At 41.6% G+C, this 288,358-nt stretch overlaps 2 protein-coding genes across 3 annotated transcripts; one reads left to right on the top strand and one right to left on the bottom strand.

Moving 5' to 3' along the window:
- Positions 1-25,606: 25,606 nt before the first annotated feature.
- On the bottom strand, positions 25,607-82,123 carry LOC134353694 (nucleobindin-2-like). The gene is made up of 13 exons (XM_063061946.1): positions 81,987-82,123; positions 77,421-77,555; positions 61,091-61,198; positions 60,002-60,134; positions 54,795-54,898; positions 54,412-54,597; positions 50,564-50,654; positions 48,519-48,577; positions 35,227-35,319; positions 33,918-34,007; positions 28,903-29,073; positions 28,463-28,547; positions 25,607-27,140 (listed from the first exon to the last, which is right to left on the bottom strand). The coding sequence occupies exons 2-13, from the start codon at positions 77,553-77,555 to the stop codon at positions 27,052-27,054; spliced, it is 1,344 nt and encodes a 447-aa protein (XP_062918016.1). The 5' UTR covers positions 81,987-82,123; the 3' UTR covers positions 25,607-27,051.
- Positions 82,124-130,335: 48,212 nt separating this feature from the next.
- On the top strand, positions 130,336-288,126 carry pik3c2a (phosphatidylinositol-4-phosphate 3-kinase, catalytic subunit type 2 alpha). Of its 2 annotated transcripts, none has more exons than XM_063061943.1 (33): positions 130,336-131,111; positions 177,028-178,243; positions 196,222-196,322; positions 197,385-197,542; positions 209,613-209,733; positions 214,911-215,022; positions 216,787-216,866; positions 216,961-217,024; positions 217,987-218,133; positions 227,638-227,683; positions 229,424-229,646; positions 236,469-236,591; positions 238,834-239,001; positions 240,642-240,753; positions 241,332-241,471; positions 244,535-244,723; positions 248,871-248,964; positions 249,997-250,091; positions 257,118-257,298; positions 258,498-258,599; positions 261,513-261,605; positions 262,080-262,209; positions 262,583-262,719; positions 264,739-264,908; positions 266,357-266,513; positions 268,902-269,011; positions 269,289-269,496; positions 271,589-271,713; positions 271,797-271,914; positions 276,076-276,157; positions 282,183-282,292; positions 283,544-283,669; positions 285,091-288,126. In XM_063061943.1, the coding sequence occupies exons 2-33, from the start codon at positions 177,107-177,109 to the stop codon at positions 285,271-285,273; spliced, it is 5,142 nt and encodes a 1,713-aa protein (XP_062918013.1). In that variant the 5' UTR covers positions 130,336-131,111; positions 177,028-177,106; the 3' UTR covers positions 285,274-288,126. The 2 variants fall into 2 exon arrangements, with proteins under 2 accessions (XP_062918013.1, XP_062918014.1); XM_063061944.1 differs by lacking the exon at positions 130,336-131,111 and adding an exon at positions 158,721-159,692.
- Positions 288,127-288,358: the final 232 nt, after the last annotated feature.

Raw genomic sequence — 288,358 nt, 5'->3', positions numbered from 1 at the left:
GAAAGGAAGCTTCACTGCAAATACCATATTTATTTCAGGAAATCAGATTTTTTTAACAAGTGTCTGAAACTATAAATTATATTTTTTCCCAAATACACTCCAGGCCACTTACATTTATGCTTCAGACATGGAAACACAAAAAAGTTAGAGCAAGACCCTTTTTCCATTTAACAAATTCACACTTATCATCCATCTTAGTACCAATTTCCTGCTCTCATTCCATACTGCCTATTGGCTTTTGAGCAAACTGCCTTCAAAAATTCACTGACTTGCACCCACATCCCTCTCTGCTGGAGATTTCCACAGGTTGTCATCTTACTTGCTGTTTCTTGCCTTTTGCACACTGGTTGTCTGTTCTTTTGAGTGCGGTCTTTCATTGATTCCATTCTGGTTATTGGTTTTACTGAATATGCCTGGAAGGAAATGAATCTCAGGGTTGTATGTGGTGACATATGTATTTTGATAATAAATTTACTTTGAACTTTGTATTTTTGAACGCACTATTCTCAAATCATGATCTAAAATGAATGTTGAACCAGCCCCAACTGAAATTGATGGGATTATTTTGCAATTCTTTATATGAGGTTCTACTTGATTAGTCATAGTGTTCTAGTGCATAATTATTGTTCAGGGAAACCATCTGGTCATAGGGGAAAAAATTACTAGATCTAAAATTTGATTTCATTGCATAAATATTCCAAAATTAATCTGAGAAGTGTGATAAACAGTAAAATGACAATGTGATAATATAGTGGTTAACCACCAAAGGTAATTAAGCAGTTGGAGATAATTCCACTGTTTTGGTTTTGGTGGTTGATAGAGATTGTACTTCTCTGAAACATAATTCTGCCTTTCAGAAAAGAAATTATAATGTTAGTCTCACAAGACCATGGACCTGCGCCTGGAAAGTCTTGCTTTATAATGTATGCAATGTAAATTCTTAAAGGTAAAGCAAATCCTTCAACCTTGAGAGCTTCATACTACCCACCAATACAGAAATCCTCTCTGAAGCAAAATCAGACACAATTTGGAGAATATTCTAATTATGGAGCACTCACTCCACAAAATAAAAATGTAAGTTTGGTGGCATTTGTGAACCTTTTTCAGTTTCCATTATTTCTATACTTACAATAAATGACTAAATCAAAAGTAGCATGACCTAAAGCGTTCCCTGATATGTATTTATAACCTGGCTTGCATTTTATGGCCCAACAAGAGAAGCTATAAGTCTTTCTCTCAACCATTCTATACAATGAAGAGGTAGAAGGCTTAGGAGTTCTAGAGCATCCAGAAAGATAGGTTGAACTCATTACCCATGGTGAATCAAGAGCTTCAAGGTCAAGGACTAAGAAGTAATAATGTGCATTGGGATAAGTCTTCCTTTGACTTCAAGGTCACTCACTCCACAATGTCTGAACACTCAGCAAAGCACTCGTTTGCTTCCTTATATGTGGTAACACCTCATTAAATACATTTTTTGTGGAATCTTAGTCTTATTAATGACAATAGTTAACAGTGAAAACAATCACAATTAATTGATGTGCTAAGGAAAGGTAATTAATAAGTAACTTATATTGATTTTTTAGCAATAGGCAATTGTTTAAATTACAAGCACTGTAGTTTCTGCAGATGCTGGAAATCCAGAGCCCCACACACAAAATTCTGATTCATATTCAGAATTATTAAACACATGTACTGAAAACATACAGTGAAGTGCATTGTTTGAGTCAACAACCAACACATTTAAAGATGTGCTGGGGGCAGCTGCAAGTCTCACCATACATTCCTGCACTAACATTTTATGCCCACAATACTCGACAGAACAACAAAAAACACAGCAGGGAACAAAACAACAGCAGTAAAACAACCTCTTTGCTCCCACCTACCCACCTGGGCTGGCCAAGATGGCCATCCACGGCCTAGGCAGCAGAAGGTGGAGGGTGCTGCCCGGGCCAACTGCCTGCTCCGTTTCTGAGGAAATGTCCCTGCCCAGCTGTCCTTGGAGAGGGAGCACATGGTCACAGCGGGCGTACTGGGGAGATTTCCGTGAGTGGTGATTTCCCCCCCCCTCCCCCCGCAGCACAGAGACTGGTTTATAGACAGTATGACTACCGTCTTGTAAATACTGATTTTCTTGTGTCTATGTGTTGTAAATAAACTTTTATAGTTTTGATTAAAAAATGAAGTAAACAACAAAACCTAAATCCAAAGAAAACAGAATATGTCAGAAATGTCAGATAAGGCAAAATGTAGCAAGAGAACAAAGTCAGAATTTTGATTTGTCATCAGAACTGGAAAAGATGAAAATGCTGTTTAATCAGTTTAAATACTTGTGTTCAGGTTAAGTCCAGGTCTGGCCAATACATCATTGATCCCTACATTCCAAATACAGTTCTTTTCAACCTAGCCAACATTTTCAACAGGCAGGGGTGGACATCTGACAGGTGGATTTCCACAGTGAGTCAGGCAGTGTTCATCTTGATATAATCATTAGAGAAATTATATTTTTTATGCTTTGTAACTTCAAAACATTAAATTAATTCAAATGAAGACACACAAGCTCAGAAATACAGGTGCAACTTCATCTATACTTAAGCGAGGCGTGCACGTATCCTGTAGTAGTGTGTTGAATGTGCAATTAACACATTTTTAAATATAACCCTTAATTATTTAAACAAACATGAATGTTTCAAGCTATATATACAAGATCACTCAAATATTTTAGGAATATCAAATATACAATACCCCTCCCTGCTTAGCTATAAACTTCAACTCAATATGGAATATTATCTCAACTGTATACACTATATACTACATAATTATTACATACAGATGTCCACAGCATAGTAAATTTTATGTTATCCCATTCAGGCTTAAAGATTTAATTGCTGTGGATGCTTTCTTACTCTTGTGAGATAACTCTGCTGGGCAAGTGAGACTTGTGGATGTGAAACAATCTCAGGTTCTGAGGCCTCATCCATGATGGTTAAAGGAGTTGACTAGGAGACCACAGGAAGTGATTCTGACAGCTCTAGACACCTTTCTTCTCCTTTTCTCTCTCTGGATCTATTTCAATCCCTTTCTTTTGCTTTTCTTACATTCCTTCTCTCGTTAACACTATTCTCTTTCTTGTTCACATTCTATCTCTCCATTTCTTCCTTTTTCTTCTTCTAGTTTGTGCATCTTGATCTTGGGAAGCTCCATTTAATTCACTGGAATATTCTCCTCTTAATCTTTCTGTTGCCCCCTTTACGATCTGATCTCTCCTCTTGGTTTCCTCATCCACAACATCATCTGAAGAATCCTCTATTTTCGTATCTCCATTGACTTTTCTCTATTTAGTCTTCCATTAATCCAGCTGGACTTTGGTCCTTGCATCTACTTTTACAAGAAGCTCTTTGTTCCTCACTTGAAGTTCATGCAATAACCTTAATGCATGCAGAGTAGAATCTAGATCTCTATCTTCATAAAAGCCAAATGCTTGCAACTTTCTTGTGGCTCCTTGAACTCTCTTCCACTTAAAACCTAGCCACATTTTGCAATTAACTGCCTGATTAACGCATCAGAAGCTTTCTCAGATATGCTGCCTACAAAAACTGTTGTCGTTGAACAACTGCTTTCATCACTTTCATGACTCCTCTGAGCAGCATGGTCCTTCCTTGCTCAAATATTCTTTCCAACCAGGAGCACACAGATTGGCACCAACACCTGCTTGTCCTCTTTCGGGCAACAGTTCATGGTGTTTGGCATGGAGATTGTTTATAAATTCATCCAGTATCTTTCTGAATTTGATTTCAGATACCTTCAGGGATGTGGCTCGCAAGTCATGGAGAGATCTCTAATCAAGTTGTAGTTGTCTCAGCCAATCAAGTCCCCACAGTGCTGATCCTGCTGTTTTACCAAATAAAAGCTCAATGTGGCTAGTTGGTTGTTGCATTTCACCATTACAAATGTCATTCCCACAGGAGTCATCTTTTTTCCAGTATAGGTTGGATATCTACAGGCTTTGGTTTGGTATCATTGAAATACTGTTCAAACTCATTTTGTGGAATGACTGGGACAGCCGAAGCAGTGTCCAATTCCATTTTGATTAATTTGCCATTCACTTCTGGCATAGGCCATATTGCTTTTTTCTCTTATTAATTTTTGCACTGTAAACCTCAAGCCTACATAACCTTGTGTCATTCTCGTCATCGGCTTCTTCATCAACAGCCTGCAGATTAGTGTTTTTTTTTAAACTACAATTTGACTTTTTAGCTTTTTCTCTTCCGAGTAGTTCATTTACATTTGTCTGCTCAACATACTCCTTGTATGTGTCTTACTTTGTTGGATTTTTAGCAAGTTTTGCCTTTAAATCTGCATTTTTGGTGTATGTCACAATGGTAAAGCAATCTGTTTGGCCAGGCGGGTTTCTATTTAAACAATGCAATTCTCTTCACACTTACTTATAGTCCTGTCTGCAGTTTCCATTGAAAAAGCGATTTCCACTGCTCGTTTGAATGTAAGCTGTATTCAGTAAAGAGCAGTCTTTAAATGTCCTCTTGTAAGATTGAACAATCGATACAATTTCTTAGTGTATCATTAAACCCATAACCAAACACACAATCTCTTCCATTCAGCCACATACTCAGAAATGGACTCCCCTTCCTTTTGATTCTGCTTATGAAAACTAAGCTATTCTACATCAACAATTGCTTTGGTTCTAAGTGCCCCTGCATTACTTTGACAATATCAGGAAAGCTCATTTCTACTCATTTGTTTAGAGCGGCCTTCAAATGCAAAGCACTTAGCAAAATTCGCACTCCCTTTTCATTGGCTATTTAATTTGTGAGCCAATAGTCCACGATACTTTTCCAGTGGTTCTGTATACATGAGCCAACAACCCATTGTGTAATTAAACTTGCCAATCTTTCTAATGTAGCCAGCCCTTTCTGATTTTTATGATTATCACCCAGTACTCATTCTTTATGAACCTGGACTTCTGTTTTACCAACTTTTTTTTAAATTCACTCCTGTCTTCCCTTCCAAAGGACACGTGCTGCTCTGCTTCAATGTTGTTATCACTGTGTTTTATTTTATTTCAAACCTCTTGCCATACTTTCACATTAGCTATCTCAGGTTAGCTTTTTTTAAAATAGATTGTCACAAATGTTTTGTTTTGTAACTTCAAAATATTAAACTAATTCAAAGAAGACATGAGAGTCCAGGGACACGAGATTGGCCTCGAGTTTACTTTAAGAGAAGCGCTCGTGTGTATCATGTGGTAGTGTGATGACAGGTGCAATTACATATTTTTACTTATTACCTGTAGTGAAATATTTAATTGAACAAGAATGCCTAATCAAAGAATATATACCAGATTACTCAAATATTATTGAAGTATCGAATACACACTATTTTAGCAAATAGGTTTTTTTAAATTCAATTTATTCATTGACTTCACACATTTTCTCTTCATTGAGAAATGCATTAATTTTTTTCTGTATGGCAGTTTTAAATTTAGTCAACACACATCAAAGTTGCTGGTGAACGCAGCAGGCCAGGCAGCATCTATAGGAAGAGGCGCAGTCCACGTTTCAGGCCGAGACCCTTCGTCAGGACGCATTTAAATTTAAGTTGTTTGCGTTTAAATTTAGTCTCTCCTTTTCAGACAGAGAAAAGCTTTCTGGTATTTGAAGTGTCATGTCTTTTCAAATTTGTTTTTTTTTAAATTTCAATTTTAACTTGAGAATATGATCAGCAGCCAAAGCTTTCCTTAGGAAAGGAGAAAAATGACTTGCCTTTTTAAGACAGCAGAATCACAACAGTGACTATGTGAGGTGAATTTACAAAGCAGAAATACTTGCTAAAGGTGAGTAGTGTAATTCCTCAGGAGTTTGTTGTTCAGGAAACACAATGCATCACAATTCAGATCTCTTACCAACAATTGAAATCAGTGGAGAAAGTAACAACAATTGTTTTCGAACATAGAACAGTACAGCACAGTACAGGCCCTTTGGCCCACAATGTTGTGCCGACCCTCAAACCCTGCCTCCCATATAACCCCCCACCTTAAATTCCCCCATCTACCTGTCTAGTAGTCTCTTAAATTTCACTAGTGTATCTGCCTCCACCACTGACTCAGGCAGTGCATTCCACACACCAACCACTCTGAGTAAAAAACCTTCCTCTAATATCGCCCTTGAACTTCCCACCCCTTATCTTAAAGCCATGTCCTCCTGTATTGAGCAGTGGTGCCCTGGGGAAGAGGCACTGGCTATCCACTCTATCTATTCCTCTTATTATCTTGTACACCTCTATCATGTCTCCTCTCATCCTCCTTCTCTCCAACGAGTAAAGCCCAGCTCCCTTCATCTCTGATCATAATGCATACTCTCTAAACCAGGCAGCATCCTGGTAAATCTCCTCTGTACCCTTTCCAATGTTTCCACATCATTCCTATAGTGAGGCGACCAGAAATGGACACAGTACTCCAAGTGTGGCCTAACCAGAGTTTTATAGAGCTGCATCATTACATCGCGACTCTTAAACTCTGTCCCTCGACTTATGAAAGCTAACACCCCATAAGCTTTCTTAACTACCCTATCCAACTGTGAGGCAACTTTCAGGGATCTGTGGACATGTACCCCCAGATCCCTCTGCTCCTCCACACTACCAAGTATCCTGCCATTTACTTTGTACTCTGCCTTGGAGTTTGTCATTCCAAAGTGTACCACCTCACACTTCTCTGGGTTGAACTCCACCTGCCACTTCTCAGGCCACTTTTGCACCCTATCAATGTCTCTCTGCAATCTTCGACAATCCTCTACACTATCTACAACACCACCAACCTTTGTGTCATCTGCAAACTTGCCAACCCACCCTTCTACCCCCACATCCAGGTCGTTAATAAAAATCATGAAAAGTAGAGGTCCCAGAACAGATCCTTATGGGACACCACTAGTTACAATCCTCCAATCTGAATGTACTCCCTCCACCACCACCCGCTGCCTTCTGCAGGCATGCCAATTCTGAATCCACCTGGCCAAACTTCCCTGGATCCCATGCTTTCTGACTTTCTGAGTAAGCCTACCGTGTGGAACCTTGTCAAATGCCTTACTAAAATCCATATCGATCACATCCACTGCACTACCCTCATCTATATGCCTGGTCACCTCCTCAAAGAACTCTATCAGGCTTGTTAGACACGATCTGCCCTTCACAAAGCTATGCTGACTGTCCCTGATCAGACCATGATTCTCTAAATGCCCAGAGATCCTATCTCTAAGAATCTTTTCCAACAGCTTTCCCACCACAGACGTAAGGCTCACTGGTCTATAATTACCCGGACTATCCCTACTACCTTTTTTGAACAAGGGAACAACATTCACCTCCCTCCAATCCTCCGGTACCATTCCCATGGACAACGAGGACATAAAGATCCTAGTCAGAGGCTCAGCAATCTCTTCCCTCGCCTCGTGCAGCAGCCTGGGGAATATTCCGTCAGGCCCCGGGGACTTATCCGTCCTAATGTATCTTAACATCTCCAACACCTCCTCTCCCTTAATATCAACATGCTCCAGAACATCAACCTCACTCATATTGTCCTCACCATCATCAAGTTCCCTCTCATTGGTGAATACCGAAGAGAAGTATTCATTGAGGACCTCGCTCACTTCCACAGCCTCCAGGCACATCTTCCCACCTTTATCTCTAATGGGTCCTACCTTCACTCCTGTCATCCTTTTTTTCTTCACATAATTGAAGAATGCCTTGGGGTTTTCCTTTGCCCTACTCGCCAAGGCTTTCTCATGCCCCCTTCTTGCTCTTCTCAGCCCCTTCTTAAGCTCCTTTCTTGCTGCCCTATATTCCTCAATAGACCCATCTGATCCTTGCTTCCTAAACCTCACGTATGCTGCCTTCTTCCACCTGACTAGATTTTCCACCTCACTTGTCACCCATGGTTCCTTCACCCTACCATTCTTTATCTTCCTCACCAGGACAAATTTATCCCTAACTCTCATTTTGATTGTGAGAATGCATTTGCTCTGCATTGTATTCTTCAAAGCTCCTGGCCATAGTTTGAAACGAACATTTGCAACTACAAAATTATTGTTCTGATTGACAGAGTAATCTGGCAAAGTGAGCAAATGGTTCCGATGTGCTTCTTTGACACAGTTTCAGTCCTTCACAGCTTTGAGAATGCATTTCTCATGTCCACACCATGGCATTATATCTGGAAATCACAAAATGCCATCCATCATGAGAGCAAAAACCCTCCTTCTTCATATCCAAAAAACTTTGTTACGAAGTATTAAAAAAAAGTGGGGGTGAACAGAACAGTTTTACTAATACACTCAGGGCTGTTAGGGTGAGAATTTCTGTGAAATTGAGCCCTTTCAGAAAGCAAAGAAAATTTCTCTTAATGTGTCTAACGTGTTGCATACAAGCTGCATAAATTTAAAAGATTTGAAATATAAAAGTCATGTCTATATTTTAGTTTCACATTAGTGGCTGTAAATGATTACCTGTTCTACACTCAGTAATGCACGAATTTCTTACTCATTTGTTTTGAGTCATATAACTTATCATTGCTGCTTTTACAGAGTGTCTGAATAGGAGTCAGCCAGCAACCAACAATTAAGCAATATCTTATTTATTTAGAAATCCAGCACAGAACAAGCCGTTCCAGCCCAATGAGCCATGTTGCCCAGCAAATCACCTACTTGACCCAAGGTCAATCGTATGACAGCATACAATGAACAAATACCAGAGGAAACCAGAGCAACAGGAGGAATCCTACAAAGTCACGGGGAGAAATACAAACTCCTGACAGACAGTTTCTGGAATTGAACTCTGAACTCTGACACGCTGAGTTGTAATAGGATCGTGCTAACTGCTACGCTGTTGAGCGCATTCAATCTTGGCCACCTGACTTATGGCTAAGGTCTAGCCAGTGCAATTTCAGTGTCTTACAGACTTACATTGATGAGCAATTGGCTGGCACTGCCAAGATAAAAGAAAGACATTGCTTAAATACAGTATGTAAGTATCCGTCCTACAACAGAAATTGTACTTCCGCAAGCCAACTTTCAAATAGAAATGAATTGAGATAAAGATCTTTTAAAAAGTTAATTATGTTTTACTCAACCCACACAATTGAAACTGGATATCTAGTCATTTACCTTATTCTTTTGTGGGATCCTGTTGCTGACAAATCATTTATTTTCAACACCTGCTTGATTGTATGGTGGACTGGCGAGTGGCTAATGTTTACCCTCTATTTAAGAGGAGAACAAAGGAAAATCCTGGGAACTATAGATCGGTAAGTCCCACATCAGTTGTAGGGAAATTGCTGGAGAAAATTCTTAATGATGGGATATATGAGCATTTGGAAATCCCTGACCTATACCCACATAATTGAAATTGGATATCTAGTCATTTGCCTCAATCTTTTAAGTGAGATCCAATTGCTGACAAATTGTTTATTTTCAACACCTGCTTAACTATAAGCATTGATGTGCAATTGGCACGATGTTTTGAGTTACTTGTCCAAAGGAACAGACCGATACATAAATAGTAGACAACTGTGACAGTTTCAATATGTGCAGTTCATAAAAAAAACATATTTGTGTTAACATGTTGTCAAAAGTAGTGGAGTAAAATTGATATACAAGTCACTCAACTTCTATTCAAGACAACCTATTCAATTAGCATCAAGGAAGTTCAGCTAGGGAGGGAATTATTCTAGTATAAGCTGTGGACAATGAAGCCTGGCAGGGTTACCGTTGAGAAAACATGCAATATTGGTGACAATGATCATATTAAGTAGATTTAATTATGTATAATTGAGCAAAAGGATAATGAGAGACCAGGAACAAAACATTTGAACCAAGGTGAAATTTACTTGGCTGAATACTATCAGCTGAAGGATTTGTCAGAATTTCAGATCATTGGATGATTTTTCTTCTTGGAATTCATTAGTTCAGGATAATTGAACAGAAACAAGGCAATGCAATGAAAAATGTTGGAAAAGATGAGGAAACATTCGGCCAGAAAATGAAATAACATTCATAAAGGATGGGGTTATCCAAAGCAGAGGAAGAAAAGTGCCGCAAACTTCAGTGTGTCATATGGGACAAATTCTGAGCAATGATGCTAAGACACTTTTCAAAGTAATTCATTAGCTTGAGACAAAACAATTGAAATTCACAGAAAAGCCAGTGGAAGTCTTTCGGTTTAAGATGGCACTACTGAAGAAGTGCGACAGCTTACTTGGTGTTCGAATGCAAAGGAATTTGATTAAAAACATTATTAATAACACTTTAATTGTGGAAAGCTATCAATGAAAAGGTGAATGAGGGCAAAGAGAACAAATCTCAAGATTGTATAATTTGTACATTTGTTGATAATAAATGAACTTCGAATTTTTGAACATGGCTTCTCAACATAAAATAACTACATGTTGTAAATGCCATAGGTGAAGTATCATTGCTCCTGACCTACAGTATTCCCAATTACAAATCAACATCTACAATGGACAAAAACTTAAAGCTTTCAATAATGAATACCTTATATTTTGTCATGGGTGATAATGCAGATTTTAATATTTACTTACACACTAGGTGGCTATTTTATTAGTTACCCCATCTACTTACTAAAATGCCCACTGAGTGTGTTCTTGGCTTTCTGATGCTGTAGCCCATCCACTTCAAGGTTCAACATGTTGTGTGTTCAGAGATCCTCTTCCACACACCACCGTTGTATCACAGTTACTTGATCACTGTTGCTTTCTGGTCAGTTTGAACCCAGTCTGACCATTTTCCTCTGACCTGTCTCATTAACAAGAAGCCACACAACTGCCGTTCATAGGAATTTTTTATGTTGCTTCTAGCACCTTTCTCTGTAAACTCGAAAGACTGGTGTGTGTGAAAATAACAAGAGATCAGCAGCTTCTGAGATACTCAGCAACCCAACCCGCACGACCACCACCACCACCTGGCAACACTGATTCCAACGTCAAAGTCACTTAGATCACATTTCTTCCCCATTCTGATGTTTGGTCTGAAAAACAACTGAACCTCTTGACCATGTCTTTATGTCCTTATGCATTGAGTCGCTACCACATGATTGGCTGATTACATATTTGCATTAATGAGCAGCTCTACAGGTGGGCCTAATATATATTTTATTTATTTAGGGATACAGCGTGGAACAGGCTCTTCTGATCCAACATGCCGCAACACCCAGCAACCCACCTATTTAACACAAGCTTAATCAGAGGACAACTTACAAGGCCAATTAACCTACTAAACAGTACATCTTTGGACTGGGAGGAAACTGGAGCACCCAGGAAAAAAACCACATGGATCACAGTGAGAATGTACAAACTCCTTACAGATGACCTGATGGTACAGTCTTTGCCATTTGTTATTCTTGTTACCAGCTCTCACATGACATAGAAATCCACTGATATTACTCAATAGTGTACTATTTTTGCAATGAGGAAATGACCCTCCTATCTTTCCAAGACCTAACAATACCACAGCTGAGAAAGTCACCAAGATTTTAAAGTCAACCACCTTGGAGAACCAGAAGCTTGAGAAAGATTTCAAATAGGAGTGTAACTCTTTGGTGACTGTGCAGGAGCAAAGTGGTGGACTTAATGAATGGCAAGCATCCCCATCAATACAGTAACATTCTGACAGTCACTGGATTGGACAATCCAGCTCAAAATAATAGATCAAGAAAAAATGAAGCATTTTCAAAAAGTTGTTATCAGCACACAAAATTTTCCAAATATTTGGAAATTAATTTCCCTTTTCCTTATAAAAGCACATGTATTTGTAGTGTCTATTCACACAAGTTTGATTAAAAATGTTGAAATAGCTCATGCAGACAAGAGCAAATAGCAGTACTTAACCGTGTTGCTTTTTACATGTGGGACAGCAAAAGAAAAAAAAACTTTGCATTTATATAGTAACTCTCTCATCCCTAGGAAGATATCCCCCTTAAACTCACTTGCAGTGTCATAAACACAGCACACAAGGTTCCCACAAACAATTATGAAATAATATTTTTAGTGATGTTGTTTGAGGGATAAATTCTACCACTTTCTCTTTGAAATAGAGCCACTGAACCTCTTAGAGGGCGGAAAGGGCTCAAGTTGCTTGTCTCATCTGACAGATCCCTGACAGTGCAGCCCTTAACGCTACACTGAGTCACTGGAGTTTCATGGTCTGTCTGTGTGATGGGTTGTGAACACACCTTGTGTTTAACGAGTGTGTCCTGCAAAGTGAGCTATGGCAGACACCAGATAATATAATCTAAGCAACACTCACAACACACTGGAGGAACTCAGCGGGTCAGGCAGCATCCATGGAAACAATCAGTCAACGTTTCAGGCCAGAACCCTTCATCAGGACTGAAGAGGGAAGGGGCAGCGGCCCTATAAAGAAGGTGGGGGGAGGGTGGGAAGGAGAAGGCTGGTAGGTTCCAGGTGAAAAACCAGTAAGGGGAAAGATAAAGGGATGGGGGAGGGGAAGCAGGGAGGTGATAGGCAGGAAAGGTGAAGAAGGAATAGGGGAAAACACAATGGGTAGTAGAAGGAGGTGGAACCATGAGGGAGGTGATAGGCAGCTGGGGGAGGGGGCAGAGTGAAGTAGGGATAGAGGAAGGGAGGGGAAGGGAATTACCAGAAGTTGGAGAATTCTGTGTTCATACCAAGGGGCTGGAGACTACCTAGATAGTATATGAGGTGTTGCTCCTCCAACCTGAGTTTAGCCTTATCATGGCAGTAGAGGAGGCCATGTATGAACATATCTGAATGGGAGTGGGAAGCAGAGTTGAAGTGGGTGGCAACCGGGAGATCCTGTCTGTTGTGGCGGACGGAGCGGAGGTGCTCGATGAAGCGGTCCCCCAATCTGCGTCACGCTTCACCGATGTACAGGAGGCCACACTGGGAGCACCGGATGCAATCGATGACCCCAACAGACTCACAAGTGAAGTGTTGCCTCACCTGGAAGGACTGTTTGGGGCCCTGAATGGTGGCAAGAGAGGAGGTGTAGGGCCAGGTGTAGCACTTACACTTACAGGGATAAGTGCCAGGTGGGAGATCCATGTGGATCAGGGAGTCACGGAGGGACCAATACCTGCGGAAAGCGGAGAGGGGTGGAGGGGGAAAGATGGGCTTAGTGGTGGGGTTCTGTTGAAGGTGGCGGAAGTTGCGGAGGATAATGTGCTGGATCCGGAGGCTGGTGGGGTGGTAGGTGAGGACAAGGGGAACTCTGTCCCTGTTGTGCTGGCAGAAGGATGGAGTGAGGGCTGAAGTGTGGGAAATGGAAGAGATGCAGGTGAGGGCATCATTGATCCCTGTTGTGGTGGCAGGAGGCCCACAGTGACCACTATCTAAGGATAGTGATCACAGTGGCCAGGCAAATCTCAAGCTCCAAGATACGATGAAGTGGACAGATTTGTATGTAGCAATATGCATGCATGATAGGATTGATACTGAATAAGTTGTTCATTATACTTGACTCTGGTGCTAATATATTTTCTAGCAATATAGCCCGCTGCCACACTTAATGTTGCAATTGTTCATAAAGAATCCTAATTAAAACATAGCATTAAGGCTACAAGCTGACATTTCCACAATACTGGTGTTCGTCTTTTTTGGTAGCAAAAAAGCAGAGGGAATGGCAGGAATGGGAATAACAGTTTGAAGATTGAAATGAACCCTGTGAATCATAACAAAACAACTACATTGTACAAATAAGCGAAGATTCTGATTGTAGTGGTACAAACCAGAGCAAGTTTTATATCTGTGCAAGCAAGAGCAACAGTGGAGTAGTATGATTAAACAATTTTACTGAGTTGTGTTAGCCACTGTACGTGCTGGACAACTTACAATGCAGGAGCAATGAACTGAACCCACCAAGGAAGATGTGCACTCGAAAGCCCGTTCAGAAAGAGAGTGCCTCCTGACTTAGGCATTCTAATCGATTCAGTGTGCCACCAAATGCACACTTGTCACATTCTTATAAACAATCCAGTTGGGTTCATGAACAAAATGCGGCAGGAACTCAGCAGGTCAGGCAGCATAAGAACATAAGAAATAGGAGCAAGAGTAGGCCATCGAGCCCACTGAGCCTGCCCCACCATTCAATAAGATCGTGGCTGATCTGTCCATAAACTCAACTCCATCTACCTGCCTTTTCCCCATAATCCTTAATTCCCCTACTATGTAAAAATCTATCTAACTGCATCTTAAATATATTTAGTGTGAAGCCTCAACTGCTTCCCTGAGCAGAGAATTCCAAAGATTCACCACTCTCTGGGAAAAACAGTTTCTCATCTCCGTCTTAAATCTTCTCCTCTGAATCTTGAGGCAATGTCCCCTAGTTCTAGTCTCACCTACCAATGGAAACAACTTTTCTACTTCTATCTTGTCTATCCCTTTCAAAATTTTGTACGTTTCTATAAGATCCCCTCTCATTCTTCTGAATTCCAGAGAGTATATTCCCAGGCGACTCAATCTCTCCTCATAGGTTAACCCCTTCATCTCTGGAACCAACCTGGTGAACCTCCTCTGCACTGCCTCCAAAGCCAGTATATCCTTCCTGAAGTATGGAGACCAGAACTGCACACAGTACTCCAGGTGCGGCCTCACCAGTACCCTGTATAGTTGCAGCTTGACCTCCCTGCTCTTGAATTCAATCCCTCTAGCAATAAAAGCCAACATTCCATTTGCCTTAATAACCTGTTGTACCTGCAAGCCAACTTTTTGCAATTCATGAACAAACACTCCCAAGTCCCTCTGAACAACAGCATGCTACAATCTTTCACCATTTAAATAATAATCTGCTCTTCTATTATTCCTTCCAAAGTGGGTGATCACGCATTTACCAACATTGTATTCCATCTGCCAGACCTTGGCCCACTCACTTAACCTATCTGTATCCCTCTGCAGATTCTCCACATCCTCTGTACAATTTACTTTTCCACTCAGTTTAGTGTCATCAGCAAATTTTGCTATGCTACACTCAGTCCCCTCTTCCAAATCATCAATGTAAATGGTAAACAGCTGCGGGCCCAGCACCGATCCCTGTGACACCCCACTCACCACCGACACCCATTTATACCAACTCTCTGCCTTCTATTGGTAAACCAATCCACTATCCATGCGAATACACTTTCTCCAACTCCATGCATCCGTATCTTATTTATAAGTCTCTTGTGCGGCACCTTATCGAAAGCCTTCTGGAAATCCAAGTATACGACATCCACCTGTTCCCCTCTATCCACTGCACTCATTATGTCCTCAAAGAACTCCAGTAAGTTTGTCAAACAGGACCTGCCCTTTCTGAATCCATGCTGCATCTAATGGAACCCCTCCTTTCTAAATGTTTTGCTATTTATTCCTTAATGCCAGCTTCAAGCATCTTCCTGACTACAGATGTTAAACTAACTGGCCTATAGTTACCAGTCTTTTGCCTACATCCTTTTTAAAAAAGTGGTGTGACAATTGCTGTCTTTCAATCCACCGGAACCTACCCAGAGTCAAGAGAGTTTTAGTAAATGATTGCCAGCGCGTCTACTATAACTTCTGCCAATTCCCTCAGCACCCTGGGATGCATCCCATCAGGACCAAGGGACTTATCTACCTTCAGGCCCTCTAGTTTGCTCATCACTATCTCTTCAGTGACAGCGATTTTATCAAGGTCCTCACCTACCATTTTGTCCATAATATCATTCTTTGGCATATTAGATGTGTCCTCCACTGTGAAGACAGACACAAAATAGTCGTGTTCAATGCCTCCGCCATTTCCTTATCACCGAATATCAATTTCCCCTTCTCATCTTCCAAGGGACCTACATTGACTTTAGCCACCCTCTTCTGCTTTATATATTTATAAAAACTTTTGCTATCTGTTTTTATATTTTGTGCTAATTTACTTTCATACTCTATCTTCCCTTTCCTTATTTCTTGTTTAGTTGTTCTTTGTTGCTTTTTGAAGTTTTCTCAATCCTCCAGTCTCCCACTACTCTTTGTGACTTTGTACAAATGAGCTTTAAACTTGATAGTATCTTTTATTTCCTTCGTTATCCAAGGCTGGCTCTCCCCACACTTACTGTCCTTACTTTTGACTGGAATATACTTCTGTTGAGCACTGTGAAAAATCTTTGAAAGTATTCCACTGTTCCTAAACTGGCCTACCAAATAGCTTGTGCTCCCAATCCACATTAGCCAACTCCTCCCTCATCCCGTTGTAGTCTCCCTTGTTCAAGCATAATACACTAGTTTTAGATCTATTTCATCCTCCAGCTGTATATGAATTTCAATCATACTATGATCACTCTTTCCAAGAGGATCCCTGACTACACGATCGTTGATCTTACCTGTCTCATTGCACAGGACTAGATCTAAGATAGCATTTTCCCTTGTAGGTTCACTAACATGCTGCTCAAGAAAGCCATCATGGATGCATTCTATCAAGTCCTCCCCAAGACTTAATTGACCAACCTGATTCACCCAATCTATGTGGGAGTTAAAATCCCCCATGACAACTGCTGTTCCATTCTTACAAGCCTCAGTTATTTCTTGGTTAATCGCCTCTGCCAATGCATTATTTATATTAGGTGGTCTATAGACAACTCCCTCCAGTGATTTTTTTTCCCTTTACTATTCTTAATCTCTACCCAGATGGACTCAACATTCTGCTCCATAGATCTTATATCGTTTCTCACAATCGCCCTGATCTCATCCTTAATCAAGAGTGCCACCCCACCTCCTTTGCTTTCCTATCTTTCCGTATTACCTGATACCCTTGGTATTTACATAGAACATAGAATAGTACAGCACAGTACAGGCCCTTCGGCCCACAATGTTGTGCCGACCATCAAACCCTGCCTCCCATATAAGCCCCCACCTTAGATTCCTCCATATACCTGCCTAGTAGTCTCTTAAACTTCACTAGTGTATCTGCCTCCACCACTGACTCAGGCAGTGCATTCCACGCACCAACCACTCTCAGTGAAAAACCTTCCTCTAATATTCCCCTTGAACTTCCCACCCCTTACCTTAAAGCCATGTCCTCTTGTATTGAGCAGTGGTGCCCTGGGGAAGAGGCGCTGCTATCCACTCTATCTATTCCTCTTATTATCTTGTACACCTCTATCATGTCTCCTCTCATTCTCCTCTCCAAAGAGTAAAGCCCTAGCTCCCTTCATCTCTGATCATAATGCATACTTTCTAAACCAGGCAGCATTCTGGTAAATCTCCTCTGTACCCTTTCCAATGCTTCCACATCCTTCCTATAGTGAGGTGACCAGAAATGGACACAGTACTCCAAGTGTGGCCTAACCAGAGTTTTATGGATCTGCATCATTACATCGCGACTCTTAAACTCTGTCCCTCGACTTATGAAAGCTAACACCCCATAAGCTTTCTTAACTACCCTCTCCAACTGTGAGGCAACTTTCAGGGATCTGTGGACATGTACCCCGAGATCCCTCTGCTCCTCCACACTACCAAGTATCCTGCCATTTACTTTGTACTCTGCCTTGGAGTTTGTCCTTCCAAAGTGTACCATCTCACACTTCTCCGGGTTGAACTCCATCTGCCACTTCTCAGGCCACTTCTGCATCCTATCAATGTCTCTCTGCAATCTTTGACAATCCTCTACACTATCTACAACACCACCAACCTTTGTGTCATCTGCAAACTTGCCAACCCACCCTTCTACCCCCTCATCCAGGTCGTTAATAAAAATCACGAAAAGTAGAGGTCCCAGAACAGATCCTTGTGGGACACCACCAGTCACAATCCTCCAATCTGAATGTACTCCCTCCACCACCACCCTCTGCCTTCTGCAGACAAGCCAATTCTGAATCCACCTGGCCAAACTTCCCTGGATCCCATGCCTTCTAACTTTCTGAATAAGCTACAGTGTGGAACCTTGTCAAATGCCTTACTAAAATCCATATAGATCACATCCACTGCACTACCCTCATCTATATGCCTGGTCACCTCCTCAAAGAACTTTATCAGGCTTGTTAGACACGATCTGCCCTTCACAAAGCCATGCTGACTGTCCCTGATCAGACCATGATTCTCTAAATGCCTATAGATCCTATCTCTAAGAATCTTTTCCAACAGCTCTCCCACCACAGACGTAAGGCTCACTGGTCTATAGTTACCCGGACTATCCCTACTACCTTTTTTGAACAAGGGAACAACATTCACCTCCCTCCAATTATCCGGTACCATTCCCATGGACAACGAGGACATAAAGATCCTAGCCAGAGGCTCAGCAATCTCTTCTCTCGCCTCGTGGAGCAGCCTGGGGAATATTTCGTCAGGCCCTGGGGACTTATCTGTCCTAATGTATTTTAACAACTCCAAAACCTCCTCTCCCTTAATATCAACATGCTCCAGAACATCAACCTCACTCATATTGTCCTCACCATCATCAAGTTCCCTCTCATTGGTGAATACCGAAGAGAAGTATTCATTGAGGACCTCGCTCACTTCCACAGCCTCCAGGCACATCTTCCCACCTTTATCTCTAATTGGTCCTACCTTCACTCCTGTCATCCTTTTGTTCTTCACATAATTGAAGAATGCCTTGGGGTTTTCCTTTACCCTACTTGCCAAGGCCTTCTCATGCCCCCTTCTTGCTCTTCTCAGCCCCTTCTTAAGCTCCTTTCTTGCTTCCCTATATTCCTCAATAGACCCATCTGATCCTTGCTTCCTAAACCTCATGTATGCTGCCCTCTTCCACCTGACTAGATATTCCACCTCACTTGTCACCCATGGTTCCTTCACCCTACCATTCTTTATCTTCCTCACTGGGACAAATTTATCCCTTACATCCCGCAAGAGATCTCTAAACATCGACCACATGTCCATAGTACATTTCCCTGCAAAAACATCATCCCAATTCACACCAGCAAGTTCTAGCCTTATAGCCTCATAACAACCCTGTTATTTTTGCACCTTTCCAAAATCTGCCTCCCAATCTGCTCCTCTGTATCTCTGCTGCTACCAGGGGGCCTATAGAATACCCCCAGTAGAGTAACAGCTCCCTTCCTGTTCCTGACTTACACCCATATTGACTCAAAAGAGGATCCTGCTACATTACCCACCCTTTCTGTAGCTGTAATAGTATCCCTGACCAGTAATGCCACCCCTCCTCCCCTTTTTCCGCCCTCTCTATCCCTTTTAAAGCACTGAAATCCAGGAATATTGAGAATCCATTCCTGCCCTGGTGCCAGCCGAGTCTCTGTAATGGCCACTACATCATAATTCCATGTATGTATCCAAGCTCTCAGTTCATCACCTTTATTTCTGAGGCTTCTTGCATTGAGGTACACACATTTCAGCCCTTCTACCTTACTGTCTTTACACCATTTATTCTGCTTCTCTTTCCTCAAAGCCTCTCTGTATGTTAGATCTGGCTTTACGCCATGCACTTCTTTCACTGCTCTATCGCTCTGGGTCCCATCCCCCTCGCAAATTAGTTTAAACCCTCCTGAACCATGCTAGCAAACCTACCTGCAAGGATATTGCTCCCCCTCGAGTTCAGGTGCAACCCATCCAATCTGTACAGGTCCCACCTTCCCCAGAAGAAATCCCAATGATCTAAAAATCTAAAACCCTGCCCCCTGCACCAACTCCTCCCAGTCCAGTCATCTCCACCTTGCAACCAGGTTTCTGTGATGGCCACTAAATCATATGCCTTGGTACTGATCTGTGCCACAAGTTCACTAACCTTGTTTCTAATTCTACGGGCATTTAGATAAAGTGCCCTTATACTCATTGTTCCTTTAGAATCTAGTGACCTATGTGATCTTGGCTTTTTACCTTTATGCACTCTACCTTACGTTTTTCTTCACTAACTCTAGCTTTGGTCTCTGCATCACTTCCCTCTTCTTTTCTGTGTTGGTTCCCATCCCCCTGCCATATTAGTTTAAAACCTCCCCAACAGCACTAGCAAACAATCTCCCTAGGACATTGATTCCGGCCCTGCCTAGATGTAGACTGTCCAGACGGTACTGGTCCCACCTCTCCCAGATGCCGTTCGAAAGCCCCAAGAATCTGAAACCCTCTCTCCTGCACCACGGCTCAAGCCACATAGTCATTCTAGCTATCCTGCTATTCCAACTGTGACTAGCACGTGGCACCGGTAATAATACTGACATTATTACCTTTGAGGTTCTACTCTTTATCTCCTAGCTTTCTAAATTCCACTTGTAGGACCTCATCCTGCTTTCTTTCTATATTGTTAGTACCTACATGCACCACAACAGCTGGCTGCTCACCCTCCCCTTTCAGAATGCCCTGCAGCCTCTCCGAGACATCGCTGACCCTTGCACCTGGGAGACAACGCACCATACGGGAGTCCTGTTTGCAGCCACAAAAGCTCCTCTCTATTCCCCTTACCATGCAATCCCCTGCCACAACAGCTCCACCACTCTTTTTCTTGCCCTTATGCACAGCAGACCCACCCACGCTGCCATGATCCTGGCTACCGCTGCCTTTGCCTGATGAGCCATCTCCCCCAACAGACTCCAAATCTGTTTTGGAGGGAGATGACCACAGGAGACTCCTGTACTACCTTCCTGCTACTACTCTTCCTGTTGGTCACCCATTCCCTATATTTCCTTAGATCCTTAAACTGTGGTGTCACCTACTCACTAAATGTGCCATCCACAACATTCTCAGCATCTCGGATGCTCCAAAGTGAGTCCATGAGCAGCCCAGTGCTGCCATGCGGTCTATCAGAAGCTGCAGCTGGACACACTTCCTGCACATGTAGTCTTCAGGAACACTGTCAGCCTCCGAGTACCCACATGTCACAGGAGGAGCATGGCACGGGTCTGAGCTCACCTGCCACGTCAGAGCAATGGACGCTAGTGGAAGAGCGCCACCCCATCTCTGGAAATGAGTAAGTGAACAGTCAACATTTTGGCCAGGACCATTCTTCAGGACTGAAATGAAAGGGGGAAGATACCAGAATAAAAAGGTTGGGGGGGGGGGAGAGAGAGGAAGGAGGACTAGCTAGGTGATAGGTAAAGCCAGGTGAGAGGAAACTTATTTATTTAATTAAGATACAGCATGGAGTATTCCCTTCCAGCCATCCACCCAGCAATCTCCTAATTTAGTGGGCAATTTATAACGACCAATTAACCTAGCAACCGGTATGTCTTTGGACTGTGGGCGAAAATCGGAGCACCGGGAGAAAACCCAAGCAGTCACGGGGAGAACATACGAACTCCTTACAAGCGCCTGGTTACCTGTACTGTAAAGCGTTGTGCTAACCACTACACTACCGTGCCGCCCCAAAGGGCTGGAGATTCAGCAAGTACACTGTTCTTTCTGCATCCAAAAATTTGAGAGTACTCAAGACTTTGTAAATGTAACTAGACCACAAAAGCTCAGCAGGTGACTAATACGAGTCCCTAGCCTTTATAATGTTTTGTAGCTACAGTCATTGTACAAGCAATGGTAACCTCAACCTATTGTTAACAGAAACACATAAGATTGCATTGAATACTAGGAAACTACAAACAAACTTTCTCATGCCCATTCCCATTCCCTAGTGTTTGCATCCCAAAGATTCTTTTGCCATTTGTCATCCCAAGTACTTAAATTGTCCAAGTCCTGCAGAAGACCAGACTTTTTCGTGATCAGAGAATGTAGCTCTGGGGCAATTATACAGCACATGTCCCTTTGCGTTTTCTCCAGTTGGTAAAAGATCAGGCAGGCAAAGAGAGGCAAAAATCCCAAAATGAATGCTAGAGGCATATTAAAAGGGTGGCTAGGAAGAGAACAGGTGCCCTTAAAGATTAGCAAGGCCGTGTCTGTGGAACCAAGGGAAATGGGTGAGAGTTTTCATGAACATTTCTCTTCAGTTTTCACAGTGGAGAAAATAATGGAAGCTAAGGAGATGAATGGTTTTGCCTTGGACCACATACAAATTAGTAGCGAGGAGGCACAGCAGACTTAATATGTATTAAAGTGGATAAATAGTCCTGAAGGCCTGACATGGAGAGCCAAAGAAGAAATTTTGGTGGTTTTTAGTTCATCTCTAGCAGTGGGTGAGGCTCCAGCAGACTGAAAAGTGGCAAATATGGGAATACGAATTGTTTAAAAAGGGTTAGCAAAAACAAACCAGAAAATTAAGAGGCCAGTAAGTCTAACATTGCTGGTGAACAAGTTGCCAAAAGGGATTTTGATTGTCTGGATCTACCAATATCTGGAGAGAGGGTCTGAATCAGGGCATTCAGCGTAGATTGAGTGGGAAGTTGTGTCTGACAAATCTCTTTGAGTTCTTCAAGGACGTAGCCAAGTGCGTGTAGGATAGCTGATGTCTACAGAACCAAGCAAGGCCTTTGACAAGGTCCCTCATAGCAGGCTAGTTTGGAATATTGGATTGGATGGGATCCAGGGGAAGACAGAGGACTGGATTCGTAATTGGCTCAGTGGTAGGAAGCAGAGGGTGATGGTCAATGGCTGTTTCTCAGACTGGAGGCCTGCACCGAGTGGTGTGTCACATAGGGGTCAGTGCTGCAACAAACGATTTGGATGTGAATGTGCAAGGCGTGGTTAGTAAGTTTTCAGATGATACTAAAATCGGTGCTGTTGTCAATAGTGTAAAAGGCTATGAACAATAATGGGGAATATTGATCAGATAGGTTTCTCCATTAAGGATAGGCAAATGGCCTTCAATCCAGATAAATGTGAGGTATTGCCTTTTGGGAAATCCAACAAGTGTGCAACTTATACAGTGAATGGTAGGGCCCAGGGGAATGTTATGCAACAGACAGATCTAGAGCGCAAGTGCATAGTTCACTGAACGTGGCATCACAGGTAGATAGTGGTGAAAGAAGCATTGGCAAGCTAGCCTTCATCAGTGAGGGCAAACAGTATAAGAGCTGGGAAGTTATGTTACATTGGTGAGGCTTCATTTGGGGGAGTATTGTGTACCATTTCAAGAAAGATGTTATTAAACTAGAAAGAGTGCAGAAAAGGTTTACCAAGATATCTTCTGGACTTAGGAGTGTGAATAACAAGCCGAACATGTGTAGACTAGGATTTTACACACCAGAACACAGGACATCGAGAGGTGACTCAAGATCATGAGTGGCATAAACAGGATGAAAGCACATCATCTTTTTCACCATCGAGAGGGTGCCAAATACAACAGGGCATAGGATCAGAGGCCGGAGATTTAGAAGTGACATCAGCAGCAGCTTCATCACTTGAACAGTGCTGCAGATTTGGAATGAGCTGCCAGAAATAGTGGTAGAGGCAGATGCATTAACAGCATTTAAAAGTCACCTTGATAAGTATGTGGATAGGAGAGGTTTTGGACATAGAACATAGAAATTTACAGCACATTACAGGCCCTTTGGCCCAATGTTTTGCCGATCATGTAACCTACTCAAGAAACTACCAAGAATTTCCCTACTGCATAGCCCTCTGTTTTTCTAAGTTCCACATATCTATCTAAGAGTCTCTTAAAAGACCTTATTGTATCCGCCTCTACCACCTTCACTGGCACTGCATTCCACACACCCACCACTCTGTGTGGAAAATCTTACCTCTGACATCCCCCTTTGTACCTACTTCCAAGCACCTGAAAGCTATTCCCCCTCGTGTTAAGATATTTTAACCCTGGGAAAAAGCCGCTGGCTATCCACACGATCAATGCTTCTCATCAGCTTATACACTTTTATCAGGCCACCTCTCATCCTCCATCGCTCCAAGGAGGAAAGGCCAAGTTCACTCAACTTTAGAAGGGTATGGCCCAATCACGGACATATGGGACTAGCTGAAAACCGACATGGAGGATTTGGGCCAAAAGACCAATTTCCATGCTATGTGACTGACTTTTGGAAGTATTTCAATTCTGATGCTTGATCTTGTGTATTGGAGTCTACTATGATTGGAGATGATGATGTTTAGGTAACTGTTTCTTACCACAAGTTCTTAGTTAATCAACATCATCAACTGGATGTGGTTAGGCTCCAGAACTTGGCTCCATTGCTCTGGGCTTCACTTTGCCTTAAAATGCTAGTTTTTGCATTAGTGCGCAACATACAAGGTTAACTCTTAATTCATATCAACAAAATGGAAGCATAACAGAAGTTAAATTCTTCGCTTTATGTTTAAATGCATCTCTTTTATAAACCAACTTGCAGAAATTCAGAAAACCAAAATTTTTTCTCAAAGAAAATTCCACTGCAAGGAAACCAGTATAATATTCAACTAAAAATAAAACCGTGGCATATTTTAAAATATATTTACAGAACTATCCAGGGCAAAGACAATGAACTTAATTAAATTTCAATGGAATATTCATACCTATGGCCGTAGTAGAGTTTTCCTTGGCAGAACAGGGTAAAGAAGCAAACAATGAAACGATTCAACAGAAATGCAATACAATGAATTAATTTCTACCCCAGGTCACAGTTGCTTCCTTTTAATTTAAATGAATTTTTATTTCAATAAGGTTAATAGTGTCATACTGGGATGCTTATCTCAGGCCTAGTTTTAACATTCTACTTTTAAGCATTCCAGATTAGGTACAACATCAATACAATGAAAACCTTATGCAATATGCTGCAGATATATGTTTTCACAGTAAGACATTCAAGAGGACCTCTGGATCTATTTCTAAGGCATTGTGCATTTTTACCATCAGTGAGTGTGGCAAGAAACAGTGCCAACTAGTGTTTATGGTAAGGATAGCTTTGTGGTGTCAACACTACTAAAACAATTCAATAGACAGATGCGAAACTCTGAATTCAATTGCCTTTTTGTAAAATTTATATATCCCTCTATTATCCACAGGACTTGTAAATTCTTGCCCACAATGTTCCCAGCTTTAAGGTGTTTCAGTAATTACTTCTAACCATGCAAGATGGTTTGATAACAAATAGTAATTTTAAAATATAAAAAATATTTTGCCCTGGTTACTGTATAGCAATGCTGCTGAGGAAAATGAGCTTCCAAGGGTTCTGCTAATATCTAACAAATATGCCAAGAGTAGATTCATTCCCATTTCTCCTAGCAGTAGAGTACCTGGACTCCATCTGATATGACCTCTGATTAGCACAGCTACATCAGCATGTTGAAAGAGGAATTTGTGCAAATCCATGCTCTCCAGATTAAGGTAAAGTGCACTTGCAGTTCAATGCACCACATTACTATACAACTTCAAAAAGATTAATTCAACCATTATTTTACAATACAAATGGCGTCAGCTTCTTGAATTAGAGAAGGCTGAAAATGTTAAAATATTTTTTAAATCAATCTGTAATGCTTAATAGCTTCATCATTATCCATTCAAAAGTATACATACAATAAAATGCAAGGAACACGTGGTGCTTAATGTTTGTATACTTGCATATTCACACGACAAGTAATTCTAGGTTAAAATTATCGTCGTCTTTACAAACAGCATAGGCCTTGCTGCACACAGATTAACCAATGTTACCATACATACAGTGACCATTCTATGTGTTCTGAAGTACAACAAAGCAGAATCAGAGAATGATTGGATGATTCTTAATTCAAAATTCCTGAAATTTTTTTTGATATATATGTATGAGAGAGAGAGAGAGAGAGAGAGAGAGAGAGAGAGAGAGAGAGAGAGAGAGAGAGAGAGGAGGAAGAGAGAGAGTAGAGAGTGAGATAGAGAGATAGAGAGATAGATAGATAGAGAGAGAGATAGATAGATCGATAGTAATGTGGCTTTAAAAAGAACCATACATAGAATTTGGAGAAAACAGTTAAGTTATCTGGAGTGATAATTTAAAAATCAATAACGGTGTCCTTTAATATGTATGAACTGCTAGAATTTAAAATTGTTTCAAATTCACACTTACAGGCAACACAAATTTAAAGCATCTGTATTCAACACTGAGCAGTTAGTATAATTTCTTTGTGACTAATGACCTATCTTTTTAAGATACTAATATTTTATAAATTAATATGTGGTGGCAGACACAATCTGCAACTGCTATTCGGTAATTCATATAAATCTAACAGAACGTTTCGACTATCAAGTGATTTGGATATCATTCATATTCAGTCTGAGAAATCCCATGGAAAGAAAATGATCTCAGAATACGTTTTTACAGATCTCTTTACAATGGCAGAGTAGTGATGGCATCGATGGACCTTCACTAAGAGTGGACTTTAAAAAACAATGCTGAAGTATTCCATTTTTGAACATTATTTTGAGCATTATTTCTTATAATTCTCTGAAGCCTATCAACAGAACAAGTGACAAGATCTTTAAAACAGAGTAGAAAATATATGTATTTAAATATTCCTGCTATATTTTTGGTCTGTCATCCCCCAACAAAACATTAATGGTCCATGTGCAAGGATTCCGCAGTAATCATTGTCAACCTTGCTAGCAGCAAGTTTGTTAAGTAATGCATTAGCTTTGGCCTCTATAGCTACAATAATGAAGATTCTCAAGAGGGGAATCCTAGCTGGAAAAATGCAACTGCCGCTGCACAGTAGAGTGGATAGGATAGGGCTAGTAATGTGGCTGCTCTCCATAATCGCTAACCCAATTTCTAACATGCAAGATGAACATCTATACTACTGCAAATCTCAAAAAAAGGAGCTCCAAATTTCCCATTTATATACTATAATGAAATGCAATACACAAACTTTAATCCTATCCCACAGAACCATCCTATTCTCCCAACGAAAGAAACAACTAGACATATAACAAAATTTAAAATTCCCCACAGCTGCTCAAATAGATTTAATTTGCAAGTTCATGTCAGATCACTGGTTGGGGGCGGAGTGCAGTTTAACGTGAAATTCAGTTCAATACTGCTCAAACACCAGAGGGAAACCACCTTTCTCTGAGAAATATCTGCACAAGAGTTTTCAGTAGTCACCTTGAACAAAATGCTTACAAAACAGTGGTCTTCACATAGCATAAAACTAACACGATTAATCAGTGGCAGAAAATATCGGATTGGATTTGTGATCATTTGGACCCAAGAATGCCTGTAATAACACAAATACTGTACGCAAGGCTATTGATGAGGCTGATCCTGTCCAACTGCAGCTGGCTGGTTTAGGTCTTGTGATGGCTGATGACCTGGAGGGGCAGCTTGCTCCATACCTGTAAGAAATAAACATTCAGCACAACTAACATGAGACAAGAAACTAACACTTCAGGAAAATGCTATGCTTACATTATAGGTCCTAAAATCTATCTTGGCTACGAAATCAACAAACAAGCAAGCAAAAAAAAATGTATAATACCAGCTCTTAGCTTCATCACTCCCCCTTCTGTCTTCTCCTCTCATTTCAGATCACCCCCTCCCCCTCTCAAATCTCTTACTATCTCTTCTTTCAGTTAGTCCTGATGAAGGGTCTCGGCCCGAAACGTCCACTGTACTTCTTCATATAGATGCTGCCTGGCCCGCTGCGTTCCACCAGCATTTTGTGTGTGTTGCTTGAATTTCCAGCATCTGCAGACTTCCTCATGTTTACTAAATTGATATTCTTATTTTACATTCTGCCATATTAACTTCTTCACAAATAATTAAATCTTGGAAATTTTCCAGTGCTTCCTGTTTTTAAATTCACATTGGTCTAACTCAAGTGGTGACCCCATAATCTTGCTCACCCCAGCAGAAAAAGCAGTATCCCTGTATTCAAGCTATTGTCACTTCAAAAGCAAATTCAAATTGGTCACAGGAAAACATTCCAAACTCAAATGAATGTAAGCCAAGTTGATACAATTTGTCCACATAATTCCAAAAGCCTTGATATATTTCAAATAAATCTGCATTATTCCCTGGCAAAGCAATATTTCCTCACTAAGCTGCTGGTCCCAAGACAGGATGCAGTACTCCAGATGAACCCGGACCAGATTCATGTAAATGAGGCAAAAAAAATCACTTCCCTCTTGAATTCCAATCTCATAGAGTAATGGGATTGGAGTAATGATCAGTGTTCCCTTTGCCTTTTTAATTTTTTGTACTTTAGCACCAACTATTAATAATTTGTGCATCTGAATAGCAAATTACTTTTCTCTTCCACAATACTTAGTCTCATCATTGTGATGCTGTTTCTGAACACAACTGATCTACTAAAGTATACTTAATGTTGCTTTCCTTCTAAGTTTCAGTCTATGTATACAAGCTAATCTTATGCATTTATATTTATTGTGTTCTTTGCATTCTCTAGGCTTATTGTGTCTTTTATGCCGCATCTAATCCAGAGTAACAATCATTTCACTCCCCTTTACACCTGTGCACTAAAGAATTACAACAATCTTGAATCTAAAATAATTTGGTGTTAGTAATAAGATTAAAGGAAAATCATGCATAGCTTAATAAACTCAAATAGCTACAAGAATGATTATGAAAATGAATTGAGCTGTGTCATTATGCAAAGTATTAATCAATGAACGGTCTGAATCAGCAAACCACCAACCAGGATGAAACTGAAGTTCCCCATTTGGTCCTTCTGGAGGAGCAGCATGCTGTGCTTGTTTCTTTTGTTCCAGTTGCTGTACAGCCTTTTGAATTTAATAGTAAAAAGGGAAACAAAAATTAGAAGACTGAAAGCACGATTCCTTTGTACATTGAGTTAACAGGGTGTTGGATAACATTTTAACATACTCTCCCCCAGTAATTAATTTGAATCGACTGTTCTGGCTTTTCAAAATGAAATCTGTACAAACTTGGCCTGGAAATATTTACCACTTAATATTTAGACAATGTGCTTTAATATGAGTTTAGTAGTGTTGTCCCTGCTCTCTCTTTGGGTTTGAAGGAACATTTAATTCTATAATATACACTAGTTACCAGTTTCTTGTGCTGCAGTTAAGCGTAGAAAGAGAATCTCTAACTCAAAAAACGTGGGGTTTGTACCTGTTGTAATTCTAACTTCTCAGCCTGGAGCTGATCTTGTTGAAGCTGTAACTCCTCCCGCTGCTTTAGTAGATCATCTGATTTCATCTTCAGTTCATTCTCCTGCTTCGTCAGTCGCCTCTCAAACTCTTGCAGCTCATCTTCTGAATAAATCTCCTGTTCATCTAGAGTCTACAGGACAAGACACAATAAAAGCACCAGAAGGCACAATGGTGAAAGCACAAACACGAGGAAATCTACAGATGCTGGAATTTCAAGCAACACACAAAAATTGCTGGTGAACGCAATAGGCCAGGCAACATCTCTAGGAAAAGGTAGAGTCGACGTTTCGGGCCGAGACCCTTCGTCAGGACTAACTGAAAGAGATAGTAAGAGATTTGAAAGTGGGAGGGGGAGGGGGAGATCCAAAATGATAGGAGAAGACAGGAGGGGGAGGGATGGAGCCAAGAGCTGGACAGGTGATTGGCAGAAGGGATATGAGAGGATCATGGGACAGGAAGCCTAGCGAGAAAGAAAGGGGGAGGGGGGAAGCCCAGAGGATGGGCAAGGAGTATAGTGAGAGGGACAGAGGGAGAATAAGGAGAGAGGGGAAAAAAACATGGAGGGAAGGAGGGAAGGAGGGAAGGAGGGAAGGAGGGAAGGAGGGAAGGAGGGAAGGAGGGAAGGAGGGAAGGAGGGAAGGACAAAGGGGAGGTGAGGCATTAATGGAAGTTAGAGAAGTCAATGTTCATGCCATCAGGTTGGAGACTACCCAGACAGAATACAAGGTGTTGTTCCTTATGTTCACAATGGTGAAAGTTTGTTCTGGAGGCCTGTGACAAGTGGTGTATCTCAAGGGTCAGAAGTAGGCCCACTGTCATCCACTTCAACAATTTGGAAGGAAATGTACAAGGCATGATGAGCAAGTCTGTAGTTGACATTAAAATAGGTGGAGCCATAGGTAATGAAGGTGGTCATCAAGAATTACACCAGTATCTCAAGCAGCTGAGGCCAAGGAATAGCAAATGGACTTTACTTCAGGTGAATGCAAGGTGTTACATTTTTGGGAAGTCAAACCAGGGTAGGATTTTCACAATGAATGGTAGGGTCCTGAGGTGTGTTGTAGAACAGAAGGACCTGAAGATAAAAGTACATGATTTCCTAAGAAGTGACATCACGGGTAGGCAGAATGGAGAAGGCAGTATGCTGGCCTTCATCAGTCAAAGCATTGTTTAAGAAGTTGGGATGTTATTTTGCAGTTGTTCAAGATGTTGATGAAGTAGCACTTGGAATATTGCTTTCAGCTTTCATTACTCTATTTACAGGAAATGTGCCATTCAGCTTAAAAGAATAAAGAAAGGATTGATGAGGATGAGACCAGGAATTGAGGGACTAAGCTGCAGAGAGAAGTTGAGCATGCTCGGACTTCATTAATTAATGGGCAGGAGAATGAGAGTTAATCTCATAGATGTGTACATAGAATGAATGCACACACTTCACCTCCCCCCCCCAACCCAAGTTGAGAAATCAAGAACTCAAGGCATGTTTAAGGTGATGGGGAAAGATATAATGGAACTTGGGGGTCAACTTTTTCCACTTAGATGGTGGTCTATACATAGAAGCAGCTATCAGAGGAAGTGGTTGAAGCCGCTTCATTGACACATTTAAAAGGGCAGGTACTTTGATAGGAAAAGATTTAGGGGAATATGGGCCAATCACCAGCTTAGATGGTTACGCCAAAAGGCCTGTTTCTGTGCTGTTTGACAATGATTGAGTCAATTTAGCAAGCACCCTTAACCTGTCAGTATTTCATACTGATGGGCGAGAAAGAGCTAAGAATTACCAATTATGCCTCAAGTTCAAAACTGCAGTACTGTGCAAAAGTCAAGGGCACATGTAGAAAAAAAATTTTGCAAAGTGAAGATGCTTTCAAAAATAATGAAAAGTTTCTGAATGTCAAAAAAAATACTATAAAGAACAGTAAAAATACTAAACCAAATCAATCTTTGGTGTGACCACCTTTTGCCTTTAAAGCTACATCAATTCTCTTAAGTACACTGCTGTGCAGTTTTCCAAGGAAATCGACTGGAAGGTTGTTCCAAGTATCTTGGGGAACTTGCCACAGTTCTTCGGCAGACTTCAATTGTCTCACTTGCTTCAGTTAATCCTAAACCACCGAGATGATGTTGAGATCAGGGCTCTGTTGTGGAACTCCTTGTTCTTCTTTTCATTGAAGATAGTTCTTTAGTACCTTGGCTGTGTGTTTGGCTCATTGTTCTGCTGCAGAAGCTAGGACTGATCTGATGGTATTGCATGATGAATGAGAATCTGTTTGTACTTATCAGCATTGAGGATTCCATTACTTTTGACCAGATCACCAACTCCATTTGCAGAAATGCAGTCCCAAATCTGCACAGAACCTCCACTGTGCTTCACTATTGGATGAAGACACTCGTCCATGTAGTTCTCTCCAGCTATTCTACGGACAAATTGCCTCCTGTTTCAGATTTCAGATTTTGACTCGTCAGTCCAGAGCACTGCTGCCATTGTTCAGCACCACAACTCTTGTGTTTATGTGCATAAGTGAGTCCCCTGGCTTTGTTTCCACTTTGGAGGAATGGCTTTTAGGCAGCAACGCTTCCATGAAGACTTCTGACAAAATTTCTCCAGACTATAGAGGGGTGTACTTGGGTTCCAGTGGTTTCTGAGAGTTGAGAGCTGATAGCAGTGCAGGACTTCTTCCAATTTAGAAGGGATGTCAGTTTGATATACACCTCTCTTCTACTGCACTCAGCTTCTATGGCCGACCACTGCATTTCTGGTCCTCAACATTGCACATTTCTTCATGCTTCCTCAGAAGATCTTGAACAGCACATTTTAAAACTCCAGTCTGCCATGAAATTTCTGCTTGGGAAAGGCCTTGCTGATGCCAGATGAACACCTTGTGTCTTGTTGCTGTGCTCACTCTTGCCATGGTTGAAGAATAGATGATTTGTAGGTTAAACTGTCACATCTGCCACACCCTCACCTTTTAGTTTGGTTGTTCTTCGCCCAGTTTGATTCCTTCTGCACCCATTTCTGTTTCAGTTCATCAGTTTAGTTCATTCAACTTGTTATATCATTGATCATTAGCATCCCGTTAGTTTTCTTTGATTAAACATGGACTGGCACTATACCCAGAAAGTAATCAAGTTTTTATTTAAGAAGTGGTCTATTAATTAAGATATTACTTTCTTTAATGAAATACAAAAATTTCCCTAACATTTTGTTTGAATACAAGTGTTTGGAGATCTAAAATTTATTCTTTATACTGACACAGTAATGCAGAGACAAAAACTAAACATCCAAAACAAAATTTAAATTTAAAAAATCCAGAGTGCAAAGGAAAATGAGGAAAACACTATGGAGGCTAAACTCACATATACTTAATAACCCAAAAGTAATGGAGAGATTAAGGGGAGAAATCAAAGAATATCTAGACCTTAATGACACGGGAGAAACATCACCAGTGACTTTATGGGATACAGTGAAAGCTGTACAATCTGCAGCTTTCAATGGTCCTCGACTAATTCTTTGACTTGGAGAGAACATTGTTGGAAAAACATTATAAGATACTTCAAGACCCCATATCAGGAAAAATATAAAGATACAAATGTGATGTGTTGGAGAAGGTGCGGCTCCAAGGAGGCAAATCATTTTCATATTTTCTGGGATTGCCCTAAATTAAGTCTATTTTGGGAAGGTATTCATAGAACATTAGTTAAGGTACTTAGGTCCCAGATACCTCTGAACTTTGAGACGCTCTATTTGGGGCATGTATTGTTCCTTGAACAGAAGGAAGATATAAAGTTGCTGCAGGCCCTCTTAGCGGCAAGTAAGAAATCAATCACTAGAAAATGGCTAAAACCAATACCACCTACATTAGAAGATTGGTACGAAATTATCTTGGAAATATTTAAAATGGAAAAGTTGACTTACTCCCTGAGAACTCAAAAAGAAACATTTTATCAAATCTGGAATAAATGGATTGAATATATAACCCCAATGCGAGCAGACTTTAGATGACTCTCCTAATGATCTATATTGCTCTTCTCATCAACACAGTAATATTACTAACGTAAGCACCCCTAGTCTAAATGTTTGTTGTTTTTTTTTGGAAAATAGAGAATTAACACAAGTAAAGGGAAAGATTTGGGAAAGGGATAAAAAAAATGAAAAAATTAAGTAAATAAGTACATAGGGATTGGATAATTATGTCTGCGGGCAGGAACACGCACGAACAAATTGGGATATAAACACCTACAATGGTTGGTATATAGGCTCGTATGCAACATTTTGGACCAGTGGAAATGGTCCAGAAGGGTTGTATGGAAACTATTATTACCATTTTTCTTAACAACTAATTTCATTACTTAGCCTAATAGGTTAGATTTACCACAGTACATAATTATCTATTTAAATGTTTATTTTCCTTTTATATCATCTCAATGTGTACTTAAGAATGTATAAATAATTGTAGTTTTATACATATAAAAAAATGGAAAAGGTTATATGTGTGAAAAAAGTACATGATAATTGTGAATTCCTTATCCAAATAAAAATAAAATTTAAAAAAAAAATCCAGAGTGCTTAAGGGTTTTGCACAGTACTGTAATTGCTGGTATATTAGAAATAACAAGATAATATGGATTAATAGGTGACAATAAAAACAAGTCCCTATTCTGACTTGCTCCATCTCCAGAGTTTAAAAAGTCAGGTAATTAAACCATACACCTCCACAATGTCCTTCCAATAATACCTTCACCAGCAAAAAGCACAAAGCTTAAATATAATTTTACAGAAAAAGTGTCAACTACTGAAATACATAATTGATTCAGCAATGAAAAATATACTGTAATAATCTCATGCTGCGTACCTCGCCACAACTGGGATGTATTTCATGAATTGTAGTCACAAATACTGTATATCCCTAACAGCACTGAGTTGTAGACTTTGCACAGAAGATCCTTTGCCATTTATCTCACAGTGCCACTCACCTCCCAAGGGTCTGCTTCTGCAAATTCCTTCTTTTCAGAAGCCGTTAAAAATTCATCAGCTGAAATCAATCGGTCCTTGTTTGTATCAATCTGAAAAAGAAATAAAGCTGTCTTTTTAGCAACGCGATTAAAGATTTTTAAAAATCAACTTTTATATGCCACATGTTCAGTGAAATATGTTGTTTGTGTCATTGTGCAGCCCCCAGGTGTTGCTATGCCAACACTAGGCAATTGCATGGTATCCCAACACTTAAAAAAAAATATAGAAAGAATATGTTTAAAATAGATAGTCATTTTCCTATAGACAAGGACAAGCAAGCCAAACATAAAGCTGATGAATTTTAAAAAGTTGAAGACACATTAATAAAAATGAGGCAAAGTCTCCGAAAACAGGACTAATGAAGCTGACAACTCTATAACAAATGTTGGTGTAGAGACCCCAAAGATAAGAGTAAGAGAACAAAACCATGCATGGGAGGAGACAAAATGGAGTTGTCCAAATTATGACCTTGGAGTATTTGGAAGACCAGGAGCTTGTATCCTCTGCTGAGCGCAGAATAAATCAGCCCAGGTTGGAATGCGTTCAAACAATCTCAAACCACATAAATAAGTGATGAACAACTGGTGTTATTATGTATGATGGACACATGCAGCAAAACTGGTAAAAGTAATGGCAAATGCTAGACCTTACAAAAGCATGGATAAAGATCTACTGCAAGTGTCAGTAGGAGTCAGGTTGAGGTAGGGGCAGATACAGGAGCCTGAAGCAGAATCCTTGATGATAGATAGAACTGTACATTACAGTTTAGAACTCAAATTAGGGTCAAAGAGTTGTTGATAAAGCTAATCAGAAGAACCCAAGTTCACTCTTCCTTGTGCCTATTTGGAGGCATTTTAAGTACATCATTAGCACACAATTAGTCACAGTATCAAGGAAGTGGTAGATGGACAAATTAGAATTGCCATTCTGTCTGAGGAAAGTTTAAGCTGATATTCCTTATACAGAGAATAACGATCTAAACTCATGTGAGATATAGCATGGAGCTAAATAAATACCAATACAAAATAGTACTGGAAAATGTTTTAATAATAAAGCTTTCTTCAATGCAAGCTTACATTTAAAACAATCATATTTTAAATTAATCAAAAAACTCCAAAACCATTTGAACAAGATCAGACTCCATTTATTAATTTCATAATATTGAAAATAATAAATCACGTTTAGTTTCACCATTAGCATCAGATATGTCCCTTCTTTAAAGTAAGTTCAAAGAGACTATACAACACTACTTGTGTACTTATCCTGTACCTCTGTCATAACATGTTCTCTCATTCTTAGTCGTTCTTCTTCCATTTCCACCATATCATCTTCTGCATTGTTAGGATCATAAATCTTCTCCAGCTGCATTTTTTTTTAAAAAAAACAAAAAAGAAGCATTTTAATTGTGGCCTTTATTTCTCAGCAGAACCAACATTCCAGCACCTTCAAGAAAAATCATAGCTTTTTTTTTGTTGTAGAGTGCTCGGGCATTGAAGTTTTTTTTTAATCCTCCAGTGCCAAGTTTTTTGAATTTTATGCTTACAAATGTAATGGAGTACGTAAAATTAGGGAAACAAAGAAACACAGCAAAAGATAGGAAGGCAAGTTGGAAAAGTTCACAAATGATACCAGACAGCAAATTGCTCCAGATGACATTTGGACTTCAAAAAGGGAGAGCACTCAATGCACACACAACTATTGAACAAACTCAGAATTATGGATTTCCTATTTTCTGATGTTGCAATAAATCTCCTGCTATCTGCAAGTAATCTCTGGTTCTGAGTAATGGCAGCAGGATGGCCAAGTGGCCAACAGATGATTTCTTTTTAAAAGAAACTTTCATGGACTCCAAATCAGGAAGAAAAAAAATTAAATTAAAAATACCCTTTAAAATACAGAGAAATTCTGCATACGTCTACAGTAAAGAATCTGGACAAATATTGAGGGACAAAAATATGGCAATATACCAAAATTATACCTTGCACCAGCTTTTAATTCAGAATACTGAGAGTGAGCGGTTGGCCAGAGGGGTCTGGTCATGTGACCAGACTGGAAAGAAACAGCTGAGGTTTAACAATCATGGTTTTTTTAAATTCATTAATCACAAATCAATTTTAAAAAGCTACTCATATTTAATGCACTTTAGTGTGTAATTGTATTCATACATATAGCTGAGTCAGTTTTGATTCTACCTGGACACCGTGTCATCTGTCACACAGATAATACTGGTGATCTGCTGATTTTTTCCAATTGTATAACATAGGGTTAGTCAAAAAATGTGGTGAGGTGTGAGGATGGAGAAAAACAGATGGCATAAAGCACAGAGAAAGGGGGAAAAAAATAGATCATTCCTGCCATTGACTGTAGTTGAGCTCTGACCAGTGACCAATCCGAACAACAGAAGTTTGAGAGGAGGTGATTTCAATCAGGTCCACTGATCAGATCCTCAGCATTCTTACGTGGGAGGGTGAACAGCCAGAGGTCGTGGTCCAAGTAGGTACCAATGACATGGGTAGAATGGGTGAGGAGGTTCTGCATGGGGAGTTTGGTGCTAAGTTAAAGGGAAAGAACCTCCAGGGTTGTAATCTCAGGATTCCTACCTGTGCCACGTACTAGCGTGGCTAGAACTAGGAAGATTATACAGTTTAACACATGGCTAAGCAGTTGGTATAGGAGAGAGAGCATAGGATTTTTGGATCATTGGGCTCTCTTCTAGGGAAGAAGGGACAGTTGCCAGCTTAACTGGAGAGGGACTAATATCATAGCAGGAAGGGTTTGTTTATGCTGCCCAATAGGGTTTAAACTAGAGTTGCAGGGGGATGGGAACCAGTGTGCCAGAACAGTTAGTGGAGAGGTTGTGGAGGCAGATGTTAGTAAGGTCTCAGACAAAGTCAGTAATCAAAAGGTTAAACATGGTGCAACTACTGTCTTGAGCTGCTTATATTTCAATGCAAGAGGTACAGTAGGAAAGGCGGGTGAGCTCAGGGCATGGATCAGCATCTGGAATCATGACGATGTAGCCATTAGTGAGACTTGGCTATGGGAGGGGCAGGACTGGCAGCTCAATATTCCAAGGTTCCGTTGTTTTAGACGTGACAGAGCGGGAGGGATTAGGGGAGGAGGGGTGCCATTACTAGTCAGGGAAAATGTCACGGCAGCGCTCCATCAGGACAGACTGGAGAGCTCATCTAGTGAGGCATCATGGGTGGAAGTGAGAAACAAGAAATGTTTGACTACATTAGTGGGAGTACACTACAGTCCACCAACAGTCCTAGGGATTTAGAGGAACAAATTAGTAAAGAGATCACAACCTGTTGCAAGAAACACAAAGTTGTTATAGCACGCGATTTTGACTTTCCACATATTGACTGGGAATCCCATACAGTAAAAGGACTAAATGGGATGGTTTATCAAATGCGTTCGGGGAAATTTCCTTAATCAGTATACAGAAGTTCCAATGAGAGCATGTAATACTGCATTTGCTATTAGGAAATGAGACAGGGCAGATGACAGAAGTTTGTGTAGGGGAACACTTTGCATCTAGTGGTCACAATGCCACTAGCTTCAAAGTAAATATGCAAAACGATAGCTCTGGTCCGCAGGTTGATTACGTAAATTGGAGAAAGGCCAATTTTGATGGTATCAGAAATGATCTGGCAAGTGTGGATTGGGACACACTTCTCTGGCAAAGATGTACTTGGAAAGTGGGAAGTGTTCAAAAATGAAATGTTGCAAGTACAAAGCTTGTACGTGTCTGTCAGAATATAAAAGGTAAAGATAACATGTGTAGGGAACATTATTTTCAAGAGAAATTGAAGCCCAGGTTAAGAGAAAAAAAAGGAGGTGCATAGCAGGGAAAGGCAAGTAGGAACAAACGAGTTGCATATGGAGTACAAGAAATGCAAGAGAACACTTAAAAAGAAAATCAGGAGACCTAAAGGGCATGAGGTTGCCCTAACAGACAAGGAGAAGTTGAATAGCAAGGGATTCTACAGATATGTTAAGAGCAAAAGGATTACAAGGGACAAAATTGGTTCTCTGGAAGACCAGAACAGTAATCGATGTGTGGAGCCAAAAACAGTTGAGGGAAATCTGAAATGTATGCTTTACATCTGTATTTACTCGGAGACGGATACAGAGTCTACAGAAGTGAGGCAAAGCAGCAACAACTTCATTGACCTTGTACAGATTACAGAGAAGGTGGTAGTTGCTACCCTGGCAAATCAGGGTGGCTAAATCCCCAGGGCCTGATAAGGTGTTCCCTTGTACCCGACAGCAGGCAAGTGCAGAAATTGCTGGGGCCCTAGCAGAGATATTTAAAACATCCTTAGCAACAGCAGAGGTACCAGAGGATTGGAGGATAGCCAATGTTGTTCCGCTGTTTAAATACAGCTCTAAACAGAAACCAGGAAATTATTTGTGATAAAGTTATTGGAAGGTAATCTAAGGGGCCGGATATACAAGTATTTGGATAGACATGAACTGATTAAGGATAGTAGGCATCGCTTCCTGCATGGTAGGTCATGTCTAACCAATCTAGTAGAGTTTTTCGAAGATGTTACTAGGAAAGTGGATGATGGCAAGGCGATGGATGCTGTCTACATGGACTTTAGTAAGGCATTTGACAAGGTCCCACATGGGAGTCTGCTCAAGAAGGTTCAGTCGCTTGGTATTCAGGATGAGACAGTAGACTGGATTAGACATTATCTATTTGTGGGAGAAACCAGAGAATGGTAGTAGAGGATTGCCTCTCTATCTGGAGGCCTGTGACTAGTAGTGTGCCGCAGGGATCACTGCTGGGTCCTTTGTGGTTTATCATCTATATCAACAACCTGGATGATGATGTGGTTAACTAGATCAGCAAATTTGTGGATGACAGCAAGATTGGGTATGTAGTGGACAGTGAAAGCGGCTTTCATGGCTTGCAGAGTGATCTGTATTAGTGGGAAAAATGGGCTGAAAAATGGCATAGCAACATAGAAATCTACAGCACATTATAGGCCCTTCAGCCTACGAGCTGCCCACCTGGAGCCTACTCTAGAAGTTGCCTAGAATTTCCTTACCACATAGCCCTCTACTTTTCTAAATTGATGTACCTAAGAGTCTCTTTAAAGTCCCTACTGTATCTGCCTCTACTACCTTCGCAGGCAGTGCATTCCACGCACCCACCGCTCTCTGTGTGAGGAGGGGGCACCCGGATTTGACCAGACCTCTTGATAAGCTGACAAGTGCAAAGTTTTGCACTCTGTAGGATCAACCAGGGTAAGTCTTACACATGAACAATAGGGCACTGAGGACAGTGGTAGAACAAAGGGAACTGAGAATACAGGTCCATAATTCATTGAAAGTGGCATCACAGACCGGATTGGGTCATAAAGGAAAGGCAAGGCAAATTTATATGAACACAAGGCTGTTCAAAGTGCTGTACATAAAACAAGATAGAGAACTCAAACAAATTTCAAACAATATAAAGAGAATAAAAATCACATAAAAATGAAGTAGAAAAAGTTACAGTGTAGGAGATTCTAATAAAAAGCTACAGCAAAAAGAAAAGTTTTAAGCCCTGATTTAAAAGATCTTAAAGTTGGGGCAGAGTTCAGATCATCTGGAAGGTTGTTCTAGATATGTGGGGCATGGTAACTAAAAGCTGCTTCACCATGTTTAGTTTTGACCCGGAGGATGGTAACTAGACCCACTACAGAAGAAAAGATAGCTTTTGACACACTGGCCTTCATAATTCAATGTATTGAGTACAGAAGATCAGACGTTATGTTGAAGTTTGATAATACATTGATGAGACTAATGTATGCAGTTTTGGTCACTTACCTACAGGAAAAATGTAAAAAAGATTAAGAGTACAGAGGAAATTTACAAGGATGATGCCGGGTCCATAGGATCTGAGTTATAAGGACAGATTGACTAGATTAGGACTGTATTCTTAGAGTGTAGTAGATTGAGAGGAGATTTGATAGAAGTATACATAGGGTAAATGCAAACAGGCTTTTTCCACTGCAGCTGTGTGGGACTACAACCACAGGTCAAAAGTGAAAGGTGAAAAGTTTAAGGGTAACATGAGGGGAAACTTCACTCAGTGGGTCGTGAGAGTGTGGAATGAGCTGCCAGCACAAGTGGTACATACGAGTTTGATTTCAACGTTTAAGGGAAGTTTGGATAGCTACTCAGATAGTACAGATATGGAGGGCCACAGTCCCAGTGCAGGTCGATGGGAATAGACAGTTTAAATGGTTTTGGCATTGACTAGATGGGCCAAAGGGCCTGTTTCTTTGCTGTACTTCCCTATGACCCTGATGACTTGAGAACTTTTTATCATGTGGTTAAAATTAATGCAACCTGGGCTTTATTCACATCAGTAAAGAGATGAGAAATACAAGATACAAGAGTTCATACAAAAGATACAGTCAGTGGGTGAACCAATAATGAAAAGCAAGGTTTTCTCAGCAGAGAAAAATGTATTTCTTGCAGCACATGCAACTCAATTTTCTGGATTTTCACTCTGCTGTGGACCACCTGAACAGTAGCCTGACGCATCTTCAATCACAGCATTCAACACAATTATCCCAGTCAAACTCACCATCAAGCTTCAGGATCCGCGTACTTGACTTCCTTATCCACACACCTCAATCAGTGAGAACTGGTAACTTGAAGACATGGCAATAACTATACTTCATCAGGAGTCTGAGGAGATATGGCATGTCACCAAAAACTCGACAGATATACATTGGGGAGCGTTCAGGCTGTTGCATCACATCCTGCACACTGGAGCCTCCATCCCAGGCTGCATCACCAACTGGTATGGGGGGGGGGGAGAGAGAGGGGCTACTGCACAGAATCAAAGTAAGCTGCAGAGTTGTAGAATTAGTCAGCTCCACCACGTACCAGCCTCCATAGTATCCAAGGCATCTTAAAGGAGCAGTGCCTCAAAACATGGCATCCATCATTAAGGACCCCCACCACCCAGGAGATGAGCCCTTCTTATTGTTACCATCAGGAAGGAGGATCAGAACCCTGAAGGCACACACTCAGCCATTCAGGAACAGCTTCTTCCCCTCTGCCATCTGATTTCTAAATGGACATTGAACCCATGAACACAACCTCACTACTTTTAAGTTTCTATTTTTGCACAGTGATATTAAACTTGATTCTGATCAAGAGGCTGCAGATGGTTGTAGACTTAGCCACCTCCATCACAGGCATAACCCTCTACGCCAGAGGATTATCTTCTGAAGTTGCTACCTCAACAGCATCCCTCTTTAGGATCCATGTATCTATTTTCGGTCTGTCTGTATTGTACTTTGTGTTTATTCTGCGTTAGTCATTTGTAGAAGCATAATCACGTATTTATGCTTTGCCCTAATTAGTTTAGTTGAGAGGGAGTGAGCCGTGGTGATTATTTTTTTGCTGATCGCTAATTACACTTATTCCACCCATTTCATTATTTTGCTAATTTTTGTTCTGTGAATGTCTAATATTCTAAGATCATTGCTGCTGGTTTCGTAATGAAGGATCGACTTGGAACTCAAGTTACTTGGAATGCGTCCTTCAGTGTCAACTCCCTTGCTTAGTCTCTCAGTGGTTTTGGTTTGTTTTCAAGTAACCGCCAAATTTTGTCAACAAAAAAAGTAGTTGTACCAAACGAACACCAATTTACGGCAAAGGATTGCCTCGGACACGTTGGCAAAACAAGAGTAGCTTGCGGTAGGATTATAAACGACCTTTAGTTGATTCATGCTGGTGTATTTGTGGTTTGAACAGTTCTGAATGGTCAGTGCTGCCCACACATCGTGGTCCATTGCTCGATTGCATAGTGCTTCCCTGAGGATTCATTGCTTTGTTTTATTGAAGTGTTAAATATTGTCCCAGTTGCTGTCTTTTGAAGGGAACACTGTCGGTTTGGTCTAGTTCAAGTGCTGTGGATGTGCAGTTTGTTTGTTACCTAGGTTTATTTAACAGAATATTGCTGGTGCATTTTGCAAATGTGCTGTGGGTGAACAGAGTTAATTGTGAGTTGCTCAATCAGGAGAAAGGAACACGAGTGAATAGGTGTCTCCCCTTCCATCGCATGAGGTTCCTCAAATTCCAAGGCATATTTTGTCAGATGACCCACAAGATGATGTGAAATTGAATGACAGCATGTCAAATGTCAGTGCTTGAAACTCTGCTACAGGAAGAATATTTTTGGACTCTAATACCTCCTCTGCACACAGTAGAGCAGAGGTCGATTTAGCTGCATTAATCACACATCAATGATTATAGAAGGACAAACATACACTGCAAGAGCATGAGGAGCAGCTATGGAGAAAGGAAAGAATGACTATGCAGAAGGAAAGAGCATCTACAGAAAATGAAGGAGCAGCTTAAGTTGCAGGAAGAAAATGTGGCGTATATAGCTAAAGACTTTAAGGGTGGCAAGTGTTGAAAGTGCTCCAGCACGACATTCCTGTGGTGTGAGTTCCTATACTGAAAAGCACAGAGAAAAACAAAAAACAATCAATGTCCTTATTCATTCATTTGTTCCTCCATTGTTTAGGATACATGAACAAGACCCCCCCCCCCAAGGGGTAGTTCAGGGTGTTTACTCTCCACTTACGCTAATGAGGCACTCTGAACCAATGTCATATCCAACAGCTCAAAGGGTTCATGGGAACATTCACTCACAGCATGGAAACACTCATTTCAGACGACACACGTCAAAATGGTATCATTGATATTAAGCAGAAACAAAGTGAAATAACAAACTTATTGACACAATAACAACACATTTCATCCTTGCCTAAAAGCAAGATTCAAATCTTCTATGGTGATCCATTGCAGTATCACACACTCATGAAGGCCTTTGAAAATAGTGTTGAAGGAAAGACTCAAACACGAGGAATTCTGCAGATGCTGGAGATTCAAGCAACACACATCAAAGTTGCTGGTGAATGCAGCAGGCCAGGCAGCATCTCCAGGAGAGGTACAGTCGACGTTTCAGGCCGGGACCCTTCCTGACGAAAAGGTCGACTGTACCTTTTCCTAGAGATGCCGCCTGGCCTGCTGCGTTCACCAGCAACTTTGATGTGTGTTGCTTGAAGGAAAGACTGATAGCCATAGCGACTGCCAATTTCCTTGGATGTAACACTAGAGGTCGCCCAAGAGAACCTGTCAGCAGTTGCTACAGAATACTAAAAACGGCTTTACTACAGGAACATTTTGGTAATGAATAGAAAGTTGCATCTGCCTACATGTAAAAGGCTCTTTCTTGGGTATCTATCAAATCTGAAGAGATGAAAGCTCTTCAAGATTACAGTATTTTTTATTAGAGGTGGTTGCAATGCCATAAAAGAAGTGCTGCTTGCGTGTGAGCTGAACATGCTTGCCAATATGCCAAATGTTGTAAAAGTTACCCTATATGCTGAGGGATAAATGGAAATGGATAAACTGCAAGAAAGGTGCAACTGTAAGACTACTTTCACTGATGTGGTTTTTATTGAAAGACAAGTAAATATTGCCATAGACTCAGTATTTGAGAATATACAGGGTGCTCCATCACCAGCAATTAGCAAAGGTATGAACAAAATTAAGTTACAACTTCATTCTAAGGCTGACGGAAGCAGATTTGCCACTACCGTAGCCACTGTGAGAAGTTAAGCTAAAATTGAACACAGAACTAACAGAAGGAAAATGGTTTCGTCAAGTACATGTTCACCTGATTTGGACAAACACCAGTTTGCCTACCGGGCAAACCACTCCACAGAGGATGCAATCACAACAGCCCTCCATATTGCTCTGGCTCACTTAGATGAACTGAACACTTATGTGAGGATGGTATTTGTGGACTTCAGTTCTGCATTTAACACAGTCATCCCACATAAACTGGTAAGCAAACTGAACACTCTTAGCCTTGGTTTCTCCCTGTGCTCATGGGCCATGAACTTTCTCACAGACTGATTACAGCAAGTCAGAATTGGTAAGCACACCTCCAACACCCTCATCTTAAAACTAGGCACCCCGCAGGGATGTGTGCTGAGCCCTATGCTCTACACACTCTTCACACAACTGCACCTCCATCTACACCTCCAACACCATAATTAAATTTGCAGACAATACCACAGTGGTTGGCCTGATCTCGGACGAGGATGAAACGTCCTACAGGCTTGAGGTGGATCATCTGATGGGAGTGGTGCAAGGACAACGACCTGGTCCTTAACACTTCTGAAACAAAAGAGATGATCATTGACTTCAGGAGATCAAAGGACAGAGTGCACACCCCCCTCCATATACATGGAGAGGTAGTGGAAAGTGTGGAAAACCTGAAGTTCCTTGGAATTTTGTTGTCAAAACAACTGACATGACCACCAACACCTCGCTGCTTGTAAAAAAAGGCATAACAAAGATTCTTCTTCCTCAGAAAGCTGAAACAGGCCAAACTCCCACAAAAGCTGTTGCTTAAATTCTACAGAAGTGCAATTGAAACCATCCTGACCAACAGCGCCACCGTGTGGTATGCTAGCTGCACAGCCGCTGAGCGAGAAGACCTGCATCGCGTGGTAAAGGCGGCCCAGCGAATTGTCGGGATGGAGCTCCCCGGACTGGACACCATCTATTCCAGCAGACTCAGGAGGAAAGCAATCAGCATAACCAGAGACACCACACACCCTGGCCACTCCCCGTTTGACCCGCTGCCATCCAGCACAAGGTTCAGGACACTAAAAGCCAGAACAAATAGACTGAGGAACAGCTTCTATCCCAGAGCTGGGGCCTCCATCACACCACTCCCACAGAACAATGACTGAAACTGTGAGCACACACATGCACACCCAAAGACTCAAATACTTGCACTAACAGCACTTTGTGCATTACTGTGATATTCTGGTGCTGCTGCAACTTATTTTCTGCTACTTATCTATATAATACTGCTTTTCTATTACTGCCTTGTTTTTATCTACCGCTTTATTTAATTGCCTGAGAGGAATCCAAACAGAGTTTCATTGTACCTATGTATAATGACAATAGAGATCATTCAATTCTGCGAAGGTGAACACTGACTGGATTTGTGCCCTCGGCTGGAGAAAAACTCCCATAGTGAGAAACTTGCCTTCCTAAAGGAAAATGGTCTCTGCTGTGGCTGTTGTGTACAGGGCACATCAGCAAGGATTGCAGGAAGCATCTTTCATGCAAAGTATGCAGTGGCAAGCATCCCAGCACCCTTCATATTCACTCTAATGAAAAGGTGCAGAATCAAAACAAGCCGTGAAAGAATCAGACACAGCAGACAAACGTCCTGGCATCCAGTGGTCTAACAGGGGCTGGCCATCATAACTGTAAACGTCCCATAATTCCAGTACTAATCAAGTCTGAGAAAGGTAACAAGACAGTGGTTACTTAAGCTTTCCAAGATCAAGGAAGTACAGTAACGTTCTGCACAGTGGGCCTCATGAACAAGCTCAACCTCACGGGAAAAAACAGCACGCATTCTCATGCGCATGATGGGTCAAGAGAAAGGTTGTGAGTAGCTATATTGTTTCAGGATTGGAAGTGGCTGACTTAGATATTGAAAACTATTTTGAACTACCCAATATCTATACACAGGGAAGTATGCCTGTCTACAGAGGGAACACTCAGTGACAGTAGGGATCTCCAGGAATGGTCTCGCCCAAGACATGTCCATTTGCCACAGACTGATTTGGAAATTGAGCTGCTGATAGGGGCAAATGTGTCTAAAGCATTGGAGCTATTGCAAAAGATTTGCAGTGTCAATATGGACCTTATGGGGTGGACTGTAAATGGACTACTGGAAGGAGTACAACAATGAGGTACAGTGTCATATTTACCTGTCTAGTTACATGAGCTATTTACATCTTGGTGACATCTTCCTTAGACACAGATTCCTTTGTAATGCACTTCAACGTTTTACACAAGACATGGACAGGTCTGTACAGCGCTCTGAATATGCGACAAACTTTGTTGGAACTGAGCACAAGTTGAGAGAAGCTATTGAGAAGTGGAACTATTCACAGATCAGTGATGTCCTTCTTCAGAAAGGAGTTAAGTGGATTTTAACCCCTGGTTGGTTCACAATATGAAGGAATACGGGAGAGATTAATTAAGTCAGTAATAAAGGTTCTCAATTCCACCAAAGGTACAGAATCTTGATGAAGAAAGTTTCCACACAGTCTTTTGCGAAGTAGAGCCTATTATCTGTGGTTGTCCAATTACTAAAGCATCCACCAATCCCAATAATTTGGAAGCACTATCATCAAACTATCTGTTGCTTCTGAAGACCTCACTATCCTTACCACCAAGAGTTCCAAAAGAAAGCCTTTTTTGTTCATCTTAGATGGAAGCAGGTCTAATACACATCAAACCTGCTTTGGAAATGGTGGATCAGGAAGTACTTACTGCAGTTACAGGAACATCAGAAATGGTCACATATAAAACACAATTCCCTTCCAGGAGGCATTGTGCTTATAGTTGATAACACAGCACCTCAAAACTCAGATCGTGGGAATAGTCATCCAAGTCTTTGCAGACAGAAGAGGATTTCTGCAGCAGGTACTCATCAAAACCAAGACCAGCTGTCTGGACAGGCCTATAACCAAGATCTGTCTTCTACAGGAGGCAGAGGTTTCAGGTGCTACAGCTCTAGATTTTGACTTGACAGAGTGGTGGCAAAGATCACTCTGTACTGGGCTAAATGCTGGTAACCTCTGGCCTAGATGACTGTTACACAACTTGGCTGGAAGAAGAGAAAAGAGACATTACATAATTATCCCTGAAGATTTCTTGTCTCCTATTTGGTAGTATTTAATAATTAGGGGCTATGATGTAGGAGCTATGTATCTATTTTCTGTCTGTATTGTATTATGTGTTGCATGTTTACTATGGGTTACGGTAATTTGTCACGCAAATTGGGGTGTTGTAGAAGCAAATGAGTATAGTCACATAATCATGCTTTGTCCTGGTTCGGTTGTTTAGTTTAGTTGAGAGGGAGTGGGCCAGAATTTTTTTTGAATGCTAATTACTCTTATTCCACCTATTTTGTTATTTCACTAACTTTAGCTATGCTCGTTTCTAATTTTGCTATAATATTGTTAGTTTTTGCTGGTTTTGTAATAAAGGATTGAATGTAGTACTTTTTTTTTGACTTGGAACTCAGTTATTTGGAAGCACAGTACAGAGTCCCTCACTCAGTGTTTTCAAGTAACTGCTACACCATCATTACAGGTTCTCACCATCTGGCACATGCCCTGTTCTCATTACTACCATCATGGAGGAGCTACAGGAGCCTGAAGACCCATGCTCAAAGCTTTAGGAACAGCTGCTTCACCTCAGATTTCTGATTGAGCACTACCTTGCTATTCCTCTTTTACACTATTTATTCTAACTCAGTGATTCCTAGGTCTGTACTGCAACTGTACTGTTACAACAAAATGACAAATTTCACAATGTATGTCAGTGATAATGCTCCTAATTCTGATCACCTTGTTGACCACCAACACGTGCAGTTCCAGGCTGTGTGTTTAGCCCCTTGCTCTGCTCACTATACACACAAACAGAGCTCCAATGCCATCTTCAAATTTGCTGTTTCTACTATGCTTAAGACAAATCACAGGTGAGATAGACCACCTAGTTGAGTGGTATGGCAAAGACAACCTCTCACTCAACCTCAGCAAAGCTGAAGAGCTGATTGTTGACTTCAATCTACATTTGGGCATCAGTTGTGGAGAGTCAAAAGCTTTAAATTCCTGGGTGTTAACGTATCAGATGTTCAATGATAAACTGGGCCCAGCACATAAATATCATCATAAGGAAAAGCAAGCCAGTGTCTTTACTTCCATAGGAGCTGATGAGGATTCAGTTCATCATTGAACACTGACAAACTTCTGCAGATGTACTATTGAAAGTATCCTGTGTAGTTGCATCATGCTCTGGTACAGCAATTCAAGTGCGCAGGGATGCAAGAAGCTGCAGGAGGAAGTGAGCTCTGCCCAATATATCACAGACACATCCCTACCACCCTCTCCCCTACCCCCAATGGGTAACAACGGAAGAAGGCACTGCCTCAGGAAGGCAACGCTGATCATCACCACAATCCGGCCCATGCAGCTTTGCAGCTACCATTGGCGAGGAGGTACAAAAACCTGAAGACCCACACCGTCAGATTCCAGAACAGCTAGTTCTCTTCAACCACTGTATTCTTGAACCAACTGGCAAAAGCTGAATCACTCCAGCTTCGCAACCCTTTGACAACTTAGAACAAAAATGGACCTTGCCGTCTTTTTTTGTCCTTGTGCATTCTGTTAAAAATGATTCATAAAATCAGTTTAAGTTTTTATTTTAAATTAATGCTACTTTTGTTATGTTGCTGCAAGTTTTGCATTGCACCTGTACCTAGGTGTACTTGTGCATATAAACAGGAAAATTGATTTATCCTTCAAACACAAAAACCCCCATTCCAGCTGTGAATATTGTTCTGAATGTGCTCAACGTCAAAATTTAATGTTATATTTTAATGCAGACACTGGAGCAAATTTTCCAAAAAGCAGAATATTGGTTAATACCTCTTTAGTAAATAATGCTTCCATCTCCTGCTCATCCAAGAATCCATCACCATTAGTATCTGAGAGAGGAAAAACTTACTGCAGTTAATTCTTTAATGAGTACACTATACAAGCAGAAACATGTGAACTGTCCCTATTCCTCCCTTCAAGCTATTGTTTATAGCACATGAACCCTAACATTATTTAATATTGGAATTAACACTTATGTGGCAGAAGAACCCAGGTGGGTAATCACTGTACATGTTGTAGCTAGTACACACTGCAGCCACTATGTTTTGGTGGAGAGAGTGCATTTCTTTTTCCTTAAAAGAGTGATAATGGAATATCAATCAAGTAGACTGCCTCATCCTGGATAACATCAACTTCCTAACTGCTTTTGGAGCTGCATTCTTCCAAACAAATGGAGAAAATTCTGTCATGCAGTTGGTGGTATGGCTTTGTGGTAACAGGTGATGAGTCACTCGCCACAGGATACCTCAGTCTCTGTCCTGCCGGTCCAACTATAGTAATAATGTGGCTGATCACACTGACCATTTCCACGATCCATGAGTTTTGAGACTTACAAAAGTGAAAGGCCACAAAGGGTACAAAGGGCCCGGATGGGGGAGGTGCAATACTGGATCTGCCCTTGGGAACAAGGCAGGCCATGTTACTGAAGTGGCTTTTGGAGAGCACCCCAGGTCCAGTGGCCACAATTCTATTAGCTTTGAAATACAGTAGTTTGGGAAAAAGATAAAACTTAGAACTGAAGCAGAGCCAAGATGAGACACACTTAAAAGAGGCCTGAAAAGTAACTTGTTTACCCAGAGGGTAGTGTGTACCTGGAGTGAGCTGCTGGAAGTGGCCGAGGCAGATACAATTGCAACATTTAGGAGGTACTTGAATCATTAGATAGAGTGGAGAGACTTTGAGGGTTATGGACCGAACACGAAAAAATTGGACTACCTAGAAGAATGCTGTGGTCAGCATGGATTGGTTGGGCAAAAGGGACTGTTCCCGGGCTGAATTGCTCTAAGACATGAGTTTTTCCAAAGGCATTTGAGTTGACACTCAGCAAATGTTGCCTTGATGTTACTTGCAGTCAGTCTTGCCCCATCCATGGAAGCCAATTTTCCTTTCCATGTTTGAATCCATGCTATGATGAAGTATACAGTACACCAGAAACAGGAAAGTCTTGAAGTCTCTGCTGATAATATTGTAAACAATGTCCTCTATCACTTTGCTATGATTGAGAGTAGGCAAATTAGACACTAATTAGCCAAAATGGATTTGTTTTGCTTATGAACAGGACAACTCAGTAATTTTCCACATTGCTGGGTGGAGTCTACCTTCAAGAGGACCACAACCTTGTCATAAGCTTTGGAGGCTTGCATACCTCAATGACCCAAACAGCTATATTGGCTGAAGTCAGGGCATTATGCCTTGGTTCCTGGCAGGGTCACCCATACAAAAAAAAAAGTCAAAGGATAGAGGCCAGACTAACAGTGGTCTACCAGTCCTCCAGGTTTGGGAGTTCAGTTCAGGGCTAACAACCCTGACAAGTCAAAAAAAAAGTTAGAGAACAGGAATGAAGTATTTTAAGGTACCTGGCCAAGGACAGACAAAGATGGAGGACTTTCATTACTGCCGTAAACAACACTAGCATAGCAGGTAGTTAAGAAAAAAAGGATAGATACTAGTTGTAACTGTACTGGGGTACCTTAGCTAGAAAGGCAACCAGTTTTGGAGCACAGATCTTCTTCATTATAGCCAGGTTTTATCTGAGGAGCACAACTTTTGCTTTAACTTGTGTTTAACTATTGCACTGAACCAATTTGGCTGAAGATTGGTCTTGGAGGTTGTCGGAATCTCAGAAGGACCTATTTCGCACCCAGGCTTCACGTAAATAACCCTGCCTTGCACCAACAGAATTCCCAAGGATTAAAATAAAATGCTGATCTTGCACAAAAACTGCACCCAGATCAAACAAAACACATTTTAACTGCTTAGTGCTCTCATTAATATCAAGCTATGATACATTAAACTAAGTGATTGACCAATTTTACCATGCAGCTTGAAGAAAGTCTTTGGTTCAAAGTCATCAGGATCAAGGCCATCAGTTTCCTCCCAAACTTCTTTCAACTGATCTTTGCTTCCCTGCAAAGAAACATTATGGACAAAACATTTAAATTTCAGTGCTAACATTGCACACTGCATCAAATAAAAATCACAGCCAATAACCACCAAATTCTATTCACACCTGGGTCCATTTCCATTCTGCACATGCAAGGCTTTGAGAACAGTCAAATAGCTTAAAGCAGAGGACTGGCATGTTTGTAGGAGGGAACATGGAAAAGCACAAAAACATTATCACATTTGGCAGGAAGATATTATCTCACAATGCTGTTATGATCTCATACCTTTAAGAAACATAAAATGTACATAGTGCAGAGTACATGTAATTACAAGTTTGAAGGAAAAGTGAGGGAGTCCACGCAATTTGGCTAGCTGCAGTAAAGACCAGGTTTAATAGGTTCATAGATTGCTGTAAAGGGGAAGACCCAAGTATGTAAAGATGGAAAATGTGAGGATTAAAACATGCAAATTAAAATAAAAAATAATTGATTGGGAACTAGCACAATTTAAGAGAAGCAATGTAAAACAGCCAAGGAAAAATGAGTGACATTATCAACAAATTAGGGAAGCAACATTGTATAACCACCGATTTTGCAAGTATTGACAAGACACCAGCAGCAGACCTGATAGAGGTTTATTTTCACATTCAATTCACTATATACAACATAAAGATAACTATAAATCACAAACATTCCAAATCATGAATAGAAGTTTATGAAGACCCTGTGTAATTATTACAAAGCAAAATCTGAAAGAAACACAAAGTGCTGGAGGAACTCAGCAGATCAGGCAGCATTTATGCAGAGGAATAAACAGCCGACATTTCTGGCCCAGAACCTTCTATCAGGACTGAAGAGGAAGGAGGAAGAAGTCGGGGGGTGGGGGGGGTGAGGACTCTGCTAAGCTAATCTTCCCCGCATTCTGCTTTTTTCCACGGGATTGCTCTCTACACAATTCCCTTGTCCACATGACCCTCCCTGCTGATCTCCCTCCTGGCATTATCCCTGCAGGCATAACAAGTGCTACACCAGCCCCTACACCTCCACCTTCACCACTATATTGACCCCAAACCATCCTTCTAGGTGAGGTGACACTTCACTTGCAGGTCTGTTGGGGTCATCTACTGCATCCGGTGCTCCCAGTGCAGTCTCCTCTACAGCAGCGAGGGCTAACTTAGATTGGGCAAAAACAGCTTTGTTGAGCATCTTCATTCCATCAGCCACAAAAGGCAGGTTTTCTCAGTGGCCACCCATTTCCCATTCCGACATGACAGATACATGGCCTCCTCTACTGCCATGATGAGGCTATTGTCAGGCTGGAGGAACAATACCTCTTTGTTTTGGCAACCTTCAACTTCTGGTAATTCTCCCCTCTCTTTTTCCATTTCCCATTCTCGCTCCCCTCTTACACTCATCTGCCTAGCCTATCACCTCCCTCTGGTGCCCCTCCTGCCCTTTCTTCTCTGGTAAACTCTCCTCCATCAGATTTCTTCTTCTTCAGCCCTTTACTCTTTCTACCTATCATCTCCCAGCTACTTATTCCCCCCCCCCACCCACCCTCCTTCCCCCTCACTCACCCATCACCTGCCAGCTTGTACTTCTTCCTCTTTCCCCACCTTTTTATTCTGGCTTCTGCCCCCTTTCTTCCCAGTCCTGAAAAAAGCTCTCAGCCGAAACATCGGCTGCTTTTGCTCTCCGTAGATGGTGCTTGACCTGTCAAGCTCCTCCAGGACTTTGTGTACTGCTCAAGATTTTGAGCATCTGTGGAATCTCTTGTATTTATGATCTAAAAGAAACATCACAATGAGCAAGATAAAATCAGCCAGAAAAGGGCATTTCTAGGCCAATGGTGAAAATAAATAGAGCAAGGCAGCTATAATTTTTGTTAAAATAGAGTAGAGCAGGGAATTTTAAAACTGAGGTGGACTGCTATTAATATTGAGTTACCCTATTTCTGTAGTAATACAATGCCTTCATTCAAAAGAAATCCAAGGGCAGTATTAACTTGCGATAAATAAACTAAATAATCAGGATTACAAATTGTTCTGAAAGAAAATGAACAAATGTTTGCCAATTGCTCCATAATTGAAAAAAATATAATGTGGAAAGGAAAGCTGTGTAACCATAGTTCAAGTTAACAGAACGTGTTGGAAAAAGGTAACAAAGCCAACAAGGACTCACGTAGATTGTTAAGAGAAATAAAAACACATCCATCACACAAATAAGGATACTCTGTAAACCTGGCAACAGTGGCAAAGAGGTACAGAAAAAAAGTATGAACACAAATTAGTGAAGTGATTAACTAACATTAGATAACCACATGGAAAATGTCGACGACTTTTAAATTAATACACTCACTCTGCTCCAACACTGGATCCTTCAGCAGAGGTTTATAAAACTGCAGTAATTTCCCAACACTTACAAGCAGAGGCATCTATTCAATGCCAAACATGTTGCAAACCATTCCAAAACACAAACAATTGTGGGGCAGGGGGTGGGGGGGTGAAGAAGAGAAAGTGCCAATCTGATTATCCACTGCCTGCACATCTACAAAACAAACATCCTGGGCAATGGCCTTTACATTTAGTGGAAAGTACCACATAATAATACTGATATTAGAAGATTCACAAATCACTCGTCCTTTCTATGGAACTTTTAACTGCAACTCAATTTCACAACTTCAAAATAAAATCCAAGTTAAGATCATACAAAAGTTCAGCAAAGAAATAGGCCCTTTGGCCCATCTAGTCCATGCCAAACCATTTCAACTGCCTAATCCCATCGACCTCCATACCTCTACCATTCAGGCACCTATCCAAACTTCGCTTAAACATTGAAATCAAGCTTACATGCATCACTCTCATGACCCTCTGAGTGAAGAAGTTTCCCCTCATGATCCCCTTAAACTTTTCACCTTTCACCTTTAACCCATGACCTCTGTAGTCCCAACGAACTGCAGTGGAAAAAGCCTGCTTGCATTTACCTTATCTATACCTCTTATAATTTTGTGTAACTATCAAATCTCCTCTCAATCTCCTCCATTCTAATGAATAAAATCCTAACCTATTCAATCGTTGTTTATAATTCAGATCCTCCAGACCCAGCAACATCCTTGTAAATTTTCTCTATATACTCTGTCAATCTTATTTACATCTTTCTGACGATTAGTGACCAAAACGGCAGAGAATACTCCAAATTAGGCCTCACCAACTTCTCAAATAATTTCAACATAGCATCCCATCTCCTGTACTCAGTACATTGATTTATGAAGGCCAATGTGCTCAAAGCTTTCTTTATGATCCTATCTAACTGTGACACCATTTTCAATTAATCATGGACCTGAATTCCCATATTCCCCTGTTCTACCACACTCCACAGGTTATCTAATGTTAATCAATCACTTCACTTCATTTGTGTTCATACTTTTTTCTGTACCTCCTTGCCACTGTTGCCAGGTTTACAGAGTGTCCTTATTTGTGTGATGGATGTGTTTTTATTTCTTTTATCCATCTATGTGAGTCCTTGTTGGCTTTGTTACCTTTTTCTAACACGTTCTGTTAACTTGAACTATGGTTACACAGCTTTCCTTTTCACATTCTATCTTTTTCAATTATGGAGCATTTTGCAAACATTCATTCATTTTCTTTTAGAACAATTTGCAATCCTGGTTATTTGAGTTTTTTTTTTAAATCGCAAGTTAATATTGCCCTTAGATTTTTTTTTGACCACTGAAGTGATATATTTCAGCTTTCCTTTCACTTGAATTATGTTTCCCTTACCGGATGATTAATTTTTGGGTGATCCATGTGTTTCTTTCTCATTTCTTCATATCGTGCCTCTTCCTCCTTCCTCTTTTCTTCATCCAGTGTTTTCAAATACTCCCGTCTTTCATGTTCTTTCAACATCTCATATCGTTTAAATTCTTCGTGTCGCTCTTTGTCATAATTTTCCAGATCTTTGGTGGCCTGCATGCAGCAAAAACAAATCAAACTAACTTATTTTGCACTAAATCTTGTCAATTTCATCAGAAACCCCAAAATTCCTGATGAAATTGACAATGTATTTGAAAGCACATACAGGATCATTAACATAGAGGCATTGTCAAAATGTTTTTAATAATGAGATTTGCAGTTGATATTGCATTCTTTGTGTAGCTACTTACAGTTTTAATCAATAATTCCAGATCCTCCGGCTCAAAGCTATGAGGGTTTTGGTGATTGAGGTGCTCGAATTGCTTCAGTAGAGCATGATGATCTATTCCTGCATCTGAAAGATTATAAAAAATGTTAGCTTGATATGCAGAATATAATGATTTAAATCAAAAGGGATACATTGGGCAATTGATAGGAACATTTTCTCTGAAATACAAAATAATGCCCACTTATAGATTACAAAGCTGGATCCAGCTCAGCCCATCTGGCTCACACACAACAGCACTAGAAAGCATCATTGCCCTGCAATGTTCAAGTTAATTATCCTCTGACTGTACAAATATACAACCAAACGAAACAACATTCCCCCAGACCATGGTACTCCCACAACACACCACACACAGCTCATAAAATAACATTACCACAAATAAGTTAATAATATATAGTTCAAATTGCATAGGTGCAGCACAAGTAAACAGTAAACAGCTTGCTGTCCTAGTGATAAGATCTTGATAGTGGCAGGATATTCATTAGTTTCACAGCCTGAGGGAAGAAATTGTTGCCCAGTTTGGCAGTCCTAGTCCTGATGTTCCTGTACCTCTTTCCTGTTTGTAGTGGGTCAAAGAGATTGTGGGATGGGTAGTAGGAATCCTTAACAATGCTTTAAGCCTTTTGTATACGCCACTTCCAGTAAATATCACAAATAGGTTGGAGGGAGACCTTGGTGATCCTCTTGGTGATTTGGACTGTCCACCGTAGGAGCTCGTGGTCCAATGCCTTGCAGCTTCCATTCCACACAGTGATAGAGTCAGACAGGTGATTCTCAGTGGTGCTTCTGTAGAGTTTTTAGAATAGGGGCAGGAAGACCTGCCCACCTCAATCTCCTCAAAGTATAGATGGTGCTGTGCCTTCTTGACAAATGAGGTGGTGTTGTGGGGCCAGGTTGGATTGTCCATTATGTACACACCAAGGAACTTTGTGCTCTTTACTCTCTCTCTACAGCAGAGCCACTGGTGTGCAATGGAGAGTGGTCAACCTGTGCTTTTCTGAAGTCCACAATCATCTCTTTTGTCTTGTGCCTGTTGAGACTCAGGTTGTTGCTTTCACACCATTTGACAAGTTGCTCTACCTCCTTTCTGCATGCCAACTCATCATTGCTGTTGACAAGTCTAACCAGCTGGATCTGGCAACTTGAACAGCAATAGGTTGACCATAAAGCCACGGGGGCATCAGTGCCAAGTATAATGGAGCTTGAGATGATGCTGTGACTTGGACAGGCTAAGGTCTTTCCTTGAAGTTCAAGATCCAGCTACAGAGAAGGGTTTTGAGAAGCATTAGGCCATTTGGCCCATCAGATCTGTGCTGCCATTCCATCATGGCTGATCTATTATCCCATTCTCCTGTCTTTTCCCTGAAACCTTTGACACTCTGACTAATCAAGAACCTATCACTTGGCACATTAAATATGCTCAATGATTCAGCCTCCACAGCTTCTGCAGCAATGAATTCCAGAAATGCTCTACACCATGGAGAAAGAAATTTTTGTCTATCTTGCCTGTTAGTGCTTCAAAGATTTCCTCTCAAGGAAACCACGCTGACATTGGCCATTTTAGGAGGTACCTCCAATACCCTGAAACCTCATCTTTAATAATGGATTCCAACATCTTCCCAACCACAGAGGGAAGGCCTATAATTTCCTGTGTTTTGCCTCCTGCCCTTCCTAAAGAGTTGTGTAAAATTTGCAGTTCAATGATCCTTAAAAGATCATTACAAATATGAGAAAGTTGACAGAAGCTGGAAATCCAAAGCAACACACACTCAGAGTGCTGGAGGAATTCAGCAGGTCAGTCAGCATCCATGGAACTGAATAAACAGTCCATGTTTCAGGCCAAGACCCTTCTTCAGGACTGGAAAGGAAGGGAGAATATGCCAGAAGGTGATAGGTGAAGCCAGATGGGTAGGAAGGAAGTTGATAGTAGAAGAAAGTGTACCAGAGAAGAAAGGGAACAAGGGGTCCTAGGGAGGATGTGATAGGCAGGTAAGAGGCCAGAGTGGGGAATAGAAGAGGGGAGGGAAAGGATTTCTTTTTTAACCAGAAGGAGAAATTGATATGCATGCCATCAGGTTGGAAGCTACCCAGATGGAATATGAAGTGTTGCTCCTCCACCCTGAGAGTGGCCTCATCTTGGCACCAGAGGCGGCCTTGGACAGGCACATTGGAACAAGAATGGGAAGTAGAATTAAAATGTTTGGCCACCAGGAAGTTCCACTTTTGGCAGATGAAGCAGAGGTTCTCAACAAATCGGTCCCACAACTTACGGTGGATCTCAACAATGCAGAGAAGGCCACATCGGGAGCACCGGACACAATAGATGACCCCAGCAGATTCGCAAGGACTATTTAGGACCCTGAATGGAGGTGAGGGATGAGATGAATGGGCACGTGTAGCACTTTGGCTCACCAACTTTCCACAGAGATCGCTCCCTCCGTGATTCCCTTACCCATTCATTTCCCCTGCCCATTCATTTCCCCCACCCCCCACTAACTTCCCTCCTGGCACTTATCCCTGCAAGCGCCCAAAGAATTCTCTCCCCCTTCCCTCTTATTCTATTCCCCTCTGTGGCCTCTTACCTCCTCTCACCTGCCTATCATTTCCCCTGGGTCCTCTCCTCCTTCCCTTTCTCCTATGGGTCAGTCCACTCTCCTCTCCCATCAGATTTCTTCCTCTCCAACCCTTTATCTTTCCTACCTACCTGACTTCACCTATCACCTTCCAGCTATCTTTTTCCCCTCCTCCCACTTTTTTTTTACTCTGGCATCTTCCCCTTCTCTTCCAGTCCTGAAGAAGGGTCTTTTTCCTAAATGTTGACTGTTTATTCATTTCCATAGACGCTACCTGGCCTACCGAGTTCCTCCAGCATTTTGTGTGTGTCACTACTAATGCCTCCACAATCTATTCAGCTACCTCTTTCAGTACCCTGGGGTGTAGTTCATATGTTCCAGGTGACTAATCTACCTTTAGACCTTCCATGTACCTATGAGAAACTCAACTATTGTGCTGAACATCAGTATTTAACCGAGTTATCTGCAAAACTTTGGCTTTTTAGTGCAAGTGGTTTTTGAATGGTTCTGCTACACTGTAGGCAATAATACAGCAATCTGATGGGTCTGTGACAAGCAACACTGGTGCATGATCTGTTGAACGTTTCGTGCATCTTCTGTCTTTTATCAGACTTCCAGTCTCTGCATTTTTCTTAAAAATAGAGAAATCTGTTTGGTTTGTGTCTACTAAATGTAATACTCTAGTTAAAATTTCTACTGCTAGGCTGTGAGGCATTTTTAATTCAGCAGGTTTCTGCAAAAATCAGTATGCCCTGCTAGTAAGAGTATTTTGGCTTCAGGTAAAGACAAGGTGCCATGTTGCCCAACTTAGGAATGTTGTGTCAGCCAATCATGACTGTCCGAGAACATGTTGTAACTTTCTGCCCAGTGGAATGCGAGAGAAAATTCTAGAGAGCTGGGTGGGATATGATTTCTGGTCTCAGGGCAGTAGTCTGGTTTGGGTTCTTCTGGTGGGAGCTGCGGTGCGGGGCACAAGGGAACGCTGCCCGAAAGAGAGACTCCATTGCAAGAAGTGCTTTGTGCAGATGAATGGTTCTAAGCAGGAAGATGCAATGCTCCTGAGTTAGCCAGTTCATTCAAGATGGTCCTTGACTGGGGAAGCTCGAACTGTGACAGGTAAAATATAAATATATTTTATAATTTTATGTCAGTGTACGATCTGTCATTTCCTGGCGAATATTAACTGTGTATGGGGCAGTAATCACACAGCATTCACTACAATTGGTGTTCCTCAACTAGAACATCCTAACTTTCCTGTTTGGTGGAACTGCAAATCATACCAACCCTAGACGTATATTGCTTACGAAAGGTGGCCTTCTCATCACTGCGTCACCTGGCTGTTAGCAGAGCTAGCTAACAAGCCAAGTTTGTCTATGAGCCCGGTGAGAGAATTACACAAAAAACAGTCATTCTTTGGACAAGCAGTATCTAACTCAAAATAATAGCATACTGAAATGGCATAAACCATGAATGACATCATGAGGTATCCTATACAGAAACTATCAGATCTTATCATGATCAGACAGGCATGATCCAACCCAAATTCCACTTTAAATAGAATCTACTTGCAATCACAAAATGCTGGAACAGTACTATATACCTAATTTCTAGGCATATGTGCATTCTGAATTTAATATTCATTCCTCTTGTTTTAGATTTAAAAAGTAGAATAAAAAGAAAATTCTGACAATTTGGTCCATGGCCTTCTCTACTGCCACGAAGAGGCCACTCTCAGGTTGGAGAACCAATACTTCATATTCCATCTGTATAGCCTCCAACCTGACAGCATGAGCATTGATTTCTCTAACTTCAGATAACTTCTCCCCACTCCCTGTTTTGCTTCAGCCCTATAGCTTTTCCACCCATCACCTCTCAGCTTCTCACTTCACACTCCTCCGCCACCCACCTCCCCTCATACCTGGTCTTAAGCAGCACCTATGGAAAAGAGTACAGTTGACGTTTCAGGCCAAGACCAAATGCCAACTCTACTCTTTTCCATAGATGCTGCCTGGCCAGCTGAGCTCTTCCAGCATTTTGTGTGTGTTGCTTGAATTTCCAGCATCTGCAGATTTTCTCTTGTTTGTGATTGTCTCATTTAATACCATCTTATTCTGGCTTCTTCCCCCTTCTTGTACAGTCCTGATGACGGGCCTCAGCCTCTCTACAAATGCCGCCTGATCTGCTGAGTTCCTTCAACATTTTGGGTTTGGTGTTCTGGGTTTACAGCATCTGTAGAATCCATTGTGTTTATGATTTGAGTCTCTGTCACTTAATGCCATAAACAGTCAGAACCATTTAGTAAAATCTGTATTATAATTTAAATGACCTCATTTACAAAAGCAGCACTCAAAAACCACTGCACTAGCTTGGAGGCATAACATGTCAGAACTTGATGAAGCCCTAGATTTATGTAGTTACAATTTTTCTATGTAGAAATTGAACCAACTTACATGTGATCAATGAAACTTTGGGACATTGAATGAGAGAATACACCAGATTACATCTCCCATTCAGACTTTAATACTTTAGATTCCAATTCAAGTATCCTTTTCCATACAAATGTGACAAACAAATCAATAATGTTTCTATACAGTACCTTTACCTTGCTGAGCATCTATTTTGGCTTTAATCAGCATTCGTAGTCGTGACACCTCCTGTCTTTTCAATTCATCCAATTTAGTTCTCACAAGATGACTTACTAAGTTTAGCTCCTTTGCCATTCTACCACTCTTCATTAAAAGAGAGAAGAAAATTAATCAAGTTATCCAAATAATTGGTCAGCTATCATAAAGATCAAAGGCATTTATTGACAAGATATTAAAATATTTCTGCTTCATTATCGCAGAACCCTGCAACCTCTTTCTCCAACCCTCACCATGTCACTTTACAGCATCCAACCAGCTGCTGAATTACTTCAGTCTCTTCTTCCACTGAGAATCATTTTCAGCTAATCAGTAATATTTTATGATGGAGTTTTTCAAAATTAATTTGAGTAAATTAAATTTGAGCCCACTTTCTTTCCTATCTTAACTTACATCACAATTAATCCTGTCTGCAATAATTACCCCTGTCACATGTTATTTACTTTCTTAATTGTGCTCTGGATTAATTTTTACTGTGCATGGTTTCCTGTTGCACTGTTGCTATCCTATCGAGGTCAGTAAGTTATGTTCAGCTCCATGTTCTTCACCTTTAGCTAGGGTATAATTCAGGACTAAATCGAGTATGTTCCGGAACTCCTTACAAATAATATCCAAAAACTATTTTGTCCATTACTGTTGTTTTTTAAAAAAACATAATTTGGGTTCATCTGGCAAATTCTACCTGCACAGATCCATGTTGACTTTATCTGAATATAAATTTTATCAGAAAATTAAATTTTAAAATAACTATCCTTAACACTGACCTTGGGTTAATAACTCTGCAAGATCATGATATCCCTACCCTCTTCCACTACTGAAAATATTGACAATAAAACCTTTTCAAAACAAGAACCTGTAAAATCTATATCAATCTTGCAAACTGAAATCAGAAGATCTAAGTTTATTCCTCCAAGTTATTTACGGTAGAAAAATCTTCAAAGCACTCAAAACTTTACATTTGAATGGAAAAATAAACCCTTTAAAATCCTTTAAATTCTCTGACAAGATTTTAATGCATAAATGTGTTCCAACAAGTAACATACCTTAATGTCTTCTACATCTGCTGTCTGCAGCTTTTCACGGAAATGTTTGTCAGTTTCTAAAACATCAATCACTTCTCTAAGGTAACGATTATAATATAACCCAGTGTCCTGCAGGGATATGGAAGAAACAGGAATGTGTTGCAGAACAACAAAAATCCGTGGACAGAAACTTCTCACATTAACATTTAAAGTACACCCAGAATAGTACTGTTAGACCAATGCAGTGATAGATAATGAATTTAAAATGGGGGCCAGACTGACCAAATTACTTCCAAGGTTTGCTCAGGTGAAGCAGGTTCTACTTGAAAATACCCATGTCTGGTTATGCTATTAGTCATGATTTGAAGGCAAAAACAACAATCAACAACCCAATTTCTCTTCAGTTTGTGACCAAATACTTTATTAATTAAATTGTTGTTCATAATTGTTACTATAGGAAGTGAGGGGAGAGATTACTGTGCCTTTGGTGATGATCCTTAACCAGTTGGCATGTGGCCAAGTGTTAAGGCATTGGACTAGTGATCTGAAGGTCACGAGTTCAAGCCTCAGCCGAGGTAGCTTGTTGTGTCCTTGAGCAAAGCACTTAACCACACATTGCTCCTGCATGTTTATAGCCCAGCAGCGGTGGCTGGTGCAGTATGGACATGAGACAAGACAAGACAAGATCCTCACTGGCCATAAGAGTACTACCAGAAGATTGGAAAGTGGCAAATGTTATTCCTTTGTTCCAGAAAGGTTAGAAGTGATAACCTGGGAATTGTGGTGGTTGCCATCCGTCTGTCTCAAAGGACAATAGGTGATCATCATTTTCATAAGCCTGAGCAGAAGGTATGGAGATTCTGAGATCCCCAGTCATCAAGATCCTCCTCTCAGCCTCACCAGTGTAGTCCAAAGGAAAGCTTATGAAGCAAGACGTTTGTTACCAGCTTGGCTGCAGGAGCTGCCAGAAGTATGTTCAATAACGTCCAGCTGCCATAGGGGCTCCACTCTGTATTTACTGTCTGGGTTCACTCGGGTAGTCTTTGTCTCTCCTGAGGCTGCCCACAGAGCAGTGGGGCTTTTTACCCATAGCTGGAGATCTGGTTCACAAACACCAGGGTGTGTCCACACGTGTGCAGGGGCCAGACCTCTTCCCCATCCTGTAAGTTCATCCTGAGCGCAAAAGGAATTTAGTATCGGTGTGTCACCAGCAAGGAGGCACTACATGAGGCTTGCTGGTGGAGAAGCTATGTACAGGCAGGGGGAGACTTACACATTCAGTTCTCCCTTTAGCGTGACTGCTAGCCACCGTTGGAAGCTGAAGTGAGAGCAACAAGCACTACCCACTACACTACCACACTAGACACGTCACAACAACCATTTGACATCCTTGGGAATTATAGAACAGTGATATCAGTGGTGGGCAAACTACAAGAGAAGATTCCTAAAGACAGATTAACAAGTTTTTGGAGAAACTGTCTGATTACGGATAGTCAGCATGGCTTTGTAATAGACAGGTCATGCCTCATGAGCCTGATTAAATTCGCTGAGGAAGGAACACAACCAATTGATGATTGTAGAGAAGTGGAAGTGGTGTATATGGATTTTAGTAAGGCATTGGACAAGGTTGCTCATAGTAGACTTATTCAGGGAGTCAGGAGACATGGGATCCAGGGACACTTGACTGTGTAGATACAGAATTGGCTTGCCCACAGAAAGCAAAAAGTAGATGGAGGGTATTCTGCCAGGAGGGTGATGACAAGTGGTGTTTTTCAGGGATCTGTTCTGGCACTACTGCTCTTTGCGATTTATGAAAATGACTTGAATGAGGAAGTAGAAGGGCAGGGTGGTAAGTTTGCAGATGACACAAAGGTTGGTGGTATTCAGAACAGTGTAGAAGATTGCCACAAATTACAACAGGATATTGACAGGGTATAGAGCTAGGCAGAGAAGTGGTAGATGGAGGTCAATCCAGAAAAATGTCAAGCGATAAACTTCAGGTGGTCAAATTTGAGAGCAGAATACATGGTTAATGGCAGGATTCTTAACACTTTGGAGGAACAGAAGGATTTTGGGGTCCGTGTCCACAAATTGCTCAAAGTTGCCTGCAAGTTGACAGGGTGGTTAAGACGGCAGAAGGTAAGTTGGCCTTGATTAGTCAGGGGATTGAGTTCAAGAACTGTGAGATAACGTTACATCTCCATAAAACTCTGGTCTGATCACACTTGGAGTATGGTGTTCCGTTCTGGTCCCCTCATCCCTAAGATGGCGCCAGTGAACAACATGATCAAGGCCAATGTCCTACACAGTTCACAGAACAACTACTTTTCACAAAACAACTACTTCTTTCAAATATAATTCTACTACTAAGCTCCAATCAACAGGAACCTCATTTACATTTTGATGGTGTGTTTTTGGGCCAATTGAGCGATCTGATACTTTGCTGTCTCTGAGGGAGTTCACTGAGATTGGGAGTGAAGTGTGAAGCCTGGAGGCATTGAGTAAGGATGAATTTGACGAGGATGACAGCGATGGGAGGAAGGTTGGTGGCTTCCACCTACGTTTGACCAGTCTTCCTCTCCCTCTCACTAGCTCCTGCAGAGGAAAGTGATGGGGTCTTGGAAATTACATTGCAAGGATTGATCAGTGAGGGTCATGGCTGTGGACTCATTTTTGAGGAACTTTGTATGTGTTTCTGGATGCTGGTTACTCTTTTTTGCTGTTTGTTGATCGGGGCAATTGTTACAGACTGAGGCACTTTCGGCTAGTGGTGCTGAACTGAACTAAACTGAATACTCCTGGTTGAAGTTGATATTCTGTGTGTTGTTTGCTTGCTTTTTGGCATTTGCGCAATTTGTTCTCCCCCCTAACCAACACAGGGTGTTTGAGGGTTTCTCTGAAGGGGTTCCATAGTGTTTCTTTGTTGCATGGTTGCCTGCAGGAGGACAAATCTCGTAGCTGTATTCCATGCACATACCGTGATAATAAGTGTACTCTGAATCGTTGAACCTCATTATAGGCAGGATGTGGAAGCTTTAGAGACAGTGCTGGCAAGATTCATGAGGATTTATCAAGATTTGTCAGAGCTATCATGAGGATAGTTTGAGGGAGCCAAGGCTTTTCTCTTTGGAGTGAAGGATGAAAGGTGACTTGACAGAGGTGTACAAAATGATAAGTGGCATTGACAGAATGGACAGCCAGAGACTACCCACCCCTCCCCCAGGGTAGCAATGCTAATATAAGAGGACATTATTTTAAAGTGGTTGGAGTGTGGAAAATATGGGCGAGGGATGTCAGAGATTTTTTTTTAAAGTAGTAGGTGCAGGGAACTCACTGCTAGGGGTGGTGGTGTGATAGGGGCATTTAAGAAACTCTTAGATAGGCACATGGATGAAAGAAAAATGGAAGCCTGTGAGGGAGGGAACAGTTAGATCAGAGGTTCCCAACCTGTGGTCCATTGCATAAAAAAGGTGGAACCCCTGGATGAGATTGATCGTAGAGTAACTTAAAAGGTCAGCACAACACTGTGGGCCAAAGAGCCTAACTGTGCTTTACCGTTTGTAGTGTATGTGTCCGGTTTACACAACAAAGCTATAAATAAAATGCTGGAGACGGGAGCTAAATCAACAGGGTTCTTTACTAACTAAAACCAAACTGAACACACATGTACGGATCAATACGCACCTAATAGTGCAAGCTCAATACGATGTATTACTACAACATAAAGCAGTCCCACATTGTACAGTAGGATATATGGTACACTCCTCCCCTGTTATTTTAATAGTGCATCTACTTTTTTTTTAACTGGGGGCACTGTGCTAAACAAATATGCGTACCCTTAACATACAACGCTTATCAATTGTTTACTCAGTAACTTAATATCAAATTATAATAATGTAATAATAATAATAATAATAAAAGGAGAAAATGGTGGCGCAACAGCAGCCCGCGCAGCCTCTCCGGTGAATGAATGATATCTGTAATCTGTTAAGTAGGGGACCGTGCACAATTCTGATTTGAAGGATACAGACATGAGAGTACGGAGGAACATCTGAAAAACTTCTGAAATGCCCGCTTCGCTGCCACTGCTACTGTGTGGTAACCGGAATCTCCGGAGCAGAAGGCCCCGAAATCCTCGGCTTTGCCTGTTACAGCAGCCGGGACGAGATCGAAGGCGCTCGGTAGAGGATGACGCTCAGGAGGCTGTATCGGAGCGGCTGGTCGGAGGTCTCGAAGTTTTCGGACGGAGGGACTCAATGTCGGCTGTGGTCAGCTGCTTCCAAGGCATCGGCAAGTTAACGGTGCCTGGAGGTTTATGGCAGGGAGTTTCTCCCTTTTGCCGCCTGCTGTCGGGGACTCAGGAGTCAATCGACTCGGGGACTTTGAGAATATTTTTACCGTGCCCATGGTTTGTCCTTCATCAAATTACGGTATTGTTTTGCACTGCTGTAACTATGTGTTATAATTATGTGGTTCTGTCAGTGTTAGTCTTTGGTTTGTCCTTTTATTTGTGATATCACTCTGGAGAAACATTGTATCATTTCTTAATGCACGTATGCATTTCTAAATGACAATAAAAGAGGACTGAGTGTTCTCATAATCTAATCTATTATAACTCAAGTTTCGGCGGGGGGGGCGGGGTCTTCTCTGCCTCTCCAGGTAACGTCTGCCCTGAAACATTTGCTTTGGGGAAGTATTCTCCACAGGTACATCAGGTGGGTCCTCAGCACTGATGACAGGCTTATCTGTGGATGAGGCTGATGTAGTCACATCAGGAGTGTTTGTTTCTATGTCCAGGGAGTCAGGGCAAGGTGTTGTTGAGTTTTTCACCTGAGCATCCAGGATTTGATCCACATGACATCTCCATACGTTCTCTCCCACCTGTACTCTATACATCAGTGGTCCGTCTATGGCCGAAATTGTACCCGGCTGCCACATATTAGTCCAGTAATCACATGCAAGAACTGACTGTCCCACAGAAGCTCCGTCTTGACTTAGCATTCAAGTGTTTGAACTGTCTGTTCTCCACACCACACCGTACATCTGGTTTGAGAAGATCCATAAGGTTCCTCAGGTTCTTTTTCAGAACATCATCGCTGGAGACTAATTAGTGGTTGCATGTACTGCATTAAGATAAGAGGAAGTTGTCTATCTTGTGATGCAGTGGTTGATTTTCACTGTCCATTGCCTTGATGGCTTTCTTGAATGTCTACAAATCTTTCTGCCAAGCCATTTGTGGATGGATGATAAGGGGCAGATGTAAAGTGCCTGATTCCATTGTTCTTCATAAAATTTTGGAATTCTTCAGGGTAACTTGGGAGGAATCACAACTCATGAGCCACACATTAGTGTTCCTTGACACACTGACAACTGCTCCTTCCTCGCTGAGAAGGCTGGAAACAGTGTGTTACCCCGCGCTGGCCATCCCTTTACCGTGATGTCATACACTTTTGACAATATAGGGTCATTGAGTGTTTCCCTTTCAATTAGGCTGTTTGTTCCTGGTAATTGTTCAACTATTGTTGTGTGAAAGACCTCTGCTGAATCCATTTGTGTAGTTACCTCGGAAGTGGGCAGTGGTAAATGTGACAAACCAACTGCATTGCAGTGTTGCTTGGTCCCCTTGTGTTCAATGTCATACCTGTAACCTCCTCAGAAAAGGGACCATCGCTGTAACCTTTGTGCTGTCATCACTGGAACATCTTTCCTTGGGTTGAAGATTGACACGAGAGGCCGATAAAGTTTCGGCCATACAGGTAGCGACTGAATTTCTTGACTCCCCACACGAGGCTTAGGGCCTCTCTGTCAATCTGTGCATAATTGTGCATAATTGCGTTCAGCTGAAGTTAGCGTTCTTAAGGCAAAGGTCTTTCGGAGCCATCTGGAAACTTGTGCGATAACACAGCTCCTATCCCATGGGGCGAGGCATCACAAGACAGTCGGATTGGTAAGGAGGGGTCAAGGTGCGCGAGCACCCCTTCTGAAGTTATGAGTCTTTTAGTTTCTTGAAACGTTTTCTCACAGCTGTCAGTCCACTTCCATTGTGTCCCTGTCTGTAATAGTGCATTTAGTGGGTGTAGGACTGTGGATAGGTTAGGCAAGACCTTGTGGGAGTAGTTCAATAGACCAAGATATGCTCTTAGCTGAGACACATTTTCAGGTGGTGGTGCCTTAAGCACCGCTTCTATCTTGTTTTGAGACATGTGTAAGCCATCCTTGTTGATCACATGCCCACAGTACGAGATTTCCTTTTTGTAAATCTCACATTTCTGTCAATTAGCTCTGAGCCCATATTCTCGTAACCTGGTGAGCACTTGTTTTAGGTTAGAAAGATGTCCGTTGTCATCCTTGCCGGTGACAATGATGTCATCCAGGTAACACTGAGTCCCTGGAATCCCCTGCAGGACCTGGTCCATTGCCCTTTGCCAGATTGCAGGCGCTGATGCTATCCCAAACAACAACCTGTTGTACTGGTAAAGTCCTTTGTGTGTATTTATTGTCAGGTATTTCTTAGATGCTTCCTCTATTTCCATTTGGAGATAAGCCTGGGTCAAGTCGATTTTTGTGAAATGTTCCCCTCCTGACAAGGAAGCAAAAATGTCCTCAATACAGGGTAGGGGATACTGTGCTGTGCGGAGAAATGGGTTGGCAATCACTTTAAAGTTGCCACATATGCGCACCTTGCTTGGTTTTCCTGGTTTTGTGCTGGAGGTTTTCTTCATCACGGGAACAAAGGGCATGGCCCATTCACTCCAATCCACCTTTGACAGGACCCTAGTCTGCTCCAGATTTTTCAGCTCTGCCTCTACCATTGGACGGATTGCATATGGCACTGGTCTGGCTTTGTAAAATTTTGGACATACATTTTCCTCAATCCCAATCTTTGCCTTCATGCCCTGAAGTGTTCCTATTCCTTTCATGAACACTTCTTCAGAGTCAGCAAGTATTTGTGACAGTCTCTCAAATGTAGCCTTGCTGCCTGCCTTTGCACACATCTAGTGCCTTGATGGTGTGCCAATCCATCTGGATTTTCCTGAGCCATTCATGTCCCAGCAACGGTGGTCCTCCATTTTTCAGTACATGAAGGTTCAGCCGCTGTGTTTTGCCTCGTAGGTCACCGTCACATTAATTTTACCTTTGGGACGCACTTTGCGTCCTGTGCAAGTCTTTAGCAGTAGTTTAGTTCGTTTCAGAGGTATGTGAGAAAACAGTCGATTGTAGTCGTGTACAGAGATTACTGTTAAAGCTGAGCCTGTGTACAACTCCATTTTCAGTCTCACGCCTGCCATTTGTGGAGTGATCCATATTACTCTTCGATCATCTGTGTCTTTCATGCTGTGAAATTGCAGACAAGACAATCCATTTTTGTCTGAGTAGTTTTCATCAGCATTGTTTTCTTTCATTTTGTGTACATTGTTGTATTTTCCTTTCTGGGGTTTCTTGTTTCTCTGTATTTTGTCCTTTTTCTGCTGTTTACTAGCTTTGCATACTCTGCCAATGTAGCCCTGTTTGCCACAGTTTCTGCATTCTTTATCTTTAAACCAACCATCATCAGTGTCATGTGACCTGTTCCCACAACAGTAACATTTCTTTCCTTCATTTCTGTTCAGTGACATTTTATTTGTGGCATATTCCATAGATTTTTGTTGCATCTCAGAAGCACCTTGTGCAGCTATTGCTAAAGATAAGAGAAGTTTAGCACTTTCTCGAATGTAAGGTTCTTTTCACACAGGAGCTTCTTCTGTGTGGTTTCACAGTGCATGCCACACACTAACCTGTCCCTCAATGCGTCTGATAGACCAGCTTCAAATTGAGAATGTGCTGATAATTTGCATAATTCAGCACAATATTCAGAAACGCTTTCATTTTTGCTCTGATTCTGTTTATGGAATTTAAATCTTTCAGCAATGATCAGCGGTTTGGGGTTTAAATGTTGTTGTAGAGTGTCTACTATTTGCTTGAACGTTTTGTCAGCTGGCTTTTCAGGGTTTAACAAGCTCCATAGCAGGCTGTATGTTTTCGCGCCCATTACACTCAGGCTACGTCTACACTAGACCGGATAACTCTGTAACCGAAGCTTTTTCTCTTCGTTTTGACCCTCCGCCCACAATGAAATGGCGTTTTCCTCCCCCGAAAACAGAGCTTTTCAGAAACGCTCTCCAGAGTGAATAAATCTGAAAACACCTAATGGCTGGTGTAGTGTGTACAGGGTAAGCAGCTCTTTTTTAAAACCGCTGTCATGACTTGCCAGAACAAATGGTGGCGGCAGCACAGCATTTCATTGTTTTCTTGAACGCAACCTCCAACACCACAACAACAATGGCAGACAGCTTCATGTGTGCGTTGTTTAACTTTATAGTCTACGTTAATTTCAACCCCCCACACAACCTAACAATTTCAGGACAGATGGCAACGAGACTGAAGCCAGAAGAGTTAGAAATGTACTCCAAATACTTTGACCCATAGCTTACTGAATAAATAAGTATACTCACTTTGCCCTGTTTTCTGTCCTTGCTTGTATGGAGGTGGTTTACCTATTTATGCAAGTACTTCTTTGACAATGGACAGCCTAATGTAACATTGTATGGAAATACAAGATAACACTGATGCAGACATGTTTTATACATTTAACAAGGTGCTCATTAATGTATCGCTTGTGCAAACATTCAATAGATGCAATTGTCACTACTTCCAAAATGTCATTTTAAGTAGTAGTTTATGTTTGGCATAGATGTGAAAATGTTAAGGCCAAAAAAGGAAAATTGTAACTCAGGTAAAAATAAAATCACTTTTGCCCAGTAACTTCTTATTATTGCACATGTTAAATATAGCAAAATAATACAGAAAGACATGGCAAAAGTAAAGGCAAACAAATGAGGTAACAGCAAATTTCACTTTTGCCCAGTAACAAGCCTTATTGCATTTAGTTGTAGCTGTCATCTCTTTCATCGGTGAAGAGACTATAACTGTAGGAAATGTTTCCAGGGTGACCCCTCAGTGGGAGTGGGGAAGATGTTGGTGGGGCCACCCGGGGGTCTGTGTGTCTGTATGTGTAGCTATTGTAGTGACTGTGAGGCTGGTATTGTGGCGGTGAAAAGTACTGGGGGGGGGGAGGCGGGGAACCATCATATTCCTCATCATTGCAAACCCCTCTGCAACAGAGTTAGTCAGTTTTTCAATGTTCGTTGTCAGCCGGGTCATACTCTGTGTGAACTCCCTGTCGGTTGCCTCTACACGCTCCAGTATTTGTTTTTTCAGTATTAAGTCCTCCTGCGCGAGAGCCAACAGCTGTCCGTCATTTGGCAATTTCCTTATAAGTTTTTCTAGTCTGTAACTGGACAAACATGCACCAAGTGCTATCATGTTTGCTGTTGTGTGCTGGGGCAGCAGGCTGAGGGTAGCAGACACCAACAGAATCAACAAACTCATTCATAAGGCCAGTGATGTTGTGGGGATGGAACTGGACTCTCTGATGGTGGTGTCTGAAAAGGGGATGCTGTCCAAGTTGCATGCCATCTTGGACAATGTCTCCCATCCACTACATAATGTACTGGGTGGACACAGGAGTACATTCAGCCAGAGACTCATTCCACCGAGATGCAGCACAGAGCGTCATAGGAAGTCATTCCTGCCTGTGGCCATCAAACTTTACAACTTCTCCCTTGGAGGGTCAGACACCCTGAGCCAATAGGCTGGTCCTGGACTTATTTCATAATTTACTGGCATAATTTACATAATATTATTTAACTATTTATGGTTCTATTACTATTTATTATTTATGGTGCAACTGTAACTAAAACCAATTTCCCCCGGGATCAATAAAGTATGACTATGACTATGACCAAGTCTTTCACAGCGAGATTCCACACCAAACAGGTCGCAGCCATCACCTGTTGCTTGGTCTAAACTGTCGGAGTCGGGCGTACTCATCGAAGCGGGTGAATTCTGTAGATGTGTCCCGCGCATGCCCAGTAGGAGGAGATTCACCCAAATACCCGTTTTCATGTGGACGGAGGTATTTTCAAAAACGCCTGGTGTGGACACCTATCGTTTTTACGTGAAACTGGTATTTTCAAAATTATCCCGTCTAGTGTGGACATAGCCTAAGTCAGGCTACGTCCACACTACGCCGGATAATTTTGAAAACGAAGCTTTTTCTCTTCATCTTGACCTACCGTCTACACTGAAACGGCGTTTTCAGCCCACGAAAACGGAGATTTTCAGAAACGGTCTCCAGAGTGAATAAATCTGAAAACGCCTGATATCCCTTGCAGTGTGTACAGAGTAACCGGAGCTTTTTAAAACTGCTGTCATGACGTGCTGGAACAGATGGCAGCAGCGCGGCATTTCATTGTTTTCTTCTTATTATTCTTCTTATTATTACTACTTTATTGTTTAGAGCGTACAATCATCACAGCGATATTTGATTCTGCGCTTGGCAGAACCTAACAATTTCAGAACAGACAGCAACGAGGCTGAAGCCAGAAGAGTTAGAAATGTACTCACCAAATACTTCGACCCATAGCTTACTGAATAAATAAGTATACTCACTTTGCCCTGTTTTCTGTCCTTGCTTGTATGAAGGTGGTTTACCTATTTATGCAAGTACTTCTCTGACAATAGATGTGTAACAGCCTAATGTAACATTGTATGGAAATACAAGATAATACTGATGCAGACATGTTTTATACATTTAACAAAGTGCTTTATTAATGCAACAGAATTGATCAGTTTTTCAATGTTATTCGTCAGCCGAGTCATACTGTCCGTGAACTTCCAGTCGGTTGCCTCCATACGCTCCAGTATATTTTTTTTTAATTTCAAGTCCTCTTGCACGAGAGCCAAGAGCAATTCCTTTTAAGTTTTTCTACTCTGTAACTGGACAAACGTGCACCAACTATATTGTTTCCTCTTCACTTGTTTTCTGTGTGTCCTGCGCGTGCCCAGTAGGAGGAGATTTGCCCAAATATCCGTCCAATGTGGACGGAGATATTTTGAAAAACGTTTAGTGTGGATGCCTATGGTTTTTACTCGAACCTGGCGTTTTCAAAATTATCTGGCGTAATGTAGATGTAGCCTACGACGCTGGCTTTCTTTTCTTCATTAACACTGTTGGCATCACAATATAACTCTATTCTTTCAATGTAAGCTGCCCAGTCTTCAATGCCACTGTCAAATGCTGTAATGGTTCCAATTAACGCCATCCTTGTTATGTTAATTTAGCCTCGGTCCCTTGTGAATTTAGCCCCAGTCCCTTGTTTTCTTTTTTGACTCACGACCTTTGTTTTTGCTAGCGTCACAAGCGTACTCTGACGATGCATGTGTCAATCCTTTTTTTTTTAAATTCTCCCTTCTGGGGCAGGTAGACCCTCAGCCTGAGGTCAGCGCCAGCTGTGGCCTCGGCTAGACGTGTTGTGGCTCCGACCGTGTCTCCCGCTTTCTTTCGGACTCGTACCTTGCTCTCTTCTTCCAAGTGTTGTTATCACTTATAACGCGGCGTTCCGATACGATGTAGGTTTGCAAACCTTGTCGCCAATTTGTTGTGTATGTGGCCGGTTTACACAACAAAGCTATAAATAAAACGCTGGAGATGGGAGCTAAATCAACAGGGTTCTTTACTAACTAAAACTGAACTGAACGCACACGTACAGATCAATACGCGCCTAATAGCGCATGCTCAATTCAATGTGTTACTACAACATAAATTAGTCCTATATTATACAGTTGGCTGTATGGCACACTGTACTATGTTCTGTTACTCATCCTTGCATGACACAGACTCCCAATGTGCAATCAAACTGAAATTTCTCCATTCTTTTCTACTTCTGTTGTTTTCAACCGTTTGACTACTATACCTTCCACCACCTTGCTGATGATTGAGACTACGATGATTTGTGCAGCAAATGCACCATTCATGACTTTTTCGGAGAGGATTGTCGATATAGATTAACTATCTTAAGAGTGATAGCAGTCTTGTCACTACAGCTTTCAGCATAGCAATCAGTATTTTGAACATCCACTCTATTTACGCCTTTCAATAGGTTTCAAAGAGATCTGCTCTTATTCTTCTAAACTCCAGTGAGGGCAGACCCAGATCCATCAATGGCTCCTCATGTGTTAATCATTTCAATCCTGCAATCATCCTCATGAAATTCCCCTGGACCCTCTCCAATGCCAGCACATATTTTGCTAGAAAAGGGACCCAAAACTGCTCACAATACTCCAAGTGCAGTCTGACTGCTTATAAAGCTTCAGCATTATATCCTCATTCTTCTACTCTCGTTGTCGTGAAATGAATGCTGATATCTCGTTAGCCTTTCTTACCACTGATTCAACCTGCAAGTTAACCTTTCGGGAATCCCACACATGGTCTCCCAAGTCCCTTTGCAACACTGATTTTTGAATTTTCTCCCTGTTTAGAAAATAGTCTATGCCTTTATTCCTTCTGCCAAAGTGCATGAACATACATTTCCCCACACTATTCCATCTGAAACTACTTTGTTCATTCTCCCAATCTTGCTCAACACTATCTGCCCCTTCACCTGTCTTCGTATCATCTGCAAACTTGGCCTCAAAGACAGCAATTTCAGCATCCAAATCATTGACATGTAACATGAAAAGAAGAGGACCCAATATCGAACCCAGCAGAACGCCACTAGTCACGGGCAGGCAATCAGATAATATCCCTTTATTCCCACTCTTTGCCTCCTGCCCGTCATCCAATCTTCTATACACGCTGGTATATTTCTGGTAATGCCATAGAATCTTATTTTCTTAAGCAGTTTCATCTATCCTGCCTGTTATTTGCTCAAAGAATTCCAACAAATTTGTCGGACACAATTTCTCCTTAAGGAAACCATGCTGACTTCGGCCTATTTTATCATGTGCCTCCAAGTACTCTGAAACCTCATCCTTAATAATAGATTCCAACATCTTTCCAACCACTGATGTCAGGGTAACTAACCTACTATTTCTTTTGGCTCCTTCCCTTCTTAAAGAGTGGAGTGACATTTGCTAATTTCCATTCCTCCAGAACCATTCCAGAATCCAGTGATTCTTTCAAGATTAGTAATAATGCCTCTTCAGCTATCTCTTTCTGAACTCTTGGGTATAATCCATCTTGTCCAGGCGACATCTACTATCAGACCTTTCAGCTTCCCAAGCACCTTCTCCTTACTAATAGTAACTACACTTCCTTCTGCCCCCTGACACTGTCAAATTGCTGGCATTCTGCTAGTGTCTTTCACAAGGAAGGCTGATGCAAAATACTTATTCAGTTCATCCACCATTTCTTTGTCCCCCATTACTACTCTCCAAGTCATCTTCCAGTGGCCTGATATTCTCTTCTGCCTGCTTTTACTCTTCATATCTCTGTATCCTCTTTTATATTACAGGTGTCCCCTGCTTTTCGAACGTTCACTGTACGAAACCTCACTGTTCCGAAAGACCTACATTAGTACCCTGTTTTCGCTTTCAGAAGGTGTTTTCAGTGTTACGAAAAAAAAGCAGCGCACGGGGAAAATCAGCGCACGATAAAAGGCAGTGCGCCACGCGCCCCGAGCAGCCACTCTCCCCGGATTCGGAACTGCATTCTCGCCGGCATTGCTTAAACACGTGCCTGTGAGCAGCCGTTTGCAAGATGAGTTCAAAGGTATTGGAAAAGCCTAAAAGAGCTTGTAACGGTGTTACACTTAGCGTAAAACTAGACATAATTAAGCGTTTTGATCGTGGTGAACGAAGTAAAGACAAAGTGAGTTTGGCTTGTGGAAGTTGATGAACATGATGTTGAAGAGGTTTTGACATCCCATAACCAAAAACTGATAGATGAAGAGCTGATGCAATTGGAAGAGGAAAGGATAACACTCGAAACCCAATGCAGTAGCGAACGGACCGAAAGCGACTGCGTGATATTTTTGCTGCAAAGATAAAGTACGACTTTAATTTTGAAAGGGTATGTAGGTTTAGGGGATATTTGCAGGATGGTTTGAGTCCTTATAAAGAACTGTATGATAGGAAAATGCGCGAGGCTCAGCAGTCAAGCAAGCCTTCCGCATCAGCCACAGCAGACGACAAACCTCAACCTTCAACATCGAGGCAGGCAGTCATAGGAGAAGATGAGCTGCCTGCTCTAATGGAAATAGATGACGAGATGACACCCCAGTGTCCCACCACCCCAACACCCAGGCCGCGGACAGATACTGTACCGATTTGTGGAGAATACAGCAGTAGCCGGGAGGCACACAGCACATCTTTAAGAAAAAAGCCGAAATAAACATGCCAATTAATTAGGTGCCGCCCAACACATAATTAATTAGCATGTTTATTTTGTTTTTTTTTCTTAAAGATGTGCTGGATACCTCCTGGCTACTGCTGCACCCCTGCATGCTTCACGGTTCGGTATCTGTCGGCGGCCTGGAGGGTGGGGGCCACTGCACCACCCAAACTGCGACGACTCAGTCTAACACACCATCATCAGTGTGCTCGGCAAGCTGTCTTCCCGATTCCCGTAAGTGATACTACACTGTATATACATTATTTCTACTTTATATAGGCTGTGTATTTTTAGGTGTTATTTGGTATGATTTGGCAGCTTCATAGCTTAAAGGTTACTGGAGAGCGCTTGCGCCGTGTTTTTGCCAACAGCGTTTGCGTGAGGTTTTCTGCCGACGGCGCTTGCGCAAGATTTTCGCTACGGAAAACAGTTCAGTAATGATTGTGGAAAAGTATTTCTACTTTATATAGGCTGTGTATTTATCATACCATTCCTGCTTTTACTATATGTTACTGTTATTTTAGGTTTTATGAGTTATTTGGCATGATTTGGTGGGTTATTTTTGGGTCTGCGAACGCTCACAAATTTTTCCCATATAAATGAATGGTAATTGCTTCTTCGCTTTACGACATTTCGGCTTACGAATCATTCATAGGAACGCTCTACCTTCGGATGGCGGAGGAAAACCGTATTACCTTGATATTTCTTCTATACTTTCCTTATGGCTTCTTCAGTTGTTTTGTTTTGATTTTTTAAAAGATTCCCAATCCTCTACTTTCCCCACTCATGTTTGCTGTCTTATATGCCCTCCCTATTCCTTTTATGTTGCCTTTGACTTTTTTTGTCAGACATTGTTGTCTCATCCTTTCTTTAGAATATGCATTCAAATATATCACCTTCAGTCCTATATTCATCATCTTTTATGATTTTCCCCCCATGTTACACTTCAACTCATCCCACTGACTGCAATTTTGCCCCATCATCTGCCAGTCCTTCTTCACAGTCTCACTACACACTGTGTCTACTTGTATACCAATTGCTCCATCTTCAGCACTATTACTCCGGTTCCCATCTCCCTGCCAATTTAGTTTAAACCCTCTCCAAAATCTCTGACAAACCTACCTACAATATTGATCTCCCTTGGCTTGTGTAAAAAAAGGTGTAACTCATCCTTTTTGGACAGATCAGAACTTCCCTACAAGAGATCCCAATGATCCAGAAATCTGGAACATTGCCCCTTGCACCAGTTTCTCTGCCACTACTTCATTTGTACCATCTTCCTTTTCCTGCCCTAACCAGCACATGGCACTCCAGAGTAATCGAGAGATCACTACCTTAGAGGTCCTGCTCTTCATCCTCTTCCCTAACTCCCTATACTCATTGCACAGGATCTCTTCCCCCTTTCTACCCTCTCTGTATTCTCAGTAGATGGAAAGATGTTCTACCCTCCCTCTAGAGAATATTCTGCAGCCAATCTGTAAAATCCTTGTCCTTAGCACACAGAAAGCAACACGCACCAAACTAGCAACTCTTCCACAGCCACAGGAATCTCCTGTCCATCCCCCTAACTAGTGAGTCTACCATCACTACCGCTGTTATGTGACTTTACCCTTCCTTGCTGAGCATCAGAATCAACCACGCTGCCACTGGTGTGACTGCTGCTGCCATGCCCTGATAGGTATTCTGACAGGCAGTTATATTTAAGCATTTTATACACTCAAATTCATTATCCATTCCGATTATTTCAGATCGGCTCTGCTAATGTTCCTAATAGCAAGTGAACTAGCACATAGCAAAGTGCAAACTCAAGATTATTTTAAGACTACATTTACTGTATCAGCTCCTCAGTGCTTCTGGCAATTTCTATGAAACATCACATAATTCACATATACATACTGTTATTAGAGAATGGAGTAAAGCATTACATTGAATTGTTAAAGATTGATTACAAGGTAATTCTAAATCTCTCACATCTGATGCTCTTATATTAAACTCAACCAAATTCAGCATTTGCTATGATGTCACCAATGCAAATAAACGTTATCTACATATGCCATGTAGGATGATTTAAATACTCACTTGAGGTTCCTGTGTTGCCTGCTCTTCTGGCTTTTCAATTTTGGTCACCTTGATTTTATCGATTGGTACACTTTCAGCAACAACAAGACAGAACAGTAACCAAGAGTTCGACGTTAATGCATACTTCCAATACATCTACGGTAGACAAAAGAAAAACAATCTCAAGTTCCTCTGATTTTTTTGGCAGCATAAACTTTTCATTTTAAAAACATCTGGTGTAGATTTTAACCCAAATAAATTTCTTCAAGCAACACACACAAAATACTGGAGGAACTCAGCAGGCCAGGCAGCATCTAGGGGGAAAAAAAAAGAGTACAGTTGATGTTTCAGGCGAAACCCCTTCGGAAGGGTTTTTGTGTGTGTGTTGCTCGGATTTCCAGCACCTGCAGATTTTCTCTTGTTTGTGATTAAACTTATTCAAGGTTTGATGGTAGCAAAAATTATTATATTATTCTGTACTTTATTATTAGTTAAGTCTGTTGCTGTAATGAAAGGATTTCCTACTCGGGATCAATAAAGTACCAATTATTATTGTTATTATTAAAAATATTATCAAGACACAACAGTGTGAATGCTGTTGATAATGCAAAACTATTTTATTCCAACAAAATACTCAACAACTTTAATTTCATTTTTGGCTGTGTTTCTCCTGTCAAATTCAATGAAATTATCTTAAGCATTAAAATGTTAATGCAACAAAACTGATGCCGTGCATAAAAAGTGCCCTCAACCAACTGAAGAAAATACTTTGACAATAAAGCAGAAAACAAAGAGAAAAAAAAAATCGATCTGTATTTCGTAGACACAAATTGTATTGCAGTTACCATGAGCAAGTTTATTTACTGATTTCCAAATTAATACTACAATTAATAATGCTCACACAGATGCCCACTGCCTCACTGGATTTGTCTGTCTCTATCTTTATAATTTCAAACCCTACAACCTTGTTGATATTTGCCCAAAGGAAAGAAATCAACCGCCTTAGTGACATCAGCTTCGATAACACATACAATAAAACTCCACTTCTACAGTATCTTCACCTTGCTATCAAAAATTGCAGCAACTGACTTTACTGTCAGAACAGTTCGTCCTCTACAAATTGTCTCTCTCATCACGTCCTTGAGTTACATGCTTCACAGCTTGGTTTGGTAGGTGGATGAGATAATTGCATTAATCATTTACACCACGCAATTAAACCACCCAATGAAAATGTGCCAGGTATGACTTATACTCCTCTTCAGCCACATGCCTGCTTGTGAAAGAACCTTTTCACTGCATCTTCTATTTCAATCAAAATGCTCACTACTGGACCTTACGGTTCTTTCCCTAGCTCTTATCTTCTAACAGAGAAGGAGGCACATGTTGGCCTTCAGAATATTTACACCAGTCCCATTATCCATTTACTTACCTGCAATCTATTCTCTCTCTCTCTCTCACATGCTATCAATTCCCCCCCATCACCCACCTACATGAGGACAATTTGGCTAATCAATCTCTCAGCAACACTGGGAGGAAATCCATGTAAACATGCGTGAACATGACTGCTAACACACAGGCTGTTTCCCATAAATCCTCCTGATGAAGGGTTTCGGCCCAAATCATCCACTGTTAATTTCCCTCCATAGATGCCCCCTGACCGACTGAGTTCCTCCAGCATTCTTGTGTGTTGCTCCAGGTTTTCAGCATCTGCAATCGCTCATATGTCATTGTTTCCCCAAACAATTCTGTTCTGAAAAACTTGTCCTCATAACCCAGGATGAAGAATATGCAACTAATACTGTGTATCATTCTGGTACTTTTTACCTACTTCACGAGTTAGAACTAAAATAGTGTAATGATCAACACAAAACATAGAAAAGGCAGACATAATGCAATATTATTATTGTATCAATTTGTACATAACCATAATTAATCAGGTCCTGAAGAAGAATGTATGTTATCTCACCAAACTTAATTACCAAGCCAGAAAAGGCAAATTATTAATAATCCATCTTCATGTTATCTGAAAACAATTGTTTCTCTAAAGTAGCACATTGCCATTTCTAAATACAGACATACAAAGAGTAAATAGGCAAAGGCAAAAACTATGTAAGACTTCAGTCTACATTAATATTACACCCAATTTAGTGACAAATCACAATAACTATTCACCAAAAATAACATTAATAAAGACTGATATGTTCCTTCCAACTACACCACATATTTCCGACCTGCATTAAAATGCCTCATTGACTTACCCAACAGAACCTAGAACATGAGGATGCCAAAGGAGGAACTGGCAAACACAACTACCCTTTATCCATTTTAATTAACAAGGCAGATTATTCAACTTTAACATAACAGATGTGCTGAATCAAGGAAGGCATGCCAGCAAGTTTACTTCCTTACATGATTATGACAGTTCAGCATGTCACCAAACACCAATAAATTTTGCCAAGTGTACTGTTGAAAATATCTTCAATGGTTGCATCATGGTCTGGCAATTCAAATGCACACAAATTCAAGATGCCTCAGAGAGTAGTGGACTCAGTCCAATACATCATGGGCACATCCCTTCCCACCACCGTACTATTTATATAAGGTATGCCTTCAGGAAGGCTAGGCCAAACCAAACAAAGATCCCCACCATATGGGCCATACCATTTTCTTGCAGCTACCACTGGGCAGGAGGTACAAAAACTGATGTCCCACACCACCAGGTACAAGAACAGCTACTTCCCTCCGACCATTCAATTCTTGAAACATAGAAGCTTATAAACATAGAAAATAGGTGCAGGAGTAGGCCATTTGGCCCTTCGAGCCAGCACCACCATTCAGTATGATCATGGCTGATCATCCAACTCAGAACCCTGTACCTACCTTCTCTCCATACCCCCTGATCCCTTTAGCCACAAGGGCCATATCTAACTCCCTCTTAAATATAGCCAATGAATTGACCTCAATTGTTTCCTGTGGCAGAGAATTCCACAGATTCACCACTGTGTGAAGAAGTTTTTCCTCATCTTGCTCCTAAAAGGCTTCTCCTTTATCCTCAAACTGTGACCCCTCATTCTGGACTTCCCCAACATCAGGAACAATCTTCCTACATCTAGCCTGTCCAACAACCAACATATTCCTAATCTCCCAATTTGTGCATATCACTTTTAGCCCAAGATATCATAGAATGCAACAAAATCATAAATAAAGTACTACCACTTTATGAAGGGTACCAGCAATCTTCATTACATGTTATACAAAAACCTGTTCAACTAAATATTACTGGTAACATAAGGTGAATTTGTGGCATGTGACATTTTAAATGTCATCGAACAACTAAGGGCGATGCACTGTTGGATTGGACCTTCACTAAGATGGCAGTGTGCTGGGACGCAGCAGCCTCTCTGGGTCCAATCAAAGGTGTATTTGTCTTGCACTGGGTTGGGAGCTGTCCCCTCCAGTCAGTGCTGCCCTCCAGTGTTTGCTCAGTACTGCCTCCAGTGTTCACTCAGTGGAAGGGCGAGTTGGACCAGGACAATCTATGTCATGCCTGTCAGGGACTTGGGCTTTCTTTCCCCCTTTGTGACTGTAAATTTTTTTCTGAAATCACAACCACGTGTGCTATTTACGCCATGTGCAGTAATATATTTTGGACCTTGGCCCCAGAAGAACGCTGTTTCACTTGGCTACTTTCATGTGCGGTTGAAATGATAATTAATCTTGAACTTCAATAACGTCTTTCAATTCACGTTTCCAGTTACATATTGCGCGGAATAACACAATATGAAGAATGTAGAGAAAAAAAAACTAAAGGATACAGTTAAAAATCGTGCTTCATCTGGTGCAAACTACATTATTTCTGATGTTTCACACAAAGGAAAATAAATGCAATGGCAAACTATCACTTCATAACTGCATATGAGGTTTCTCGCGACGTTCTGAACACTATCCGAAACATCAAATTTCACTGTCAGTTGTTTAATCACTGGCAGGCAACATCCAAAATAAAAAGGCGACATTCTTGTACACGTAAATTCTCTCTCACTATAGGTACAGGTCGATATCATCTTTATATTAAGACTTGCTTAAAAAGAACTTACAAACTCTAAACCTTCATGGAATATTCTTCAGAGTGCAGCAGTGTTCAGCAAAATGGATAAGATTCACGTATTTCAAATCAAACCTCTTCCGCGAACTATCGTACAGCAAAATGATTTACTCATATTTGTATTATGAAATAGTTAAAATGTGAAGCATTTTGTGTGCAATAATCTTGTTGCCATATTGACAAGTTCTTTAATATAATTACACGTTCAAGAATTCGCCAGTTGGTTCATTCTTTATAAGATTATGGGAAATATCATTAAGCAATTTGTACATAGCCTGTAAAAAAAAATTAGCACATGTATAACATGATTCTGTTTCGTGACCTGTGTGAGAGACTTGGCGACAATAATTTATACATTGTAAAAACAAAGTCTGCCACTTGATACCTATGAAAGGTTTATTAGCCAAGTTTAAAACATGGCAGCTAATCACGCGAATATTTCATATAATGAAACACTGTAACGGTATCGCTTTAGTCCTCACCCTGATATTTGGGTACCTCCTGCTTTCAAGCACGATTTCTGATAACAAATTCCCTTCTCGATTGGTAAAATCAGATAGCAATCGTCCAGTAACACACAATACTTCTGCACTGATTAACCCCGCGACCCTCCCCGGGAACAAACCCCCACTAACCCCGTACAGCCCCGTCTGTCAGAGATCACAACCTAGCCCAACATCGTCGCCCACGTGTCCTGCCTCTTCTGATGGTCATTGGCTCGCTGCTGCGCTAACCTCGCAATCTCCGCATGTACCGAATCCCCATTGGTTAATCCTGGAAGTCGATAGGCGGAGCTGGCGTGACTTCGCAGCAGGGTTAGTTGAGAGGCGAAATAAATACACGTACGTGGCGTTCTGAGGATGACTCCACCTGGAGGGGATGTGACGTCAGTTGGGTGAGGAGTTGTTTTGCATTTTTTGCCATCTGAAAGCATTTTAGAATGAAGTAGGAAAGATTTCATTTGTGAATGCAGTCTTCGAGTGATTTTCTAATAAATGTAATGAGTCATGTAGTTTGCTAACAGATGGTAATGCTTTTATACAAAATAGAAAAGCTTTGGGTATAGGTTCTGTATTAAAATATTATAGTCAATACTGATTTTCAAACCTGTAAATGGATTTGAACTTTGGATTTCAAATTAAATTATTGGCAATTTATAGTAAAAAGTTAACCCTCGCAGATACTTGGTGCTTTGAAAAACGTGAAGGGTTGGGGAGAGTGAGGATAGTCATAGTCATACTTTATTGATCCCGGGGGAAATTGGTTTTTGTTACAGTTGCACCATAAATAATAAATAGTAATAGAACCATAAATAGTTAAATAGTAATATGTAAATTATGCCAGTAAATTATGAAATAAATCCAGGACCAGCCTATTGGCTCAGGGTATCTGACCCTCCAAGGGAGGAGTTGTAAAGTTTGATGGCCACAGGCAGGAATGACTTCCTATGGCGCTCTGTGCTGCATCTCGGTGGAATGAGTCTCTGGCTGAATGTACTCCTATGCCCACCCAGTGCATTATGTAGTGGATGGGAGACATTGACCAAGATGGCATGCAACTTAGACAGCATCCTCTTTTCAGACACCACCGTGAGAGAGTCCAGTTCCATCCCCACAACATCACTGGCCTTACGAATGAGGTTGTTGATTCTGTTGGTGTCTGCTACCCTCAGCCTGCTGCCCCAGCACACAACAGCAAACATGATAGCACTGGCCACCACAGACTTGTAGAACATCCTCAGCATTGTCCGACAGATGTTAAAGGACCTCAGTCTCCTCAGGAAATAGAGACGGCTCTAACCCTTCTTGTAGACAGCCTCGGTGTTCTTTGACCAGTCCAGTTTATTGTCAATTCGTATCCCCAGGTATTTGTAATCCTCCACCATGTCCACACTGACCCCCTGGATAGAAACAGGGGTCATCAGTACCTCTGCTCACACCACGTGACAAAGTTTCCTACTGTAGCCCTGTACTCAACCTCATCTCCCCTGCTGATGCATCCAACTATGGCAGAGTCATCCGAAAACTTCTGAAGATGACAAGACTCTGTGCAGTCGTTGAAGTCCGAGGTGTAAATGGTGAAGTGAAAGGGAGACAAGACAGTCCCCTGTGGAGCCCCAGTGCTGCTGATCAAATTGTTTCCTTGAGATTCTAGATTTCAGGTACAGTAATTGGTACAAGAATCAGATGAAACTTGAATATTAGTTTCTTTTTGAGATGAGTAATTAGGATTTGAAATGTACTGCCTGATTATAGGGAATGCAGCCTGAATATGATATTGATTAAATACTTGATGAAAAAAGATGTTATGGGGATATCAAAGTTTGAAGTAAATTTTTTTTATCAAAGTACATATATGTCACCATTTCAACCCTGATTAATTTTTCTTGTGGGCATGCTTAATAAATCAATAACCACAATAGAATCATTGAAGGACCAAACCAGACAACCAGTGTGCAAAAGGCAACAAATTGTGTGAATACAGAAAGAAAGAATAAAAGATGGTAATCAGAATCAGGTTCATTATCACCAGCATATGACATGAAATTTGTTAACTTCACAGCAGCAGTTCAATGCAACACATAATATAAAAGAAAAAAGTAATAATAAATAAATCTTATTAAGTATACTTTATATGGTATATGCATATTGAATAGATTAAAAATCATGCAAAAAAACAGAAATACTATATATTTTTTAAAAAGTGAGGTAGTGTCCAAGGGTTCAATGTCCAGTTAGGAATCAGAAGGCAGAGGGGAAGAAGCTGTTCCTGAATCGCTGAGTGTGTGCCTTCAGGCTTCTATACCTCCTCCCTGATGGTAACAGTGAGAAAAGGGCATGCCCTGGGTGCTGAAGGTCCTTAATAATGGACGCTGCCTTTCTGAGACACCACTCCTTGAAGATGTCCTAGGTACATCTTAATTAATTAATAATTATCGAGAACATGAGTTGAAGAGTTATGAAAGTGAATCCACATGTGTGGGAACAGTTCAGTGATGGGGCAACTTAAGTGAAATTACCACCTCTGGTTCAAGAGCCTGAACCTCCTTTAAAATGGCAGCAATGAGAAGAAAGCATGAACCAGCTGGTGAAGGTCCCTGGTGATGGATGCTGCCTTCCTGCGACAAATAGCAAACAAACAACCAATGTGCAAAATACAACAAGCTGTGCAAATACAGAAATAAAAGAATCATAATAATAAACAAACAATAAATATTGAGAACACGAGTTATAGTGTCCTTAGAAGTGAACATGTAGTCTGTGGAACCAGTTCAGTGTTGGGGTGATTGAAGTTATCCTGACTGGTTCAAGAGCCTAATGCTTGAGGGGTAATAACTGTTCCTGAACCTGATGGTGTCAGTACTGAGGCTCCTGTAACCTCGTTTCTAATGGCAACAGTGAGAAGAGAGCATGACCTGGATGATGGGGGTCCCTGATGATGGATGTTGCTTTCCTGAGACAGCACTCTTTGTAAATATGCTCAATGGTGGGGAGGGCTTTACCTGTGATGGACTGGGTCATATCCACTACTTATTGTATTTTTTTTCTCCGTTCAAGGGCATTGGTATTTCCATACATGGCAGAGGTGAGAAATACTAACTGGTTTGCTTTTCCACTCAATATAAGTGCTCAATATACTCCTCGGTACCCTGAGATATACTAATGTATGCTTCCATTATTCTGTAGCTATAAGAGGAGGTTAGAGTCTGGGTCATCCTTGAAGTAGTATGTGACCTGTACACAAGGACAGAATATGTACTGTAGTTTTGATCACTCAAGATTGGAAGAAAAAGGGTGATCTCAATAAAACATGCAAGATTCTGATCTGTTATATAGTATATGCTAAAAGTTTATTTCCTTTGGTTGGAAAGTCTATAACTGAACAAGGCTCAGGATAATGGATTGTCTATCTTAAACTGAGATAAGTAATTAGTTATTTGTTGTAAAGCTTTGGCGTTATCAATCATAGATGGTGGTATATTTTCAGTTAGTGAGAGTGAAGATTCTTAGGTACTAGGAGATTTCAGAGTTGTGGGGATTGGACTATAAGGTATATGGAACAGAAGGTCAATATTGATTTCAGTGGATGACAAAGTAGCCATGATACACACTATAAAATATACTTGCTTCCTCTTAAGTTCTTATGCTTCAGTGAGTAACTCATCTCATCACTTTCCAAAGCCTTCCCACCATCTTCAACAAAAGTCAAAATGACGGAATATTGCTGGCTTCCCTATTGCAAAGTACTTAAGAAATTCAACAATGTAGACAGCAAAATATGTGGTTGATTGGGTATCCACTATGATAAACATTCACTCCCTCAACTAACAATGCACCATGGCTGCAGCACGCTGGTTCAACAACACATCCCAAAACCACAGCTCCTGTCGTTGGAAGAATGTTGACAGACAGGCAGAAATGCAGATTTCCTTGCAAATCACATCAGACTTGGAAATACATCTTGGTTCCCTCATTGTGGTTGGGTTGTTTTCTAGAGCTTCATACCAAACAGGCCTTTGCTGCAATGACTACAGTATTTTTTTGTGCATTAAATGCTGGCCTGGAATATTCTGCAAACAAGTTGGTTTCATAAAGTGATTTAGGTGAGTAGGTTATGAGAATCAACTGTTCAAATAGATTAAAAAGTGAGGCGAGCTAAGGTTCACAATCCAGACTAATACACCATTGACTCTTGAGAAATGTGTGCTCTAATAGCAGCAAAAGCCAAATTTAGTTATGGCCACTAATGATATTTGTTACTGGATGGATGCTATTCATTTCTTATAGGCCAAAAGTATTAGAGCGATGGGAATGCTTTGAACTTCGGCCAGAAAGAAAAATTTTGGCAGGAGAATGATTGCTGGAGTCGTAGAAGGTGACAAGTGAGTTTAAGACAAGTTAACATACAAGCTCTAATGATATCAATGATAATTTGAAGCATAATTAACAATAGCTCCATACATATGGTTGTATTAACTTGGAAGAAAAGCCTTTACGAATTTAGAAACATAGGAATTTGAGAGAAAGGAAGTAGAGCTAGAGGTAAAGCATTAGGAAATGGAAAATCAAATATCAGCATTCACGATTTCAGTGGGAAAACCAAGTTTTTATTTCCTCTTCACATAAAGGTAATTCCAGTGAGGGGTGGCAGGGTGGAGATATGTCTCTACCAAAGGAGATGTAAGGCACTCCTTCCATCTGCTAACCTGCAGGTTACCCTTGGGCAAGGTGTAGCACTTGCTTAGCTCCCTGATCAGGGTCACATGAACCCATGGGAGCAGGTGGTGGATGGTCATATGAGCAGCTGGTGCATATCACAAGTCCTAATTATGTGACCACTGACACCAGGCAGAAAATCTCTGAAGAGGATTGATAATGGCTGGGGTCACCCATCTTGTAAAGACACTGCCCAGAAAAAGGCAATGGCAAACCCCCTCTGTTAGAGGGAGTAACATAGTGCATATGACCTATGACATAGTGCATAACAAATGAACGAATTCCGTTGAATTCAGGCTCAGAGCCATCAAATGGTCTTCAAACATCAAGCCTTTCATTCCCGTGAATCTCCTCTGGGCCCTGTCCAACATCAGCACATCTTTCCTTAGATACAGAGTTCAGAATTGTTCACAGTATTCCAAATATGGTCTGACTAAAGTTTTATGAAGCCTCAGCAGTACATTCTTGCTTTTATATCTAGTCCCCTTGAAATGAATGCCAGTATCACATTTGCCTTACTTACTACAAACCCCGACTGCAAGTTAACTTTAGGGAATCCTGCACTAGAACTCCCAAGTCTTTTTGCACCTCTGATTTCTGAATTTGGTCCCCATTTAGAAAATAGTCAATGCCTTTATTCTTTCTTACAAAATGCATGACCATATACTTTTCTAAAGTGTATTTCGTCTGCCACTTCTTTGTCCATTCTCTTAATCTATGCAAGTCCCTCTGCAGACTCCCTGCTTTCTCAACACTGTCTGCCCCTCATTCATAATACCAGTTTACAGTATTTCCAGTTCATGAGCGATTGGGAATGATTTACTCATTGTAGACTCTTGCCAGCTCTTCCTGCAACAACCGTCTACTCACACACAATTACCGAAATGAACAACAGCCACTGACTTTCCTTTGTCCAACCTTCTTGTTACCTCCTAAAAGAATTCTAACAGATTTGTCAGGCAAGATCTCCACTCAACGATTCTGTGCTGACTTCACCCTATTTTTCATCACAATCAGCATTGGGTTTATTATCATGGACATGGGCGTTCTGAAATTTGTTGTTTTGCGGTAGCAAAGTCATATATTCTCAAGTACACTGAAATGTTACCCTCAGCGAGCCTATGCAAACTGTCCTTATAAGCCCTTTGTCCCAGTAACTTCGTATTTACTTAAACTGGGTGACCAGAAGTGTATACAGTACTCCATATGTAGTCTCACCAACAATTTTACAGCTGTAACTGTTGTATTGAAGGCAGATGTGCCAAATGCCCTGTTTGTCACCGTGTCTTCCTGTACTGCCAATTCAGGGAACACTATACTAGGAGTCTTAGGAGTCTCTGTTCTACAAATACACTTCAAGACCCTGCAATGTACCATATATATATCCTGCCTTGGTTTAACTGGCTAAAAATATAACATTCACCCTTGTCCAAGTGAGAAGCAGAATCACATTTATTATCACCAGCGTGTGACGTGAAATTTGTTTACTTAGCAGCAGCAGTTTAATGCAATACATAATCTAGCAGAGAGAAAGAATAATAAATAAAATAAAACATAATAAATAAACAAGTAAATTAAGTACGTATATAGAATAGATTAAAAAATCATGCAGAAACAGAAATACTGTATATTTTTTTTTAAAGTGAGGTAGCGTCCAAAGCTTCAATGTCCATTTAGGAGGGGTAAGTTAACATCAGTATCTTCTCCTCATCAGCAGCATTAGGCTGGCAATGTCATTTGTCATTGTGTGTCCAATGCCAGACTCCTAAAGAAGTAGATACTCCATTCAGGGCACCCTCTTGGGATTAATGGACAAACATGAGAAAAGATTAAAAGATTTCCTGAATTCCCTTTTGAGAAAATACAACATCTCTGTCACAGGCAGGGAATAGAGAGATAGAGACTATATTCAGGCAGATAGGATTAATTGGATTGGCATCACGAGCACTGGAGACATCATGGGGGTGGAAGTACCCATTTTTATGCTATATTCTGCTATATATTGACTCCTGGGATTCAATGGTTCATGGCTGCTCAAGATGGAAAAGAAGCATTAGTACTGAAAACCTTGGGTCTCTGTGTCAATGCATATACAAGTACAATGTAAATCAAAGTTCAAATTAAATTTATTATCTAAGTACATATACTGTATGTCACCATATACAACCCTGAGATTCATTTTCTTGCATCCCACATTTGCGTAACCAGTCACCACAAAATCTGCAGAACTGGAATGGAAACAAGTCATTCTCAAGGTATCAGTTCAGGAAAGAGAACAGGTAATGGTAGTTTTGCTACTACTGATATAAAGCTAGCTGGATTGTCTGTTCCTTGTTTCCTCTCTCCTTCCTTTCTTAACTAAAGAGCTTAGTTTAGCTATGTGTTGCCACAAAGCACCTCTCCTCACCCATCAGGAGTATGATTATAATGATTAGTTTTACCAGTGCACACAAGAAACTTCATAACTTCCTGTCCTCCCTCTCATTTTTAATAATTAGTTCACAATAAATATTATATGGTTCCTATTTGTTGATCCTCCTAAGAGCTTTTACCTATTTCTATTTGAGGTAGTGGATAGGAAACTTACCCCGTTGATTCTGTTCTCTTCTTATCATTCTTAGAGAACAATGACTTATCACTTATTTGTCACTTACTGGGGAGTTTAATTTGTATATTCACTATCAGATCAAATTTGGACAAATCTTTGTGGTGAAGTTACCACACTCTTCATCCTCTATAGAATAGCCAATTTTGGTATAAGACATATGTAATTTGATGATCATAACCAGTGTTGTTTAGGAAGTATTCATCATTGGTCGTCTTTGTTTTCCTCCTTTTTGAGTCAGCGTTGTGAACCTTTCCTTCTAATTTTCTCCATTAATTATTTTCTGAAGCTTCTCTTGGAGTAAAGGCCCTGCACTTAAACGTCTGGTGCTGTACAAAGCATAACCGAATTTTCTGAAATTTGCACTTTTTTGTCTGTAAACCAGAGGAAATAGCCATTTAAGCAAAACTCAAAATCCCAGATTGACTGTCAGTGTGGATCTGAAATAACATCTCCTCCTCACTGACAGTCAACAATGGTGCACCTCAAGGATCTGTGCTTAGCCCACTGCTCTACTCTCTCTCTACACCCATGACTGTGTGGCGAGGCACTGCTCAAAAGCAATCTATAAATTTGCCGATGACATAACGATTGTTGGCAGAATTTTAAATGATGATGAGGAGACATGCAGGGGAGAGATAGATCTGCTGGTTGAGTGGTGTTGCAACAACAACCTTGTACTCAATGTAAGGCCAAGGAAATTATTGTGGCCTTCAAGAAGGAGAAGTGGAGGGAACACACACCAGTCCTCATTGATGGATCAGCAGTGGGAAGGGTGAGCAGTTTCAAGTTCCTGGGTGATAGATCTGAAAATCTAACCTGGGCCCAGCATTTGATGCAATTATGAGATGCCCAGTTGGCTGAGGAAACAGCACACTAAGAGCAGTGATTTAAAGTGCTGCAGCACCAGTTCAATCTGCTTCAGTTAGAGGTGCAGGCCCGCACCCCTCCAATATTTGATCAACCTTCTGGTAAGACAGATACTTTGGGGGAAGATGTTGTGGGTCCTCCTCCTGCCCAGGTAAAATGTGGGGTCTCCCATGAGGATGGCTGTACAGCAGTACATTTGAGATCTACTCAGGAGCCAAAGCTTCAGCAGCTGACTGATACTGATAATATTGAACATTTTTTGTCAATTTTGAGAGAATAGCAACAACATGCAGATGGCCAATTGAAAATTGAGCCTTTAGGCTCATTCCATTATTGACAGGCAAAGCAAGGAGTGCTTATGTTCATATGGACATTGATGATGCTCTAGACTACGAGGAAGTTAGAAGTGCTATTCTAAAAAAAAATGATATAAATCCAGAAACCTACAGACAGAGATTTCACAGCCTTGAGGTTGAACCAGATGAAGGCCCAAAAGAACTATTTGTCAGGTTAAAGGAGCTTTATGGGAAGTGGGTTCACCCGAAGGGGAAAACGGTGAATGAAATTGGAGAAATTATTGTCCTGGAACAATATCTGAGAATGCTTTCCCCTGAGCTACAGGTCTGGATTAAGGAGCGCAACCCTGCAATGGCCGTAGAAGCAGCTGGCCTAGCTGATGTGTTTGTTGCTGCCAGACGGAAGAAGCAGCCATGGAGCTTCACCCCCTGGAAGTTAACTGAGGATCACAAAGGGCCAGGTGTCTCCCAGGCAATTCAAAGGGTGGATTCAGCCGGGGGGAAGGCTCCTGTAAAGGAGAAATCTACAGAGGTTAACTCATTTTCTAGATCTTCCAAGAGACTTATTTGTTACATGTGTGGTGAAGAGGGGCACACTAAATTTGTCTGCCCCAAGAATTCTGTGAAACTAACCCAGATGAGCTGTGTGCCCAGAGGTGGCCTGATGTCAAAGAGGGAGCCACAACAATCGCAGAGAGCGATCATGGTGGAGGTGAATGGCTGTGAGTCAAAGGCACTTATTGACAGGGGCAGTAACCAGACCCTTGTTCGTAGACAGTTCATTCCTCCTCATAATACGTGTATGACTGAGATTGTGCCCATCTGTTGTGTAGGTGGAGATGAAAAACCTTATCCCACAGCAGATGTTTATATCAAAGTGCAAGGCCAGAATTGTCTCCTGAACGTAGGGGTTGCTGATCATCTCCCCTTTCTGGTGGTGCTGGGTCAGGGTTTGCCTGTTCTTCTTGATCTTTTGCATCCAAGTAAGGTCTGTAATGTTGCACTTACACGGGCAAAAGCAAAGGACATCAAACAATCTACCCAACCTCTCAGTGAACGTCCTTTTTATAATGATAAAATTGAAATTAAGCCTGGAAGGGATCGTAAAACTTGTAGCCAGAAAAGACGGGAAAAGTTTCAAAATACTGAAGTGAATTCATCCATTGAACCACACTCACCCCAGCTTTTGGGGTTTCACATACCAACTAATATCCAGGCAGTGCAACAAAATGATGTTAGTCTAACTCCTTATTTTAAGCAGGTTAGACACTTTAAGGAAGGGGAAAAAGTTGAACTGATGAATGGAAATGTATATTTTATAGAAAATGGGATATTGTACCACCAGCAGGGGTCAGCAAAGCAGCTAAATGTACCTAAATCTGCTAGAGAAGTACTTGAGTTGGGTCACTCTATTCCCTGGGCATGTCACCTGGGGAAACACAAAAGTTTTGACCGTATTAAGAAATATTTTCACTGGCTGGGTCTACATGCTGATGTGGCCCAGTATTGCAGAAGCTGTCCTCAATGTCAACAAACCTCAGGCAGATTTCCTTCTAAAGTTCCCCTTCAGTCTTTGCCAGTCATTGCCACTCCATTTGAACGGTTGGGTATGGATGTTGTGGGCCCAGTAGAAAGAAGCACGTCAGGAAATCGCTTTATGTTGGTAATTACTGACTATGCTACTGGATATCCAGAAGTTTTTCCACTTTAAACTGTCAAGGCTAAGTCAATTGCTTTTTGTTTAGTGCAATTCTTTGCAAGGGTGGGGTTTCCTAAGGAAACTCTTACTGATCAAGGGACTAACTTCATGTCCAAGTTATTGAGGGTTGTATACAAACTGCTGGGGATTAAGAGCATCATCCCAGACTGATGCGTTGACAGAGAGGTTCAATCAAACCCTTAAACAAATGCTCAGAAAGTTTGTAAATGATACAGGATCTGATTGGGACCAATGGTTACCCTATTTGCTTTTTGCTTATAGGGAAGTATCTCAGGCATCAACCAGTTTTTCACCTTTTGTATTATTGTATGGACATGAGGTAAGAGGCCCACTTACTTTATTTAAAACCCACAGGGAAAAAAGTCACAAAATAGCTGAGCCACAGAGTGTCGTAGCCTATGTTGTCCACATGAGGGAGAAATTGGAGAAAATGGCTGCATTGGCTCAGCAGAATGTGATGGAGGCCCAACAGAACCAAAAAACCTGGTACGACCAAACTGCCTGGGAGCAGACTTTTTCCCCTGGACAGAAAGTTTTGGTAATGCTCCCTACACAAGAGAGCAAGCTTTTAGCTAAGTGGCAAGGGCCTTATGACATAACACGGAAAGTGGGTCCAACTACGTATGAGATAGCAACTCCTGGCGAGGCACACCCACAAAGAATTTTGCATGTTAACTTACTGAAAGAATGGTTTCCCAGGTCTGACCAGAAAGAGGTGTTGTTATCATAGTCATAGTCATACTTTATTGATCCCGGGGGAAATTGGTTTTTGTTACAGTTGCACCATAAATAATTAAATGGTAATAAAACAATAAATAGTTAAATAGTAATATGCAAATTATGCCAGGAAATAAGTCCAGGACCAGCCTATTGGCTCAGGGTGTCTGACCCTCCAAGGGAGGAGTTGTAAAGTTTGATGGCCACAGGCAGGAATGATTTCCTATGACGCTCTGTGTTGCATCTCGGTGGAATGATTGATTAGACGTGTGGAAGAAGAGGACGACGATGAGGAGTAGTACCTTCCAGGACCTGCCCCTGCCTTGCGCGATCTCACCCACCTCACGGCTGATCAGCAGACCCAGGTCAGTGCCCTCTGTTTTCCAGAAGTTTTTAAAGAAATTCCTGGTCATACAAAAGTAATTGAACATAACATTGTACTTAAAAAGAACGCTGCTGCGAGAAGAAGGAGCTACAGAATCCCAGAGTGCCTCCTGGTGCCCCTAAAAAAGGAGATAGAACTGATGCTGTCCCTGGGCATCAAGAAGTGAGTGGTGTAACTCCACTGTCTTGGTTCGAAAGAAAGATGGTACTATAAGATTCTGTATAGACTTTCGTTATCTGAATGCAATCTCTGCATTTGATTCCTATCCAGTTCCTCGCATTGATGAACTTATTGACTGGTTGGGCAAATCAAAATTTCTAACCACTATTGGTCTCTGCAAAGGTTACTGGCAGGTGCCTTTGACTCTACAGTCCCATGAGCTGACAGCCTCCCGTACGCCATAGGATCTGTATCAGTTCACTGTAATGCCTTTTGGACTGCATGGTGCCCCGGCTACATTCCAAAGATTAATGGATCAGGTATTGTTGGGATTTTCTGATTTCGCTGCAGCCTATTTGGATGATATTGTTGTTCACAGTACTACCTGGGAGGAGCATAAAGATCACCTGAAGGCGGTCATCAGACGTTTCCAGGAAGCCGGACTGACTGTCAACCCCTCAAAGTGTCAGTTTGCAAAGACTGAGACTGAATATCTTGGCTATATTATTGGCAATGGGGCTATCAAACCTCAGACCCACAAACTTCAAGCCATTCAGTCCGGTCCGCGTCCACAGACAAAGACCCAGCTGAAGTCATTCCTTGGAGTGTCAGGTTGGTGCAGACAATCTGTGCCTAACTATTCCTCTCGTGCTGCTGTTCTCAAAGATATGACTCGGAGGATGAGCCCTACTCTGCTGCAGTGGAGTGAGGGGGCTGAATGTGCTTTCAAGAACCTCAAGGATGCGCTGAGTGAGAACCCTGTGTTGTGTCGTCCTGACTTTACCAAAGATTTTGTGTTACAGACAGACGCCTCAGAGCGCGACAGTGGCTATATTTCATGAGGAGTTTGAGAAGGCTTGCTATGCCATCAAACGCTCACGCAAATTTTTACAGACGTACCATGGAGCGCATTCTAACTGGTTGCATCAACATCTTGTCCACAGATGATCAGAAAAAGCTGCAAGAAGTTGTATACTCAGTCAGCTCCGACAAGAGCACCATCCGACCCAGCACTGAGGCCACGTCCAAAAGACGATACCTCAAAAAGGCTTTATCCATCTTTAAGAACGGCCGTCATCCAGGACATGCCCTCTTCTCATTGCCACTATCAAGAAGGAGGTAGAAGAGCCCGAAGACACCACACTCAATGTTTCAGGAACTGCTTCTTCCCCTCTGCCATCAGATTTCTGAATGGACAATGAACCCATGAACATTTCCTCTGTATTTTTTCCTCTATTTCTGCACTACTTGTTTAATTTATTTTTATACATACTGTACTTGTAATTTATAGAGTTTAATATTATGTATTGCAATTTACTGCTGCTGAGAAACAACAAATTTTATGACAAATGGGGGAGGGGACATCAAGGGGAGGGGAGGGGGACATATGCCAGTGATATAAAACCTGATTCTGATGTCATGGGACATCAGAACTTACTCTGCTATAATAGAGACTTTCAACGAACTCAGAATGTCCCAATACAATCTCTACCATATTGCGGGAAATTTGTTAGAAGAAAAATAATTAAAATGTAGGCAAAGATAATGGTGGAAATCTGACAGCAGCTTACAAAATCTCCCATGTTATACATATGCCTTTCTATCCTATTATTCCCCGCTCTAGTACTGAGAACACAGCTTTACAGCCTTCGCCAGCTTTATCAAGACAAATTGGGAAACTAATATGAACTTAACTACACTTTTTTTTAAAAATGCAGAAACTGTTTTGTATCAGTAGAGCCAAGTGAGTTTGTGTTCAAAACTGAGCCATACTGTGCAGTGATCTCACTGAACTAAAAATGCCTAAAGTATAAATTCTCATTGCCAAATACAAATACTTAGTAAAATCTAAACCTGTCTAAAACAAAATTTGCATATTTTTGATTTTTAATGACACTTCCGTCTTCATTGTGTACATTCTAACCTTTTTATTTCTTATGGACAGTGACACTGTGCACTGTGGCAGACAGGAAGGCTCTTCAATGGGTAGTCAAACCTGCCCAGTGCATCACTGACACCAGCCTACCCACCATCAAGGACATATACAGAAAGGAGTCTGAAAAGCGCCAGTAACATCATGAAGGATTCCACCCACCTCGCTCGTGAACTGTTTGTTCCACTCCCATCAGGGAGGAAGCTGTGTCGCATCCACACCAGAAATACCAGATCCAGAAACAGTTACTTTCACCGAGCAGTAAGGCTGATCAACACATCCACCCGCGAACCCACCTCTCCACACCCCTCATCACCACCATTTTATCATTTCCTGTCAGCCACCTTATGTACAGACACTCCTGTACCTCGCGTCACTTTATGGACATACAATCAATCTATGTATATAAGTTATCTTATGTATTTATATTTATTGTGGTTTTATTATTGTGTTCTTCATCTTATTGTGTTTTTTGTGCTACATCAGAAAAGAGCAACAATTGTTCTCCTTTACACTTGTGTACTGGAAATGACATTGAACAATCTTGAATCTTGAACAGTATTTCAAGTCATGTTTTTGGCATCCTGGTTTACTGCAAAAAATCTACAGAGTGATTGGTTGCTTTACTTGCTTGATGGGTTCTTTGTTACTGGATGTCAGAACTTGAGTTGAAATGTGAGAGGAACTTGTATTCAGAAAGATGAAACTCATTCCACTGGAATCACTACATCTTTGCAGACGTATTTCCTCCAATTCGACAGAAAACAATGCATACAAAATTGGGTATAGTTTTTTTATTTAACCTATGGAAAAGGAATTAAAAAATCTGTATTTTTCATCTTACTGTTATAATTCTCCAGTGTGGTTTATATTATGCTTGTTTCCCAGAGTGTCACAAAAGTTCTGCTCTTAATCCAGCAGAAGGGTTATAAAGCCGGAATGATGTCGTTCGATACCTCAAAGTTCAACATGAAATTTATTATCAGAGTACACGTATGTCACCACATACAACCCTGAGATTCTTTTTCTGCAGGCATACTTACCACATCTATAGAACAGTAAATGTAAACATAATCTGTAAACATTAGGAATTGTAAACTGCAAACAAACTGTGCAAATGTAGATAACAAATAAATAACGATAAATAACGAGCGTGAAATTATAAGATCAAAAAATTTCTTAAATGAGTGTAGCTATCCCCTTTTGTTCAAGAGCCTGATGGTTGAGGGGTAGTAACTGTTCTTGAACCTGGTGGTGTGAGTCCTGAGGCTCTTGTAGCTTCTACTTGATGGCAGCAGCAAGAAAAACCTGGGTGGGAGGATCTTTGATGATTGGCGCTGCTTTTCTACGGTAATGTTGCATGTAGATGTGCTCAATGGTTGGAAGGGTTTTACCCATGATGTACTGGGTTGAATCCACAACCCTTTGAGGGATTTTCTGCTCAAAGGCATTGGTGTTCCCATACCAAGCGGTAATGCAGCCAGTCAGCACACTTTCCAACACACATCTATAGAAGTTTGCCAAGGTTTTTGATGACATGTCGAACCTCCACAGACTCCGAAGGAAGTAGAGGCACTGTTGTGCTTTCTTTGCAATTATATTTATATGGTGGATCCAGGACAGGTCCTTTGAGACAGTAACAACCAGGAATTTAAATTTACTGACCCTCTCCACCTCTGATCCTCCAATGATTACTGGCTCTTGGACCTCTGGTTTCCCTCTCCTGAAGTCGACAATCAGCTCCTTGGTCTTATTGACATTGAGTGAGGGGTTGTTATTATTACACCACTCAGTCAAACATTCAATCTCCCTCCTATATGCCAATTCATCACTACCTTTGATACGGCCCACAGCAGTGGAGTCATCAATAAACTTGTATGTGGTGTTGGAGCTGTACTTAGCCACACTGTCATGGGTGTAAAGAGAGTAGAGCAGGGGGCTAAACATCCCTGCAGTTCTCCTAAGCTAGAGATTGTGGAGGAGATGTTTCTGCAAATCCAAACTGGGTCTACAGGTGAGGAAATCCAGGATCCAATTGTAGAAGGGCCTATTGAGGCCCAGGTTTTGGAGTTTACTGATTAGTTTTGAGGGAATGATAGGGTTGAATGCTGAGTTGTGTTCAATAAGGAGCATCCTGGTGCATGCATCTTTGCCGTCCAGATGTTCCACGGTTGTGTGAAAAGCCAATGAGATAGCATCTGCTAAAGACCTGGAGAGGATCCAAGTTGCCAATCAGATAGGAACTGATATGCTTCAACACCCACCTTTCCAAACCCTTCATCACTGTGGATGTATTTAAAAGGGAACAATGTACTTATTTATTTATTGAGATACAGAGCGGAATGGCCTTTACAGCCCTTCAACCTGTACCACTTACCAAACACTGACTTAATCATGGCATAATTTACAATGACCAATTAACCTAGCAACTAGTACATCTTTGGACTGTGGGAGGAAACCAGAGCACTCAGCAGAAACCCACCCAGTCACGGGGAGAACGTACAAACTCCTTTCAGGCAGTGGCAGGAATTGAACCCCGGTCACCTGAACTGTAAAGTCTTGTGCTAACCACTAAGCTACCATCCCACCCCTTGTTAACAAATCTGTGTACAAACTTGGCTTTCACTATAAAGTCATTGGGCATACAGTGCGGATACAGGTTCTTTAGCCTAATTAGTCCACTCAGCCAGTCCCAATTTCCTGTGTTTGGCCCATATCCAGGACAGGACCACGTGATGTCGCATCAAACTTTTAATCTACTCTAAAACAAATATAACTCTTCTCTCCTCTATAGCCCTTCATTTTTCAATCATCCACGTGCCTATCGAAGAGTCTCTTAAGTATTTCGAATGTATGTCAAGTCAAGTCAAGTTTATTGTCATTTCGACCATAAGCTGCTGGTACAGTACACAGTAAAAACGAAACAACGTTTCTCCAGGACCCTGGTGCTACATGAAACTACACAAAACTACACTAGACTATGTGAGACAGCACAAGGCTACACGAGACTACGTAAAACAACATAAAAACTGCACTAGACTATGTGAGACAGCACAAGGCTACACGAGACTACATAAAACAAAATAAAAACTGCACTAGACTACAACCACCCCTGACATGCCGTTCAATGAACCCACTATTCTGTGTGGTTTTTTTTTAAAACTTACCTCTGCCATCGCCCCCCCCCCATACTTTCCTTCAAACACTTTAAATAATGCCCCTTCGTCATTAGCCATTTCTGCCCAGGGAAAAAGTCTCTGGTTATCCACCTGATCTACACCTCCTATCATTTTGTATACATCTATCAAGCCACCTGTCATCCTCCTTTGCTCCAAAGTGAAAAGCACCAGCTCATTCAACCTTTCCTCATAATACATGCTCTCTAATCCAGAGACCATCCTGGTAAATCTCCCCAGCACGCACACTAAATCTTCCTGTATTAAGGTGACCAGGACTGAATACAGTCTTCCAGGTGTGATCTCACCATGGTCAAAACCTTGCAGCTTTTGAACTCACTCCTCCAATTAATAAAGGCCAACACACCATGCGGCTTAACAACCCTATCAACTTGCATAGCAATGTTAAGGGATCCATGCACATGGACCCTAAGATCCTTCTGTTTTTCCACACTGCTAAGAATCTTGCCATTAAACTTGTATTGTGCCTTCAAATTGGACCTTCCAAAGTGTATTACTTCACACTTTTCTGGGTCAAACTCCATCTGCCACTTCTCAGCCCAGTTCCGCATTCAGTCATTGTCCCATTGTAACCAATGGCAACTTGCTACCAATTATCTACAACTCTACCAACCTTTGTGTCACCTGAAAATTTACCAACCCACCCTTCCACTTCCTCATCCAAGTCATCTATAAACATCACAAAGAGCAGGGGTCCGAAAACAAATAACTGCAGAGCACCACTGGTCATTGACCTCAGCAGAATTCACTTCATGTCCAACTGCCCTCTGCCATCTATGGGCAATCCAATTCTGTATCCACACAGCCAAGTTTCCCAAGTTCCTGAGTTTCTGAATGTGTCTACTATGGAGAAGTTTAACAAGTGCCTTACTAAAATCCATACACACCAAATCCACCACTCTACCTTCATCAATATGCTTTGTCACATCTTCAAATCAGACTTGTAATACATGACCTGCCCTTCAGAAAACCATGATGGCTACCTCTTAATCAATTACATTTCTCCAAATGCTCATAAGTTTTTGTCTCAAAGAATCCTCTCCAATAATTTGCCCACCGCTGAAGTAAGGCTCACTGGTCTGTAATTCCCAGGGTTATCCTTACTCCTTTTTTTAAACATCTGTAACCCTCCATTCATCTTGTACTACTCCTCTGGCTGGTGAGGACACAAAGGTCATTGCCAAAGACACAGCAATCTCTTCCCCTTAAGCTCTGCCCCTCCCTCTATCTATCCAAGTACTGTACTTGTTAATGGGACAATATTTGCCTCAATTACTTCTTCAGGCATCCTGTTCCATATGCCCACCAGACTTTGTATGGAAATTGTTGCCCTTCAGGTTGATTTTTAAACCTTTCTCCTGTCGCCCCAAATCTATGCCCTCTAGTTTTGGTCTCCTGTTTCCTGAGAAAAGACTGTTACCATCGATTTTATTCATGTCTCTCATACATTAAATATTTCTATAAAGTCACTGTTTATTTTCCTGTGTCATAAGGGATGGTGACCAAGGTAGACCAACTTCTCTCTAAAGTTTGGCAACATCCTCAAAAACCTTTTCTGCACTCTTTCCAGTTTAACCACATTTTTCTTATTACATGGAGTACTGTGTACAATTTTGATCAACAAGTGCTGCATCACCTACAGCATATACTACTGCAAAATAATGTCCCAGCTCTCTGTACTCAATGCCCTGACCAATGTCGGTATGAAAAAGAAACAATTCTAAATCTAACATTGTAGATATATTGCCTGTAAATCAATAAAGAGCATTTTTGAAATTATACTAATATATGTAAATTAAACTTTGTCATGCATCTATTGTGTGTAGACTCCAGTAATCCAAAGAAGTTAGTCGAACTTTGCCCAACCTTTCCTTATAGCTATTACTGTCTATTCCAGGCAACATCCTGATGAATCACTTCTGCATTCTCTACAAAGCATCCAAATCCCTCATGTAATGAAGTGGCCTTACATGAAATGCATACAATACTCCAAACGTGGCCTAACTAAAGATTTTTACAGCCTCAACATGACTTACAACTTTTATACCCCAGCACTTTTTCCTTTCTTTTAAATTTTTGAGTAAATGCATCATTATCCATGTTCAGAAGAAGCCATATTTTAGGAAATGCATCTAAACTCAGAGAGCTGTTGGCTTATACAGCCAGTTAGTTTATTATTGTTATGTACCAAGAAACAACGAAAAACTTGTCTTGCAGATCAATATCACTACACAGTGCATTGAGATAGAACAATGTAACAATTTATACAATGAGTGTGTTTAAACTGAAGACATTTAAAAGAGATCACTTGATGCATCAACTGTGCTCAGTTCATTACACATTTACCTCTGAGCAATAAACTTGAATTTGGCACTATATTTCAGAGATGCCACCATTAGAAAGAGGCATTAGTAGAAGGAACAACTGAGTTACCCACTGAACCTTTACCAATGTTTATTCCTAAATCAGTATCTCTAAAACAGATTACCTGGTCGTTATCACATTACTGTACTGGGAATCTGTAACATACAAATTGATTACAATACTTCTAACAGTATAACCATTAAACTTTTCTTGCAAACTTCTTTTGGGTATCTTGAGGAGATTGAAGTGCTGTTTTACAGAGGTGCCACAATAGTATAATGGTTAGCACCATGCTATTCCGATGCCCCCAGCTATAACTCAAAAGTTCAATTCCAGTGGCGTCTGTAAGGAGTTTGTATGTTCTCCTCTCGTGGTTTTACAAATGACAAGGAGGTGCCGAAAATTCTTCAAGAAATGTTTAAACTTTAATTTGCAAACCAAAGCTGAGACAGTCAGTGGGCTAGCCTCTGAAGGCCTGCCTGCCTGTTTCACACAGCATTCTTTATAGCCCCCCTTCTCACTTAACTGCGTTAAGCATATCGCTGTAAGTTTTACCCTAGCTAATAAATCAATCATTCTATCTCTTTACTTGGCTACATTCGTTTTTCTCGAGGGGTCAAAAGTACACATGTTTCATTCTAGCTAATAAATCAATGGTTACATAGTGAAATACCATAGGAATCCCCTACACACTCAATAACAGACACTTAGTGCATAGTTAAGGCATAGTAAACACCTGAATAAACACTTGATGCACAATAAAAGCACACTTAAATAAACACTTAGAAAACAGAGTGTTACAATGTTTTCCAATGTAATCCTCCCTTTGAGATCTCTAGGGTCTCACACAGAGAGAGGAAACTACGAGTCCACGCACAAAAGCTCAAATAAACTCCAGAATTTACTCCCAAATCTGGGTCAAACTATAATTTCTTGTGCTTAGAACTCGAAGTGTTCTCTCCCTACCTTCCTAGGCCACTGAGCCAAAAACCCGCCCCTTCTTGTCTGAGACAGGAAAAAAGACTTAGGAGCCTTTACAGTCTACTCCCACATTATCATTTCCCTCCCGTACACCTAGCATGTCGTGTAAGCTGTAACAATACATCATCGGTATTTCTCTTTCCACTGGGCTTAATGCAGCAATTTCCAGGAGCATCAGCAAGTGTTTTGTTGCAGCCCGCACTATAAGAGACTAGAGACACGGAAGAAAACAGCACAAAACAATCGCACAGTTTACCAATACAATACCTACAGTTATCGCTATCTTGGTTAGCCGTGCTCCCCATCCCCCTAGTTTACTATCTAACCAGTCAAATAACTGATGTCTGAACCCCGCATTCTGTCTAACTTCTCTTCTCAGACTTTTCAATTTGTTCATTGCTCTGCTAAATGATCCCTCCGAACTAGTGTTATTTGGTATAAAAGTACAGCAATGTTCTCCAAACATTACACAAACTCCTCCTTTTTCTGCCAACAGCCAGTCTGGCACCTGTCTATTCTGCTACACCACTCTACCAGTTGCATCCAGCTGTTGTCCTAGTGCCTCCAGTGCATCATCGGTGTAATTAATGAATCTCTGTTGATTATAATATATATAATTTATCCACTCAATGTTTTTGCTAACCTTTATTACAGGTATAGTCGCTTCCCAGCCAGCAGCAATCTCGTTTCTTCCCTTAAAATTGTTAGGTATACCTCTCGGCTGTCCTATACTGTCGATTGGGATGGTTGGGTCAGGTTCATATTTTCACCTCTTCCGCCGCAGTGTCTGCTGCTTCGGAGCATCAAATTGTACTTCAGGGGATACTACAACTTCTTGAATCAGCATAACCCGTGTACATGTACCTGCCCAACTAAGGGGAAGCGTGGATCTTAGGCCTTCCTCCATTCCACGCAACCACCAAAGGTCTGCTAATGGAATGTTCTGGACATCCAACGCACCTTCGAGTGGAGGGGTACCTACTATGTATCTTCGGCCTGGGGTTACATCCCAAGTCTGCACACAGTTACCCCTAAAATGGCCAACTGAAAAAGCACCTGTCCGTGTAAAGCATTCATAATTCAAATGATCCTGCATTATCAGTTTTCCCACTGTGGGGGTCTGACTTCTTTTACTAGTGGCCCAAGGTCTGCTATAATTACATTTACGGGCGAGCACGTTTTGATTGAATTGCGAGGAGGCTTGGGATAGCATACACCAATAAGGGCAATATGGGGTGTTGTCAATACATTTCTGATAACAAGGATCCGTCCCGCTACAAATTCCCATGCTGCAAGTCTTGACTACACTCGGACACTGCCGCGCACACTGCCCCTTCCGCTCATTTCGCCATTGCGTGCAGGTGGAGGAGTTATAAGGCATGGGGGCTACGTGTTGCACGGGCTTCGCCCTGGAGCACAGATAACAATTCTGTTTCTCCATCATTCCTGCTGTGTATTGTGCCCATTGGTACCACTGGCTAGTACGTGTCTGTTCCCACTGCAAAGAGGTAACTGTTGCGCTCCGCTTACTCCTCTCTTTAAAGGTTTACGGAGTCCTAACATTTCTATGCCATATCGGCCAAATTAATGGTTTCCAAGTCCGTACAAGGGTTTGTGGGTGTATCATTCCAAGGGGCAAGACTGGTCGCTCCCAAGTCATCCTCGCTGTCTGAAGGAGTACTACTATCCACAACCCCATCCTTAGGGTCGTCAGACCTGTTATCAAAACCAAAAATTTCCCTTATCATCTGATCAAACTCCTGTGGTGCAGTGACAGCTTCTTGTTCCTCTTGTCTGTCCCCTGCTATCCGTTCCTCTTCACCACTTACCTCGGGCTCCACACCTGGCTGTACCTGCGGGACTGCTCTGGTGCAGTGATTGAGATGGTACCAGGTGGAGCGTCCCTCTACTTGAACTGCGGTGGGTGACGCCTTGGTTACCGTAAAAGGCCCTTCCCTTCTTGGTTCGTTCCACTTTCTTCGAAAAGCTCGCAGATAGACCTGATCTCCTGGCTTGATTGGTCCTTCCCTTTGCACGATCTCCGGCTCTTTCCATTTTTCCTGTGCATAGATAGACTAATGTATCATGGTTAGTTGCTGCATGTATTGTTTTAGTTCTACTTCCAATTGTTCCAAGCTAGGCCCTTTGTATGGTCCTCTCCACTGGGGCACTGGCATAGGCCTTCCGATTAGCATTTCATGCGGTGTTAGACACGTCACTCGATTAGTTTGCATGTGGTAACTCATTAACGCTAACGGCAGCATGTCAATCCAATTGAGTTTAGTACCCGCACAAATTTTATTCAGTTTGGTTTCAGAGTCCCGTTAATTCTTTCCACCATGCCTTGCGACTAAGGGTGATACACGCATCCACACCTCTGCTTTATTCTTAGTTCTTGCAGTACTAATTTGAACACCTTTTGGATAAACGCTGAACCATTGTCTGAGCTGACTTCTGTAGGTATTCCGAATCTTGGGATCACCTCGTTTGTCAGGAATTTTACCATTGTTCCTGCCCCTTGATCTTTCGAGAGTACCGCTTCTACCCATCTACCGAATCTGTCAATTACTACTAACATGCATCTTCTCCCTCTTACTGTCCTTATCATGTCTACGTAGTCAATCACTAAATGTTTGAATGGCCCTTTGGAACCTATTGGGGTTGTAATTCCTTTCCGAACATTATTCTGTGCACATACCTCGCACTGCGACAGCACATGGTCTACTGAAGCCTGTAAATAAGGCGACCAAAAACCGTCCTTTTTTATTTTCCTTATTACTTCCCCCCTTGCACAATGATCCATCCCATGCGCTTCTAAAATCAGGATAGTCAACAACGGGGTGGGTGCTACCAATAAACCGTCCTCCGTGCTCCACAGGCCGTCTGGGCTCTGCTTGCCCCCCCCCCGCCCTCATCTCCACATTGTCTGCTCTGCCAAAGTTGCCTTACCTTGTATTTCAATCAGGTCCTCTACCATACGTTCCGGCTCCAAGCTTACCTGGGGCGCAGTGATGGCCGACGTACACCCAGATGCTTTCCGGGCTGCTTCGTCTGCAGCTTGATTTCCCTTAGTTATTACATCGTTTCCTTTTTTATGTGCCTGACACTTCACTATAGCCAGCGCTTTGGGTTTCATCATCACTGTTATTAAATCTAAAATTTGCTGACAGTGCTGTATGGGATGTCCATTACTCTTCTTAAAGCTTCTCTGTTTCCACACTGCCCCAAACAAATGACACATTCCATACGCATATGCCGAATCAATATAAATGTCTACTTTCTCACCTTCCATCATTTTGCACGCTGCTGTCAGGGCTTTGATTTCCGCTAATTGGGCGGAACACGGTTGGGGGCAAGCTTCCATTCTAATAGTCTTAAAGCTTGTCTGATCCTGCTGCACTACTGAAAAACCTGCATGATTTCCATCATAATCCCTATAACAGGAGCCATCTACAAACAAAACCTTTTTATCTTCCTCTTCTAGTGGTTTGGATCGTAAATCTGCTCTTAATTTGGCAAATGCCATTGTCTCCCTTACACAGTCATGGGGTTCTCCTTCATGACCCAAGGGGATATAATCAGCCATGTTACTGGTAGTACATCTCTGTATAGTTATATCTGGAAATGTCAATAACATCTGATATGCTGTTATTCTGGCTGGTGTCAACACAAATTTACCTCTTTCCGGTAATTCTGTTACCTTGTGGTGTGTGTACAGAATCACAGGGTAGCCCATGGTCACGGATGATGCCTTTTCATAGGCATAGCATAATGCTGCTAGTCCCTGATAACAGGGTGGGTACCCCTGCGCCACTTCATCCAATTTCGCACTATAGTATGCTTTGTTGTTTTGCTTTTCCTGTGCCCGTCTCTTGTGTTAGAACCGCTGCGACATAGCCTTCCTGCCGGTTGGATACATACAAATGAAAGTCCTTCTCATAGTCAGGCAAAGCTAACGCTGGGGCTGACTGCAATTCCTGTTTAATAGTATTAAACGCTATTTCCGCCTCCCTTGTTATCACTGGGTAATGTCCCTTCCCACCTGGGTTCTCTAGCATCTTGCATAGGAGTTCACGGGTCCGCCTGAGCCTGTGGGGGCTGGTCCTTGGCTAACCTGCGGTTCCCTTCTCATCGGCCCCTGCTGGTACGTGACGGGCCATGACCTGAGTGGACAGTCTCTTCTCGTGTCCTGGCTGGTTACAGCCCCAGCACAGTCTCTCTACCTCTCTCTCCCCTTGTCTCCTCACTGGCCCTCTTTGTCCATAACCTCTCTGTCCCACTCCTTGGGATTTCCAGTCCTGTCTGGGCTGCTGTTTAAATTTACTCTGTTCCTAATAGGGCATTCGTGGGAATGCTCCTCCAAAGACGTTTATTATTGGCATGGGGATTTCTGGCCCCCGTCTGACAGCGCGACCGGTTCCTCCATACAGTGGTGTTTCATTCATTTCAATGGTTGCACTCAAATCGGGTGCTACTGGCAGCATCTCTTTTCCCTTCTCTTTTTCCTTCTTTTTAAGTTTTTCAAGCTGCATTTGTGTTAGCTTTCTTTGCACCTCTTCCTGCTGCTCAATCAGCTTCCGTTTGTCTTCCCGATATTTCTCAACCGCATGAATTACGTGGTCTCTAAATTCTTGTGAGTGCATTGACATCAGTCCGACCACTTCCTCCAGTTTAGATTTAACTTGCGGAGGCATTGCTTCCAAAACGGCGGTTCGGAACAGTATGGTCATAAACGAGTTGTCTTCCACTTCTTGCTCAGTCTCCAGCCTCCATCTTTTCAACTGATTTTCTACATAGGCTGCTGGATTCTCAGTGTCCCCCAGCGGATCCCCTTTCAAAGCTTTGGGGTCCACTTTGGGTGGGTAAAACTTCCTGAGGGCCTGCCATACCCTCTGCCTCACTTGGTCAAAGGTGGTCCCGTCAGTCATTGGGCTGAACGCATTTAGTAGTCCAGCTGTTTCCATCAACTCTTTTAATTTGGAGGTTCCCATCAACCTTATCAGCAGTGCCTTCAAATCTCCCATAGCCAATAACCGTCCTGTAGTTTCTTCTTCAAAAGCTCTAATCCACTTCCCTGCTCCTTCAAGTAAGCTAGGCAGGGTGTTTTTCAGCCCTTCCAGGTCCTGGGAGCCCCAAGGAATATACTGTACTTGTCCTGACCCTTTTACTAACAACGGCATCACTTTTTTTCCTTCTCTCCCCATATTCTGATTTTCCTCCTCATCGGACTCTTCATCCCCTTCTGACCTCATTCTCACTGGCTGCCACACAAATCTCTCCAGGGTTTGCTCTCTCCCTTGTTTTCCTATTTTCTCGACTTCTCCTTAGAGTCCTCGCTTTCTGATTCAGGCTAGCATTTGCTCGGGTCCTTGCAAATTCCTCAAACTGTTGTTGGAAACCCAGTGGGAAACCCAATTTCCACTGTAATCTCCTACACGCTTTCTCTGCTTCTCTTATCTCCCTTCCCACTCTCTCTTTTTCCCCTTCAAGGAACTCCTCTTCTATCCCCTGTCTACATTCTCTTATACCCTCATACTCATTACTTGACTCTTGCTCTTCTGATAAATCATCTTCTTTTTCAGCCTGTTCAGTGTCGTGTTCCTGTAACAGGAACTCCTCCTGATTTTTCCTCAGCCTCAATTCCTGCAACTCTTTGATACGTTCTCTTATCTTACTTTCTCGTTCTACTTTTTTCTTGTCTTCCTGCATCTCCTTCCACAGTGCCTATCTCTCCTCCTCATATTTTCTTCTTTCCTCCTCGGTATCCCAGACTTTAAACTTACCCTCCAGTTCTAGTTCTCCTGATAATACAGGGCACTGTTTAAGAATCTCCTTCTCGTAATAAGGGGGAGGGGTTTCTACATTTCTCAGGTCTGGGTATAGAGTCGGCTCCTTATTGTTTCTCCTGTGGTTTACCAGACTGCTTTTCTTGTTTCTCAGTGTCTTCTTTACTTGCCACTGATATTCTTCCTTTCTTTCTCAATCTTTCTCCCTCCATCCTAAAGAGTTTTAACACTTCTATCTCCTGTTTTTATTTTTTTCTCTCTTTTCTTGGATTTATCTCTTGGTTTGTGATTTTTAATCAGCGCCTCCATTTCCTCACATAAACTTACATCAAATGTTCCTTCTTTCGTCCACTTCGTGACCAGATTTTTGGTTCTTTTTTCCCATTTTTCTGAAATTTCCGAGATCTTACCTTCAAACACCGGGAATATTTTGCTCAGTATTTCTACTGCTGTTGCTTTCCCTGTCATGTTATTCTTCCCCTTTTTAAGGTATTCTTGATGTCGCACACCTTGGTAATGCTATTTTCTGTAACCTATTTCTCTATCTAGCCTTATAGTTTCTTCTCACCCACGTCTAAATTATCTACTTAAGCTATTCTTATCTTCTATTCTGTTCTGCCCGTGCAGACCCCTTTCTCGGGCGATATCCGCAGAACTTTCTTTTTGCACCTGGTCTTTTCAGACCCTTACTTTTCTTAAGGCGGTATTCACGAGGATTTTCCCTTCTTTTCTTTCTTTCCCTGCCCGTTCAGACCTTCGTCTCGTATGAAGCGGTATCCACAGGGACTTACCAACACCACGTGAAATTTTTCTTACTTAACTTCTCGTTACCTTATTCATACTCACCCCCCCCCACTGCAGTATTCTTGATTAATCCTCCAAGCCTCCTTTTATCCCTCAATTCTGCCAGATTCTTTGAATCGGAGAGACCCTTCGGCAGTTATTTCACACTTCTGGGTCCCCAAGATCTCCCCAAAAACCAACAGAATTCTTAGTCCAAATCATCGCTAAAAAGCGCTTACCTTTGTTTGGGTGCACCCTGAATTCTGTTAGCTCTGTGGAGGTCCCCCAGGGACCAGGAAGCGCCTTCAATCTACCGTTTCCTTCTTCCACGGGTCTCTTCCCGATCCTGCCCAACTACGCCAGTTCTGTCGTGGTTTTACAAATGACAAGGAGGTGCTGAAAATTCTTCAAGAAATGTTTAAACTTTAATTTGCAAACCAAAGCTGAGACAGTCAGTGGGCTAGCCTCTGAAGGCCTGCCTGCCTGTTTCACACAGCATTCTTTATAGCCCCCCTTCTCGCTTAACTGCGTTAGCATATCGCTGTAAGTTTTACCCTAGCTAATAAATCAATCACTCTATCTCTTTACTTGGCTACATTCATTTTTCTCGAGGGGTCAAAAGTACACAGGTTTCATTCTAGCTAATAAATCAATGGTTACATAGTGAAATACCATAGGAATCCCCTACACACTCAATAACAGACACTTAGTGCATAGTTAAGGCATAGTAGACACCTGAATAAACACTTGATGCACAATAAAAGCACACATTTAGACATAAACATTTAGAAAACAGAGTGTTACAATGTTTTCCAATACTCCCTGTGACTGCATGGGTTTCTTCCGGATACCTCTGTTTCCTCCCGCATTTGAAAGACAAGGTTAGTAGATGAATTGGTCATTATAAATTGTTCTGTGATTAGGCTAGGGTTAAACAGGTGGGTCGCTGGGTGGCACGGCTTGTTGGACTGGAAGGGGCAGCTCTGCGCTCAATCTCTAAATAAATAAATAAAGTGATATTCCTTGCTGTAACAATTACCAATCATTGCACTGTCTTCTATCACCTGGGATCTTAGCGCAAAAGACCCCTTTCTTCTGGTAAAATTACAGACATTAAGTTGTAATAAGACACCATTTTATGTTGGCTGATGGTCGTCATCAGCCACTATTGTGATTACTGTATTATCAAAATGGTTCCTTAACGTAGTTATAGCCGGGAGTGGTAATGGGGATAAGCTCCTGCTACTTATTAAATACTCCCACCTATGAGTGACTCAAATGGCCTCTGACAACTAGGTCCAGCTCCTGGCCTTCACGTGTGACTTAGCTACTAAGCCAGGCAGGACTGTCTCTATTAACAAGAGAAAGGCCAAAGATGGGTTACTGATATCTTAAAACCAGTCACTTCGGACAGATGGGGCTTGTCAGCCATGTTTGGCAGCTCATCTAAAAGAAGGAAAACTCTAATCTCAAACCTCTGCTGCCTTGTGGCTATATCCACTCTTGGGGAAGGCTTCGGGAGTAAACCACAAGGGAAAACTACAGATTTGGAGTCCCTAAGGCGGTCTTACATAAAGTTCAATGTCTGCGACGCTGCTGCTGGTGCCAAACTGTATCAGTCTCTGCAGTTCCTTCGGGTACATCACAAGTGTGGAGAGGGGAGCTTGCTACGTGGACAGCAGCTTGCTCTCCGTATTGTACTGCCCGGGCTTGCATATCTAGACAGCTAGCATGTAACATCCATGGTCGACCCTGACCTACAGAGGCCTCTTTAGTATCAAATTCCAAATCATAATTATTGGATAAAAACACAAAATTTTGGAAATCTACGGCAGGTTAGGCAGTATCTGTAGTGAGAGAGCGTTAACATTCATCTTAATTTGGAACGGTTTTAAAAAACGTTTTAGATTATAGCAGAGAGGAAAGCATGGAGAGAACAGAAAGAATGTTTTCCATTGGATAAAAATCAAGAGAAAATGGGTGCCACAAATTAGTGGTTGACGAGAGAGAAATAGTGAAGGCTTGTAAAAGGCAGCTAATCAGTCTAGAAGACGTGTGAACAGAGGAAAGGAATGCTGCCAAAAGATACGTTTACATAGAGAGGCTGCTTTGTTCATGCCCATTGTTTTTCAGTATTATGAGCAATGTCCTTCCCCCCCCCCACCACCCTATCATTGAATCATGCAATCATTATTTGCCATCACTACTCAGTAGGTGAAAAAGTAAGCAATATTACACAAAATGCTGAAGAAACCCAGCATCTATGGAAAAGAATTCAACAATTCAGACGGAGACCCTTCATCAGGACTGGAAAGAAAGAGAAGTCAGAATAAGAATGTGAGGGAGGGGGAGGAAGTATAAGGTGGTAGGTAATAGATGAAACTGGGAGAGGGGGAAAGTGGTGAAGTAAAGAACTGGGAACTGATTGGTGAAAGAGATAAATGACTGAAGAAGGGGGAGTCTGATAGGAGAGGGTAGATGACCATGGAAGAAACAAGAGGAGCAGGAGCACCAGAGGGAGATGAGAGGCAGGTATGGCGATAAGGTGAGAGATGGAAAAAGGAATGGGGAATTGTGAAGTGGGGGGCAATTACCAGAAGTTTGAGAAATTAAACTTCATGCCATCAGGTTGGAGGCCACCTGGACGAAATATAAGGTATTGCTTCTCCAACCTGAGTGTGGGCTCATCGTGGCAGTAGAGGGGGTCATGGACTGACATGTCGGAATGGGAATGGAAAGTAGAATTTAAATGGTGGCCACCGGCAGATCCCACTTTTTCTGGCAGGTGCTCGGCAAAGTGGTCTCCCAATCTATGTCAGGTCTCACCAACATACAGGAGGCCATGCCATAAGTAACTTCCCAGCTCTTTACTTCTCCCCCTCCCCCTTTCCCAGTTTTACCTATCATCTACCACCTTGTACTTCTTCTCCTGCCCTCTCTCCACCTTCTCACTCTGATTTCTCCTCTTTCTTTCCAGTCCTGATGAAGGGTCTCGGTCTGAAACGCCGACTATTTACTCTTTTCCATAGATGCTGTCTGGGCTGCTGAGTTCCTCCAGTTTTTTTTGTGTGCCGTATGTTGCTTTGGATTTCCAGCATCTGCAAGTTTTATCATCTAAGATGAAAACTACTTGTAATACCACAGAGACACAAGAGTCTGCGGATGGAAAACAAAAGCAAATTGCCGGAGGAATCTGGTTCTATCTGCCCATCAGCCGCACAGCTATTCACCTCTTTGGGGATATCTTTCATATCCCCTCCCCTGACCAAACTCCATCTGCCAATCAACACCCACCTCACCTGGTTCTGCCTATCACCTATCCAAAGCAACACACACAAAATGCTTGAGGAACTCAGCAGATTAGGCAACATCTACAGAGTAAAGTCAACATTTCAGGTTGAGGCCCTTCTTCAGGACTCAAGAAAGGTCCTGAATAAGGTACTCGGCCCAAAATGTCGACTATTTATTCTTTTCCATAGATGCTGCCTGGCCTGCTGAGTTCCTCCAGCATTTTGTGTGTGTTGCTTTGGATTTCCAGCATCTGTGGACTTTCTCATGTTTGTGATTTATCACCTATCAATCCTTGATAGGTGATAAATCTCTCTCAGCACTTTTCCCTCAACACTCTCATTTATGATGCAGGGTCTCAGACTGAAATGTCAATCATCCTTTTGCCTCCACAGATGCTACTTATATCATTGTTAGTACTACTTCCTGATCAGGGTAATTAGAAATGGACTCGTAACACCGTTACCACAAGAGAACTGATTTTTGTATAACAAATTTCACATTTCTATTTTAGTTCTTGTTGGAACAACACTTTTGTCACAACGGTTCTAAACTGGTGCTCCACAAGTTGTGTCCTCATGTCTGTATACTTATGACTGCATGGTGAGATTCTACTTTAAGTCCATCTACAAGTTTGCAGTTGATATCACTGTAGTGGACAACACCTCAAATAACAATGAGTTGGAGTATAGGAAGGGGATAGAGATCTTAGTTTCATGACAACCTTTTCCTCAATGTCAACAAAACAAAAAAAAACTGTTTGCTCACTTCAGAAAGGGGTTTGGTGCCCATGCTCCTTTCTACATCAACAGTGTTGGAGTTCAAAGCTTCAGGTTCCTAGGTATGAACATTGCCAGTAGCCTGCTCTGGTCCAACTAAATTGATGTCATGGCCAAGAAAGCTCTCCAATGCCTCTACTTCTTTTGGAGACTAAAGAGGATTCAAAAGCCTGAAATGTGTACTACCAGGCTCGAGGACAGCTTCCAGCCCATTGTTATCAGTTTCTTGAATGGACCTCTTATACAATAAAGTGGGCTGTTGGCCTCACAATCTATTTTGTTATGATCTTGCACCTTATCATTTACTGGAACACTGCATTTTTGGTATTTCTTACACATTATTTTGCCTGAACACATACTTTGGCTTAAGAGTAGTGCAGAAAAGCAGGAATACGTGACCTAAAACTTTGATGTAAGTGATTAATCAGGACAATATTTGAAGTCATGTTAAGTGTATCATGCTTGGAAAATGTCTGTTATAGCACCACAGCAAGTAAACAGAAAACCAGGTGCAGAGTTAAAACCTTAAGCTTCCTTGAATAATAGATTTCTTATCTTTTAGTTTATGTCCTCTTCTAAATCATTTGCCCATCAATGTGTAGAGATGTTTACCTTCGCTGGCCACCCGTTCAAAGATGCAGAGATATTAGTTTGCCTCCTTGCCTCTTTCCCCCTCCCCGCTGCCTTTGTCCATGCCACTACCAGATCAGTCTAATTGTCTGTCTCCTTACCTTTAATTTTGATTTACAGGCATTTTGTTTTCGCTTTCCAAATGCAGATTTAACTTGTTTCATATTGGGTGTAAATGATCAACTTCTGTTTTGATCCTATGATCCTGACGTTAGCTATTCTTTTCTGAATGCCAAAATGCATATAAATCTCCCATCACCTCCTGTTTTCAATAGGAATACACATCCAAGCTTGAATCACAAAATCGTGATTGGGATCAGATTTCTGAATAGACAATGAAACCCATGTACACTACTTCAGTTTTTTAATTTAATTTTTATATACAGTATATATTTTACTGTAAGTTATAGTTTTTAATTATGTACTATACTGCTGCCGCAAATCAACAAATCTGACGACATGTGGCAATGATATTAAACTTTTTATTTTTTATTTTTGCAGTACTTGTGCAAAGTGAATGAAAATAGCTGTGTGACGAATGGCTTAGCATGAGAAAGATTAGTTTTATTTGTCACATACGCTTCGAAACATACAGTGAAATGTATTGTTTGGGTCAATGACCCACACAGTCTGAGGATGTGCTGGGTGCAGTTCGCAAATGTCGCCATACTTCTGGCACCAACATAGCTTGTCCACAACTTGCCAACCTATACTTCTCTGGAATGTGGGAAGAAACCAGAGAACCCGGAGTAAACTCATGTGGTCATGGGGAGGATGTACAATCAGCGCAGAAATTGAACTCCAGTCACTGGCACTGTAAATAAAGCATGACGCTATCCAGTAGGCTGCTATGCTGACCCCCACACTGTCATGCTGCCAATGTCAATCCAGCATGTCAAGAAATTCCTTAGTAAATGTTAGAATTAAAATAATTTCAGGAAAGGTGAGATGTCTGGATTTTTTTCTTGTAGCTTTCTCTTGGCATCAGAGGTGAGCATTGTCACTTTGTCCTTGATTTATAAGGCACTTATCCTGACAACAAACTACATTTAATGTTAACAGTAAATGACAATTGAAAGCTGTGGAGCAGAAATTAATCATTGTTGACATACTGTAGCTGCTTGTCTATCTGCCATTTCGCCTAGCACTTTCTGCCCACACACTTAAGCACATGTCAAAAACTAATTGACACGTGTGCTTAAGAGTGTAGGCAGAAAGTGCTAGGTGAAATGGCAGAGAGAGTGAGAGGAGAAACCAGTAGATGAGGAGTGGAGCTTGTGGCTTAGAAAAGGAAAATGGGGACAGCATGGGCTTCATGGGAAGAGGTAGCGAGAGCCTGAGGAGAGATGGGAGAGAACCAGTGGGAGGCAGGAAAAGATGGCTGATGAGAGCAGCTGAAAAGAGGGAGTCATTCGCACTTAACTGCACTGCATATCTGTTATATGACATCTTCTTCCCTGATCTTATTTTTAGGATTCAATTAATAATAATGTATTTATTATTCAAGTTCTTAATAGCACCTAAAACTTAAAATGCATTAACTAAAATTCTCGAACTCAGAATGCAACCAGAATATTTGCATTGAAATTAATAAGAAACACTTTTTATAATTTATGACTTTTCATTTAAACATAATGATTTCCCAGGATGAAATCACCTTCGTAAAGCAATGGATACTTATATTTGTTTAATGTATGCTAGTATTTCATGTGGTACAACTTGCCTGAGTTTTGTTTCATTCTTGTGGTCCTTTGACCTTATTGCCACCTATTCATTAGGGACGTGGCCCATATTTAAGCTTGCACTGTTATGCTTCTGAAGACACTATTTTTGCCGGTTGCTCACTGACACCCACTGTATTCTGAACTGGGAATACAAGAATGAATGTCAGCAAAGGGCTCAACCACTGACGAGCAACCTTCAAGCTCACTAACAACTGTAGCTACAATTCAGAAAGGACTTCATTGGTTGCTCGAATAAAGATTGGGATATACTGAAGTTGTAAAAGTTTATTTTTAAATAAATCTTTCCGATATTCTCTGCCTTGATTTACATGTACATTCACTTTTCGTCACATTAATGCACCGTGAGAGGAATGGAACTGGTGATTTTGTTTTCACTATGAACTTTCAATCATGACATTAGAAACCATTGGAGCATCACTATCACTGACCAAATTCATATCAGCCAATCATAGCAAAATTAACAACTTGATGTGAGATTTTATTCACAGATTCAATATCTCACAAATATTTCACCCATTGGACACACATCAAAATTAATAAGATGTGATAATATAGCCTGCAATACTCCTTCAAGACCTTACTGGTCCTCAGAGAAGATGCCAATTTAAAATTCCGAGGACCAGTAATGACTTCTGAAATCAGTTTCCCACCACCACTACCCTCCTCCAGTTGGTGGAACTGGTACTCACACTTAATAACTTCTCTTTTGGCTCTTCCCACTTTCTTCAGACCAAGGGTGTAGCTATGGGCACTCATATGGGCCCCAGCTATGCCTGCCTCTTCGCTGGTTATGCGAACAGACTATGCTCCAAACCTATACTGGTACTGCTCCCCAACTTTTCCTTCGCTACATTGACGATTACATTGGTGCTGCTTCCTGCACCCATGCTGAGCTCGTCAATTTCATTGACTTTACTTCCAACTTCCACCCAGCCCTCAAATTCACTTGTTCCATCTCGGACACTTCTCTCCCCTTTCTCGATCTCTCAGTCTCCATCTCTGGAGACCAACTGTGCACTGACATCTTTTACAAGCCCACTGACTCTCATAACTACCTCAACTATACCTCTTCCCACCCCGCAACATGCAAAAATGCCATTCCCTATTCCCAGTTCCTCCGTCTCCGCCAAATCTGCTCCCAGGATGAGGCTTTCCGTTCCAGGACATCTCAAATGTCCTCTTTCTTTAAGGATCGTGGTTTCCCTTCTGCCATCATCAATGATGCCCTCAGCCGCATCTCCTCCATTTCCCGCACTTCGGCCCTCACCCCATCCTCCCGTCACCACAACAGGGACAGAGTTCCCCTTGTCCTCACCTACCACCCCACCAGCCTCCAGATCCAGCACATTATCCTCCGCAACTTCTGACATCTTCAACAGGACCCCACCACTAAGCACATCTTTCCCTCTCCACCCCTCTCCGCTTTCTGCGGGGATTGTTCCCTCCGCGACTCCCTGGTCCACATGTCCCTCCCCACAGATCTCCCACCCAGCACTTATCCCTGTAAGCGTAAGTGCTACACCTGTCCCTACACCTCCTCTCTTGCCACCATTCAAGGCCCCAAACAGTCCTTCCAGGTGAGACAATACTTCACTTGTGAGTCTCTTGGGGTCATCTATTGCATCCGGTGCTCCCGGTGCGGCCTCCTCTACATTGGTGAAACCTGATGCAGATTGGGGGACTGCTTCGTCGAGCACCTCTGCTCCATCCGCCACAACAGACAGGATCTCCCGGTTGCCACCTACTTCAACTCTGCTTCACATTCCCCTTCGGATATGTCCATACATGGCCTCCTCTACTGCCATGATGAGGCCAAACTCAGGTTGGAGGAGCAACACCTCATATACCATCTGGGTAGTCTCCCGCCCCTTGGTACGAACATTGAATTCTCCAACTTCCGGTAATTCCCTCCCCCTCCCTTCCCCCCAACCCTGTTTCACTCTGCCCCCTCCCCTAGCTGCCTTATGGTTCTGCCTCCTTCCACTACCTATTGTGCTTTCCCCTATTCCTTCTTCACCTTTCCTGCCTATCCCCTCCCTGCTTCCCCCATCCCACCCCTTTATCTTTCCCCTTACTGGTTTTTCACCTGATACCTACCAGCCTTCTCCTTCCCACCCTCCTCCTACCTTCTTTATAGGGCCTCTGCGCCTTCCCTCTTCAGTCCTGACGAAGGATGCCGGCCCGAAATGTCTGATCGTTTCCACGGATGCTGCCCGACCTGCTGAGTTCCTCCAGCGTGTTGTGAATGTGGCTTGGACCCCAGCATCTGCAAACTATTTTGTGCTAATGACTTCTGAAATTATTCATTGGCTTTTCTGAATATTCAAGTCTGGCATATACAGGCTCATGATGTATAAATTATGACTATAAATATGTATACCAATTGTTCCAGCTTAAAGACTGATTGTTTTGATTCTCTGATTATTAAATGCAAAATACTGCAGATGCCATAGAACTTTTAATATTCATGTGTGACACGAGATTCAGCCAATGCTGGAAATCTTCAAAAATGCACAGAAAATGCTGGAGCAAGTCAGGCATCATCCTTGGTGGGTAAATAAACAGTCGGTGTTTCAGGCTGAGAGACTTCATTGGGACTGGAAAGGAAGGGTGCAAAAGCCAGAATGTGGGGAGAGGAAGGAGTACAAACTGGCAGGTGATGGGTGAGACCAGATGAGGGATCACATAGGTGGGTGTGGGAAGGGAGATGAATTAAGAAACCAGAGGGGATAGGTGGAAGAGGTTAAGGTTTGAAGAAGAAGGAATCTAATGAGGACAGTCGGTCATAGAAAAATAAGGAGATGAGGAGGGGAACTGGAGGGAGATGACGGGCAGTTGAGAAGAGGTGAGAAGATAACCAGAATGGTAAATTGAAAAACAAAGAGAAAGAAGGAGGGGGAGAAAATATTGTATGTGAGAGAACGTAATGTTCATGCCATCAGGTTGGAGGCTACTGAGATGGTATATGACGTCTTGCTCCTCCAAACTGAATTTGGCCTCATCATGCTATCAGACATTTCAGAATGAAAATGGACAGACATTTCAGAATGAAAATTGGAAGTCACATTAAGATGAGAAGCCACCAGGAGATACTGTCCTTTGTGAAGAATGAAGGTATTTTACAAAGTAGTCCTCCAATCTGTATCCATCTCATCTGCAGAATTCCATTGATGCCAATGACCATTATGTACTTTCAGCATTTTCTGTTATTTGAAATTATTCTTCTTTAGAAAGATAAGTGGTCTGATTAAAATTATAATAGAGGCAGAGGTAGTTTTTCAAAAATTCTGTCCTCTTAATGATGGCATATCTTGTAGTTTTACAGAGTATGAGGAAATGGGTTCTTAAATCCACAAACTCAAAAATAAAGATTAGGAAGAGAATGTTTATCATATTTTTGAGTGTAAATCTTGTGATGGAAGATATGTGCAACTTCTCTGCTGGTTTTAAAGAATGAAATTTATAACGAAAAGTTGTGAATAAGTCAACAGAAATCTGTTGTAGTCATTAAGGTAGCTGCATGTGTTGGATGAATGGGTAGATTTCTCCTGACAGCAGGAGACAGCACAAACAAAACTCAGTAGGTCAGGCAGCACCGATGGAGCGAAATGAAACGTTTGGACCAAACCATTGATAGGTGCTGCATCCTGCCCAGTCTGCTGAGTTTTCCAGCATTTTCTATGTGTTGCACCAAATTTCCAGAATCTGCCGTTTCTCTTGTGCCTCCTGACACTAGGACAGGCAAAGCAGAAATCTAGTGTCAGGTAAGCATTGTTTCTCACTATGAGTTTACAACTTACCGATAAAGACATGCAAAGATGATCTAACTTTGAACTCCAGATTTTCTTTAAAATAAGCACAGAGAGAAAAAGTGTCAATGTCCACAAAGCAATTGACCCAATTCTTGAGCTGCTTATCTTATTGGATCACTCTTTCAAACATTCAAAATATTTATTCTTCACCCTTCCCACCCCCACCTCCCACCCCACAACTTCCAGTGAAGGGGCCTGGGAATATTTATATCTGCAAGGTGTGAACTAAGTAACCAGAACTCATTTTTAAAGAATCACTGAGTTAAGACAGTGCAGGAACTGATTCAGGATCAACATAGTTATAATAATCCAAATAAACAGTTTCACCAAACATCTGCTTTCAGTTGTGCAGTGGTAGAAATTCAAGATCAATTATTGCCTCAAATCTCCTCAAAATATCTTATTTGCTTTGAACTGTTAATGTTATTTATTCAATGGCTTGTTAATCTGTCAAACTGTATGTCCTTGAGATGTAAAGGAAAGCTGAGCACTTAGGGAAATAAACATAGTCAAAGGAAAAGTATATTAAGTCCACTAGTGGTCATGTTGAAATCCTGGTAGCTGGAGCTGAAAAGCAGCAATGCTACTAGCTATGGCTTCCTCACACAAATAACTAGCGGTTGGGTACAGCTATACAAAAACTAAGTATCATGAACACAAGTGATTCTGCAGATTCTGAAAATCCAGAGCAACATACACAAAATGATGGAGGAATTAACTCAGCAGGGCAGGCAGAATCTTTGGGAATGAATAAACAGTCGACATTTCGGACAGAGCCCCTTCTTCAGGACTGGGAAGAAAGGGGCATGATGACCCTGGATTTCTACAGACTGTGGATCCCACTGTGGCCAACTCCAGTTCCAGGATGGAACGGCTTGTCATACGAAGAGCATCTGATAGCTCTGGGCGTGTATTCACTAGAATGAGGGGTGACCTCATTGAAACCTACCAAATGGTGAAAGGCCTTGATAGAGTGGATGTGGAGAGGATGTTTCCTATGGTGGGAGAGTCTAAGACCAAAAGACACAGCCTCACAATGGGGGGGGGGGGGCGCCTTTTAGAACAGAGATAAGGGAAATTTTCTTTAGCCAGAGAGTGGTGAATCTGTGGAATTTTTTGCCACAGGCAGTTGTGGAGGCTGTGTCTTTATGTATATTTAAGGTAGAGGTTGATAGATGAAGGGATACGAGAAGGCAGGAGAATGGGGCTGAGAGGAAAATAGGATCAACTACGATGAAATGGCAGAGCAGTCTTGATGGGCCAAATGGCCTGATTCTGCTCCTATATCTTATGGCCTTATGGTCAATGACGCTTTCAGACTGCAAATTGCACAGCCTCTATCTCCGGCTCCAACTAGGACCTCAGCCACCCACACCCCTAGGCCAAGACCTTCCTCACTGCCGCTGGGCCCCGGGTTCCTCTTCCTTCGCTATCATTCTCAATCTCCCCTAACACCTCTGAGTCCACTTCTTTTGCAAGAGTTCCCCACCCCACACAAATGACCCTTTCTCCCATTTCCGAGCTTCCTGCTCTTCTTGGACACCCCATTCTGGTTCTCTTCTGACCTTGGATCTTTTCATCTCTAGTTGCTGACAAGACATCAATCGGCTCGACTTCAGCATCCCTTTCTCCTCCTCAAACCTTATCCCGTCTGAATGCACTACCTTCCACTCTCTCTGTACCAATCCCAACCTTACCATCAAACCCATGGACAAAGAGGGTGCTATTGTAGTGTGGTGCACTGACTTCTACTTTGCTGAGGCCTATCGGCAACTCTCGTATTCCTTCTCCTCATACCTACCCCTTGAAGAGGACTCTAGTCTGGACCATCAGGCCACTGTCTCCCACACCATCACTAACCTCCTCAATTCTGGAGAGCTCCAATCCACTCCCACCAAACTCATAGTTCTTTTTCCCTGCACTGCTTGTGTCCACCTCTTTCCTCTTACCCAAGATGCACAAACCTCACCGTCTGAGTAGGACCATTGTTCCTGCCCTACTGGACTTCTGCCTACATATTCTATGTACATCCATGACAGTTCACATGCTCTTACTCTCCTCAACAACTTTAAATTTCCATGTTAGTCCTCGCCCTTGACTGCTTCATTTTTACCATGGATGTCTAGTCCCTATACACTTCTAGAAGGCCTTAAAAGCTCTCTGCTTCTCCCTCAAAATAAAAGACCCAGTCAGTCTCCTCTACCACCACCCTCCTCCATCTGGTAAAGCTGATCCTCACCCTGAGCAATTTCTCCTTTGGCTCTTCCCACTTCCTCCAAACTCAAAGGGTAGTCATGGCACCCGCATGGGCCCAGCTATGCCTGTCTTAGTTGGCTACGTGGAACAGTCCATGTTCCATGCCTTCCTTGGTAATGCTTCTCAATTCTTTCTGCACTACATTGATAACTGCATTGGTGCTGTTTCATGGACCTATGCTGAACTCATCAATTTCATCAACTTTACCTCCACCTTCCACTGTGCCCTTCAATTCATTTGGTATATTTCTGACACCTCTCTCTCCTTCCTCAATCTCTCTGTTTCCATCTCTGGATACCAACTGTCTAACAACATCTTTTATAACTCCACTGATTCCCATGGCTATCTTGACTATACCTCTTCCCACTCTATCTCCTGTAAAAATGTCATTCCCTTTTTTCAGTTCCTTTGTCTCCGCTGCATCTGTTCCCAGGATGGGGCTTTCCTTTCAGGACGTTAGATATGTCTTCAAAGAATGCTATTTCCCTTCTTTCACCATTGATGCTGTCTTCACCCACATCTTCTCCATTTCCCGGACATCTGCGCTCAACCCATCTTCCCGCTGCCTTAACAGGGATAGAGTTCCTCTTGTCCTCACCTACCACCCCACGAGCCTCCACATCCTACATATTATTCTCTATAACTTCTGCCATCTTCAGTGGGATCCTACACCAAACACATCCTCACCTCCCCACCCCCATTCTGCTTTCTTCAGGGATCACTCCCGTCATGATTCCCCTGTCCATTTGTCCCTCTTCATTAATCTCCCTCCTGGCACATATCCCTGCAAGCAGCCTAAGTGCTATACTTTCTCATTCACCTCCTCCTTCATCTCTATTCAGGGCCTGAAAACAGTCCTTCCAGGTGAGGCAATGCTTCCCTTGCAAATCTGTAGGGATCATCCATCATTTCTGGTCCTCCCGATGTAGCCTCCTCTATGCTGGTGAGACCCAATCTAAACTGGGCACCTCTGCTCCATCCATGAAAAGTGGAATTTCCAGGTGGCCAATCATTTTAATTCCTAATCCCATTCCCATTGTGATATTTTAGTCCACGGCCTCCTCTTCTGCTACGAGGAGGCAACACCTCATAATCTGTCTAGGTAGCCTCCAACATGATGCCATGAACATTGATTTCTCCTTCCAGTATTTGTTTTTCTCTTGCCCCTCACCCCTCTTCTTCTTACCTCTGGTCCGCACCTACCTATCAACATCTTTGGCGCCCCTCCTTCTTCCCTTTCTCCAGTTGAATTATTTCAGGTCAATAAATCTTTAAAAGAACAGAAATATAAGAAAACAAGTGTATTTTAAGTTGCGGAGAATGAGGTACTTGTTAGGGTGGAGACCAAGGTTGATACTTCATCATTAGCTGATCTGGTTCGAGCAGCATAAATCAAGGAAGGTGATAAGAACAGCTAAGAAAGGCACACTGTGCAGAAACAGTGAGGTACAAAACCTAGCAACCGACATAACGAAGAAAAGATGGTCAACAGAAATTATTGTATTTGATACTGAGTTCCAAGGGCTATAATGGGACAAGAAATTGTAAGGTTGAATTCTGCCTTCTTGGGACAGTATGGAATACCAAAGGATGAGATGCCAGAGTTGAGGGCAAAGGGATTTATAGTGACAGGTGACTGGAAATTCTGGTCACCTTTGTGAAATGTTCCACAAAGTCGTTACTCAATCTGCACTTATTTTTTTCCCAATAACCAGGAGACCATGTTGTGAGTACCGAAAGCAATAGGGCATTTCCAGAGTTAGGGTGAGAGTAACTACCTTGACGTTAAGTCAGCATTTGACTGTGGTACCAATGCTCCTTGCTAAAAATAACTTAAGAGCATGAGACAGAGGAGCAGATGAGCCATTTGGCCCATCAAGTCTGCTCTGCCGTTCGATCATGGCTGATTTATTATTCCTCTCAATTCCATTCTCCTGCCTTTTCCAGGTAACCTTTGATGCCTTACTAATCAAGAGCCTATTGACTCTGCTTTCAATACACTCAATGACTAGGTTATTAACCTGAAAGTCAGTTGGACCAGCAATAAATATCCAGCTCTAAAATCAGGTCAGAGGGTGGGTATCCTGCAACACATAACTCATTTCCTCACTGCCCTGTCTTTTGACTATCTACAAGCTTCAAGCTGGAAATGAGATGGAATACATGCAGTAGCAAGAAACTAAACAGCATCGGGGACAAAACGACCCATTTGTTTGATAGCCCAGCATCTATCCTAAATATGCATTCCACTTACTAAAAAGGTACTATGGCTGAAGTGTGTATTGTTAGAGATTATAGAGGAGTTATGAAGTTATGTAAATTTATCGGATATTAATTCAAACAAGAACCAGTCTACAGTTCTTAATGTGAATTGTAAGCAGTAATCGGTTTGAAGTTAATAAATAATACTGTCCGTGGGGCACAGGTTGGCTAGTAAAAGAGATGGGTTTCAAAGCCAAGTGACTATGAGACATTCTCATGCATCAGTTACATTAATTGGTCTGCATCAAAGCAGGCAACAATTGTAAACAAGTTCAAGGGTGCTTGCAAATCATGTACTGTATTGTCTAGTACATTAAATAGCTGAGATTTATGTACTCAGAGAGTCAGCCCTCACAACGCCTTTGGCGCTTTGTCCTCAGAAGTATTTAGAAGAATTAGTTTATCCCAGCAAAGGCATTTGAACCTTCAATTACAATGTGCTTCCACTATAAATATGCATGTACCTCAAAGGAACCATTTGTCAGACAAAAGAGTGGAAGTAAATGATGTCATTGTAACAATGGAAATTGTATTAAATCACTTGTTGTACCTTTGATCTTAAGACTATAAGAAGGAGAAGTACTTTGAGTTTGAGGGACTTCCAAGAGGGACCAGACGAAGGTCATCGAGCTGCACCTTCAGTTCCCTAACGCGGTCCCTAGGGAGCTGCACTCAACACACCTGGTGCAGATGAGGCACTGATCGTGTGGATAGTCAGAAGCTTTTTCCCAGGGCTGAAATGGCTATCACAAGAGGGCACAGTTTTAAGGTGCTTGGAAGTAGGTACAGAGGAGATGTCGGGGGTAAGTTTTTTTACGCAGAGAGTGGTGAGTGTGTGGAATGGGCTGCCAGTGACGGTGGTGGAGGCAGATATGATAGGGTCTTTTAAGAGACTCCTGGATAGGTACATGGAGCTTAAAAAAATAGGCTATGGGTAACCCTAGATAATTTCTGAAGTAAACACATGTTCGACACAGCATTGCGGGCCGAAGGGCCTGTATTATGCTGTAGTTTTTCTATGTTTCTAAAATGACACTGGAGATATTGTAGTTAGAGATGCAGAGATGGCAGAGGAACTGAATGCGTATTTTGCATCAGTCTTCACAGTGGAAGACACCAGCAGTATACCGGACATTCAAGAGTATCAGGGAGGTGAAGTACGTGCAGTGAAAATTACAACTGAGAAGGTGCTCAGGAAGCTTAATGGTCGGAGGATGGATAAATCTCCTGGACCTGATGGAATGCACCCTTGGGTTGTGAAGGAAGTAGCTGGAGAGAATGCGAAGGCATTAATAACGATCTTTCAGGAATTGATAGACTCTGGCGTTGTACCAGATGACTGGAAAATTGCAAATGTTACTCCGCTATTTAAGAGGGGTAGGAGGTAGCAGAAGGGAAACTATAGACCTGTTAGCCTTACATCAGTGGTTGTGAAGTTGTTGGAATCAATTGTTAAGGATGAGTTTACCCTGGAGGCACTTGACAAGATAGGCCAAAGCCAGCATGGTTTCCTGAAGGGAAAATCCTGCCTAACTAACCTACAGCAATTTTTTGAGGAAATTACAACCAGGATAGACAAATGAGATGCAGTGGATGTGGTGCACTTGGATTTTCAGAAGGCCTTTGACAAGGTGCCGCACACGAGGATGCTTAGCAAGATAAGAGCCCTTGGAATTACAGGGGACTTACTAGCATGGGTGGAGCATTGGCTGATTGGCAGGAAACAGAGAGTGGGAATAAAAGGATCCTATTCTGGCTGGCTGCCGGTTACCAATGGACTTCCACAGGGGTCGGTGTTGGGACCACTGCTTTTTACGATGTATGTCAATGATTTGGACTTTGGGATTAATGGATTTGTGGCTAAATTTGCTGATGATACAAAGATAGATGGAGGAGTGGGTAGTGTTGATGGAACAGAGAGCCTGCAGAGAGACTTAGATAGTTTAGGGGAATGGGCAAAGAAGTGGCAAGTGAAATACAATGTTGGAAGGTGTATGGTCATGCACTTTGGTGGAAGAAATAAATGAGCAGGCTATTATTTAGATGGGGAGAGAATTCAAAATGCAGAGATGCAAAGGGTCTTCGGAGTCCTTGTGTAAGATACCCTAAAGGTTAACCTCCAGGTTGAGTCGGCACTGAAGAAGGCAAATGCAATGTTGGCATTCATTTTCTAGAGGTATAGAATATGTGATGTGACATTGAGGCTCTATAAGGCACTCGTGAGACCATTCTAGGAGTATTGCGTGCAGTTTTGGGCTCCTTAATTTGGAAAGAATACAGTATACTGATATTGGAGAGGGTTCTGAGAAGATTCACGAGAATGATTCCAGGAATGAAAGGGTTACTGTATGAGGAACATCTGGCAACTCTTGGGCTGAATTCCCTGGTGTTCAGGAGAATGAGTGATGGTCTCAGAAACATTCCGAATGTTAAAGGGCCTGAGAGATTAGATATGGCAAAGTTATTTCCCATGGTAGGGGAGTCCAGAACAAAAGGGCGCGACTTCAGGATTGAAGGACGTACATTTAGAACAGAGGTGCGGAGAAATTACTTCAGTCGGAAGGTGGTAAGTCTGTGGAATTTGTTGCCATGAGCAGCTGTGGAGGCCAAGTCATTGGGTTCATTTAAGGCAGAGGTAATTTGGTTCTTGATTAGCCAGGGCATCAAAGGATATGGGGAGAAGGCAGGGAGTGAGGATGACTGGAAGACTCAATGGGCTGAATGGACTACTTCTGCTCCTATATCTTATGGTCTTATGGTCTTCAGAAGAATGCCTGCATGTCATGATGAATAAAGACTTCCTTATCCCCCCAATGACCTAGATCACAGACGCAACCTGTACCATCTACAAAATGCACTGCTGTTATTAAGCAAGCTATTCCAACAGCATTTCCCAAACCCATGATCACTGTCACCAAGAAAGCTAAGAACAACATGTGTATTGAAACACCATCATCTGCAGGTTCCTTGCCAGGTCATATACCATCCTGACCTGGAAGTGAGTTGTCACTGGGTCTATATCCTGGAAGTCCTTTCACAAACACATTGAAGGAGCACCTACAGAAAGAGACTGCTTTGCTTCAATGCAGTGGCTAATCACCACCTACAACGGCAATTGGGGATAGAAATTAAATGCCAGTGGTACCCAATCCTGAAAAGGAATGAAAATATATGGTAAATTGGGAGAAATACAAATGAATGGGTTCTTCACCTGAAGGACCGTTTCCAAATAATAGGAAGAGAAGAAGTCCAGTCTCATGGGAAATTATTGTGATAAGGGGAGTCGTGGTGGAAATTAAAAAATAACCCAGAGATTTGTAGAGGGAAACATTCCTTTCGAATGATGTAAGAGGGTGATATGATTGAACTTATAGAGCATAACTGTGGGGATTGGTCAGTGGAAGGTGAGGAGCGGGATACTTTATCCTTGCTGTAGCAAAGGGGGGAGTGAGAATAGAAATGCAGGAAATGCACGCAGTTGAAATATGTGATGGCTACAGTGGAACAGAAGTGACAGTTAAGGAAAACATAAGATATCTCAGGAGCAATCTTATGGGAAGCCTCATAATCAGAAGCAACCAGATGCAACAGAGTCTGAGAAACAGAGGGAATGGAATGGTGTTCTGACAGAAATCTGGGTGGGAGGAGAAAAGTAATGGCAGCTGTGAGCTTGTAAGGGATATTGATTGATAAATACTCACTGAGATGGAAGAGAAGAGTCAAACGAGGGAAGACTCAGTGGATGAGAGCAAAATAGAAATTAGCAGCAAGGACAATCAAAAGTGAATTCTATAAGAACACCAGGGAAGGAGTATAAATAGGATTAGAAGCAATGGTCTTTAATGTATCCTACAAAAAGACAGGTATAGCATGTGGTCATGCAACTTCCCTTAATTTTATATTTGATTTGGAAGATAAGAAACCAAGCAAAAGAATCCAAGTAGAACAAAACTCCTGGAAATGAAACAGAGGGCTCATAGTCTGAGGTGAAGGGTCCTAGTCAAAGAAGTGAGCATGGAGGTGAAAGAAGTAGAATTCCTCTCTTAATTAAGGTGGAAGTAGGGAGATAAAGCTGAGGTCCAAGATGAGGACCAATCATTCAGACGAATGAGGAATGACAACAAGATCACACTGGGTCTGAGTGAGGAGCAGCTCCATAAGAAAGTGGGGTGTTGAGGGAAGATCCAGCAGTAATGGAAGTCAAGACCTCCCAACTTGACAAGCAGCTCCATTAGGTCCTAAAGGTCTCACATTAGTGACCTCAGAACTAGTGTGGAAGCCATCCTCAAGCCCCGGGGACCACCTAAGAAGTAGGAACAATTGCCAAAATTGAAACAATATTAAAGTCACAAACGGGAGCATATCTGCAGATGCTGGAAATCTAAAACAACACACAGAAATGCTGGAGGAACTCAGCACGATAGGCAGCATCAATGGAGATGAGTAAACAGTCGACGTCTTGGGCCAACTGAAAGGGAAGGGGGAGATGCCTGAATTAAAGTGGGATGAGGAGAAAGAGGCTGGCTGTGGAGGGTGATAGATGAAGCTCGGTGGGAGGGAAAGATCAAGCGCTGGAGAAGAAAGAATCTGATAGGAGAGGAGAGGGGACAATAGGAGAAAGGGGAGGAAGGGACCCAGGGGGAGTAATAGGCAGGCGAGAAGTAAAATGTCAGAGTTGGGAATGGGGGGGGGGGTGGATTTTCTTCACTGGAAAGAGAAATCAATGTTTATACCATCAGGTTGAAGGGTCGCCAGACAAAATATAAGGTGTTGCTCCTCCACCCTAAGGGTGGCCTCATCTTGGCATAAGAGGAGGCCATGGATTGACATGTTGGAATTGGAATCGGAATTAAAATGTTTGACCACCAGGAAGTTCCACTTGTGGCAGATGGTGCAGAGGTGCGCGACGAAGCGGGGTCACCAATTTATGACAGGTCTCACCAATTGCAGAGGAGGCTGCATCAGGAGCATCAGACATGATGGACAACCCTGTCAGATTTGCAGGTGAAGTGTTGCCTCACCTGGAAGGACTGATTGGGGCCCTGAATGGAGTTGAGGGAAGAGGTGTATGGGCAAGTGTAGCACTTAGGCCACTTGCAGAGCTAAGTGCCTGGAGGGAGATTAGTGGGGAGGAACAAAAGTACAAGGGAGTCGCGGAAGGAGTGATCCCTGTGGAAAGCGGAGGTAAAGGTATATTTAGTGGTAAGGTCCCTTTGGAGAAGGTGGAGGTTGCAGAGGATAATGTGTTGAATGTGGAGACTGATGGGGCGGTAGTTAAGGGCAAGAGGGACTCTATCACTATTATGACATCGAAACATAGACATTTACAGCACATGACTGGCCCTTTGGCCCACAATGTACACTACTCTAGGATCTGCCTAGAATTTCCCTACTGCACAGCCCTCTATTTTTCTAAGCTCCATGTACCTATCTAAGAGTCTCTTAAAAGACCATCCACTCTGTGTGGAAAAACTTACCTCTGACATCCCCCTTGTACCTACTTCCAAGCACCTTAAAACTATGGCCCCTCATGTTAGCCATTTCAGCCCTGGGAAAAAAAGCCTCTGACTATCCACACGATCTATGCCTCTCATCATCTCATACATCTCTATCAGGTCACTTCTCATCCTCTGTCGTTCTAAGGCAAAAAGGCCAAGTTCACTCAACCTATTCTCATAAGGCATGCTCTCCAATCCAGGCAACATCCTTCAAAATCTCCTCTGCACTCTCTCTATAGTATCCACATTCTTTCTGTAATGAGGTGACCAGAACTGAACACAGTACTCCAAGTGGGATCTAACTGAGGTCTTATATATAGTTGTAACATTATCTCACGGCTCATGAACTCAATCCCATGGTTGATGAAGGCCAACACACCATATGTCTTCTTAACAACACTGTCAGCCTGCACAGCAGCTTTGAGTGTCCTATGGGCACGGACCCCAAGATCTTGCTTATCCCCCACACTGCGGAAGGATGGGATGAGCTCAAATGTACAGGGAATGGAGGAGATGTGGGTGAGGGCAGCATCAATCGTAGAGGGATGGAAACCCCATTCTATAAAGAAGGACATCTCTGATGTCCTGGAATGGAAAGCTGTGTCCTGGAAACAGATGCGGCAGAGGCGAAGAAACTGAAAAAAAGGGAGTAGTATTTTTACAGGAGATAGAGTGGGAAGAGATATAGTCCAAATAACTGTGAGAATCAGTAGGTTTATAAAGATGTAGGTTGACAGTTTGTCTCCAGAAATGGGGAGAGGGAGATCAAGAAGGGGAGGGAAGTGTCAGAGATGGTCCAAGTGAATTTAAGGGCAGGGTGGAAGTTAAAAGTAAAATTGATGAAATTGACAAGCTCAGCTTGTGTGCATGAAGCAGCGCCAATGTAGTCTTCAATGTAAGGGAGGAAGAGTCGGGGAGCATAACGGGGAAGATGTCAAACATAAACTTTTCCACTTGGCCGACTAAGAGGCAGCCATATCTTGGGCCCATGGCTACCCCTCGAGTTCGGAGAAACTGGGAGGAGCCGAAAGAAAAATTGTTCAGGGTGAGGACCAGTTCTGGCAGACGAAGGAGGTGGTGATGGAGGGGGATTGGTTGGTTCTTCTGTCAAGAAAGCGCGGAGGGCTTTGAGGCCTTCCTGATGGGGGATAGAAATGTATAGAGACTGAACGTCCGTGGTGAAGATGAGGCGGTCAGGGCTAGGGAATTTTAAGTTACTGAGAAGATCGAGGGCGTAACAAGTGTTGCGGATGTAGGTGCGAAGGGACTGAACCAAGGGGGTTAGAATGGAATCGAGATGTTGAGGACACGAGTTCAGCAGGCAGAGATAATCGGCCTACCCGGACAGTCCGGCTCTTGGGGGTAAATATTAAAGTCAGATCCCGTGTGGATCGAACATTGGAATCACTCTGAGAACGTAGGTAGGGTGGACTGGTTTATGTTCGACGTTTGAAGTAACTTTGGTTCCGATTTGCCGTTATATTCCCGTCTCCCTCCGTGGTCCACACGGAGGCGGTGTAATTTAAAATAACATGAATTATGTCACACATTTTCTGGATTATGCCAAATATTTAACCGGCTCATCCCAGCTGTCTACTAATACAGATATATCCGAATATGATGAACCTATTTCATACAAACAGTCTAATAAATTCTGAAATGCAGAATTGTCCTTAAAATATTAGGAAAGCTGCAAATGATTCCGTGACTTCGTTTTCTGATCTCCTTGAATCAACCCCGAACGACAAGTTTAAGTAACATATATGATTTCGGACACTCCATGTACAGTATTTTGTTTTGAAAATCAAAGAACTTTAGACGCTAGAAATGTCATAAAACATGATAGAAGCCCGAACCGTGATGAATCACAACAGCAAACTGGGCTGATTGCTGCGTTTCGAGGAGGTGCGATCGGAATTCCTGCCATTGTTTAGGCAGGACGCTGCATTTCTGCGGACGTCAAAGAAGGGCAGGTTTCCTGCGTGACCACGGGATTCCCGAGTGTTCCGATAAACGTTGCCAGACTGTCTCGGGGTGCGATCGGAACGCAGTCCCATTGTTCTCACCGAACGCTGTTGCCGCTCAGGATTCCGTCTTTCCCTCTTCCGCTGCTTTACTGGCGACTGACCACGCACGGCCACATCGCAAGCCTCCCCACGCCCGCGCCCCCGGGTCCGGCAGGCTCATTTAAAGGGCCCCCCATCCCGCAACCCGCATCCCGCACCCCGCACCCCAGCCTCGACTTGAATCCCGGAAGTGACGGTCCTTCTGTGGATACTGGAGATTGCTGGAAGATGGCGGCTGGATACGACGCTGCGCTGTGAGGTGAGTGTGTGTGGAGGGAGCGCTGCAGAGCTTCCAATTTTAATTCTTCCAGTCACTGCCAAAGGTCCGCCTTTCAGATTTAATAGAATAACAAAGATAGCCTTTGGGAGGTGCATGGACTTTTAGCTTTCCGTTTCTTTGCAAATGTATGAAATAATATGCAGTTCTGGAGCTGTTGCGGTGGCTGTAGAACTGAGAGTTAGCAGCGCTGAAGAAAATCATCACAGAAAGTAGTTTTGTCCCTAACAATATGTAAAATTCTGGAGCACCGCTTGCATTTATCTTTCTAACGGTTTGTTTTTCATGGGCTTTGGAACAGCAAGGAAGATTCTGTTCTAAAGTCACTTACTGATTCTGGAGACGGTTTTTTAAAAGTAGCCTTGTTGAGTTTATCCTAATTGGTGGTTTGTGCTGAAGGACGTTATTTAACCCCTTCAAATAATTTTTATAGCATACCCAAAATAGCGTTTATTTTCTTGCTGTCAGTGAGAGACTATGTATAAAGTGTTTTCCGAAATGTCACGCAAGACTAATACATTAGTATTTTAGCCGTGATGTTTCAGTTGAACTCCCGATGTTTTGATGTACGCCCACTCAAATGCTCCACAAAATTTCTGGATGTTTTGAAAAGTGAGTACAGTATGTTTCACTCAGCCTTTAAAGATTTTGTAAACTATAGGTTGGTTCCTATGCCACTCCTTAATCATGGGTTGATGTTCTGGAAAACACAGCTTTCTTATCATATAACTTCTTAAATCTTGTCTCGTAAAGACTTCCTGTAATAAGTTGTTTAACTTGTTAAAGAGAAGCCTCCTGGTACCAAAAGGGTTTAATGAGTTTAGGGCAAGGGTTTCCTGAATATTTAAAATTTCCATTCTTTTGATTTGCTGAGGCCAGTGGTAGGCATAAGGACTGAAAAAAAATCTTGATTTTAGTGTTTTTGTTCGGGCATCTTAGAAATTGTTTGAATTTATACAGTTAGTTTGTAGAGTTGGTGTGGCTCTTTCAAATTATTAATTCTGAGACATTGTATATTCAGCCTAATGAAATCCTTCAATTCTCTGCACTTCCCTTCGCAGAAGTTTCCCTTCCCTCAGTTGAAAATTCTGTTGCAGCAACAATTTTTTTTTAAACTATGTTTTGGGTTTTATGCACTCGAGCAAATTTGAAATGCATTCACAATTTTGGAAAGTCAGTGATCCTTTTTGGCCGTGATAGATTGATTTTCATTTGGAAACCTGATGTTTGAAACTTCAGAATGTGGTATGCACATCCTAGGTAAGGTATAAATGTGCTGATTTTCTGAAGATAATTATTAAAATGTTAAAAGTGTCAAATAGAAATGGAAAAATTAACATAACATCTGACTTATCAGCACTTGATGAGGGTGTGTGAAGTAGCTGGGGCAGAGGGGAGGGGTGATGAGACAGCAATAGTGTTTTAGAAAGAAACTAGTTCTGTTTATTGTTTCTTTTGGGTATAGCTCCTAAAATATTGCAGCAGCACAAAAATAGGCCATTCAGTATTATCAGAGTCTTTGCTTTGCTTTGTCTAAACTGGTTTATTCTTGTACTCCTATTGTATACCCAGTAATATTTCCTTCAACTTTTATTCAACAGCTCTTTTAAATTCTGATTTGCTTTGATTGTTTTTTTTTATATAGCTTATGGTAAAGTATATCACAATCACCCACACCATATTGAATTCTGAAAGTTGGAAGTTTTTTTGGTGATTTCACATTAGAGCTCTGCTGAACTGGTTACATATTTTAATTTTATTCAAAGAAATTTAAAACGTACAATTGCTATCTGCTGAAGTGCTCTTACTGAAATTGCACTAACTTCTGTGCTGAGCCAAAAATCTGTGGCAATGATGCAGATTCTTAGGCAGCCGGTGGTGTAGTGGCATCCACTCCAAACTTCGAGACAATTGGTCCTGGGTTCGAATCTACCCAGTTCCATGCTGGTTTGGGCATCGAGCTAGCAACTCAGCCTTATTGGGGGGTGGGGGGCGAAATCAGGCGAAAATGCTCAAGAAGGAGCATTGATGCACTGCAAGGCCCAGAGAGAAACAACAACAATGCAGATTTCTTAAGAGCAAACTATGAATCCAATGTGAACTGATTAGAAAGGCATGGTTAAATATGGTTTTGTTATGCCATGAGTTTTGATGCGTTCCGGCAAGTTATGTAATTGAGCTTCTCTCTGATTTTTACCTCTTCCCCAGTGTTGTAAAGGATAGGTCTTGCCTCATTTCTGCACAGTTTCCCATTGTGTTGGACTTTGCCATGTTGCCTGTACTTTGCAGAAAAGGTCTTTCGAACACCTGTGATCACATCACCAAACAGTAGTCAGCACGGTACACGCTACAGACCCTGTGGGAGAAGAACACATTAGATCCTCCATCCCGTAGGTTCGTTTGCCAAGCAGACTGTTAAAACTATTTAGAAGAATGTCTCATCAACTTGCACCAAGATTGGTTGCTAGTGAGAGACTTCCCCCCCCCCCCACCGCCCATCCTCCATCAGATCTTTCCTGATTGGTTGGAGTTTTGTACCCAATGCATGCTGTATTTGAGATGGCTGCAATGAGTCAAGTACACCTGTTTGAGCAATGCATTTGCGAGGAAAGTCTAGAAAAAATGCATTAAGGAGAACTCTGTGATCTATGGGCTGTTCCCAAGGGCTTACCCTGAAATTAACATCAACTCAGTGAAAGATGCACTTTGGTATGCCCGATACTTGATCTTTTAGAGAATCCAAATCAGGTTTATTATCACTAAGGTATGATGTGGAATTTGTTGTTTTGCTGCAGCAGTAATCAAAATTACTCTTAAGTTACAAAAATACAGTAGTGTGGAAGTAGAATAACAAAGTAGTAATCATGGAACATACAGAAATCTGATAGGAGAGGGGAAGAAAGCTGTTCCTAAACCTAAAAACAAAATGTGGGTCTTCAGGCTCCTGTCCCTCCTCTCTAATATTAATGCTAAGAGGACATGTCCCAGATGGTGAGGGTCTTTCTGCCTGACACGTTACAGCCCTGGTGTCCTTGTAGAGCTCACATTTGATTGTCTTTGCTGCTAATTTCTATTTCACTCTCAATCACTGACTCTTCGCTCACTTGGCCCCTCCTTTCCCCCATCTCAGTACAGTCATGCTGAGCAGTTGACTATTATTTGCTGCAGCCAGTGCAGGGGCTATACGAGTGGCAGACTGTGACGTGACGCCCTGCTGCCCCTGAGGGCTTGCACCTGTGTAATAACCGAGCAAACACTTCAAGGGTGTACTGCTTAAAGAAACCTGTGAGTGGCATTGGGACTTTGTACGTCAAACATATTGACATAGCGCTATAAATATGTAGACTGGATGGTGCTGACTATAAAGAATTTAAATGATTGAGAGCTCCAAGGGTCCCTGAAGTGTCCTTGACAAGTATCATTAGGGAGAATCCCAAGCCATTTTGTGTGTCTGATGGAAGCAAAAATATAGCTCGGGAAGTGTTATGTTCACCCTAGGATAACAGAGGTAATTTAAGTGGACCCAAAGAAAGTGTGTGCACTCATAAAATGGTACTTTATATTGGTATTCACTGAGAAGGAGGATGTGCTTGATGCTGAGTATAGGAAGATGCAAGGCAATATTCTAGGACATGATGATATTAAGGAAGGAAGAAACAGCTTGGGGTAGGTGCTTCCTGCTGTACCCTCGCCCCACTACACTCCACCCCAGGGCTCATAGAATCTATTCCAGGATACTGAGGGAGGTGACTACTGGGGTCTTGACAGATCTTTTGTATCCTGCTTAGCTACAGATTAAGTCATCGAAGACTGAAAATAGCTCGTGTACTTCCTTCCGGAAGGGCAATAAAGATAATTCAGGAAATCGTTACTGTTAAGTCTTGTATCAGTGGTAGAGAAATTCATTGGAGAGGTTTCAAATGGATGGGATTTATTAGTATTTCAAAAAGCTTTGACTTGTTGAGGAGAGTCAGCATGGCTTTATGCAAATTTGAATGCATGTAGTTTTTGTTTTACATGAACTTTAGGAAACCATTTAACAAATATCTCGCGGTTTTCTGATCCAGAATACAGTATTATTTCATGGGATCTGTTAAGTTAGATTTTAAAAAATTGGCCTGTTCATGGAAGATGGAGGGTTGTGATGGAGCGGTATTTTTCTGAGAAGAGGTCTGTGACAATGATGCTCTGCAAGGATCAGGAATGAAATCTCTGGATTGTAATACATTAATTTTGGATAAAAATGCGGTGGGTCTGATTAGGAAGATTGTGGATGACAGACATGAAAATTGGAGTTGTGAATTATGGGAAATATTGTCAGAGGGTGCAGCAGGAAAAAGATGAGTGAAATTTGGGCAGAGAGATGGCAGATGGAATTTAATCCAGGCAAGTGTGAGGTGATGTATTTTGAGAGGCCAAGTGAAAGAAGAAATCACAGAACTTTTAGCATTGGTCCATTGCTCCTGGTGCAACATTCTCTGCATCAGTGAGACCCAATGTATGTAGGTTAGGGGGACCGCTTTATCGAGCACCTTTGCTCCGTCCCCTCAAAAGGTGGGATTTCCCCGTAGCCAGCCATTTCTATTTGACTTCCCCTTCCCATTCTGACATACCAGGTCCAGGACCTTCTCTGCTGTCGCAATGAGGCCACACTTGGGTTGGTGGAACAACACCCCATATTCAGTCTGGGTAGGCACCAACCTGCTGGCATGAACATTTATTTATCCAACCATGGGTAAGTTCCTCTCCTCCCCCCCTCCCCCCCACTTCTACTCTTTTTCTGTTTCCTATTCTGGCACCCCTCTCTGGTGCCTCTCCTCCTTCCCTTTCTCCTATGGTCCACTGTCTTTCAGATTTGTTCCTCTTCAGCCCTATACATCATCTACCTATCACCTCCCAGCTTCTTCACTGCTCCCTCCCCTTCCCCATCCATCCATCTTCCTACTCGCCTCATCTCAGCTGTAAACTGCCAGTCTGTACTCCTTCCCCTGACCCTACCACCTTCATTTTCTGGCTTCATCTCATTTCCTTTCCAGTTCTGATAAACGGTCTTGGTCTGAAAAGATGCCTATTTATTCATCCTCCATAGATGTTGCTTAACTTGCTAAGTTCCTGCAGTATATTTTGTGTGTTCCTCAAGATTTCCAGTGTCTGCAGAATATCTTGTGTTGGTGAGGGATATGAAAAATGTGCATGCAAGTAGAATAAGATGGTGGGATCGTGCTTGTTGCGGGCATGGTGGGCCAAAGGCTAGTTCCTGTGCTGTAATCTCGGTTTTCCAGCTCTGCATTGTTTTGGTTTTATTGCATAGAAACATAGAAACATAGAAAATAGGTACAGGAGTAGGCCATTCGGCCCTTTGAGCCTGCACCGCCATTTATTATGATCATGGCTGATCATCCAACTCAGAACCCCGCCCCAGCCTTCCCTCCATACCCCCTGACCCCCGTGGCCACAAGGGCCATATCTAACTCCCTCTTAAATATAGCCAATGAACTGGCCTCAACAGTTTCCTGTGGCAGAGAATTCCACAGATTCACCACTCTCTGTGTGAAGAAGTTTTTCCTAATCTCGGTCCTAAAAGGCTTCCCCTCTATCCTCAAACTGTGACCCCTCGTTCTGGACTTCCCCAACATCGGGAACAATCTTCCTGCATCTAGCCTGTCCAATTCCTTTAGGATCTTATACATTTCAATCAGATCCCCCCTCAATCTTCTAAATTCCAACGAGTACAAGCCCAGTTCATCCAGTCTTTCTTCATATGAAAGTCCTGCCATCCCAGGAATCAATCTGGTGAACCTTCTTTGTACTCCCTCTATGGCAAAGATGTCTTTCCTCAGATTAGGGGACCAAAACTGCACACAATACTCCAGGTGTGGTCTCACCAAGACCTTGTACAACTGCAGTAGTACCTCCCTGCTCCTGTACTTGAATCCTCTCGCTATAAATGCCAGCTTACCATAGGCCTTTTTCACCGCCTGCTGTACCTGCATGCCCACTTTCAATGACTGGTGTATAATGACACCCAGGTCTCGTTGCACCTCCCCTTTTCCTAATCGGCCACCATTCAGATAATAATCTGTTTTCCTATTTTTGCCACCAAAGTGGATAACTTCACATTTATCTACATTAAATTGCATCTGCCATGAATTTGCCCACTCACCCAACCTATCCAAGTCACCCTGCATCCTCTTAGCATCCTCCTCACTGCTAACACTGCCACCCAGCTTCGTGTCATCCGCAAACTTGGAGATGCTGCATTTAATTTCCTCATCCAAGTCATTAATATATATTGTAAACAACTGGGGTCCCAGCACTGAGCCTTGCGGTACCCCACTAGTCACCACCTGCCATTCTGAAAAGGTCCCGTTTATTCCCACTCTTTGCTTCCTGTCTGCTAACCAATTCTCCACCCACACCAATACCTTACCCCCAATACCGTGTGCTTTAAGTTTGCACACTAATCTCCTGTGTGGGACCTTGTCAAAAGCCTTTTGAAAATCCAAATATACCACATCCACTGGTTCTCCCCTATCCACTCTACTAGTTACATCCTCAAAAAATTCTATGAGATTCATCAGACATGATTTTCCTTTCACAAATCCATGCTGACTTTGTCCGATCATTTCACCGCTTTCCAAATGTGCTGTTATCACATCCTTGATAACTGACTCCAGCAGTTTCCCCACCACCGACGTTAGGCTAACCGGTCTATAATTCCCCGGTTTCTCTCTCCCTTTTTTAAAAAGTGGGGTTACATTAGCCACCCTCCAATCCTCAGGAACTAGTCCAGAATCTAACGAGTTTTGAAAAATTATCACTAATGCATCCACTATTTCTTGGGCTACTTCCTTAAGCACTCTAGGATGCAGACCATCTGGCCCTGGGGATTTATCTGCATGTTTTTTTAAAGTTTATTTTTGAAATAAAAACAAGTTATGTTTAACTGCATGAGGTCACAATCACTGGTCTTCGTATGCAAAGAGTTCTAGTATTTGAGTACTGGCAGATGCATTGAATCCCAGAAGATGACCTGTTCCATACCTAGAATCTTTCAATTTATGGATTCTAATTATGAATTATTTAATAAAACTATGGGCTCATTGACAATGAATCAACATGAGTTTTATTCCATATTTACTGTTGACTGTTGCATCAGCTAATTCAGCATTGTAAAGCTTCTGGCAATATGCAATGAATTCAAAAACACAAGATAATCTGCAGATACTGTTGTCGAAGGAACACTCACAATGCGCTGGAGGAACTGAGCAGGTCAGTCAGCATCAGTTGAAAAGATTAGTCGATGTTTCGGGCCGAAACCCTTCGTCAGGACTGAATTCTCCAACTTCCGGTAATTCCCTCCCCCTCCCTTCCTCTATCCCTATTTCACATCACCTCCCTCATAGTTCTGCCTCCTTCTGCTACTGCGCATTGTTCTCCTGCCAATCACCTCCCTGCTTCCCCTCCCCCACCCCTTTGTCTTTCAAATTACTGTTTTTTTTCAACTACCAGCATTCTTCAAACCCTCCCCAAAGTTCTTCCTTCAGTCCTGACGAAGGGTTTTGGCCCGAAACGTCGACTAATCTTTTCAACTGGCGCTGACTGATCTGCTCACTGTGAGTGTTGCAATGAATTCAATGCATCTGGATGCCACTCTTTGAAAATCAAGTCTCAATTTAAAAGTATGCTAAAGTCAGTACAGTGGATTCTGCTTAATTGGAGCACATCCAAAGCAGTACATGTTGGCCCAATTAATCGGCTGCCCCAATTAGCCGACGTTTCTTGGCAATAACTTAAAAGTTTATAAAAGAAGACAAACTACTGTTTAATTGAGTAACAAGTTATGTATTTAAATGAAATTGTCATCCGTCGGTCCAAATGGATAACATAAAACAAACACGCAAATGATGCTATTTAAAAACTGTTCACTTTAAGCGCAGTGTAGTGATAACGGCCACATGAGGGCACGTGACTGTTTGGTAATAGTCTCCTGTCCCAGTTAAGCGACAGTGTTCCAAATAAGTCGATGCGATCTCAGCTGTTTTCTTGATTATAAGCCCAAGAACTTCTGCTGGAAATCCAGAGCAACACACACACACACACAATGCTGGAAGAAATCATGGGGTCAGGTAGCATCTATGGAAGTGAATAAACAATTAACATTTCAGACCCAGACCCTTCATCAGGACTGGAAAGGAAGGGTGGGGAAGACACCAGAATAAGAAGGGGTGAGGGGAAGGATTGTGCCCTGATTGGGGAATGGAAGTGTTTCTCCTCCACCCTGAGAGTAACCTCACTGTGACAAAAGAAGAGGCCATGGACCAACATGTCAGAATGGGAATGGGGATAGAAATTAAAATGGTTCGCCACAAAGCGGTCCTCCAGTTTGCATCGGGTCTCGCCAAAGTCAAAGAGGCTACAGCAGGAGCACCAGATGCAATAGACAATCCCAACAGATTTCCAGGTGAGATAGCACTTCACCTGCAAGGACTGATTGGGGCTGTGAATGGAGGTGAGGGAGGAGGTGGATGGGTAGGAGTAGCATTTCTCTAACTTGAAGGGATATGATCTAGGAGGGACAAATGGACAAGGGAACCATGGAGTGAGTGATCCCAGAGGAGGGGGTGAGGAGGTAAGGAAGTGTTTGGTGGTAGGATCCCATTGAAGACGGCGGAAGTTGTTAAGAATGAGGTGTTGGATGTGGTGGCTTATGGGTGGTTTTGATTATTGTTCTTTAACAGTTGTCCCAATTAAGCTGCTGTCCTGATTAACTGATGGCCCAATTAACTGGAATCCACTGTATTTGAATTTTGGTGGTCTGTGAAGCTATACATCAGATACCTTATTGTGTAATCTTTAAGCATGTATGGAAAGACTTGCTCTTGCCCTTGCCATTTCATTCATTGGTTTATTTCTCCCATACACTTTCCTCTTCCTCCAGGATAGTGGCATCTGATTTGTTCATTCTGTGAATACTGACTAATAGTTCTGCATTCCTGATCATCAGGTGCAACTTTTGTTTCCTCTTTAATACTTGCTGTGGTTATTCAACTTCTCCCAGTAATGAACAATGGTTCCTTTATCTGCTCCTGGTGCACACCATTCCTAATGCCTTATCACTTGTATCCTGTTCTAACTGACTCAACACTAAATGTTAAATGTCGATTTATTTTTTTCTATATCCTCACCAATAGAAGACTGTTAATTGGTCATTCATTGTTAAACAGATATCTTTATACTTAATCATTATTGACAGGCCATTTATGTTAAGCAGTGTTTTTACAGGTTTTGCCTCCTTTATTCCCTGTTCAATTGTTGCAACTGTTTTCTTTATCCTTTTTAAATACTGTTCGATGGTATTGGTATTGTGCAGTAACGAAGTAACATGCAGAATATATATGAAGTGGGAACTATGTGGAAATTGTACAGCTTATTTGAGATTCTTAGAATCAGGTTTAATATCACTGGCATATGTCGTGAAATTTATTAACTCTGCAGCAACAGTACGTTGCAATACATGATATGGGAAAAAATGAATTACACTAAATATAATCTCAAATAGTGAAATTGAAATAAGTAGTGCAAAAACATAAATTTTTTAAAAAGTCGTGATGTACTGTTCATGGTTTCAATGCCCATTCAGAAATCGGATGGCAGAGGGAAAGAAACTGTAACTAAATTGCTGAGTGTATGTCTTCAGGACCTTCTTCCTAATGGTAACAGTGAGAAGAGGGCACGTGATAGGAGTCCTTAACGATGTACACCACTGTTTGGAGACACTGCTTCTTGAAGATGTTTTGGATACTTCTATCTCTATCTATCTGTCTATCCATCCATCTGACTAGTGATAGTACTGACTAATTTTACTAATTTCTAATGGAGTCATGGCACATTTCATTACAGATGTGACATTGGGAACATTCACAATTTAGTTAATTGATTTTACAAGGCATTGAGAAGTTTATCCTCTGGATTTTTTTTTATTACTGGTATTTTAAGCACACAATTCTCGTGATTAAATTTGGTTACTTACCGAAAAGACAACACAGTTTGAAATCTCCTTTACTCTTTTATCAGCTTTGTTCATGGTTTTCTCCCCTCGGGATTAGTATTGATTTAAGATGGTTTGAAGCTCTTGATTATCACTTACAGATGAATGCTGTCTCCTCTGCTGCAGTAATTGTATAAAATCTTTAAATGCTTTTTGCATGTTATGTGATAGCACTCCCCTTTTGTTGATGATGGTTGTAAACACTTAAAATGGAGAGAAAGGGCCGAGCCATCAATAGTGGCCAGAATTGCATTGACGTCAAATTACATTGGTTGTGCATGATCTGTCTTGTTTTTCTCCTGTTTATTTTCATTTGTCAGTGCAGTAGCAATGTTGGGCATGCTTTGTAAAGTAATCATGATGAAGGATTCAAGAGGAGATTAGCAAGGAATTGCACAGAATTTAGTTAGAATGGAATCCATATTTTGAGATTTCTCTCTTGCCATTTATTTCTCTGGCAAATACCCAGTTATTGTACTAAAAATATAGAACCAAATGACTGAAGTAAAAATGAAACAAAATTTTACATTAGTTGGAGTAGATTGTGCTTGTTCAAGAATAGAATGTACATGGAAGGAGTAACAATGAGAAGTCACACTTGGTAAATTTTCAGAAAAACTTTAAATAGTTTATTATTGCACTATGGTAGATTATGTTCGATTTCCAAATGCCCTCAAATGTCTTTTTAAACTGTGCTTATTGTGGTAATAGTTCTCTATTTATACCAGTTACCTTCTGACTCGGTAGAAAGCAAGTGTCCAAACCACCATGTACCTTTTTCTCAAGCATTTTGTAGGAATACTTGTGCATTTAAAACTGTTCTTAACTTAGAATTTGTGGTAATTGCAGCTTCTTAATCAGGGCAGTCAGCTGCAGAGGTACATTCAGATGTGCATTTTCTGTAGCTGTTTGTTGCTGAGCATTGCTGCCGCACCCCCCCCCCACCCCCAATGTTGGCTGAAAATAATTGCAGAGCAAGACGCCATTGGTGTCTCTTGAGTTATGGTCAGCATTTATTATGCACTTGATACTCAGAAGATTAGATTTTTGTCATGTAATAACCTTCTTTGTTTAATTAGGACTTGAATTTAATGGTAAATAATGGAGTGGAGCTTATGCACCTGCAGAGCTGTGTGACTTGGAGGTGACTGGTGTACCCATATAAAAAAATAGTAATTTGGTCTGGCAGTTTGAAGTTTTCATTTCATATGATCAAGGAAACTGAAATCTGTTACAAACAGCATTTCTTAAGTAGGATCCCATTAGGCTTAATAATGTATTGCCTACTTCCTCTTTTTTTAAAAAAGATGAACAATTCCATACAAACCAACGTACACAATCACACCATAGGCTTATCCACACTAAATCAGAACCAGCCAGTTGTTAACTTATAGATTTATTTACATCCAGAAAGTCAACATAAAGATTTGGTGATATTTTAAGAGCTTGTACACAATGACGTATTTTGAATGGCAGGTCCCTTGTTTTTGAGGTATTGTCTTTTCCTCATACTTTGTTTCGCTCTGAATCATCCGGTGAAGTGTGTTCATCAATTCATCAATTAAGTCAATCGTGTTCCTCAAAGAGAAACACTGAATACTGCGTCGATTAACATCTTAGCAGGCAATCGTCTGTTATGTCTCTTCAGCCACTGACAGTGAACCCTGTATACCCATTAGATTTGTATTTTCTTATTCTGTTAGCCTTTACATGCTGCAAATATGCTTATTTGTGTGCTTATTTCTAATGTTCATCCTCTCCAACTTCCCTTTTTTTTTAGAAGTTCTGAATTGTAGATGTTAGCCCTGCTTCCCTTCCGGAGACTTTGCCGGATTCATGGTTTTTATTTATTTGGAAATGCAGCACGGTGACAGGACCTTCTGGCCAACGAGCTTGCACTGCCCAGTTACAGCCATTGACCAATTATCCTTCTAACCCATACGTCTTTGGAATGCGGGAGGAAACCCACATTGTCACGGGGAAATCGTACAAACTCCTTGCAGACAGCGGCGGACATTGAACTTGGCCTGCTGCTGCTGTAAAACATTAAGCTAACCGCTATGCCACCATGCCACCCTCCAAAATGACTGAGGACTGATCTTTACTTTGTGTCACCTCATCAGCAGCGCTGTGCCAAATATCCCATTGATCTGATTATGAATCGACTTGATGGGCGTTGGTAATGTTTGTGCATTTTTCCTTCAGATTGAGCATGCTCTGTCTTCAGTTCTCTGAGCAACATGTACATGATTTGAATGACCATTGTCACATCCCTTCCTGCTTTGTTGCTTGTTTTTTGCTTTCATGATAACTTGTCACTGTCTTCATGCTCTGGTTGCAGTATCTGGTAACATTTCCAACAATGTCTTCATTGCTGGAGTCATTTCTACTGGAGTCACTTTTCTCCCATGACATGGTTTCCTTTAGATTCTCTGGTCTTTTCTTTCAACTGGTGCTGTTCATCTTCTTGCCTGGTGACTATTGTATTCTGTGTGTCTCCATCTACAAATCCATGTGGGAAATGCATGCTACTGTTTTGCTCCCATACAAGAATAGTATATCTCTTGCTATCTTTGTTTTTATAATCTTGTTCCCAGCCTGGTATTGCAGTAGGTGTTTTAATTAGCAATCCATTATAACCATACTGAAGTTGTGTCATTGTTGGAACTTGCTACCTCATCTGCAATAACTACCTTCAAATTTTGCTGTACTTCCCTTTCTTTCACCTTGAATATAGTTCTGCTCTTTTCAAAACCATTACCTAACTTGGGTTGTTTCAATGTGTACAATAGCCTGTGATCCCACGTCAATTTGTGGAAAGTCAGTTTCAGAATTTCAGCCAAGACCTCATCTTGTGTAGAGGGAACACACATAAAAGTTGCTGGTGAATGCAGCAGGCCAGGCGGCATCTCTAGGAAGAGGTACAGTTGACGTTTCGGGCCGAGACCCTTCGTCAGGACTTACTGAAAGAAGAGGTAGTAAGAGATTTGAAAGTGGGAGGGGGAGATCCGAAATGATAGGAGGAGGGGGAGGGATGCAGCCAAGAGCTGGACGGTTGATTGGCAAAAGGGATATGAGAGGATCATGGGACAGGAGGCCTTGGGAAAAAGAAAAGGGGGGGGAAGCCCAGAGGATGGGCAAGGGGTATAGTGAGAGGGACAGAGGGAGAAAAAGGAGAGAGAGAGAAAAAGAATGTGTGTTGTTACGTACCCCGTAACTGGGTTGCCAAACCAGCAGAAATGGACCACTTAGTTGGAGTCTGGATTACTGGAACTAAGAAAGTTTTATTGAAGAAATAAGTAACACAGTACTCTAATCGTAAGGATATAAATGCAACAGGTTAGCAATGATAAAACACACATGTACACAGGACTAGGGTAATAGGAATCAATCAAGCTCTATCGCAGTCTAGGGGTAAAATGATCAGTCTCAAGTGACACAGGGTTCAGTTCAGCTGAGTACAGTTCGCAGTAATCGCTGTTGTGCCATTGGAGAGAGAGATAATATGCAAATTCTTCGCAGTTAGCTTTCAGGCGAACCCTTTTAATGTCTTCTGTGGTCACCGACTGTGACCCCTCCGTTCCGGATACGACCGTTCTTCCACGGTGAACCCAGCACCCAGGCAAGGGCGGACACACACACCAGGTTCCCGCCGATCGTACCTTTTCACCCTGTGCGTCAATGGTGGGTCCCACGACCAGACCTCCAAACTCTCACCAACTTGTGGGGGCACACCGCACTTCCAGGGTCTCGTGATCTCGTGGTGTCTGTCGTGCCTTAGCAAACCTGTTCCTTTTATCCCCCTGCTGGGGTATCGCCTGTCCATCAAACTTCAAACAGTTCAGGTTCAAAGCAATCGGTCTGTCAATGCTCAGAATTGTGTCTCTTTTCATTAATCTCTCTCCTCTCTCATTAACATTCTGAACGCTTCTCCCTTTGTCTCTCTTATCTCTCTCATCAGCATCAATCTTCTGATAACTTGGTTTTTCGTCACAGTGTATATAAATAAATAACGGATGGGGTACGAGGAGGAGGTGGGGCATTAGCGGAAGTTTGAGAAGTCAATGTTCATGCCATCAGGTTGGAGGCTACCCAGACAGAATATAAAGTGTTGAAAGTTCTTCTTCTGTAGTCTCTTTCTGTTGTCTGTCTCCATCAGCTAGTCAGTCACACAAATTGAATCGTCTGGGTCACTGCATTTCCTGTTTGAGACATTTTAAGTTCCTTCTCCAAATGTTTTTTTAAAAATTGGTATTTGTTCTGTCATTGCCTGTCTGCTATAATGTTATGTTATCTGTGCTGTTGCATGTCTTTTGCATGCAACCATTCAATATAAAACTCATTTCCAGTCCCACTGTGATTACTGACTCATGGCTGAACTTCTGATCTACCCAGATGCTTTGTCTTCACTTTGTCCATTGGCTTGATTTGGTGTCTTCTCTTCAGTCCACCTTGGCCTCGTGCCAAATCAAAGGCTAAACAAATGATTCTGGAGGGAAAGGGCAATGAGTTTACTCTAATCTGAGGTGAAAAGTCTGTTGCCTCTATGTTCTAGTGGATACCTTGTCTACCTCTCTGTTAACTGGTCTAGACTGCTAGTTATTGGCAGTTCATCCCTCCAATTCACTTTATGCACCTTACTTTTACCAGTGTTCACACAATTCTCCAGTGAATGTGTGTTACAGGTCACAAATTTCCATAGGGCTGAATTGTTGTCCCTTGAGTGTCTCATCCCATTACTGAGCAATCGGAAGCAGTATTCAGCACTTATGAGCTGATCCTTTTATTTTCATCATATTTATGAATTCTATCGTGTTTTTACATGTTAACATTAATCTCTATCATTAACCAGTGGTATATGGAGCACCTTGGTAAATCTAGGGGACAGATTTTGCCTCTGATCAAATTTGGACAGTAAGTCTCTGTCAGCTTCTGCAGACTAGCTGTCCAATTTTATCATAATTAAAACAGTAGGTTACTATAATTGGTTTTCCTAATACTGCTTAGAGGATCTGCCCTGTGCAATCATGAGATGGGTGATTGTTTTGCCCTTCTAGTTCCAGTGATTAGATGCTTTCCTACTCATGTAAAATCCTTTGTGGCCACAAGTATTAATCAAGAAGGCATGTTGGCAATGCATGAAGGTCGCTGGAGCTTTATCCTGTAATCAAGCTTCGTCACATTTCTCAATACCATTTCCATTGAAATCTCAATTCCTGTTTCTTAAAAGAACTTTGGTTATTCAATCACTTAAGCTGTACAATAATTTGTCTTTGAACATTTAATGCATTTGTGATATCCTGCTATGTATCTCATACTGATAATGTAATCCCCAAAATATTTGGTTTTGAGTACCAACTCTAAGTCCATTTATGTTAGCTTGAAATATGCTTTATGCTTCTCCAATAACTTCATGAAATTTGGTGTCCATTGCATGGTGCGAACAGATTTGCTAGTGTCTCACTATCATCAAATTCATATCTACAAAGACCTCTTTCTACACAGAGGTACCCACATTAATATTGTCACTTACAGCTTTTAGAATGTGCAAATTTTCCAGGAAAATACCATATTTCCTTTGTATGTGGTTGCATTTGCCATGTTTTTCTCTATAAGCCTCTTGTAACATTTCGACTAACTTCTCTACTATCCTAGCATAACCCTTGTTTGCCTGTGCTGATTTTGTTTTACTTTAAAGGAATGTTTTGTGCCACACTTTTACATACTTAATTTTTCCTTTCTGTAGACAGGGATTGACATGTATCCAATTATCATTGTAATGTATCATGATTTTTCTGAATTAGCCCTTCACAATGTATCAATCAGTTAAATATCAGGCTTCTAATAGACTTCCATTTTTAATACTAGTCAGCTTTTATCTGAACTTGCATGTCCGCAGTCTTGTTATGAGATTTAGCCAAGTGACTTTGTCTAATCAGATGGTAGGTGCTAATTTCCTTAGCAGTTAAAAGGTAGGGATTCAATATGTTTTCTTCTCTGAGTTGTGCAGTGTCAGGAAAGGTGAACTGAACAAAACCCTTATGATCTGGAATGGACCTTTGCCACATTTTGAAGTCTACAGGAATCATCTGTATTTCCCTCATTCAGGTTGCTGAATTACTGTACCTTGATAACTAACCAATTTGGATAAAGTGTTTCTCAGTTACGCTCCTATGTAAAACATTAAATGATTTGCATACATTTGATTTTAATCTGAGAAAGGCTGAAGTATTCTGAACTATAATGCTGGGTTTGCTTTAAAACATTGTGGAAGCTATAATTATGTGCATTATTTCTGAACCATATAATTTGATCAATGACAGTGTATAGATTTGGGATTCAAATGCAAGTCAGTCATTGAGTGAAACAACACAGTAGAGGCTCATTGCCTAACTGGTCTATTCTGACCACAGCACTCTCCTTGGAAAAGAGTAAAAAGTCGACATTTGAGGCCGAGACCTTTCATCAGGAGTCCTGATGAAGGGTTTTGGCCTGAAACATCAACTATTTACTCTTTTCCTTAGATGTTGCCTGGCCTGCTGAGTTCCTTCAGCATTTTGCGTGGATCGCTTTGGACCTCGAGCATCTGCAGATTGTGTTCATGACTGTCCTCCCTGCTAGTCCTAGTTGCTTACATTCAGCCCAAAACCCAACAAGCTGCACTTGTCGTGTACCTATCCAAATGCCTCTTAGATATTGCAGCTGTACTCACTTTGACCACTTCTTCTGGCAGCTCATTCCAGGTGCTCCCTGCCCTCTGTGTAAAAAAGCTACCTATAAGAGTGCTTTTAAATCTCTTTCCCTCCACCCCCATATCTGTGCTGTCTAATTCTGGATTCTCCAGCCCTGGGGAAAAGACCATGAACATCCACCTCATGATTTTTATAAACTTCTATGAGGTCGCCTTAATTCCCCTATGCTCCAAGGAATAAAGGTTCAGCTTGGCCAGCCCTTCCCTATAACTTGAGCCCTCCAGTTTAGGCAGCATCCTTGTAAATTTCTTTTGCATTCTCGCCAGTTTGACAATCTTTCCTATCACAGTGACCAAAGCTGTACACAATACTCCAAGTGCAGTCTTACCAGCAACTTGTATAACTGAAACTTAATGTCTTTACACCTAAACTCAGATGAAGGCCAGTGTGTTAAACACCTTCTCCTCCACCATGTCCGTTTGTGTGGCAACTTGTACCCCCCCAGGTCCCTCTATTTTGTCAATATCGGTCCATTCACTGTATAGGACCTACAATGTCAAAAATGCATTGCCTCGCACTTATCCAAGTTGAAATCCATTTGCCATTCCTCTGCGAATCTCCGTAAGTGATTAAGATTTCTTTGTAATTCATTGCAACCTGCTTCACTATCAATAAGATGGCCAAGAATTAGGTTTATTATTACTGTTCAAAGTTGAGATTTATTATCAGAGTACATGCATATCATTACATACAACCCTGATATTCTTTTTCTGTGACCATTCTAAGCAAATGTGTAGAACAGTAACTATAAACAGGATCTCTAAACATCAGGAACTGTAATCTGCAAATAAAGCAAACGCAGATATAAATAAATAGCAATAAATTATAAAGAATCCTTAAATGAGTGCAGTTATCCTCTTTTGTTCAGGAGGCTGATGGGTGAGAGGTAGTAATTCTTGAACCTGGTGGTGCGGGTCCTGTGGCACTTCTACCTGATGGCAGCAGTGAAAAGAGCATGGCCTGGGTAGTGTGGATCTTTGGATGCTGCTTTTCTATGGCAACGTTTCATGGAGATACTGACATACGTTATGAAATTTGTTTTGCAGCAGGGAGCAAAAGGCATAAAAATCACTACAAGTTACAATAAGTAGTGTTTTTTTTTAAAAAAAAAAGGAACAACGTGCTCATGTACCATTCAATAATCTGATGGCGGAGGGGAAGAAGCTGTTCATAAATGGTTAAGCGTGTGTCTTCAAATGAATTGACCTATGACCATCACCCTCGGCCTCCTATCATTGAGCCGATTCTGAATCCATCTTGCAAGCTCCCCTGCATCCCCTGTGACCTAATCTTACAGATCATCCTGCCATGAAGAACCACGTCAAAGACATTGAAGTCCCTATAAACAACATCCACTGCCCTCCCTTCAAATATCCCCTTAGTTGCCTCTTTGGGGGAAAAAACTTTTTTTCCTTAATCTTGCTTTCCTATTCTTATTTGGATCTGCATTTAAATTAGAAGCGTTTGGGAATTAATTTGATTCTAAGCTCCTAAAACACATTTCAGTAATTTAGTCTGAGTGAATAAGAATGTACACAGTCTCATTTGGGGCAAAGTTATAGTTGTTGATGAGAAAGGGCTTTAAAAATGCTTAAGTTTTTACTGCATGTGCTATTGAATTCCGCTCTGGGCTCAATAGCTCCCATCATACAAACCCACAGTTTCTGTTTTGTTTCTTTCAGAAAACTTCACATTGTTGAATTTATTTATTTGAAGCTTGTTATCCTGCAAACTATAAAGAACCACTGTTGAAGGATAAAGCAAGCATCAAAGCTTGACGTGCTCAAGGACGTGGACTGATGCTACCATGGTGATTCTGTAGTTTACAGATGTCCCCTGTTGGTATTCTTGTTGCTTGGAAGCACCCAAGTATCAAAACCTCCTTTAGATTATAGAATTATATTTGGAGCCTACTGTTATAAAGTTCCCACAGTGAATGCTTTCTTAGACTTCAACATATGAGAATAAATGTCTTTTCAGCCTTTTGGCAGCGACATTATAGTTTCCTTTTAGCCCTGCATCTTATGAAGCAGCTCAGTGCCAGAACAGTACCAGTTCCTGGTGCTGAATTAGCAGCCTTGAGGGATGGTGCATGTCAGTACCTGCAGAATTATGATCTGTGCCTTGCTAGCTCAGAACTTGCAGTGCTAACATTGAATCACATGCCCTATCAGATTTGAAATAGCTGAGTTGTAATTTCAAAGCAGGCTAACAACTGAAATGAAACTGAAAATAATCAAGTAACCGGCCGTGACCAATGTTGCATCCAACAGGTATTATTTGGTTTATAGGTTTTTTTAAAATCTAAATTGAAAGCTTTTTGCCTTTTTTTTCCACTTTTGGTTTTGAAGATAATGGTGTAAAGTAGAAAAAGCAAATAAAGCTCAAGTTTGTCATTTGTGATGTGTCAGTCTGACAGTGGGTGCTCAGCTGCTGACTTTCTTTCCCATGTATTTTTGTTCCACATTAATTTTATCCCACATTTTGGATTACAGAAGGAAACATGAACACAGCATTGTAACTGATGCTTTTCATAAATGCAACTGCATCCAAAACCCCATCAAATGTATCAAAAACCATGCAAAAGCTGAAGGGCTCAAATAAAAATATTATATTTTTGAGAAGCTTTGCAAAGAACTCCAATTATTTTACTTGGTATTGTTAATGCATCATAGCTTCTAATTCTGAAATGCCAAGCAAAACAATAGTTAAGCTGAATAAATAATTTTGCTATTTTTAGTGTAGTGAAAGAAGCATTGAACTTAGTGCAAATCTTACTCCAAGTTCTGCTGCTTGGAAGAATTTGCGGCCAGCACAGAGACAGTGTGAAGTAGGATGATGGTCATGCTTAATAAATTGGCTGTCGGATTTATTTTCATGTACTTTTTGAATCTTGCAGATCTGGGTTTATTTTTAGGTTGGAACTATGCGGATAGAGTAGGAAAGGAAATATGCATAGCTATCTTGGAACAATGCTATAACTATCTTTATCCTTAACTGAAATTCAGTTGTACAAAAATTACAGAAAATGTACAAAGCAACTGGAGTTTCTAAAATTATACTGACAACACCCATTTGTAGTTCCTTTCCGGACCACTCCACTCTGCTTCTCTGTAGCCTCTCTGATCTGCAGTTCTACCCCAACAGAAGTATTTCAAACACCAGATATAACTTCTGAGTGCACCAGAAATTCTGTACCCTTGTTCTTTCTCATTGCAGCTAGACTTTACCTGGCATTCTCCTAGTTCTTTAGGTTTAAAGATCAAAAATTAGATTTAGCATTAAAGGTTAGTTTTATTTGTCACATGCTCATCGAAACACAGTGAAAGTACGTTAGAAACAAGAGAAAATCTGCAGATGCTGTAAATCTGAGCAATACACACAATATGCTGGAGGAACTCAGTAGGCCAGGCAGCATCTATGGAAAAAAGCAGAGTTAATATTTCGGGCTGAAACTGTTTGGCAGGACTGGAGGGAAACAAACTGAGGAACAGATTTAAAAGGTGAGGGGAGCAGAAGAGAGAAACACCAGGCAGTAGGTGAAACTTGGAGGGGAAAGGATGAAGCAAAGAGCTAGGAAGTTGATCGGTGAAACAGACAGAGGCAATGGAAGAAAGAAAGGTGGGGGGGGGGAGCACCAGAGGGAGGTGATGAGCAGGCAAGAAGATAACATGAGAAGGAGAAAGGGGGATGTAATATGGTGAAGGGGGCGAGGTGGCATTACTGGAAGTTTGAGAAATCGATGTTCATGACATCGGGTTGGAGGCTACCCAAACTGAATTTCAGGTGGTGTTCCTCCAACCTAAATGTGGCCTCATCATGACATGAGTCAACTTACTCAAATTACACTCTACATGTCCCTAAAAAGGAAATTTAGATAAAGCAGAATGGAGACAAAATTGGCTCTAATTCATTGTGTAGGAGAATACTCCTGTCTCTAACGTGTGCTTGCCTTAGTATCCTGAAGGCCATGGATGGACATATTGGAATGGGAAGTGGGATTAAAATGGGTGGCCACTGGGAGATCCTGCTTGTTCTGGTGGACGGAGTGCAGTTACTTGGTGAAGCAGTCTCCCAATCTATGTAGGGTCTCAGAGGTATACAGGAGGCCACACTGGGAACACAAAAACACAGTATACAACCCCAACAGACTCACAGGTGAAGTGTTGCCTCACTTGGAAGGACTGTTTGGTGCCCTGAATGGTAGTGAGGGAGGTGGTGTAGGGGCAGGTGTAACACTTGTTCTGCTTGTAAGGATAAGTGCCAGGAAGGAGATCAGTAGGGAGGGACAAATGGACAAGGGAGTCGCATAGGGAGCGATCCCTGCGGAAAGCAGCAAGTGGGGGGTGGGGAGGGAAAGATGTGCTTGGTGGTGGGATCCTGTTGGAGGTGGCAGAAAGTTTGGAGAATTATGTGCTGGATGCGGAGGCTGGTGGGGTGGTAGGTGAGGACAAGAGGAATCCTATCCCTGGTAGGGTGGTGACAGGGTCAGGGAAGAGCAGACGCGTGAAATGGAAGAGATGCGGTTGAGCGTAGTGTTGATGGTGGAGGAATACGTTGTTTGCATTGTTTTTTATGATGTGTTGGGGCCAGCCTGCAAGTGTCAACATGCTTCCGACACAAACATAGCATCCCCACAACTCAGTAACCCTGAACATGGGTCTTTTGGAATGTGGGAGGAAACCAGAGCACTCAGAAGAAACCCACACAGATTTCCCTACCATCACCAAATGAGTTTTTAATCCCATGTCTTTATCATTATTCAGTAAAACAATCTACCTAAAATGTTAATTTTGCACCCCCTCTGAGGTTGCTACCTGAATCACCATGCATTCCCAGTATTTGTTTTTTTGTTTGAGTTTTGTGTAGATAGTTTATTTCCATCATTTCTTGCTTTATTCATGTAAATACCAAAACCTCTGTGGACCCCCTGCCCCACCTGACTTTACATTGGTAAATGTGCTGCAGAAAATATCATGAGAGGAGAAGAATTGGGCTATTCAGCCCATTGAGTCTGTTCCAACTTTCAGTCATGGCTGGCAGGATTATGGAGGGCTGTGGTCTGGGTGCAGGTTGGTCAGAGTAGGCAGTTTAAATGTTTTGGCATGTTCTAGATGGGCCGAAGGGCATGTTTCGGTGCTGCGCTTTTCTATTGGGACCAGTCTCCCAATTTATGGCGGGTCTCACCAATGTAGAGGAGGCTGCTTCGGGAGCATCGGACAGGATAGGCAACCTCAGCAGGTTCACAGGCGAAGTGTGGCCTCACCATTGGGGATTGTTTGGGGCCCTGAATGGAGGTGAATGGGCAGGTGTAGTACTTTGTCCTCTTGCAGGGATAAGTGTCGGGTGGGAGATTAGTGGGGAGGGATGAATGACAAGGGACTCACAGGGAACAGATGCCTGTGGAAAGCTGGGGGGGTGGGGAGAGGTGATGGGAGGTAAGGATGTTCGGTTATAGGATCCCTTTGGGATGGCACAAGTCGCAGAGAATGATGTGTTTGATGCGGAGGCTCATGGGGTGGTTAATAAGGACAAGAGGAACTCAATCACTGTTAAGGCAGTGGAAAGGTGGGGTCAGCACGGATGTTCAGGAAATACAGAAGATGCAGGTGAGGGCAGCATCAATGGTGAAGGAAGGGACATCTCATTCTTTGAAGGAGGGGGGGGCATCTCTGATGTCCTGGAAAGGAAAGCCTGGGAAAAGATGTGGTGGAGAAAGTGCTGAGAAAAGGGAATAGTTTTTTTTACAGGAGATGGCATGGGAAGAGGTATAGTAAGATAACCATGGGAATCAGTAGGTTTATAAAAGCTGTCGTTAACCTAACCCTAGATAGTTGACTGCTCACTATTTAGAACAAAATGTAAAATAGTCCACTATCTGATGCCACATCCTCCTTCTATTTAGAAGTGAGGGGATAATTTCTGGTTAATTGCTCAATTTCTTTTTTGCAACTCGAGTGAAAAGTGAAATTGGATTGCACAGACAAGAGAAAATCTGCAGATGCTGGAAATCCAAGTAACACAAAATGCTGATTGAACTCAGATGAAGGGTCTCGGCCCGAAACGTCAACTGTACTAGCCTCCTTAGATGCTGCCTAGCCTGCTGAGTTCCTCCAGCAGAGTGAGTGTGTGAGTGTGTGTGTAGCTCAGTTTACACAGATGTGTAATTTGTTCCTGGTTGGAATGATTGTAATGGTGTTCTAAAAGCTGAGAGTATGCTTCTTGCATAATGCACAAAAGTGAGCTTCATTTCTCAATGTCTTTTAATTGTTAGCTGCAGAGCAGAAACTTCTGGTGTTGTTTTGTCTGGCTCAGAGTTATGAGATAATTTTTAAGTTGCCCCTGAGAATGCTGATATAATTACAACGTAAAACTGAATTATCTCAAACCTTGTGAAAGCTCACGTTCTTGCTTACCACAAATATTAGATTCAGACTTTTGATGTGAATGTTGGGAGCTTGTATAATGAAGGTGAAAAGATAAAACCGCTGTTATTTGCTTTTGAGAGATGATGCTGTAGAGTAAGTATTGCTATTTTGAGTATTTTTCACAAAAAACAAAGCTTTTATTCTGCTTTTTTACCTGTCTCTCCCCCCCTCCCCCCCCCGGGTTGATTACTGATTTTAACACTGTCTTGGAAAAAAATAATTTTATGATGGCATTTCATTCGTTTCCTTTGTTCTCCAGCATTTCCAGTCAATTGTAAACACAAAATAATCTGCAGATGCTGGGGTCAAAGCAACACTCAAAACACGCTGAAGGAACTCAGCAGGTCGGGCAGCAACGAAGGGTTCCGGCCCGAAACGTTGACTGATTGTTTCCACAGATGCTGCCCGACCTGCTGAGTTCCTCCAGCGTGTTGTGAATGTTTCCAGTCAACTGAATGTGTGGAAGTGAGATATTGTGAAACATTGTGGCAGAAGAATTAAGGAAGTAACAAAAAGATAGCCGAGGGTAGGGAAGTGGATAATGGATATTTAGACTTTTAGCAAATCCCTTGATAAGGTCCCACATGGTAGGTTAGTCTGGAAAGATAAGTCCTATGGAATCCAGAGTACTAGTTGGCTGGGTTTAGATTTCAATGGTTCCATTTTATATCAGAGAATGTATATAACCTGAAATTCTTACTTTTCACAGTTAACCACAAAACAGAAGAAAAACCACAAAGAATAAATGACAGGAAAAACATTAAACCCCTAAGCTCCCTCCTCCCACCCACGTACAATCAGCAGCAAAGCATCAACTCTTTCCTCCACAATGAAAGGGGAGACCAAACAGCTCGCTGTTTCGATGTTAGTCTGCAGCAAAGCTCATTTGACTCTTCCCTGCCCCATAGAGAGAGAATGCAGAGGCCTCCGACAACTGCATCCGCTGCCTCAAGGTTCCGATCTCCATTGACGCATCAGTTGCTGATACCGGTGAGGAATCTGGTCCACGGGCTAGCCAAGGCTACACCCCAAAGGTGCACATATTGCAAGCCAGTCACGGAGATATCGAAAGCAACCGGTCAGTGAGTTCTAGAAGAAGGAACCCACCGCCATGAAGAACCGCAGTTTAAGTGCAAGTGTAGTTTACAGACTCCAACAGAACCTCTGCCACCTTGGAAAGGGGGAAAGAAAAGGAAGTCATTAAAGAGGAATTTAAGCTGTTTCACTGATGGCCTTGAAGAAGTTGCCCTCTTGGAGGTTGAAAGCAGAGGGTGGTGGTTAAAGACTGTCTCCCAGAATGGAGGCCAGTGACTCGTGGTGTTGAGACCCTTGCTATTAACTATTTGTATAAATTATTTGATCATCTTAACTTTGTGAATAACAGAAAATTAGGGTGTGTTGTTAATAACGAAGGTTATTGTAGATTATAGGGGGACCCTTGATAAGTTGGTGAAGTGGACCAAGGAGTGGCAAATGGATTTCTATACAGATAAATGTCAGACGATGCATTTTGGAAAGTTAGACCTGTGCAGGTCTTGTACAATGAATGCTGGTTCACTAGAGAGTGTAATGGAACAGTGGGACTTAGGGGTACAAGTGCACAGTGCATTGAAAGCATCACAGGTAAAGGGTGGTGAAAATGGAGTTTAGTACACTGACCTTCATTAGTCAGAACATTGCATATAGAGAGCTGGGACGTAATGGTGCAGTTGTACAAGTCGTTGGTGAGGCTGCACTTGGAGTAGTGTGTACAGTTTTGGTCACCTTGTCTATAGGGAAGATGTGGTTAAAATGGAAAGAGTGCAATAAGAGATTTGAGGGTGTTGCCAGGACTAGAGGGCCTGCATTATAGAAAGAGTGTGGATTGGCTATGTCTTTATTCCTTGGAGTGTAGGAGAATATGGGGTAGCCTTGTAGAAATGTTTAAAGTTGAGGGCATGTATAATGTGGACAGTAATAGTCTTTTCCTCTAATTAGGGGAGTCTAACATGGGAGGGCATAGATTAAGGGTGAGGGGGTAACAGTTGAAAGGGACCTGAGGGTGGTCAGTATATACAGCTTCCTCCAGAGGAAGTGGTTGAGGCAGGTGCAGTAGTATCTTTCAAGAAACATTTGAAAAGCTACATGGAGGGAGGGGTTGAAAGATGTGGGCTGAAAGCAGGAAATTGGGAATAACTGTGCATGTACCATGTTCGGCTTGACTGAAGAGACTGTAGCCTTGCTGTATTGCTCTCTGACCCTAAACCACATTGGATGATGCATTTGCCACAGCTCTACACCGTCCGTGCACATCTGGAGAAGGATGCTAACAACAGGAATTCTGCAGATGCTGGAAATTCAAGCAACACACATAAAGGTTGCTGGTGAACGCAGCAGGCCAGGCAGCATCTCTAGGAAGAGGTGCAGTCGACGTTTCAGGCTGAGACCCTTCGTCAGGACTAACTGAAAGAAGAGTGAGTAAGGGATTTGAAAGTTGGAGGGGGAGGGGGAGATCCAAAATGATAGGAGAAGACAGGAGGGGGAGGGATGGAGCCAAGAGCTGGACAGATGATAGGCAAAAGGGATACGAGAGGATCATGGGACAGGAGGTCCGGGAAGAAAGACCGGGGGGGGGGGAACCAGAGGATGGGCAAGGGGTATATTCAGAGGGACAGAGGGAGAAAAAGGAGAGTGAGAGAAAGAACGTGTGTATAAAAATAAGTAACAGGTGGGGTACGAGAGGGAGGTGGGGCATTAGCGGAAGTTAGAGAAGTTGATGTTCATGCCATCAGGTTGGAGGCTACCCAGACGGAATATAAGGTGTTGTTCCTCCAACCTGAGTGTGGCTTCATCTTTACAGTAGAGGAGGCCGTGGATAGACATGTCAGAATGGGAATGGGATGTGGAATTAAAATGTGTGGCCACTGGGAGATCCTGCTTTCTCTGGCGAACAGAGCGTAGGTGTTCAGCAAAGTGGTCTCCCAGTCTGCGTCGGGTCTCGCCAATATATAAAAGGCCACATCGGGAGCACCGGACGCAGTATATCACCCCAGCCGACTCACAGGTGAAGTGTTACCTCACCTGGAAGGACTGTTTGGGGCCCTGAATGATGGTAAGGGAGGAAGTGTAAGGGCATGTGTAGCAATTGTTCCGCTTACACGGATAAGTGCCAGGAGGGAGATCAGTGGGGAGGGATGGGGGGGACGAATGGACAAGGGAGTTGCGTAAGGAGCGATCCCTGCGGAATGCAGGGGGGGGGTGGGAAAGATGTGCTTAGTGGTGGGATCCCGTTGGAGGTGGCGGAAGTTACGGAGAATAATATGTTGGACCCGGAGGCTGGTGGGATGGTAGGTGAGGAGCAGGGGAACCCTATTCCTAGTGGGGTGGCGGGAGGATGGAGTGAGAGCAGATGTACGTGAAATGGGGGAGATGCGTTTAAGAGCAGAGCTAATACGGTTCCCCTGGTCCTCACCTACCACCCCACCAGCCTCCGGGTCCAACATATTATTCTCCGTAACTTCCGCCACCTCCAACGGGATCCCACCACTAAGCACATCTTTTCCAGCCCCCCCCCCCGCATTCCGCAGGGATCGCTCCCTACGCGACTTCCTTGTCCATTCGTCCCCCCCATCCCTCCCCACTGATCTCCCTCCTGGCACTTATCCGTGTAAGCGGAACAATTGCTACACATGCCCTTACACTTCCTCCCTTACCACCATTCAGGGCCCCAAACAGTCCTTCCAGGTGAGGCAACACTTCACCTGTGAGTCGGCTGGGGTGATATACTGCGTCCGGTGCTCCTGATGTGGCCTTTTATATATTGGCGAGACCCGACGCAGACTGGGAGACCGCTTTGCTGAACACCTACGCTCTGTCCGCCAGAAAAAGCAGGATTTCCCAGTGGCCACACATTTTAATTCCACATCCCATTCCCATTCTGACATGTCTATCCACAGCCTCCTCTACTGTAAAGATGAAGCCACACTCAGGTTGGAGGAACAACACCTTATATTCTGTCTGGGTAGCCTCCAACCTGATGGCATGAACATCGACTTCTCTAACTTCTGCTAATGCCCCACCTCCCTCTCGTACCCCATCTGTTACTTATTTTTATACACACGTTCTTTCTCTCACTCTCCTTTTTGTCCCTCTGAATATACCCCTTGCCCATTCTCTGGATTCTGCCCCCCCCTTGTCTTTCTTCCGGGACCTCCTGTCCCATGATCCTCTCGTATCCCTTTTGCCTATCACCTGTCCAGCTCTTGGCTCTATCCCTCCCCCTCCTGTCTTCTCCTATCATTTTGGATCTCCCCCTCCCCCTCCAACTTTCAAATCCCTTACTCACTCTTCCTTCAGTTAGTCCTGACGAAGGGTCTCGGCCTGAAACGTCGACTGCACCTCTTCCTAGAGATGCTGCCTGGCCTGCTGCGTTCACCAGCAACTTTGATGTGTGTTGGAGAAGGATGCTTGTGTGAGAATGCTGCTCTTGGACTACAGTTTAGCACTCAACACCATAATTCCCTCCAGGCTCAACAAGAAGCTCAGAGACCTTGGCTTTCACCCTGCCTTTTGTTGCTGGATCCTGGACATCCTGTCAAATCGCTGGCAGGTGGTAAGAATGGGTTCCCTCACCTGTGCACCTCTGACCCTCAACGTAGGTGCCCCTCAGGGCTGTGTACTAAGCCCCTTACTTTACTCTCTGTATACCCTTGACTGTGTCACCACCCACAGCTCCAATCTGGTAATTAAATTTGCTGATGACACCATTGATTGGCCTAGTCTCAAATAATAATGAGGCAGCCTACAGAGAAGAAGTCATCACCCTGACACAGTGGTGTCAAGAAAACAACCTCCCCCTCAATGTTGCAAAAACAAAGGAGTTGGTTGTGGACTACAGGAGAATCTGGAGTTGAGAGGGTGAGCAGCTTTAAGTTCCTTACTATACAATCACCAAGGATCTCACATGGTGAGTACATACTGGCTGTGTGATGAAACAACAGTGCCTCTTTCACCTCAGATGGTTGAAGAAGTTTGGTATAGACCCCCAAATCCTTTCTACAGGGCCACAATTGAGAGCATCCTGACTGGCCATATCACTACCTGGTATGGGAACTGTACCTCCCTTAATTGCAGGACTCTGCAGAGAGTGGTGTGGATAGCCCAGCACGTCAGTAGTTGTGAACTTCCCATGATTCAGGACATTTACAAAGACAGGTGTGTAAAAGGGGCCCAAAGGATCATTGGGGACCTGAGTCACCCCAACCACAAACTGCTCCAGCTGCTACCATCTGGGAAACTATACCGCAGCATAAAAGCCAAGACCAACAGGCTCCAGGACAGCTTCTTCCACAAGGTCACTGGACTGATTAATTCATGTGATACAATTGTATTTTTGTTATATTGTCCTGTTGTGCATACTCTTTATTATACATTGCATATTTAGACAGATGTAACAAAGAATTTTACTCATGTATGTGAATGATGCAAGTAATAAAGTCAATTCAATTCAATATTTGTATCCACAGTTGGCAGGACGGGATATGGTATTGTTTAAATCAGCAGGTTAATTCACTAAAGTTCTGCTAGTTCTGTCTGTATGAGGTTGGCATTACTAAGCGTTGGCTAATGGTAGGTCATTGACCAGAATTGTTAACTTTCCCTGACATCTGGAATATTGAATTTTTTAAAATTGGATTTTTCAGCATCTCTTTTTCTGTTTTTGTTTTGATGAAATGCATGTTTAGTCCTTGCTTTATCTGGACCACATTTTAAGCATCTGTTTCATGAAACCTGATTTGATCAATAGTAAACTCTTTACTTGGTATGCTTTAGAATTTACTGTAGGTTTCTCTTGATTTAATTCTACATGAAATCAGATTTAGAATATTTATGTAGTTGAACCTAAAGCTTTTAAATATTTGGCCATAAGATATAGGCGCAGAATCAGGCTATTCAGCCCTTCTAAGTCTGCTTTGCCATTCCATCGTGTAATATACCCCGAGGACCTTAACTTTTGCTTCATCTGCTTTTTTTAATCTTGCCCACTCTTTCCCCCCCCACCACCACATCTCTTGAAGTAAACGATGAAAGGTATTCAATCATTGTACCTTATTTTAAATGAGGATTATATTTTCTTGACATTTGCACACTTCTGAAACAAAATGAAGCTCAAATAAATAAGCAGCTGTAATGTTTTTTAGTTTTTGCTGTGCTTTGGGATTAACAGGAACTGTTTTAAGTAGGGCACATCCTCAGGAACTAGGGATTTGCAAATTTGAGATAAAAACAAAACAATTGCCTGTTTAATCCTTGACCATGCCAAATAAATACAGATCTCTGATGGTTTTCACTAACAAATGTTCTGCAAGAACTTCAGTTTTCCTAGCTGTCAGCAAATAGTTCTCAGTGTTTAAGTTTTCATATAAATGGTTTTAAAGCTGAAACAGACTTGTTTGTGACATTTCAAAGTTTATTTTTAAACCATTGGGTATCGGCTTTGAACAAAGTATACATTATTAACCTGGCAATCTAAATTTTGAGCACTTCTAAAGAACAAATTACTGTAACTTGCATCCCCTGGGCAGAAATCTGAGAATATGAATTAATTATGGAAGCAATTGATGGTGCATGTTTATAAGAATTGTAGCACAGGAGAATAAACACTAAGAGTTAACTACGGAATCAGATTTATTATCAGATGATGTGAAATTTGCAGCAGCATCCCAGTGCATAGACAAAATTACAAAAAAACATGTAAGGTGGACTATTCAGAAATCTGATGGCGGAGGGGAAGAAGCTGTTGCTAAATTGTTGAATGTGGGTGTTCAGGTTTGTGTACCACTTCCCTGAAGTTAGTAATGAGGCATGTCCTGTATGATTTGGGTGCCAAGTGATGGATGCCCCCATCTTGAGGCACTGCTTCATGAAGATGTCCTTGGTGGGAAGGGTTGTGCCTGTGATAAGAGTGTTGGAGCCTTCACACCAGACTCTGCAACCAGTCAGAATGCTTTCCATTTTGCATCTATATCTTTGATGTACCAAATCTCCTCAAACTCCTAATGGATTTCAGCAATGTGTATGCCACCTTTGTGTTGCATCGACATTGGGCCCAGAATAGGTCCTCCTGAGAGGCTGATGCCCAGGGCTTTCTACCATTGACCCCTCAACAGGGGCTGTTGTGTGCTCTCCCAACTTCTCCTTCCTGAAGTCCACAATCAATTCCGTAGGCTTTGTGTCAAGCCGCGGATGACTCCTTGGAATTAAAAAGATGGCTTCTGTTTGTGCTACTCCATTATATTGCATCATGAAATGCCATTGATAGGGTTCACATCAACTTGCAATGGCAATGCAATTGATTGTGCATGTACAATCTTAATGAAGGTGGAAATATTGCAACAGAGCTAAACCCAACAAATCTGCAATGTTAGATAACTTTGGAATATTTATTAGCAAATTGTACTTTCTAATTGCCATTTAGTAACATTTAAAATGTTGGATTTAGGAGGTATGTATAGAGTGCTAGCTTCATATAACTTCCCAATTTATCTAGTCCAAAATTGTACTTCATCTGTTATCTGCATATGCAGCTTCTCATTTCCCAGATGTAATTATTTTTATTCAGCTGTTTTTTTTTAAGGGTGGCCATGGAATAGTCCAGTGTACATGTTTATGTTTGGCTTTCTATCCATTTATTCCAAGAATTCCTGCATTACATCCATAATTACATACCAATAAATGCAGTCAGAGAAGAGCTTTTAATCTGCAAACTGAGCTGAGTTTTAATCCATTTTGTGTGACAAATATCAAATGTATGAAGCAATGACATTTTCACTTAACATAAATTGGAGAATAGCTTCGAGCACCTTTTTGAGGTGGGATGTCCCAGTAGCCACCCATTTTAATTCTACCTCTCATTCCCATTTCAATGTGCTGGGTCCATGATCTCCTCTACAGTCCACATGAGGCCAATCTCAGGTTGGAGCATCTGCACCTCATAATTTGTTTAGGTAGCCTTCAACCTGAGGGCATGAACACCGATTTCTCAAACTTCTGGTAACTTCTCCCCCTTACCTCTCCCCCTTCCGTTCCCCCGCCTGGCTCCCCTTTCATCCCTTCTCCTCTCACCTCTCCATCACCTCCCTTTAGTGCCCTCCCCTCTTCACTGTCCTCTCCTATCAGATTCCTCCTTCAGCCCTTCACCTCTTCTACCAATCACCTCCCAGCTTCTCACCTCACCACCCACCCACCTATCTTCCCCCTAACCTGGTTTCACCTCTCTCCTAGCAGTTTGTATTCCTTCACCCACCCACCCACCACATTATTCTGCCTCCCCACCCCACCCTTCCTTTCCCAGCTTGATGAAGGGTCACGCCCTGAGGTATTGATTATTCTTTCACCTCCATCGATGCTGTCTGACCTGAGTTCCTCACTTAACTCATTTTTTGACATGCAGTGGGTTACTTTGTTCCTAATAAAATCTCTATTACTTGGAAGCAAAATAATGTGTCAGTAAAGATTTATTTGATTTCCTTGAAGCTAATGTAGCTATGTTTTTCTGTTGGTGCAGGATGGGAACTTTGTGTTTAAATGTTGTAACTGGAGGAAATGCTGTTTTCTTGATGTTACACAGGAAGCACACTGTAACATTTTAAGTTAATTTGTTCTTTGGGCACCTGCCCATTTATTTTTCACAAGTTTCAATGTTCTTTAAACCCTTTCTAAAGTATTTTCTTTTCTTTGTAACCACAGCCTCTGTAGTACTAAAAAATCCCTGATGCTGTTTAAACCTGTACAAACGTTTGTACTTTAAAAACACACACACACATCAACTGTTAAATTCTCTTTGGAAATTATTTTGCAAGGAGAATGGAAGCAATGGTGGGAATAAAAAGCATTTGGTTGCTAGAATCTATTAAATGCAAATCTAGTTTATGCAGAGCAAATATAAAAATAAGCCAGAGCTGCTTAAATACATTTTAGGGAGAAGATTGGTTGGGCAGATTCTAGTAACTATCAGTTAACTGAATATTTGTTTTTTGCCTGAACCTACGTGATATCCTGGGCGAAATGTGAAAAAGGCATTAGCTTTCTGATCTGGTTTCAATTTGGGAAAAAAAAATGCATATTTTTAAAAACTGTAATCACTTTACCAAGCAGCCAAGGCAAATGCTTGTTTTTCACATCTTCTTTGGGCCGGGGAGAGGGTGTTGCAGATCCAGTATTTGTAAGCAGTCTGACAGCTTCATTATGGTGGAGCATTTGCGTGTAATTCTTTTAACTACACTTGTGTGAACGACTGGAACCGGCCAGCTGGATGAGCATTGGAGGTGGCTTTGAAAGTCAACCATTTCAAAATGGCACCAATGAACAACACAACCAATGCGAACATCCTGCAGACAGTTTATGAAAGTGCTTATTTCAAATATGATTGTACTTCTAAGCTGCATGTGACTGGAACCTCATTTGCATTTTGGTGTGTTCTTGGGCCAAGTGAGTAAGGGAGTTTTGCCCCCTCCTAGAGGGTTTGGAGAGGAGTCTGTGGCCTGTGGGCCTGGAGACGGGATCAACTTCATTGCTTCTTTCCAATTGAGGTGCCGAGCAAGGTTGAAGTTGATGGGTACAAGAGCAGCTGTTTTGCGCCATTTACCTGCGTGTGACTGGTCTTCCTCCCCCTTGCTAGCTGCTGTGGAAGAAAAGTACAGGAGTCTTGAGATCCACATTGCAAGGATTGATTGGAGAGGCTGTGGTTTTGTTTTGGGGGACTTCTGGGTTCATGTTGCATGTGATCCTGGATTATGATTACTCCTTTTACTCTTCTGAGCAGTTGGATTGGGGTGAATGATTTGGTCTGGTGCACTTCAGCGAAGAATGCTTTGCCTTGAGGCTTGCTGGTGGTGCAATGCTGAACTGAACTGAGCTGAATACTACTGGACTTTGATATTCTATGTGTTGTCTACTTTTTGCCATTTGCACAATTTGTTCATTCTTTCACATGTTCAATGTTTGATGTTTTCTTGACTAGGTTCCAAGGTGTTTCATTGTTTTGTGGCCACCCGTGGAAGACGAATCTCGAAGTTGTATTATGTGTACATACTGTGATAATAAATGAAATTTGGTTCTTTGAAGTGCTAGTCAGAGAAAAGGCAGATTTTTGGTGGTGGTAAGAGTGGAAACAGCTGTAGGAACAATGGGTGTGGAGCAAAAGGATGAATGGTTTGAGAGGTGGTGTTTGACGACTGCACTAACAGTTAACAATGAGGGGTAACTGAGTAGAGAGAAATATTAATTGCACCCACTTCATAATGGGCAGGAGTGATGGTAGGATGGGAATTTGGATGATAACTTGCAGCAGAACGGGGTCAAGAGTAGGAAGTTGGTGTTGTGGACTAGGCCTATCTTGGAAAGCATAAATCAGCAAGAAAATAATATAAATGTGCAAATTTGGTGCTTGACTTTAACAGAACCTTAAAATTTGGCCGTGTGCACAAGAAGACCAGGAAGAGTTGCAAACATGTGATCAGCCACTTTTAGCATTTTTCTCAAAAAATATTGAATTGATTGGAGTGTGAGACAGGGTGTGTTCAAGGTTTGCAGATGGAGAAAAAGTTGGGTGTAACTTGTTCAAACTGTTTTTCTACCCTCTTCTTTCTTCTCCCTTCCCACCCCCCCCCCACTAGAATTACCCCATTGGGCAGCGGAAAATGGTGAAAGTCATATCAGTTGCTTTACTAATATAGTTAAATTTGCTTCAGTAAGTTGAGAATAACATAGGCTTGAAAAGAATATTAATATTGATCATGTTAATGTAGTGTTGAGAGACTTGTATTCATTTTCAGATGGACAATCCAAATGACACAGGACAGAGGAGTACTCAAGTTTTTAACTAAAGCAAGGAAACTTGGTTGAGAACAGGATGGGCTGTCAGTCAAGTGTGTATGTGAACAGACCATGTGTGTAACCAAACTTAATGTCCTTGATTTACCACTTTTGGTGTTATTGTATCTTTCTTTTAAAAAAAAACAGAAGTTGTAATATTTTCTGTAAGAAACTGCATTTTGATATCTTTCTATGAGAACACACAGAATGGACGTGGGAGTAATCTAAGGACCTGAACGTGTGCTCATATTTATGACTGATGTACCTTTATTTTTCTGCCCTCTTTGTCCAAAATGGGTAATTACTCATCTTGAATGTCTGTTGTGGTTTGAGCATCTGGTGTAATGAGTTGAAGTTTTACACCCTGCTGAGAGAATTAAATCCTAACTGATTGACTAACCAACCCTTGTCATGAGTATTTTATGCTCACAACTTGTAGAGCAAAGAAAACGGACTGAAGTATTTATCCTGGCAAGTTCTCTTGATGTTTGTTTCCCCTCCCATTCATATAAATTATTTTATTATACCTCTGCTTGTGGGAAACCTCTCTTATTCAAGGAAATGTTGTTAGTGATTCTTTGTCCACAAGACCATATGATATAGGAGCAGAATTAGGCCATTTGGCTCATTGAGTCTGCTCTGCCATTTCATCATGGCTGATCCAATTTTTCTCTCAGCCCCAATCTCCTGCCTTCTCCCCCTATCTCTGCATCCTCCGACCAATCAAAAAATCTATCAGCCTCCTGCCATAAATGTACATAGAGACTTGTCCTCCACAGCTGCCTGTGGCAAAGAATTCCACAGGTTCACCACTCTGGCTAAAGAAATTCCTCCTCATTTCCTTTCTGAGAAATGGCTTTCTAAGATGCACAGCTTGTCTTGTGACGCCGATCTTAAAACACAACTGCAAGTACAATGTTGACAGAATCTTTGGTCTATGCAGAGTTGTGCACTCAGTTATAACCAGGAGCAAATAGGCTTGGCTACAAACACGTAGGGTGGAGAACAGGTTTGTAAACCACAGTGGACCATTCACTCAGAGCTTCTGGGTGAAAATTATTGCAAGCTCTTCACTCTTGTCCTTCTGCTTGCTATCGAGTCTGTTGTCATTAGAATTTTGTGGGCCTACAACATCCTCCAAGCTAATAGTAAACCATAGTTTTGGGGAGCAAGCCATAGAGGAGCATGAATCTGATCCATTAGTTGTGGGATTACTTAGCCGTGCTCGAAGCATGCTGTTTATGCCCCTGTTAGCTTCACCAGGCTGATGACTCAGTTTTGGGTTGTCTGTGCTGTTTTCAGTCAGCACCCTCACTGAGCCAGGTTCAGTCCTCTAGCTTAATGTAGATGGTAGTGATAGATTTTCCATTGCAAAGCTCACAAGTAGTGAGGGGCTTTAACTTCATGTCCCACAACAACTGACCTGCGTCTATTTATGAGCTGCATGTTTTGCTCTGAATCTATAGCAATGAGCATGGTGGTAGTGCTGATACAGCACAATGGAGGATGTCCGGCTGTAAAGAGAACTTGACCTTCATGGGAGGGAGAGAGGTCCCTCTTAGGTGTGTGCATGCACACATCTTTTGCTACTAGCACACAAAGGAATTTAAACTGCTAACAAAAGGTTGCCACCCTTTGCCATGTTGGCATGTTGAGTGTATTTCACAATGGTACACAATCACATTTGCTTTTCCGGTTTCTGATGCGGATGGTGTTGAATTCTGATGATTTGTCTGCAGATCATAGAACTGGCTTATTTGTACTTTTTCATTGAACAAATTATTCAGTGCGCTTGTGTTGTCACTGGGCAAAAAATTGCACAGCACAAGATTTTTGCGTATACTGGTCTTTACAAATTAGAAGGAACACTGAAAGTTGTATGTGTGAAATAAGCATACATTAATTGTTAATTTGCAATAAAGGAGTTAGCACATGTTCTGAAGAGCTTCATATCTCATAGAATTATAGCAGTTCTCATGAGATCAACTGGTATGACAGCTCAACTTCACGATATTCCATAGTTAGTTATGAGCGGAACTGTAAACAAATGTTGCAGAGCTCGCCCTCAATATTCCCAACTTGACAGCCAGCAGAACTTCCTAATGCATGCAAAGAATGCAGATAGAATGTTGCAGTGATTCAGTAAACGTGTTCCGGGCAATTCTCTCAATGTACATATTTGGAAAATGAAGATTTCTGGGAAGGGCAGAGGTACAACATACTGCTTTAAGGAAATACAAGGCTATTTTACTAACTGAGGTGGATCCTAGTCCTTGACCTCAGCCTCAACCAAGTTTGTTATCACTAACATTATGAAATTTATTGCTTTGTGGCATCTGTACAGTGCCACGATTACTATAAATTACAGTAAAAAGTGCAGACAGAGAGCAAAATAATATCATGCACCATTCAGAAACCTTATGGGAGAGTGGCAGAAGCTGTTCCTAAAATGTTGAGTGTGTCTTCAGCCTCCTGTGCCACCTCATTGTTTGTGGTATTGAGAAGAGGGCATGTCCTGGATGGTGGGAGTCCTTCATGATAGATGTTGTTTTCTTGAGGCATCACCTCAATTCATGCCAATCTTGTAGCCCTGTGGAAGGCCAGCAATCTTGCCTTTTCAGAGAAGTGATAAAAGTGGAGGATCTCAATCTACAGCCATTTGAAATAGCAGACAGTTATAAATTTGGCACAAGAAATCGTCAACCAAAAGAAACAGTTGGCAACTGTTTCCTCACATCATAGAAGTCCTATGATGTTTAAGTCAAACAATATTGCAGCCTTGGTGAAATCTTCACCAAAGGTTTCGTGTGCCCCAATGGAATCAAATTGGTCCAAGTTGTTAATTTGGAAGAGATTTGAATTTAACTTGAGACAAAGGGTGTGTTGCAGTAAGTAAAAATGAAGTTTAGTGTTGTAGTAAATTGCTCCAATATGGAGGCAACTACATCAAGTCCAGAGTAAGTCACAAGAACCAGCAACTTTTGAAGATCTTTGGGCAAATACATTCCATGGTGTTTTAAAGCTACTGGTACTGGACAGCAGTTATTAGACAAGTGTTGTCAAAGGAAGCGAATGATCCATTGGATTGAGGTTTTTGCTGTCCATGTGCACACTGAAATCACATTTGTTGATGTTGAAGTGTGGCTGTATCTTCAAAACTTGGTACACTGGCATTGCAACATACAAGACACCATAGGAATCTGTGACACGCCTTTGTACTGTAATTTAGTGCTATATTTATGAATTGAATTGCCTTTATTCCTTGCATCCTTCACATGAGGAGTAAAAATCTTTGTTACGTCTCCATCTGATTGTACCATTTATAGTAATTATAATAGTAATAGTAGTACTTTATTGATCCCGGGGGAAATTGGTTTTTGTTACAGTTGCACCATAAATAATAAATAGTCATAGAACCATAAATAGTTAAATAGTAATATGTAAATTATGCCAGTAAATTATGAAATAAGTCCAGGACCAGCCTATCGGCTCGGTGTCTGACCCTTCCAGGGAGGAGTTGTAAAGTTTGATGGCCGCAGGCAGGAATGACTTCCTATGACGCTCTGTGCTGCATCTCGGTGGAATGAGTCTCTGGCTGAATGTACTCCTGTGCCCACCCAGTACATTATGTAGTGGATGGGAGACATTGACCAAGATGACATGCAACTTAGACAGCATCCTCTTTTCAGACACCACTGTGAGAGAGTCCAGTTCCATCCCCACAACATCACTGGCCTTACGAATGAGTTTGTTGATTCTGTTGGTGTCTGCTACCCTCAGCCTGCTGCCCCAGCACACAACAGAAAGCATGATAGCACTGGCCACCACAGACTCGTAGAACATCCTCAGCATCGTCTGGCAGATGTTAAAGGACCTCAGTCTCCTCAGGAAATGGAGACGGCTCTGACCCTTGTTGTAGACAGCCTCACTGTTCTTTGACCAGTCCAGTTTATTGTCAATTTGTATCCCCAGGTATTTGTAATCCTCCACCATGTCCACGCTGACGCCCCGGATGGAAACAGGGGTCACCGGTACCTTAGATCTACCACCAGCTCCTTAGTCTTTTTCACATTAAGCTGCGGATAATTCTGCTCACACCATGTGACAAAGTTTCCTACCGTAGCCCTGTACTCAACCTCATCTCCCTTGCTGATGCATCCAACTATGGCAGAGTCATCCGAAAACTTCTGAAGATGACAAGACTCTGCAGTAATAAATAGTATGTACAACAAGACAGTCAATATAGCGTACAATTGTATCAGTGTGAATTAATCTGTCTGATGGCCTGGTGGAAGAAGCTGTCCCAGAGCCTGCTGGTCCTGGCTTTAATGCTATGGTACCATTTCCCAGATGGTAGCAGCTGGAACAGTTTGTGGTTGGGGTGACTCGGGTCCCCAATGATCCTTTGGGCCCTTTTTGTCTCTGTAAATGTCCTGAATAGTGGTAAGTTCACATCTACAGATGCACAGGGCTGTCTGCACCACTATGCAGATTCCTGCGATTGAGGGAATTACAGTTCCCATACCAGGCAGTGATGCAGCCAGTCAGGATGCTCTTAATTGTGCCCCTGTGGAAAGCCCTTAGGATCTGGGGACTCGTGCCAAACTTCTTCAACCGTCTTAGGTGAAAGAGGCGTTGTTGTGTTTTTCTCACCACACAGCCAGTGTGTAGAGACCCATGTGAGATCCTCAGTGATGTTTATGCCGAGGAATTTAAAGCTGTTCACCCTCTCAAACCCAGATCCATTGATGTCAATAGGGGTTAGCCTGTCTTCTTTCCTCATGTAGTCCACAACTAGCTCCTTTGTTTTTGTGACGTTGAGGGAGAGGTTGTTTTCTTGACACCACTGTGGACAGGGTGATGACTTCTCTGTAGGCAGCCTCATTATTATTTGAGATTGGGCCAATCAGTGTAGTATCATCAGCAAATTTAATTAGCAGGTTGGAGCTGTGGGTGGCAACACAGTCATGGGTATACAGAGAGTAAAGCGGGGGGGGGTGGGCTAAGCAGACAGCACTGAGTCACTCCTGTGTTAAGGGGCAGAAGTGAGAGAGTCCACTCTTGCCCCTGCCAGCAATCTGACAGGAAGTATAAGTGGAAATAGTATTGGACAAGCAACACTAATATTAGACAAGTTGGAGAGGAATGGAGTAAGGAAAAAGAAAAAAAACAAATTGGTAGCATTCAGGCCATTGAGACAACAGTTTGGCAACTCTGAAGTGGTCCATAACTTGGCACTTGATGGGCATTAGTTCTCAATAGCTGGACAATTTTGTACAAAATCGGATGCAACCGGGTTCTTTAAATGGATCATGTTGAACAAATTCAGTGATGATTCTACCACTTGCACCAGCTGCTCAGAAGAATGTAGATAAACATCGTATGATCTCAATGCATACTTGTAAGAGTGGTTTTTAAGAAAGTAACCGTCCAATATTGCCATTTTCCGATGCATTGGGATGTTGTGGTAGCATAGCGGGTTTATAGGCCTATGACCCATTCAATTCCCACCATTGTCTATAACGAGTTCATACATTCTCCCCATGACTTCAAGCATTTCCTCCCACATTCCAAAGATGTTTGAGTTCCAGGTTAATTGGTCACATGGATGTAATTGGGCAGTGCAAGCATGTTGGTCTGGAAGAGCCTGTTCCTGTGTTGTATTTCATAGAACATAAAACAGTACAGCACAGTACAGGACCTTCGGCCCACATTGTTGTGCTGACCCTCAAACCCTGCCTCCCATATAACCCCCCACCTTAAATTCCTCCATATACCTGTCTTGTAGTCTCTTAAATTTCACTAGTGTATCTGCCTCCACCACCGACTCAGGCAGTGTATTCCATGCACCAACCACTCTCGGAGTTTAAAAAAAACCTTCCTCTAATATCCCCCTTGAACTTCCCACTCAACTTAAAGCCGTGTCCCCTTGTATTGAGTGGTGGTGCTCTGGGGAAGAGGCACTGGCTATTCGCTCTATCTATTAATATCTTGTATACCTCTATCATGTCTCCTCTCATACTCCCTTCTCTCCAAAGAGTAAAGCCCTAGCTCCCTTGATCCATACTCTCTAAACCAGGCAGCATCCTGGTAAATCTCCTCTGTACCCTTTCCAATGCATCCACATCCTTCCTATAGTGAGGCGACCCAGAACTGGTCACTGTACTCCAAGTGTGATCAAACCAGAGTTTTATAGATCTGCATCATTACCTCGCGACTCTTAAACTCTATCCCTTGACTTATGAAAGCTAACACCCCATAAGCTTTCCTAAATACCCTATCTACCTGTGAGGGAACTTTCAGGAATCTGTGGACATGTACCCCCAAATCCCTCTGCTCCTCCACACTACCAAGTATCCTCCATTTACTTTGTACTCTACCTTGGCGTTTGTCCTTCCAAAGTGTACCACCTCACACTTCTCCGGGTTGAACTCCATCTGCCACTTCTCAGCCCACTTCTGCATCCTATCAATGTCTCTCTGCAATCTTCGACAATCCTCTACACTGTCTACAATACCACCAACCTTTGTGTCGTCTGCAAACTTGCCAACCCACCCTTCTACCCCCCACATCCAGGTCGTTATTAAAAATTAGGAACAGTAGAGGTCCCAGAACCGATCCTTGTGGGACACCACTAGTCACAACCCTCCAATCCGAATGTACTCCCTCTACCACGACCCTCTGCTTTCTGCAGGCAAGCCAATTCTGAATCCACCTGGCCAAACTTCCCTGGATCCCATGCCTTCTGACTTTCTGAAAAAGCCTACCATGTGGAACCTTGTCAAATGCCTTAATAAAATCCATGTAGATCACATCCACTACACTACCCTCATCTATATGTCTGGTCACCTCAAAGAACTCTATCAGGCTTGTTAGACACAATCTGCCCTTCACAAAGCCATGCTGACTGTCCCTGATCAGACCATGATTCTCTAAATGCCCATAGATCCTATCTTTAAGAATCTTTTCTAACAGCTTTCCCACCACAGATGTAAGGCTCACTGGTCTATAATTACCCGGACTATCTCTACTACCTTTTTGGAACAAGGGGACAACATTCGCCTCCCTCCAATCCTCCGGTACCATTCCCGTAGACAGCAAGGAAATAAAGATCCTAGCCAGAGGCTCAGCAATCTCTTCCCTTGCCTCGTGGAGCGGCCTGGGGAATATTCCATCAGGCCCTGAGGACTTATCTGTCCTACTGTATTTTAATAACTCCAACACCTCCTCTCCCTTAATATCAACATGCTCCAGAACATCAACCTCACTCATATTGTCCTCACGGTCATCATGTTCCCTCTCATTGGTGAATACCGAAAGAAGTATTCATTGAGGACCTCACTCACTTCCACAGCCTCCAGGCACATCTTCCCACCTTTATCTCTAATCGGTCCTACCTTCACTCCTGAAATCCTTTTGTTCTTCACATAATTGAAGAATGCCTTGGGGTTTTCCTTTACCCTAACTCGCCAAGGCCTTCTCATGCCCCCTTCTTGCTCTCCTCAGCTCCTTCTTAAGCTCCTTTCTTGTGACCCTATATTCTTCAATGGACCCATCTGATCCTTGCTTCCTGAACCTCATGTATGCTGCCGCCTTCCACCTGACTAGATTTTCCACCTCACTTGTCACCCGTGCTTCCTTCGCCCTACCATTCTTTATCTTCCTCACTGGGACAAATTTATCCCTAACATCCTGCAAGAGATCTCTAAACATCAACCACATGTCCATAGTACATTTCCCTGCAAAAATATCATCCCAATTCACACCCGCAAGTTCTAGCCTTATAGCCTCAATTTACCCTTCCCCAATCAAACATTTTCCTGTCTTCTCTGATTCTGTCCTTTTCCATGATAATGCTAAAGGCCAGGGAGCGGTGGTCACTGCCCCCCAGATGCTCACCCACTGAGAGATTTGTGACCTGACCTGGTTCATTACCTAATACAGGTTTCCCCTACCATCCGAAGGTAGAGCGTTCCTATGAAATGGTTCGTAAGCCGAAATGTCGTAAAGCGAAGAAGCAATTACCATTTATATAGGAAAATTTTGTGAATGTTCGCAGACCCAAAAATAACCGACCAAATCATGCCAAACAACACATAAAACCTAAAATAACAGTAACACATAGTAAAAGCAGGAATGATATGATAAATACACAGCCTGTATAATACTTTTCCACAATCATTACTGCACTGCTCTCCGTAGCGAAAATCGCACGCAAGTGCCGTCAGCAGAAAATCTCACGCAAGAGCTCTCGGCAGAAACACATGCAAGCGCTCTCCATTAACCTTTAAGCTATGAAGCTGCCAAATCATACCAAATAACACATAAAAATACACAGCCAATATAAAGTAGAAATAATGTATGTACAGTGTAGTATCACTTACGGGAATCGGGAAGACAGCTTGCCGAGCAGACGATGATGCATTAGACTGAGTCATCGGAGGTTGGGCCGGTGCAGTGGCCTTCACCATCCGGGCCGCTGACCGATACATTGCCACGAAGGACGCAGGGGTCCAACGGTAGCCGGGAGGTACACAGCACATCTTTAAGAAAAAAGCCAAAACAAACATGCTAATTAATTAGATGCCGCTGGTAATTGTCGGCCCAGATCAGAGCCAATTTCCGATTGCGTCGTCTCTGATCTGGGCTGACAATTACGTGTCGGCGGCACCTAATTAATTAGCATTTTTATTTCGGCTTTTTTCTTAAAGATGTGCTGTGTGCCTCCCGGCTACCGTTGCATTCTTCGCAAATCGGTATCTGTCCGTGGCCTGGGGGTTGGGGTGGTGGGACACTGGGGTGTCATCTCGTCGTCTGTTTCCATTAGAGCAGGCAGCTTATCTTCTCCTATGACTGCCTGCCTCGATGTCGAAGGTCGAGGTTCGTCATCTGCTGTGGCTGATGTGGAAGGCTTGCTTGACTGCTGAGCCTCGCGCATTTTTCTATCATACAGTTCTTTAATAAGGACTCAAACCATCCTGCAAATATCCCCTAAACCGACATACCCTTTCTCTGCCCCGTCTAAACCCTTGGAACTAATCGGGTGCCAATCAATATTAGGGAAGTTAAAGTCACCCATGATAACAACCCTGTCATTTTTGCACCTTTCCAAAATCTACCTCCCAATCTGCTCCTCGATATCTCTGCTGCTCCCAGGGGGGGGCCTATAGAACACTCCCAATAGAGTAATTGCTCCGTTCCTGTTCCTGACTTCCACCTATGCTGACTCAAAAGAGGATCCTGCTACATTACCCACCCTTTCTGTAGCTGTAATAGTATCCCTGACCAGTAATGCCACCCTCCTCCCTTTTTTCCACCCTCTCTATCCCTTTTAGAGCACTGAAATCCAGGAATATTGAGAATCCATTCCTACCCTGGTGCCAGCCAAGTCTCTGTAATGGCCATTACATCATAATTCCATGTATGTATCTGAGCTCTCAGTTCATCACCTTTGTTCCTGATGCTTCTTGCATTGAGGTACACACATTTCAGCCCTTCTACCTTCCTACCTGTACACCGTTTATTCTGCTTCTCTTTCCTCAAAGTCTCTCTATATGATAGATCTGGCTATACTCCATGCACCTCTTTCACTGCTCTATCGCTCCGGATCCCATCCCCCTTGCAAATTAGTTTAAACCCTCCCGAACCATGCTCGCAAACCTACCTGCAAGGATATTCCTCCCCCTCAAGTTCAGGTGCAATCCATCCAATCTGTACAGATCCCACCTTCCCCAGAAGAGATCCCAATGATCCAAAAATCTAAAACCCTGCCCCCTGTGCCAACTCCTCAGCCATGCATTCAACTGCCATCTCCTCCATTTCTTACCATCACTATCATGTAGCACTGGCAGCAATCCTGAGAATATTTCTGTGAATGCCTGATGAAGTTCAGTGATTTCAAGTGGAGATTGTTTCCCATTGTTCATTCCAGAAGCAATGAAATTTTTCAAGCTTCAATATGAAGTTGAATCATTTATTTAGCTTGCATTCTATTGAAGTATCAGACACGACCTTGTTCCACTTAAGGATTCATGCCAGCCGTGTTGGAAATCTAATCATTAGCAATATACTTGAGTTTAATATAGTCTGGTATGGAGGAAAGTGGAGAATCAACAGAGCAAGCTGATAACCTTCTGGAAGGATGACAAAAATGCTCAAAACAACAGATCTCTGAGTACAGAGACCAGCTCACTAGTGATGCAAATGGGATATTGCTGGGAGTTGCATCTGTGGTCTAAGAATTTATTTGTTACAACATGGAAGTGGTTGTATCAACCATACAATTGCAGCAAATGATATAACAATGGGTAATGGAGTAAGATGTGAAGACAACAAAGAGTCAAATTAGGATGTCACACAAGATTAAATTGAGAGCGAACAACTAAAGTCAGAGACCCAACCACTTCAAAAAGGTTTCAAAGAAACCTGCTGGGGGGGGGGTAGTGAATGTATGCGTTTCAAAGGAGTATAATTACATTTTTATGTAAATGAATCACATTCATATGATTACGTATTATATACTAGTTAGTCGGAAGAAAGTTGGCCGAGTTTTCAATGGAAGTGTTGGCACATTCTGCAGAGTGTGGTATCTCGCTCAAATAGTGTACAGCAGCTATTATTGCTTAATCCAATCCGCGATCTATGGTCTGCCCATGCTAATGTCATGGCACAACTTTCTTGCTGTCACACCCAATGACCAAGCCTTGTGGAAGGCCTCTATTCTCCACTCCTTTTGAGGAGCAGTGATCCCCTGCCCCCAGTATTACACTGCAGTTGGGGAGCGCGCTCTCGTCAATGATCTCACTCACTAACTTCAATCTCTGATTAAATTATGTAAAATTGAAAGCTTAGTCAATTTTCCTTTATTTCACTGTACAGTTTGACTAAAACACTGACACACAGCTTTGTATATAAGGCATTGTGACAGAGCAAGAGATAAGATAAGACAGAAGCCATGCTTCCACAATGCATGGGCAAACCAGTTAGCAGCATATGCAGGCTCACAACAAAACACAACACAGTCTCTAGTTTTACTACTGCAGTATCAGCATCACCAAACCTACAACACAGTTGCAGATAATTTGCTCATTCAATGTTTTCCCTCTCTCTGACTGACTATCAGTCATGAACGAATGGTTCTGCCTTTATTCTAGCACACTCCATTTGTTCAAAGTGGCAAATTACCAAATCGGTTGGCAATGGAAAATGATGATACCCTTTTATGAAACAATGTTTCTTTTGGTTTCAATTACTTGCTGTGTCTTCTTGCTGACTTTCAGTGTTTGTCCTCAAAATGTGAGGAAAATGTAATGATGAGTTATGGACAGTTTCCCATTTCACATGCTTGCACACAAACGTGTTGTTGGGAAATATGTTTTTAAAATTACTTTGGTCTATCTTCACATTTTTTATCATTAGATGTGTATATTAATCACATGATTGTTTTAAAAATGATAATTGGATATTTGTTTAAAGTGAGGCTAATATTTGGTAGAGGGCAGTGGGAGTTTGCCCTTTTTTTGCTTTTAACAAGGCTATTAAATGAGGCCGTCTGCCAATGTTGTTCTCAACTTTGATATTCTGCTGCTGCTGGCCGAACAGGCATATCAGAAAACGGATTTCTCATCCTGTTTATACTGATGAAATAAAATGAGGCCAGGGAATTAAAAAATGCACAAATTCTCTGAATGAAGTCAAAAATATTTGCATGCAAGCTATTATTAAAATAATAACCTTGATATTTCAACCATGATAATGGATAAAAGTGCATGGGTGGATCACATTCCTAATTATTTGCTTTGATTTCCTCTTAGGACTTTGACCTCTGATTCTCTGAGGATTTCCCAGCTGAACTGTGGGTTCTTCGAATGGAAATCTATAGTAGTTGACACCATGGCCCAGATATCCAGCAGAAATGGGTTCAAGCAGTCTGCCTCTTCGTCAGTGGGCCATTCTGGGAAGCGAGCTGTTGGCAAAGAAGAAGCCCTACAAATGGAAGCCGAGGCCTTGGCGAAGTTGCAGAAGGATAGACTTCAGAGCCTAAAGGAAGAACATGCAGTGAAGTCTGCCAGCAGTGCTTGCTCTAAGTCACCAAATGCCAAGCAGGAGTATGATCTCATTCACTTTCCAGAGGCAGAAAACTCAAACAAACAAGCTGCTAGCCTGTCTGATCAGGACATCAAGAAACTAACTTCAGCTGAACTAGAAAAATTGCTGTTGGACAAAAACTTTGGCCCTAAAAATATAACCCGCCCACACACTTTACCAAATACTCCCCTTGTGAGTCCGTCATTCTCTAGCCAATTTTACAATCGGGCACCTTTCTCTGGGAGTCAATGGACAGGTGGGTTACAGAGGCCTGTAATCCAAACGACTGGTTACCATGCAACATCTGTGACATTCCCTAAGCCACCTGATCTATTTCAGAATGGCTTTTGTCCTGGACAGTCTTCATACCGTCCTTCAGAACCTTTGTATCTTGGCCTTCATACAAAGCCGTACATGCCCTTCCCACTCCAGCCTGCTACACCTGTCCACCCTGCAGGTGGTGTACCTGTTTATTCACCCGTCACACCTGAGCTTGCAAAATTATATGATAAAATAGCCAGCACATCAGAGTACCTGAGAAACAGCAAGTCGAACAGTGATTTGGAATCTGCCAGCACGATGATGCCTAAGCTGCCAGATGGGGAAAACGCGAACAATGCCAGCAAATTTGATTGGTTGGATCTCGACCCGCTCAGCAAAGCAAAGATTGACAACATTGAGCTCTTAGAAAATGCAGAAGAGGCTGAGGAGAAGGTCGATATGGGGGCTGCAGCTGGGGATCCTTGGGAGCAAGTGTTGCAAAAGCAGACTCCGTCAGAAAGCTTCCAGCCCATTGTCAACATCGAAGAGGCATCGGTTAGGCAGTCAACTGGAAAATCAAGATCTGGACCTTCAGTTACGCGTAGTTTGTCCCTTAACCTGCGGTCCACAAGTTCAAAATTTTCCCACAGAGTACAAGAACTAAACACCAACACGTTACAGGTATAATTTTATTTCTAAGAAATACCCAATTCTTTTACCTTTTTTATTCTGTGAACTGATAATCCAGAGAATAGTTTGACTTGCTTACCAGTGCCTCTAATAACCTCTTTCTCTACCCCCACCACTTCTCCCATGTTTGGAAGTATTTTTCAGTGCTGCAAGATGTAGTTCAACACGGACTGGAAGGTTTGCAAAGAATTTTCTTTCAAAATCTTTCTCATCAATTTCCCACTTTCCTTGTAACGTGAAGCAATTCAGCCCATCGAATCTGTGGCAACACCGAATGCAATCCATTAATTCCATTTCCGTACTAGTTTCCCTGTAACCTGTTTTCTCTTGTATTCACCACCACCCACTTACACTCAGAATAATTCACTGTAATCAACCATCAGTCAGCATATCTTTAGGATGTTGATGAAAAGCCAAGCACTCAGGTGTCACAGGGAAAATGTACAGATTCCCCACAGAATGCACGTGGCGTCAGGATCGAGCTTTGATTTTTCTACGCAATCCATTCTTGTGCATTACAGTTTTGTGAGTCTCTTCAGCTCTGGCAGAATCTCCTCTTATTTTAGGATGTGTGGACTGTGTTCTCTATAATCATGTTCAGTGCAGACTGCTGTCTCCTTATTTAGTGCATATTATCAGTGGGGTTGTATCCTGCTGGTAGGGGAAGATACTTTCATTTATAATATATCCTTCATGACTACAGAGTCTCTGGAAAGTATAATTAATGAAGTATGACCATTGTTCTAAAGTAGGGAAGGGTTCTATACTATATTCAGCATCTAATAGAAATTGTATTCCTTCTGTTTTGAGACTTGAATTATTTACATCTATTCTACGTACACCTGGTTAAGCAGGCCAGTGGTGTCGTGGCATCTGCACCAGACTTTGAGGCAAGTGGTCCCAGGTTCTAATCCGGCCGGCTCCTTGTACACTTTCCATCCGTGCTGGGTTGAGCGTCAAGCTAGCAACTCGGCCTCATTTCAAAAAAAAACGAGAAATGCTAAAGAAACAGCAAGGTTCCTACCCGATGTGCCACAAGGCACGGAAGGGAACAACACCACCTAAGCCTGTCAGGGTGTGGTTATTTCAAATCTGCTGTAGTTGCAGCATTTAATGTACATTTTACTCTTTTATATCAATGTTTTTCCCACAGTAGAAGTATTAGATAAACCCATTAGAAGGTTAAAATATTGGCATGAAATGAGAGGAAAACTGTTTTGTTTCTGCTTTCAAATGTTTTTTCTTCAACCTGCATGGAAGTAAGCCTTGCCCAGAAACGACCACAACATTCGAGCATTTCTAAATAGAGCAATTGAATAGGATCCAAAGACCTTACCAAAGTGACTTGGGATTGTTTTACATTCTGTACAAGATGTTTGACTTTCAGTTATTTGCTCTGAGTTTTCAGCAAGAATATGTATAGGCAACTTCCATGCTATGATCAGTTGTGATCTGAGAAAATGGTCCCATTTGCTGAAGGAAAACAGACAGTTTCATGATTTTCATATCATGAAGCAAGTCATCTGCACTGGTGTCAAGGAGTAAGAGGTGAAAACAAACAAATTTTTATTTATTAACTTTTTCTTCCACACAAATTCCCAAAGAGAAAATTATATTCTATATTTCAAAACTTTGGGAAGTGATTTGTGAATTCTGTTAGGGTGAATCTCTGTTGTTCAAACAACTGTATGAGTTGACAGGGGGTTGCAGTGAGGAGGGGGTCTCCCACCTCTCATCTCTCATCCCTCATCACCTCCCTCCATCTTCCATCCTTGGAAAGAGCAGACCTTTCTATAATCATCTGTCCTACTTTTGGTTGTGAACACCAAACTTATCTCAGTAGCATTTGGCAACAGGTTTTCCGGCACCTCTATACTTTTATTTTTATCTGTGCTACAGCTTATGACAGTTGCTTCTCCATTCTGTGGTATAACTGAGAGCTAATGTACCATGGGTAGTACGGTGGCATAGCAGTTAGTGCAATGATTTGCAACACGTCTTCTCTAAGATCACAATTCAGTTCCTGCTGGAATTTGTAAGAATTTGTATGTTCTCCCTGTAACCAAATGGGTTTCCTCTCGTATCCCAAAGACTTGCAGGTTAGGGTTAGTAGGTTTTGGGCATGCTATATTGACACCGGAAGTGTGAGCTGCATATCTCCGCTACAAGTGACACATTTCACTGTATGTTTCAATGTATGTGACAAATAAAGCTTATCTTTATCTTTCACTGTAGGCCATGTCAGTTTGTTAGGTGATCTGGCCTAGTCTTTACAGGCAGAGATGCATTAAAGAACGGATTACTAGCCTGCAAGAGCTTACCTTGACTTGTGGCGGCTCACAGGGCACTTTCTGTAAAGTTGTTTCCAGCTTTCCAGGAGAAAAATTTGACGAGGAAATTTTTGATATTTATTTATGCACGAATGAGATTTGTATTACACGATAGAAGTATGGTTTGCGTGGGATGAAAGGTTGTATTTTACATTCTTCAAGTGCAATCTCTTGGCATTTTCTGTTGTGACCCACAGTGAGAATTGAGAAAAGTTTCCAACGTTCCCTGACTAACAATGCAAACATTACAGCCGGAGAACATTCCTTTCAACAAATGGAAGATCTTATTCAGCAAGCACATTTCCTGTTTTTGTAAAACAGCTTGGATTGACTTCACTTTGCTCAAGAAAACATGAGGGCAAATGTAATAGATCCAAACATCTGAATTGTCTTTGCATTAGTCTTCACAGTTGATTGAAAGTTTCTAATATCTTCATTAGCATTTTTAGCATTCCAGAACAGCAACCAGATGTTTTATAATTCCCTCCTTTGGGTAATACATGAGTGGATACAAGAAAAACAGTTCAACAGATGTTATTTCTTGGTGGTTTGGAATGTGAAGTATACTGCAAAATTCCTATAAATTTTTTTTAAATATAGGGGCCCAGTTTTAAATTGTTTTCCTCCATGTATTTTTTTAAGCTATTTGTTTTCAGTTAACTGTTCATGTTAGAAAAGGAACTTTATCTGCTGCTCAACTTATTAGGCATTGCAAGTAAAACTGCACTTCTGGGATTTGCCCTGTTGTACTTCCAGCTCTTGGAAATAATGTCTGTCTCCATCGGAATGCATTTATCTGAAAGGTGGGATTCACAGCCCTTTCCTATACATTTAGTATGCAACAACATCCCTTCAAAATATCTTCAATTTGGAAGCCAAAAGAGGACTCTCTAGAACTTCAAACCACTATCATGGAAATGTGAAGGGGAGTGTAAATTTGATAATTGCAAACATGATGTAGAGATTGTGTGTGCAGATCCATTTCTCATCTCTTTATATCTGTGGCTTTGCATATTCTGACTGGTTCAAACGATTCTGATTTGAGAAAATAAAATTCTGATCAATTGATATGATATTGCACAAAGTCCCAGTTTGTTACCTTTTTAATGGCTAACATGGTAAAATTGTACCGAACTTTTATTACTTTGTTTATGCAAAGATGGAATTGTTTGACAGCGAAGACCTTTGTCAAATAAAATGTCCTTCCATTTATTATATTAAAAATCATTTCCTTATTAGTCTCCAATGTATTTTGTAACTAGAATAGAAAGGAACCTTGCTTGACATGAGCAGCAGAAGAAAAAATAAGCATCTGGCAATGGTTTAAAAACAGTAAATATGGTCATTAGTGTATTCAAAGCAATCAGTAGATGTGTGTTTAATTTAATCTATTTTTGGTATTTGGTAGTTTATAGGATGTGGATATATCTGATGAAAGTGTTACTTATTGCCTGATACTAAATATCCCCTGTGCGAGTGACTTCATAGACTATTACTGAGGTCAGAAAGGAGTCACTCAGGTCAAGTAGAAGTGAATTTGTTCACTATTATCACATTTAGAGGTATAGTGAAAACTTTTGTTTTGCATGTCATCCATACAAATCATTTCATCACATTAGTGCATTCAACTTGTACAAAGGAAAAATTAACAATTTAGAATGAAGTGTTAGTTACTGAGAAAGTGCAGCAGACAATGATATGAAAAGTCATAACGAGGTCAATTGTGAGGTGGCTGCAATAGGGAACCATTCAATGGTCTGGAAGCTGTACTTGAGATAAGATGGCAGATTTTCCATAAAGGATATCAGGTTTTTTTGACTTTCGTTGTATGGTCTGATGAAACCAAAATTAAGCTCTTTGGCCATCAGACTTAACCACACATAATCAAAAACAAACCATCCCTATCGTGAAGCATGGTGGTGGCAGAATCATGCTGCGGGGATGCTTCACTGTAGCAGGCCTCGGAAGATTTATGAAGATAGAGGGTAAAATGAATGCAGCAAAATCCAAGGAAATCCTGGAGGAAAACCTGATGCAGTCTGTAGAGAGAGTTGAAACTTGGGAGAAGATTTGTTTTCCAGCAAGACAAATGACCCCAAGTATAAAGCCAAAGCTACACAGGAATGTCTTAAAAACAATGAAGTTAATGTCTTGGATGGCCAAGTCAGAGTCCAGACCTCAATCCAATTAAGAATTTGTGACTGGACTTGAAAAGGGCTGTTCACTCATGATCCCCATGCAATCTGACAGTTTTGTGAAGAAGAATGAGGAAAGTTTCGTGTCCAGATGTGCAAAGCTGATAGAGACCTATCCACACAGACTCACTAAATACTGGAGGAACTCACCAGGCCAGGCACTAGCTATGGGGGGAAAAAAAAGTATAGTTGATGTTTCAGGCTAAAATCCTTTGGCAGGACTGGAGAAAAAGAGCTGAGGAAAAGATTTGAAAGGTGAGGGAGTGGTACCGTGTCCTCTCCTACCACCCCACCAGCTTCCGCATCCAGCACATAATTCTCCAAAGCTTCCACCACCTCCAACTAGATCCCACCACGAAGCACATCTTTCCCTCCCCCCGCCACTTTCTGCTTTCTGCGGGGATTGCTCCCTCCGCAACTCCCTTGTCCATTCGTCCCTCCTTACTGATCTCCTCCCTGGCACTTAGCACTTGTTCTGCTTACAAGGATATACCTGCCCCTACACCACCTCCCTCACTACCATTCAGGGCCCCAAACAGTCCTTCCAAGTGAGGCGACACTTCACCTGTGAGTCTGTTGGGGTTGTATACTGTGTCTGGTGTTCCCGGTGTGGCCTCCTGTATATCGGTGAGACCCGGCGTAGAGTGGGAGACTGCTTCACTGAGTATCTGCACTCCGTCCACTAGAACAAGCAGGATCTCCCAGTGGCCACCCGTTTTAATCCTACTTCCCATTCCGATATGTCCATCCATGGCCTCCAGGATACTAAGCCAAGCACATGTTAAAGACAGGAGTACTCTCCTACACAATGAATTAGAGACAATTTTGTCTTCATTCTGCTTTACCTAAGTTTCCTTTTTAGGGACATGTAGAGTGTAATTTGAGTAAGTTGACATAATTGATTTTTACTTATTGTTTGCATACTTTCAATTCATTGGTTTGAAATTGGATATAAAACACTCCTGCTGAATCTTTGTAGATTGACTGTTGCCTTCCTCAGCCTCTACCATCTCAAAACTGGGATGAAATTCAGTAGAACATTCCTCAGAGAAAACCTTTTTAGTATGAATAACTGAGGACTAGAATATAAAAGCAAGGATGCAATGCTGAGGCATTATAGAGTATTGGTCAGACCATACTTGGAGCATTGTGAGCAGTTTGGGGTCCCTTATCTGAGAAAGAATGTGCTGGCATTGGAGAGGTTCCCAAGAAGGTTCACAAAAATGACCCTGGGAATGAAAGGATTGACATCTGAGGAGTGTTTGATGGCTCTGGGCCTGTACTTGCTGGAGTTTAGAAGAATGGGGGTGAATCTCAATGAAACCTATCAAATATTGAAAGGCCTAGATAAAGTGGACATGCTTTCAATAGTGGGGAAGTCTTGGACCAGAGGGCACAGCTTCAGAATCGAACTATATCCCTTTGGAACGGATGAGAAGGAATCCCTTTAGTTAGAGGGTGGTGGATCTGTGGAATTCTTTGTCACAGATAGCTGTAGAGACCAAGTGGAGACTAGTAGATTCTTAGTAAGCAGGTCAAAGGTTATGGGGACAAGGCAGGAGAATAAGGTTGAGAGGGGAAATAATTTAGCCAGGATTGAATGGCAGAGGAGATGATGGGCTGAATGGCCTCATTCTGTTCTCGTTTCCTCGGCTGCGCAAGTCTAGGGAAGACAGTCTCTGGCCCTGCCGAACGTGTGAGATTGGGGTGTGAGCCCACCCCAAAATCTCCTGTTTGTGTGAATGCTGAGTCATTTGCTACCCTGTTACAAATTAATGCCACAAAATAACAGACAGCACACTGCATATAATGAAACAAATTATATTTAACTGAAGGATTAGTAAAGAACAACAAAGAGAAAAGGGCCCATTCTAATTAAACAGTCAAATGTGCACAAGTTGGAGCTCACCTTGAACTTCTCTGTCACTCACGCGCTGGGCCCTCGGTCAATGTGAAAGCCCACACCACCTTCCGAACGTTGCTCGTAATCCATCTCAAACAAACGGGTCTCCCACGGGATTGTATGCTACGACTGGTTCTCCCCAGGGCCTCCTGTCTTCATCTCCTCTCGAACAAAAGCCCAAGACCAACCTTATTGTCCTTCACCCAGAGAAACCTCCCACTAATTGGATGGGTCACATTCCATATCATCCCTCATCTTCAACAATAACCCAAACAGGCTGAAAGTGGAGCCAACAGCTACAGAACTGCTAAATGAAATACCTGCAGTAAAGCTGTAAACCAGGGCATTACATATGTTTTATGGTCTTGTGGTCTGATCTGGCCTACAGTGTCACCAGATTATAGTTATTTTTGTCTTTCATTGTACCACTGCTCTAAAATAACAAATTTCATCATGCAGTTAATAGTTCTGATGCTGATCATGCTTCGTTGAAGAGTGCAGAGAGAATGTGCCAGCAGCAGCACCTGGTGTACCTCAGCCAAGGTAACAACCTGGTGACGTTGTAAAACGAGACACCTGTATGCCAGGCAACCGAGACAGCATGCGATAGGCACGGCCAAGTGATCCCGCACCGATGGATCACATCTACGCTCTGTAGTTCTGCCGCACATGGTGGTTGACAATTCACGGGAGTAGCAGGCTCCACAATTATCCCCATTTTCAGTGCAAAAGGCAAAGCTGAAGCATTTGCAAGAAACTTCAGTCAGAAGTGCCAAGTGATGATCCATCTCTGCCTCCTCAGTTAGTTCTCTGCATGACATGCCACCTTTCAGCCAACTTGATCCACTGCACATGATACCAAGAAACCGCTGAAGATATTGGATACTGTGGAGGTTATGTGCCCTGACAACATTCCAGCAATAGTACTGAAGACTTGCTTCGGTGCACCACGGTGGTGTAGCAGCTCAGGGTATTAGAATTCAGAGTTCAGTTCTGATGTCATCTGTAAGGAGTTTGTACATTCTCCCTATGAATGCCTGGGTTTCATCTGGGTACTCCGATTTCCCCCCAGAATCCAAAGATGTAGCGGTTAGTAAGTTATAAATGGTCCTGTGATTGGTTTAGGATTAAATTGTCGGGGGTTGCTGGCGACATGGCTCAAAGGGCTCGAAGGACTTATTCTGTGCTGTGCTTTTAAGTAAAAAAGTATTGACCTCTAATCAATGATGCAGATAATTGCCCAGGTATATCCAGCTCACAAGAAGCAAGACCAATCTAATCTGGCCAGTTACTGCCCCATTAATCTACATCAATCATCAGTATAATTACGCAGCCCTTGCTTCGCAGCAATCTCCTCATAAAGCTCAGTTTGGATCCTGCCAAGGTCACTTAGCTCCTGACTTCATTGGACTTGCACCAACCATGAGCAAAAAGCTGAGCTCAGAGGTGAAGTGAGAGCAACAGACCTGAACAAATAGACATCATTTGATCAAGTATGCCATTAAGGCTGGGGTCAATGGGAATGGGAGGGAGAACCAACAGATTGGAATCATACCGAGATAAAGGAAGATGCTTATACTGGTTAGAGATCAGCCACCTCAGCCACAAGAGATCCTTGGGGTAATATCCTGAGCACGACCATTTTCAGCTGCCTCGGTGACCTTTCTTCCATCTTAGGGTCAGAAGTAGGGATGTTCACTGGAGATTGCACAATGCTCAACCCACTCACAATAGTTTTGATAAACTTTCCATTACCAGACACAGCAAGACTGGACAGTTTCCAGTTTGGGTTGATGGGTGGCAAATAACATTTTTGCCATACAAATGCCGGGTAATGATCGGATTGAGTAAAAGAAAATCTAGGTGCACCCCCTGACATTCACTGGCATTACCATTACTTAATCTCCCACTATCAATATCTGAGAGGTTACCCTTGACCAGAAGCTGCATTGAAGTAGCCATTCACACCGTTTGATTGCAAGAATAGGTCAATGGCGAGGAATTCTGCGGCAAATGACTCCCCAAGGTTACTGTCTACAAGGTTCAAATTGGGAGTGTGATGGAGTATTGTCACTTCACCATTTAAAACTATACAGGGCATAGTAGCTCACTTAATAGGCACCTCGTCCACAGTCATTCATTTACTCCATCACTGACACACAGTAGCTATTTGTATCAGCTACAGAATACACTGCAGCAACTCATCAAGACTCCTTGGACAGCACCTAATAAATCCACAACCTCTACCAGCTAGAAGGACAAGGACATGGAGATATCCTCCAAGCCACAGCACCTCTGACTTTGAAATACTTAATATGGCCATTGCTGGATCAAAATCCTGTAAACCTCTCCCTGAGCCCATTGTGGGCATATCCACACCCCAAGAACTACAGAGATTCAAGAAGGCAAGTCACCACCACCTTCTGAAGCTCAGCTCGGGATGGGTCATTAAATCCTGGCTCGGTCTACGTTCATTGAATGTATGTGAAGAACAAAAAAAGGTGGCTTGCCACCCACCACTTTATAAAAATAATAAGAATGGATAACGAAACAGTCAATTCCACCCATAACCAGAAAATAAAAGTTGTTTTTCTTCTTTTGCCTCTGCTTGTGTTAATTGTCTAGAGTTGTGGAGGGTAGGGACCTTGTTTGAAGGTGATGTAGCATTTTAAAGTATTTAATTTTATTTGCATGTTAGGTTGGTGATGTGACTTTTACAAATGGTTGGAGTTTTTTTTGTTAAGAAATGCTTTAAAACTGCTGAAGTAATGACAATCATATCCTAATACTCTGGATGGGCTAATGAATGCAGAATGCATAAATTATTGGGTGTACTGACTGGAGTCTGAACCGTATGATTGTTGGATTTGATTGTTTGAAACTAGTATCTAGTTTCAAGCAGGGGAATGCCACAGAGACCAGGTTACTAGCAGTGAGCATGGGTCGGTGGTGCAGAAGGGAAAGAGGGAGAAGAGGGGAGCAGTAGTGATAGGGGACTCAACATTCAGGGGAACAGACAGGAGATTCTGTGGTCATGAATGGGAAACACCCAAGTGCCAGGGTCAGGTCGTTTTGGATGGCATCCACCACATTTTTGGAGCGGTAGTGAGAGCAACCTCATATCTTGGTACATATTGATACTAATGACATAGGAAGGAAAAGCAAAGAGGTCCTGAAAAGAGAATTTAGAGAGCTAGGTAAAAGCTGAGTAGCAGGATCCCTCGGGTAGTAATTTCTGGATTGCTGCCCATGCCACGCACCAGTGAGGGTAGAAACAGGATGATTTGCCAAATTAATGTGTGTCTGAGAAGCTGGTGCAGGGGGCAGGGCTTCAGGTTCTTAGATCATTGGAATCACTTTTTGGCAAGGTTTGACCTGTTCAAAAGTGACAGGTTGCACTTGAACCCGAGGGGAACCAATATTCTCCTGAGCATGTTTTTTAGAGCTGTTGGGGGTGGGGGGTGGTTTAAAATAATTTGGCAAGGAGGTGGGAACTGGAGTGGAGGGACTCAGGATAGGATGGATGGTTTAAAAAAAGGCAAAGATAGCGTGTAGACTGTCAGGAAGGGCAGGCAGATGAAAGGACATAATTACAGCCAGCAGGGTGAGTATCAGTGCATTAGGGATGCAGAATCAAAAAGGGCAGCAAATACAGTACTCAGGGTGTTATATCTCAATGTATAAGAGTATAAGAAATAAGGTGGATGATCTTGTTGTGATTTTCCAAATTGCTGGGTATGATGTTCTGACCATCACTGAACCGTGGCTGAAGGATGGTTGTAGTTGGGAGCTGAATGTCCAAGGTTACACGTTGTATCAGAGGGATAGGAAGATAGGCAGAGGGGGTGGCATGGCTCTGCTGGTAAATAAATGGAATCAAAGCAGTAGGAAAATGTGATGTAGGATCGGAAGATGTTGAATCCTTGTGGGTTGAGTTACGAAACTGCAAGGCTCAAAGGACACTGATGGCAGTTACATACAGGGCTCCCAACAGTAGCTGGGATGTGGACCACAGATTACAATGGGAAATAGAAAAGGCGTATGAAAAAGGCAATATTATGATAGTCATGGGAGATTACAACATGCAGACCAAGTGGGAAAATTAGGTTGGTAATGGATCTCAGAGTGAGTTTGTTGAATGCCCATGAGATGGCTTTTTAAAGCAGTTTGTCATTGAGCCTACTAGGGGTCAGCTATAGTAGATTGGATGTTATGTGGTGAACCGGAGGCTTAGTGAGCTTAAGGTTAAAGAGCCCTTAGGAGGCAGTGATCTCAATATGATTAAGTTCAACTTGAAATTTGATGGGGAGAAAGTAAAGTCTGACCTAGTAGTATTTCAGTGGCGTAAAGGAAATTACAGTGGTATGAGAGAGGAGTTGGCCAAAGTACAGTAAACTGGAAGGAGATGCTGGCAGGGATGTCAACAGAGCAGCAATAGCATGAGTTTTTGTGGAAAAATTAGGAAGGTGCAGGATAGATAAATTCGAAAAATGAAGAAATACTCAAATGGCAAAATAGTACAACCGTGGCTGACAAGGGAAGTCAAAGCTAATGTAAAAGCAAAAGAGTACAACAAAGCAAAAATTAGTGGGAAGGCAGGATTGGGAAGCTTTTAAAAATCTACAGAAAGCAACTAAAAGAATCATTAGGAGGGAAAAGATGAAATATGAAAGCAAGCTAGGAAACAATATCAAAGTAGTTAGTAAAAGCTTTTTCAAGTATAAAAATAATAAACGAGAGAACAGAGTGGATATAGGACTGCTAGAAAATGAGGTCAGAGAAATAATAACGGGGGACAAGGAGATGGCATTTGAACTAAGTAAGTATTTTGCATCAATCTCCATTGTGGAAAACACTAGCAGTGTACCAGATGTTGAAGGGTGTGAGGGAATTGAAGGGAGTGTAGTTACTATTACAAGGGAGAAGACGCTCACAAAGCTGAAAGACCTAAAGGTGCATGTGTCACCCAGGCCAGATGAACTGCACCCTAGTGTTCTGAAAGAGTTAGTGGTAGAGATTGTAGAGGCATCAGTAATGATCTTTCAAAAATGGACTCTGAAATGGTGCCAGAGGACTGGAAAATTGCAAATGTCACTCCACTCTTGAAGAAAGGGAGAAGACAGCAGAAAGGAAATTGTAGACCTTTTAGCCTGTCCTCAGTGTTGGAGTCAATTATTAAGGATGAGGTTATGGAGTACTTGGTGACACAGGACAAGGCATGACAGAGTCAGTATGGTTTCCTTAAGGGAAAATCTTGCCTGACGATCCTCTTGTAATTCTTTGAGGAGATTACAGGTCAGATAGATAGAGGGGATGCAGTGGATGTTATATATTTAGGCTTTCAGAAGGCCTTTGACAAGGTGCCACACATGAGATTGCTTACCAAGTTAAGAGGCCATGGCATTACAGGAAAGGCAGGAGGAGAGGATGGCGGCACGACGCAGCACGCGTGGCCTTGCCGGTGAAATGATACTGTATTTGTTAAATAGGGGGCCATGCACAATTCTGATTTGATGGAGACAGACGTGAGAATCACAGAGGAACATCTGGAGAAACTTCTGAAATGCCCGGTTCGCTGCCGCTGCTACTGTGTGATCGAGAATCTCCGGAGGGTAGGCCCCAAATCCTCGACTTTGCTTGCTGCTGGCGGCCGGGGCTGGGGTCGAAGCGCTCGGCAGAGATGGTGCTTGGTGTCAGAGGGCTGGTCGGAGGCTTGAAGTTTTCGGACGACTCAGAGTTGGACTGTGGTCGGGTGCTTCCAGGATGCTGCATCGGCAAGTTTGCGGCGCTGGAAGAATGGCAGTGAGAGTTTTTCTTCCTTCTCCCGTCTGCATGAGATGATGGGACTTTCAAGAGACTTTGAACTTTTTTATACCATGCCCATGGCCTGTTCTTCATCAAGTTATGGTATTGCTTGCACTGTTGTAACTATATGTTATAATTATGTGGTTTTTGTCAGTTTTTCAGTCTTGGTCTGTCTTGTGTTTCTGTGATATCACACCGGAGGAACATGGTATCATTTCTTAATGTATGCATTACTAAATGACAATAAAAGAGGACTGCGTGTCCTCATAATCTAAAGAAAAGTTACTGGCATGGTTAGAGCATTGGCTGACTGGTAGGAGACAGTGAGTGGAATAAAAGGATCCTCTTTTGGTTGGCTGCCAGTGAGTAGTGGTGCTTCGCAGGGGTCGGTGTTGGGACCGCTTCTTTTTATGCTGTATATCAGTGATTTAGATGATGGAATAGATGGCTTTGTTGCTAAGTTTGCAGGTGATACAAAGATTGGTGGAGGGGCAGGCAGTGTTGAGGAAACAGGAAGGCTGCAGAAGGACTTAGATTAGGAGAATGGGCAAGAAGGTGGGAAATGAAATACAATGTTGGAAAATGCATGGTCATGAACTTTGGTAGTAGAAATAAATGTGTAGACTATTTTCTAAATGGGGAGAATATCCAAAAATCTGAGCTGCAAAGGGACTTGTGAGTCCTTGTGCAGAATACCCTAAAGGTTAACTTGCAGGTTGAATTGGTGGGCTCCTTATTTTATAAAATTATGTGCGAGCATTGGAGAGGGTTCAGAGAAGGTTGACAAAGATGATTCTGGGAATGAAAGGGTTATCATCCGAGGGATGTTTGATGGCTCTGGGCCTGTATTTTCTGGAATTTAGAAGGATGGGGGTAGGGGGATAGAGATGCAGAGAAGTTTCTTTCCCCAGAGCGTGGAGAATTTGTGGAATTTATTATCTTAGGCAGCTGTGGAGGCCAGGTTATTGGGCGTATTTAAGGCAGAGATTGGTAGATTCTTGATTGACCACAGCATCAAAGTTTACAGGGAAAAGGCCAGGGAGTGGGGCTGAGGCATGAGAAAAAAGGATCAGCCATGATTGAATGGCGGAGCAGGCTCAATGGGAAAATAGCCTGATTCTGCTCCTACGTCTTACGGTCTAATGGCCTAAATCTCATGGCTTAGAAACATGAGCAGTAAATCCAGTGAGCAGGAGGGATAGTGGAGAGAAGTTGGTTGCCTTTTACTTTGTGTAGCTGCTCTCATTCTCAACATTGAGAATGTTTTTATGTTTGATATGTGGTAATGCTTTGCTGTTCTTCCTACCTATTACTAATGTGTTAGTTGATTTGATTTTCCTACAGTAATATTCTGCACATTATTCATTCTGATTTTGCGACTAATCTGAGCTTCCAGACACTATGTTAAATCATAGTTCTGCTGCTGGTTGTGGTTTCTATTGAATGAGAAGTAAAAAGGTTGGCCTGAAGGGTGGTTGAAAAATAGTTTGGGGATTTTAATCTTGAAGCTGTTCTTGAAGTGGATTTAACATGGTAGGACATATAAAATATCATTGTAATATAGTAAACCACATAGGGTACATGGGTAGCAGTTCATGTTCTACATTTACATGATTTTAAATGGAGTTTTGTATGTCTGGTAAGTAAAGGTAAGGTTACACTTGGATGAAGCTCATTTGCAAAGTACAGTCCCTATATAAAGTATTCAGCACCCCCCCCCCCAACCCCCAGGAAGTTTTCATGTTGTACTGTTTTACAACATTGAATCTCAATGGATTTAATTTGGCTTTTTTTGACGCTGATCAACAGGAAAAAAAACTTCTGTGTCAAAGTGAAAACAGATCTCTAAAAAGTGATCTAAATTAGTTCCAGATTTAAAACACAAAATAATCGATTGCACAAGTATTCACCCTCCTTTTAATATGATGTACCAAATCACCACTGCTGCAATTGATTTGAAAGTCACATAATTAGTTAAATGGAGATCACTGTGTGCAGTCAAGGTGTTTCAATTGATCAGACTTAACCACACATCATCAAAAGCACACCATCCCTACTGTGAAGCATGGTGGTGGCTGCATCCTGCTGTGGGGATGCTTCACTGCAGCAGGCCCTGGAAGGTTTATGAAGGTTGAGGGTAAAATGAATGCAGCAAAATACAGGGAAATCCTAGAGGATTACCTGATGCAGTGTGTAGTAAAAATACACCTCTATCTGGAAGGTCCAGCTGCTGGTGAGTCAGTATCCTAGCAAAAACTGCACCAGAAAGACAAAAGAATACTCTAAGCAACTCCATGAAAAGGTTATTGAAAAGCACAAGTCAGTAGATGGATACAAGAAAATTTCCAAGTCACTGAAGATCCCTTGGAATATAGTTAAGTCAATCATCAAGAAATGTAAAGGATATGGCACAACTGTAAGTCTGCCTAAAGCAGGCTGTCCTCAAAAACTGAGTGACTGTGCAAGAAGGGGACTAGTGAAGGAGGCCACCAAGAGATCGATGGCAACTCTGGAGGTATTACAGTCTTCAGTGGCTGAGATGGAAGAGATTGCACATGCAATAACTGTTGCCCAGGTGCTTCACCAGTCACAGCTTTATGGGAGAGTGGCAAAGAGAAAGCCATTGTTGAAAGAAACTCACATGAAAGCTCAGCTGGAGTTGGCCAGGAGGCTTGTGGGAGACTCTGAAGTCAGCTGGAAGAAGGTTGTTTGGTCTGATGAAACCAAAATTGAGCTCTTTGGCCATCAGACTTAACCACACATCATCAAAAACACACCATCCCTACCATGAAGCATGGTGGTGGCTGCATCATGCTGTGGGGATGCTTCACTGCAGCAGGCCCTGGAAGGCTTGTGAAGATACAGGGTAAAATGAATGCAGCAAAATACAGGGAAATTCTGGAGGAAAACCTGATGCAGTCTGCAGAGAGAGCTGAAACTTGGGAGAAGATTTGTTTTCCAGCAAGACAATGAACCCAAGCATAAAGCCAAAGCTACACAGGAGTGTCTTAAAAACAATGAAGTTAATGTCTGGAGTGGCCATGTCAGAGACCAGACCTCAATCCAATTAAGAATTTGTGGCTGGTCTTGAAAAGGGCTGTTCATTCATGATCCCCATGCAATCTGACTTGTAAAGAAGAATGAGGAAAATTTCATGTCCAGATGCGCAAAGCTGATAGAGACCTATCCACATAGACTCACTAAATGCTGGAGGAACTCAGCAGGCCAGGCAGCATCTATGGAAAAAAAGTACAGTTAACGTTTCAGGGTAAAACCCTTTGGCAGGACTGAAGAAAAAGAGCTGAGGAGTAGATCTGACAGGTGGGGGAGAGGGGTACCCTCTCCCTGGTACCCTGTCCTCTCCAACCACCCCACCAGCTTCTGCATCCAGCACATAATTCTCCAAAACTTCCACCACCTCCAACTGGATCCCAGCACCAGACACCTTTCCCTCCCCCCACTTTCTGCTTTCCGCAGGGATCGCTCCCTGCGCTACTCCCTTGTCCATTCGTCCTTCTCCACTGATCTCTTTCCTGACACTTATCCTTGTGAGCAGAATAAGTGCTACACCTGCCCCTACACCTCCTCCCTCGCTACCATTCAGGGCCCCAAAGAGTCCTTCCAAGTGAGGCAACATTTCACCTGTGAGTCTGTTGGGGTTGTATACTGTGTCTGGTGTTCCTGGTGTGGCCTCCTGAATATCGGTGAGACCCGGCATAGATTGGGTGACTGTTTCGCCGAGCATCTATGCTCCATCTGCCAGAACAAGTGGGATCTCCCAGTGGCCACTCACTTTAATTCCACTTCCCATTTCCATATATCCATCCATGGCCTCCTCCACTGTCGTGATGAGGCCACACTTGGGTTGGAGAACAACTCCTTGCATTCCGTTTGGGTAGCTCCAACCTGATGGCATGAACATCGATTTCTCAAACTTCCAGTAATGCCTCTCCTCCCCTCTTCACCATTTCCCATCCCCTCGGTTCTCTCTGACGTTATCTCCTTGCCCGCCCATCATCTCCCTCTGGTGCTCCAACCACCCCCTCCCTTTTTTTCTTTCTGCCATGACTTTCTGTCTCTTTCACCAATCAACCTCCTAGCTCTTTGCTTTGTCCCTCCCCCTCCAAGTTTCACCCATCGGCTGGTGTTTCTCTCTCCCCTCCCCCCACCCGTCAAATCTACTCTTCAGCTTTTTTCTCCCAAGTCCTACAGAACGGTTTCAGCCTGAAACGTCGACTGTACTTTTTTCCATAGATGCTGCCTGGCCTGCTGAGTTCCTCCAGCATTTTGTGAGTGTTACTCGGATTTCCAGCATCTGTAGATTTTCTTGTTTGTCACACAGACTCATTGCTGTAATTGCTGCCAAAGGCGCATCTACGAATTACTGACATGAAAGGGGTGAGTAATTATGCAATCAGTTATTTTATTTTTAATAATTGTAATAAATTTAGACCAATTTGAGAACATTTGTTTTCACTTTAACACGAGTATTTTCTGTTGACCAGTGTCAAAAAAGCCAAATTAAATCTACTGTGATTCAATGTTGTAAAAGAATAAAACATGAAAACTTCCGTGGGGTGGTGGGGTTCGAATACTTCTTATAGGCACTGTAAGAAGCATTAGGATATGTACATGAATCTGCATCCAGCACATCTGCTAGCAGCATGTTCTGCACTCTCATCAGCCTCTGAGTAAAGAAATATCCCCTTTGTTCCCCTTTAAACATTTTACTATTCACCCTTAACCCATGACCTCTGGTTGTAGTCTTACCCAATCCCAGTGGAAGAAGCCTGCTTATATTCACCCTATCTATACCCATCAAAATTTGTATACCTCTATCAAGTCTCCCCTCATTCTAGGGAATAATGTCAAAAACTATTCAAATTTTCCCTATAACTCAGGTCTTCAAGTCTTGGCAACATCCTTGTAAATTTTATAGGCACTCTATTTAAGGGCTTGAAGTAATTTTCAATGGTGCTAATAATGGATTGGAGAGTAAGAGAAGGAAGTTTTTGTTTTTGTCATTTTACACTTGCAAATTGCCCAACTAATAAGACAGAGCGAAATCGTAAAAGGTATCAAGGTGGCAGGGATTGAACAGAAAGTGGCGTTATTCGCAGATGATGTTTTGGTCTATCTGAGTGAACCAGAAAAAACATTTATAGGATTGTTTACACTGTTGGATGACTTTGGGAAAATATCAGGTTATAAAATAAATGTAAAGAAAACGCAAAAAAAAAAAAAGCAAATAGCCATGCATGTTCTGGAGAATATTTTGCAAATGTTGATGAAGTCAAATTGAGTCTGGTGGTTTATCTTTGTCACTTAAAGCTGTAGCGCCTCAGTATACTGTGTTGCTGTCAGAATTACATTTGCACTGCTTCTCCATTTTTGCCTATGATGCAGTGATGACAATTTTAAGAAATATTTTATGATAAAGTGTTTGTACATATAAGTAATGTATAAAACTGTTGTACCTGAGAAGCTTAACATGTAATTATGACGATATTTGATTGTAGAAGCTGGTACTTTATAATTCTTAACTTTAAAAATTGAAAGTATGATGCTAGGAATAGCAAGTTGTTAAATTGCTTTTGTCCAAAGTTGATTACAAAATAGATTGTTTAATGTGTACCTATTGACCACATTCGTGCATTTTATCTGAGTTAGTCACATCCTGCTAGCCACTATGCTAAATGCGCCAGTTCAAAGTTTCAAGATCTGTTTTTATTACAGGATGAAAAAGGGACCAGTAATGATCTTTCAGGAGGAAGATTTCTTGAACAAATCAGTTCACAAAATGGGGAAGTGGCAGCTTTTTGGCAGGAGATTATTAGGTAAGATTAACCAAACATTTTATTTGTTACACTTCAAATGTGTATGTCTGTGTTTGCTTTGAGTATTTACCCTGAGTATATTTTCCAGTTTAATTACTTCTTTCTCATAACAAGGTAACCAAAACTGTACAAATATTCTAGCCGCAGTTCACCAGCATCCTGTATAACTGCAACATAATGTCAGTACATTGGCTGATGAAAGGCAGCAAACCAAGTGCTTTCTTTACCACCATGTATATCTGTGATCCACTTTTGGGGAACAATGTATTGGTTGCCTAGGTCCCTCTGTTCTGCAAGACTCCAAAGAGCACTACTGTCCGTTATGAAAGTTCTACACTAGTTTGACTTCCCTAAATGCAGCATCTTTGACTTGACAGCCATTTGTCATTCCTTGGCCCGTTTATCAATCTGCAATTTTTGATTGCTTTTATTATCTACCTTTTTTTAAATTAATGTAATCAGCATTATTGTTTATCAGATGCAAGGACAAATAACAATCGGCCCCGCATCACTGGTCACAAGCCACTAGTCTGTTAAACAATCTTTCACCGTCACCCTCTGCTTCCTACCATCAAGCCAGTAACGTGTCCACTTTGGTAGCTCTTTCTGTATCCTCTGCAATCTAACCTAATGTACTAATGTTCAATGTGGAGCCTTGTCAAAGGCCTTGTTAAAGTCTATATAGGTAGCATTCACTGCCCTGCCCTGATCTCCCCTCATAAATCCTCTTGGTTACCTCTTGAGACAGTTGAAATCACTTGCAGTACTACAAGACTTTGCAAATGTAACTGTGAATTCAGAAATGGATATTTAATAAACTTATAAAAATGGTTTTAGAACATTTGAAGGATCAGCTATTTGAATAAATCTAGTGGTTGAAGTTAAAGATTATGGCTAAGTGAGATGTTGATACTATACTCATTGTTCAGTTAAAAACCTAATTTACTATTGGAAGCTGTTTTGGAAGTTGTAAAAACAAAAGAAAAAAGTGCAATTATATTACTATCACATGCATTTGAAGCTAAATATTTGTTTAAATTTCAAATAACTTTTGCATTTTAGACTACGGTCCACATTTCCATTTACTGACCACTCCACGAATCCAGGTTATGTTTTGAGTCCGGTAATGCTTCACCGCGACATGAACGGAGAAAATGCAAGTGTGAAAGTCTCCATAGAAATTGAAGAATTTCAACAGCCAGTTACATTCACCTGTGATGGTAAGCTGCATCATTTACACCAACGCGCAGATTGTCCAAAGTGTTGCAGTTCAAAGTGTGTCTTGATTTTTGTGCGGTTTCAGAAGGAATGGTGGTATAAACACTGCATTACTCACTAGTGCTTGCTTCAAATTAGAAAGTGCCAATCAAAGACTCTGAATGTGTTTTTGCCAATTTACGTTTTGAGGTGAAGGATGTGAGTAAATTGTGGCCCTCCGTTAGTCGGGGGTTGACCACGGATGTTGTGTCCCAGCTGTCTACATGATAAACAAGCTAACACAGTGTGATGTGGAGAGCAGGCTGTTGCCCGTGTACCAAGCTCCCCCCACTCCACGCAGTTGCTGAATCTAAAGGAACAGCAGGCAGTGATACAGTTTGGCACCAGCGGCATCCCAGGAGTTGCCAGTCAGCGTTGAACTCAACGTAGGACTGTTTTAGGGACTCCAGCTCCTTGAGTATTCAGACCACTTTAAGTTGGATGGATGAAGAGTGATGATTAAGTTAAATTCTGGGCATCTACTTGTGTGAAATGAAACTTGGATATAAAAAAAACATTAAAACTAGCAAGTAAAAACACATGATTGTATTTGTCTGATAATGCAGCAGTAAACTATTTGAATATTGTACTCCTTTTGCCAGGTAACTTAAATCGAAATCAAATAACTTAAATGTAATTGAAAAGCACTGTTTGAATCATTATGTTACTTATGCATGTTGTGAAATGTATTTATAGCCATGAGTTAAAAAGGCCTAACTAAATTGTGTAGTTTGGTCAATATATACAAGTAAACCGCACAAGATGTCTCCACTGTTATGTTTTCCTGTCAAGAATACACTACAAATCTGGATGAAAGGCACCCTTCTGCTTACAACTATTTCACTATTCTGACATTACTACCCTACAGTTAAAAGTAGTAAAATATCCTAGAATATTTTTGACTATCTCAAGTCACCTAAATATCCTTCATAGTCAGAGAAATATTTTTGAAGTGTACTCACTGATGTAAGGTCATTTGATTTTGTTCTTCTGAATTAGGACTACAAAAGATAAGTAAATCCATTAATATGGAGAAATGATAGTTTGATTATCTGCTGCATATTTACTTTTGGCTTCCCTTCTTTCCATTCTTAATCATTTTATCTGAAACTTTGTAAGCTACTTACAAATCTGTAGAAGCAGAAGTAAGATTTCTTAAATTTGTATACCACTCTAAGTGATGGTACTTTGTTAGTATAAGTATTGCTAGGAAGCTACCTTGTAGAGTTATCCAATTAAGAAAATAATTTAAAGAATAATTTTACTGGTCATGATTTTCCATTGAAATTCTAGTCGACTTCCTACTTGAACTGCTCCGGTATGTGTAGTGATATTCCTAGAGTATGGAAAATGAGATCCATGAATTTGTAGTTGGTGCAGGAATCTTAGGTCCACATTGCCAGGTTTGGGAGTCGCCGTCTGTTGAGCTTCTGCACCAGCTGCACTTGCCTCAGCGCTGAACTGGCTCCATGGCTCCTGGGGACTCTGGAGTTCGTGTATTGTTGTTTGATTTTTTTTTATTGTTGCACAACTTGTTCTTTTTCTTGCACATTGGATGCTTATCGATCTTTGTTGCGCGTGGTTTTTAGTGGATTCTTTTGTGTTTCTTTGTTTTGTGGCTGCCTGCAAGAAGGTGATATATTTTGATAATAAATGTACTTTGAACTTTCTTGTACATTTGCTTGTAAGGGCCAATGTACATTCTGACCTGCAAATTGCTTGACTGTATAACTGCGTTATACATAATTGTAGGCTGCAGAGGCTTGTTCAGACTCTCCCCTGACCCCCCCCCATCTTTTATCATTTTTTGCCTTTGATCTCCAGTCCATTTTAGAAAGCATCAGGTTCTCTCTGATCAGCATAGTCTACTTCAATATCACACACTGGAGCATGTTCCTAAATGTCATAGTTAGTGGTGCATGCAATTCAGTTGTTGCTAATCTGACGCTGATCTTTTGGTTTCAAATTGTATGCTCAAGGTTAACCATTACTTTTCTTATGTGAACCACACGAATGTACTTTTCTACTGTGTACTTCCCCAAGATATAAAGTACAATACAAATTCTGCTGACAGCCTAAAGTTTTGAATTATATCTGAGTTAACAAGCAATATGAGGTAGCAAAGAAGCGAAAATCAAATATTGCTTCAGCCAATAATAGGTTAAGTTAGGTTTTACAGCATAGAAAACGTGTTGTCCTGACAGAAAAATATTTGTGAGCTGCGTTTGTAAACCTTTCTGAGGTGAATCATGGATGAAATGAACTTCCAATCTACAACGCTTTGATCTGCAGCTGGAAGGGGAAGATTATGGCTTTGTTTTTATGCCATGACTTTGAAGTTCATCGGCAAACTAAACTGTGCACTTCTCAAAGTAATTTAGATAGCTTTATTGCCGTTTGTGAGTGACTGTGGTGGTAGGAAGTAGAATTCCATTCAAATACTTGTGGTAAGAAAACTATTCGTATAGGATGGAAAAGGGGGAGTAGCTATAATATTTCGATGTGGGTATTTTCCCACCACGCCAGTTAAATTCTAGTACTTCTGTAATTAAGAGCTAAACTTCCCAAGTGACTTGTATTGAAATTGCCTACTGTTGCTACACAACTCAGAGGTGGCAAGGAATCAGTTTACCGGAGTGAGAAATGTCACTAGCTGATGCTCGCTCAACATCAGCAAAACTAAAGAGCTCATTGACTTCAGCAAGCGGATGGAGGGTGAACGTACATGGGGGAGGGGGAGCAGGAATTGTTGCTGGAGAGGATCAGCAACTTTGAAATACTGGGCATGAACATAAATGTAATCGTAAGGAAAGTGCAGCAGCACCTTAGGAGGCTAAAGAGCTTCGACTAGTCATCAAGTCCTCTACCAAACTTCCGCAAATGCCCTGATGAATATATCCTTGCTGCTGATGGCCTGGTATAGCTGTCTGAATGTATAGGAGCATAAGAAGCTGCAGAGAGAAGTGCACTCTGCTCCATACATCACGGGTTTATCCCTTCCCACCATGCGTGGAGGAGGCACTGCCTCAAGAGAGCAGCATCTGTCATCAAAGGTCACCACACCACTTGGTTCATGAAAAACCACTTCCTTTCAACCATTCTGTTTTTGAACCTACTCCTAATCGCTATAGTTAATTGTCTTTTTTTGTAAAACCAAGTCTATATTTCCATTTAATTTGTCTTTCTTGTGAATGCTGCTTAAATGATGTTATCTGTCTGTGATGCTCCTGCAAATGTTTTTCGTTGCATCTGTGCATACATGTACTTGTGCAAATGACAGAAAATTCATTTTGGTGCAGCATCTCTTTTGGGAAACATGTTAATCAACTTCATTTCCATTGTACATAATTAGAGGCACAGCAGCAACAAATTTAGACATGAAGAAAAACACTGTCTTCAGTTTTACTTCTCTTTAGAAGGGCTTGCCACTTCTATTCGCAACATGCACCTTCTACTTTATTTGCATATTTTGAATGGTTCATTTACATACTAATTTTATAATTAAGTGCAGAGTACAACAGAAGTGCTACAAATCTAATCTAGTTGATGTTGAATATCTCTAATGACATTTGCTAAAAATACTCAGCAAGTTAGCTCTGAAAGTATTTAAAATTTTCACAGCCTGCAACTTAATCTTGAAAATTCTAGCCAGGTTATATTTTTAATTTCTCATCTTGCATGATGGACTTCAAATTTCATACACCAGTAAATCTATAGATTTTGCTTTTGCAAATAGCTTCAAACTATAGCATTTGGTGGTTGGAAAAAATGCAGCTTTTCACATGCATACAGTATTGCTGCTAGACTGTAAAGATTTTCTGTTGACTGCTTCAAAAAATGTCTGTTTAACTCAATTGTGCAGAATAATTGTCTCTGTTATTTGAAAACCTGATCATGGTAGTGTAGCAGTTAGCGTGACACTGTTATAGCTTGGGGTGTTTTGGAGTTCATTTCTGGCCCCGTTCCATAACGAGCCTGTGGAATGCATGTGTCTTCTCCACTTTCTTCTCACAGTCCAAAAAGTACCTGGTGGGTTAATTGGTCATTGCAAATTATTCTGTGATTTGGTTAGGATTAATCAGGTTTATCAAGGATTACTGAGGTGGCATGGCTCGAAGGACCAGAGGTATCACAAAATAAATAAACCAACCAGAATTATGAATACTTCTCAATCTTGATTGTCAGCAATCGTTTTAAGATGCTTACTTTTATTTTAAAGAATCAATACTAGACTAAATTTATTGTTGTATCGGACATGAAGTACTGAGGCAGCTTGATCTTTCTATTTCAAAACTCTTGTGCATCTGAACCAGATTTGTAGTTAAGCAAAAATATGGTATCCAAGCAAAAATATTTGCTTGAGTTCATACAATAGCATGTTGGCAGACTGTCATATCATTCATGAGTATATTTGGAGTTAAGTATATACCGTCTGCCAATTTGGCTAATGTCATACTTCATTCGTTATGTCACTAGATAAAAATAGAAGAGTGAGACAAAAGCATTGTTGGTAATTTATAGAGCATTTAAAGTTGGCTAGACTTACTGTGGTTTTTAAGAGTTGCCCAAAGATTTTAGCAGAAGCAGTCGTGGTCTTAGTTATCAGACAAGAACTTGCAATTACATAGTGCTCTTTAGGACAAGGATGTGACCAGGCCAAATCTTTTTTTTATGAAATGTAATCACTGGTGAAGTATGTTCTTTGACTGTACTGTTGCAACATTAGACATAATTGGCAAAACAAAATGTACATTGGCCCTTGTTACTCAATGTAGATGCTTGCCAGGAAACTGCGATAAATAATGGTTTACTTAAGAATCAATATAATAAAGGAGGAAGAAAGATCTTATTGTTGAAATCATGAGCACTGGTATTGTCCAAAATATGGGTAATCTGAAAAATCTAATTTTCTTTTACAGAAGCTATATCATCTTGTGTACAAGGTGGAATTGTAAAGCCATTCATTATGGAGGTGGGCCCTTTAGCCCACCAAGTCCGTGCCAGCTGTAAACCACCCATTTGTACGAATCATGCACTCTTAGAAATGTTCCCTTTTTTATAATATGGTTGTGCTGATCAACCATTGCTCTGAGCAGGGAACTTTTACATAGCCTGAAAAGTTTGTGGCTCTTAAAATTGTTTTTTTTATTTGGAATATGCAAACTATGAATATTTAGAATGAAAACTGGAAAATCGCATTTTTTTGATTTTATTAATTGAAGGGCAAAATGAAATACAGTACAACAAAGAAAATATTTCACGATTCGTGAACTATTCTACTTGCGTGCAATTCCAGCTGTGCGGCAGCAAGCGCTGCATGCGCGAGAGTATTTCAGTTACTGCGCTGCTAGCCTGCCGAATAATCATGGACACACTGTGCCCCACACCCACTAACATCAGTTACAGACTTGCAGGCATTGCTCCCCCAAACATCCGACGTCACCCTACAACAAAAATTGAAAAAGGTAAACAGAACTTGGATCCACGGCACCCACTACAGGTTTCCCCCGCCATCCGAAGGTAGAGCATTCCTATGAAACGGTTCGTAAGCTGGAATGTCGTAAAGCAAAGAAGCAGTTACCATTTATTTATATGGGAAAATTTTGTGAGCGTTCGCAGACCCAAAAATTACCTACCAAATCATGCCAAATAACACACAAAATCTAAAATAACAGTAACATATAGTAAAAGCAGGAATGATATGATAAATACACAGCCTATATAAAGTAGAAATACTTTTCCACAATCATTGCTGGCACTGTTCTCTGTAGCGAAAATCTCACGCAAACGCTGTTGGCAAAACACTCTCTCCAGTAACCTTTAAGCTATGAAGCTGCCAAATCATACGAAATAACACGTAAACATACACAGCCTATATAAAGTACAAATAATGTATGTACAGTGTAGTATCACTTACGGGAATCTGGAAGACAGCGCCGAGCACACTGATGATGGTGTGTTAGACTGAGTCGTCGGAGTTTGGGTGGTGCAGTGGCCCCCACCCTCCGGGCAGCGAACCAATACCGAATCGCGAAGCATGCAGGGATACAGCGGTAGCTGGGAGGCACACAGCACATCTTTAAGAAAAAAGCCGAAACAAACATGCTAATTAATTAGGTGCCGCACGGCACGTAAATGTCGGCCCAGATCAGAGGCGATGCAGTCAGCAATCGCCTCTGATCTGGGCCAACATTTACGTGCCAGGTGGCACCTAATTAATTAACTTGTTTATTTCGGCTTTTTTCTTAAAGATGGGCTGTGTGCCTCCCGGCTACAGCTGCATTCTCCGTGAATCGGTATCTGTCCGCGGCCCGGGGGCTGGGGTGGTGGGACACTGGGGTGTCATCTCGTCGTTGATCAGGGCAGGCAGGTCATCTTCTCCTATCTCTGCCTGCCTCGATGTTGAAGGTCGAGGTTCGTCATCTGCTGTGGCTGATGTGGAAGGCTTGCTTGACTGCTGAGCCTCACACATTTTTAGATCATACAGTTCTTTGTAAGGACTTAAACCATCTTGCAAATACGCTCTAAACCGACGTACCCTTGCAAAATTAAAGTTGTACTTTGTCATTACTCATTCGGTTTCGATTGTTATCCTTTCCTCTTCCAATTGCATCAGCTCTTCATCTATCAGTTCTTGGTAATGGGATGCCAAAACCTCTTCAACATCATCTTCGTAAACTTCCACAAGCCATCTCACTTTGTCCTTACTTCGTTCACCACAATCAAAACGCTTAATTATGTCTAGTTTTACGCTAAGTATAACACCCTACACCCTTACGAGCTCTTTTAGGCCTTTCCGATACCTTAGAACTCATCTTGCAAACGGCTGCTCACAGGCATGTGTTAAAGCAATGCCAGCGAGAATGCAGTTCCGAATCCGGGGGGAGGGCGGCTGCTTGGGGCGCGTGGTGCGCTGCTTTTCTTCGTGACAGTGAAAACACCTTCTGTTAGCGAAAACAGGTAACTAATGTAGGTCTTTCGTAACAGTGAGGTTTCGTAAAGCGAACGTTCGAAAAGCGGGGGACACCTGTACATCATCATGTGCCAGTTTCCAACTGTCTAAAATTGAGGAAAAGCTTTGCTACAGTGGAGGAACTACCGCACAGAACACCCCCTCTCCCAAACATACAGGATTGTCCACTGGCAACAAACAGAAGCCAGAACCCCACGGGAGACAATATGGTGAAGTGGGGTTTAAAGACCAGCGAATCCTGTGAGTGTGGTGAAAGGGTGCAGAACGTTGAACACGTTCTGCGCAACTGTCCATTCTCACCTGATTTAGCTGACACTGACCTGCTCAACATCAACCAAACAACACTTGAGTAGTCTGGTGTGACAAGCTATGATGATAATGATGACTGTGCTGCTGCGCACCCACACAGTTTAGAGGGAAGAGTGACTCGTACTACTTTATTGTACCCATGTTCTCATCAACTCCATTGAAATGTTGCCATTCACCTACATGCTAGTGTAGCCCCCCTGGTAAGCCTCAGGGTCGCTCAACTCGCTGTCGACTAGGGGAAACAGCCCTCGGCCCCACCAAACTGGGTAATTAAGTTTGTGTGGATGCTGTGTGATGTACCCCACCCCGCCAAATAACACCATATATGATTAAATGAATTACAATTTATAGATATTACTGGAACTATGTAATTAATAGAGATAAAATATAAAAGGAAAATAAAAGGCTCCAAACTTATCAAAGCTCAACCTCTTCGTGCACAACAGTTGGAGCTCCAGTAACAGTCCTTTGTTCACTATTCGATCCCCTCTGACCACCTCGTCCCGCCGCCTGGGACCACCTATGGTGGTCAGCCAGACGCTCCACATGAGTCTGTCTTCATCTCCTCTCCTCGCCAAAGACCCCAGACCTCGGACTCGGGCTTGGGGTCCGCCCCGTCAGCCAGCTCACAGCACCGCGTCCACCCTCTCTCTCCTCGTCGCGCCTTCTGCCCAAAAACCCATGCATCACAATAGATTACAGACACACAAAAAAGAATAACATCTATCCCAATTGGTTAACAAATGGATATGATCCTCCTTGTCAGTAATATAACCCAAACAAGCTGCTAGAAAGAGCCTCAGCAGTTAACATCACAGAGAAGCCATTTTAATTAGCCTACACAGTAACATAAAAGTAGAAACCCCTTACACTAGCGATGTTTTAGGTTGCCAGTTAATGGATCTACTTTTGAGAAATGTAAGAAAATGGAGCACCCACTAGACACACACTTAGTACAGGGAGAACAAACAGACAGCTCCATGGGGCAAGATTAAAACTGGGTTACAGGATGTAGTAGTTGTGTCATTCTGTAAACCGCTCCTGGAAGCGCTGTTGATTTTTCCACACATAGAGGTCTGATTTCTAGGAAACCAAATGTAAAAGAAAAAAAGTGGGGGGGGGTGGGGAGCACACAAATCATGCAAACAACTGAAGCAAGCAACAAGATTCTGAACCAGATTGAGTCCTCAGATCCAAACCTTGGAGTGGGCCCAAAGACTTGCTTATCAGTTCGTTATGTTCGCGGGCACGGAGCACAGCAGCCAGGACAGTGTTCATAGCCTCAGCGCCATGGAGAGAGCAGTGACCATTGCATTGTATCTGGGAACCAATGCAGCGATAGGCTCCGGCACCCTGGAGAGAGGAGTGAACTTCACGGAGAGCAAGCAAAATTGACTCTCGCCCTGATCTGGGTTGGTGTTTAAATTGTCTAAACAGTGGATCATGCCGCACACTAGGACCTGGCCACTTTGAAGGGTTTGAGGCCTAGACCATGCCACCCAGTGACTCCCCTTCAGGCCCAGATTTTGTTGCCCAGCCCAAAACTGCTGTTAGGCTCTTCAAATCAGTTTGGTGCCTCGGGCGTTCCAACCTTGCACCCAGGCCATTTGTATGGGCGTTCAATCTCTTCTGACTCAACTTCTCCTCTCTGAATGGCTCACTCCATCTGCATTGATTCTGTAACACAACAGCTCGGCTTGTCCCCCAAACTCACCTCACTTTTTGCCACGATAATTTAACGCAATTTACCTCAGAAAAAGTGATTTTAGTGATGATTAGCGATGTTAGTGATTTTTAGGAGGGAGGAGAAGATGGCGACGTGACACAGCTTGCAGCGGCCACTCCGGTGAATGATATCTGTTATCTGTTAAGTAGGGTGCCGTGCACAATCCTGATTTGATGGAGACAGACGTGAGAGTACGGAGGAACATCTGTGAAACTTCTGAAATGCCTGCTTCGCTGCCACTGCTACTGTGTGATCCAGAATCTCCGGAGGGGAACACCCCAAGTCCTCGGCTTTGCTTGCGGCTCGGCGGCCGGAGCAGAGTCAAAGCGCTCGGCAGAGATGGTGCTCAGTGTTGGAGGCTCGAAGTTTTCGGACGGACTCAGAGTCCTCAGATCCAAACCCTGGAGTAGGCCCAAAGGCGTGCTTATCAGTTCGTTATGTTTGCGGGCACGGAGCACAGCAGCCGGGACAGTGCTACAGTTGGGTGCTTCCAATGCATCGGCAAGTTTGCGGTGCTTGGAGTTCATGGCAGGGAGAGATTTTCTCTTCTACCGTCTGCGTGAGATGATGGGGCTATCGGGACTTGAGACATTTTTTTACCGTGTCCATGGTCTGCTTTTTATCAAATTATTGTATTGCTTGCACTGTTGTAACTATATGTTATAATCATATGGTTTTGTCAGTTTTAGTCTTGGTTTGTCCTGTGTTTCTGTGATATCTTTCTGGAGGAACATTGTATCATCTTTTAATGCATGCACTTCTAAATGACAATAAACAAGGATTGAATGCCCTCATAATCTAGTCTAATCTAATCTAGTCGAATTTATTGCCATTTGAACTACCAGTGAATTGCTACACACACACAAACATTCGGTAGCACCATCTTAATTGCCCTTAAGTTCTCACTGACTAAATCAGGAAAGCTTTCAGTCCCCCGTCACCATTTGTATTGCCATTTAATTTTTTTTAAAAACTGAAGTGGTTTTCAAAGCCTTAAAGGCAGAAGCACTTTGCTCATTGATGGAAATGTGTGCACAGTGGTCACTTTAATAGGTATGTCCTGAACCTAATAACATGGCCACCGAGTGTATGAATGTAAGTTTTTCCTGTTGTAGTTCATCAGCTTCAAGGTTTGATGTTTTGTACATGTTTCTGCACGTCACTGTTACAACACGATTATTTGAATTACTGTCGGCTTTCTGTCAGCTTGAGCCAGTCTGGCAATTCTCGTCTGACCTCTCTCATTGACAAGGAGTTTTTGTTCACAGAACTACCACTCACAATATACTTGTTTCTTTGCACTATTCTCTGTAAACAGTTGACTGAAAATTCTAGGAGATCAGCATTTTCTGAGATACTCAAACCACACCGTCTGGCACCAACAATCATTCCACAGTCACTCCAATCACATTTCTTCCCCATTCTAATGTTTGATCTGAACTAAAACTGAACCTCTTGACCATGCTTGTATGCTTTCATATATTGAGTTGCTGCCGCATGATTGGCTGATTAGATACTTGCATTACCGAGCAGGTGTAGCTAAAAAGTGGCCATGGAGTGTGCATTCTTGATGGCATCTCTTTTGATGCTTGTTGACTGTTGATGACACTATTCTCTGTTTTGCTGCAAGATGTCCAGATGACATTTGCTGTTGGAATTCAGATTCTCCCTACTGTACCATGCCTGCAGTTGTTGCAACCAAGTAAGGCTTGCAGAAATTCTGCCTCAGAGCCCACGCTGGAACTTTCTTTTATTCTTTGAAGTTTTTATGGAGATTCTGCAGGATAAGGGGAAGGCGAAGTGCTATTTTATTCTGATGCAAATTAAGCCTTGTAGCCAGGATCATTCTGTTATATGAGTGCGTCACTACACTGGTGTGATATCCTGAGTCGAATGCTGTATTGTAAGCTTTGCTTTCTTGCTGATTTCATCAGTTTTGCAAGATGGAACATGTAGTCAGCAGCAACAAGCCAGAATTACAATTGATGCCAACACCGCAGTCACTTAATAATCTCTAGTTTCACATTGAATCGTACTTTTGCACTGTTGCATACTTTGAACTTCAGTCTTTGCACTGGTGATGTATTTTTGAGTCACACTTAGAGGATTACATTGATTCTAAACAGTAAACATTAACAACCTCAAACTTTATTAATAAGAGCTACAAATGCTGCCAAAAAGAACTCCAGTCCTCATCTCTGCCTTTCACAGAATTTAAAAAAATGGCTAACAGATTAGTGAATGTTGGAATTGTTCGCTGATGTTGGGTTGGACCTAAATGCAAAACACAGACAAATAATTTCCATTCTTGTGTTGGAGAATGTGAAGTCCATGTCTGGATCCTGTATCTTCAGTGTACTTGGTCTTATGACTTGCGTTTGTTCTTAATATTCCCTGTCATGCATCTCGCACCGTTTCATAAGTCTCCTTGAATATAAATTTCCCTTATTATATCTTCAGTTACTTTTTCTGTTAGTTCTGACTTCTAAATTGTTTACCGTCTTATTTTTAACACTAAACACATTGAAACTTTTAACATTTTCACATAATTAAGTGACATCTGTATTTATAGTCTTTAAACTGAATAGTTAACTAAGAATTTAATACAAATATTTGGAGTTTAGTAACACTTCAGTAACACACACATGCAAATTTTTAAACCCTGTGTAACATTAATACTCAGTTGAATTAATAGTATTTTCAATCAGATTCTTAACCACACTCTTATGCTGCTGTAACTTTAGACTTTCAGGTTGAAATTCACATATGGAAGGAGGCTATACCAGTTAAATAGGTTTTGATCTTTATTTGCACCACCATAACACCAGAGAGGAGAACTTTCTCCCAAAATGTTGAGATTATTTGAAATAACCAAGAAATTGCACTACAAGCCTGAGCAGTTACCTTGAACCAATCTTGTGTTATTACCAATAACATTCTTTGCACAAGTTATGATATAAGTGATTCTTGTACATTTTTTTACTGCTTCATATTAAATTTTAATCTATTGCTTTTGTTTTTACAGTAAGCTCTCATGTGGAGCTTATTATAATGCAGGCTCTGTGCTGGGCGCATGATGACCTAAATAAGGTTGACATTGGTAGCTACATATTGAAAGTCTGTGGACAGGAGGAAGTCCTACAAAAGTAAGGTTCCAAAAATCCTAATTAATGGATCTTTTCATTAGTATCAGTGTGTTTCTTTGTAACAGCAAATAATGGTTTACTTTAGAGGAAAATAGTCTGACCTATATGAATATTTGAGCACTTATTTAAATATGTTGTATTTGTTGCTATTTGTCAGAGTTGTTGGTGTGTACAATATGTAGTTTTAAACTCCATACATTTAACGTAATTATTTTTGTGGCCTTGGTTTTAAAAACTCCTGTGTTATTTTTCTGTTCTGTTTTGAATAGCTATAACTTAAAAATGAATTGGATCTCCCTCCTCACTTACCATTATTGCTGGTTACCTATTTTGGAGCAAGACAAAGTTTTGGATGTGCTTGATGCTTGTCAGGACATCTGAAAATAAGATACAGCCAAACTGTACTTTTTTATTTAAAATGTTATAATGTAGGAGCTATGGCACCCAGTCATACACAGGAAGTGATGTGACAAAGATTACATCACCTACTTTAGTACCTGTAATACTGAGTGAATGATGAATACCACTGATACTTCAGGGAGAACACACCTGTTCCTTTAAATTTTCCATGTCATATCTTAGATTAACTGAAGAAAGCAGTTGAGGAACTTGCTTTAATATCTCTGAAGTTCTTGTTCCAGTGAATTTGTTTAGAAAATACAGAAATTTCCTTATGAATATAATAATCAAGCACATTTCTCGGGTGACTATTCACTTGAGCCCTCTTATTCTAGTAATTAATTCAGATGTGTAATTTCAACAATTGACCTTAGCTTTTTGGCTTTATAACAGTGCTGTGCAAATGCCTTAGGCACCTGATACATTTTGGATTTTTTTTTGTCTTCTGCATTAGTGTATCAGTAGAAAAGAGCAAATTTTAGATTTCCAAACATTAATTTTCCAAAACATTAAATGTTATAGAGAATTTTTTGCTTGTAAAGTAACCCACTAAGTAATAGACCTCTTTTCAAATAAAAACGTGATTACTTTGTAGGTACGTAGCCCAGTGCATGATTAAACAAAGTCAACAAACAGGTGCTAATAATCACTATGATTTGAATGAATGAAACTCATTAACTGAAACAGAAGTGGATATGGAGGAATAAAACTGGATGAAGGACAACCAAATTAAAATGTGAGGGTGTGGCGAATGTGATAGTTTAACCTCCAAATCATCAATTCTTCCACCATGGCAAGTGTGAGCACAGCAACAAGACACATGGTAGTCATTCTGAGTCAGCAAGGATGAGAGATGATAGTAGCGACTAGTTGGAATGTTGAAAAATGTTACACATGGCTGGGAAATGGTGTAACCTTAATTAGGGATCAGGTTCCACATTAGAGATAAAAGTAATTAACTTGAATTGCATTTCTGTCATCAAACAATGCACAAGAGATATACAGAAGTAATTGAACCTAAAGGCACAAACTGTCTTGTACATTCTTTTCAAGTTCCTCTCCTCCATAAATTTTTTTGATATTTTTGAAAATTGAGGAGTATGAATTTGTAGAAGAAAGTGGCACTGAGGTACAAGATTAGTCATGATTTTACTGAATTAAAGCAGATGTAACAGTCTGAATAGCCGAGTCCTGAGTCAATATTTATGTTATGTTCATAGTTGTGTTTAAATGGTTAATTAAATTAATTTGATCATCCAGGAAATAAATATTTTAAATAAAATATTTGCGTATTGAACCTTTTTGACTTAAAATAGACAAGTATTCTCTTTGTCTAACTATGACATTTACTATTGGAATTTTTAATGAAGTCCCCAATATAATTTTTTGTTTGTAGCCGTTTGGAAGGTAATTGCACCAATATCCTTGGAGCAGGTTTTCTTGAGCTGTTGGGGAGATTCTAAACTAATTTGGCAGGGGAAATGGGAACTGGAGTGATAGAACTGAGAACGGAGCAGTTGGTATACAGACAGATGCAGTGGGTAGTGAGTCTGAGGAAGGAGAGGCAGATGATACGGCAAAATTCCTGTCGGAGGGATCAGTTGAAGTGTAACGTGGGAGTAAAATTTAAAAAGATGATGAATCCTGGACTGAAGGTGCTATATTTGAATGCACTCAGTATACAGTGTAAGGTAGATAATCTTGTAGCGCATTTAGAGATTGGCAGATGTGATATTGTGGGCATCAAAGAGTCATGGTTGAAAGAAGAGGTTAACATCCATGGACACATGTTGTATTGAAAGCACAGGCAGGTAAGTGGAGGGGATGGGCTTGCTCCTTTGGTTTAAAATATGAAATCAAGCCCTTAGAAAGAGGTGACTTTGGGTTAGAAGATGTCGATTGTTGTGGGTAGAGTTAAGGAACTTCAAGGGTAAAAAGAACCTGATGGGAGATGTATACAAGCCTCTGAATAATAGCCAGGATGTGGCATACAAATTACAAAAGGAGATAGAAAAGATATGTAAATATTCATGGTGGATTTCAATATGCAGGCTGATTGGAAAATCAGGTTTGTGCTGGAACCTAAGAAAGGAGATTTGTAGAATGCCTACAAGATGGCGTTTCAGAGCAGCTTGAGGTTGAGCCTACTGGGGAAAGGCATTTTGCGCTTCGGTGTTGTGTAATGAGCCAAATTTGATTAGGGAGTTTAAGGTAAAGATCCCCATAGGAGGCAGTGATCATAATATGATCGAATTCATCCTGGGCAGTTGAAGAGGGAGAAGCTGAAGTTAGATATATCACAGTGGAGTAAAGGGAGTTACAGAGGCATGAGAGAGGAGTTGGCCAAAGTTGATTAGAAAGCGACACTATCCGGGATGGTAGCAGAACAGCAATGGCTAGTGTTTCTGGGGCAGTTTGGAAGCGGAAGGATAGATACATCCTGAAGATGAAGAAATATTCTAAAGGGTAGATGAGACAACCATGGCTGACAAGGGAAGTTGAAGATAGCATAAGAGGAAAAGTGAGGGTATATAATACAGCGAAAACTGAGTAGAGGATTGGGAATCTTTTACAAATCAGCAGAAGGCAACTAAAAAGTCATAAGGGGAGAAAGGATGAATATGAAGTTAAGCTAGCTAATAAAATGAAAGAGGATACCAGAAGTTTTTCTTTTTGGGTATATAAAGGGTAAAAGAGAGGTGAGAGTGGATAATGGGCCACTGGAAAATGACAGTGGAGAAATGGTAGTTGGGGACAAAGAACTGGTGGACAAACCTAATGAGTATTTTGCACCAGTGTTCACTGTGGAAGACACTAGCAATACGTTGGAAGTTTGAGAGTGTCAGAGCCGGAAGTGAGTGTCGTTGTTATTTCTAAGAAGGGAACATTGACTCAGACCACAAGAAGGTGCTTGGGAAGCTGAAAGGGCTGAAGGTAGCTAAGGCACTGGACCAGATGGACTACACCTCAGGGTTCCTAAAAGGGGTAGTTGAAGATTTTGCGGAGGCTGTAGTAATGAACTTTCAAGAATCACTAGATTCTGGAATGTATCTGGAGGACTGGAGAATAGTAAGTGTCACACCACTGTATGAAAGGAAATTATAGGCCAGTTAGCCTGACTTTAGTGGTTGGGAATATTCTGGAGTCCATTATTAAAAATGAGGTTTCAGGGTACTTGAAGCACTTGATAAAATAGACCAAAGTCAGCATGGTTTCCTGAAGGAGAAATTTTGCCTGACAAATATGTTGGAATTCTTTGAGAAAATATCACGCAGGATAGACAAAAGAGAGTCAGTGGATGTTGTTTACTTGGATTTTCAGAAGGTCCTTAACAAGATTTCACACATGAGGCTGCAGAACAAGACAAGAGCTCATTGTAATACAGATAAGATACTTGCATGGATATAAGATTGGCTGACTGGCAGGAGGCAAAGAGTGGGAATAAAGGGGGCTTATTCTGGTTGGCTGCCAGTTATGAGTGGTGTTCAGCAAGGTCAGTGTTATGACTGCTTTTTCTCACTTTATATGTCAATGATTTGGATAACAGAATTGATGGCTTTGTGATCAAGTTTATCAATGATATGAGGATAAGTTGAGTGGCAGTGTTTAGGAAGCAGGGAGTCCACAGAAAGACTTGGAGAGATTGAGAGAATGGGCAAAGAAGTGGCAGGTGAAATTTAGTGTACGGAAGTGTATGGTCATGCACTTTGGTAGAAGGAATAAGGGAGTAGACTATTTATAAATGGAGAAAATTCAAAAATCAAATGCGCAGAGACTTGGGAGTCCTTGTGCGGGATTCCTTAAATGTTAACTTGCAGGTTGAGTCAGTGATAAGGAAGGTAAATGCAATGTTAGCATTCATTTCAAGAGAATCAAGGATGTAATGCTGATATTTTATAAGACATTGCTCAAGCCGAATTTGGAGTATTTTGACCAGTTTTAGACCCCTTATCTCAGAAACGATGTGCTGGCATTGGATAAGGTCCAGAGGAGGTTCACAAGAATGATTCTGGGTATGAAGGGGTTAATATGTCTGAAGTGTTTGGCTCTGGGCCTGTACTCGCTGCAGTTTAGAGGTGGGGGTGTCAATCTCATTGAAATCTATCGAATATTGAAAAGCCTAGATAGGGTGAGAATGTTTCCTATAGTGTGTCAGTCTAGGACCAGAGGGCGCAGCCTCAGAATAGAAGGACATCCATCTAGAACAGAGATGAGGAAAAATTTCTTTAGTTAGAGGTTAGTGGAATTCATTGTCATAGATGGTTGTGGAGGACAGGTCATATATTATTTTTAAAGTGTAGGTTGGTAGATTATTGATTTGTCAGGATGTCAAAGATTACCGGGGGGGGGGTGGTGGGGGGCGCGAGGCAGGAGAATGGGATTGAGAGAGGTAATAAATCAGCCATGGTGGAAAGGCGGAGTGACTCGATGGGCTAAATGGCCCAATTCTGCTCCTATGTCTTATGGTCTTATGACTTCACCAGCCATAAAGTGAAATATTACAGGGAACAAAGTAAAATGCAGTATTTGGTTTATGGTTCATGTTGTGAAAAGTTCAAATGGTCATTGGATTTCCATTCAATTGGACACGTTTTCTTCTAAGATTGCAACTTACAGGCTAAGCAGTAGGCTGTGAATGAAAGTTAGTTGCTTATTCGGCTGCTTTTTGAGTAATTATTTGAAGGTGCACCTACTAATGTCTCCACCAAGGATTTTTTTTTAACAGAATACCTGAAATTTAATTTGAAATATCTGAGGCTTCTTTCTGCTTTGTGCAGTAAACACTGCTTAGGAAGCCACGAGTACATTCAGAACTGCCGAAAATGTGACACTGAAATCAAGCTGCAGCTATTAAGCCACAATACAGTATGCAGAGCTCTGGCCCGAACGGTGAGCACAGTTCATTGAATGGTGTATTTACTTTTGGATCGCGCAAAATGATTTTGTGGTAATGTAGACTCTAAATGCAAACAAGTGTAAGCATATTTTATGATGTAAACTGAACTGAGCCTGGCACAGTGTTGCTTGACTATCATGTGTTGATGGCCTCAAAAGTATAGTTTGTAGATTAAACCACGAAAAAGACTCTTGAGAGCGCGTTAGAATTGGAAACTTCACTACATGTACAACTACGCTATGTCTGAACTCCTGGTTCCCGATGTTGATCTTTGGTTTCAAGTGAAGAAGTGTTTTATTTGGCAAGATCGATACATTTCAGTTCAACAGAAATCTCTCAGAAAAAATCAGGAGCAACCTTTATAAAGCTTAAAAAAGATTTTCCCTAAATCATTTCTTCAAATTTTACCTAAATTTTGAACATAATATTTCAGCTTTATCTAAAATTAAACCAACAGATTTTTTTCTTGACATATATTTCCAATTTCAGATCAAATTGCTTTTGGTTCACCTTTCCTTGCATCATCTGACTTTTGTGAATTTTAGTGCTGAACCAGGTTTTGAAGTCAGCAATTTACAATTTGAAACTGTTTTTGAATGAAAATTGCTAACAACAACCTTATATAGGTTTTATGCAACCTTGAGACATTTGACACAGTGACACCTTTGGATGTTACTCAATAATTTAATTTCCTTACAACTGTCACAACTCTTTTTTTGGGGATTGGTGGGAGAAGGCTGAGATCATGTAAGTGAATATTATTTAACATTGAAATTCAATAAGCATAGGTAATCAATGAGTCAAACAGATTTCAGATGAGGGTAACTGTTCATATCCTTTAGCCATTCAATTTTTCATCACCAGGATTAAGGCTTGTATCGTATTATGAGCAATACACACAAAATCCTGGAGGAACTCAGCGTGTCAGGAAATGAAACAAACATTTGACGTTTCAGGCAGAGACATTTCATCAGGATTAGAAAGGAAGGGGGAAGACTCCAGAATAAAAAGATTTGGGGGGGGGGTGCAGAAGGAACATGAGGTGGTGAAAAGGTAAAAGGCTGGAGAAGAAGGAATCTGGTAGACGAGGAGAGTGGGCCATGGGAGAAAAGGAAGAAGGAAGGGCATCGGGGGACATGATAGGAAAGTGCAGAGACGTGGTAAGAGGCCAGTGTGGGGATTAGAGGAGGGGGGTGGGGAACTCACTGGAAGGAGAAATCGATTTTCATGCCATCAGGCCGGAGACTAACTAGATGGAATATGAGGTATTGCTTCTTCTCCATGAAAGTGGCCTCGTCATCGCCAAAGAGGAGGCCATGGACTGACAAGTCAGAACAGGAGTGGGGATAGGAATTAAAATGGTTGCCCATTGGGAAATTCTGCTTTAGGTGGATAGAGCGCAGGTGCTCGCCAGAAAGGCCCCCGAGTTTACTTTGGGTCTCACCAGTGTAGAGGAGGCCACATCAGGAGCACTGTATACAATAGACAATCCCAGAAGATTCACAGGTAAATTGTTGCCTCACCTGGCAGGACTATTTGTGTCCCTGAATGGAGGTGAGGGAGGAGCTGAATGGGCAGGTATAGTATTTGTGCCACTTGCAAAGATATACCAGGAGTGAGATTATGAATTTGAATGCAAAATCCATTGTAAAGTATTAGATAAAACATTTGCACATATTGTCAGTCACTTTGTTCATCAAGATGTTTAATCCCACTAGAAGTAGCAATGTATTGATATGTATGTATATAATGAATAGGCAGAAGATGATGAGATGCCTACAGATTTTACAAAGTATCTCTATCAGTTGGAAAAGCCCTTCAAAGAAATTACGACAAGGTAAAAAATATTAATTTATTCACCTCAGCATCACATCAGCTGTTTCTGGAACATCTATAAATTTACTTCTTATGCCATTGTATTGATTGCCTAGGCAACGTCTTGCTGAACTCCTGGAAGTCTATCATAAGAGGGAAAAAGCAATCCTTCAAAATGAAGTAAGTATTAATTTGGTATGAACAAGGGTTTTCATTTTTTACATTTTAATCTGCTCTAATGCAAGAGGTAAACTATGTTAATGCAAATTCAAAATTCAGTCTACTGGTTCAATACAATGATATGGACTGATGACTATTCCCAAAATCCAAATAGGCGAGCACATACACTGAATGGACACTTTTGTATGGTGAAGTCTGTGGTTAAGAGGTCTGCTTTTCTGATAATATAAATGGAAGACTAAAGAGAAAAGGTGATCTGCAATCTTTGCTGTGAAGAAGGGATTTTTAAAAGTAACACATTCCCTGACTGAGAATCATTGCAAAATGTAAAGATTTTTTCAGTCTTGATGATTATTTGTAGTGCACTAACTGGAAAATCCCATTGTTCCAGCAATTATTGCAAAGTAGTTGGAATATATTTTCCTCTCATATTGGTCTACTTTCCATAGTGCTGGTTCAAACAATGTGCACTATTAGCATATTTTCCCTCCCTGCATTTGTTGGTTATAAAGACTTCCAAAGTAAAAACAGATAGCAATCATCTATGGCAAGAGAAACAGTTAATGGTTCAGGTCACAGACACTATAACTTCTAAGGCTTCTGAGATGAAAGAAAATTGGCAAAAATTTAGTTTGAGCTGCCATTATTAACAGCCAACTCTGTCCCTATCAGCCAAATGAAACAAGTGCTTAACATGAATATTATTACAAAGAGGCATGATTTATCCTGTGTTCATGCTTGCATTACTGACATTTTAATGCAGCTGATTGTATTCCAATCTTTTTTTGAAAATGTGGACCAACATTCTTGATGATGTGTTTCTATTTATTGTGAAATAAAATGTGGACTTGGACTGCCTAACATTTTCTTGAGTAATTTCTTTGATGCTGAAGGTGCTCTGTAATGTTAGCTTTCTCTTCCTGAACTTTACCACATTCCTGTGCTGTTTAATTTTTAACCAGGGAAAGCAGTACAGAATGGTGGAACAGATTATTCAGTCTGTGAAGGACATTTGCAGTGCATTGGATGGTACGGAGACCAAGGCAGTCACTGATGCTGTGAAGAAATTAAAACGGGTTGTTAATCTACCGAAAAGTAAAACTGCTGAGGTAAGATCACCAGATATTTGCATGCACATTAAATTAATTCATTGTGCTGGAAAAAAAAGAAAATTCTCTTCTCCCACACCAAATTTGTCTCATTAGCAGAATTCCTGGCAGTTGAAATAATTGAAGATTCCTGCTGGAGTTTTATCATTCAATTGGCTACATTTGTTATCTCATTCTTAGTATTAAAGTCATGTGACTCTACAGGCGTTTTGTTGATTAGTGTTCAAATAGTGTAGCTTACTTATCAAATATAAACCTAGTGCGTGCAGGGGAGGACGTGCAGAAAATGACGCCCAAGGACAAAATAACTTTTGGCAGTACAGAGCGCAGAATTTTTTTTATCACCCTTTATCTCCTTGAATCAGGTGGCCATTAATGAATTTAAGTTGCAATTTTAATCGCACGATTCACAACATCTGACTGATAATATTATCTTAAGCTGAACTTAATCAACTTAACCTGAAACGTAATTTATTTCAGTAAAGGCACTGGGCTGTCTCAGAGTATTTACTTTCTGCTTAACCTTAATTGCTGTTGAAGAGCACTGCTCATTGGTAATCCCCTTGCTGGGAGCTGCGTCACCATGAATACTGATCAGTCATAATAATTGATCTCTCTCGATCACTGAGGTGGAGCCTGTGTACAGCATCAGTCATAAACAATGGCAACAACGATTAAAACTTGCTGCCAAGCTGGTACACAGGATCGGTCACTTGAAGTTGAGAGATTGTAGTGATTTTAGATGCAAATATGATTGCCTAGCAGACTGGGAGTACTGTAAACTCAATTTCCAATATTTATTGAGTAGCAAACTGCTTTCAGTGGATATAAAATGCAAATAGTGTGGTTAAACAATTGTTCCATGAAATATTCTGTACAGACTCCCTTAAGGAAGCGGTGGAAATTAAACCCAGGTCGCATGTATTGTAAAGCGTTGTGCTAACCACTACACTACCATGCAGCCACTGTAAGTCAGTAATTGCTGTCTTTTTTTAATTTTCCAGCATAGTCTTACAGAAGTAGGCCCTTTAGTGTATTGGTTTTGTGCTCACTATCAAATACCCATTTTCAGTGATTTTATACTACTTTCATTTTATACTTCCACACATTCCCATCATCTCCCTCAGATTCAGTCACTCACTTACAAACTGGGGGCAATTTCCAGTGTCTAATTAACCTACCAGGCCCACATATCATTAGAACTTTGCCAGTTTGCTTCCCAGATTTGCCAGGAGAAAGGGGGCTTGTGCTTCAGGAAGAAATTGACCAGGCTCTGATTTAACTCCTTGGAATATAGGAGAATGAGGGACCCCCCCCGCACAGAATTGTTTAAAATTGTGCAAAGTATGGATAAGATGGATGCTATATGTTTTTTTCCCCCATGTTAGAGGATTCCAAAACTAGAATTATAGAGTGTTGCAGGCCCTTTGCACCCTCTGGTCTCTTCCACCGTGGTTTTTTGTAGTCCCACCTATCTGCATACAGGCAATAGCTCCATCTCCCACGTACCTACCCAAACTTCTCTTATGCAGTGCATTTGAACCAAACAATATGTAAAAGAGGAATAGTGAGATAGTGTTCATGAGTTCGTGGAGCATTCACAAGTCTAATGGCAGAGGGGAAGAAGCTGTTCATGAAGCATTGATGTACCTCTTCAGGCTCCTGTACCACCTTGCTGATGGTAGCAGTGAGAAGAGGTCATGATCAGATGGTTGTGATCCTTAATGATAGATGCTGCCATCGAGAGGCGCTTTCTTTTGAAGGTGCTCGTGATGTAGGTGGCTGAGTGTTCAACCCTCTGCAGCCTCTTTTGTTCTTGTGCATTCAAGCCTCTGTGCCAGGCAGTAATGCAACCAATCAGAATGCTCTCCACTGCACATCTGTAGAAATTTGCTAGTATCTTTGGTCACATACTAAATCTCTTCCAATTCCTAATGAAATATACCAGCGGCTATGCCTTCATCATGATTGTATCAATGTATTGGGCCCAGGATAGATCCTCTGAGATGATGATGGCAAAGAATTTGAAGCTGCGCATCCTTTTTTAACACTGCTGACCCCTCTGGGTACTGGTGTGTGTTCCCCTTTCTGATGTCCACAATCAATTGTTTGGTCTTCCTGGCATTGAGTGCAAAGTTGCTATTGCAATTCCATTCAATTAACCAATTTATCTAGCTTCTGTACACCTCTTCATTTGTATTTGAAATTCTGTCATCAATAATAGAGTCATCAGCGATTTTATCAATGGCCTGAGGTGTTCCTAGCTACACAGCCATGAGTGTACAGAGGGTAGGCCAGTGGGCTGAACATGCAGTCTTCACTGCATCCACTATAGACCTGTTGTGTCGATAGGCAAATTGTAGGGATTTGGGTCTTTGCACAAGCAAGAGTTCAAAGTAACTTTATTATCAAAGTGCATACATCACCACATGCAGCCTAGAGATTCATTTACTTGTGGGCATTCACAGTAAATACAAGAAACAATAGAATCAATGAAAGACTGAGCCCAACAGGACAAACAACCAATGTTCAAAAGACAAGAAGCTTTGCAAATACAATAACAAAAATAATAAAGTAAATAAGCAATTGATACTGAGAACATGAGATGAAGGGTTCTTAAAAGTGAGTCTATAATTTGCGGGAACAGTTCAGTGATGGGGCAAGTGAACCTGAGTGAAGTTAACCCCTCTGTTTCAAGAGCTTGATGGTTGAGAGGTAATAACTGTTCCTGAACCTGGTGGTGTGGGTCCTGAGGCTCCTGTACCACCTTCCTGATGGTAGCAGTGAGAAGAGAGCATGGCCTGTGTGGTGAGCTTCCTTGCTCATGGATACTGCTGTACTGCAACAGCACTCCATATAGATTGTGCTCAGCAGTGGGGAGGGCTTTACCTGTGATGATCCGGGCCGTATCCTCTACTTTTTTACAGACATTTATGTTCAATGACACTGGTGTTTCCATACTAGACCATAATGCAGCCAGTCAATTTACTCTCCACCACACATCTATAGAAGTTTGTCGAAGTTTTAGATATGCTGAATCTTTGCAGACTTCTAAGGGAGAAGCATTACCATGCTTTCTTTATAATGGCATTATACAGTCGGCCCTCCGTATCCATGGGGGATTGGTTCCGGGAACCCCCCCCCCGCCATAGATACCAAAATTCGTGGATGTTCAAGTCCCTTATATAAAAGCCTAAGAGGGTTTGTAAGGGTGTTACTAAAAGTGAAAATAGCATTCAGCGTTTGTTTTGTAGCCCGCTGTTATAGAGGCAGCGCGCACCCCGAGCAGTGAGAGTGATTTATCTCGATTTATTTTGTGCATCCGTTAGCAAGTTGTGTCCTAGGGTTTCAGAAAAGCCTAAGAGAGCTCGTAAGGGTGTTACACTTAGTGTAAAACTGGACATAATGAAGCGTTTCGATCATGGTGAACAAAATAAAGACACTGTGTGTGCGTTGAACTTGCCTGCGTCCACCATTCGTACTATTTACATGCAGAGAGAAAGAACCTTGAAAGCTGCTGATGTTACTATTGGTTTTGCTAGTAGCATATCATTCCTGCTTTTACTATATGTTAGTGTTACTTTATATGTTAGTGAGAAGGCGGGGGAGTGGGACTAAATGGGAGAATGGATCAGCTCATGATAAAATGGTGGAGCAGACTCGATGGGCCGAATGGCGGACTTCTGCTCCTTTGTCTTATGGTCTTTAGGTTTTATGTGTTATTTGGTATGATTTGGTAGGCTATTTTTTGGGGTCGGCTTACGAAAGGTTTCATAGGAACGCTCTACTTTTGGATAGCAGTATTGAACAGTATTTTCGATACGCGGTTGGTTGAATCCGCGGATGCGGAACCCGCAGATATGGAGGGCCAACTGTATGATAGACCCAGGACAGATCCTCTGAAATGGTAATGCATATGAACTTAATGTTGTTGACCCTCTCCATTCCTGATTCCTTAATGAGGGCTAATTCATGGACTTCCAGTTCCCTCCTGAAGTCAACAAGTAGTGCCTTGGCCTTGCTGATATTGAGTGAGAAGTTGTTGTTATAGCACCACTCAGCCAGATTTTCAATCTCCTTCCTTTGATTCCTGTTGCCACCTTTGAATCAGCCAACGTCAGCAAACGTAGTTTTGGAACTGTGCCTAGCCTCACAGTCAGAGTTATAAAGTGAGTAGAGCAGAGGGCTGTGCACATAGCCTTGTGGTACACCTATGCTGATGGAGATTGTGGAGGAGATATTTTTGCCAATCTGAACTGACTGGAGTGCAAGTGAGGAAATTCAGGATCCAGTTGCACAAGGAGGTATGAAGGCCAAGGTCTTGGAGCTTATTGATTAGTTTTAAGGGGATGATGGTATTGAATGCCAAGTTGTAGTCAATGAAGTGCATCCTGATGTATGCGCCTTTGCTGTCCAGATCTTTCAGGATTGAGTAAAGAGCCAATGAAATGGCATCTGCTGTTGACCTGTTGTGATGGTAGGCAAATTGGAGCGGATCTAAGTTGTTCCTCAGGCAGGAGTTAATATTTCATCATCAACCTCTCAAAGCAGTTCATCACAGTTGATGTAAATATTACTGGATGGTAGTCATTGAGGCAGGTTCCTATGTTCATCTTAGTCACTGGTATAACTGAAGCCTACTGGAGGCAGGTGGTACCTCCGGCTGCCAAAGCAAGAGGTTGAAGATATTGGAGAACACTCCAGTCAGTTGATCAGCATAGGTCCTTCGTATTTGGCCAGGTACCCCATCTGCGCCAGATGCTTTCAAGTTCAAGTTGAATTGTCATTCGACCATACATGAATACAGCCAAATGAAACCATGTTACTCTGGGGCTAAGGAACAAAACACAGTCCCAACAGCCATACACAGCTCAAGGAACATGTAAGATTGCAGAAAAATATAGCCACAGAAAAAATACAGTCCAAGTCCCTGAGTCCATGAATGTTGCAGCAGTTTGCAGTCAGACTCAATACAGCTTGTCTTCTGTCAACAAAGACTGGAGGGCACTACCGACTCCAGCTTAGATGCTGCATCACACCGCCTCTGGCACTCCAGTGATGTGGCAGACTCCAGCGCCTGCCCCTGGATGGCTGCAAAGAGGTGAGACCGTGACTTGAGGCCTAGCACTCACTACGACAGAGACCACGCAGTGAATGTGAAAAATACATTTTAAAAGGATCATAACACCTTTGGTTGACCCCATAGAAGCCACTGCATCTGAGTGTGCTGCCATATTGTTGGAAGGAGGAGGTTCCATGGGTTCACTGTCCTGAAGAATATTCTCAGAGACTGAAATCACAGGGTCATCAGAGGCTGAGGGAGTTCGAAGGTGCCTCCATGTTTTGATGACCAAAGCAATCATAAAAGGCATTGAGCTCATCTGGTAGCGAAGCCTTGTTAATGCCTTTGCTGCTTGGTTTCACTTTGTAAGAGGTGATAGCATTCAAACCCTGCCACAACTGTTATGCAACTAATTGTGTTTTTAAATTCATATGGAATTGCCTTTTCACTCTTGTGTTGGCCTTCCATATGTTGTACTTGGAGGGAAGAAGTTCCCCCTCAGATTCCTCTTAAACATTTCACCTTTCACCCTAAACCTTTGACTTCTTGTTATAGTCCCACCTAACCTGAGGTGGAAAAAGCCTGCATGTATTCACCCAATCTATACATAATTTTGTATACCTCTGTTACATCTCCCATCCTTCTCCTGTGCTCCATTGAATAAAGTTCTAAACTATTCAATCTTCCCCTGTAACCCAGGTCCCAGCAACATCTCTGTAAATGTCTGCACTTTTTCAAGCTTAATGATAAATTTCCTGTTGGTAGGTGGCCAGAATTTTGCACAATGTGCTAAATTTGGCCTCACTATTGTCTGGTACAACTTCAGCACAACATCCCAATTCCTGTGCTCAATTCTGTTTATGACCCTGTCTAGCTGTGATGCCACTTTCAATGAGTTATGGGTTTGTATTCTCAGGTCCTTTTGATTTACCGCATATCTCAAAGTCCGAGCGTTCACTATGTAAGTCTTGCCCTGGTTTGTCGTCCCAAAGTGACACATAGATTTAGGATGAGAGGGGATAGGTTTAAAAGGGACGTAAGGGGCAACTTTCACACAGAGGAGTGTAACTATATGGGTTGAGCTGCCTGATGTCATGACTGAGGCAGGTGCAATAGTATCATTTAAGAAGCACTTGGGAGGTATGTGGAGGGGTGGGGCTTAGAGAGTGTGGGGCAAATACAGGAAATTGTGTGGGCACACTGGTCAGCTGGACCTGATGGGGAAAAGGATCTGCATGCATGTTATGTTGCTCTGCGACTCCAACTTACGTATAGACTTTGGGCAAAGCTGTCTCAATTCACATTTTCTTTGTTGTTTAGCCAAGCAGCAAGGTATAGAGCTGAAAGTCCTGAGTTTGATTTCAGCAGATGGGAACACCTCCTCTGAAAATGATTAACTTTCTGTATTGCATCCCTATTTCCGAAGCCACCTCCTTAAAATAAATTGAAATTCAGAGGAGCTTAAAATTTTCACTTTAACTATGTTTTCTAGCCATTTATTTTCTGTAGTGTTACATACCCCGTAACTGGGTTGCCAAACCAGCAGAAATGGACTACTTAGTTGGAGTCTGGTTTAAGAGAAATTAATAAAGTTTTATTAAAGAAATAAGTAACACAGTACTCTAATTGTACGGATATAAATGCAACAGGTTGGCAATGATAACACACACGTACACAGAACTAGGGTAATAGGAATCAATCAAGTACTATCGCAGTCTAGGGGTAAAATGATCAGTCTCAAGTGATTCCGAGTTCAGTTCAGCTTAGTACAGTTCGCAGTAATCGCTGTTGTGCCGTTGGAGAGACAGGGTATGCAAATTTTTGTTTCAAACAGACCTTTGATGTTCTTCACAGTTAGCTTTCGGGCGAACCCTTTTATCCTCTTATCCCGCTGTAGTCACCGACTGTGACCCCTCCATTCCAGATACGACCGTTCTTCCGCGGTGAACCCGGCACCCAGGCAAGGGCGGACACATACACCAGGTTCCCGCCGATCGTCCCTTTTCACCCTGTGCGTCTATGGTCGGTTCCCGCGACCAGACCTCCCAAACTCCCACCAACTTGTGGGGGCACACCACTCTTCCAGGGTCTCGTGATCTCGTGGTGTCATGCCCTAGCGAACCTGTTCTTTTTATCCCCCTGTCAGGGTATCGCCTGTCCATCAAACTTCAAACAGTTCAGGTTCAAAGCAACCGATCTGTCAATACTCTTAATTGTGTTTCTTTTCCATTACCTCTCTCCTCTCTCATTAACATTTTGAACGCTTCTCCATTGTCTCCCTTATCTCTCTCATCAGTATCAATCTTCTGATAACTTGGTTTGTCGTCACAGTAACAACCATCAAATGTGTGATCCCCAGAAGAGTTGTGTTTTTTTCGTCCCGTATAAGTAGTCAGTAAGCATAGGGAGCTTTAACATTGAGTACATATCATACCATCTAGATCGGCCCGAAGCTCAGATTGCCCTGTGCGTTTTCTAAACATTCCACCATTACCATGACCACATACTTGAGCACAGTCTTCTGCTAGGTGGTAAGCTCACAGCTAATCTTTAAGGTCTTATTCAGCATTGGGTTTTGCCAGACTTTACATGCAGACCTGAACAGTGAAAATGCATACATTAGAGTGCTCTTCATATGATGCCCTCAAAACTAATCAATAAGCTCCAAAGGCTAGGTCTCAATACCTGTCCTTGCGCAACTGGATCCTCAATTCCCTCACTTGTGACCTGAGTCAGTTTGGATCGGCAACAATGTCTTCTCCACAATCACCATCAGCAAAGATGCACCACAAGGCTGTGTACTTAACCTCTGCTCTACTCACTTTATATATGTGACTGTGAGGCTAAATACAGCTCCAGTCCCATATTTAAGTTTGCAGCGACACCACTGTTACAGGCCAAATCAAGGGTAGTATATAGGAGGGAGGTTTCTGGCTCAGTGGTGCCACAACAATAACCTCTCACTCAATGTCAGCAAGACTAAGGAGCTGATCATTGACTACAGGTGGAAGAAACCAGAGGTCCTTGAGCCAGTCCTCATTGGGGAATCAGAGGTGGAGAGAGTCAGCAACTTTAAATTCCTCAGTGTTATCATTTCAGAGGATCTGTCCTAGGTCCAGCACGTAAGCGCCATTACAAAGAAAGCATGGGAGCACCTCTACTTTCTTAGAAGTTTGCGCAGATTTGGCGTATCATCTAAAACTTTGACGAACTTCTATATATGCACAGTAGAGGGTATGCTGATTGGCTGCATTACAGCCTGCTATGAGAAAACCAATGCCCTTGAATGGGGAAAAACTACAAAAAGTATTGGATTTGATCCAGTCCGTCGCAGATAAAGCCCTTCCCACCATTGAGCTCATTTACGAAGAGTGCTGTCTCAGGAAAGCAGCATCATCAAGGACTCACCACAACCCAGAGCATGCTCTCTTCTCACTGCTGCCACCAGGAAAGAGGTACCGGAGTCTCAGGTCCCACACCATCAGGTTCAGGAACAGTTATTAGCCCTCAACCATTGGGCTCTTGAACCAGTCAGGATAATTTCAGTCACCCCAACACTGAACTGATTCCACAGACTATGTGCTCACTTTAAGGACACTATAACTTGTGTTCTCAATATTTATTGTTTATTTATTATTGTTATGATTATTTTCTTTTTATATTTGCACAGTTTGTTGTCTTTTGCATCCAAGTTGTTTGTCTGTCTCTATCTTGTGTGGTTTTTGATTGATTTTATTCTGTTTATTGCTATTTACTGTGAATCCCTGCAAGAAAATGAGGCTGACGGTAGTATTTGGTGATATAAATGTACTTTGATAATGCATTTAATTTTAAATTTGAGCGCAAAAATTGAATCAGTTAAATCCTGCCGCAGCTTACAAACTGTTGAGGGATATGAATAGTTATGACATTCACATGTATTCAAAATTCTTAAAAGTTAAAAGTTCTTCTTGAACCTAAAATGGAATTGAAACATTAAAACACTAGGAAGATTCACGTGTAATTGAATCTTCGAAGCAAAATGAATGAGTTCCTGCTTAGCAGGTAGATTCCCTTCTATAACTTTGTGAGATTTCCAGAACTTTGTAGTTTCCACTAGACTCAAGTCCAAAGAGTAGGATGTCATTCTATCCTGAGCAGCAATCCACAATGCAGAATATTCGGACTTACGCCCTAGTTTGGGAGTCTGGAATTTCTGCACGGTTACACAATAGAAACCTTGTAATTTGGAAGGGAGCTAGCCAAGCTTTTAAGCAAAGGATTCAGACCACTGAGATAAGTCTGAAATTAAAGGGCTGACTCCGTTATTTTACAAGTGAAGGGAATCTGACATTGTGCAATATTCAATTTCTTAGTGTATCCTGGATTTCAATTCACAAGTGACAAAAGGAACCATCTCACTTTAACTTCAGAGACTAATTATAATGCATTCTCAAATATAGGTTATATCAAAAGAGACTGGTGATTCAACAAATGTTGCAAAAAATGGTAAGTCACCTTAAGAGCAAAATATATGTATTTAAAATGTAATTCACTTAGTGCCAGAGAGGCTATGCTGTTAGGGATGATTTTGACAGATTTTCTCCTTAGCTATCCAGTTAGCAAACAAATGTGTGCGATTTTGTATTTTGGGACCTTTGTACCATGTAAATATAATATTGCAAGTCAGCTGGAAAACTGTCTTTTATTCCCAGAAATATGAATCCCTGACAAACTCTAAAAAATGCATTATTCCAATTGAACATGCACGGATTTTATTTTCAGTTTTCCAAGGTATTGATGTCAACAGCACTGTTTTCACAATTGCACAGGTTATTTGGATGTTGTTTTCAATGATTAATTATGAATTGTTTTGTATTTTACACAAAACAACAGAGCATTCTTTTTGTACAAACAGATCGTGATTAAGTGTAGAAGTATGATACATCATATAACCTTTTGAGCATTTACTTGCAATTTGCAGAGACAAGCTGTTTCAACTAAATTTAAAATAGAACCACAAAATACTGAACAGGTCAGACTATATCCATTGGAAAGAGAAAGAGAATTAATGCCTCAAAACTGGGAAGGAGATAATAGGATTATCAGTTTTCTTGGAAATAATGCAAATGGCGTATTGTGAACCGTTTTGGGCCCTTTATCTAAGAAGAAATGTGCTGGCATTGGAGAGAGTCCAGAGGAGGTTCACAAGAATGATTCCAGAAATAAAAGGGTTAACATTTGAGGAGCGTTTGATGTCTCTGAGCCTGTACTCATTGGAGTTTAGAAGAATGAGGGGGATCTTACTGAAACCTATCATATATTGAAAGGCCTGGATAGAGTGGACATGGAGAGGGTGTTTCCTACAATAGGGGAGTCTTGGACCAGAAGGCACAGCCTTAGAATAGAGCAGGGGTTCCCAACCATTTTCATGCCATGAACTCCCTAGCATTAGCCGAGGGAGTCCATGGAGCCCAGATTGAGAACTCTTGGAATTGAGATACATCCATTTAGAACAGAAATTAAGAGGAATTTCTTTATGAAGTTTTGTGAATCTGTGGAATTCATCGCTGCTAACAGCTGTGGAGGCTGAGTCATTGAGTATATTTAAAGTGGAGGTTGCTGGTTCTTGATTAGTCAGGGCGTGAAAGATTATGAGAAGGCAGGAGAATGGGATTGAGACTGATGATATCAGCCATGATGGAATGGTGGAATAGACTCAATGGGCCAAATGGGCAAACTCTTCTCCTTTGTCTTGTGGCCTCATGATTCCTGTGGTGGAATGGAAGATCAGGTATATCACTATCTGATTTTTCAGTGCCTTATATACTCCCGTATTGAAGTGCACAGAGATGGAACCATGATCTGCATCCAGCCCGCATTTCTCTACAAAGTGCATCAACCACAAACCAGCACAATCAGGCCCAGTATGTAGCAGTGATGATACATGAATGAAGGATTTCTTTGTGCTGGAATAGCAGTCGTCACATTGCGCAAATGGCCCTTTGTTAGCACAATTCATGCTGTACAAAATTTTATTTCCTGTTTAGAAATGATGTGGACAGTGATGTTTGGTATTTTTTTTCTTTTTGAATCCAAGTTGTATGTTAATTCAGCTTGGGTAACTTGCATGGTTTAGTTTGTGACATTGTAATATTTTTCCCGAGTACTTTCAGCTAAGTTAAAACACATCTGTACAACGTCAATGCATGGATTTCAATAAGAAAGCATGATGTACTCTGATTTCAGGATCTTCACGTGCAGTAAGTCCTCTGAAGGCAAGCATCCATGACCTAACGCGGGCTGTCTATGACCTACTACAGCTCTACTTGAGTTCTTTTAGCATCAGCCCGGGTGCCACTGAGGATCTGCCACAGAGTACTAAGTGCACAAAGGAAGCTCGGACCACGTCAGAACACTTGCAGTTCACACTGTTTGCAGCGCATAGGATTCCAGGGACTTGGGTCAGCAGGTGGGTGATGAGATTGTCTCTGCAGCCTTTCAGATCTGATTAGCCCAGGACATGGAGTGCTTAAAAAGTTATGTGAATGTGTAGAGAAGAGAGCTGCTTTTGTTGAAACAAAAAATGAGCAAGAGCTGCAAATGGGTTACCTGGTTTGCTGGTCATTTTTTTTCTAGTTTAGTGTAGGAAATTTGACCTAGATTTTGAAGTCCCTTCTGTGCATTCCCTGCCAAAAAAAGAAGTGTCTCTTAAAATCTGGAACAGAAAATTATTGCAAGAGCCTTGGGTGTGAATGTTTGAATTGATTGGCCTGTTTGAACAGAGACCTGAAAACAGTAATTTATTCTAATTTCACAGTTTCTTCTTAATGTATTCTTCTAGCTTGATATGTATTTAAAACATTAATGTGTTTTAAGTATTATATGAAAGTATTATATCAAGAGATTATTTTAAACCGTTGTCTTAAGCATTTCAAATAAAATTACCTCTCCAAATTATGAGCATACTAACATTTAAAGCATTTTAGTTTTAATATTGTACAATATATTCATAATCATTTAAGTGACCTTTATTTTATAGAGCCATGGTGTCACAGAACACTACAGCACAAAAACAGGCCCTTCAGCTCATCTAATCCTGCACTATAGATCTGCCTAGTCCTATCGACCTACATCCAGGCCATAGGCCCCCATATCTCTCCTATCCATGTACATATCCAGGTTTCTTGATCTTGCATTTAATCTATGCCTCTCATAATTTTGTCAAATCTCCCCTCATTCTTCTATGTTCCAGGGAATAAAGTCTGAACCAACTCAACCTTTCCATATACCTCAGATTCTCAAGTCCTGGCAACATCCTTTTAAGTCTTCTCTGCTCTTTTTCAATCTTATTGACGTATTTCCTGTAGCACGGTGACCAAGGCTGCACACAATACTCCAAATCAGCCTTCAGCGATATCTTGTAGAACTTCAACATAACATCCCAACTCATTGTATTCACTTCTTTAATTTGTGAAGGGCGGTGTGCCAGAAGCTTTCTTTACAACCCCATCTACCCGGTGATACAACCTTCAAAGAACTATGGCTCTGTGTTCCCAGATTCCTCAGTTCTACCACATAGAGTTATGGAGATGAACAGCACAGAAACAGGCTCTTTGGGCCATCTGGTCTATGCTGAACCATTTAAACTGACTACTCCCATCGACTTGCACTGGAATCATAGCTCTCCATACCCTAACCATCCATGTACCTTAAACATCTCTTAAACATTAAAATCGAGCTCGTGGGCACCACTTGTGTTGCCAGCTCATTCCACACTCTCATGACCCTCAGAGTGAAGAAGTTTCCCCCTATGTTCCTCTTAAACTTTTTACCTTTCACCCTTAACCTATGACCTCTGGTTATAGTCCTACTCAACATTAATGGAAGAAGCCTGCTTGCATTTACCCTATCTATACCCCTTATAATTTTGTATACCTCTATCAAATCTCCTCTCAATTTTCTACATTCCCAAGAATAAAGTCCTAGCCTATACACTCTTCTTATAATTCAGTTCCTCCAGATCCGGCAACATCCTTGTAAATTTTCTCTATACTCTTTCAATCTTATTTACATCTTCCCTGTAGCTCGATGACTAAAACCATAAGCAATACTCGAACACGAGGAAATCTGCAGATGCTGGAAATTCAAGCAACACACACAAAATGCTGGTGGAATGCAGCAGGCCAGGCAGCATCTATAGGAAGAGGTACAGTCGACGTTTCGGGCCGAGACCCTTCGTCTGGATGTCGACTGTACCTCTTCCTATAGGCGCTGCCTGTCCTGCTGCATTCCAACAATACTCTAATTTAGGCCTCACCAACATCTTGTATAACATCCATCTCCTGTACTTTGATTTCTGAATGCCAATGTGCCAAAAGCTTTCTTTATGACACTATCTACCTGTAACGCCATGCTTAAAGAATTATGAATCTGTATTCCCAGATCCCTTTGCTCTTCAGCACTCCTCAGTGCCCTGCCGTTCACTGTGTAGGACCTATGCTGTTTGGACCTACTAAAGTGCAGCATCTCGCACTTGTCTGCATTAAATTCCATCTGCCAGTTTTTTGCAGCCCATTTTTCCAGCTGGTCCAGATCCCTCTGTAAGTCATGATAGCCTTCCTCACTGTCCACTACCTTGGTGTCATCTGCAATCTTTGTGATCCAGTTAACTACATTATCATCCAGATCATTGATAAAGGTGACAAACAACAATGGACCCAGCATTGATCTCTGCGGCATTCCACTAGACAGAGGCCTCCAGTCAGAAAAGCAACCTTCTACCACTCTTGTGGCTTCTCCGACAAAGCCAATGTCTAATCCAATTTACTTCCTTATGTTGAATGCCAAGTGACTGAACGTTCTTGACCAATCTCCCATGCGGAATCTTATCAAATGCCTTGCTAAAGTCAACAGTATCCTCTGCCTTGCTTTTATCTGCTTTCTTGGTAACTTCCTCGAAAAACTCCATAAGATTGGTTAGACATGACCTTCCATGCACAAAGCCATGCTGACTATCCTTAATCAGTCCATGTCTATCCAAATACTTGTATATCTGGTCCCTTAAAATACCTTCCATTAACTTTCCCCTCAACTGATGTCAGACTCACTAGCTTATAATTTCCGATATATGTTTAGAGCCTTTTTAAACAGTGGAACGACATTGGCTATCCTCCGATCCTCAGGTACTTCACCTGTCACCAAGGATGATTTAAATATCTCTGCTAGGGCCCCAGCAATTTCTGCACTTGCCTCCCATGGGGTTCATGGGAGCACCTTGTGTTCCTTTGGACCTTGCCTTTCGCAATGCCCTACCCCTCACTGTGTAAGTTGTACAGGTGAAGTCATCAGGGGCACTGAGCTGCAGCGTGTGGAAATCCAAGCAGGAATTGAAAATTGGGTTCCAAACTGACTCAGTGGCAGGAAGCAAGAAGCTTCTGCAGGGGTTTTACAGGAGTCTTGTTTTTGCAGCGATTTTATGCGTGACCCTTTCCAGGAATTTCTGTTTCCCACCCTATAACCTAACCACCTTATTTTCTACATAACCTGCAAAAGTAAGGTCTTCAGTACAGACCATTAGATCATCATCATCCAGACCACTTTAAATTAATTCATCCTATCAGAAAATGTTGAGTATTATATTTTGGGACATGTTGCATGTTTGATTTAGTGTTTTGCTTCTTGGCACAGTTCACTTTTAAGACCAAAAAGTTTCAACTTTAATGGTCAGTCACATGGAGTGACTAATGGACATCACTGAGCTTCAGCATGGCCATTATCTTATTCTGATGAGCCTTGTGCAAATTCACAAATTTTATCTTAAATTGACTAGCAAGTGGCAAGTTGAAATGAAAAGGTAAGGATAATTTAATCACTGAAAATGCAGTGGATTCTGATTGATTGGGACACTTTGGGACCAGTACATTTTGCTCCAGACAGGAGGAAGATGCAGATGTTTAAGTTAATAAGAAAGTGTACAAAAAGTATTAGATGTGATGAACATAGCAAGAGGGGAAATACTAAGATGTTTAGCACTTTGAAAGTGATAGACCGTTAAAAGAAGCAAGATATAAAATATCAGGAACTTTGAACATTATTTTTCAAACCTCGCTGAGTATAGCAGTGGTGTTAATGGATCGGAGGTTGCTAACTTTGTATCCTTGCTGTTAAGGAATGAGGGGATAAACAGAGTAATCACAAGGTGCTTAGTTTAACTTCAGTGCTGGGAAAATTGCTGGAATCACTTCCCAGGGTATATTAAACTTTATTTTAAAAGGCATAAGTTAATTAAGGTCATTCAGCATAGATTTGTTAAATAGAAGTTTTGTTTGATTATCTCTTTTTTTTTAAAGTAACTAGGACAGCGAGTGAAGACAATTTGGCAAGGCTTTTGACAAGGTCCCATAAAGAAGGCTGGGCCAAAAAGTTAAAAGCCTATGGGATCTGAGGAGGAATTGCAAGTTGGGCTCAAAATTGGCTCAATGGCAGGAAGCAAGAAGTTTCTGTGGGGGATCTCACAGGAGTCTTGTTACTGGACCAATTTTAAATGTTTTCCATCTAAACATTGGGGGGGGGGGTGCGGAGAAATGATAAAGAAACGTAGATGATAGAAAAAAGGCTGATTGGTTGATATGTAGGATGGAAGCTTCAGAATGCAGTAGGAAGGTATAATTGTCAGATCAGTTGGGCGTACTAATGGCACATGAAGTTTATTGCAGAGAAGTGAAAGTTTATACTTTTCTGGAGATGTGGCAAATCAATAAATGTGAGAATACTGAGCAGTGTGGAGAAACGGACACCTGTAGTCTATATCCAAAGGTATTTAAAGATAGCAGGTTGACAAGAAGGATAAAAAGGCATAAATGATCCTTTTTATTAGCCAAAGCAGAAAATGTAAGAGCTGAGAGAGGTATAAATGTATTTAACACTACTTAGATCACAGCTTGAGTCCTACATACACTTCTGGTCTCCACATTTTGGGAAAGAAAATGGCACTGGTGAACCTCATTATGCTAAAAATGCAAAACAGATGTGGATTGCTGTTTTCTGTTGATTGGAGCTTGTATATTAATATGCATTTTAAAGTATTTTACTGAATCAGTTGAGAGCTTTTTTTATGGCTGGTTATTTTCTGACTCTGAAATTGATTTTTCCGCAGTACCCTAACTAATGTAATATGATAGGAAAGACACTCCAGAGCAGTTGATCTTAATGATATTAAATTGACCTATTTTTGACTCCAGTTATATTCATCTGTGTTGCTATGCAGAAGAAACCACACAATAATATTGCATATCTAAATGGTAAATGCTGGGAATGTGCATTTTTTTCATTTACATTTGATAATATCACAGCAGCACAACAGTTTTAAATGAATTTTATTCAAATAATTTTCAGTGTCTTATTCCTTAAGATGCACTCAGTCTGGTCATCTTTTTCCTCAGGGAAAAAAAAATAAAATTCTTCTCCAATAATGTAGATCTTTTTCCTTTGTTTGAGCAAGTTGTGTTTTCAAAGTGAAAAATAACTTGATGGAATTGGGACCACTTCCACTTAAGAGCACCATTTCACAAATGTAGTTCACAACTAAAGTTACGTGGTCAACATGGGCTGGAGATTCAAAAAGATGGCCTCCATTATTGTGTGAAATAACAATTAACTATTATGTAGTGTTCAAATTTATCACATAAAAGCTAGAAAAGGAATCTGAAATGTATACTGTCAGAGGGGGCCAAGTTTTGTTGTTCCTTGTAATTCAAGTTTGCCACATAATATATTTGGGAATTGAAAGGTGTTGAATCTTAGTACTGCATTCAAATAACTGTTGTACCTAAGTATTGAACACCGTTCAAATTACCTTGCATTTTTATCCAAAATACCTTGTGCCATTTCCTCAATGCAGTCCTTAACCTCAAGGTAACTGAAGTAATTATCCAAATGTTACAAGAAAATTTGGCCTTGTAGTATCCATGCAAATAATATGTCTAACAACCATTTTCTTGAAGTTCCAAATTATTGGCAGTTGCCTCCTGTTTGCGACCGTCACTATTTGCAGAGCTGGTGTGGAAGTACGATGCTGCTTCACTTTACCTGAGCTCCCAGCAACAGCTACTCTACTAAAACCAGTGAGTGGAAAGGGGCTAAGAGTTGTGGAACTAAAGTGGTCAGTCATGGGTTTTGAGCCCAGAAGTCAATGTCCTGACAATGTCTGCATTACTTGTGCAGGGGTGGGGGTTTTCATATGATGGCAGGCATTCTCTTTGAAAAATTTCTTAAAAAACAAATGCTTGTAACAGTATGATCTATTCTGTGCACTAGTTAGTGGGGCTATTCAGAATGAATTAGTTGCTGTGGCATACAGATGTGAGACTGTTCTGCTCTGAAGGTCTCCTTATTAAAACATTGTAAAACCATGAAAATGCTTCTGAATAATCCCTTTGAGGTAATTATTGAGACTTTGTTCCTCTCTTCTCTTGCCACAATGCCATGGAGTTCTTCTTCCATAAAGTCCTCAAATACATTACATTTACGGGTGATTTTTATTTTTGTTTTGTTTGCAAACTTGCCTTATTTCAACTATGCAGTCAGCTATGTTTGCATGGTTTACATAGGACAACCCACATGCTGCACGGAAAACATTTAGTAGGCAAAAAGTTCACTTGTGTATTTTACCATAATGTAAATTCAGATTGGGGCCAGTTCCATGTGGACTTCATCTTAAGTTGCACAAAATTGGTTTTATTTTTAAATTGGTATGTACGGAAAAGTACTTTGGAGGAATATGTGGATGTAAATGTATTCCAGTCATAATCCTGTTGATCAAAATTCTCAATGACCGAAGATGGAAACAGATCACTTATGGAAGGGATGTGGAGCAGGGTAGTTGTTTCTCTCAAACTCCTTTAAATATATCCATTGTACCGAGTTTAGACATTTGAAAGAGATTCAAAGGTAATTTATTTTCCTTAGCCCAGTCTACATAATTGTATCCCAATGTATTAATGAGGAAATGAGTGAGGACCAGAATTTGAAATGAGTGAGATTTAAAGAAGAACATGCATGTTATCCAAAAACAGCTTTTAATTCATAATCAGTCATTTTTTCCCTGACTATATTTAATGTGAATCTCCTTATTACATTTTATTGAATTTGGTAAACAATTCTTGCATGCGCTTCAGTTTTAAATTTGATATATAATCTTATTGAATGTTGTTTTGTTCCACAGGCAGTAATGAACGTATACTCCAGTTAAATGCAGTTCTTGTGATATTTTGTACATCTCTTTTTTCCTCAGTTTTGAGAAATACTTTTTGATGTGTTCATTGACTCACAATGGAAAGGATCTATTTAAACCGGTGCAATCCAAGAAGGTCGGGACATATCGCAATTTTTTCTATCATATCAAATGGGATGAACTGTGAGTATATTTTTGTTTCGCGTGCACTCAATTGAGTTCTTGGACTGGAAGGAATCTGAAATAATTTCTTTTTTTCTTGAAATACTCTAGTCAGCATCATTTGTGGAAAGAGAACAAATCTAATATTTTAGAGCACTGATCTGCCTCAGAGCTTTAAAAAGTCATTGACCTTAAATGTTTGTTCTCACTATCGGTGCCGCCTGATTTGTGAAATATTTACCGCATTTTCTGTTCTTATGAGCTGCGTATTGATTGAGTTTTGCAATACTGTCAGAAGTGCTGCCAACCATCAATTTTTTTTTCCATTTTCTGTCAAACTTGGATCTCCTGGTGATCCAGCCAATTGAAGAAATTAGCTATTGTACCAAACCACTTGAGGAATGGCACTTTACAGAGTTGGTTGCTACATGCTAAGGTATTGAGTGAGTTTGAGTGCTGTAGGCAACCAATTTTAGAAGGAGCTGTGGTAATGGCTCTTTTCATTTCTGCAATTCATACTTGACCATTTTGGTTGAGAACTGGTTTGTGCTTGACTGTAATGTGTTCATTGGTCGTTTTGTTCACAATACAAATTTGAAGTTGAAAAATAGCTGACTGGAAAAGCTGTGGAACCTGATTTGATAATGCACTGAATCATACTGGTACAAACACCAGGATAAGTAGGAAGATGTAGGAGGGAGGATTTGGCGAACTGATATGGATGAGGGGGAGGAGGTGTGATGGGGGAAGGTGGAAGAGAAAATTAGCCTCGTTTCATTCTATTGATGGCTTTTCAAAAGAGTCAACTTGGAATTTAAAGGCAAGTTGCAACTTCTTTATAGTTCCTGAACCCTTGTTTATGAAGATTGAAATGCCATGAGCAACCATTTTTAGTTTCCCTTTCATCTAACAATGTAAGGTTGGAGGTGATGAATATCTTTCCTTTTTATTTAAAATTTTTCTTGTCACCTGCATTTAAGTCCATGCGATCCCCAGGTAATGGATGCTCCCTGTTTTTAAAGATGTCAATTTTTGTCATTACATCAGAAAATAGACAAAAATCACTCCATGGTAACTCTATCTCCACAGTATTGTAATGAATGCCATCAAAAGCACATACGGCTAAGGAAACTAATTCTGCCCTCCAATGGAATGAATGTTTGTGTGTATGTCAGACTTAAGAATTTAATATTATGAAAGCTTACTTAAACATATGGGTGCTCATAAATTGGGCATTATTGGGCAATAATTGAGTACCCTTAACACTTAACCCTGGTACAGCCTGTATGCCAAAAATGATCTCAGTGGTGTTGAAATGAGATCACTCAAATAGGCTATAGTTTAAAATGCTCAATGGGATCCATGTAGAATGGTCACCGAAGAGTAAGTTCAGAGGACAAACTTTCAAATGCTTTGTGATCTTTTGACCTCTCTGCAGCTTTCACTTTTTTTAAATTGACATCTTCAATTGTTGTACAAACAGAAAGTCAGAAAGAGCTACAAACAACTATTTATGGCTTTCCTTTTGATTTACTGATGTTGCCTATTAGGCAAGTTTTCACTCACATCTTCAACCTGGAACAGTTCAGCTGCTTCCTTTGATAAGTTAGTCATATTGTAGTTGTGCTCTCCCAACAGATTTGGTCAACTTTCAGGGAGGTGGAGCAGATAGTGAGAACAATAATGTAAGACTTGCCACCAAACACAGGAACAAATGCGAAATTACACTGTTCGTTTTAATGTAATTGAGAGGCAAATTTGCTAATTCTGTCTATAATGAAGTTTTTTTTTGAAAAGATTAGCAGATACTATTTTTGAAAAAAGCATTCTCACACAAAGCTAAATTTAGACTGTTCCTCATGAGTAATCCCAGCAATGTAAAACTATTGAATAGAAGGAATTTGTGGTTTTCACTGCACTTGAATAGGAACAGCTTCGAAGTTAATGATTCTGAAACTAGGTCATCAGTGCTAAATTGTTTGTACAACCACGGGCTTACATTGTCTTGCAATGAAATTGTAATGCCTCATTTTCTTTGAGGATGCCTTTTTCTGTGTCATTCCATATGTGGTTTATGATTAATGTTTTTAATCATATGCTTTTCAGTTTCACTTGGTCAATAGCATTAATATGAAAACCTTGTGTTAATTTTTAAATGCTTTTTCAGTTTCAATCCTGGCCACCTTAAATGGTTCAAATAAATATTTCTACAAACTACTACTTTGTAGTCCCTGACCAGCCACTTAATGTCCTTGCCTTTCAGAATCAGTTTTCCTGTTCAGATTTCACAATTGGCCCTTGAAACAATGCTACGCCTCAATTTGTATGGAGTTCCAAATCCCTCAGCAGCTGGATCGCCGGATTCTAACAAACAAAGGAAGGGACCAGAGTACCTCGGTCGAGTCTCTGTGCCTCTCTTTGACTTTAATCGGTAATATTCTTTATCTCATCTCCTCAGCACACTGTGACAAGTTAGATGAGTATCCTATGTTGACGGATTATGCTGATTTTCAATTTCGGGCTCCATAGAGAGCTGCCAGCTTGTTGCTATTGACATGTTTGCACATTCTGGACTTCAGTTGAATCCAGTTGAGTTCCTGGTGGTGCTGAGACAAGGGAACAGATTCACTTCATACCTGGCTAGTCAAACACCTCTGCACCATCCACACAAGTGGGACCTCCCGGTGGCCAAACATCTTAATTCCAATTCCCAATCCCATTCCGACATGTCGATCCATGGTCTCCTCTTATGCCAAGATAAGGCTACCCTCAGGCTGGAGGAACAACTGTTATATTCTGTCTGGGCACCCTTCAACCTGATGATATGAATATCAATTTCTCCTCTCAGTAAATTAAATCCCCCCCTCCCCCTCTGTTCTCCACTCTGACCTTTTACTACTCCTCACTTGCCTATACTTCTCTTGGGTTCCCTCCTCCTTCCCTTTCTCCTATGGTCCACTGTCCTCTCCTGTCAGATTCTTTCTTCTCCAGCCCTTGAAATTTCCCACCATCCTGTCTTCATCTATCACCTTCCAGCTAGCCTCTTTTCCCTCCCCCGCCCCCCACCCCCATCTTTTTCTTCCAGCATCTTCCCTCTTCCTTCTCAGTCCAGAAGAAGGGCCACGGCCCGAAACATCGACTTTGTATTCCCTACTATCGATGCTGCCTCACCTGAGTTCCTCCAGCATTCTCAGTGTGTTGCTCTGCATTTCCAACAACTGCAGACTTAATCTCGTGTTTGGTTTCAAGTTTATGCCCGGCCATCGATTGAGAATCTCATTCATCCAAATGGAGTTATTTTGTATTGTATTCAGTAATTTAAATGTAGTTCAACTATGTCTGAATGTACCTAATTACTGCAGATACACAGAAACAATAGGAAAGGTCTTCTGACCAGATTGTCACGTACGTCAAGGTGCAAAGAAATTCCCATGCATGGTGAAAATAAGGTCAATGAAGTGCAAAGCATAGAACTGTGGTTTAAAGATTGTATTTCAGTCTGAAGTAGCACAAAAACAAATGTGAAGTAATGTGGCAATAATGGAATAACTAGGAGGTAAATTATGAATATGGAAATGTGGCCATTGGGGTGGTCCTGCTGCCCGAGGCCCTCTTGCTAGTACCCTGCTCCATTTTGCAGGACCTAAGCCGTGGCTCTTCCAACACCTTGGGAGCCTTGCAACCACAAAACGTTGGTGCACCTGCAAGGCACAAGTTAGATCCAAGACTTTATATTTGACAAACACGTTACTGGCTATGTTTCCAATAGTGGCAGAGTCTAGGACCAGTGGGTGCAGCCTAAGAATAGGAGGACGTCCCTCTAGAGTAGAGACAGGGAGGGATTTCTTTAGCCAGAGGGTGGTGAATCTGTGGAATTCATTGCCACAGACGGCTGTGGAGGCCAAGTCATTGGGTATATTTAAAGCAGATGTTGATAGGGTCTTGATTAGTAAAGGTGTCAAAGGTTATGGAGAGGAGACAGGAGAATGGGGCTAAGAGGAATAATCACCCTTGGCTGAATGGCCTAATTCTGCTTCTGAGTCTTACGGACGTATCTGCTTTATTTCACAGTGTGTTAACAAGTGGAAGAAAACTACTTGGTCTCTGGATATCAGAGTCTGTGAATCCAGGTGGTACGACTATCAATAAAAAGGGGAGCTCAATGGAGAGAGTTGTGTTGCAGGTGAATTTAGATCATTCTGAAAGAAGTTTCATCTCAAATATTGTCCTCTAGTGATATTTTCAACTTTATGTTCTTTTCCATGAAAACCTTGTTTGATTTGTAAATAGAAATTTCAGCTAGTAACTGGAAGTGATAATTTGCTACAAAAGGGAACAGACTTTTTAGATAAATTAAACTATTAATTTAACTGAGCATACTTTGCTAATGAATGACCAAAGCCAAAGACATATTTCAGCTGAAGCTAAATGCTGACTTTAAAAATGCTGGGCCTCAGTGAGCTCTAATGATTTCCCATCCCGATACCATGTTTTCTTTTTGATCTTTTAGATATTCGATATACTTTTTTGCCAATATTTACGCTGTAACAAGCATCCAGATTTCCTTGCAGACAACCCCTGAGACCTTGAATTTCTTTTAATGATCACCAAAAACTTGAAACAAAATGCATCTTGTGCTATAACAATAAATCTTGTTTGTTCTGTCTCCTTGTGTGTTTTATATGCTTTAAGTGTATATTACTTGTATACGACAGGCCACAAGATAGCAGACTCTAACTTTTACCTTCATTTTCAATTTAGGTGGATTTTCCATCATTTGCATTTGACATTCTCTACTATCCTCCAGAATCCAGCCGAATGACTGAGTTCGGGTTTGAAACACTCGATCAAGGTTTCCAGAAACAGCTTCTTGACGTGTTTGCTAAGGATTTGACATTTGAGTAGGTTCTTCATGTTCAGTTCAGCATTATATTTGAATTTGCTACTCATGCAGTGTTCTGTTCAATGCACCATGTGTATCGTTCAGCTTATGATATTCATTTGGATATACAATCATAGATTTTGGGAAAAAAAATGAAATGATACAAAATTAAATACGTTCATCTGGTATGCCTTTTAATCTGCAGTGAAGTAGCTGTTTAACAAAGGTGAACTGATGTCAAATTCAGAAAATGAATTATTTCATAGATTTACTTGGCTGATTTAACAGTGACAAAGGCAATATTTATTTTTAACCTTGACGTTGAAAAGATTACTACTGCATATGAAAGATAATGCCTGATGGGCCAGTATTCCAGTGACACCCGTGTTTAGCTCCCCACACATTTGTTGGTGAAAACAACATATCATTTAACCAAGCAAGACTGAGATTTTCCGTATCCAAAGCCAGATTCTTATTGCAGAGCTCCTCTGTCTCTCTCCTTCCTTCCTTCCTTCCTCTTTCCTTCCTTCCTTCCTCTTTCCTTTCCTCTCTCCTTTCCTCTCGAGTATGCATTTTACAAATAACTGTGGTGTCACATCCAGAAGGTTGGTTCTATCTGTTATCAGATCATAAGTCAAGTCAAGTCAAATTTATTTATAAAGCACATTTAAAAACAACCCATGTTGATCAAAGTGCTGTACAAACCATAACAGGTAGCCAAAATCACAGATACAAGAAACACAGATATAAACAACAAGGCACACAGCTTATAGGCACAAAATAAACAACACGTGAGCCTAGGCACAAGCCAAAAATCAGCCACATCAGGAAGATTCAAATGCTAGTGAAGCTGGACTTAAGAGTCAATGGAGGGGGACAGATCTGATAGGGAGGGGAATGCTGTTCCACAGTCTAGGGGCTGCAACAGTAAAGGTGCGGTCACCCTGAACTTAAATTTAGATTGCCGGACAGCCAGGATCCCCAAGTCAGCCGACCTGAGGGACCTGGAAGTAGAATAAGGGGTTAGAAGGTCTGCGATATAGGAGGGGGCCAGCCCACTTAGGGCTTTATAAACAGACAGGAGAACCTTAAAATCAATTCTAAACCATACTGGTAGTAAGTGGAGAGAGGCCAGGATAGGAGTAATATGGTCCCTCTTCCAGGCACCTGTCAGGAGCCTGGCTGCAGTGTTCTGGACCAGTTGCAGGCGTGACAGGGACGACTGACTAATCCCAGTACAGTATACAGGGAGTTGGAGTAGTCCAACCGGGAGGATAAAAAGGTGTGGATGACTTCCTCGAGATCTTTGAAAGAGAGAAACGACTTGTAGTACGAAGCTGGAAAAAACGTAAAGAAATATATTTGGCAATTCAGTTGCTATTAAAACTTGCTTAAAGTCTGCTAAGAATTCTGCATTCTTAGCTGTTGATTTTGGTTTGGATTTCTGTTTTTTAGTGCATTGATTCTAGTACACTCACTTTCAGTAACTTGTTCATGTACAGACAATAATATTTAAATAATAAATATTTTATTTATTTATTGGGATACAATATGGAATAGGCCCTTCCAGCTCTTCAAGACATACTGCCCAGCAATCTCTGGATTTAACCCTAGCCAATTTAATCCTAATCCTAGGACAATTTACAGTGACCAATTAATGTTTGAACTGGTACGTCTTTGGACTGTGGGAGGAAACTGGAGCACCCTGAGGAAACCCATATGGTCACGGAGAACGCACAAGCACCTTACAGACAGTGGCAGGAATTGGGCCTGGGTTGCTGGTGCTGTAAAGCATTGTGCTAACCTCTGTTGTGCCGCCCTGAAAAAGGTTACAGTTCAATTTAAGTGCACATTAGGTGCTTGCAATATCTTAAGTTCAAAGTAAATTATCAAAGTACAATTTTAGTTGTCATATACTGCCTTGAGATTCATTTTCTTGCAGGCATTGTCAGGAAAACAAAAAAACTAATAGAATTCACAAAAAGAATACATAGACAAAGACCAGCAAACAACCAATGTGCAGAAGACAGATTGTGTAAATAAAAACATACAACTGAGAGCATGGGTTTTAAAGAGTCTTGGAAAGTGAGTCTGTAGGTTGTAGAATCAGTTCAAAGGAGTCCAGATTGAAGTTATGCATACAGGTTCAGGAGCTTAATGGTTGGAAGGTTGTAGCTCTAAGTAATACCTTGCTTCCGTTTCTGTGGTGCCAGTATCCTGGTATCATGCCTGCAGCTGCCAGAACACCCAGTATTCATCTTATGTAATTCTTCCTTCATGCATCAGATCAGATAAAATGTCTGTGCATATACTTGACCATGAAGCTACTACCGAGCCTCATTGTGCAGAAAAATACAAACTGCTTCTACGGATGCCTGACCCATTGAGTTCCTGCAGCAGAGGAATAGTTGACATTTCAGGTTTGCGCGATGCAGTAGCCTCCTAATAGTAGCCATGTATTTTTGAATTCATTCGAAGAATGTGGGCTTCGCCAGGATTTAATTACCTGGCCCTAATTGCCCTTGAGAAGGTGGTGGTAAGCTGTCACCTTGAACTGCTACAGTTCTTAAGGTGGTGGTGGTATACCCACTGTGCTGTTATTTCTCAGATTTTAACCCAGCAGCAGCAAAGTTTTTCTAAGTTAGGATGGTGTGTGGCTTGGAGGGCAACTTCTAGGTGCTGGACTTCACATGCTTTTGCTGCCCTTGCCCTACTGGCTTGTAGAGGACATGGGTTTGAAAGGTGCAGTCTGAGTGGACAGTGTTACAAACTGCTGCTACTGTGCATCGAGGTTGGATTGAGTGAATGCTTGCAGATGAGGTATTTACCCTGTAGGCTGCTGTATCCTGTACGGGGTCGAGCTTCAGTGTTGCTGAAGCTGCACACATCCAGCTAACTCTTGTCTGAATTATGCCTGTCTGGGATAGATACCACAGGAATGGTTTGTGAGCTAAGAATGTAATGCAATGTGCTTACTCCTTCACAGAATATTGTGAGTCTCATTTTATGGAGAAGGTGGTTTGTCCTTTATAGTAGGATAATGAAAATGATTGTTTTAACAAGCAATTTTATTTATCTGCAGACTGTCCAAGGCAGATAAAGAGCTTTTGTGGGATAAGAGGCAGTATTGCTTTTCCCACATTAATAGCCTTCCCAAGATACTTGCTAGTGCACCAAGTTGGGACTGGGATGCTCTACCAGAAATCTACTCTCTTCTCCAACAATGGACACCACTCCCTCCCATCTCTGCTCTGGAGTTACTGGATTCCAAGTAAGATTTCTTACTAACATCTGACTTTTCTTCAAATGGAACCGTAATGTTACTTAGTTTTATTTTTCTGACTGGAAGCCTGTGATTAGTGATGGGCCTCAGAGATTGTTTGCTGGATCTGTTGTTGACTGTCATCTATATCAGCGATCTGAAATGATAATGTGGTAAACTGGGGGAGCAAGGAAGACTAGCAAAGCTTGCAGCGAGATCTGTACCAGCTGGAAAAATAAGATGAAAAATGGCAGATGGAATTTAATGCAGTCAAGAATGTTAGGGCTTAAGTGAGGAGCGATTCCTTAACCAGGTTATTTAGAATTCTCTTCCTCAGAAGACCGTGGATGCTAAGAACTCCAAGACAAATAACTGTGACCAATGAGTGGGGTGTTCCAGCTGTCATCGTTGGTATCTCTGTTCATTAATCATGTAAATGATTTGGACATGAATCTACATGAAACGATTAGCAAGTTTGCTGATGATACTAAAATAGGGAGTCTTGTTGAGAGTGAGGCAGGTTACAATGAATTACAGAGATATCTTGAACATTTAGGGAAGTGGACTGAAGAATGGCAAATAGATTTCAACTTAGATAAGTGTGAGGTGATGCATGTAGGACATTCATGGGGACATCCTTCAATATGCAGCCGGTTTTAGGTGCAAGCTTTTTTCTGTTAGCTGTTCTCAGACAGATAAAGGAAATGATCTGAAATTGTGATCCACAGCTTTCTATTAAGTTCAAGCCACAGCTGATATTCAGGAAAGCTATTTGCGTGTGATTGTTGGAAGTCTGTAACTGTGACCATTTGGTGAGGGCAGATTCTAGGTTTTACACAGGCCACCCATGAGCAAGGAACTAAATCTTTGACGATCATCATCCACAACAACACCTCTTTAGTCAAGAAAGCGGAGTAGCATCTCTGCTTCCTGAGGAGATTGAGATGAGTGAGGCTTCCCCCCCTCCCAACCACCTCCATTCTAACCTATTTTTAGAGGAGTGCCATTGAGAATTGAATTGATTTTATTTCTTACATCCTTCACATACATGAGGAGTAAAAATCTTTGTTATATCTCTATCTAAATGTGCCATGTGCAATCATAGTAATTTACAACAACTAGAACAGTCAATGTAATGTAGAGTACACTCAGATCAGCGTGAGTTCATCAGTCTAATGGCCTGGTGGAAGAAGCTGTCCCCAAGCCTGCTGGTCTAGCTTTTATGCTGTGGTATCCCTTCCCGGATGGTAGCAGCTGCAATAGATAGTGGTTGGGATGACTTGGGTCCCCAATGATCCTACGGGCCCTTTTTACACACCTGTCCTTGTAAATGTCCTGAATCATAAAGTTCACAACTACAGATGCGCTGGGTTGTCCGCACCACTCTCTGCAGAGTCCTGTGATTAAGGGAGGTACAGTTCCTATACCAGGCAGTGATGCAGCCATTCAGGATGCTCTCAATTGTGCCCCTGTAGAAAGTTCTTAGGATTTGGGGGCCCATACCAAACTTCTTCAACCATCTGAGGTGAAAGAGACGCTGTTGTGCCTTTTTCACCACACAGCTGGTGTGTACAGACCACATGAGATCCTCGGTAATGTGGATGCCGAGGAACATGAAGCTGTTTACCCTCTCAACCCCAGATCCATTGGTGTGAATAGGGGTTAGTCCATCTCCATTCCTCCTGTAATCCACAACCAGCTCCTTTGTTTTCGCGATATTGAGGAAGAGGTTGTTTTCTTGACACCACTGTGTCAGAGAGATGACTTCTTCCCTATAGGCCACCTTGTTATTGTTTGAGATAAGGCCAATCAACGTAGTGTCGTAGGCAAATTTAATTAGCAGATTAGAGCTGTGGGTGATGATACAGTCATGGGTATACAGGGAGTAAAGGAGGGGACTCAGTACTCAGCCCTGAGGGGCTCCTGTATTGAGAGTCAGAGGGTTAGAGGTGAGAGAGCCCATTCTTACAACCTGATGGCGATCTGACAGGAAGTCCAGGATCCAGCTGCGCAAGGCAGGGTCAAGGCCGAGGTCTTGATCAAACTATGGTGTTGAATGCTGACCAGCTGCAGCACCATATGGTACAGGAATTGCAAGGCATCTGACCACAAGTCCCTACGAAGGATTAGGAGGACTGTTGACAGGATCATGGAGGTCTCTCTTCCACCCATTTATCATGTGGGCTGTGTATGCAGGATCCTTAGGAATGTTCATGATCCCTCCTATCCATCAGGCAGGAGGTACTATAGCATTAGGATGGGAAACAGCTTCTTCACCCAGACAGTGAGACTACTAAACTCTCTGCCACCACCCAGGTGTCATCACTCATGAAGCGCCAGCGGTGTTGTACTGTTTACTTTTTAACTTGTGTTGTAAATGCACTTCATGTTAAATGTCAATCTTCTGGAACATTCTTTATTTATTATTTTGTGGTAATATTACTTTGTGTTGTGTGTGAGTTATATGTATTGTGTTGTACACCTTGGTCCTGAAGAACGTTATTTCATTTGGTGGTATACATGTATATAGAAACATAGAAACATAGAAAATAGGTGCAGGAGTAGGCCATTCAGCCCTTCGAGCCTGCACCGCCATTTATTATGATCATGGCTGATCATCCAACTCAGAACCCCGCCCCAGCCTTCCCTCCATACCCCCTGATCCCCGTAGCCACAAGGGCCATATCTAACTCCCTCTTAAATATAGCCAATGAACTGGCCTCAACTGTTTCCTGTGGCAGAGAATTCCACAGATTCACCACTCTCTGTGTGAAGAAGTTTTTCCTAATCTCGGTCCTAAAAGGCTTCCCCTTTATCCTCAAACTGTGACCCCTTGTTCTGGACTTCCCCAACATCGGGAACAATCTTCCTGCATCTAGCCTGTCCAATCCCTTTAGGATTTTATACGTTTCAATCAGATCCCCCCTCAATCTTCTAAATTCCAACGAGTACATGCCCCGTTCATCCAGTCTTTCTTCATGTGAAAGTCCTGCCATCCCAGGAATCAATCTAGTGAAACTTCTTTGTACTCCCTCTATGGCAAGGATGTTTTTCCTCAGTAAACTTGAACTTAATGATCTATTTGATGAAATCCACTGTTATTTTCCCTATTTATTGTACAATTCTTTCTGAAATTATCTTATCCATATTTCTTATTTTCAAAAGTTTTGCATTTAGATTTAGCCAGTATTTTGTTTCTTTTTTCTCTGTCTAGTTTTCCAACCTCTGGCCCTCCTGTCTTTGGCCCGACCCTGCCTTTGTAGGACCATCTGTATTTTGTAACACTCTGGCACAAAATGCGAAATGAGCATGCTCTCTTGTTTTCTGGATTCTGGTTTAAATTTTAGTTAAAAATTTCAATGTGCCACTACTGGCAACAAGAAAACATAAAGGAATGTAAGGATCTGCATGTACTTCATCTACCTCTGGGGACCTGTTAAACTATCTGCAAACAACTAACACTGAGGGCATGTTGTGGGCTTCTGTTGCTGTAGTCTATCCACTTTGAGGTTCAGTGTGTTGTGCATTCAGGGATGCTCTTCTGTATACCATTGTTGTAACAAGTGGTTATTTGTGTTACTGTCACCTTCTTGTCAACTTGAACCAGTCTGGTGATTCCTCCCTGACCTCTCCCATTAACAAGCTGTTTTCACCCACAGAACTCACTGGATATTTCTTGCTTTTCGCACCATTCTCTATAAATTCTAGAGACAGTTGTATGTTAAAAGCACGGGAGATCGGTTTCTAAGATACTTAAACCACCTGGTCTGGCACCAACAATCATTCCACGGTTAAAGTCACTTAGATCACTTCTTCCCCATTCTGATATTTGGTCTGAACAACAACTGAACCTCTTGACCATGTCTGTATGCTTAAATCATTGAGTTGCTGCCACATGATTGGCTGATTAGATATTTGCATTAATGAGCAAGTGTACCTAGTAAAGTGGCTACTGAGTGTATATTGTATCTATGTTTTACTGCAGCCGAATGTTTGAAGAATTTAAATTTAAATTCATAGTCACACAGCATGGAACAAGCCATTCAGCCCATCAAGTCCATGCCATTCATCAAAGTAACTCTGCGCTAATGCCATTTCATTCCCCTCACATTTAAAGTGGCATGCTTGAGCATTTGCTCATGAAAGTTCTTTATAGGTTTGCAGATAAAGAAGTGAGAAGTACAGCAGTGAATTGGATTGAACAAATGACTGATGATGAACTGGTAGATTATCTGCCTCAGTTTGTAGAGGTATGTCATTTGTTTATTCATAATCTGAAACACTTGTACTGTTATATTAAATTATTTTCTGATGCAAATCCTGCTACAGGCTATTTTTAAGTTGAATTTTGTTTTATATAATTCTATTTCTGGGGAGGTGGAATCAGATGGGAATTTATTAATATTGAAACATTCTTACCAATGATACAGTTGTGATTCCCCAACTAAACCTGCTCACTTACAAAGTACGAGGGGTGATTGATATGTTCATGGCCTGAGGTAGAAGGAGTCAATTTTAGAAAACCTAGCACATTTATTTTTCAACATAGTCCCCTCCTACATTTACACACTTAGTCCAGCAGTCGTGGAGCATACGGATCTTGGACCTCCAGAAAATGTTGGCAGATGGGTGATTGTTAAGTTCGTGGCCTGAGGTAGAAGGAGATGAGTTATACAGCTCTTGTTAGATGCACGTGCAGGTCAACTCTTTGAGTGGTTATGCGGAAAGTTTGAAGTTAATAACTCATCTCCTATTAATAACTCATCTCCTTCTACCTTAGACCACGAACGTATCAATCACCCCTGCTGTGGATACTTCCTGAAGGTCCAAGATCCGTATGCTCCACGACTGCTGGGTAAATGTAGGAAGGGACTATGTTGAAAAATAAATGTACTAGGTTTTCTAAAATTGACTCCTTCTACCTTAGGCCACGAACATATCAATCACCCCTCGTATTTTTTTAATATTGTTTTGATTTAAGCTCATTGACCAGAAGCATTAGCATCTGTCTGCAGATAATGCTTTTCCAGCATATGCTGTTTTTATTTCAGACTTCCAGCATCTAACCGATTTTGCTTTTGAGTCAAAATTATTTCTCTTATGTACATTTCTAACAGTTTAGGGCAAAACAGCCTCGTCATTTATAGAATCTAACTATATTTTTTTTAAATAACTTCTTTTGATTTGAATGTCTTCCTGCTGTTCTCGAGGGCACTTGTGTTATGTTAAGGGTTTGCTGAAGGTAGTGTGAATTCCATAGTTGCTTTTTGTTTTATTTATAGGCCGTGAAGCATGAGTGTTACCTGGATAATGCATTGGTGAAATTCCTTTTATCTCGAGCCCTGGGGAATGTTTGTGTAGCACACCACTTATACTGGTAAGAAGATAACTTTAAACCACAAACCTTGTGAGCATAACAAATGTTATTTTCTTGGCTGACTTCCCTGGGAAAATTTTATTTTTATTTTATTCATTTTCCACTAAAGGTATTATTCCTACTGCATCTAAACAAGTAGAAAAAATGTGTAATTGTTTTCAGTGCAGTCCATTATGACAAATGATAATTGGATATACATTTCTATTTGAAAAGACGGTAGCTTCTTTGTAAGGCAATTAATGACTTGCCAATATCAGATGACATTCACAAATGCAGGAATGATTTGCAACAGAATAAAGAAGGTATCAAAGCCAGCAATGAAAATCTCGCACCACCCTGCATTGGCATTCAGATACACAGCAGTGAAAATTTTATATTAAGTTTGCTTTTTCCTTGGCAAGTGCTCACTATTTTCATTTTGTGATATAACTGCAAGATGGATGCTTTCATATCCCTACCTTTGTTATTGTTGATACGGAACTAGGTCAGATACTCATCTTAGTCTGAATCCTCCAATTTCACATTTAACAACCAGGATATAACTCATTCACCAAATTTAAAAGCCCTTTGACTGTTCAGTTCACAGACAAACAAGTCAGTTTTCTTTGTTGCTACCTGCAAAGGGTAGCCCAGTGAAAATACCAAGTTCCCTACAGGTCTATCCTTGGTGTTTCCCTGAGAGAGGGGCTAGTCAAGTAGCGGTGAAGAGATCGGGTGCTTGGGATAAATTGAACCATATCTTTGGCCTTCCCTTCCTCACTAGCATGCTACTTTTCAATTATGAACTCCAATAATATGGTTCAATTTACCAAAATTAACCTCACCTTTGTGTAACTCCCCCTCTTTCACCCCTGCCATTGATTCTATGGTCCTGAAGAAGGGTCTTGGCTTGAAACATCGACTGTACTCTTTTCCATGGATGCTGCTTGGCCTGCTGAGTTCCTCCAACACTTTGTGTGTGTTGCTATAGTTAGCTTGCTGGCCCAATCTTGAATAATTTCCTCTGATGAAACACCAGAAAAAATTTCTTCTCACATTGAACTATTCATTGTTCAGCAATTACAAATGGTACCCTTAATCAGAATAAAGGATTAATCTGACTTTTAGGAGCATCTTATTTGACTTGAGCTTCCTCTAAGAAGTCTGTCACTAATATTTCCTTACTTCAATTCTGACATTGCTTATCTCTGCCTGTCTCATTCAGTAATGCAGTTGGAAATAAGGTTTTGTTGGGACCAGACTAGTGTACTCCAATGTTTCTGCTATCTCTTTGTCTTTCACTTGCCATGAAATTGACTTTATTCCGTCATGTATTCTTATGCTCAGAGAGTTCTGCTTGCTCTTCTCCTTGTGCTCACTGAACTATGTTGGCTCCTGGTCTGTCATTAACTCAAAATTACCATGGACCTCATGAACACATACCTTCAATTCCTCATTACTCCCTCATCATCTTCTGCGGCCCTGCAAGAGTTCTGTTACCACTTGCATATTCACCAATATCATTCCAAACTCATCACGAGAAACAATATCTTGCCATTATTATATAAAACAGCCTCAATTGGCAAGCAAAGGATGGGGAGTTAGTTTTGGTTCATTCAGATGCAAATTAAATTGGTTTATTTCAGAAATAGTACCAAATTTTGTGGTGAAAAGTAGCTAGGGTTATTTTTCCACAAATTTCCTCAACCTCTCTTAGCTACTACAGCTCACCTAAACACTAGGGGGACTTTATAGTGGCCATTTCACCTACCACCTTGCATGTCTTTGGAATGTAGGAGGAAACCAGAGCATGTAGAGGAAACATACATAGTCACAGGGAGAATGTGCAGACTCCACGCAAACAGCATTGAAGGTCAGGATTGAACCTTAATTATTGGAGCTTCAAGTCAGCATGTCTACTTGCCATGCAAAATTCATAAACTTTGTTGCACGCAGTAGATCTGAATTTGGAATTGCTAGCCTAAAAATACATTTTATATGTGTGGACTGCTATTCCTTCAGTGTTTCAGAAATCACCCTCCTTTTTAAAGTAAATATTGTTTTAATTTATAGCAACATCCACAATTCCAGCGTCTGCAGATTTTCTTGTTTGATAATTTATAATGTTTATTTTGTTCAGGCTGTTTTAGGTTCTAAATACTGCGTATGTTCCAATATTTGCATGCTATAACATTGCTATAAGTATTTAATTTCTGCGTAGTAATTTCCTAGTTTGGTGCCTATGAACATTACTCACTGCAAAAGGCCACCTAGCCCTTTGATACGATCACCATAGTTGGATGATTGAGACCCACAACAATTGACGCCCAATTGTAATTGATAGGGTCAGAAGGATTCGATCTTAACCGTCATGGGGGCTTATGAAATTCTGGTGCCTATATTTCTACTTCTGTCACTGTTGCTAAGAATACTTGGGCTATTGTTTTGACGGGTAGCTTAATATGACATCAGGAAATATTAGCATGCTGAGAGGTACAGATAACCATAAGCTTGACACTTAAAGTCTAATTTTTAGATGAAGGTTTTAATTACCCCTCTCAATAGGTTCTTAGTATTAATTCTGATTCTACAAAAGGAATCTGACATTTTTAGAACATTAAACTGAGTACAGGTTGTTTTGTTTGTGTTATGATTCCATAAACGCCCTCTGAATAATTTGAATCAGTAAAACACTCAAGCTTCTACAGTTATAGAATTAAATGTGGTGTTGGATAGAGTGGCTCTGTCGTACACATTACTCCAAGCCTGAAATCGTATCACCGTCACTCATTACTGTGAATAGATGCTTTTACCAATGAATTCCAATTTAGGGACCAGAAATAAACACACACTATAGCTTGTGTAAAATTTGCCCAAAGTTGGGACAACATAAGGAGAGTGTAATTGATCAAATTGTTTCTGTGAATAATAGTCAAAATTGTCTCCTTGCCTGTTATTGAAGGAATTTAATTGAATTTGATTAAAACAAAAGTTAAGCATTTCTTATCCAAAAATCTCTGAAATCCAAAACCTTTTGAGCACTGAACATGACGGCATAAATGAAAAATTCCACAGGTGATGTACAGGTCTCTGCGCATCACAGTTCTGAGAAGTGACCTTATTACATGAAACTACCTTCAAGGTACATGCATAAGCTATATATGTAATGTAAATGGATTTTGTGTTTCCAAACTTGGGTTCCATCCCCAAACTACCTCATCATATCGATGCAGATATTCCAGAATCCAAAGAAATCTGAAACAGTTCTGATCCCAAACATTTCAGATAAGGAGTGCTGAACCTGTAGTTAATTTGTCCTTTCCCAATCCCATCCCCAAAGTGAGCATAGCCAATATTGGAGCCCCTGTTGATGATAAATGGATTTTGCATTTGCAGTGGCAGTTTCAATGTGAATGTGCTGGATTTGCTAAATTTAGCCTCAGCGAACAATCAGTTCTTCCCAGCGGCCAACTGAGTGATTCTGTAAAATTTAATTTGCGATTGGTATGATATGCGTAAACCCTACAATTCAAGACTTGAAACCACAACCTGTAAAAATTATAGTTTGTTATTGATTAAGTAATTATTGGAGCTCAGCTTTGTTGACTTATTATTTGTCCTGCCCTCAGTTGTCATTTTTTCCCTCCGTTGGTGAAGACAAAAACCCGATCCAATCCAGAACTACAGTCAATAACAAATACTCTTACTTTTCAACAGATGCTATTGCTTTTATATCGACAGTTTGTTTTAGATTCTTGGAAACATATCCTTTAATCAATTTCTGACAATTTTTAATGCTAAGTCTATTGTGCTTTACCTTGTTGCATACTGATAAAGTTTGTCCAGTAAAAGAAGTTGAACTTCCTGGTACATACAGATTCTTAGAATCATCATTAAAACAAGAATGGCACAAAAGGAAACTAACTCTTGGGGTCAGCCATTTATCAAAAGTGATGTCAAGGCTTTGGAACAAATGAAGATGTTTCACCAGGAGTGCTTAGACAAACTTGTGTTCTTTTCCCTAGAGCAGCAAAGTGGAAAGGAGATCTGACAATGGTTTATAAGATTCTGAAAGGCAAAGATAGAGTAGACAGCCAATATCTTTTCTCCCCAGGGTAGAAATGCCGAACAATAGAGGGCATGCATGTACTGTGAGAGGTGGTAAATTCAAAGGAGATGTGAGGGGCAAGTTTTTTTTAACAGTGGTTGTTGCCTGAAATGCACTGCCTGGGGTGGTGGAGGCATATACAGTAGAGGCATTCAAGGCGCCCTCAGACGAGCACATAAATATGAAGGAAAGTGAAGACATGGACATTGTCGAGGCAAAATGGATTAGTTCAGTTGTGCATTTGATTACTAATTCAGTTAGTTCAGAACAATGCTGTATGCCAAAGGGCCTCTTCCTGTGCTGTATTGGACTATGTTCGGGGAATATTTATAGAAGGAAAATGGTTGGAGGAGCCATTAAAGCCCATTAGGAATGTAAGTTTGTGTATGGTCATACACTTTGGTGGAAGAAATAAACGGGCACACGATTATTTAGATGGGGAGAGAATTCAAAATGCAAAGATACAAAGAGACCTGGTAGTCCTTGTGCAGGATATCCTAAAGGTTAACCTCCAAGTTGAGTCAGTGATGAAGAAGGTGAATACAATGTTGGCGTTCATTTCTAGAAGCATAGAATATAAGAGCAGGGATGTGATGTTGAGGCTCTATAAAGCACTCATGAGACCACACGGAGTATTGTGTGCAGTTTTGGGCTCCTTATTTTAGAAAGGTTATATTGACATTGGAGAGGGTTCAGAGAAGATTCACGAGAATGATTCCAGGAGTGAAAGGGTTACTGTATGAGGAATGTCTGGCTGCTCTTGTGCTGTATTCCCTGGAGTTCAGGAGAATGAGGGGGGATCTCATAGAAACATTCCAAATGTTAAAAAGCCAGAACAGATTAGATATGGCGAAGTTATTTCCCATGGTAGGGGAGTTCAGGAGAAGAGGGCACGACTTCAGGATTGAAGGTCGTCCATTTAGAACAGAGATGCAGAGAAATTACTTTAGTCAGAGGGTGGTAAATCTGTGGAATTTGTTGTCACGAGCAGCTGTGGAGGTCAAGTCATTGGGTGCATTTAAGGCAGAGATAGATAGGTTCTTGATTAGCCAGGGCATCAAAGAGTATGGGGAGAAGATTGGAAGAATTGGATCAGCCCATGATTGAATGGTGGAGCAGACTCGATGGGCCGAATAGCCTACTTCTCCTATATCTTATGGTCTTATCCATTGCAACAAATTACAGGAGGAGAAGAAAACTTGATCAGTTATATTTACAGTATTTGATACTGAGAGTAGTTAGGTTCTGGAATATACTGCCTGCATGGATGGTGGAAACAAAATCAACAGTACAGGCAGTTGTGAGAGAATGATTTGGAGAGCCATGGGAAAGGAGAGGTGTGGTAAGGCTGAAAGAATAGCTCAATTAAGAGCTGTTGTATACGTAATGATCCAAGCGACCATCTTCCACGCCATAACCACTTTGTGATTCTGTGTTTGAGTAGTCGCCCCCTTTATTACTGTTTATTAACCAGCTCGTACAGGTGCCAAAGCAATGTGCTGTATTCTACAATCACATTTCCTTTGTACAAGAGGAGTGTAGCGTTTTCATTTTGGATTACCCTTGCAATAAATCTATTGTCTAACAGAAGCAAAGAATAATTGAATTTTCAAGAGATTTGTGAAGAAATGTTGGTATCAAAGGCAACCTCCAATGGTTGGAATCATTCCTTACACAAAGGAAGATGGTTTCATTTACTGGAGATCTATCATTCCTGTCCCAGGACTTCACTTCAAGAGTTCAAGGCAGCATACACATTCCCTACCATCTTCAGCTGCTTTATCAGTTACCTACCTCCCATCAGGTCAGAAGCAGAGAGCTCATGGTGTAATGTTCAGTTGTTTTCGCAATTCCTGTGCAAGTGAAATAGTCCGTGCTTATATGTTGCAGGACGTGCGCGACCATTCAGCATGAGGTGATAAATGACAAATAACATTCATGTCACAATGCCAGGCCATGAGCATCTCCATCAGAAGAGAATCTATAGTTGATGTTCATTGGCATTTGAATTGTTGGGTCCCCTACTGTCAATATCCTGGGACGCATCTGGACCAGCCACATGAATACGACTACAAAAGCAGATCAGAGGACTGGATGAGACCAACTTTAATAACAGTTGAGGAGCTCGGTGTCGTGCAGGACCTCACACCCCTAAACCTTACTTCCCTCCATTATCTATAGGTTGCACTGCCTTTACTTATCTCTGGTATTCTGAGAGTGCTTCCCAAACCCATGACCTCTGCCACCAAGAAGGACAACAATAATGTGGACTTGTCCAATATCTCCGTTAGCACCGTGGAGATATTTTAAACCAAAAGGGTGCCACCTCATGGACAATTTTGGCTTTTTGCAGTGATGCCGTACGAATGAAGAACAACTACTACTTTATCCAAGTTCAGAACTACCTGTCAATTACACATGAACCTTTGCAAACTGGGTAACCTACTGTGACATTTTTCAAGAAATGAGCTTTTTAAATATCCAGTTATTGATGTCAATGAAGTTGTTTACCATTAGCAATTTTCTTCACACAATCTTTCACCATAATGTTTTTAATCTCCAGTAAATCTTTCTCAGTTAAGGTGAGGAACTTATCTTTTGGGCTGGCCAATAATTGACAGCTAATAGGCTTCAAATTATTTACTTCCAATGTCATTCATTTCTAAATATTTGCACTCTGCAATCTTCAGGATCAATCCTAGATGCCTGAGAAGTATTAAATAGAGAATTACATGAACAATCAGTTTTGAAGCAGTGATTTTTGAAGATGGAGCTACAACTATTCATGGACAATTATGTAGTGCATTCAACAATTCTTCACAGATAATATTGCTAACAAGTTGCTTAATGCATTTATTTGCATCAGGTTTTTAGATGCTTAGCATTATTGTACTTGGAAGAACCATTTTGAATTATTTAATTGTGTTCTAACTTTACAGGCTGCTGAATAATGCACTTCATGATCCTTATTTTGGGGTGCGTTATGAACTCCTATTGGGTGCCCTACTCTGTATCTGTGGGAAGGGCTTAAGAGAAGAATTCGAAATGCAAACAAGGCTGGTACGGAAACTGGGAGTGGTAGCAGAGAAGGTTCGCCAAGCCAGTGGATCAGCAAGACAGGTATAGCATCAGAATGAACAGATCAACAAAAATATTCAAAACACTACATGTCTCTACAAGCTTACGTATCAGACTCATCAACAGGGTTATTGTAAACATGAGCTGTAAATTTACAACGGCAGTAATTATGAGACCACGTTGTATTTAAGCTAGCTGCATACTATCCTGTTTTACACACACGCACGCACACACACATACATACACACACACACACACACACACACACACACACACACACACACACACACTCCAACCCCCTGAAACTTTGTACATATAGAATTACATCAGATTATTTATTGAAAGATTATTGCTCTCCTGCAGTCATATAATGAGCAATACTTTAGTAGCATTGGTGGAAAGGTTATATCTTTTACAAAAGTAAAATGTTATATTTCTCCCTGTTTTCCTTTTTCTATACAATTTAAGTTGCTGAATAGTTAAAGTTTAATCCATGTAAGGAACGTTTACTCATTTGCAGCTGCTCTATGCTACTCTATATACTATATCTCCTCAACAATTTTTGGACAAATACAAATTCCTTTCTTCCTTCTGCCCAAAGGATCATAATTTCATTTAGTACTGAAAGTGTTCATGATTGGCATTTCTGCATTGCTGTGTAGTGTTAACTTCATTAACGAGTGAGGGGAATAAGCACTTTGCTTGAACCAATGCCCTTGAATTTACCTTGAGTCTGTAAAGATTAATTCTTCCTGAACCTGGAGCCTCTCTTTTCTTATTGTTGCTTATCCTCATACTGATATCGTCATACTCCATAGGTTGATTGGGTCCTTGATTAGAAAGGACATCAAAGGTTACGGGGAGAAGGCAAGAGAATGGGATTGAGAAGGAAAATATTCAGCCATGATCACCTCGATGGACCAGTTAGCCAAATTCAGTTCCTCTGTCTTATGGTCTTATGATGATCTGCATCATTAGCTTTGTTAAATTTGACTGATATTTAGCAATACTGATGTACTTATAAAATGCAGGAGTGTTGATATGCGGGCAGAAAGGAAAAATCTGAATTTTTCCTAACAAATAAGGGAAAAATATCTTGCTGCTTTAAAGTAAATGAAAACTCTTAAAACCAGTGATGTTATTGTATTGTTAACACTGAGGAATATTTATCAGCTTCAATTAAAAGAGGTGGAGTAACTTGACACTGTTACTAACATGCCAGTGTTTTTATTTCTTAAAAGGCTGTCCTTCAGGAAGGCATGGACCGTGTACAGACATTCTTCAAAAATAAGTGTCGATTGCCTCTCAATCCAAGCCTAGTAGCAAAAGAATTAAATGTTAAGGTATGTATAACCTCAAAAAAACTCAGCTAAAATGCAGATTAAGCATTGTTTTGTATTCTCATTATGAGCCATCTTTAATGATTTTGGTAGCAACACAAAGGTAATAGATTTAATCTTTTACATCTCCTTGTACATAATTGTTCAGTTGTTTGATGCCTGAATCTTTAGATTTGTGATTTTAGCAACTTTGGGATGTTTTAAATTGCTATTAAACTTTTAAATTGGGCTCATTTATTGGATTTTGATTTTCATGATTAATTTTCTTATTAAATAAATAGTTTTACCTCTACCTGCCAAGAAACGTGCATATTACGTTGCTTAAAATATATAGTGATACAATGATACAAGTAGAACTTTTGAAGTGGCTTATGTTTAATTAGGAGACTTTGGAGTCTGCAGATACTGGAATCTGCAACAACAAACTATCTGCTGGAGGAACTCAGTGTGTCTAGCAGCATCTGCAGGGGCCTGCAGAAGAAATTGTCAACTTTTTGTATTGAAATGCTGCAACATGAAACATCAAAGTTTCTCAACATCCCATAGATGCTGCTTAACTTAGAGTTCCTCCAGCAATTGCTTCTTTACAATCTACCTCACTAAAATAAAGTTTAACTTGGCAATGCTGTAAAAAGAATAGATAGGTATTTCAGAAAAAAAATGTGCCAAAGTAAATTTTAATTAAAATCCTACATTCAAGCCACATCCTTTTGGATTATGTGCGTGATGTCCATGAACATACTTCTAGTTTTGATACATGTCTGAAGCCATTGGGTGGTGTTTTATAACAGAGATTCAACTTGTAGTTCCATATTAGGCCAGATGATACTTCATCTGGAATGCTCTTCTCTTTCGCCCTCTCACCCAGCACCATTCGATTTATGTGCGGTGGCAACAAGAAGTGGGCCCTGAGGGCCCCTTTCTATACTGTCTGATAGCCTTTTTGCCATTTGCTGCCGTTAAGGACTTCAGCTACAGACATTGTGCCAAGTCCATCAACAGATCCAAAGGTTCATGTATAACCTCTCAGTGTTGGTGACTTCCAAATTACAATGCAGGTTTCCCCTGCCATTCGAAGGTAGAACGTTCCTATGAAACGGTTCGTAAGCCAGAATGTCATAAAGTGAAGAAGCAATTACCATTTATTTATATAGGAAAATTTTGTGAGCAGACCCAAAACTAACTTACCAAATCATGCCAAATAACACATAAAACCTAAAATAACAGTAACATATAGTAAAAGCAGGAATGATATGATAAATACACAGCCTATATAAAGGAGAAATACTTTTCCACAATCATTACTGCACTGTTCTCCGTAGCGAAAATCTCACGCAAGCGCTCTTGGCAGAAACACGGCGCACGCGCTCTCCAGTAACCTTTAAGCTATGAAGCTGCCAAATCATACCAAACAACACGTAAAAATACACAGCCTATATAAAGTAGAAATAATGTATGTACAGTGTAGTATCACTTACAGGAATCCGGAAGACAGCAAGCACACTGATGATGGTGTGTTAGGCTGAGTCGTCGGAGTTTGGGTGGTGCAATGGCCCCCAACCTCCGGGCAGCAAACCAATACCGATCCGCGAAGCATGCAGGGGTACAGCGGTAGCTGGGAGGCACACAGCACATCTTTAAGAAAAAAGCTGAAACAAGCATACTAATTAATTAGGTGCCGCCCGGCATGTAAATGTCGGCCCAGATCAGAGGCGATGCAATCGGCAATCGCCTCTGATCTGGTCCAACAATTACGTGCCAGGCGGCGCCTAATTAATTAGCATGTTTATTTCGGCTTTTTTCTTAAAGATGTGCTGTGTGCCTCCCGGCTACCGCTGCATTCTCCGCGAATCAGTACAGTATCTGTCTGCGGCCCAGGGGCTGGGGCACTGGGGTGTCATCTCATTGTCGATCAGGGCAGGCAGGTCATCTTCTCCTATCTTTGCCTGCCTTGATGTCGAAGGTCGAGGTTCCTCATCTGCTGTGGCTGATGTGGAAGGCTTGCTTGACTGCTGAGCCTCGCGCATTTTTAGATCATACAGTTCTTTGTAAGGACTCAAACCATCTTGCAAATATGCTCTAAACCAAAGAACCCTTTCAAAATTAAAGTTGTACTTTATTATTACTCATTCGGTTTCACTTGTTATCCTTTCCTCTTGCAATTGCATCAGCTCTTCGTCTATCAGTTCTTGGTCATGGGATGTCAAAACCTCTTCAACATCATCTTCGTAAACTTCCACAAGCCATCTCACTTTGTCCTTACTTCGTTCACCACGATCAAAATGCTTAATTATGTCTAGTTTTACGCTAAGTGTAACACCCTTATGAGCTCTTTTAGGCTTTTCCGATACCTTAGATCTCATCTTGCAAACGGCTGCTCACAGGCACATGTTAAAGCAATGCTGGCTAGAATGCCGTTCCAAATCTGGGGGAGAGCAGCTGCTCGGGGCGCGCGGCGCGCTGCCTTTTATCGTGTGCTGGTTTTTTTGCGTGCTGCTTTTCTTCGTAACAGTGAAAACACCTTCTGTTAGCGAAAATAGGTAACTAATGTAGGTCTTTCGTAACAGTGAGGTTTCGTAAAGCGAACGTTCGAAAAGCAGGGGACACCTGTATGCGGTTTCACAAGTTCAGAAAGCATTAATTCCACAAGACCATTGTTTAGCATTTAACTTGGTTAACATCATAGTTCTGGTTCCTTCAACCTTGTATATGCCATGATACAGTTTAATTCTCTCTGCAACTTTCCTACATCCCTGTCCAGAAGACTCATTCTAACCCCCGCCACATATTTAACATGTCAACATCCTTTAACTCGTGCAGGATTTGATGATTTTTTTGCGAAGTGCTGAAGTAACACTGCTCATTATTAACAAAACTTCCTTTTTCTCATGATGAACCTCCCTTTTCTGTTTCTAGGCTTGTTCCTTCTTCAACTCCAATGCTGTTCCATTGAAGTTAACACTGGTGAATGCTGATCCGCTGGGGGATGAAATCAATGTTATGTTTAAGGTATGTTAACAATTGCAGTCAAGCCTAATCTTATTAAAATTATAAGTGGAAGGAAGCCAGAAGTGAAGAGATTGTGTTTTAGCCTGCCCACGTCATCTGAAACAAATAGGTTAAATAGGTTATTTGGTTTTGTAGTTTCACCTTTAACTACCAAGGTCATTATTTGCTTCCATGTATTAAATGCTAAGATCACTGAAGCCTGTGTCTTTTGTTACTGATACAGCTTTATGAACTTCTGGTCTCTAGTCACAAAGGTTTTGCAGGTTTGGAACTGTTGGATAATTGAAATGAAAACGATATCTTTTAGATTTGTATATTAACACTATTGCTATATCATAATAATAGTCATCAGATTTTGTGTCATGGTTGCAAGCCAGGTTTCCAGTTCATTGCAGAATTTGACTTCAAGTTTGACAGTGACTGAAAAATGCTGGTTTACAGGCTTGTTTTAATAATGTTTCTGCTTGAACACAGATTGGGGAAGATTTGCGACAAGACATGCTGGCACTGCAGATGATCAAAATAATGGACAAAATCTGGCTTCAGGAGGGATTGGACTTGCGCATGGTCATTTTTAAATGTATTTCCACAGGGAAGGATAGAGGTATGTTATGTTTGGGTAGGAGTGCTGGTTTTACATAAGACTGCATTTTTTTTGTGACAAGTTGTATAAAATATCACAATTTTTTGGCACCTAATTACATCTGATGTTGCTTTGTGGAAACTTGTTTACATCTGTAAACTTCTTAAGATGATACTGCATTTATATGATGATGGGTGATGACAGAGATTAAATGCTAAACAGATACTTGGAACAAAAACAACTTCTGTTTCAAATGTTATGAATAATTTAGCAGCCAAGTCACAAACTGAATTGTTTATGATTCTGTTCAGAGCAAGGTAGAATTAACGGGAAGAATGAAATGTGCTGTTTTGAAGGATTGTTCTTCATTCAGATTTTATTCGCCCCTTTGTAGGTATGGTTGAACTTGTACCAGCTTCAGAAACTCTGAGAAAAATCCAAGTTGAGTATGGAGTAACGGGCTCCTTTAAGGATAAACCTCTAGCTGAGTGGCTCAGGAAGTACAACTCCACAGAGGAAGAATATGAGAAGGTGAGGTGCTGCCTGCAGTGAGCAGGAGGAGGGACTCGTGGTGAAGGTATATAATTTTTCATATTTGTATAGCTCTTTGGTCAAGGATGACTGACTTGTGCTCCAGTTCTGAAGAGCCAAATCTCAGAACGTTGCAAACTAGTCACCACATGGGTACCACTATGCCTAGGTCAACTAAATCAACACCATTTTTACCAGGAAAGGTTGTGTTGGTTGCTATCTGTATGTAAGTTATTGTTTTGTATTTATTGTTTCTTCATTTTGTTTTAGTAATGGAATTGGATTTAGAAAAACAAATTAAGAACAAGATAATGGTAAACACATTAATGGTTAAAATGTTTTTTTTTGCAAGATTTCATGCATGACTGTTTATTTACATAGTTGTTCTACAGGGTATCAACACACTCAGTTTGACGATGTAATGTATGGTTGTGATTAAGTCGGGTCCCCAACCTTTTTCACATTGAGGACCGGTTTCAAATGGACAATATTCTTGCAGACCGGCCGACCGGGGGGCGGTGGGGGGGGCGGGGGGTGGTAGGGTTGCCAACGAACAAGAGTAGCAGTCAAATACGTTGGGTTTACCCCGAGAAAGACTACAATGACCATGAAGCCTTGCGCGGGCACGAGTGCACATGCGTGATTTGCGCATGGGTGTACGTGCCAATTTTTTTCTACAAATCGTTTTTGGCGATTCTGTTGGGGGGGGCGGGGTGTTAACCACGAACGCTATAAAGTGTTAAGTGGGTGATTCACTCAATTTTGTTTCTAAAAGGGTTTATCTAACGAATTTAATATTAAACACACAGCGCATATTTTTCTCGCATGAATATAGCGATAAGTCAATTATCAGGGAAGTTTGAAGTAAGTGTTGAACGAACTGCCAGTAGGAGTGGTAGAGGCAGGTTCGGTATTATCATTTAAAGAAAAATTGAATAGGTATATCGACAGGAAAGGAATGGAGGGTTATGGGCTGAGTGCGGGTCGGTGGGACTAGGTGAAAGTAGCATTTGGCACGGACTAGAAGGGCAGAGATCGCCTGTTTCCGTGCTGTAATTGTTATATGTTTTATATATATATATATATATATATATATAGTTATAGACTTGAATGAAGTCAGGTCTCTGCTCAATGGCAACAAGGTCAAAAACAAATGAAGACCAAGGTTTTGCTTGTGATGCACACAGCACTACACATGTTCTCTCACTCACACATGCAGACCCTTTCATTTCAAGCTCACCAACTCACCTGCTTGCATTGACTTTAAACACTCACGCGCTCACTCACTCACTCAGCAGTTACATATACATCCTCACCACAAAGAGAGTGGTATGCTCTCACTCTTTTCCCGAGCCTCAGTTCCCATACATCCTTCACCCTGAATCTCCTCACCCCCTGCCCTCTCCACCCCACCCCCACCCCCCACGCCACATGTAATAGCTAAGGTGCTCAAGACTTCTGCACAGTACTGTATTTGTCAACGTGAAGCAGAGAGCTAGTTTGTAAATCTGGCAAGAGTAAAGGATGTTGGGAATGGTGAGGGTTTGGCACTACAGAAGTGGTGTGGGACAGATGACAGAGAAGGAGTGCCTGACAGACACCAGGCAATATCATATGATTCCAAACAGTTGGTTTATTGATCATTACAGAATGTCTCTGGTGCTTCGCACTCGTTCCCTTCACCCTTCTCCTTTTCCCAATCATGATTCCCCTTTCCCTGCCCCCTTCACATTCTCTGTCTACAATAGAGACCCATATCAGAATCAGATTTATCATCACTCACATTTGAAACATTAAATCATTTCACTCTCCATAAACACTGTCTATTTCCGATATTTCTGATCATCACTTCCTCCCATTTTCTTTGCTTTTCAAGCATTATTGTCATAATGCGCACCTCACTGCATGAATAGTTCTGCAGTTTTGTTGGGAAGAGCTGAACTATGTTTTAATTTTAGAGAATTATTCAGTAACTGCATTTGCAAGATCCCAAAAATATTTTAATTGTTCAATCTCCAGGCATCGGAAAACTTCATCTATTCATGTGCAGGATGCTGTGTTGCTACCTATGTGCTGGGGATATGTGATCGCCACAATGACAACATCATGCTCAGGTCAACTGGCCACATGTTCCATATCGATTTTGGCAAATTTCTTGGACATGCGCAGATGTTTGGAAGTTTTAAAAGGTAAATTTCCTCATAGTTGTTAGTCTTAACACCAATTTGGAATTTTTTTTTTGTCTTTCGATCTTGATTATTCCCATGAACTCCTAGCTGCTATCCCTCCTTTTACACTTCGTAAAATTTGAAGTCGTCTAAAACAGTACCGTCTATTCATCAACTCTGTACTTGCATTAGTACCAGATAATGGAATACATTAATGTATGCTCACCAGGTGTCCAAATCCCTCTATGGTTTATCCTCTTATCTTTGCCGTTGTTTCCAACCATATACCTCCTCTGCATTCTTCCAATTTTGGCTTCTTGATCCTCCCTGGATTTAACGGCACCCCTACTGGTGGACCTGTTTTAAACTTCCAGCAACCAGATATTAACAATCTCTGGGCCAGGTCCTCTGCCTGACTGTCTTTCTGCCCTCTCTGATCAAGCTTTTCATCGTCTTGTTTGACTTTTCATCCATCTGCTCCTGAGAAATGCCTTGATATATTAAATTTTCTATTAAAAAGATACAAGTTATTAAAGGTTTATTTCATGAAATTTGATAACCTGGTTGAAATTCTACAAAGAAACTAAAGATTTGCATTATAAAATACTCTACTTTTGTTTTAGGCTGGAAATATAACCTTATCACAGGTCATGCTTTCTTCTACTAAAATCTTTTGTACAGAGTAACATGGTGAGGAAAAGCTAATTAGCTGCCTTCAAAGTCAGATAAAGCAACCACATGGTTTAATTATGAGCAACACACACGGTGTTGGAGGAACTCAGCAGGTCAGGCAGTATCTCTGGAAGGGAATAAACAGTCACCGTTTCAGGTAGAGACCCTTCATCAGGACTGGAAAGGAAAGGGGGAAATGGACAGAATAAGAGAGTAGAGGGAAAAGGAGGAGTAAAGCTGGCATGTGATAGGTCAGACCAAGTGAGAAGGGGGGATGTGTGGGCGAGGAGGGATGTAGTAACTGGAAAGGAAAGAGGTAGACTGTCTGAACTTATCCGGCATTTTGTTGCTTAAGATTTCCAGCATCTGTAGTTTCTCTTGTGTTTATAGTTAATTATAAGTCTGTTTTAAATTGTTTATTGGTTCCGTGAATTTATTTTTTTTAAAAAAACAGTTGGAATTTTACTGACGTAATGTGGCCACTTGTTTTGATTTCAAACTGCTGTTGCCTGAGAGTAAGATGTGCATCTAGCTGTGTGGTCTGGGGGTGAGTTAGGCCAAGAAACTGGTACCTCTGTGTGTTGTTTCCACCTGAATGAAAGTGGATTATGACAGGGGATGGAATCGTTAGGTTACAAATCAGCCGCAGTGAACACTGTTGGAGTGTGTGAATATTAAGTCAAGATCTTGCTTGTTGTATATTGTTGTTGTATTATACAACAGTGCACTGGGGGGGGGGCAGGGAAGGGGGTGAAATGTAGTAGTCTGTGGACTGAAAATAATTTTTCCTCCTTCAGAGATCGAGCTCCTTTCGTGCTGACCTCTGACATGGCTTATGTAATTAATGGTGGGGAGAAGCCAACCAGCCGATTCCAATTGTTTGTGGATTTGTGCTGTCAGTCGTATAATCTCATCCGCAAGCATGCCAACCACTTCCTGAATCTCCTGTCACTGGTAATGTATAACCTGATTTGTGTAAAAGGTCATTGTTTGAGAAGCAGTTGGGTAAAACAGAGCAGCAACGTCAAGTTCAGCAAATGAAACGATGTTGAATGAGACCACTTCATGCTTTGGTTGCAGGTTGAACATCAATGCTCTGGTCTTCTGCCTGCTCTGGATCTTTTTATCGCTCCATCTCTATGGCTACTTTGGCATGGACTCTCCAGTCCGCACCGATGACCCCTTCTTCTGTCTTCAACCCCCCCCTCCTCTTCCTGGACACCCTGCTCAGGTCATTTGCCTGCTCTGTATCTTTTTATCGCTAACTACCAGCGAGACAGCAACTGCCTTGACTTTAACACTTCTCCCTCCAATTCTAACCTCACTCCCTCTGAACGGGCTGCTCTCCACTCTCTCTGCACTAATCCCAACCTCACCATCAAACCCGCAAATGGGGGGGTGGGTGCTGTAGTAGTCTGGAGGACTGACCTGTACCTTGCTGAGGCCAGATGGCCACACTCAGATACCTCTTCTTACTTACTCCTTGAACATTAGCACCAGGCCATTATCTCCCATATCATCACTGACCTTAGCGACTCTGGGGATCTCTCATCCACTGCCACCAGCCTCCTAGATCCCTTGCCCCACAACTGCATCTCTTCAATTTTGCACGCATCTGCCCTCACACCATCCTCCCACCACTACACCAGAGATAGGGTTCCTCTTGTCCTCATCTACCAACCCACGAGCCTCTGTGTTCAGCACATCTATCCCTCACCCTACTTCCCACTTTCTGCAGGGATCGCTCCCTACACGACTCCATTGTCCATTCGTCCCTCCCCACTGACCTCCCTCCTGGTACATATCCTTGCAAGCAGAACAAGTGCCATACCATCCCCCCCCACACCTCCTCCCTCGCTATCATTCAGGGCCCCAAACAGTCCTTCCAGGTGAGATGCGAGTCTGGGGTTATCTACTATACCGATGCTTGCAGTGGGACCTCCTGTATATCAGTGAGACCCGACATAGATTGGGAGTCCGCTTCGCCGAGCACCTTTGCTCCATCTCCCAAAAAAAGCAGGATTTTCCAGTGGCCACCTATTTCAATTCTACTTTCCATCCCCATTCTGACATGTCAGACCGTGGCCTCCTCTACTGCTGCCTTCAGGTTGGAGGAGCAGTGCCTTGTATTCCTTCTGGATAGCCTCCACCTGATGGCATGAACATCAATTTCTCGAACCTCGGGTAAATTGCACTCTCCTCCCCGCCCCCGAGCTTCACCATTCCTCATTCCCTTTTCCCACCCTCACCTCTCCTCACCTCCCTCTGGTGCTTCCCTTTCCCTTTTTCCATGGTCTTCCGTCCTCTCCTATTAGATTCCCCCTTCTTCAGCCCTTTATTTCTTTCACCAATTAACTGCCCAGCTCTTTACTTCATCCCCTCCTCCTCTCCATTTCATCTATCACCTGTCCACCTTGTACTTCCTCCCCTCCCCTCCCCTCACCTTCTTACCCTGACTCCTTCCCCCTTCCCTTCCACTCCTGATAAACGGTCTCGGCCCAAAACCTCGACCGTTTACTCCTTTCCTTAGATGTTGCTTGACTTGCTGAATTCCTCCAGCATTTTGTGTGTGTGTGTTGCTTTGGATTGCCGGCATCTGTAGATTTTCTTGTGTTTATCAATGAACACAGGCCTTGCCCCTGGCACTTCGGCACTTCATCAGAAAGGGAAGTTTTAAATATCAAGGACTGTATTCTGGTTCTGGATATTTGCAGGTTGATGCATTTTTTTTTTAGTTCTTTTTCTTGTATCATGTTACTGTGGTAACTGGAAATTATTTTTTTAAAAGTAAATATTTACTTTTTAGGAACTTTATGTGTTGACGCATTGCTACATGATCCCATTTTCTATTACTTGTTGTTGTATTGGGATTTGTTTATTACTGTCACATATACCACGATACAGTGAACAGTTTGTGATGCTGTTCATGCAGATCAAACCATTGCATAGTGCATTGTGGTAGAACAAGGTAAGCCAATAACAATGCAAAATAAAATGCAAAAGCTACAGAGGAAGAGATGTACAAGATCATATTGATGTAGATTGCGAGGTCTTGTTGTACAAGGGTCTGATAACAGCAGAATAGAAACTGTCCTGGAGCATCGTGGTATGTGCTTTCTTATTTTCACCCAGTGTGGGAGGTTGGCAGAGAAAATGTCCGGGGCCAGGTGAGGTCTTTGATTATGCTGGCTGCTTTACTGAGGCAGCAAGGAGTACAGCTAGAATCGTGGAGGGGCATACTTTAAGTAGTTCACTTCTCTGTTGAAAACCTCATGATTGATTCTTCATACAGTGAGAACTTCCACTGGTGTTTATTTTGTTTTAACTTTTATTTTCCCCCAGATGTTGTCTGCAGGATTACCTGAGGTCACCAACATACAAGACTTGAAATATGTCGAAGATGCTCTGCAGCCCCAGACCACTGACGCTGAAGCCACCATCTTTTTCACCAGGTGAGGTGACCAACATGAACTCCAAATTAAAGCAGGAGGAGGGTGGAGTGACCATAAAGGTTTTGTTGCCTTCCCCCGCCCCCCCCACCACCACCACCACCACCATGGTAAAGCACTAAGTTTGTATTTGCAGAATTGTCCCACCAGTGGATCACTTCCGGGAATTGTGTACTCAGCTAACATTGAATAACCCCAGAGTGCACACAGCAGCTAAATTTGAGAAATTGATACAGATGCAGTGTTAATTTTTTTTCTTTCAAATCCTGTTTTCCTTCAGGTTGATAGAATCCAGCCTGGGCAGTGTGGCAACCAAGTTTAACTTCCTCATTCACAACCTGGCACAGCTACGGTTTTCAGGGTTACCATCCAATGAGCAAGCCATCCTTTCATTCTCGCCAAAAACCTATTCTCTCAAACAAGACGGGCGAATCAAAGAAGTGACCATTTACACCTACCAGAAGAGGTACAACCCTGACAAATACTATGTAAGTATAAGGTGGCTTCTCTGACAAGACGAATTTCACAAATGCGGGTGAGTGTCAATCACTCGTGCTAGTCCAAGTTGCAGCCAGCCACTTCTATAATTCCGTTCTGTGTCATGTCGTATCTTAACTGCAGATTCTAGATGGGATGAAGGGTGTGTGCCTGTGATTTTCCCCATACATTTCATTTCCTGATGTGAGGTAGTATTGGGAGCACCAGGAAAAGGGAATGATTTCCTTCGGGAGATGGGCGTTTACTTAGGACTGTAAGCATCTAAGATTAGCTTTTGTTGTGCGTGGTGCCTGCCACTTCAGTTCTGAAAAGGAAGCTCTTCTACGGTTACATATTCGGATGTTAAACAGATGGAAGTGAACGTACTGAAAAGTGGATTGGCTAAAAAGTTATACAATTGGCTAAGAGGACCCTAACACTGAAATAAGTTTTCAAGGAAAAAATAATTTTCACTAGATCGATGTTTTGCAGCCAGCCAGAAGTGGTTGAAAATGAATTCCTTTTGTAGTTGTTCATTTGTTTAAGGTCCACTTAGAAGGAAGAAGTCCTGCCTATGAGAAACTCTCAGTTTATTGGGGCTTGAAGCATTTCTTCATTTGTTAAATTTTAGGTCTCAGTAGATATTTGGTGGAATATATGTTCCAGGATAAACTCCCAAAATGACATTGCCTTTAATTCTGAGAGAATTCATCCCTTTAGCTGAGCAAGAAAATCCAGCTCTGAAGTCACTAAAAACTTGTTTCAAAGTTCACCAGGGTGCCAATGAAGTATTTAGCCAGCAGAGAATATCACTACTGGCTTAATATGACCCAATGGAACAGTGAAATCCTCTGGTGCCCTGGAGAAAGGAGTGAAGGTCTCAGAGTGAGCAAAATTGGCTGTCGTTGCCAATCTGGGCCAGTATTTAAATTGTCTAAACAGCGCATTGTACCTCACACTAGGACCCAGGCACTGTCGCCGCATAAGGTCCTGGACCTAGACCACGCTGCTCACCAACTCGTTCTGGACCCATATTTCGTCGCCCAGCCTGAAGCCACTCTCAAGCTCTTCAAATCAGCTGAGTGCCCAGAGTGATCCAGCATCACACCCAGGCCAGTTGTATCAGCACTGAAATAGAATCTTCTCTGCCTGGGCCCCAACTTCTTCCGGCATCCAGAGCCATCCAACCTCGCTGTCGGGCCAGTCATACGGGCATCAGAACTTCATCTGCACTGATTCATCTTCCAAACTTGCCTCGCCATCACTCACCCCTTCACCGTTTGCGTCAATAATTTAACACAATTTACCTCAGAAGATGCATTTTTAGTGATGTTTTTGGTCAGATTTCTTAGCTTTTTGATTACTTGGAAGCTGTCACATTGGTAGCGCCATCTTAACCAGACGTAATATGGCACAGTAGGTTAATTGGTCACATGGGTTTAATTGGGCAGAAGGGCCTGTTACTGTACTGTATCTCCAAATAAATAAATAGGTTGAAATTTGGGGTTTTACTTCTCAGCGGACATGGTGTCTCAGGAATTCTTCAAAGCATTAGTAGATTATTTGTATTTTCAAAAGCATGGTCCTTTTAAAAGAAATTCAGCACGATGTCGTATTACATTCAAAATGCAAGTAAGTTTATGCCCTATCATTTTAAATTAAAGGAGCTCTCAGCATTCCAGTTGGATTCTTCTTATAAAAATGCTTAATGTGATCTTGCATTGAACCACATTCAACGGAAGAGGCTAAAACTCTTGCATTGTGCTGAACTGATTCAGGTGTTGAAGCTGATAGCACCTGAAGTGCAATGAATTTGTATCAAAGGAAGAAGAAGATTGACATGAACTTGAACTTCTCTCTTGCTTTTGAGTTATTTGCCAATAGAATTGTAATTGTGTGGATGTTGATTTAAGGGGTGATTGGATTTGACCTTTTGACCTTTTAAAGTTTTGACCTTTTGTTGTCTTCATTACCTTGATTAACAAGGAATTCCGGTTTTGCCAAAACCTTATTGTCTACAATACATCCTAGAAGCTTTTTAACAGTGAGAATGATGATGAATCAGGCAAATGAAGTTTAATGGCTGTCAATTTTACCGCACAGATATATGTGGTGAGGATATTGCGGGAAGGACAGATTGCACCAATGTTTGTCTTCAGAACATTTGATGAATTCCAAGAGCTCCACAACAAACTAGGCATCCTCTTCCCCCTGTGGAAGCTTCCAGGGTGGGTGTTGAATACACATAAGAAATACTTTGTTGTGAACGTTTTGTTTATTGCAATTTAGACAAAGGCCATTGTTTTTCCAGCTTCCCTAACAAAGTGGTCCTTGGCCGAACTCACATTAAGGATGTGGCCTCCAAGCGGAAGGTGGAGCTGAACAATTACGTACAATGTCTGATGAATAGCTCGACTGAAGTAACTGAGGTAAGTGAGTGGAATTGGAATCAAAATGAAGGCTCTCCAAAACCCAGCATCTGTCTGGACTGGCTGTTTTCTTCATTCTATGCATACTGACCAGAATAGAGTCGTGCAACACGATAGAACAGAAATAGGCCCTTTGGCCCATCTAATTCAAGCCCAACTATTAATCTGTACCCTTTGACCTGCACCCACTCCGTACCCTCCCAGCCATATACCTATCCAAATTTATCTTAAGTATTGAAATGCTGGCAGCTCATTCCACACTTCCACCACTCTGCGTGAAGATGTTCCTCTTCATGTTCTCCCTTAAACGTTTCACCTATTACCCTAACCTCTAGTTCTAGTCACACCCAACCTCAGTGGAAAACGCCTGCTTCCATTTACTCGACCTATATGCCTCATAATTTTGTATACATCAGTCAAAATTCCCCTCATTCTCTATGATCTAGGGAATAACCTTCTAAGCACTCTGATCTTCAAGAGGACCAATTTTGTCCATTGTATCCGTTTGCTTTTAGTATTTCTGTAGAAGCCCCTGGTATTCTCTTTCACCTTGTCTGCTAGGGTAACCTCATGCATTCTTTTAGCCCTCCTGATTTCCTTCTTAAGTGTCCTCTTGCATTTCCTATACTCCTCAAGTACATTATTTGTTCCTTCCTGCCTATACCTGCTATGTAGCTCCTTCTACTTAACCAGGGCCTCAATATCTCAGGAAAACTAAAGTTACCAAACCTGACAGGAACATACAAACTGTACTCTCAAAATTTCACTTTTGAGTGCCTCCTACTTACCAAGCACACCTTTGCTGAAAATAACCTGTCCCAATCCACTCTTGCCTGATCCTTTCCAATTTAGAATCTTAACCCAAGCACCAAGACCTACCCTTCTCAATAATTATCTTGAAACTAATGCATTATGATCACTCAACACAAAGTGTTCCCTCGCACAAACTTCTGTCGCCTGTCCTGTCTCATTCCCAAATAGGAGATGCAGCATCACACTCCCTTCAGTTGGCATTTCTATGTATTGATGAAGGAAACTCTTCTGAACACATTCAGCAAACTCCATCCCATCCAGCCCTGTAACAGTATGGGAGTCCCAGTCAATATGTGGAAAGCTTGAATCACTTATTATCATAACCTTGTGTTTCTTGCAACAGTCTGCGATATCTCTACAAACCTGCTTCTCTAAATCTCATTGATTTTTGGGTGGTCTGTAATATAATCCATTAATATAGTCATCACTTTCTTACAGCCTCACCAGATGAACATTCCAATCTATCCTATCTGAACACTGCCATGACATTTTCCCTGACTAGTAATGGAAAATTTACCTCCTTTAATCCCTCCTGCTCTATCACGGAACCCCAAAACATTGAGCTGCCAGTCCTGCCCCTCCTGCAACTCTCATTAATGGCTACAGTGCCATAATTCCACATGCTGATCTATGCCCCAAGCTTATCCACATTTCTTCCAATATTCCTTGCATCTAGACTCAACACAGAACATTAGGTCCACCACGCTCAACCTTTCGATTTGTACATAGGCTTAAAAATATCTTTCCCCACAGCCACTCCACTGTCTCTCTGGCACTGGCTCCTATACCTCTTCCACTCCAGGTTAATCCCCACCCCCCTACCGTGCAGCAAGAGCAAACCTTCCTGCAAGGGTATTAGTCCCCTTCCTGGTCAGGTGCAGACCATCCCTCCTTTCCTGTTTCCACCTTCCCTGGAAGAGAGTCCAGTGATCCAAAAACCTGAAGCCCTCCCTCCTACACCAACTCCTTAGCCACATGTTAAACTGTATGATCTTCCCATTTCTGGCCTCACTAGCAGATGGCATGGGTAGGAATCCTGAGATCACAGCCCTGGAGGTCCTGTCCTTTAATTTAGCACCTAACTCCCTAAACTAACTTTGCAGGACCTTGTCACCCTCCCTACCCATCTCATTGGTACTGATGTGGACAACAACCTTTGGCTCCCACTTAAGAATGCTGCGGACTTGACTTGTGATGTCCCTGACCCTGATACTCAGCAGGCAACATACCATTTGAGAATCTCTTTTTCATCCACAGAACTTCCTGTCTGTTCCCCTGCCCATTTAATGCTCTATTGGTGCAGCTTGCCTCTTCTTGCGCACCCCCCACTTCTTTCCTAAGCCACAGAGCCAGGCTCAGTGCCACAGTGATCGCTGTGGCTTTCCCGTGCTATGGCATCCACCCACCCCCCACCCCTTCAACAGTATCCAAAGTGATATCCTTATTGTTGAAGGATAAGGCAATGGGTAACTCTGCACTGGCTGCCTATCCCCTTTACCCCTCCTGACAGCCACCCAGTTACCTGTGTCCTGCACCTTCCTGAATCGCCTGTTGATCAACGCCACAGCCTCCAGAATAATCCAGAATTCATCAAGCTCCAGCTCCAAGTCCTTATCACAGTCAGTAAGAAGCCGCTGCTGAGTGTACTTATAGGTGTGGTCATCAGGGACACTGGTCGTCTGCCTGCCTTCCCACATACCGCAAGAGGAGCATGCCACTCCCCTGCCTGACTTCTCCACTGCTTTAACTCTGGAATAAGAAAGAAAGAAAAATTAAATGAAAAAATCTACCTACATCCTTTGCCCTCCCCTCGCCAAAGCCTCTACGAGCCAAAGTGTAAACTCCTCATTCTTACAATGGCCCACTAACACAATGACCACTCTGCTTAAACCTTTTTTTATTGGACCTTGCCAAGTACCGAATTATGCACACTCCAACGTTCCTTAGTGGTTTGTGGCGCGCAGAATATGCATACTTGTCCCGCTTGCTTCTTTTTAAATCCCTCTCTCAGTCTGCACACTCCATCTCCTAGTGATGTGTGGTGCATGACATATCCCAGGAAGGAGGTCCTCTTATCAAAAAAAAACACAACCAGCAGTAATTTTTTAACGCAAACAACAGGAATTCTGCAGATGCTGGAAATTCAAGCAACATACATCAAAGTTGCTGGTGAACGCAGCAGGCCAGGCAGCATCTATAGGAAGAGGCGCAGTCGACGTTTCAGGCCGAGACCCTTCGTCAGGACTAACTGAAGGAAGAGTGAGTAAGGGATTTGAAAGCTGGAGGGGGAGGGGGAGATGCAAAATGATAGGAGAAGACAGGAGGGGGAGGGATGGAGCCGAGAGCTAGACAGGTGATAGGCAGAAGGGGATACGAGAGGATCATGGGACAGGAGGTCCCCACTGATCTCCCTCCTGGCACTTATCCGTGTAAGCGGAACAAGTGCTACACATGCCCTTACACTTCCTCCCTTACCACCATTCAGGGCCCCAAACAGTCCTTCCAGGTGAGGCATCACTTCACCTGTGAGTCGACTGGGGTGATATACTGCGTCCGGTGCTCCCGATGTGGCCTTTTATATATTGGTGAGACCCGACGCAGACTGGGAGACCGCTTTGCTGAACATCTACGCTCTGTCCGCCAGAGAAAGCAGGATCTCCCAGTGGCCACACATTTTAATTCCACATCCCATTCCCATTCTGACATGTCTATCCACGGCCTCCTCTACTGTAAAGATGAAGCCACACTCAGGTTGGAGGAACAACACCTTATATTCCGTCTGGGTAGCCTCCAACCTGATGGCATGAACATTGACTTCTCTAACTTCCGCTAGGCCCCACCTCCCCCTCGTACCCCATCTGTTACTCTTTTTAATGCACACATTCTTTCTCTCACTCTCCTTTTTCTCCCTCTGTCCCTCTGAATATACCTCTTGCCCATCCTCTGGGTCACCCCCCCCCCCCGTCTTTCTTCCCGGACCTCCTGTCCCATGATCCTCTCGTATCCCCTTCTGCCTATCACCTGTCTAGCTCTCGGCTCCATCCCTCCCCCTCCTGTCTTCTCCTATCATTTTGCATCTCCCCCTCCCCCTCCAGCTTTCAAATCCCTTACTCACTCTTCCTTCAGTTAGTCCTGACGAAGGGTCTCGGCCTGAAACGTCGACTGCGCCTCTTCCTATAGATGCTGCCTGGCCTGCTGCGTTCACCAGCAACTTTGATGTATGTTGCAGTAATTTTTTAACCCTGTGCACTATCTTGCTCCTAAAATGGCCACTTGCACTTTTGTTCAGAATTATGCACTAGAAAAAGCTATCAAACTTTATAAACATTCTTTGTTGTTATTTTTCAGTGTGATCTCGTTTACACCTTTTTCCATCCACTAGGCCGAGATGAAAAAGCTGAAGGAGTAGATGGACTAGTCAAGCCCACAGGTATTTCAGATGAAGTTTTGCTTGGATGGCATTTATCATTTTGCAGTTTGCTTGTGACTGTGGCATATATTCATTTTGTTGATGCAGTATTTATTAACTTGACGATTTACATGTTGGGGCGTGATTTTTTTTAAAACTTGCATATAGTTGTTAACCTTATCTACTAACACATAATAGCCTGTGTTTGAGATTTCACGAAATCCGGTTTGCAATCTTGAATTATATAAAAAAGTGGATTGTACACGTTTCTTGTAAATTTAAATGAAACTTCTGCCCAAACCACCAATCTAATAGGTTAGTTAGAGCATGGAACAGTACAGTCCCTTCAGCACGTTATGTTGTGCCAACCTTTTAACATACTCTAAGATCAATTTAACCTCCTTCCGACATAGCCCTCCATTTTTCTTTCATCCATTTAGCTAAGAGATTATTAAATGTCACTAATGAATCTGCCTCTACCACCAGTCCTGGCAGTGCATATTACGAACGCACCACTCTCTGTGTTTCTTTAAAAAAAAACTAACCCTGAAATTTGCTAACCCGCCCTTTCATTTTCTCATCCAAGTCATTTATAAAAATCAGAAAGCAGGGGTGCCAGAAGAGGCCCCTGCAGAACACCACCGGTCACCAACCTCCAGGCAGAATCTACCAGCACCCTCTGCCTTCTGTGGACAAGATGATTCTATATCCACGCAGCCAAATTTCCCAGGATGAGCCTACCTTGTCAAATGCCTTACTGAAATCCATATACACCACATCCACTGCTCGACCTTCATCGATGTGTTTTATTACATCCTCAAAAAAATTTAAATCAGGCTCGTGAGGCATGACCTGCCCCCCACAGAGTCGTGCTTCACCAAATTCTCATAAATGCTGTATCTAAGAATCCTCTTCATTCCTTTTCCCAGCACCCATTAGTCTATAATTCCCAAAATTATCCCTATTAACTTTCTTGAACAAAGGAATCACATTTGCCACCCTGTAGTCTTCTGGTACTACTCCCGTGGCCAGTAAGGACTCAAAGATCATTGCCAAAGGTGCAGCCATCTCTTACCTCACTTCCTGTCATAAGCTGGGTTATATCCTGTCCAACTCAGGGACTTACCTGTTCTAATGTTTTTCAATGTTCAAGCACATGCTCTTGCTTAACATGACATTTTCCAGCATACTCGCCTGTTCTTTACTGCTCTCATTTTCGTCTGGGTCCCTCTCATTGGTGACTACTGAAGCAAAGTACTGAATATGTGTCTGGAGTTGGAGAAGGTCCTTAATGAATACCTTCCTTCAGTATTCACTAAGGACCTCCTCCAACTTTAGACACATATTTCCTCTTTTATCCCTAATCAGTCCTACCCTCGCTCTGATCATCCTCCTGTTCATTTGTGTGAAGAATGCCTTCAGGTGTTCATTACCTTATTCACCAAAGCCTTTTTGTGTCTCATTCTTGGTTTCCTAAGTCCCTTCTTAAGCTCCTTCCTTGCTTCCTTGTAATTTTCTACAATGCCATCATATCCTTGCTTCCTGAACCTTAAATATGCTTTCTTCCTTTTGACCTGATGTTCCACTTCTCTTGTCAAACATGGTTACTTCAGTCTATCATCCATTCCCTGCCTTAATTGGCCAAACCTATCCACTTGTTTAGGTTAATATCAGTCTCATTTCTTCTTTGTTTAGAAATTGAATTGAATGATCTTTATTGTCATTATACATAGGTACAATGAAACTCTGTTTGGCTTCCTCTCGGGCAATTAAATAAAGCAGTAGATAAAAACAAGACGGTAATAGAAAAACAGTATTAAATAGATAAGTAGCAGAAAACAAGTTGCAGCAGCACCAGAGTATCACAGTAATTCACAAAGTGCCGTTAGTGCAAGTATTTGAGTCCTTGTGTTCCAGTCAGCAGTGTTCCTAATAAGGTGGCTGCTTCATCAAGCTTTTGATTGTGAAGACTTTAACCAGCATTGTCAGGTCACATTTTTTAGTCATTCAATTTTCTTGGGGATGTTCTAATTTTGGGTAACTTTTTGTCTGATACAAGGAAATTAGGTTTTGAAAAACCCCATTACATAATAGCGATAAAAGTGTAGGCTAATAAATCTGTCCTTTCCCTATCATTGTGGACTTCAACCAGGCTACTTGAAGAAGTATCTGAACAACTATTACCAACCTATCACCTGTGAACTAGAGGGGCCAACACACTTGACCACTGTTATACCCACCATTAAGAATGCTTAACATGCCATCCAACACCCACACTTTGGAAAGTCTGATCAGTAGCTGTTCTTCTACTTCTGGCGTATAGGCAGCGACTAAAGCACCAAAGTGATGACCAAGAAGGTGGTCAAGGGAGGTGGAGGAACACTTACGGGACTACTTTGAGTCAGAGGACTGGAAAATATTCAAGGATTCATCTTTGAGTAGAATCTAGATGAATATGCCACAGTTGTCACCAACTTCATTGAGACCTGTCTGACTTTGAGATCATACTGAAGTTATCCGAAACAAAAGCCGTGAATGAACCAGGAGATTCGTAGTCTGCCAAGGGTTAGATTGTGATATTCAAGGCCAGGGATTCAGAACTATTAAAGAAGTCCAGGTATGAGAGTGACATAGTTAATTCAGAAACAAAGGTTGAGAGTGACATAGTTAATTCAGAAACAAAGGTTCTGAACTTAAAGAGGGGTGACTTTGAAGGTGTGAGACGTGAATTAGCTAAGATAGACTGGCAAATGACGCTTAAAGGATTGACGGTGGATATGCAATGGCAAGCATTTAAAGGTTGCATGGATGAACTACAACAATTGTTCATCCCAGTTTGGCAAAAGAATAAATCAAGGAAGGTAGTGCACCCGTGGCTGACAAGAGAAATTAGGGATAGTATCAATTCCAAAGAAGAAGCATACAAATTAGCCAGAGAAAGTGGCTCACCTGAGGACTGGGAGAAATTCAGAGTTCAGCAGAGGAGGACAAAGGGCTTAATTAGGAAGGGGAAAAAAGATTATGAGAGAAAACTGGCAGGGAACATAAAAACGGACTGTAAAAGCTTTTATAGATATGTAAAAAGGAAAAGACTGGTAAAGACAAATGTAGGTCCCCTGCAGACAGAAACAGGTGAATTGATTATGGGGAGCAAGGACATGGCAGACCAATTGAATAATTACTTTGGTTCTCTCTTCACTAAGGAGGACATAAATAATCTTCCAGAAATAGTAAGGGACAGAGGGTCCAGTGAGATGGAGGAACTGAGTGAAATAAATGTTAGTAGGGAAGTGGTGTTAGGTAAATTGAAGGGATTGAAGGCAGATAAATCCCCAGGGCCAGATGGTCTGCATCCTAGAGTGCTTAAAGAAGTAGCCCAAGAAATAGTGGATGCATTAGTGATAATTTTTCAAAACTCGTTAGATTCTGGACTAGTTCCTGAGGATTGGAGGGTGGCTAATGTAACCCCACTTTTTAAAAAAGGAGGGAGAGAGAAACCGGGGAATTATAGACCGGTTAGCCTAACGTCGGTGGTGGGGAAACTGCTGGAGTCAGTTATCAAGGATGTGATAACAGCACATTTGGAAAGCGGTGAAATGATCGGACAAAGTCAGCATGAATTTGTGAAAGGAAAATCATGTCTGACGAATCTCATAGAATTTTTTGAGGATATAACTAGTAGAGTGGATAGGGGAGAACCAGTGGATGTGGTATATTTGGATTTTCAAAAGGCTTTTGACAAGGTCCCACACAGGAGATTAGTGTGCAAACTTAAAGCACACGGTATTGGGGGTAAGGTATTGGTGTGGGTGGAGAATTGGTTAGCAGACAGGAAGCAAAGAGTGGGAATAAACGGGACCTTTTCAGAATGGCAGGCGGTGACTAGTGGGGTACCGCAAGGCTCAGTGCTGGGACCCCACTTGTTTACAATATATATTAATGACCTGGATGAGGGAATTAAATGCAGCATCTCCAAGTTTGCGGATGACACGAAGCTGGGTGGCAGTGTTAGCAGTGAGGAGGATGCTAAGAGGATGCAGGGTGACTTGGATAGGTTGGGTGAGTGGGCAAATTCATGGCAGATACAATTTAATGTGGATAAATGTGAAGTTATCCACTTTGGTGGCAAAAATAGGAAAACAGATTATTACCTGAATGGTGGCCGATTAGGAAAAGGGGAGGTGCAACGAGACCTGGGTGTCATTATACACCAGTCATTGAAAGTGGGCATGCAGGTACAGCAGGCGGTGAAAAAGGCGAATGGTATGCTAGCATTTATAGCGAGAGGATTCGAGTACAGGAGCAGGGAGGTACTACTGCAGTTGTACAAGGCCTTGGTGAGACCACACCTGGAGTATTGTGTGCAGTTTTGGTCACCTAATCTGAGGAAAGACATCTTTGCCATAGAGTGAGTACCAAGAAGGTTCACCAGATTGATTCCTGGGATGGCAGGACTTTCATATGAAGAAAGACTGGATGAATTGTGCTTGTACTCGTTGAAATTTAGAAGATTGAGGGGGGATCTGATTGAAACGTATAAGATCCTAAAGGGATTGGACAGGCTAGATGCAGGAAGATTGTTCCCGATGTTGGGGAAGTCCAGAACGAGGGGTCACAGTTTGAGGATAGAGGGGAAGCCTTTCAGGACCGAGATTAGGAAAAACTTCTTCACAGAGAGAGTGGTGAATCTGTGGAATTCTCTGCCACAGGAAACTGTTGAGGCCAGTTCATTGGCTATATTTAAGAGGGAGTTAGATATGGCCCTTGTGGCTACGGGGGTCAGGGGGTATGGAGGGAAGGCTGGGGCGGGGTTCTGAGTTGGATGATCAGCCATGATCATAATAAATGGCAGTGCAGGCTCGAAGGGCCGAATGGCCTACTCCTGCACCTATTTTCTATGTTTCTATGACTTAACCGAAGGCTATTTGAAGAACGAAGAAACAATGCTGATTGAAGTTAGAGACTGAATCTGATGCACATCAGCTCTGACATGGTTTGCAGGCCATTACTTCCTACAAAGTGAACCCTAAGATAGCTGTGATGCTTCACTCTCGTATGAGGTCAATGCCTTTCATGCATTCTTTGAAAGGGAGAATAGAACTACACCTGTGCGAATCCCTGCAGCATCTGGTGATCCTGGGAACTCTGTTTCAGAGGACAATGCCTGTCCTGTGTCCAACATATGAAACAATTACAAAGAAGGCATGACATCAGCTGTATTTCATTCGGACTTTCAGGAGACTTGGTATGTCATCAAAGACACTCAAATTTCTATGGACGTACCATGGAGAGCATTCTAACTGATTGCATCACCATTTGGTATTTTGGGGCCGCTGCACAGGATCAGAAAAGGCTGCAGAAAGCTGTAAACTCAGCCAGCTCTATCATGGGCACTAGCCTCCTCACCATTAAGGACCCTTCAAAAGATAATGCCTCAAAAACGCGGCATCCATCATTAAGGACCCCATCATCCAGGACATGCCCTCTGCTCATTGCTACCATCAAGGAGGAGGTACAGGGGCTGAAGTGACACACTCGATGTTTCAAGAACAGCTTCTTCCCTTCTGCTGCTAGGTTTCTGAATGAGCTCATACCAGCACCTCACTTCTTTTTAGCCTTTTTTTAAAACACTTTTTGCATTACTTATTTAATTTTTTAAATTTCTATTGTTGTAACTTAGTTTTTGTTATATATTGCAATGTACTGCTGCTGCAAAACAACAAATTTCATGACATATACATGTGATATTAAACCTGATTCTGATTGCACATCCTCTCACGTTCAGTCTCACCACTTCTTCAAGATGCAGTGCTTTTATTTGTTCTCCTGCCTCCATGGCTGAGCATGTTAGAGAGAATTTGAAGCTTTCAAAGTCATTGTGGCTCATTTTGTATTGTTGAAAAAAGTTACTTAAGTATAATTCTACTTCGAGAAAAATCAAAGTAGAAGATGGTTGGAATCAGATATCATTGATAATGGTTCATGATTCATTCGTTCATCATGTAAGTTCCCATGGGTAATTATTTTTTTTATTTGTTTTAAACAGAAATAGTTTCACCATCTGCCAATTCAGGTCAAGTAGGTGGAGAGGTTAAACTGTCCATTTCATACAGGAACAGTACACTATTCATCATGGTAATGCACATACGGGACCTGGTAAGTGAAAATTAAGCTCGGAACTATGGCTCTGCCCTCTGTTTCTGTAGGACTGGAAAATTGCAAATGTCACCCCAATTCATTAAGAGGAGAGGAAGACAGAAGAATGGAAATTATAGGCCAGTTAGTCAGACTTCAGTGGTTGGGATGATGGTGGAGTCCATTACTAAGGATGAGGTTTTGGAGTACTTGAGGCAAAGTATATAATAGGCCAAAGTCAACATAGTTTCCTTAAGGGGAAGTCTTGCCTGACAAAACGTGTTGGTATTCTTTGAGGAAATAACGGGCAGGATAGGTAGAGGAGAGTCAGTGGATGTTCTCTGTTTTATCTGCCAAGGAAGTTTTCTGCCATCATCTTGGTAGCAGTGTACATTCAACGTCAGGCAGGCACTGGAGACCTGTACTATTGGAGTTTAGGAAAATGAAGGGGATTTCATTTACAGCTATCAAATATTGAAAGGCCTAGATAGTGGATGTGGAGAGAATGTTTCCTATTGTGGTGAGTCTAGGACTAGAGGGACGTCCATTTAAAACAAAGTTGAGGAGCAATTTCTTTTACCAAAGGATGGTGAATCAGGGGAATTCATTGCCACAGACAGCAGTGGAGGCCAAGTCATTGAGTGTATTTAAAGTAGAGGTTAATAGGTTCTTGATTAGTTAGAGTGTCGAAGGTTACAGGGAGAAGGCAGGAGAATGGAGTTGAGAGGGAAAATAATTCAACCATGATGGAATGGCAGAACAGATTTGATGGGCCGAATGACCTAATTCTGCTCCTTTGTCTTATGGTCTCTGACCCTTTTTCCTAGATTTATGTACAACCACAGACTAGCTTCTCTGTCCCTTGGGTGTAACCAAATTAAAACTGGAACTCAGCCACTCTCATTTACTTTCACCCTTCTCTTGCCTGTACCTTCTAATTGGTCCTTCCCTTATTTTCACCTTCTCTTGGCTGTCATCTAATTAGCAATTTCATACACCCCTTTGAATCTGTTAGCCTTGTCACTTTTCATTTCTTTATTTTCCTTTCCATGTCCTTTACCTGACACAAGGATTCTTTGATTTCTTTGTATTACTGCTTTTTAAGATGTTGCAAAAACTTAAACCTTGATGATAACCTTGTTTTTTTCAACAGTTGGATACCTTACCTCTGTAGTATCATGGGAAGCATTTGCTATGCAATTATACTTAAGTTTTTAAAGATGAAACACAACATTTTGCTTGTATAAAAAGGTTTTTATATTTTGATTATAGGTGACTGAGGATGGAGCAGATCCAAATCCTTATGTAAAAACATATTTGCTTCCTGATCCACATAAAATAACCAAGCACAAGACAAAGGTATCAAGGAAGACACGAAACCCAACCTACAATGAAATGGTAAGCATCTGCTGGAACTTCTCACAGTTTGTTTTTAGTTTTTACCTTTGAGCCCCTTTAGAAACTTTACTGTTTGATCTGTGAGCAAGTGCTTAAACTGGCAGATTCTGAAGAACAGTAATTGCAATGCCAATTTGAAGGGAAGAAGTACAGAGTCTTGCATGAAGCTATCAAGGAGGCGAACTTCACTTAATTAAGATGAGTGACTGACAGAAAACCTTTTAAATCTCTTCCCTCATTGTAAACAGATTAAGGTCAGCGGCTCCTGTCAGAGTGCCAATGCTATGTAGAATTAATGAAATCCATTCTGGATTATTTTATCTGCTGGTGATTAAAATATTAGCTTCTGAGTAATTCTTTGCTGGAGCACTCACTTAGCCAAAGATTAAGACCGTAAGATAAAGAGCAGAATTGGGCTATTTGGCCCATTGAGTCTGCTCTGCCATTTCATCATAGCTAATCCAATTTTCCTCTCAGCCCCAATCTCTTGCCTTCACCCGGTATCCCTTCATGCCCTGACCAATTAAGCAATGTATTTCCTTCCTTTTGTAATATTAGTGAACCATTTGGGATTTTCTGATCCCACAGCTTCATTGTCACTGACGGCAATCATTTTTACACAAGCTTTTTTGTTTGGGAGAGAATTGTTTCAGACATCCTTGAAATATCTTACCAGCTCCAGTTTGTAGAGATACCCTGGACCTACCCACTCATCCACAAAGGAAATGTTCAGTCTCGGAGCTCTCTTGTGCCCTTTGCTCTGTAAGAATTGGAATGCTTTTCGCAGCAATCCAAAAATATGCTAATACTCCTCTTATTTGAGATGAGCAAAGTTCTTGGCCGGAGCTGGCTAGAGAGATGTTGGAGAGTGCTGGCACTTCTGCTGCTGTAAATAATGACCCAGCCGTGTGAATACACTAATTAAATATCCCACAATTTGGGCTGAATTCCATTCTATCGGTAACAGCCTTAGCTTGTCATTCTTCATCACCCTTGGGCAATTCGCTATCTATTCCCCCTCCTTTATAGAATATCTTGATTATTTGTTTGGGCAAAAGGCAATATCAAAATAGACAGTTATTCTCTCATGAAAAAGCATCAAATAATGATTTCTGGTGTATCTACCGGGGCAAAGCACTAGTTAATTGCAATAAAACTAACAGACCATCCTGCTCTGCTTTGCAAAATGACACATATACACACATCTACCTAACGCTGTACTCGGATCACTTGCACATACGAGGAGTTATGATAATAAATGTCTAAAGTGGAAAAAATACACACATTATTGAGGTTTTTAGGTAGTATTGCAGTACTTTATTAGGAAAAATTTTCTTCTCGCTTGTAAAAATATCTCAGCTGCCAACTTTGAACTTGCACCGTCTTGGAATAATGTTGAACATCTGTTCTTTTTCTTTCAGTTGGTGTATAGTGGATACAGTAAAGAATCACTCAAACAGAGGGAGTTGCAACTGAGTGTGTTGAGTGCTGAGTCATTACGGGAAAATGTTTACCTTGGTGGCATTACGTTAACTCTGAAGGAATTTGACTTAAGCAAGGAAACCATTAACTGGTACAAATTGACTGCTGCATCCAGTGGGTAACTCCCTACCACATCTTGCACAAAGTATGTGAAAAGTGGAACAATTTGCAAAGAGAAACCCAACCAGACTCCTGCAATTTACTTGAAAGAAGACTTTAACTGTGGATAAACAGCAATTCCAGCTGATGCACATTGCCAATGGACCAATCAGTTTGACGAAATCACAAAGAGTTGCATGCACTTAATGTCACCTTCATTCTATATCTTCTCTTAATTTCTCTGATTAAAGAATGGTGGGAAATCAAGTGTGCCAAAAGAAACTGTTGAAGAACTTCACTATTTGCAGCGCAAAACATCACCTTTCTTTACTATGCCTCCAAACTCGCAATTAAATTCAAGGTGCTAAATTCAGTGGCTAACTCAGACACATTATATTTCCCAGGGAGCGGCACAAGAAAGATCAGGCACAAGGCAATTAATTGCCCCAACTTCAACTCACTGGGCTGCTTCTAATGGAACTAAATAAAAAGATACAAGTTTTACTGCCTCAAGGATTGTAAAAATACAGATGGAATATAGCTTTATGCAGGAGATCTTTCATCTGTGGTATGTGACCTCTTTTCTATGATTAATGCCATTGGAGAAGATCCAGGACTAATCACCCCACAGGCAGACATAATAAATAAAGAAAATGAGTGCATCGAAAGGCTTGCTCAAGCATTAAGTCTCTCAGATGTGGTCATTAAATAACAATTGTGTGAAAGGTGAATCTGCAGTGAAGCTGAACAGTGAATGCCAAAGGAGGAAATTATGAATTTACTTGTAGATCCTTTACTATTCTACTTGGGTCCAAAATCTGAGTTAAGAGAATTTGTGAGTTTGCAGTCACATAAATAAGTATTGCTAATAGCAAAATTCAAGAGATTTCAACTACTAGATGATATGTTGATTTCTTGGATGTATTTTCTCTATTGCTTTACTGTTACAGTACTAAACTTGCATGCATAAAAATAAGTTGTAAAATTGAAAAGGCACATCAAATATGCAAGTGGGTTTCACCTGTGGTTATATATTTTTTGTTGCTGTAATTCTTGCAAAAAAAAGCACCATGAGTAGCAATTTTATAAGATATAGCTTACTTTCTAACACACCTCCGTTGCTTCACTAATATTCTGGGGTTAAAATTAATATGATGCCAGAGAAAAAAATTCCTAAAGGATGACAAGCCACTTAAGGAAGTGCAATGGAAATGATAAAGGAAAATGCTTTTCTGAGAAGTGTGCCTATGGTTGTTTCCAAGATTTGGTGAAAATACAAAAAAATTTGGAGAAGGTGTGCTAACGCATTTGACTACACCTTTTCTTTAAGCATTTGCCCCTCGGCAATGCCATGCACACGATCCTCAGTTCATGTACCACTGGTTTGTCTTCCTAGGCAAATTTTTTGCTATTACCTTGTGTGCAAGATTTGGCATTTAACTATGGAAATGTGGAATTGTTCAAGGCAATAAAATGGAAGGTTGTTGTATTTCCTTAATTCACCTCATCTTCTCTCACAGCAGTCAAAACTGACAGACTTGACATTTGCCCCAGCCTGTAAATAGTTCTGCAGAAGCCCACAGTTGCTGCAGACTTTCAGTTGCCTCTGCAACCATGGGTACCTCTGAATGATGGATTTGCACAAACTGACCAAGTAGTATTTTGTCTCTTTAGAATGTCTTGCCGACAGTGTTTTTGGACTGAATCAAGAGCAGAATAATTTAGTTAAATACTTCAGCTGTTCTAATCTTAAGAGGATTACAGCTGTTTTGATTATTTCCCCCTTCCTCTATCCAACTATTGATTAGGTTGCACCAGACAAATGTCATGTGTCTGTTGCCTATTTATTTAATAGTTTGCCCCTAACGAACCAAATTCAGAGCTGCAATGTGGCAAATTTCAGTTTCAAATATGTTACCATCACCTTGGGCTTTCAAGTTTGTTTTTTAAATTATTGCATATATTCCACTGAAAATACACTACTTTCAACTTCAAGAGAGCAGAGATTACAAATGCAAGTTTAGATTGATCTTCTGGTAAGATTCAGACAAAAATATTAGCCCTGAACAGGAGAAACAAATGGTGTATCATTTCTACATTGCACCTTTTTTCTTAGAAGAATATCATTTTTGTGCCTTGCTCAACCTTTGTAGCTGAGTGCATGCACATTAATTACTTTTGTATGGTGAAAATTAAATTCAGCTGCTTACGTCTATTTTACTGTAAATAAATTTGTCCTTGATATTTTAAATCTTCACCCTTAATGAAGATGAATAAATAACCATTAAAATTAATAGCTGACTATTCATTATTTCCCAAGTTGATGATAGTTTCATTTGGCTGGTATCAACAGAACGTCCTTCACAGTAGCTGAATGGGGGAACTAAAACATTAATTTTCACTACAGTAGGTTAAATTTAGGATTCTTTGAGAAAAGCTAAATTTAAGCATTAAATGGTAATAATCTGCCTTTATGTATCATGTAGTATCACTGAATAGTTGCAGAGATTCTGATAAATCTTTGCAAAAAAATTATCAAACGGGAGATAGTGAAATTCTGCACATGACTTTAGGGGCAGGAGGTCCCACTGATTTGGTAATTTGACATTTCATTTTGCCACTGTTGGATGCTACACTGTATTAATTGCAACTGTAGCTAAACAAAAATCATGGGGTACAAAATTGTTGCCTTGACTGATCTGCATCACCATTAGATCTAAGAACCAAGTGTATGTTTTGATCATGTTTTTTTTCTTTGAGTAAAGATGTACAGTATTTCTATCCAAATCCTGTCCGCATCCAAGTGGACAAAATGTGACTCCATAACTGTTAAATATATATCTTGTTTTTAATAAAGTCATTTTCAAAACTCACAATGTTTTGTATTTTCTGACTCTGTTTTGCACTTCAGTTGGCTCCATCCTAAAAAATAACTTAACAAATAAATGTTAATGGAGTGGATAACCAAAAGCCAGTGTTTCAAAGAAATGGGTCTGTGTGAAATGATCCTTAAACTAATCTGGTGGAGCTGCATAACTGACAGAAAGTGGAGGCAAGTTCTCTAACAACATATTAAAAGTTTCAGGACGAGCATTTCAACATGCAAGG

This window comes from Mobula hypostoma, chromosome 11 (assembly GCF_963921235.1).
Source record: "Mobula hypostoma chromosome 11, sMobHyp1.1, whole genome shotgun sequence".
In the NCBI taxonomy this organism is placed as follows: Eukaryota; Metazoa; Chordata; class Chondrichthyes; order Myliobatiformes; family Myliobatidae; genus Mobula; species Mobula hypostoma.
Note: the sequence above shows the minus strand (reverse complement) of the source record. Positions and strands in the feature narration are given on the sequence as shown.

Bases quoted from the DNA above. Each gene is read 5' to 3' on its own strand.
- LOC134353694 (XM_063061946.1), bottom strand. From the start codon at position 77,555: ATGTATTGGAAGTATGCATTAACGTCGAACTCTTGGTTACTGTTCTGT. The intron at 60,135-61,090 runs GTATGTTACTTG...CTTTTAATGAAG, and splicing joins CAGATGTAGAAGACATTAAG to AGTGGTAGAATGGCAAAGGA. The intron at 34,008-35,226 runs GTACAGGATAAG...TTTCTTTTTCAG, and splicing joins GAGAACATGTTATGACAGAG to ATTGATACAAACAAGGACCG.
- pik3c2a (XM_063061943.1), top strand. From the start codon at position 177,107: ATGGCCCAGATATCCAGCAGAAATGGGTTCAAGCAGTCTGCCTCTTCG. The intron at 240,754-241,331 runs GTGAATTTAGAT...TTTTCAATTTAG, and splicing joins TGGAGAGAGTTGTGTTGCAG to GTGGATTTTCCATCATTTGC. The intron at 248,965-249,996 runs GTATGTCATTTG...TTTTATTTATAG, and splicing joins ATCTGCCTCAGTTTGTAGAG to GCCGTGAAGCATGAGTGTTA.